The sequence below is a fragment of the Platalea leucorodia genome, assembly GCF_965183815.1.
Source record: "Platalea leucorodia genome assembly, chromosome: 5".
In the NCBI taxonomy this organism is placed as follows: domain Eukaryota; kingdom Metazoa; phylum Chordata; class Aves; order Pelecaniformes; family Threskiornithidae; genus Platalea; species Platalea leucorodia.
The window spans coordinates 96,044,861-96,288,653 of NC_138827.1; the positions used below are offsets into that span (position 1 = coordinate 96,044,861).

Here is a 243,793-nt window from a genome sequence, read left to right on the forward strand (position 1 = left end):
GTAAGACTGTCCCAAATGTTAACATGCACAATGCATATTTTCACCAGACCTCATTCCAAAAAAAATGGCTCAGCTGCCTAAGACAAAAAAAAAAAATCAACAAACATCCAAAATTAAGAGTCCCATTTGGAAAATTTCAGTTGTTACACTGAGAGAGATTTATTTGCAAGGAAAAACTGGACCTTGAATAGAAAATGCTGAATATGCTTAACTACAGGCATCAGTAATTATGAAGCCAACGTGAAGACGTATTTGAATACTCCAGTAACATGCAAAAATTGCAACTGTGCCAGATTTCCTCCTACTTTTTTTCAGCAAATAAAAGACTTCCAGTTACCTGTCCTGTAAGCTTCTGAGAGATTCTGTTTCCTCTTGAATTTAGCTTGGATTAAAGCTCCTCCGCACAGCAGTGAATCGTGCCAGAAGACAGCCTGGAGTTCTTACTGGTGTGCTGGACTTCCCACACCATGTTCATAATTCTGCTGGCCTCGCACTGATCAGGCCACCGTTTTCAACTTTAGCTTCTCCAAACGTTTATTAAACATGGATGTGTTGAAGTGTGACCTTTTCTTTGCCTTTTTCCTCTGATCTCGCACAGCTCTTCCCCAGCCATCCAAAATCTGTTTTCTCTGTATGTAGTACTTAAGGTGGTTTGCTTTTGTGGCATACCTACATCTCCAGAGAAAAACATAAATTATCATTAATTAATTTTATTAGTTTTACATTCTTCCCCTAGGTCGTTCTGTTGGGGTTTCTTCCCTTTTAATTGGGAATGTGGTGTAAAGGGTTATTCTGTAAAGCCTTGGATTTCCCGGTTCTCTTTTATTTCAGGGAGTGTATAACACTTTGCAGGACCTTCACTCAGGTCTGGATTCAGCCATTAGATTACTGAATATTCTTCAAAAAATAACTGTGAAAATCTCATTACTTCAAACTCTTTTGAATGAGGCAGTAGGAAATACACCACATGAAGCAATTGTGCGTTATTATTTAAATGGCCTAAAATAGATCCTCTTTTTCTTTAATAGCATCTTTGACCTCCCTTCTTCCTGTATTCAAGCCACAAAAAAATTACATTTTGTAGCATACATTTGTACATGGTGCTGTCATTTGGTTATTTCTTTTCCAAGTGAAAACCACTTTCCTCCTCTTCCCCCCAGCCCCCCCCCTCCCCCCCCCCCCTTAAAAGAAAATTGAGCTTCTAGGAACTTAATGTGCAAACTTCACTGTAACATCCTGCAAAATTGAGATTGCTTAATGGAACCAGAAAAGAAAGATTTATTTTTTTTTTTTTTATTATGATCAAACTTAAGCAATTTCAGATAGTCATTTGTGGTCTGGTGAATGCAGGGAACTGAATCCAGAGTGATTGCCAGAAGCAACAATTACAGTTCCTTTTTTCCTAATTGAATTCTTTGATGATAGGTTCAAATTCAGAAGATCAAGTACTCAGTCTCCAAAATTCAGATACTTGAGACATTAAAATGATGAACTTATATAAATATTACAGGGATATTTATGATGCTCTTGCCAGCTGAATAGTGAGATGTTCTATATAGTTGAATTCCTTCCTTTAGAAAAATAAGGAAACAGTAGAGCTAGGATTTTTAATTTTATTCTTTTTTTTTTTTTTCCCCACCCTGAAATTGGTGAATGGTAAACATTTCCCTTTTAGAGGAAAGAATCTCAAATTTTTATAATTTTGGTGGATTTTTGAAAAATTATGTGTGAATGAAAAATTTCCCGCTGTATTGGAAACTATTTCTGCAAGCTTACCCATACTGGCTGTTTCCACCTTCACTAAGTACAAAATAATTAGTTCATAGAAAAAGTCACTGGGAAAATATTTTAAAACTAGATGATTGGTGTTTGGCAACAAACAGAAAATTAAACTTCAGTAACTCATGGAAAGCTACTGTATGTGTTGCAGAGATTAGAGGGAATACGGGTATGTGTATAGCATAACTGAATGGTGTTTTTCAGCTGATCTGTAATGGAAGACTGCAGTGTGTAAACACCAAAGTCTGATATAAATGCGCTCTGTGTTAGCAGTATAAAGAACACTTCGACTTGATGATGCCAACCAACCTGCTGTACCAGCTATAGGAACACAGGGTGTCTGAAATGAAGCTGAGGAAACAGCCGCGAGAGACTGCATTTGCTTGCTAGTTTTAATTAGCCATTCTCCTCTCTCTGTTTTCATGCAGGATTTTCATCCTTCAAATATATTTTAAAAATTCATAATGTTTACTGCTTGTTCATATTGCAGGCCATTTGATTTTTTTATCATACATTTTTATAGTCTTGCTGGAAAATAATGATATTCTGTCTTAAATCCCTTACTGCCTTGGTCTTTCTTAGTCCAAGTTTCTTGGCCATTTGTTATATGTGTCATAGGAGGTCACATATCCTTTGTAGCATTTTCCTTCTCTACTCCCTTTAGAACTTCTTTATGCCTCAAAGAGTTTTCTTCCTTATTTCTTCTTAAAGAATATCGGTCTTCTTTCTCTACTAAATCACTAGGCTACTCAATTCAGTGAATAACTTGTTTTCCCTGTGTTATGCCATCTCTATTTCTATACATCCTTTGTATAAAAATGTGGCAGTTCAGATTTGTCAATATGAAAAAATAAGGATTCTTCTGCTAAAGTTCCTTTAAAAAGGGAAACAGTATGACATATCTTGACAATTCTCTTTCACATATAAAAATCTGTCTCTGTATTCTTAATGAAATGATGGTAGGGTTTGTGCTTTTAGCATATATTCCCTGGAGCCAGAGGGGTTTTAATGTAGATATAGAATTTTCTCTAATCTTTTTTTCAAGGTTCCACATTAGCTGTTGCTGCTCATCGACTTATACTTGATTTGTTTCAGCTCCCTAAAGGTATACTGATAGTTGGTTAATGACAGTTAAAATGTCTTATCTGCTTTGCTTGAATTTCTGGGCAGATTGTGCTACACCTTTGCGTGTTGTGTGCGTGCCCGCACGTGCATGATGTGTGTTTTCATAGTTTTGTGAAAGATGATCTCTGTGTTCCTGAGCACTTCTTTCCGTTACATTATTTTGAGACATGACAAACCTTTTGTTCCTTCAGTTCTTAAGAACTGTTCTTGTAGCGCAGGAATAACTACAGACGTAGGCTGAGGATGAGCCTGCACTGTGCTATGTATAAGCTTATACCAAGAGCTAGTCGTTTCAGGTTGCAAATTTTTTGAGATTAAAAAGTCAGATGTAGAAGAGGCTCTATTTAATGGAATGTTATCATCCGCTTTTTATGAATGAGAGGAACTGAAGCATTCAGACAAGTGAGTGACTTGCCCAAGGTCAGAAAGGAAACTGGAGCTGCCGCCCCGTCTCCCTAGCTGCAGTTTCAGTGACCTAAATGCACACTCATCCTTCATGTGACTTCTCAAGCGTGGCTCTTTGGTGCTTCAGGCACTTTTCCTAAATAAGAATTTTGGGGAATCTTTTTCTTTCTTCCTCCTTTTTTCTCCCCAGTTTGTTTTGGAGAAGTAAATAGGCAGTAAAATTAAAGAAAGAAGAGGCAATGAAAATGATTTTCCATAAAATGAGAGTGTGGTAGAAGCAGATGGAAATATAAAAACATTCTGGCTTTGATTTCATTATGATCTATAACCTCTTCCTTTAAGAGTTATAGAAGATTATGAAATTGAAGCACAGAAAAAAGACTATCAAATTCTGCATTTAGAAGGGACTGAAGTGTTAGCTAATTTCAGAAGAAATACTTCATAGGGGTAGACCCAGTTTAGCAAAAGAAGAATACCTGAGTATATATTTTCAAAATGGACTTCCACTTCCAAATTTTCTCTTTTCCTGGTCATATGACACTCATGGGGTGGGCAAAGCAGGCCCTGTTCTGGTCTAACATTTCCACGTTGATGGACAGTGAGAATAAGAATTGGACTCAGTCAGTGCCCTTGATCCTCCAGCCTGCCTTCTCTCTCTCTTCCCTCACCCATTTTCTTCTTTTTATCCTCTTTTTTTTTTTTTGCATATAATAAAAGAGCAGTCTGGTAGAATTTTAACTTTCCAGATTATAATCCGCTATTACAGGTTATTTGGCTGAGGGATGCAATGAATGTGTTGTACATGAGTAGCTGTCATGGTTGAACCCCAGTGGGATGGGGGAGAGAATCGGAAGAGTAAAAGCGAGAATGTTTATGGGTTGAGATAAGAACAGATTAATAATTGAAATAAAATAATAATAATAAATTGTAATGAAAAGGAAAGTAACAAAGAGAAAAATAAAACCCAAGAAAGACAAGTGATGCAAATGAAAAACAGTTGCTCACCACCAACCGACTGATGCCCAGCCTGTCCCCTGGCCAGCTTTCCCCCAGTCTATGCACTGAGCGTGACGCCATAGGGTATGGCATAGCCCCTTGGCCGGCTGGGGTCAGCTGTCCTGGCTGTGCCCCCTCCCAGCAACTTGGGCACCCCCGGCCTTCTCAGTCGGCAGAGCATGAGAAGCTGAAAAAGTCCTTGACTTTTCACTTTAAGTAAGCACTACTTAGCAACAACTAAAACATCAGTGTGTTACCAATATTATTCTCATACTAAATCCAAAACACAGCACTATACCAGCTACTAGGAGGAAAATTAACTCTATCCCAGTTGAAACCAGGACAGTAGCAATGCTTTTTTTTAGCACAAATGTAAGGAATTATCCTTACAATTGAGCTATCAGTAAATTCATCACCAAATAGGCTATTAACTAATTAATTACATTTATTTTTCCAGATTATTTTTATTAATTTCCACTATACAAGATCATAGTGGGAAACATAAGTCCCTGCTTGTGGAAAGCCAGAATAAGGCCCAGCTGGCGTGATTACACCACAGATGATGTATTCCTGTGGTTGTAGCATGTGAGACATGGGGGACATCCTAACTAAGCTTCTTAATTGTTCCTGGAGGTTTATTATTTTATATGTTTGCGTGTGGGTGTCTGAAAAGGAGGTGCTAGCATTGCTATAACATAAAAAATGCAGAAGAGCAAATAGCGTATGCGGCAGGTATAACGGGGATTCCTCGGGTTTCGCTGGTGGTTGAGATCAGCAAGGTAATGGTAGCTTTGCTGATGGCCTCCTGTTCAGCTGTTCCCGTTACAGCTCTGATCCCTGAGAATAAGGAGGTCTGTGCTGATTTCCAGAAGACTTGTTGGGTCTTGAGCCAGCGATGCACACCACTTCTTGCATTAGATCTCCTAATCATGAGCAAAACCACAGCAACCTGTGAACTACTCCACGTGATCAGGCCCTTTGCTCACAGCCAAGGCAGCAGGGGTCCATGGGTCACCGTGTGGTATTGAAGTGGGTGTGATCATGTTATGGGCACCCTTTTTTAGCCTTTCCGTGCTATAGCTTCATTTAGGATTCCTTGTTAGTAAGAAATCAGTCTAGAAAATGTTCCTTTTAATGTTTGTTGTGTTTTTTTTTTTTTCCCTCTGTCCCAATTAGTTTGTAAATTGAAGTCCCTTGTTGCTGCTAATGTGCTCATTTAATCTTTTTGATCTTTCTTCCCATTTCTACATATTTTTGAGGAATCAGGCAGTTTACAGTAATTTGTATTAGCAACTTGATCTACTTATTCACCTGAAAACATCAGCCTTAAAATAATTTCCCTCTCTAAAAGTTATTTAAAAGTGTAACTGAGATAAGTGCTTGATTCTGACTCAGTTAAATTCAATAAACAGGTACTTATGCAAATTCAGTTAGCCTTACAGTTCAGACATTCAATTAATAACAAGATTGATATGTGAAAAATTCACTTGTGTAATCATTAGATCTCAAAATGCCTTACAGAGAGGGCTGTAACATATTTCCTTTTCATAGATGGGAAAGAGAGGATTGCGGGACTGAGGTGATTTACTGATTAAATCAACCTGCGAGCCACTGGCAGAACTGGGAGTGGGCAAATACTGAGCCTTGCCAAGCCCCATCTGTTGCTCTGATAGTGACAATAAGCTAACTTCAGCTGGAATCTTACCTCAAATAATTACTTAGGTAATGCTAGGAATACTCCAGACAATTATATGTAATGAATATAATACATATATAATATGCAATGTTATATATGTAATGAGTATTTAAGAGGTGGAATTACTCATGCGTATGTTAATGAAATCATGTATATCACATGGGTTATAATTAAGGATATTTTTTGAAAATAGGATATGGGGATATTTATGCTTTAATAATTTATATAACTTGCTTTTTAATTTTTTAAATTTTTAAAATTATTTTTTTGAGGGTCTAGACACATACTTTGTAGGAAAATACTCGTAAGAGTTCTTTATCTCAAAACTCTTGGCAGAGTCAGGGGACTTTGTTAGCTTGTGGAGCTAGTTTAGGTGTCAGAGAAACAGTGCCAAACTGAAGCTTCCACTAAATTATAGAGAAAGTGTAAGTGTGGTATAAATGAAATTAGAACTGGGTGAGAAAATATGGTTTCATCATAAATCAAATGATATTTCAGGTGAAACAAAAAATTAATGTACAGGCAGAATATTGTAATTGAGTCACGTTCAAAAATATTAAAAAGCTTCAAAGTGAATAATTGTTGCCTCTTGGAAGTTCCTTTGCAGCATTAAGAGAGCACGTGTAATATTGATGTATCGCACCAGTCATCTGCAATGCTCCTTACTGCTGGAGTACCCAGAGTCACTTTAATATTTTTGAAGGTTTCGCTACATTGTAAGAAGCATCATGGGAGCTTATTAAGTTCATTAGAATACTGAAGAAATGTTAACAGCAGTTTAAGTGCTTCTTTCCTCCAAAACAAGTTTTGTTATTTTGAGAGGAAAAATATACGGTGAGCACTGGAAAGAGACTCATGTTGGATGAAATGAAGAGAAAAAAAAGTAGCCACTATTGCTGTTTACAGTTGTGGAATCTGTTGGGAAGCTTTTGAGTTTAGGGAGTCTGTGTGTTTTCACTCTTAAAGCTTCATTTTTTCGCATCATATGAAGAAATAGCTAGCAAGAGATAAAACACTAAAGTTCTGGTGACAAGATGCAGCTTTCAAATATCTGAGCAAAGAAAACATTGGGGTGTCTGGGGCATCTGTTGATCTGACCAGCTGTATTATATACAAACAAAATATATACCTTAAGGAACTGTGTATTTCTCCTCCAGTAAGAGTACTGTCTGAAGTTGATGCTTCTCCTCTTCAGACAATAGTAATGTGAAGAGTTATACTGGTCCAGAGCACCACCTTATTTTGTTCAGCAGTTGGGAACCAAGATGAAAGCCTGATCATGTGGATGCAGAAGAAAGCCTTCAGATAAGAGAAGGGACCTGCTGGAATCAGCCTGGATGTGAGAAGCCAGAGTAAGGTTTGAGTCAAAGATGATGCACATGTGAGGAGCATGTGAGGATACTGCTTGTGTCTGTCTTGGAAGTAAGGATCTTATGGGACTGATTCGAAAACTTGGCCTTTGGCTGACTGCTTGGCACGTAAAGAATGCCAGAGAGCAAGTGCCTAGGTAGACCTATCTAAGCAGAGAAGTAGTTTTGTGAAACATTAGCCTGAAGGCGATTACGGAGTTTGTATTTTTGATAGCATTATCCAAATAGATAGTGAGCTAGGAGCATACATGGTGGCAATGGATGCAACTTTGTGGAACCACATAGGAATTTGGAAGAGGGATAGAAAGGCTCATTTAAAAAGTGAAGAAGGAGAAGGAATGAAAATTGGGAGGTGACAGGGTCACAGGGGAATCAAAGGAAGACAAAAATTCAAGTGAAAGGCTGGTTGCAGGAGAGAGTCACTCAAATGAAGCAATAGAAGAATGGAAACTGATTCAAGTTTTAGAGACTACATTAAGACTAAGTTAATGGTAGCTAAAAGCTAGATTGAACTGGGTCTAGTTTGAGACTGGAGAAGAACAACTGATCAGCTGCTGTAGACAAGAAGTTCAAAGAACAGAAAAATGATCAACTGAGAAGCAATGGGGCTAGTAAAAATGAAACTCTCACAGGTTTGTACTGAGAGGGGACACTACTGCACAGTAGTGGCTTGAGGAAAAGAATAAAGAAGGACATGTAGAGAGTGTGCGGGAGATCAGAAGCTAGGATGGGCAAGCAGATGCGTTAGAAGAGGAGAGTAACAGAGAAACTTATGCACCTCTGGCATGGAAAGAGGACAGGCTTGCGCAAAGTGAAATATGGTGCCGGCAGAGTTGTAAGAGTCCCTCCTTCTCCCAGTGCCTTCTGTCTGCTAAGGGGCATTTTAAAATTGTTATAGTTGATAGGGAGGCCCAAAGGTGAGAAGTATTGTTAAAACAAAGAAGGTTCAGTGTCATACGCTGAATATAGAGTAATAATAATAGTAGAATACTCCAGCAGGAGCAGTAAGGGAACAGACCACAGTCAGCGTGAGACAGAGGTTGGTTAGTTCATGAAGAAGATTACGCATCATGGTTACCTACACAGCAGAGGGAAGATTTTGACCCTCTGATATTTTCTTTAGTTCATCCTTAATTTCTGAGCTGGTGTTGTGGCTCTTAAAGAAGCTGTGGAACCCAGAAGTGGCTGGGGCTCAGAGCCCTCCCAGCCACCCATTTTGTCTTTGGGCACCCCGGATTTCCAGTCCTTGTGAGGGATTTCCAAGTAGCTACTTACATTGACTTCCTTTTTTCTGTTGCCGTTTGATTTGGTTTTTTTTTTGGCATTGTGCCTTTTGCAAGGAGATATGAAGCAGACTAGGATCTGTCCTGTTGTGCCTAACTAGAAAGGAAATCATTCTCATCTAGTCATCCTTTATGTAAGTGTTTTCAGTCCTTGTCGGGATGATGTATTCCCAAATGGCACCAGTACTAATGTGGATATTGAATTCTGAATAGATTTTTATGACATGTATATCAGAGTTTTGAAGATCACTAGGGAAAGTATTTCTACCGACTGCAATTTGATGAAAAGCATACAATGCCCAAAATAGCTGTTGATTTCAGATGCTATTGCAGTTACAGGTATTAGAAAAAACCAAAGAGGTAAAGCAAAATGTTTCCTTCGTTTCATGCGTATATGCTAGTTCCACTGTGAGATTTAAATAGCAGTGATTATCCCTCAAAATAAATAGTTTTCAGAATTAAGAAAAATAATAATCTTTTCAAAACCTAATATAATCGTTGATTTTGGCTGATTGTAGAAGAATTTTTGGAGCAGTTATGACAGTAGATTTACAAGTCTCTGTGATGCAGAGTTAAAACAAAGCCCTATTGATAGTGCAGAAGCTTTTATTTCTTTGTCTGCAAAATGGCACAGAACAAATTGAAAGATGCCTTCACAGTAAGACATTTCTTCTTTGATTTCAGCTTTGATTCTCTTCAAACATGCAGCATTAGCACCTTCATTTAGATGTTCTCAGTATGAACAGAAAATAGATGAATTCAGAGGGGTCCTATAAAAGAAGATAGTGCCGTGTGGGAGAAGGATGGGTCCCTTGTTTGTTCTCAGTTTGGCTTCCTGAACATTGAATGCTTGTGTTCCTGAAAGACAAGTTTTTCTAGTGAAAAAAAATTAGAAATTACTGTAAAAATGACACGGTGTAGTAATGGAACATAGTCTTGGGATGCATTAATGGAAGACGTTTCTGTTTGTAAAAGACAGTAAGTTTTCTGGGTGGACTTGTTCTTTATTGTCTCCATGCCTCAGTTTTCTTATCTGTAAAATCGGGATCCCATACATTAGCTGTTTTTTGGGATTCTTGAGTAATGATGTGCTATAAAAATGCAAATTTTTATATTTTTTTCAGTTATGGGTTTAAAATTCCTTAAAGCAGTCATAAAGATAACCATTTTAATTTCCCTTTGACTTTTAATTCAAAGCAAAATAGTCATTCAAAAGATGGTAGTATATGAGGTCAGTTAAGTTCCCTTTATAGTCTGCATAATTCATTTCTAGAATAGCTGAGTCAACCATTTATAATAGTCTTTAAAGTTCTTAGTAATAAGCCAGAAATCCAGTCTTCAGAAAGGTCAAGACGACCAAAACATGATCTTTCTCTGAGTAGTAGCTGCTCTTGATAAATCTCTCTTCATTTGTAATTTAGTGGTTGCGCTCAGTATGCCTCTACAATTCCAAGGCTTCTCATGTGCTCAGAATAAGTTGTTTTTTTCTTAAGTTTAGGCTGCCAACCTGGGTGCCGATGTTATATTGAAGTAATAAAGGAATTGGGACAATTTGGTTTGATCGCGCAAATCCCATGAAGATCTGCAGAACCAGTCAACTGTCACCACTAGATCTGTCTGTAATGATAAGTAAGTGATAGACGATATCACTTACCTGTGATCGCTGTACGTGGGATACTGGGCTTGACAGATCAGCAGCCCAGCATGGCTCCTGTAATGCTGCTCTGTCAAAGCTGACCTATACTGTCAGCTGCCATGCACAGATGGAAGACAACATAGCAGAATCTATATGGTGCCGTGCTACTATGCTGTATAGAATAGTGCCGTGGAGCTCTTGTTTATGTCATACATTTTTATTTGATTTTACATTTACCTAACACACTGACAGCACATAACAAATAATAGCAAAGTAATACCTGTGGAGGTCTTATTTTTTATTAGGATAAATAAATACATTCCATCAGGCATAATAGTTTCATTTATTTGAGAGACTAAGATTTATTACTTTATTTTTTGGTCATTTAAGTAAATAAATAATATTCTATGTGGCTCATAATCTTCTATGAAACACTTCTTTATTTTCTTTCATTCTAGCAATTCCTAAACGCATTAAGCAAAATTCCATATTTAAATAACATTAAAATGGTGACACAAATTAAAGTCATAGCAGCGTGAAAAAAGTACAGCCTGCCAAGCTAAATTTGAATGTCCTAATTTTGATTATTTATGTTGCAATCTAAATGCTGAACATATTTTTGTATTGAATATGTTTGTAAATTTCCAATGGGATTTAAATTTTTAAAAATACAAAGTTACTGGGAAAAGAAAATATATTATGACTATAATTTTCTTGCTCCTCTCCTGACACAAGCAGCTACACAAATTTTAAAACTATGTTATTTTATCAGAACACATTTAAGCAATGAAACACAATGGGTGGTGTTGTTATGGTAAGATAATCACCCCCCGAGGTGTACTGAGACAGAGTGTGGCTGATTACCTCTAATCCTGTTGGGATGTAATTATTTCATGGTAACGATATTCTTGGAACTGCCTTATTGCTGTTATCAAATTTCTTTTAGCTTTATATCTAAACACATTAAACAATGACTTTGTCAACTTTGAGGTCCGTTGAGATTAACCTGTCTTTTCATGATGTTTAATTGGCAGTTGAAATATTTTTTTCAAGTCTGGTTTCAATTTCCTTGTAAGATTCCAGCAGAATTGCAAGCAGAATGGTAGATTCTGATCCATCTGAATGAAGCTGCAAAACACAGAGTGTTTTATAAAATGGATTAAAATTAGAAAAGCTGGCTGGCTGGCTAGCAGGCATTCCAAGAAAATTAGAATCATACAATCATAGAATCGTCAAGGTTGGAAAAGACCCTTAAGATCATCGAGTCCATCCGTTAACCTAGCACTGCCAAGTCCATCTATACCATGTCCTCGAGCACCACATCTACCCGTTCTTTAAATACCTCCAGGGATGGGGACTCAACCACTTCCCTGGGCAGCCTGTGCCAGTGCCTGACTGCCCTTGCGGTGAAGAAGTTTTTCCTAATATCCAACCTAAACCTCCCCTGGTGCAGCTTGAGGCCATTTCCTCTCGTCCTAAAAGACTTTGGGAATAGGTCTGCACTGAAGTCACATCAGGTCTGCAAGTCTCCTGTTTTTGGGACAGGCTAAGATATATGAATGAGTCTGAACTATGGAGGCTCACCAGGAGAGGCAGCCTGGAGGTCCTAGCAAGGCCTTGTTGATGGGTCCAAGTGAAAACATAGCTCCACAGAGGCTGGTTTATCTTGCTCTTTGGTGGATTTTGCAGTCTGTACGGAGCTTATCGCTACTGGAGTAGCCAGCAAGGGTTTGTAAGGCAGCTAGGTGAAAGCTAGCTTGTGTGCCTTGGCTGCAAGGTAGACACACCATCAGCTCCTGTTTATATAAACACTTGCTAGGTGTTGAAACATATAAAGTTGCCTGATCAAAGTCTGAGGTGTTCAAGCTTTTCCACTTTCCTTCGGATTTATGTCCCAGGCCCGTATGGTGACATACAGAGAGGAAGTGCAGGAGGATGGGAAAACATTGCAGTCTGAATGCTGACGTCCACTTCTGGAGTGTTTGTTTTTTCTGGCTCCTGAAGGCAGTTCTGATCTCTTCAGCCAAACTGGTTACCTGAAGGAAAGCTGCTCAAACTGAGGGTACTTACAGACCAGTTCCCTAACTTTTGGGAAAAGTGACACATAGTAGAAACTCAGAGTAAAACTTCCATTTCTCTTGCTATCATCAGGCTTCGTCTATCGTCAAATCAAGATATTAGTTCAAGGAATATTTGATGATATATCTGATTCACGTGGTCAGAGTGTATACTTAGACCACAGGGCAGACATTTCACAGTTGTGCTCTCTTGCTTGAAGGCTTGCAAGAGCATGCCGTGGCTCTCCTCCAGCACGCGCGCCCGGCTGTCCTGCCCAGAGAAATCAAGACACAGGAAGAGGAGAGCTCTAACCCCAATGCTGAACTGAAAAGGTGGGTTGAGGAGCTGGAGGCATTCCCTGTCTGACATGTCAGCCAAGACACTACAGCTCTGAAGTCTTTCTTGGTAGTTTGTAAAACTGAAAGATGGATCTAGGAGTTAAAATGGATTGAGCTGAATTTTGCATTTTGGTTTAAGAGAGGGACAAGAGCAAGAAATTTGTCAGTGGATAAAGGCGTATTGTTAGGCCATCACATTTTGAAACTATTGAGCCCTTCCTGGAGACGAAGAATTATTCTGCTGAATCCTCTGAGCCCTATTAACTTGAGCAAGGATAAAGAGCTGAAGAGTCCCTTTGGGGCAGAAGAGATTTCAGAATGGAACAGAAAGATCCCAAAGCAAACCCCCCTGTAAACAGTTATGGGGGAAAGGCTTAGAGTAAGATTCATGCCTTTTTGTTGCATAAATTTATGAAAGAAAGACTCCGGGAAACTGAAAGAGTTGGACCGCTGTTTATATACTGTGTTCAAAGCAGAGTAGGATCTTTTTACAGCGTGATAGCAAAAATTCAGGTGGTTTATTTTTATGTGTAATTAGTGCATATGTGAATGCTGGCTTTTAGGGATGATCTTATTACAAAGAAAGGAGGAAAGGATGAGCAAGATGTAATGGTTTCTGGACCTCTGCCCATTCCACAAATCACATTCTCCTCCAGGCTTTCTCAGCAGAACATCTTTGTTTTCTACTGAATGGTGTACTCAAAGATGAGTTGCATTCATTTATTTTCTAAAGTAGGGCTTGTTTGCACTCTATTTGGAATAGATTTCTGTCTTATTATACTAATGCACGTTCAGTCCTAACCTAATAATCTGATCTGGATTACTAAGTGCTAACAGAGCTGTTATCTATCATGGATGAGTTTATCCCAGTGAAGGTGATGACTTCCAAAGGGAATAAGCAAGGTTTCAGAGTATGTATGTGAATAATAAATAAAGATACAGGTAGCACATTTTACTAGTGAGGAGGTAAAATGATAATCGAGTGGCTCAAAACTGCCGTGATTTAAAGCAGATTTTAATTCATAGAGATTTGCAAGGTACATGAGCATTGTGCAAGTTAACAGTGTTGAACTAAGAGGACAGAATACTTTTTAAAATTATTTTTGCAAGAGAGGAGGTGTCAGCTCAAATGAATTCAACTCAAGTTCCATCTGGTACGGTTACATTCTGCCTGTCTGAATTATCTTTGGAGTTTAACTGTAATATTAGTGTTTTTAATTCTTACATACAACTTTTACATGAAGTCATTGAATTTCTGATCTGAGTCATTGCAGATGGTTCTTAGAGCACATTCTAGCCTTGATAAAAGCAATTTTCATGATAAAATCAATTATGAATTATTCAAAAGAACACGCATCAAGTCCAACATCACAACTCTTGATGGTAACGATAGGACTTTTGCAGATTAAAATGTTGACCTTTTGTTTCGGAGATGGGTTTCATTTTGTGTCAGTAAGATAGCAGGTCTCCTCTGACCAAATGTAAGAATTCAGCTTTGGTCTGTGAAAGTTTCGTTTGAGATATGAGGCCTTGATCTAATATTTTGAGTTCTACTTTAGTGAGTTTTCTGACTGACTGAAGGAAGAGCCTGATCAGGTTTAAATGCTGCAACAGCAAACATTTAAGTAATAAATATAAAGCAGTTAATAGGAATATTCCTATTGGGATTTTAAGTTCCAGTAAGTACATTTTTGTGTCAATGGCAAGAAAGGAGAAAGAATAATCAGTTATTGTGGCCACTACATGATATAGTGTGTCTGCTGCCTGCCTTGAAGGGAGAGAAGATTTGTTTGCCTGAAATGTAAGTTTGTACTTCTAATGGAGGAGATAGCTTGTGATCCTGACAAATAGGTGACTCTCTTTCCAAGCGCCAAAGCGACTGAGGATTTCGTGGATCCACAGATGTCATCCGTATAAAAGCAGGTCCTATGGAAGTGGGAGGAGGAATGAAATCAAAGAGAAAAATAAATCAGGAGGGGAAAAAAAGGAAAAGTGACTACTAAAAATGTATCTGTTTCAGAAGCAGAAGAATCTGAAGGCTGCCTTCATAGCTGAAAATGTCAAATTGCTCCAGGGTTTAGATAAGAGGATGAGCATTCTGCATGCTGCAGAAAGTAGCCGCTGAAATTATATGCAAGGAACAAGGTGAAGGACAAACAAACAGGGCAGCAGAAGACACTTTCAGTAGGGATTTGGCCTATTGGAAATTACCCTTCACCAAACACAATTACAGGGATTTGGGAAGGGAACAGAGGGAAACACCTATCTGTCCTGATAATTTTCTCAAAAATCCTTTCTGTCCCCTCAGTAGGAGAGGAAAGACAGAAGAAAGCACTGCGGGTGAATGCTGCTTAACAGGACCTACTACCTGTTTTGTGTGCTTTATAGCAGATTTTGTACCAGTTTTCCTAGTTAAATTTGCATGTGTGTTTTGATGTGACACATCAAGCAAACAAGCTTGCTTATGAGGATGAATTGTCATAACAAATAAACATTTTGCGGATGTGCTGCAACTCTAGTTTCAGTGTAGCAAAGTTTTAGTGGCAGGGCAGCTTCTTGTCCTCCTTTGTAATAAGTAGGGAACATCTTTACTCTTGGAAGAACTCAGAGAATTCCAGCCCTCCTCCTGTCTCTCGATCATGAACAGCAGGGACATAGGGCTCAGGAGAATATTCGCAATCTCTCTGAATTTTAAAAAGCTGAATGAAGGCTGTACCTCTTGAAAATAAAGGGGGAAAAAAATGTATGAATCAGCCCAAAGGCCCCTCTTTTCTTCAGAAATTATGAACACAAACATTTACATGCACAAGATAAAGAGTTACTCTTTCCTTGGGTTCCCAGCACCAGAGTCTGGGATTTTGTTGGAGACCCTAATAATTGCTTTTTAGGCCAATACCTCATTTGACCTAACTGAAAAGCAAAGGCTTTTCATTTCTAACTGTTACTTATGATGGAGATGCCCAACTGAAACCTTGCTCTAGGTAGGCTAAAATATTTTTCATTTTCATTCAAAAAATGCAAATTTCCTTATAAAATGGACAAAATCTAATGTCTGCATGATTTAATATAGATTAATAAGTGTTTTCTCAGTACTAGATAATCCCAGAGATGTTCAGAGTATTGTTCTTAACGAAGGAACACAGAGTGCCTGCTTTGGGGAGTTTATTACCTTTGATCAAGAGTGTTACTATGGTTTAAATCCTATCAGGGGCTGGAGGAATCCCTGTTCAAACCCTGCTGCTACAACCTTCCTGTTAAACTTGTGCCTCAGAATTTCTTCTTAAAAATAAAAATAATTGTCTGTTTTACAAGTGAGTTGAACAGATGCATATTTCTGAAGTACGCTGGTGGTACAGGTGCCCTGAAGACTACTGTGTGTTTTTCATGGGAGCAGTACCGGAGCTGTCTGGCAAGGATGTTGCGTGATACCTGCAGGAAAGTGATGGCTCCGTGGCTCCTGGGCAGCCTGGTGCATCAGCGGAGGAAGGAGGTGAGCTGGCAGGAGCTGCTGGACTTGACATGACTTGGCTGCCCCTGGATGTAGCAGCAGAGCGAGCCTCCTTGTAGGCCAGCCAGCAGTGGAGTAATAGGTCCCTCGGAGAATTCTTGTCATCTCCTGTCTGTAATCCATTACCATTTCTTTTTTTCTTACCTTTGGCATCCTGGTCCGTACGGCTGGTGTGTTGTGGTTCCCATCCTATGAAAATTTTAGTACTCTCAGGGAGCAGACTACTCTTATTTTGAGAGTATGAGCTGAAGATAAAGGGTGAGTTAGAAAGGCACAACTTTCCCTGTGCCTTGCATACTTTTTCACCAAGTTATTGTAGTTATTATTAGCCAACCTTCAATTACCTGATTGATACAACTTCTGTGTGTGCAGTACCTCACATTCAGAAAGAACCTGATCTTTGCAAGCTGGGCCTTTGAATCTGTATCTTGACGAGCAGACCTCAAATCTTTAACCATCATCTTGCTGATGTCTAAATAGACTACTACTAATGGTGGATGAAAAGCATATGGACTACGTGCCCCGCAGAAAGAGGGGTATCCTGCTGGCCTTCGCGTCAGCTGCTGTAGAGCCTCCAAGGCGAAGGGCAGTATACATGGTCGTATCGAAGCGGTCTGCTGCATAGATAGATTGTCAAGGCAAGGGTAATTAAGAGTTAGGTAACTGAAATATAAGTCCTGAATGCCCCTTATTAATTTTACGGCAGCCTTATAAAGGACCCCAGTTGAACTGCAAGCTGGTTAGTTGGGTTGGTGATTGGCTTTAGTTTATTAACAAATTAGACATGGACTCATTATTCACTTCCTCTTACTCTTAATCTTTTTCTCTCTCTTCAAAACAAAAAAAATTCCCAAACCAAAAGTGAGAACGCGACCTTTAAAATGTGCTCTTATTCCAGTCTCTAATGCCCTCTAATTTTTTTCAAGATAATTTTCTTTCTTGTAGCTCACCTGACTCATCACTGTCTTTCCCCCTTCATATCTTTGTCTGTGCTATTTTCATACTTCATTTTCTATACTTTCATTGCCTTTTTTTCCCCTTGAGCTTCTGACAACTTTTCCCTAAGTCTTTCCTTAACTGTTTCTCAGAAGACCGGCAGTCAGGATCCTTAATCAGCCGTGATGCACTAGGCTTGTGCTGCGTCCTGCATTGTGCTGCGGAGGCACGGGTGCCTGTAGCGCAGATCACAGACCATGCGGAGGATGCTCCGTATTCCCCCGCACCCTGTCCTCGGGCTGAGTTGATATTGAAGAAACTGAATCTCACAGCTCAAAACAAATGAGATGATAGTTTTCATTAGCCCAGGAAGATCTCAGCAGTGAGGCTTACTTCAGGGACTGGGGAGCAGATCCTTAGGTGGAGTAAAACAAAATGCTGCTCTGATGACTGGAAGGGAGATGCACTGATTCATCGCAGCAGCAGATGTGGACCGCTACAGTCTATGTTCAGTTGTGACTGTCACCTTTCCAAACAACTGGCAATGCCAGTGTTTTATTACTTAAAGAGAGAGCTAGCAACGAATATAAAAAAAACCCCATACCACCACACTGAAAATTAAGTGTATAAAGCCAGTGAAAGAAAAATGAGCAGCACAGCAAAAACGCTGCAGAAAGATTGCTGATGATATACCAGTGAAAAGAGGGACTGAGTCAAGAAATGAACATCTGTACCCCAAACAGTAATTGTAAAAGCATTTTTGATCCCTAACACTAGCTACAGCAAATTGCTACATTCCTGTAACACATATAAGAGATAAAAAATATTTTGTTTCTGTTCCTTTTTGGATTGGGTAGAAATGTAAACTGGAAAAGCTAGATCTACTTTACTTTCTTTGGAGACTGAACTGAGTGCTTTTTTCTGTCAGGTGCTGTCCAGTTCTGTCTAAATGGAGAAAACAAAGAAAATATCTTTTCATTTATGTGCAATGTTCTTAGCTGAATTCCTTGGATTTTTTCCCTGTGGAACTGCAATCTTTCCTCTTCTGCTACTGCTATTTGCAAATTATTTCTTCATGAGGAAAATGTGATGGAGCAGTTGGTTAGGCTATCTTTGTAGATTAGCTATCCGCAGGTAGGATCCTGGATGGTACTGACTGCATCTCACCCCTTTCCTTTCATTAATTTGAATTACTTTCTCCTAGAGAACTGATGAAACAGTTGCAAAGATATTGCATGTACTGAAATCCTCAATAATTAGATGCCCAAGGAAGGAAAAGCCAGTTTTGAACTGGTTTTTATGGGTGTCAGTATGGGAGCTGGCAAGGGAGCAACCGGCACCATTTGCACCCGTGTATTTCGGTATGCTGGTGTCTCCCAGTGGAGAAGCTGGAGGGGGTAGTGGAGACTATGGGTCTTCAGCCCCCGGAGCTGCCATTTACTCATTTTAGGGTACTGTTGTGATCAAAACAGTGCAAAGAGTTGGCTGACAGAAAGTCAGGATTCATCCACGGTTTTGAATTTTCTCAAGTAAAGGAATTGTGCTCCAAATATCTGGGACGCGTCTAAAAACGGCTTCTTTGAACAAATGCTTTGAGGACGCAGACCCTTGCAAGTATGTTAGCTGACAATATGTATTTTGTTGCCTTTTACAGTAACGATAGCTGAAAATGTCACGGCCGTTACATAGTACGTTTTATGCTGTTTGTTTAATGCCCCGAAGCAGCCTGTCCTGCTAAACAAAACTGCAAATTACTGGACCCGGGTAGTCTTCCCTCAGCGGTTTGATATTTATGTTTTTAATTGTCAAACCAATTTCTGCTAGAGATGCTAATATTGTTTTATGCTTAGCCAGGGGAAAAAAATACTAACCATCTTCTAGGAAATCGTATTTTGAAATATAAGAATCTAAAAATACATATTTAAAACTCAGGGAAAAATGTGAAAATATTATTTTTATTTGGGAACTATTGTGTACTTTAATCATAACAGAATTAATATTGTTGTTCATTTCTGGAAATCTCAGCTCATGTAGGGAATTCAAATTGGTAGTGGAATGTTGTGAAGGAACTTGTAAAAGCTTTGATAAATGTAACAGCCTGTGTTACTCATTCTTGAGTTTCTTATAAACAGGGTCAATGTAGGTTTACATAGCGTCAATGTGATCTCTTTTGTGCCGGGCTATGAAATCTTTTAGCACACTTTCCCTCGCGCTTAAGCTCTGATTCTGAGGGCCATGCGCTGTTTTAGAGTCACTGTAAATGTGGGCATTTATACTGATTGCAAAGACGTGCCTCTGATCACAAACCTAACCTCTCCGATGACTGGAAGGACAGGGGCGTGGAAAGGCAGTAGCCTGGGGAATGTGAGCCAATTCTTTAAATCAGAGCTACCTGGTGGAGTGTTTTCCCCCCATGAGGTTTAAATGACTTCAGAGGCCAGAAACCTTCTCTGGGAAATGTCAGTGTATTGTCTTGTATCTGAAAAGGAAAACTACGTTCTTCCTGCATCAATGTGCTATATTTCTGTTAAAGTAAGCAGGAAACATTTTCTTTATCCATCAGTGTTTTCCATTGGTATATACAGAGGGGAAGTAATGGGCTGGGCTCCCTTGGAATAAGCTGTTTAGTGTGAATTAATTGTCTCTGTCTAATCGTGTGTATTCTGACTAGAGAATAAAAAACGATGATTGTAGTGAGAAGCCGCACTATAATGGAGCCTAGCCATGGTTTGCACATTTAGGGGTTTTTGGGGGTGAGCCACAATACTCCCTGGTACAGACACGTGCACTGAGATCGTACCTATGTTCTTCACTTTCAACATTTAAATATGTGACCTAGTCATAAAAGAAATCCTTTTTAACGATTACTACTTGCATGTCCTTTGGGAACAGTCTGTGGCTGTGACTATGTGAGTACACATCTCAGAAGTAATAGGCTTCTTATCTCAGAAATATAGCATATATATATATATATTCACCTGTATTCACCTGTACCAAACTACTTTGCAAAACTAGATTTTACCCTACTTACTCAGCACACACATTTTTTGTTTAGATGAGTGCTTTTTCAGACACGCAAAAAGTTCCACGTAGCTGTAACAGGGAGTCTGTTTTGTATGTCCTTGCATGTATAGATGCACAGGGGTGTATCTATATGTGTACACATATGTATGCCTGTATATGTGTATAGAGAGAGGTATGTATGCATGTGTATTTGTAAACTCAAACAGTTGTTTATAAATAATTAACAGATGCTGACTATTTAGATACTTTACTCAAGGATTTTAAATTGGCAATGTGATGGTACGTTTATTGATAAATCACTATGGTTTCCTGCTGATAGCTCTCTCCTGAGCTGCTTTATTTGCGATGTCCTTCATCAGCTATTTGCCAGCTGAAGTTTTTGCTGAAGTTTTTGCTGAAGTTCATTCAGAGATACTGGTTCAAGTGCCACCAAAGGCACTGGAGTAGTTCGATTAAAACAGTGGGTTATGGAAGATCTCCGCTTTACCCGTGTCAAAGAGGAAATTCAGGTCCCTTAGCTTGGAAGGAACAGAGAGTTTGAACGAGATCGGCCTCATGATCCCATTGCTCAAACTCTGTTTGTTCTGGGTGAATGGCACAGGAGCAGATTGCGCACTGATTTGCGTCCTGGATCCACATCTGGTTCTGTACAAATGCAGCAAACTGGGGGCACAAGCCCAAAGCAAGCAGTGCAATTAGTTAAAGCAGTGGACATTTGATTTTATTATTGCTCTGTTTGCACCTTGGCTTTCCTGAGAAAGGAGGGAATGGCTGTCTCCTAATAGGAGATAAGTTGTTTTGGTTTCATGGTTTTTCTTCTTTACAACAGACAAATGCAGATTTTAATTTTTCTTTTTACATCATCTCTTCCACAAAAGCTGGATTTTTCTCAAACCACAGCTATAATAGTTACAATTAGATAAAAATTTTCATCCCTCATTTGTTTGGTTCTTTTTTTAGTAAGTGTTTTTTTTTTTTCAAAATAGATTTCTTTTTTTTTTTTTTTTTTTTTAATTGGGAAAGATCCAAAGGCAGCGTTCTGTTTCAGTTTTATTTGGATCAGTCGCATATTAACTCGCCACATGGGAGAGGGAGAAGATGAAGTAATTGGTAGAAAGGTTCTGGGATGAAGCATGGAGGAAATGTGCACATGCTGGCGTGGAGGCCCATGCAAGTAAAAATAAACATCAGAACAGAAGAAAATTTAACATTAAGTGATCCTGAATACTGAGACGACAAGAGTTTTGCTCGCCTTTGCAGTGTTAAAGGTAGGATGTCCTGCTTTTTTATGCCCTTGTGGTGAAATGTAATGAGAGGATGATACAATGTAGATAGAGAATGTATGGTTGAACATTATTTTTAGTCTCATAGGAGCGTAGATGTTTAAGAACAGCTTGCAAACTGATTAATTTTAAATCCCTTAGTGTGAATAGTTTCTGTATTAAAAAAGAAACCTGCCAGGTGGAAAAGATATTGCTGGAGAAATCCACCAGGAACGGAGTGCTGCTTCTTCACAGGAATACTTTTGCTGTCAGACCCATTTTGAATACTGTCCTGCAAAAGTATTTCGAAGTGTTGGAAAACACAGATGTAACAAAAGTTTTCATATTCTTTATTTGATTTTTTAAACTTTTTTGTTTTTCATAGCGTGTTCTACTAAGTGAACCTTCTAAAGTTAAGTGCATACATTAACTGAACTGAGAGCAACAAGCTTCAGCTTGCCTGCGGCAACAAGCGGAAGATTGCTTCCGTCCCCCAGCATTCCATTTCTGGAAAGGCAGCGGTCCAGACTAATCCGTGATTGAAGTCTGTTGTCACTGGTGAAGTTGCAGCAGGAAGGAGTTTTGCTCAGTGTGACAGAAATCATCACACCCTGAAGCCCAGGTGCCTTTGGCATAAGAAATGGCGTTGTGTTCTCTGTGGGCAGGACCCCAGCCCCTCTCGTGCTGCAGTTATTCTCCAGTTCCTTGCTCATTCAGTGGCAACTGTTTGGCAAAAACAGTTTACTGCCCAGTCCTGCATCCTTCCCTCTGCTTTGGAGTACCGAGTCCAGCACTAGGCTTCTGGGGACAACCCTGTTGGGGCTTTGCCTCCAGTGAGAGTTTTTTGATATAGCACGATCATGACTGAAAGAAATGTCGCTGCGGCTGTTTCTGTGCTTGCTACTTTCTCTTCTGCTGTACAGGAGATACTAATTTGCACGCAGTGGTGGTATGGGTAGTATTGTTTCTCTCTCCTTCATCCCCATGTATATATTCTGACCTTTTCTTGTTTTCAAAACCTTAAGCAAGTATTTAACTTAGAAGCCTTTTTTCATTATTTCAGACATGAAAGGATCTGTTCAACTGAGGTCTCTAAAACTGGTGCTCTGGAGTCAGAGAGGACCAACAGTTAAGAGCCTTCATCTTTTCTCCTTGCTTCTTTTTCCCTTCTATTTGTTGTTGGTTTTCTTTTTTTTTTGGTGTGTTTTTTTTTTTTTTTTTTAAACCTTCTTCCTTTTCTGTTCTTTCTGAATCCAAACGACATGTTTTTTCCAACTAATGTTTTGTTTCTGGTTGTGGTACAGAATGTGTCAGGTCGTTTTAGTCCATCAGAGAATAATAACTTATTTAACTATAGATTACTAGGAGAAGCGTTTCTCCTAGAACCTTTCCTGTGGAGATAAATGCCTGAGTGAAAATTATTTTAAGTGCTGTCCTCATATTTGCTTTTACAGGTGCCCTAGAATTGATGCATCATCATTTAAGAACAGGACTCTAGTAAAACTGCAAACCTCTTAGAGACCCAAATATTTCTTCAAATGATGTATTTTTTTTCTTAATTTCTATGACTGTGTTCCTCTTCATGAGCCGTCTTCCTCAAGATTCTTCACCCTTCCCACATCACAGCACCATTTAGTAAACTGCATGCCTCTTGATATTCACTGGCCAGTGGCAACTTTTGCCCTTTTGTTCTTGATCTCCAGTTTTCACTTGCATGGATCAACAGGGCATGGTAAGAAATCCTTGCTCCTCCATTCAGAGCTCTTTTTCACATATCAGAAACAGTTTAAACTCTGTCCAATACTTTTCTCTCTATCATATGTGAAAAATCATGTCAAATTCTCATGAAGTGTGAATGTACAACTGTACCTGTAAGCTGCGCTGAAGATTAAGATACGATTGTGTGAGGTGGCATGTACCAGAAATTCCTACACCTTCAGCTTTTTGGTATGTCTGCTACTTGTCTGAATCCTAAGGGTACATGTGGTAATAATAACATGATCTTTATGACTTTTCTCCATTTTCATTGCTATTGGGTGTCATGAACTTGAAATTTATTCAACTACTTATGTATGTGCCAAAAAAAAGGATCTTACCTACTTTTTATTCCATTTTCCTCGTTCCTCAGCTGGAGCAAAGCCAGCTCATGTTACTGTGAGCCCTCAGCTTTATGTATATCAAAGGAACCAGGTTTGAATCTCATCACATGTTTTATTTCCTCACGCAACAGTAAAATGCCAAAAAGACCTCAGCAAAAATATATGATTTTGAAACATCATATGACTTGAAATGTTGTATGGGAGTCAGGACAGACACCTGACCTGCAACTGCCATTGTACACCATTGAGATCAAAGAAGCTCATGCCTTAATATATTTATATAAAATATAAACTTGCTTAAAGGCCACCATAAAAAACAAGTGTGTGTTCAACTCTTCTCTGTGAGAAATGTCTTAATGACGAACTTGCGTGCAATTTATGAATAACCACTCAAAAATACAGCAGAAATGCATTGTTCCCGCTGCATGGGGAGGCTGGGGCTTACAGCGAAGAGCCACTGGCCGTCTTGAAAGGGTACAGCTGGGCTCTGCCTAATCTGGGCTCCAGCCTAAACCCCAGTGGCTGGAATGGTAAATCAGCCCAGGGGTGTGTTCAGCACGTGTTAATTAGATAAAAAGACAGTTTATTGATGCAATGAACCTTATCTTTCCTGGGTTACCTGCCTCTAGATAATCCTCTTTGCTGAATAGCCAACCCTAGAGCAATTCAGCCACAACCCTGTTCCCATTACTCACTGTCTTGTGGATCTCGGGGCGTGGGGAGGGAAAGGACAGTTCGGATGTGTTGATGCCTCTTGTCCTTCAGGCATGCCAAAGACAGAACAAATATGCAGCACGCTTGTTCAAGGGATGCAGAAATAGACTAAGAAAAAAGAGAAAATTTACTTTTCTACCAGTGTGCAAGTCAATATGAATTATGTAAAACGTTCTTGATAATTGAACCACACCTGCATTTACAAATTCCATCAGAGACATAAGGTAAATATATCCGCAGGCATAAATATCTGAAAAACTAGCTTTTCTCCCATATAATGTACTTCCAATTCTACATTTGACAAAAGACTAGGAGGCAATAATTCATATATAATGTCCTGCAGTATTTAACTATCAGATATGTCTTCCTAACTAGGAATTCAGAAGGCAGTAAAAATCATGAGAGAAATAGCCGGGTGAACGTAACTGGTCTTTTTTTGCCATGAATGTCATCTTGAATTTGCAAATGAATTTTCTCTTTGAAAATACTTCCCCTTAGAGTTTTATATCCTGAAAACATCTGAGCAATTGAGTTTTAGTAGTATGAACAACAACAGAAAACAAGCCTGAGTGTTTAATCAGCGTGGGTACATTTTTGATAAGATATGACAGCTTTCATGAGGACAGGGTTTACGAACTCCATTGCCAGCACTCTGCCACAGACATTAAAATGAGCGAGGTATGGATCTTGTCACATAAGTTGCAACTTGTGCTTAGAAGCAAATGAGTATTGAGGAATAAATTAAAACTTGTGGCTGTTGGATCTCATTCAAGATCTGAGGTTTGCAGGACACCTTTGCGTACATGCACGTGTAATCCTTGCGGCACATCCCAAATACACCCCATTCCCTGCAACGACATTGTAGTGTATCAGAGCAGGTTTTGAGGATGCTGCTTCTCAGTAACGAGGAGCTTTAGTTAACAGGTGAAAAGCTCCCAAAACTGTGTCACAGCATGATGCAAGCTCGCGGTCACTTCTGCTGTTCTAGTACTTGGCAACCAAACTTGTCACTGCTCGCACACATCTGAATGGCTCTAGGTCTTGTCTGACTTATTCTTGCTGAGGAGCCTCACCTAATTCTCCAGTTATGATTTGGATTAAATTACCACCTGTCTTTGTGGCCTGAACTTCTGTTTCTGTTTGTAGAAGGCAATTTTCAGAATAAACAAGTAGTTTCCACTTCCAATTTTATCATAATGATATCCTGAGTTCAGGAGATAATTATTGCACTGCCTGCCATGTGTGAAAATACCATGAATTCCAATAAATTTATCTCATATTTTTCCTGTCTGGAGTTCAAATACTTTAAATTCCCTCACTTGAGCCAAAGCGAAAATGTGCAGGCCAGAGAAAATGCATAGTGAAACCAGAAAAAAAACCCTAAAATTCTGCTCAAGCGGGTGATGCGGTAAAAATACAGCACCGTTCGCTTCTCCAAAATGTGAGTCACCAGGACCTGTGGTCTTGCTTTGTAATTTCACAAATCTCCTTTCCACATCGTCAGTGCTCCCCGATATATATGCTTCCGTCTTTCCAGTTAAGAGCTTAACCCTCTACATTTGCAGAGTATGAGACCTTTAAGGAAGGAAAACCGTCCCAGAAAGCTTTTATTAATATGTAGTAGTAACTGATCTCTGAGAAAACAGCATGTGTTGCATCTTCTTCTGTGTTGCAGGATATTGTGATGTAGAAAAAGGAGATTGTCAATAGGAAAGAGGTTTTTATCTGAATAGAAAAAGGGTATTTTGCTTGCACGGTAATATTAGAAAGCTATATGCCTACAACTGTCAACGCACTTTTGAGCATTCAATGGAATTATAGTAATAAAACCAGAATTTAAAGATGGACTTTTAAAGGAAAATTGGAATTGTTTGGAAAAAAACCCTGACTGCAAATAGATAATCCCCTAAATTTAGAACAACAACAAAAAAAATTGCATAAAAATAGATGGAAAATTAAACTAATGTGAGATTTCTTAAAAACATGATTTGACTCAAAGTAAAAATTAGTGGAAGAAATGATGCAAGATGTGACCCAGTGCCAGCAGGGATGTAATTTCTTCCCTGGTGGAGTGCAACATTTTGCTCCTGATCTGGTCTTCTCTGCCTGAATGAATCAATGGCGGTCCTGGCTGGACTGTTCTTCTTGGTTATTGAGAAAGGATCTTCTGTCTGGGCATAACTGCTCTTGAGGCCGGTTGGTCTTTGGCCTTCTCTGCAGAAGCTTAGAAGTTTGATCTTAGGTTAAATATGGTTTGAATTTATCGCAACGGGTGGATACACTACAAGTAGATTTAATAGGTCAATACTTACACTGAACCTGAGTACAGGCCACTGAGACCTCATGCTGGTTTTAAGACAGAGAATGATATAAATTTCACAGGCTATGACACCCCTTTTTATCACCTGCTCTACAGCTCTTTTCTTAAGGGCCAGCTACCTGAAGTGAGCATGTGATAAATTGCTGGTGAAAGATAAGTAGAGGAAGGACTGAAATTCATCTTCCCAGCAATAACTCAGACAGGTGGTATCATACAGGGTCTGTCTAATTGCCTGATTGTAATGATCCCTTCTGGAGAGAGTGTCCAATCTATATTTGAAGTGTTCCTACGGCTCTGTTAAAGACGTGTCTGTGCCTGATGCTTTTACGTCTTTGTGGCATTCAAACTGCAAGGTCTGTTTCCGTAAGACTTAATCAGACAAAACCAGTAAGTCTGAGTGCAGCTGAGAACCTCAAATGGCAGCAACAAACTGTAGGGGTGGGAGAAGAAGTATGAAGGTTACAATAACAACGTGGCAAGCTATTTGGGATGATTTGGCACGGGTAGCTCCTTGCGTTACATGCACCACAGCCAATAAGTCATATGAACATAACCAATTACATCCTAAGTAATTCTGGGCCTGACAAAGGACAGTGGTTGTTCATTCAGTTTAAAGTTTCTAATGAGCTTTTTGTACATCGCTATTCTTGGAAAACACCCAAAACAGTCTTGTCAAAGTGAAAATGGTATTTTATCTTTGAAATTAGGGTTAGAGAATTTCATTGCCCTGAGTATTCAGCACTTTTCACATCCCAGTTCTGCTCATTGATCATGCATGTAAAACATTAGTGGCATCCTGGGTACTGAATTAAAGTCAGTCTTTGCCATTTGCAGTTCTACTCACTTTGGAGGTCACCAAATGTGGCAAGGCTGCCTTTTAGTTTTAAAAGCCGTGTAAACACCTCCCTAGCCTGCTGCTACCTGTCAGCCCAGGGAACAGCGTTGTACCTCTCCTAGGAATGAAGTGCAGTCCACAGCAAATTAGCTGGCTTTGAAAAAAACCCTCCGTGAATCCTTTGAAGCTGATGTGCCAGTTCGATTAGCAATAGGAAACTGCAATATCAACTATCGACATGGCTGCCACAGCGACCGAGGGAAGAGGAATAGCAGGGCTTTCAGTGTCCTGACTGTTTACTTTATTGCCTTTCTTGCTTCAAGATTTACCTCACCAATGTTTTTCTTCCCTTTCAACCCCAGTTCTTCTTGCCTTCATTGCAGTGAGGTTAAGCAATGCAAAAAGCATTTCCTGGAGATGCTGATCTTTTAGACCGAGAACATCGTACTAAACTCATTTATGATTGTTATAAATAGCAATTGCTATTAATGTATAGTTATATACACATCTGAAGTGTTGGGTGGCATATAGCATTGCAAGATAATAAAAGACTTGATTAAAAGCTTAGAAATTGAAATCTGTGAGGTTAAATAGAGGTACACGTATCCTGTGCAGCGTATGCCTTCGCCTAAAGACGTATGCCTTCTCTGATATTTTCGGTTCTTTCTTTGCATCTTTATGGAAGAAAGTGACAAAGACAACGAAACCCTCACGATGTTTCTTAAAGATTCAATAAATGTAATAAATTGCCCACACTTTCATGTTTGTTTGAAACTGTGCTTCCTCTGAACTGCCTCAATCTATTTCCGTGCCAACCACAAAAATCCTCTTTTCTGAGGAAAACCTTCCATTGAAACCGAATGAAATGCCTTAAGATTAACTGGAGGTCTTCCTGGGAAAAAATGTAGGCCCAGCGTTCAAAAAAACGATCTAGACAACTCACCTATGTAAGTACTGGAGTTTCAAATCATGTCAATATTTGTCCTGTTCACAATAAGGTAAAGCATAATTATGAGTAAAAAGTCTGAAAAGCAAAAGTTCATGGGCATATGGCAATAGGCACAGACAACACACTTTATGTAGTACCGAATGTGCATTTAATTGACAGCACATAGTAATAGATGCATAGAGTGACATGTTTCTTAGAGGATTTTAGCTTCCTCGGAATATTTTAGAATATCTTTATTTTATTACCATTATATTTTACAGAAAGATTATTTTTCCTTCTTTGTAGACAAATATAAAATTAAATGCCTCGTTGTTCGAACCCCAAATCCCACAGCAGGTTAAAGATACGCTTCGTTTTAATCATGCTTAAATCTTACTGAGGTCAAAGAGGGATTCTCAAGTGCTTAAAAGTAAGCACAAGTTAAGTGCTTTACTGGAGTGAGTCAGAATGAACAGCACTTCGCTGGATCAAGGCCTTACGGATTCACGGTGGGATTAGTTGTGTGATTACAAGTAGCTTTTTGTGTTTTAAGTGTTTATTAAGTTAGAATCCAGGGAAAATGTTGCAGAAGCCCTCCACAAAGAGCTTTGGATAGTCCTCTCTGAAGATTTATTATTTTTTTCTTATTTTAATTTTTAAAACATCCTAATGATTATGCATTCTTTCCATGCATATTCTTATTGTTGCTCCTTGGCCTTTGTGTGTGTTTATTGTTGCTTTTCTCCCTTTATGCGTACTAGAAAGTTAAATAGTAAAACAGGATAAACAAGCAGGTATTATGTGATAATTGAACTCTTAATGTCAGTGTTATGATGCAAGTAATGCAACTCAAGGTCTCTTATCCTTCAGTAGCTAGACAGTAATTGCCTGATGATAATCATGATAACTACACTCCCTGGAGTTACTTTACTGCTGTTGAGAAATATCTTCTGGATCTCTTACATGAGCATGATGAAAACCCCCACATTCAATTATTCTACTGAAAGTTGAATGATTATGATGCATGTTCCCTGACACGGTGATTTACACAAATAGAAGTTTTATTGTGCAAGGAGAGATAATATTTTAAAGTAGAAATAATTAAATCCAATGTGGAAACTCCACTCATTGCTGAATGCAGGGTCTTCTTGTTTGCCGAGCAAGCATTTTATTACCTGTACATTACCTGCGTTACATCCCTCAGCAAGTGGGGATGTAGCAATAACTGATTATATTAAGAGACTATTTTTGAAAAATATGGTTGCAAGGAGTAATCAGTTCAGGCCTGGCATGAGGGGTGAATGGAGATTACATCCTGCTAATTGTTTTGGCAACTTTATCATTCCTATATGAACGATGGTGGTTTTTTACCCCGTACAGCTACAGCCAGGCTACAGCTCCCTTACACAGCCCAAGGTGGACTCCATGTGTTCATGACTGTTTTGCTAGCGGCACAATCATTTAGACCGCCTAAACCAGGGACAGTTATTGGTGGGTTTTGAGTATTAGTTTACTAGGAAAAATAACCTTTTCACAATGGATATCACAGTGGCTCGTGGATAATAAGATTTGGTTTCTTATGCAAATTATCAGAAACATTTAAATCTTGGAAATGGGCAGAAATATGCCAAGGTATTTTTTTATTGCTTCCTTGGGAGGTGAGGAGTGTTGAAATACAGATCTGGGAAGGTCTAGGTAATGCGGTCTTTTGCAGGAGGCTGAGACCGTTTTGTGGCTCTCGCACGGCAATTACTGTACTACACGGGGTAAACGTTTGGGACGATGTGCTGGAGGCAGTGATGGCAACGGCAGAATACCCGCAGACTTCAGGGGAGCAGGATTTCACTTGTCCTCCTTTGATAACAACATCAAAACTGCTGGGCTAAAGTGGACCACTGTCTCCAGCAACTTCCAGTAACAGATGCTTAGTAAAAAAAAAATAGGAGGAGTGTAAGTTAAACATACTCTTGGCATATTCATTCAGCCCAGGGAAGAAACAGTTTAGGGCCTTGCGGAGGAATGGTTACATTTGCACCATGCCTGGCAGCCCTGATTAATCTGCCTAATACCTTTTAAAAACAATTTATTCTTTCGGTTTCCACAAAATCCTTTGGCAATGAGCTCTGTGATTAAAATGCATTAGGTAAAAAAGTACCATATGCGACACCGTATAGTCTGTAGGTCACCTCTGTTCCAAAGAAATTGTCTTCTTCGCCTATCATCAAGCTGTGTGTGTGTATAAGGAAAGCTGTCCCACAACCTCTTCTCCCCTAACGGCCGTTCTCCCTGCCTCTGATCCTCATCATACTTGCTCTGCTATATTCCAGGGTGCAGGTTAGACAAAGACTTATTTTCCAAACTGCTGATCTTTTAAAAGGGTGTGAATAACTTTTAGGTTGTGTGCCTCAGACTGTACTATTTCCCCTTGCTTTTAAAACTTGTTCCCTGCTTATGTTTTTGAGTTCCTCCTCATCCTTGTATTTTGAAAAATAATGTATAATTATTCTTCTCTGTGCTATTAATGTTTTTATAGTTGCCGTCTTTCCCAATCCGATGAGTCCTTGTCTATTTAGTCCCTTCTCATATGGGAGCCGCTCCAAACCCCTGATCAGTTCAGCCATGTGTCAAATAGGGATAATAGGTTATTTGCCTTAGAGGTTGTTATAAAACTAAGTGACTTGATAGTTTAAAAAGCTCTTTGAAATCCTTGGGTAGATGTGCTTTCTATTTATTAGCCCTTTTCTTTCTCTCTTAGATGAATGCAGAAACACAAAGGTATGCAAACCAGTTGTTTGCTCAGGATGTCAGAATTGCCTGATTTGAATTTTTGGTAGGGTTTGAATCTTATTTACATCTGAACCACCTCATCCAACACTTAACAATAACCTCGGTAACAATGTTACTGAGCCATTTGATTTAATTAGATAATCCATTACTCAAGAATGCACAAATCCGGCAGAACCAGGGGAATTTTTTCACCAACTGGCAGCAGCTTTCTCCCGGTCTTGGAGCACGCATGAAGTGTTGCGAACCACTATTCCCCGTTGCATTACCAACTGATCGTGTGAGTTTCTGAGCAATTAAACAAGGTGAACTAAATTCTCCATGCCCTTACGATGATGATATACTGGTACATTTGGAAAAGTTTCACTGATTTCAGTGGAGTTTCTCCAAGTTGCATCAGTTATTTTTTCATGTGCTTTTCTTAAGCTCAGGGCAATCAGAAGGGTGTGTATTTGTATATATCACAAGATAAAAAATGTTTACATTCTAAAGCATATTTAAACAATAACTAAAAAGAACATGTTTTTCAATGATTGCAAAAGTTATTCAGCTCTTTGGGAAGCCCTTGTCTTCTCTGAGGATGATGATGGTTTCAAAGGACAACTGATCAAATGTAAATCTCCTCTGAGGGGTTCACAAGTCTAAGGCAGCCTCAAAGATATGAGCCTACATCTTTCTTATTGCAAATGGAAAATGCATTTTGCAATGAAGATGTCCTACAGCTGGATTTGAAAAGTAACTCCTGCAAGTCATCCCTGTTTTCTCCTTCACTCTGTTTCTTTTTTAAAGCCATTCATATAGAACTATGCAAATTATTTTAAATAGACCTCAGGCTAATACCACTGTTTTAAACGTGTAACAACACCGTGAAAGATGTGAGCATGCTGTTTAATTTATTTGCAACAGTAGATCAGTGTTTCTCATATTTGCTTCTTTTTTTTTTGAAGAAAGATTTAATCCATGAGAAAGCAGCAGACCTAGAATTCTGCTCAAGGATCCATGTCCCCCTCCTGCCTGTGGAGCACTGGGAGGACGCGGAACACGCTAATAATATTTTTCTACCGTAACCACCTCCATTTTCTTCTTCAGAGGCTTTGTTTCCTGCACTAATATTCTAGTTCTCTCGACATAATGAATGAGCTTAGGGACTTGCAGGAGTTTCAGTACCATTTGTTTTTTATCCTAAAGGAAAATACAAACCCCTCAGTCAGATAGGACTCTGCATAAAAATAAGTGCTTTCTGTAATACAGAAGTTGAAGGTGACCTATGGTAATAACTGATACAAACTTTTTTTAAGTGGAAAGCATTCCTCCCTAGGTTTTATTTGTTCTAGCTAACATTTCCTCTCATGATTTAGGTACTGCATAGCATTTAAAGCATACAGCATTTAAACGGTAATAGGTAACTGAGCATCTTAATGGACTTTCTTTTATCTATCAAGTATTGTTTACTGATTTACTTGGTGAGAAAATGAAATTGAACTTGGATAAAAATGGATTTCCTCATTTGACTTTTAAAATTTGAGAATGAAAGCAAATATTTTTCCATATCAAAAGCTGGTAAAGTATTTGGTTAGGTCAAAAAAGATGTTTATGGTTCCATCCTATTAAAGAAAAGCACAGTAAAGAAATAATTTAAAATGAGAACAGAATCAAGAGATTTTACTTAAAAGGTGAGAAGCTTGCCTGTTTGTCCTGTTTTGTGCAATTTGTCTTCTATTTCTTAATTCTATGTTAGCTATCAACAATTATTTTTTCTTTAAAAGTTTGGTGTAAATTTCTTTGCTTAGCCGTACTTCTCTGTGAGAAAGAACATTTATTTTAATATTACTCTATGCTATTGATCAATATTTATGCTATTAACCAAGCAGTTGTATAACAACCTGTCTGTTCCAATACCTAACTAAAATATTTCTTTCTTCTTTCTATAAATTGCTCCTTTGCATCTCCTGTTTATTGAGAGAATAAGTTAGTTTATTTCTTCAGTAATGAAAGTCAGTCCCCACCACTGAAAATCTTTGGGGAGTCAATAGCAGTTGGGGCTCAGAGAAGTGACAGAAATGCCCTGAGCAAAGACGAGAAAGGATGATATTATTCTCCTTCCTATCCAGAGATGTCACGGTTGGACTACGGGCTGCCTGGTCCCTTGAATTGGCATTTTCCCTCCGTTTCCATAAAAGCAGGACCAAGGCCCATAGATGCACAAAGCTCTTAACAAAGTAATTAACATTCACAAAAGTGAGCCAGGAATTGGAAAGATGAACTCATGAGAAATGATTAAGAGTTAAATATGCATAGCATAGCTTAACAACTATTAAAGCAAAGGACACAGTAGTTGCCTGCAAATACAGAATGTAAATAGAAGGGGCAGAGGAATTAGTGAGGTTGGTTCTGGAACTAATGAAATAATATGCAGTGAAGTTGTTGTCTTTTTGCTTATTAAACTTTCCCTTAGACTCTAATGCAATAAGCGATACTGGAAAGAAAAATGAGACGGAAATGTCAGGATAACAGGATAAGACTGGAAAAAAAAAAATCCAGGCCCTGGCCAAAATATCAGATTTTAATGACAATTTCTGCATCTGAAATCGTTAAAAAGTGCAGGAAGGGGACCTAGGGAGTTACAGGGCTGTCAGCCTCAGCCCAGTGCCTGAGGAAATCATGGAGCGAGTCTCCATGGATGTGGTGCTGTGCCCAGACACACAAAGGACAAGGAAGTCACGGGAGCAGCCAGCACTGGTTTGCAAAGGGCTTGGCTAAGGTGACTGCCATCCCGATGGGAGGGCTCCCTCTGAGCTGGGTGACAGCCGTGAGCGCTGTTCGGCTCAGTATTAGCATAGCCATCAAGGCAAACCCCACCAAATCCCAATAGCCAAACTGAGGCAGCAGGGGCTGGATGGGTGGCTTAGGAGGAGGGCGGACCTCAGAGGGATCCTAACAGACTGGAGAGACCGGCCATCAGGAGCCTCACGGAGTCCAGCGAAGGCCAATCTGAAGTCCAGCGCCTGGGATGGGGTGACCCCGTGCCACAGCTGAGGCTGGGGACTCACTCCCGGGGTAGCAGCTGAGAAGTACCTGAGGTGCTGGTGGACAACACGTTGACATGAGTCTACAGCGTGGCTTTATAGCAATGCAGGCTAACTGCAGGCTGGGTTGCGTTAGCAGGACTGCAGCCGTCAGGAGAAGGGATGAGGTTATTCCCTCCTGGTGATGGCACTGAGGAGGCTGCATCTGCAATGTCTGGTTTTAGGAGATATCCACAAAAAGGAGAGTTTTTTGTGGAGGGCTGCTAAGATGGGCAGGAGCACCTCCTCATCTGTAAGGAGAGGCTGGGGTGCTGGCTTTGCGTAGCCTGGAGAAGAGAAGGGTAGGATGGGGTGGGCTGAACCTAATAGCAATCTTCCCCAGCTCTTCTCAGAGAGGCACAGAGGAAGGACAAGAGGCAAAAATCATATGTTGCAACAAGGGACATTCAAATTGGACATACAGAAAAAAATCGGCGCAGCGAACATGGTTAAACACCAGCGCAGGAGCCCAGAGAGGCTGTGGAGATTTTCTAAACTCAGCTGGACGCGGCCCTGGGCACCCTGACCTCACTGGGAAGTTGGGCCTGCTGCTAGCAGGAGGCTGCACTGGGTGACCTCCAGCCTGTGGTTTTCTGTGATTTTATGCAATGGCCCGAGTGTCTGATTACAGCTGGGCCTCTGCGACAGGAGGGTGTTCAGAGAGGCAGGGTGAGCGGGCAAGGAGGGAACAATCCAATGAATTAATCGTATACAAGGAGGATTTCTGAGTGGAGTTGAGAAGAAGCTGGTAGTCAAAGATTGCACATATTGCAGTCAAACTCCAGTGTAGCCAAACAGAGGTTTTGGGGACTCCATGGAAAGCTGGCAGCTACCAGGATGCCCCTGCGAGGAACCCAGGGCTCTCTCTGGGCGTGGGAGAGCCATATGATCCCATCCCGCCTTGGGATCAGAAGCCATTTGTGAGAGATTTTGTGTTGGTAATTGTTTTCTATATTGTTTAAACCAGATTTAAAATGCAAGTCTATTGCAAGAGTTTTTTTATATTTATCGTTCTAATTTAGTTGACAAATTGATGCTACTATAAAGCCAATGTTCTGTTAAATCTAGTTTGCTTGAAACAATACTTTACAGGTGAAACACTAGAATAATTGAAGTGTGCATGCCTGTTATGCTGTTTAAAGTGATTCACCTGCCTTTGCGTGCATTCAGCAAGATTTACTTTAATACCCAGTGTCATACAATAGAACATTTCAGAACAATCTGCATATTTAAAATGCTGTAATTCAGTTTGGCAACTCAACTAAACGAAGTACGGGCTAACAGAATGACGGTGTGAGTGCTTGCAAGGCCTGGTGTCTGTAAAACACCATTCTGGAGGCCAGTTTCTTGGTGGGGTGGTGGGGTGATAGCCCAGCTGTGGCCTGGAGACACCAGCAAGGTTCAGAGGTGCAAGGTGAGTCGTGACATCTTATTCCTGAAAGCATTTAGAAAATATACTTACTTAGAAGTATACTTAGAAGTATACTTAAAATCCTGATTTGGATTAGCTAACATAATAGGTTTTTGTCACCTCTAGAATATATTTTATTTTAAAATTGCACTATATGCCCCAAATAGCTTTACTTGTGAAGATGTGAAGGGAGCACGGGATGAAAAATAGAAGATTTCAGTCTAGCTATAGATTGAATATTGGTGATTTATATTGGCAGTGGTGATTTCTGTACGTAGAAGATCAAGAATTCTTTTAAGTCTGTGTCTTCCTGTAACAATATTGGGTCAGAAAGCATTCACCTTATCTAGGATAAAAAAAAAACCCTTTTGCCTTTCTTACAAGAAATAGTATTATTGAAAACTTGAAGTATGGAAAAAACCCATTATTGCCTCCAAGGTGGTATGCCATCTTAATAAGACTTCTCTTCAAGACAAGAAAAAATGTACTTTTCAAACCCCACATGCATGATAAACCACCACTTACAAAACCTTTGTTCTAAAGTGCTGGCAATTTTACCTGGGGCAGACATTTTACTGCATTTAAGAGGTCTCCACAGGATACTAGTAAATCTAAGGTGAACCATAAACACCTATGGATACAATGAAATTTAAAGTTTTTGCTTTTCCAAGTTTTTGTTGTTTTTTTCCTTTTAAAAATATATAACTTCTATCCTGCTAATAGAACCTTAGTTTATACTTAATATCATATTTTAAGAGAGAAATAGCTAGCAAAAAGAATAAAGTCATGTTTTTTTCCAGAAATATCATTAGAAAACATAGCACTGTGACAATTAAAGCAAATAGATATTTGAAGTAAACTAACAACATAACCAGCAATCTATTTGGGTCATGAGCCAGAAAAAGCCATCTGGCATTCCCAGTGATAGCATGAGCAAGAGCTGCCACCTTTTATTGCATATTGATAAGGTCTGGTAACTACTGGGTTGCTCCACCTGAATGCAAAATTGCAGACATAGTGGGTAACACTGAATCACAAGTGGGAGTTAATGCACCAGAAGAATAACATTACCGGGCACATGACCCTTCTGGTTAGAGTCAGTCTACTTTGCTCCAAAGACCTGGAAATTGAAATTCTGCAACCAAAGTGCTTATTTGTGATAAAACAAAAAATTAAGGGACTGTTTATGGAAAAATAGATGTGATTCCTGAGGTGTATGACTGGCTGTCAGACCTGGCCCGCAAACCATACCTGCACAGCAGCATGGCAATAGTGGTTCAGCATGAGCATCTCTATCGGTTTAATGCAAAGCGCAATCCAACTGAAAGCAGGCATGAGAGAGCAGGCTGAGCATGAGTGTGTTTTCATTGCACCCGTAACAAATGCAGCCCGGGAGGAGTTTGCAAGCTTTACCCTCCACCTCCAGCAACCTGGATTTTAAATAGTGCAAAGCTTGAGTGAGAGGATGTTTTGTGAGCATGTGGACGGTTGAAGATAATGGCTGGAAAATGAGGTTTTGTGACTGGGTTCTTCTTTACAAACTCAGTTTACAAGTTCATGTTAGGATGACACCAATTTTGCATTTACTAGAATTTTACATGTAATTGGCAAATGCCAAACCTTTTCCTTGTGAAGACAAGGCCTAACTTCTGAATTACAGTCCCGCAATTAAGATTGCACTCTTAAAAACGTTAGAAATATCCATATAATTTTGTTAGGGTTGAGAGCTTTCAGTGTAGGAACTGGGAGAGCTAAGTTAAATAGCAGAGTTAAAAAAAAAAAAGAAAGAAAAAGACGGTGCCAGAAAGGTTTCCTCTTCTTCCTTGCTCCTTGCCAGTCACTTTCCTGGCATTTATTTGAATGCCTCTCAGCCTTTTATACCTAGGAGCAGAGGTTATAATAATGGCTTTAAATGTGTAATCTTGTGCAATAAAACCCCTGCCTTTAATCCAAGGGTAAGTATCTGATTTTTAAACCTATGAAGGTCAAGAAAGTAAGAAGATAAAATTACCAATGCAATTTAGCTTGGAGGTTTAATGTATTAAACAGAGTTTACAATTGCACAATGTAGTGGAGGAGCATCTATCCCAATAGTACGAAAAACATGTTTGTAATGACTTAACTGGTTTTCTGACTGATCAGTAAGCAGAGAAATCAATACCAAGCTGAGGCAGGACCACGCAGCGTGGAGTCTGCGGTTCCTTGGGGCCAGGCAATCGTCAATCCGGTTCCCTCGCCATTCGCCTTCCCAGGAGGAAGAGTTTATAAGACTCCACTGCAAAGTGGAATATATGGCCGGGCACTGGCTCCATTATCTATACAGAGAAGAAAAAAGCCTCTTCGATCGATTAATCAGTTTTTAGCTTGAGGCTTTAGGCTGCTGCTTTCTGGTGGGATTTCTTCTACCCTTGTGGGCCAAAGTCTGAAATAGCAACTGGAGAATGCTTGCACATTACGGACCAGTTATTTTTGGAAGGTGACAGCCTGTCTTGTCCAATGTTTTTACAGAATCTATAAAAAGAGCAGGAAGAAAATTGTCTTCTTTTTACTTTCTTCCCTGTTTCTTTGGACCTTTATGAAGTCCAGTTATATTCTTCAGTCTCAGAATCCTCCCTGACAATTTAGCCATCTTGAATTTATTGTTTTTTTAAACTTGATCTTGGTAAGCGGCGTGATTCCTGCCTGACATTCTCTTTCTTATGATGTGATGCGTTTTGTCTATAATAGGCTGTGAAATATTCTGTCGTAATTCCGTACAAAAGTTTTGCAAAAAGTTGTATAGTTACTTTGCTTGCAGCGAGTCCTGCTACAGCAGTATTTAAAAACAGAGAACTAGGTGAAAATCTCTCAAAGGATTCAGTGCAATGATTTTAGTTTGCTTTTAATTAAGCTTTCTTCTTCCTCCCTTGAAGCTTAGTCTCCTCTGAGGCTTGGCACATGCTGTGGAAATATTCACCAAAATTCACATCACCGCAGTGAAAATTGCAGCAAGGCCCAAATTGCAGCCAATCTTCCAGGAACTCATGGGTCATCTACCATGGGTGCCAGTTGTTTGAAATGAGTCAAAATTCAGCATGAATTAAGTCTCAGTTAGACCTGAATTTTAGTTCTATTGAGCTAATTTCCCTAAAAAAAGCATGGGTAATGATGTGATAATTTGATGTGTACCAACTGGATGTGAGTTTTTGAGGAAGCTCACCCAAGGACTCAGCTTATCAGAGGAGGGAAGCTGTAACTATACCAAAATAATTTCATGCCTCTTGGGTGATCTTTGCAACTGTTGCTTTTCCTTGTTTTGCTCTTCTTTCCTCCCCGTCCTGACATCACCAGAACAAATTTGTCCTTACCCATTTCCTTGCTTGACCTCTTCCCTTCCCGCACCTCTGGTTTGTATGTCCACCTCCTTGTCACTGCAGATGACAGGGAGATGGGCTGAAGCAATAAGGAACGACCTCTTCTTTCCTGGGTTTTTCTTGCACGCATTATATTCATGCCAGAGCTTTTGTTTGCCGGTTACCTCATGGCAGCTCGCATATTGGTAAACAATAATTTGGACAATCTCAAAAAGTTTATTTCAGGCTACAGATGTCAGTTGTTTTGCTGGAAGACTATCAAAAATAGCAGGGAAGAGAACTGTTGCCAGACTGGATTATCATGTGCCAAGGATGACTTTTCACTCAGCAAACCTCAAATTCAGATCAAAATCAGGATTCTGCTCCATATGTGATCTGAAGGCAACGGGGTTCCTAGGTATTTAATTCACGAGGCATGATGTATCGCTGAGACATGGATGATTCAAACACTGTGATGGCGAAGAATGAGTAAGAAATGTAGGGAGGCAGACGTGCTTATAACTGGCGCGGTTCTCTGCTAATCCTTACGTGTGTGTGGTGCTTCTGGAGGTACTGTTGCAGTAGGTAATGGTGAGACATGCCTAGAGGACTGGAGGACCATAAGAGATTTATTCTCCATTAATCATTTTCATGAGGTTATCCTTTAAAAGGAAAGATTTTCAAAACAAGGAAAGCTCTTTATATCTTTTAATAATGGGGGTTATTGAAGTATAGAACATTTTAATGCCTCTGCTGAAGGTCTATGGTAAATTTGTGACAGATTTAGGATTAAAATTAATGTTTTCTCTCCCCTAGTCCTAAGCCCAGTCTCACACAGTCCTAACACAGTCTTTCTGAGTCAGCCCTGTGGAAATGGGTGACTGACAGGGTCTTCTGAGATGGTATATACTGTTAAGTCATTCCTACAATGTTCTGCTCCCTCCTATGGTAAACGAGACCCAGCCATGCATATTGGGAAATGGAAGAAGTCAGAATGGGTGCTAATCTTAAAAAAACCCAACCCAACCAACGAACCAAAAAAACATGGCAGGAGAACAACTTGTATGTCAATAGACTGACCACTTTCTGTCCTTTGGTGCAAGCAAGATGTTGTCAGATTACTGCATAAAAAAATCTCTTTACAGAAGGCCAAGTGGAAGAATACATCACACTTAAAAGAGTATTTCCCAAGAGATGGGTTCCTTCAGCTGAGCCTTGAGCCTGATCTCTCAAAAATAAATAAATATTCAGCTACGCGGAATATTACTTAACTTGTGGCATAAGAAGGCTAAAAAGATGTTATTGGTAAAGTTAGTGGAGGCAGTAAGAAGGAAATTAATATAATAGCCAGAAAGATATGATAGTTTATGGAAAATTCATTTATAGCCTTAAGGGGCTTGGTCATAATTGTTACTACTTTCCCCAGAATGGTTGGAGAATGTGTCATAACCTACATTTTTTTAAAGTGCAGTAGCTATAGTGTATTTTCATAGTCTGTTTATCTTTAAAAAAGCCTTAGATTTCATAAGAAAACGAAACAACCTTAGTAAAGTTTAGTTACATTTGTTTATGTATTTATCTGAGGTCAGAACATTTATATTAAAATCAGAGAAGCAGGGAGAAGTAGGCATGCATCTTCTAGCTGTGGTGTATATTAATAATGGAGCTACTAGCAGATTTCATAATGCTTTTAACACTTTTTTGCCAGAATTGTTTGTCATAAGCCTGTACTTGTGTTTAATGTGTGTCTCTTCTGTATGTTAAATACATAGTTTCAGAATGGAGTAATACATATTTAAGTCATATATGATAATGGACAGAGAGCTTCAGAAAGGCAGAAATTGAACATTATGCGTTTTATTGGAGCTTTGTGAAGTTGCAGACTTCAATTTGCTACAAACCAGTGGAGCTAAACCAATGTTCACAAAGATGGGAAATTTTAGAGAAATAAACTTAGAGCTTTTTTTCTCTTGCCTCTTGCTGTCTTAGAGGTTAAAACTCCGTAATACTTTGCGCTAACATTAAGCTTTATTACACGGACTTTGCAGTATTTCAGACTGCATTATACTGTTTTATTTTAGGGTTGATGCTAGATGCCAACTTCCAGGTGAAGAAGTTCTGAAGGAGTAGTGAATTTTACACCTCAATGGTATCTTCTTTTTCTGTTAATAGGTTGTATTAGACATAAACCCACACTAAGCTAAAGGGAACTCAAGGTTTATTGATAACTCTTTGCTTCAGCTCAAGTAGAAAGCAAGTGTGCTAACCACTGTAATAAGTTAAAAGATGTATTGTCTCGTTATCTTTGTCAACGACACCTAAAGTAGAATTAAAAATGCCATACCTGTCTTTCACTCATTTGAAACAAGGTGAAATTATGAGAAAAAATAAACAATAATACTTTTTTGGTAGGTCATCACCTGAAATATCAGATATTTGAACATTAATTAGAGATTAGACATTAGACACTCCTTAACATTAAATTCTTGCTTTTATAACTTGAAAGCAGTGGTTTGTTACAGATCAACTTTGCATTTATTAATGATAAAAACTGTAAAATAGGTTGTGCAACCTAGGTTAAACAATTTAGGAATAAGAGGAAGTATTTTAATGTGAATATAATCAGTAAATTGAACAGTTATTCATTATTGTGATGTGCGTGTCATGCAAGATGAATTCTGAATGTTATTTTACTGTGTTAACCGTGACAATAGTATTTACCTTCAATAGAACCTTTTACTTTTAAAACAATAAGGTTGTATAAATACTAGAAAATAATCAGATTTTAAGTAGCATAGCTCTAGAAAGGAAATTCAATAAATTTTCTGTCTGTCTATCTATGTTTACTGTTTTCTTTCACATAAAATAATAGATGAAGTCAATTAACTTTCAGTTAATGAAAGTGATGTACTGATCTGGTAAAATGCCACCCAACTTTTAAGGCTTTTCTTGCTTGTAAAATTGACTTTTTTAAGGGGAAAAACTTCTATCAAGTATCCCAATTAATTGGAAAACTGTACTTGTGATATAATGTGATAGAAAGTAGTCAAGACAGCAGGAGGTCTCTAAGGGACGTTAAAAGGTAACAAGCCCTGCTTGTGTGGAGCTGACAGCTGCACTTAAAATTCAGAAGACTAGCAGATAATACTTTATTACTCTGTTCTGATTATCATAACTCTACATTTTATTTATATATTTTTAAGTGAAGCCTGCAGGCACTGAAGTTTGTAATGTTCCTCACCTCTTCCTTATTTACTTCTTTATCTACATCTCACTCTCATCCCCTAGTATCTCCAGCAGAGGTTATTTCCACAATCTTTTCTCATCTTGCAGGCAGAGTTAGTCCCATTTTTTTTAGCGATCAGAATTTAATCAGGGAAGGTGCTTGAGTGAAGAAGGGGAAATCTGCTCTGTGCTCAGAGGTAAGAAATGCCAGATTTATGGCCGGCTGCGTGCAATCTGACTCTGACCCCTTCCTATGTCCATCCAGCGCACCAGCTGAAGCAGGGATCCTATGGAAAAACGTGTTCTTGTAATTAAAGCCCATATCACTCCATTTATGAGGCTATTGTTAAGGTTTAAAGGATAAGTATCAGTCTGGCATTATCTGACGCTGACAGCCTGACATAGAAACTTAAAAGATAAATGGTCTGTTTTTAGGAGAAAAACAAACTGTAAGCATCGCCTCAGTAGATGTTGTTACAGACTATTGCACTTGCAATCCTGATTCTCCTGTTGGCATTGCAGAAGCGGTTACCTTATCTGGCGGTCCTGTGGTGTTGGTGCCCACGGTGGGGAGGAAGGGCTTGCGGGACCTGCTGCCCACGGGGCTCTTCCCTGGGAGCTGGAGCAGCTTTGCGGACACGGCTTTGGCCAGTCTGGCCAAGCCTGGGGCAAAATAACTCGTCAGCTTATTCCTGCTATGAAGAGGGATCTGAGTGGTGCTCTTGCACGGCACTATGGGCCGTCCCGTGTCCCAGCCCTTGGCAGGCACAGTTTGCCCTTCCAGCTCCTGCAGCTGTGTCCCGGGAGCTTGAGGAGTTCCAGCGTTTTGGGAAGCTGGAGCCAAACTCAGAGACATTTCCGCTCCCGCAAGCCCCGATTCCAGCAGCCGAGGGCCGGTGGGGTGCAGCGAGGTGCTTGTCCGTCTGCTCCCCCTGAGTGCATCAGATATTTGCGATTAGGCCTCCTGTAGAGTCACATTAGCACAAACCAGAGTTTCCATGGAAAATAACGTCCTACAGCCAAATTAAGTTGTACTGCAATGACTTAATGAACCTGCGTTACTGAATGCTCCCTGCCTGTGTCTGTTCCCTCGGTATGCCTTCTGCTGTATGGAAACACCAACAAAACGTTCTGCTTTGCTCAAAATAAGCCTTGACAGTTTTAAAAATGTCGATGTTGGGTAGGATAGCAAAAAATTCCCAATGCAGCTCATCAACAGCTGGGTTTTGTGTGAACGTTTCTGTCCACAGCGCCCGCTACCCATGAAAATGAGACTACTCCGTCTCTTCATAAATATCCAATGAGCTATAATGTCATCGGTCTTCCTAAAAATAAAATATTAAACACTGTAAATGGTATTTGACCTCTATTATGGTGTCTGGAGGATTAAAAATGCTCCAATTTCAAGCGGCATGCTGTCCCACGTGCCCCAAGCCTGTGCTGCGTGTTTGCGGTAGGAGCCTGTGGCAGGGGAGGCCTGGGCGCAGGGCAGCCCGAGTGAGCGCTGCCTCTCCTCCAGCACCTGCCGTCAACCTTGTGAGCACAGCGCTTTTCTCTGCTTGCAGTTGTGTTTTAAAAATTATGTTGGAAATATGGAAAATGTGCTACTGTGCCATCTCCAGACATTATTAACAGTATGGTATCAAACTGCATTCCGGCAGCTTCGCTTTCAGTTTTTCAGAGATAATGTTTTTGCAAGACTATTTTTAAAATCTATACTTACACTTCCTTTCTGAGCACTGATAACACGTTTCAAAACAAGGATGAATTTGCCATGGAGAACTGCCATATTTTTCTTTAACAGCCAATAATAATGTTTTGTGTTGCTGAATGAGTGAAGCTGAACTGGTGCCTTAAGTTATTTGAGAACAAAGGATTATTATGGACTAATGTGTCTGTTCTCATTTCTATCAGAATATCCATCATACTTCCATTTTGAAATCAAAGATAAGGAGCAAAGAATATCATCTGGCTCTAGGGCTTTGATTTGCTATGGGATCTGCTTAAAGAAAGGAAGGGGAAAAGGAGGAGCAGGTGGATGACAGAGGATTTTGTCTCTGCATGTACGTAGCCTGGTTACTAACGAGGAAATGAATAATAGTCAATGTGAATTTACTGAGAAAAAATCATGTCAAACCAATCCTTTTCTGTGGAAAGCAGTATGTGTCTTAACTTCATTGTCTTTTGCAGTTGTTTCACAATTTTTTTCATAAGCAAGCTGAGGAAACCTGGTCCAGATGCGTTTTCTGTGGGGAGAGGAGGGAGCAAACCTGAGGAGTTACTGATGGTTCACAGTATCTGTGTGGACACATTTTGCTCGTGAGGCTCCGTTGGGTCTGCCCTGTGTTTGGTGACGGTCTGGTTTTTTTCTAGTGGCAGGGATAGTTGAACAGAGACCCTGCCTATGAAATGTGGAGGTAATACACAGCTGCAGTGGGCTGCAAGTAAACTGGAATGTAGGGTTTGGATTCAAAATGAATTTAATAAATTGGAGCAATTGTCTGAAAGAATAGCATGCTGGTCCACCAGGGAAAGTACAGCACACCACCCTCAGCAGGAATAATTAGCAGCCTGAGTACCAGATGGGTAGATGGCATTTCTGTAAAAATCATATAGAGGATTAGAGTGGATCACAGACAAAATATGAGTCAATGGTGTCCTGCTACAGTGAAGAAGTAAAAAAGTATTCGGGGATATATAAAGTAAGGTATTGCATTAGTACTAATGTACTAAGTTTCCTTAAGTATTGCACTCAGGGAAACTGGACCTCAGGAAAGGTCTTGGCCGTTACAGAAGTGCAGCAGAGAGCAGTGAGAGTGGTCAGCCATGAGGAAACAAGGCGGGAGTAAAAACTGGGAGAAGCAGAGCCTAAAGAAGAGAAGATATGGTAGGTCTGAAAATAACCAAGAAAGGCTGGTGCAAGGTTGCAAGGCTTTTCTGGATAATGCCTCACTTTGCTATGAAGGGTTGGTGAACTCCAGTTTTAACTGTTAATCCCTTCTTCAGCTCAAAACCAGACTTTTACCTCTTCTCTGCTGATATGAACCGTGTATAAAAGGGAGGTGATAGGAATCAAGGTGTATTTAGTGATAATAAATATATTAGAAAAATAGGAAATGAGTCATTTTACCCATATATCATGTAAGGCTGTACATTTTGAAATCTTATATTGTCTGGAAAATACATTTATTTTCTCTCATTTTGAAGATGGATTGTATAATAAAATAATTTTTCTTTCATTTTCCTTATATATTTTGATCCAAGTCCATTCCAAGTTTTGGTGCCCTGAGCTGGCATGTTTTCTTCACTAGAAGTTGTTTACATGATTAGAAAAATAAAACGTAAATATTTCCATTGTCTTGGTGGTAATTTTATAAAATAATGGTAAAACATACAGTAATATTAAATTATTTTTTTTGAAAATCTAAAGGGCAAGCTTGATCTGATTGTGTCTCTTTGAGTTATACATTATTTTACCTATAAACTACTAATTAAAAAGTAAGTGCATTGTGCCCAATAAATGTCCAGTTGGATTTGTGTTCTCCAGTTGTTACTTCTATCAAAGAGAAGTAAACAATCATTTTATAATTTTTAATGGAAGTATATTATTTAATAATGTTTTAGCTTTTGTCTTCGATAACCCTTGCTGTAATTTTGTTAACGTAAAGTAATCTCTGCTTAGTTTGTATGGCATATTCAATAATGACACTGTGCTTTTCAGGAAAAATACACTGAGTGCTGGCCTCAAATCCCAGTGCTTACTAGGCATCTTTCTAATTTGCAATAATTTCAGGGGTTTTGTTTTGCTATTACGGACAGATAAATCCACAGCCTAGAACATAGTTACAAGCTCTTCTTTTCTCCAAACTTCAATTCTGTGCCTTTATAAAAAAATATAATCTTTTGAAATCAAAGAAATTCTCTCTCTTGTGAGGGCTCACTTGCTTGTTAGTTCACTTAAGCTCGAGTGGATATACTGTGTAGTTCCTCTTACTTGCGTACTTGCTCTCTAGGGAGCCCAAGGAAGAAATGCAGATGGTTTTTAGGTACGTCAACTGATGCACACTAAATGTTTGCTTGATGTGATACACCTTGGCTATGGGATATAGGGGCAAGAGCATCTGTTACTGAAACTCCGGCACAGGTAAGGTGGTGTTGGAAAGCATGTGGAGGGGCTCTAGGGAGCTGTGGGACAGCGAGGAGCTGGAAGTACTTGTGGCCTGGCTTCAGGAGGGCAGGCAAAGCGTACGCTTCCCCGTACAGCTGGGGAGTCCGAGGGGAATCTGCTTTCCTCCAGGCGTCTTCCTTTGCGTGTATAAGGGCTGTGAGACCGTTTGATCTTGAGAAAGCTTGAGCTCAAAAGTAGCCAGAAAACTTTCTGAACTCCTGCTTAATTTGTTTTGCTGTTTTAAGTTCTTTCCCCCACATTTCTGTTAGTAATTTTGTGCAAATTTCGCTCAGATTGGAGCTACTTCAGCAGCCTGCTACAAATCTGTGAGCACACCTAACTTGCATAAAATCGAGTGTATTGCAGGTGCCCTCTCTTAACTAGGAAAATTTAAAGCTACTGACTACAAATCCAAGCATGAAATGATCCAAAGTGGAACTCTGTATCTCATGTGGCCTTTTCTCCTTCATCTAAATTTAGCCCTCAAGTATACAGATGCATCTTGCTGTACCCTTGCACCCAAGGACAGGACTTTTAGCCTACAGCACCTCAGCAAAACACTCTCCAGTGCTCTCAGGCAGTAACAGATTGCAGTACTGTAGTTGTCAGTACAGTATTAAAATTGCAGATTAAGATTTCTTTTCATGGACACGAAACACCACAGAAACATTAGAAGTGGTTGGTGGTGACAGGCTGCTGGCACAAAACTTTTCCCTTTAAGCACAGGGACAATTTCTCACACATTATGGAATATTTATTCATTCTCAGATTACTTATTAACTGGGATGAATGGACAAGTGTGTTTAGGTTCTTATACTATAACTAAAATACTAAAATGGGTTTAAAATAGCTTGAACTTTGCTTTCTGAAGCTTGTTTCAGCTGAACTGTGGACTAAATGGTGGCAGTGTGGCCTTGGAAACACTTGCCTTGAAGTTTGGTTTGTCCGAGTTTTAGCTTGCCCTTGCGGTGTCCTGTGACCGTAACACAGTCATGCAGCCTTTGAAAGAGTTAAGACTTTTGGGTAGTGTTCAATATTACTTATTTGATATAATAGGCTTTTTTTTTTAATAAAGCAACACCAAACTAAAATCCATGTCTTTAGAAAAGAAAGATGGCGTTATTGTAAGAACATCAGTCTGGGACTTAAGATTTTTGTATTCAGCTCTTGGCCCTAAGGTGGTGTTGGAATAGGCTTGGTCTGGCTTGGTAGAACTGGCTGCTAGGAAAACCACAGGCTCCAGAAAGCTGTGTAAGCATAGCCACTGCTGCCTCTGCTCTCCTCTTGACCTCACTGGAAATTGCTTCTCTTCCATCTGCCCACTCAGGCTGTGGAGGCCTCCCCATCTGCCTCCTCCTTGGTCTCTTGGAGGATCTCAGTTGGCTCATGGCCATTGGCAGTGGAGAGATGGCTGGATCTGGCAGAAGCATCTTGTCAGACCTGTGGAAGGTCCCTTGCCTTGTTGCATCCGATTTCTTCATTTCACAGATGTGTTTCATTTGCCCAGTTCTTGCATATAGATTGTAAGAAATCATTTATTCAAATAATACGCAGCTCAGGACTCAGACTTTGAAAACCTGGGTTCAAGTCCCTCTTCAAATCCCATCACTTTCTGTTGTGATAACTGGCCCGTCACAGCTCAATAGAAAATCCATTTCCCTTCTTCCAGTACATTCTGCTTTGTCAATAGTTCCAGGAATGTTTGAGGTGGAAGAATAATTTAACGTCCCCTCAAGGCCCTTTTCAGTTCTGGTTTATTTTTGTGTTGAAACCTTGGTTTATACAAGTGCAGTTCTCTTCCGCCTAACCAGTAACATTTCCAAAGTGAAGGCATGAACAGTAGATTTGTGTACTTCCTGCAAAACCCTGTTTAGCGTCTACAGATCAATTATATCAAGTTAACTCATTGGGTTTGAGTTTGATTCTCTCAATTATTGAAAAACACAAGTACCATGTTTATACAGATTTTATAAGCATTTCCACTGAAAGATTCCCTTAGTTTAAGATCAACGTATATGCAGCCCCTTCATGATCAATGTTTTAACCTTCTAAAGAGATTTCTGTTCATGCGTAAACATTTTCTGTTTTAGACTGTAATCCACTTTATAGGTCCATATTAATTTCCTATTATTTTATGTAAACTTTCTTTATCTTTCTTTTTTAATCCAGGCAGTCTCTAGTGTAATAGCTACTAATACAGATCCTGTCCGCCCCCCTCCCCCAGGTCATTTCTACTGCTGCCGTAACCTTGCTCAGGTTCTTTTCTGATTTTTTTCAGACCTTGCGACTCAAAAATTCACTCCCAGCTTTTGCTACCTTGAGACTGAGCCTGGCTTTCTTTTGTGTATTTTGGATTCATTCCTCTCCTCCTGTTCTGTTTTTTTAAGGAAAGGGAAATCAATATTCCAGACTTACTTTCTAATATCTATACAACCTTATGTCAGTATTAATCTCTGTGCTTTTGCCTTGTTCACATACCACCCTATTACATTTTTTTATTTTACCACAGGCTGAACCGTGCATAATTTCAATAACCGATGGTTTTCCATCTTGATCTTCCTAGTTACGGTCTTTAGAACAACTCTGTTTAGCTCATTCTTTATGTCTTGACTTGTGTCTTTATTCTCAGGTGTTTCCAAGTAGAAGTTGCAAAAATAGTTCTTGTTATGTATGAAGAAATAGAGAATAAAGCCAGGTTTGAATTTCATTTTGTGTGTGCATAGTGCTTTGGCCATTTCTATCTCCTGCAAGAAATCTCTGCTGTTTCTTCATGTCACTTGCCTTCATGAACCTCCAGTCTTCTTCAGTAATTTGGTCTTGTAAAGTGATGGCAGGTCATAGCTGTCGAGGGGAAAATGATTGTTTGGTTTATAAGGGCATAAGCTTTTAAAAGTGTTTTAATAGCAGGAGAAAGATTTTGAAATTGTCTCTGCATTAAAGGGCAAATGAACGTATTAGGTTGATAGTGGCTTGTGCTATTAAACAGATAGGCTGCTTCATTTTGTGCCCATTGAAATTCTTTTTTGGTACCCCAGACTTAGTTAAAATGAAATAAACAGGCTTGATGGATCTTCTTTCTCTGAGACATCCATGTTAGTAACAAACTCTTTGTTGACTATCAGAAGCCTGGCACAGAGTATAGAGAAGGCATGCAGCTTTTGAATAGGGTAATCTAGTTTTGCTGCACCCTTATGAAAAATCTGTCTTATACCTGACATGGACTCTGACAGCACTAACAATCTAATAAATCAGTCATGGGTAATGCATGCCGAAAGCTGCTTTGGGGAAAAAAAAGAAAGGAAAAAGGAGGGGACTTGACTTAAGAGCAGACCAGGAGTGTGTTTCTTTCTTCCCGTGGCTCTAAGGCAAACTGATTAAAAGCCTCTGTATTCTCTCAGTAAACTTAGCACCAGTTATTTCCATCTGCCTGTTGCAATACGAATGCCAGCAAGTTACATGTCTAGATGGAAATTACTTCTAAATAGGGGGAAAAAAAAGTCTTAACCAGGTGTCAAAGAAATCAGCTGGGAAATTGGCTGATCCCATCAGGAACACTCTCATGACAGAAGAGTAAAATTTCGAGAGTAAAGTTAGTACAAAAGTTTTGACAAATTTATGATCATTAGGATAAAAGTTCTTCCTGGTTCAGACTGAGAAATTGTCTAGTTAGGGTTTTTTCTCGGAAGCACTTTCAATTTTTTGGTCAGTTTTAACAGAGGGGCTTCTCCAAGCCAGTTTAGCTGCAGAGTTTGGGGAGGTGTTATCTGTCACATGGGAAGGTAATAGCAGAACTGGCTCTGGCACAGGAGAGAGAGAGAAGTGATCTTGTGAACTCTGAAGAGCTCAACTAACACCTCTAGTTTGGAACGGAGTTGCCTGTGACTCAGGCAGAGGCAGAAAAGAAAGGCACCTCTGGACGATTTGTGTCTTAGTTTCGGAGCACGCAGGCAGAACGCATCCCCTTGGAGCAGGGAGGCAGGCACCGAGAGAAGCCAGGCGTGGGCTGTGCCGCAGGAGCCTGACTTCACCTCTGCAGGAGGAGCTCCTGCGTGGCCGCTAACCCGCCTCTGTTCACAGTGCAGGGCTTGGAGCTCATATAAAGAAGTCACACAGTGCATCCACGTGTTCTTCTTCCTAGGGAAAACTGGCCAATGTCAAGGCTCCCAAATCTCAGCTGGTACAAATAGGAAGCGATACAGAAGAGAGAGCAATGTCTGTCTGCGTCCTGTGAGGCTGAGACCTTCTGCCTTTCTCCACCTGCCTTGTGGGTGCCCAGGGGATCGATCCAGAGCTCCTGTTCTCAAGCATAACGAAAACTTGTTCTGAATAATGAACATTAATTTTGGATGTAGCAGCTCCTACCCAGAGCTCCTGAGTATGAATTAGTTTGCCAAAGTATAAATGGCAATCTTAGAGGTACATATTGTTATGCATACCACGTATGTTCTGGTATGTCCTGCTTCTTCTCTAACTGATATTAATGTTAAAAAATTAATTGAGCATAAAGATGTAGTATTAGGCCCACAGAGCGTGTCATGCTCTACAGCTTTTGTAGTTAAATAATTTAAAGTGAAAATAATTTTATGCATCATTCTAGGTGTGTTTATTTATGTATATGGAGTATTGCAAAGTCTTTTTCATTTGGGATGTGATATACGAGTTGGCAGACCCTCTCAATGTGTCATCAGCTTGAATTGAGCCCCAAAACATACTCATTTCAATCCATCATCTGCTGGTTTTTCAGTGACCCGTGCAGAACAGGGTTTTCTGGCAGCCAGGCTGAGCGTTACATACACATAGAGACCAGGTCACGCTTCTCTCCCCTACGGGTGGTCTCCCTAGGACAGGATTAGTGGCTTCTGCTGTTGCGCTGCTGCTGTACTTGTTTATGGATAAACCAAGGAATGACATCTGCAGGCCCCTGAAAGCAGTACATTTCTGGAGGAAAACTCTGCTCATTCTAAAAGGAGTCAAGGTGTTGTATCTAACTACCCATTCTGCAGGGAGTACATGCACTTCTTTCAGCTTATATTGGACTTCGTAATAGGAGAGAAAAAAAGCCCTTTTTAAATGAAAAGAAAATGGTATTTTTCCTGCTGGAATACCAAATAGCATGGCTGTTTTTCCATTAAAAGCATTTTATTTGCTTCATAGCAATTTCTAGGTTTTCAGCTAATGTACTATGGAGATACACATATATGTGCATACATATATATGTACAATGAAGCATATAACCTGCCCCATCTTTTTGGCAAAGGTTAATAATGGCAGAGAGTAGGCACAAAAATTAACTCCTATTTATTGCAATCTCCTGCTTTCTAGGCAGAAAAAGTGTTAGTGTCATCTTTTCTTTTGAAAACAACACAAAACCAATGAAAATTCAAAAAGAATACAGCCAGGGGCTTAATGTTTAAACATCCACATGAACGAATATTGTAAGCCATGGATGAGTTAAATCTGGCAATGACTGTGCTCTTAAAAAAGGTTTACATTAAGCAAAAAACCCAAACACTCCCCCTTCTGCCTGATGGTTGTTTGCTATTCCCATAACATGAGATCATGATATATTGTGCCCAGTTTATTTGGGGTTTTAATAGGATTTTGAAATAAGTCTTCAGCAAACAAAGAGTTTTGGAAGTCATAATGACAGTTAGAAGTTAGACCTAAATAACTTACAACTTCAAGTAACTATGCAGAGCTGGCACATTTTTTTAGTAGAGTGCACTTGGTAAGACTGACTCCTGCCTTAAGCTCCTTGCAGTCTTTTTGGACAAATAACAAGTAGAAGAAGTGGCTTCTAAGTACAAGAGAAGATTTAGAAAAATAAGACCTTTTATTTGCAGGAAAAAGTCCCAATTGGGTATTTTTCAACGAGGTGTAAAACACCTATGAAATTCTAGAGAATAATTTTTCTCTTCCATTATTCTATATCTTGTTTAAAACACAAGCTGAGCATATAGTCATCACCATATCTAGTGACTTTTCAGCAAAGTGTATTGAACAATCAGTGGAAGAAAATCAGTTAAGTGCTGAAGTGGACGGGAGAAAAGGAACAGTGTCGAATTCATCCTCAAGAAAAGAAGCGTTACACTGACATGATCTGTGAAACTACAGTAACTGTAGGTTGCCTATAGTTTGATATCAGATACTGGAACCTGAGCGTTGCTATTTATTAGCAATCATTTCTGTTTTATAACCACACATGAACTATCCTCCATGATGTCAAATAACTTTCTAATTGTCTAAAAATAGATGGGGATGTATATTGTCTCAAATAGTCACTTCTAGAAATACAGTGAGAAGCTGCAAGGTGTTGAAAGCTGTTTTAGGTTTTCAAATCCAATCTTGGCAAAGGGTTTTGTTCATTAGCACTGTCTCTTGCAGACATTATGGAGGCAAGGTAATAGAAATCTTTTTTATTGATTGGGGCTGTACTTCAAGAAAGGCCTAATTGCCACCCTAAATTTAATTGTGTAGATACTCTTCTGGTGCCAATGTTCTGTTTTAGTATTAATGTCTTCCTGGAACTGTTAAAGTGAATGCTAAAAACTTAACTTCATATTAACACTGCTAACTGTGATCTAGTTATGTATGTATTAGTAAAATATAGCAAGTATTTTTGAAGTCTGGTCCTTCATCTAAGTGTTTCTAGGAAACTTCCAAGGAGTGGCAAGTGTAATTTGCTTTTATAATCTTTTGCATTTGGGATACTATTTACGTTGGAGCAGTTCATAACATAAAATGAAAGGCGAAACTTCAGAAATAAAGACTAGAGAATCCTTTATTGGAAAACAGAATGGATACATTTAAAAGAATTTTGCTATATTAGTTAGATGTGGGGAAAAAATGCTACTATTGGGAACCGGGCAAAAAGGAGGAGGAATGTTTCTGTGAGTTGTAGTACCGCCAGTTTTTCCAAGCTTTTTTAAACACTTAATTTGCAGTATTCAAAGGTCTCCCAGTCAGTATTTTTTATTCTTATACATTGACAGTAAGGGTCAGATCAAATCTTACATCTAGTTACTGTTGCAGCCCTGAAGGTTCAATCAAAAAATCCTTACTAGTGTCATTGTTCCCCTAAGTTGCTTCTGGACGAGTGAGGGAATGTCAAAACTTCTGTCTTCCTTCCCCAGGGCACCTAGATTTTGATCTATAGTTGCTCTGAATCTTCCAATGAGACAAACGAAAGGAGAGCATGAGTGCCCAGAGCGTGGTTTGGGATTTACGTTACTGAACCCGAGCCGTCTGAGGTGACAGTTTAAAACTCTCTTTTTTCCAAGTGAACTTATAATTGGTTTCCTTCTTCCCTTCCTCGCACTCCTTCCTTCTCCCCCAGGTTTCCCGCCACTGCTCCATCCCACCCCATGTCCATACCGCTGCCTGTGATGAAACACGCGGCTCGTCTTTTGGCCACTGGTAGGTGAGGCAACGGCAGATTGCTGTAAATCTGAATTTTCAGATTAAGATGCAAATTTCTGAGAGCACCTAGATTTTCCAGTATTTCACTAAGCCCCTATTGTATGATTAGAAAGCTGGTTTTTCAAAATGCTTCCAGGGATTAAGGCTGTATGGCTACATGGGGTCTTGTGTGTCCTTAGCGTGTCAACCGTTGACTCGCCAGGGAGCAATGTATAGCCATTACGGAGGGCAAAGGAGAACTCAGGTGTAGAGGCAACTAAAAGCCAGCATTTCACCAGGTACTGCATTGATACCTCCACAAATAAATGCTGACACATTAGCAACTTAGAAAACTAAAGCATTTGGCTTTAGCAGTTACTCAGTGGAAAGACACTACGTGCTGGAGCTAGCGTTAGTTAAACATTACTGAGGTCTTTCCCTTGGTAGTCACTGAAATTTCTCAGTAGAAGCAGGATCTTATTTATTCACTTTTCTCTAGACTGTGGGCAAAGATACCTGTTAAAAAAATGGGAAGAAATGAGGAAATTTATCTGTGCCTTCAAATTTTAATGGCACTAAAAATCTTTATGAAATGATCTGTACCATTTTAAAATCTTGTTGTTGTCAGGAGCAGTTGTTGTGATGGTGTCACTACAGCCACGGATCGTGAATTTGAGCCTTGCCATAGACAGGTTTGAAAGTAAATGTAGGTTTATTGATGTATGAGAAGGTTTGGGTTTTTTTTTATTCTTCTGTGTGATTATATGACGGTAAAAGGGACAGAACTAGCAATTTCTTCACACTATATCTTCCCAAATGAAAAACGTGCTCAGTGCCAGATTATCAATACCCAAATGATTGTCTTCATTGTCCTGCTGTTATCTTCATCCTATTGGGAGCTGCAAAAAAGAAATGAGGATTCAGCTGCTTAAGGGACTATAGGAGAAACAGCGTCATGCATGTGGTGTCATGTAAGAAATATTATGTGCAAGTGTTCAAATGATTTATTGTAGTTACTGTATTTTCTTTGGAACTTTTATGTAATTACGGCAAAATCACAATCCACTTTTGTTTTTTTTTCCACAATTTTGACTTAGGTAACCAAAGTTTTTATTAACCAGGGAATGAAGAACATGTTTTTGAAAGGGATTAAGCAGTGAAATGATGAATGGAACTGTTTCCAAAGCATGCACATAAAGTGATATCATCTAGCTATGGCTGATTTCTGCTCCATCGCTTCAACAGGAAAATAGCTATATTGCTGAAATGATTCGGCTTAGGCTCTATTATTTGCGGTGGCGCTTGACAGTTATGGAGTTGGAATTCAATTTCTTTCATCTAAAGCAGGTGTGCCTTAAAAATATCACTCTGCCACTTATGTATAACGCATGGAGATTGTTGGCTTCTTGCCTGAGAGCGTTTCAGTGCACTTATCCCATTTTCATACAGCAGAAGTTGTCCATGAATATCATCTTGGTTTAAATACATGAGTGAATTTTCTTTATCCCAAAACAAGATAATAGATGATATGAAAAGCTTTATTTTATGCTAGCACATAGATTTAAGAACCCGTTTTGAAGGGCAGTTTTATAGAAATCTATATTACAAAGCACATAAAGATGTTGATATTAATTTATTATTCAGGACAAGAAGAAAGGTGCTCCTTAATCTTGATGTATCTGTATTTGATATGACAGGTTAACCTTGATATTAGCATCATGTATCCAAATTGTACTTCCCTGTTTGACTCTAAAATACCTTACCTTAGTTTCTGATAGTGATGTATCCAGGTAGCAGTTGTTTATTTGTGAATAGTACATGGCACATTTATTTTATACAAAAAGAGAGCATACTTCTACAATTGCCTGCTGGGATTTAGACACGTTTAGTTAGAGTAAGGATTTGATTTCACATGGAAAAAATGTGTGTCATATCTGGAAGAGTGCTATATATTTACTGAGGTCAAATAAAAATGTATGTGTGTGTCTGTGTCATATTACATATTTCCATATATCTATATACACATTTATACTAAAATATATATATGGATTTTAGATGCGTATATATCTATATGTGTAAATATGTATATATAAAACCATAGAATCGTTTAGGTTGGAAAAGACCCTTAAGATCATCGAGTCCAACCGTTAACCCAGCACTGCCAAGGCCACCACTAAACCATGTCCCTAAGCACCACATCTACCCTTCTTTTAAATACCTCCAGTGATGGGGACTCAACCACTGCCCTGGGCAGCCTGTGCCAGTGCCTCACTGCCCTTTTGGTGAAGAAGTTTTTCCTAATATCCAACCTAAACCTCCCCTGGCGCAGCTTGAGGCCGTTTCCTCTCATCCTATCCCTTGTTACTAGGGAGAAGAGACCGACCCCCACCTCGCTACAGCCTCCTTTCAGGCAGTTGTGGAGAGCGATAAGGTCTCCCCTCAGCCTCCTCTTCTCCAGGCTAAACAACCCCAGCTCCCTCAGCCGCTCCTCATAAGACTTGTGCTCCAGACCCTTCACCAGCCTCGTTGCTCTTCTTTGGATGCAGATGTATATATGTACATTTATATATAAAATAGGACATATTATGAAACTTAAAATGCTACAAAGGCCCTGTCCTGCTTTCTTTTGGTAGAAACGTGTGAAGGGAGTTGGAGCATATATTTAGGACCAAAGAGGGCAGAAACTTCCAAGTATTCACGTTACAGAAACCTGTCTGCAGTCACCCCAAAACCCCATTCTGAAGGATTGTGTCAGTTGAAGTCAAAACATATCAGGGAGGACTTTCAGTAGACTGGTTTCTCGTATGTTCATGAAACTTTAATGAGAGCTAAAGAAAAACACTGTAATTTCCAAATCAGCAATGCTCTTCTGTCCCATTTAGACTTAAAGAGAAGATACATTTTTATTGCAGGGAAGTCAACAGCAGAAGTCCAGAATGAACACTTTTGTAAGTTTTCTTTCTTCATAAGCTTCTCTGAGATTAAAAGCGTGTTCAAGTATTCATACACACTACAGATTTTCATGTTACTGTGCACTACCATAGTTCTTTAAATCCTTTAAGGACCAGGTGCAGGCTTTTGTCATCAATAGGATGGAGCATACGTTGAGACCTGCAGGCTAGCAGGGACCCAAGCTGGTGAGTTCACCTGGTAGGGCACATCTCTGCCTGGGTTTATCTATCTGGGCACGCCTGGAAGCCCAAGTTCTTGGGTGCTTCCAGATCTAAACTAACTACAATGTATCAGGAAGCCTCTGAAGACAATCTGAATACATGAACAAATATACATGTTGAAGGTATTCAGTGATATGATGAGGAAGTCACAGTCATTTTTCTTGCTTAAATAGCATTTACTACTCTTACATTCCTTTGTAATAAGCAAGCAAATAGTCCGACTGACATACATGTGTAGCCCGATACTGCTTGTATTTGAGTTTCCTTTTTTTATCTCATATTACTTCCCTTTATTTGTCAAATAATTTACGAATAGGCATCCCATTTTTTCCTAAAACTCCACAGATGACTAGCTTGTGTATTCACAGATGCTGAATACAGCTTGTATAACTGGAGCACCACGATTCGTGGTTTAATGTCTCTTGATGTATAAATGAACAAAGAAATAGTGATGTTAAGGTCACTAACTGCAGCAAAGGGTTGCCTAATATGAGAAATTGTTTATTAAAAACATCTTGGATTTTCAGGCTGTACTGAAATCAATAGTATGTTTAATCTTGGGAAGGCAGTCAATGGGTTCATTCATAGGGAATGAATGGCCTGTTGCTGTTCGATTTACTGGTAAAAACCGGTGTTAAAAATATCTGCTACAAGGTTTGCCTTTTCTTAATTATTATTTTCTGTAACAGGCTACACTTCTCAGTACCTTTATGCCTTAGAATAAATATTCAACAGACAGGCAAGTTTAGCACATTAATATTTAAACTGTTATTGGGAAAATACACCATCATGATAGCTTGTAGTGTAATATTATGTACCATTTATATCTAACTAGATAACATTGTTTAGCTTAAATTAATTCTGTTGGCTTAATTAATGCTATTACTTTAATCCATTTAGAAAGAAAAAAAAACCCAAGGAAAGCATGATGGTATCAGATAGGACAACAGATTTGATATGAATTTCAACTTTCTGAAAAACTCCCTGTTGTACAAATGACGCAGTGATCGTCTGAGTCTCTTTTGGGACTCGTGCCAAAGTTTTTAACTGTGGTTCCACTGGAAAAGAGGTCTGTTTAGTCTGTTTTATTTGGGTCGCTCTTTCCAGCCCTGAACAAATGTGCTCTAATGGCTGTTTTGAATGTAAAAGTCAGCAGGAGCATTTGTCTTCGTGTCTGCCATGAAACTTGCTAAATTATCTGGATCTCTCAAAGAGTCAATACAAATTAAAAATACGCAAAAGGTTTCTAAGAGAGTGATTGCTATTCTAGCAAGTTCATTAGCCTTCTGAGGAATGCTGTTGGCAGGCTTTGTTTAGCAGAAGTCCAAAACAAAGTAAACCAAAAATGTCAGAAAATGAATTGCAAATCACTTGGTGATACAAATGTGAGAACTAGGACACTGATTATGAATAATTTGGGAAAATGTATATTGTTCCTCCAGGAATCTTAAGTGCACAAGGAGGAACTATACCAAAGATTACAGCAGAGAAAGGGGGATAACTTGATTAAGTGAATATGGGCCATCCAGCTTTTCCAAATGCACTGGCAAAACCAGACTCCAGACACTAGTTAGTCTGTGGAAAAAAAAAAGGAGTTCTGCAGTGAGGCCTTTTTTTTCCAGCTCCCTGTATCTATCTCCTTGGTGTTTTCAGTCTATGCTCTGAAAAAAAGCTGCTGAAAATGATTTTTTCACTCTAATTTTGTGAGACTAAGTTGAAGACCAGAAATGAAGTTAAAAGGAGGAAATCAGTCTCCTAACCTGGGCAAGTGGCAATTGCATCTCCTTCCCTAGGAAAGGGAGGTTGGCGAGCTTCAGTTAGCCGCAGGTGCGGTCACCTGGAGCATCCTTGTCAGCTGCTGCGGAGGGAAGGGAAGAGGCTGCTCCACTCCAATTTATTCCAGGTTTTTTGACAAATTTTACATGCTACTGCTACCGTATTGTTCACATTATTTGAAGATTCAGAACAGAAACAGAGCAAAGCATGAGTTTTAACTCCCATAGCAAAACATAGTGGTAAATCTAACTAGAAGGAGAGAAGATTGCAGATGCCACAGGCAAGGCTAACGTGCTCAGTGCCTTTTCTTCAGTCTTCACGGAAAGGTTAAACGTGACAAAAGGTTTAACATGATCAGAATTAACAAAGGAACAGAAATGCAAGGGAGAGTAGGGAAGGAACTGAGTATTTAGATTCAGAAAAATCAGATTTAAGGCCTGTTTACAAGGTTAAATGATCAGGCAATAAACTGGGATTTGAATTTATGGTATGCTATCTACTGTGCATTAACTCACCATATGGAAAATCGTAGTGCATATGAGGAGCTTTACATGAAGCAGCTTATCCAGGTCAACAGGGTCTCATAGAGTTTACCCCCGCCTATTTAAAGATGCATTTTCTAAACCAGCAGTGATTTGCTTTGAGAACTCCCAAAGGATATAAACAGTCCCAATAAACATAGTACATATCTTTAAATGAGAAAAAAAAGGAAAGGCAAGGGAATGACAGCCAAAGATTCAGACTAAGTTGGTATCTGGAAAGATACTAACACAAATTATTAAACAACCAACTTATAAGCCCCTCAAGCATAATACGGTAAGCAGCCACCAGGAGCAGATACGTTTTTCACTTTAGGGAGGCTTCTGACATGACTCAGACAGTCGTGCCTGTAGGTATGATTCAGATGAAATAAGTAAGGAGCAAGGCTTGTTTGAGAAAGTATTATCAAAGAATAATTTTATCAGTAGTCTGTTGTCAAGATGAGTACCCATAGGCCCTGATTTTTCTACTATTCACTACTTGTATTAATGTCTTGGACAATGAGATGTCACATTTTTGAACAAAGTCACAATTGGAAGCAGTGCAAGCAGGCTTAGAATTAAAAATATTTATAGTAAATGGGTGAAAGAGCTTGAAATGCGTAAGACAACATTAAGTAAAGACAATAAAGATGGCGCTTACACAGGAAAAGTCAACTGCACAAATGCCAAATGGGAAATAAGGTACCAGCACTGTGGAAAAGACCGAGCAGGTTGCAGTGCTGTCGCAGAAAAATGTGAATCTCTTGCTGTAAATGTATTAACCAGCGACTCAGGAGCCACGCGGAGAGGCAGTTGCTCGGCACTGGCTCGTGCCGGCACTCAGCTACAGCACATCAGGAAGGATATAGAGAAACTGGAGAGGGATTAGAGGAGAGCAACAGAGAACAGGGCTTGAAACTTGGTTGGTTTAGCTTAGGAAAATGGGAGAAAGTCAGGCAGGGGAGACTCCAATTGTCTTCAAACATGTAAATGTTACTAAAAGAACTGTGATAACTTTTCTCTGTGCCACCAGGGTTACCCCAAGAAGTATCACTTTTACTTGCAACAGATTGGGTTTATGTTCAGTGTTAGGGAAAACAAAACTGTGCTCTAATAATGTAGTTAAATGCTTGAATAAACGACTGACTTAGATAAATTGTGAGGTTTCCCTGACTGATGGGTTTGGAGAAGAAGTTGATAAAAGCCTGTTCAGATTATTCACTTATACCTGATCCATCCTGATAAATTAACTCTTGGAAGGCCTATCATCCCAACTTTTCTACAGTAATATAGGTATGAATTCCTATGTTTACAGTTTACTCTAACACGTGCTGGTAAATGAGCTTTGTATTTTAATCTCTCTCATAATTTTGATTTTTCGGAGGGGTAGCTCATTTACTTTCATATGATATAAGCCATGTAATTTAAACTAGACACCATTAAATCCATCATTTTTATTACTAACTTTGATTCTAGCTTTCAGCAAGGCTCCCGGATTGAAGGAAGCCGGTTAATTCTCTTTTATTCAGAACGTTTCCTTCTTCACATCAAAGCAATACACGTTCACATCAGTGCAGCCAATCAGTATTTCTGCAGAATGAGCCATGAAACTGAAGAGTGCTTCAAACAGTCTTAAAAAGTGTGAGACGAATCATTGCTAGAGAGACCCATGTGTTTACGTGTATCATTGATGGCTTGGCATTTTGGACATACCTAATACGCAAAGTCTTTTTCTACTTTCTTTTTCTTTCAGGACTGATTTACTGTGTAATAGTTTATTCATGTGAAAGAGGAAGCCTGTTTTTTTGATTTAATATTTTCTGTTAAGTGCAACAAAGTTCCACTTCATTTGTGAAATGATAAATATCATACTTCACACTTTCACAACTAGAATAATGCTCTAAAGCAATCCTGGTAATCTTTTGGACTGCTGTATCAAAAAGGGCAAATCTTGACCTACCAGAAGAAAGTCTCCTGGATACAGACACCTGCAGAAAATAACTCCAGTTTATCTTGGCATATTCCTGCTTCCATTTTGACGACTTCTGTTAATTATTTGAGAAAATGTCCACCGTATTTTCCTACGCTACAGCCAACCTGTTCAATAGATTTTTTATATATAGAAAATCACAATACTTACTCATCTACATCAGCTGCATTTCAGTATTGATGTAGGAGCTGTAATTTAGTATGAGAATGTACTTGTTAAGAAAATCCATACAGAACTGTAATTCTCGTATTAAAATCTAATTATCATTAACAGAATAAAGTGACTATCTGAATAGATTTTCATGCTTTCTCTTAATGCAATATGTAATTGAAGTGAAAATATGTTGATTTTTGCCCCTAGCCTTTCATTATAGCTAAATGACAGGGCAACCTGCCTTTCTGAAAGCTGGAGATCGGGCCGGTCAGGACATCTGAGTGTGATAGTGTTTGAGTTATGGGAAATGAGCGGGGCTTAAAAAAGTGGCCCTTAACAAACATGTAAAATGGTTTGGGTGTTTGTGGCTCTGGAAGGGAGAAGACTCTCCGAGAAACAGGGAGTGCAGGGTATGAAATAAAGCAGTTTTCAAAATAGAAGGGGAAATTCAAGTTGATATATACAGCGTTTAGGCACAGCAGGCAAGACAGAAAAAAAGGTTTTGTCTTAGTGGTGATGCGGGGGAGAAACTGGACCCACAGACAAACACCGATGTGCTGCTCAGGTCAAGCCCAGCTGTTGGATGTGCTATGGCTTTGCAAACCGTTCTAGGAGCTGGACATGGCTTATTGGTTTTTTTTTTTAGGGGGTGAGGGTAGTATTTGCCCAACTCAATGCTTCTCAAATTCATGCAAAAAAAGGTTTGCATGAACTGGACTTCAGTTTGCTTTGGTCGATGCCAGGAAGAAAGAAATCATTGTTTCTTCACAAGGCAAGAGGAACAGCTGTCACAGCATGAAGATACAGAGCAGGAAAGGGGCCACCTATTTTGGCTGTCATTCACCTTGGGAGGGCACAGAAGATTTAGTCCCATCATCTCTGTTTGAGCATAGGCAGGAACACACGTTTGGTAGCAAAGTAGCAAGTGTTAACAGGTGCTAGGAGAGTTAATCTTGGAAAAGAGCCTCTAACAAAGTTAATTGGAGGAGAGAAGTGGATCCCTCTCTGACCAGGAGAATTGTTTTGGTGTTTTGCCACTTTTTGATAGGTCTATAGTGACGTTTAATGTACAGTTTGAGGTCAGGCTCAGCCAGACGAAGTGGGCTGTCTGTGGACATCAGGAACTGGAATGGAGAAGGAATGAACTAGAGTAATTGCCGCTTGTGGACCTCCTGGGTGCAAGGCTTGCCATTTCATGTGGCGAACAAGAGGCAAAGTTAGAAAGGCAGGGGGGTGAAAAGCAAGCGGAGGGGCGGCTGGTGGGGAGGAGCAGGTTGCCTTTGCCATTCAGAAAAGCTTCCAGGCTTGGGCTGGGCTGTAACCAGGTCTTTTTCTCCAGGGTTTGCTGTGCAGATGATTAGTGGGTTTGGACCGGAGCACTGTATTAAGGATGACCCTGACTACCAGAACAGACACAGCTTTTGTGGATTTTATATTTGGAATATTAAACTGTTCCTTAAGGGAAAATGTTGTATAGAACTTGCACACAGGGTTAGTTTGGCAGCTGAGCAGTCATTAAACTTCCTTTAAAGTATTTTATAACCTTATTTACATCTTTCATAAGGTTAACAAGACTTTAATCCATTTTCCTGTAAACTATTTCCATAACATTTCACTTTTTTTGTCCTTACCATAAGAATCAGTGCTTTTGGACCTTACCTTCTTTTCACATGCTGAACCAGTATAGCCACTTCGGCAAGCACAGACATTTGGTCTTACGCATCTGCTTCCAAATAGACATTTTTGCTCACAAAGTGCTACAAATGAAAGATAAACTTGGTTAGAAATACACTTATTCTAAGTCTCATAATTAGAAAGGGAATATTTAGATGCTTTTGAAAATGTGACAAAATATATTATGATTCTGTAGTTTCATATGATGGAGGAAAGGGCAATAAACAAAAAAATATTGAGGCATTAAAGATGGTTTGCCATAGGCTTTGTCATGCCTATGTGTCTGTTATGTTTACAATTGTCTTTATTTTTTCCTTTTGTCCCTAATGATGGGGAAAGCGAAGACTGTGCCAAAGTAGTCGCCTCAGCTCAGTCAGATATTGATCAGTGCAAGGCCTCATTTTGAAAGCCAGGATACATTCTGGGCATTGATGGTTGGGTCAGATTTGTGCCAAAATTGATTTTCTTTTGTTCCAATTGAAATAAAATAACAGCCATTAAAAGATCCGTTCTTGAGATGAAAAGATATGTTAAATATGTACTCCCAAAAGTGATGCTATATAGGTGATGCTGTATAAAACTGGTGAACCGCACACTTTACACCTCTGGAAACCAAGGCATACGAACATGTAATTTCATGGTCCCACAGAATCAGTAATGAGCTACTTATTCCAAGTAAAAAGGAATCAGAAAAACTTTTTTATCATATCTAGAGTACCAGTGTACTTATAGAGGCCCATCCATCTGAAGATATTCTGTTAATAAAAGAATCAGTGTTATTGTTTTTTAAGAGAGAAAAAAGATAATCAATTGAATTAATCAAATTTCAGCCAGTTTTTCCTCCTCATTAGCAGTTTATATTGTTATGACATTGTTTTGGCACTGAGTAAAGAGAACAGCCAATTCACAGGGCCCAATTCAAGAAGAACACACATGTCACAGTATTTTAATTAGATCTCATGAGTTAAGCCTTCTATAAATATTGCCAGAATATTGTATCCTAGTTATAGGCAGTCAAACTAAATGCCTTCAAAACTGTGAATCAACAACGGGCTGCTTATATTTTCTTGTGTGGCAGAGGCATATAGGAAGCTGCGAACCGTGCACCATTAAGGCAGACCTGAAAATAAAGTAGACGCGTATCTATGATCCAATACTATCTATCTATCTCCTTCATCATGGAGCAAAGGGTTCCATCAGATTTGAAAGAGTTTAATGTACTCCTATGAGTTTTTTTTCACAGAAAATCAGCTTCAATAAATTCAGGGGCTGAAGGAACAAATTCCAGAATTTCAGTTTGTTAGACTTACTTAGGTTCTGATTTTGACACAGATTTAAGCTCACGCAAATTCTTTGTGTTACGATCTGAAGTCTCAGAGATAAACCAGGCCAAGTGAAATTTCTTTAGAAAACACATAGTGGGATTCTAAGCCGTCCAAATGTGATTCTCAGAGTTATACTAATTGTTATAGTGACCTTGGAAGGCCAGCGACAAGATGTTTAACAACATCTGGAATTTGTATTGGTTTCGTTCTATCAGGTTATCATGGCAGCTACTGCTCAGTGAGGAGGCTGAGATTTTGCTACACTAAGGAATATTAAAATCTAATTATGTATACTGAACTTCAGGCCTGACGGCTACGGGACAGAGGAGCGAAGAACCAGACTTACTGCCGCTCTACACATCTTAAAAAGGAGAGGCTGTAAATAGCTCGGCAAACTGCTACTCTTACGAGTACAGTCAGGTAGCAAGGGTTCATGCTGTGTCAAAACTACTGACCCGTACCATGTCCAGAACAAGAACACGCAGAGACCCGGACATGCTGGTGACCTTCATGTGCTCCTTTTTAAAAAGCCAGCTGTGTCAGGTGGTTATCTGCTGCAGGACTCCAGTGACCTGGAGCTAGCGGCTCGCCTTCCTAGTATATGAGCCAGTTGATGTATTTCTGCTATTTTGTAAAGGTAAAAGTGCTGTTTTGTTGAAACTAGATTTTAAGAATCAAACTTGGTTTTGTTAGGTGTCTGTTGCAAAACACTCCTAAAGACCCAGGATGGGCAGCTGCAAACTTCTGAATTTCTCCTTCTGAGAGCGGGAGGCCCCAGTTTGAATCCTGGGTGTGGATGGGGCAGAGGAGGAATCATGCCCAAGCTAGAACAGTGTGCTCATCATCTGCCGACTGCTTCTTCAGCTCCTCCATGAACTTTGAAAGAACTCAGATTTATAACTGGAAAAATCTTAGAGTTTCATTCACTGGAACAAAACCATTTCCCAGTAGGGAGTGCATTGTCAGCAGAAGGGGCTCCTTGTTGCCCACACCAGTTTTGTTCCACTGCATAGTAAGCTAGAAGAGAGAGAACTGTGTATGATACTACTATTACAGAGAACTGTGTATGACATTACTATTATTCATTTGATATGAACTTGGGCTGGGGAAAAATGGAAGTTGATTCTCCTTTCAGCTTGGTAGTGGATAAAATAAGAACAGGTAAGGCAAAGAGAGGTGGACTCTTCTGGAGACCCCTATAGCAGCTGGGGGTGTTCTGGCGTGCACGGGCAGAACAGCCATTAGGTAACGTACCAGGCTTTTTTCCGTCTGTGGTTTCTTTGAATCTCAGTTGATGCAACAAAGGAAAAAAAGGGAAAAGATTTCCTCCTTTTTTATCCTTTGCTACCTGCCTGTCTCTCCCTCTCCACCCACTGCCTCCTGCTGTAGTGCTCAGAAAAACAAGAGCTCAGTTAGGAGAAAAGTTAAAAACATTTTGGAAGAAAATTGGAACTGAAATCACAGAGGATAATAACATAGCTGAAGTTCAAATGAATATTTCATAAATGTATTTACAAGGGATGCTAAGCCACTAAACACTAAAAATGACACAGGCTATGTATGCATTATCCCGTACGGATTCAGCAAAGAAAGTCATTTAATAAGCTAAGCTTATGTTAAAATTGTAATCAATAAATGCCCATTACAGAAAGAGATTTATCCCTGGGTGTTAAAAAACAGAGCTACAATTTGCATGCGAACTACGTTCTTTTTTAGGATTTTTCTTTTTTAATGTTTGATAGGGTTACACAGGAAAGGTAGAAGAAAGCCTGTCTGAGATGTTGTTCAAGGCAGAGAGAGAGACCGAGGAAGAATGCTGAGGAAATTATAAGGCTATAAGCTTGACACTTATAACATGCAAATAAAGAGAAGACATTCTGAAGGGCAACGAGGAGCCAGTATGGGTTCAATAATATTAGAACAGAAGATAGCAGCATGAATTTTAATGATGAAGATCCTTCACAACTATAACCTTCTTATACTTGATAATTAATTATTAGAATTATACCTTGATCCTGCATTCAGAGCCTTAAACAACAGACTTATATCCCTGGCCAGAAGCCTTCTGACTTTACTGGGTTGTGTTTTGGCTATATCTGTCAGGGTAATCAGATTGCGCTGTCAGGTCTTCACTGCTTTGGTCTAACGTTTCTTTTCTAGCTCAAGAAAAAGAGACGTGAGTGAACACTGCAGGAGGCAGGGGGAAGCCACAAGCATGGAGCTTTAGACTGGCTGACTGATACGGAATGGGAAGGAAATCACTGATGAAAACATGGTGATCCTGGGATGGATACAGTTTATGTGTTTTCAGAGAGGGAATTCTTGGAATATTTGTGCTGCTCTCATGGAAGCTAAAAACAAAGTCAGACAGCAAATGTTCTAATGGAGGGAGCTTAATCTATGAAGCTGCTGGTTTCTATAGTTGAGACATGCTGAATATTTCAAATGACATTTTTTAACCTGTCCTCCCGAAAGGTAATTTCCCTGCATTTGCAATACAGTCTGAAACTTGACCATTATTCCTTAAACTATGACCATCAAAGTCATAGGTATTTGTCAAGGATAATGTGTGTATTCCACCGTACACCGTATTTGTTGGGGCAAATGACCTATTTTATTGATTCTCTTTCAGAAGCTATTCTGTTCAGTTACAGATGAGTGGGGAACAAAACCATTCTCTTGACTGACCTCTTTATTTACAGTCTGATAAGAGGACTATTGTGTTTTGTCTGTTACCAATGCCTCCTGAAAGTCTCTACTTTTACTCTTGCAAAGTTCTGCAGTGTAGTGATAGCCAGAGACTGGTCTTACTCTCTGAAGCATTTTCAAAATACTTGAGAGAGAAAATTATTCTGACTTAGACAGTGCCAATCTTCATTGCAACAGAACTGAAAATCTGCTCTAGGTTCCTGTCAATGGTGTTGTCTGCTGAAAGGTTGAAGCATTTTGGGCTATCACTTGTGATAGAGATCTATGCCCTTCTTTCCTGGTGAAAATTGGCAGGTAAATCTCAGACATCAATATTTGCACTTGTAAGTAATTAAATTATTAGGGACCTAAAAGTGGAGAATGTCATGTTTTGCTTTTTCTGGTTTTATAGAAGACTGAGAACAGGAGATTTAGAAGAGATTTTATTGCGGCAGCTATATCTACCGCTGCTTCCAAACATCATCTTGACCTGTCCATGTAGGCTTAGGCTTCTGTGAGTTAGAAACTGCACTGACGAAGGTGATATGTGACTTCTAACTAAAGATAAATCAAAAGTAGATGTCCAAGATGAATTGTCAGTATTTGTCCCTTGTCTTTTTTGTTGGCTTATTGGCTTACTCTGGCTAGCTATTGCAGTATAGAAGACTGAAACTATTTTCTTCCTTCTGAGAAATGTCCAGAAAATAGTGGAGGTCTCTGTAAATCCTTTGGTTTGGTCACCCTAGTGGATGTGCGTTAGGAAGTTAACGAGGGAAAAATGGGGTTCAGTGCGTAGATGAAACCTGTATCTCTGTTTTCATCTCTACCATCTCAATAAGGGCAGTTGCATGAATTCACAGGCTGAAAAGACTGAAGCTGGGGTTATCTAACCTCCTCCTACCCTTGAAAACGGCCCAGAGAAACTATCCAGCCCGAATTGCTTCTGGATAGTGGAGAAGGTACAGCGATTGCTGAGAAAAGTTATCGTCTGGATTGTTACTTGTAAAGTGAGATGGAATTTTTGCATTATGAAATGTAAAAAATTTAGATGAATGATATGAAAAATATATTAATTAATAGATAATATATATTAATAAATTCACATACAAGATAATAAACAATAGATAATGTATTTATATAATATATAATAAAATCAATTAGTATAGAATATGAAATAATAATTGAATATAATGAATAATATGTTGCTACTACTTTCTTATCTTATAATGTGAATGTTTTGCTCTGTTGTTAGCAGCCAAGGTCTGTAGTTAAAGTGGTGCAAATCAAGGCCGTATTCAGCCTTGTTGTTGATACTATAGTGAAGCACAGAATTTGGGCAGGAAAGGGGGTGCCGAGCACAGCGAAACCTCGGGGGCTTAAATTTGAGAAAGCAGTTTTGCCCAGGGGAGTAACGTGAAGAACCGAACGCCTCCTTGCCAATAGTGCACTGGTTCTGGCAGAGCATGTGGATGTGGCCCACTATTCGTGCGCTGCTGGGAGATGGGAAAGAGGCCAAAGTAATACAAGAGCGACAAAAAGATGTAACCAGAAGTTGGTTACAGTCCTCTCTGCTGCTGCTAGCAGCCTGCTCGTCAGTGCCAGAGCTGAGGCGAAGGTGAGCGCTTCTTTGAGCAAGGAAGGCACTCAGGCGGCTTTTTAGGTTTAGGCAGATAAATGCATTTTTTTCATTGAGTTCTGGATTTGTGCGAATCCCATTAAAACACAAAACCAGACCTGCTTTCAGGGGTTACACTTCTATGCAAAACTTTATACCTAACATCTGTGAGGATGAAGACTTTCTTGTTCCCCTGCTTCCTCCCTGCCTCGCTGTGAATACCCTGGAGCAACATTATAAGACCTCACCATCTGCTCGCTGACAATAGTCTTCTCTCTTTCTACTTAAAAAACCAGAAATTCCAACCATTTGGTGATTGTTTGAGTTTGCTGTGGGACCTAGGAGTTATAGCCAGCTCCTTTTGGACAAAAAGCTCATTTAATTCCCCACTACAGTGAAAACATGGGAAGAAATAGTAAAAACAGAGTGAGTAGCAAGTGAACAGATTTGGAGCAAAGTTTCAAAGGTTAGATAGATATATAAAAAGTTGCCTAGGCTTGTTTGCCTGCATAGAACAGCAGAAATCGTTAATGATAGTAAGCCTTACTTGTCTTTCACAGGAACAAGCATGATTTGTTTATTTATTTAATAAACTGAGTCAAGAATATGTCATCAACTAATAAATAACTTTAAACATTACGATGTTTGAACTAGAAGACAGCTGGCACAAAGAAACAAGTACACAGCCATTGGGATTTAACTGACAAAGAATTTTCATAAGTAATTACGCTCTGCGAGTGAGAGGAAAGAAAGATTGCCCTTTAAAGGGGATAATGCCTTGATATTTTCCTCATGCTCTTTTGCTGTAAAGCTAATAACATACACAAACTGAAGTGACCCTGTATGTAACAGGCAATAATGGACCTCTTCCTATTCCAGGTCTTCCAGTCCCTCCACATGCAAATACTTCCAGCTATCTCAGTGCTCAGTCTGAACACGTAGTATTTACAGGATTGGGCTCTTAGGTTAGCAGATACATAGGTTTTCTTTCTGTGCTTAATGCCATCTACGTACACAGAATGACTACTCCATTTCCTTTTGTCCCTGACCCCTCCTTTTTTTTACCTTGCATTTCAAATTGTTTAATTTAAAGACGAATACTTTTGTCTGACGGATTGAGCTCAGCATCCACATAAGCAAAAGATGAGTCAGGTCTCGTTCTCATGCTGACGTTGAGTCCAGAAATGTCTTTGAAAGTAACAGTTTTACTGGCAGCATAAGACAGTTCTGACAAATAAAAGGCAGAATTGTAGGTGCTAATCATGTCAGGGTTGACTTTTACATGCAGTATACATTTAGTAGGAAATTTAATGCGTAAAGATCTCCAGTGCAATGTGCATGGCTACAAAACTGTAGTAACTAAAGCAGCACTTACGGGTCTGGCACAGCACTCCGACCCATCCTCCAGAGCACTCGCAGATGTTTGGACCTATACATTCTCCACCGTTCAGGCATTTCTGCAGGCAAACAGCTGAACAGATTGACATGAAACAAGTGAGATGATGTACAAGATATATCTGATGTTTGAGATCTGTCTGAAAGAGTGACCTGCTCGGTTTTATTCCATATGGCTAATTTCTAAAGAAGTGAATGTGTTATATTCATCAGATAATCAGTGTTCAGGATTCTTTGATGTTTGCTTCTTAAGAAATTAATCTTTGATGACTGTTTACTGGTAGCTTCACGATTTCTAATGCTCAGCTAACTATCAGCTAAGAATATTCTTCATGTAGAAGCATAGAATCATTTAGGTTGGAAAAGACCTTTAGGATCATCGAGTCCAACCATAAACCTAGCACTGCCAAGTTCACCACTAAATATATGCTATATTCATATAATTTGATATATTCGTATGTGTTATATGCATATTATGTGTTCCATGTTATAAATAAACAGATTCTCACAGTAAAGTTTGATAAGTTTATTGCATATATTATTTCTTCAGAGATCCTGAAAGAGTGAATGCATGTTTTGGTGTATATGTGTGGGAGACACAGACTTCCTTCAGAATTTCTGAATCAATTATTAATATTATAATTTCAAAACACTAGTTCTGAAATCATATTTACTATCAGGACCAAAGGGTAAAAAGCCAGTATTTTAATATGGTTTACATGCAGTATGTCATCTTGATTATAAATTTATTCAGTTTATCTGTCAACATCATGGTAATGAATAGCCACGTAAGGAAAAATATTCCTTGAAAATATTTTAGGGTGAGAGGTTTTTTTTAATTACATTTTGATGTAACCATAGTCAGATCTGGTAGAGCTACAGAGTAAGAACTCATCATTCTCCAAATTATGCACCAAAATCTATCTGGTGACCTTGAGAGTATGTCGGCTTGGAAGGCTTTATAGCAGGCTTTAAATAGTTCTGTATTTTGAAATATGTGGCATTTCTTTGTAAAATATAGCAAAATATGTGAAGCTGTTAAAACATAAAATCAATGATTCAAGTTTAACACTACAAAAATGAATTTCCATAACAAGATGTGTAACAGACAGCTGCATGAAGCAGAACCGGGGTTGCCCCTGCACAGCTTTTTTCCTTTGCAAGCATCAAATGTTTATGGCATTTTGTTTTACCTGTACTTAAAACTGTTTTTCTTCAAACTGCTCAAGTAGCAAAACAGACTCTATTTGCTACGTTGTTTATTAATATTAAAATAAGATTACAATTGATGTTGACTGGCCTAGGTAATAATAATCTGCTCGATGGGCAGTAGAGGTGCTTACGTTTATTACAGTGCTTTCCCCTCCAGCCAGACGGGCAGTCGCAGCCATTTGGGCGTACGCATTTCCCTCCGTTCATGCACATGGGGTCACAGACACCTGCAGATACATATCAAAGGAAGAACATGGTAGCTGGGAAATGAGGGAAGACTTTACTAGAGACTTATTTGCTTCCTTTCAGAAGGTTCAATTGCTTGTAATTAAAAACCAGGAAAGTAATTTGGATTTGAGAATCTGAAACACAGAGGCTTGATAGCTCCCATAAATCCTTCTGGAAAAGGCTGTGCCTTGTGTGGAAGCTCTTTCGGGGAAGCTCCAGTAAGAGCTGCCTCACCAGAAAAACAAGAGAGGCATTAATTACAATGATTCTCAGAAAAACAAGTAAGAAATTTTCTGTGGCAGCTGTGGACAGATCCAATACTTGTTAGAGCTTTCGCTTCCTGAATTGGAAAACATGTTCTCAGATGTTCATTTGGATAAGAAAAGACTTGAAGAGGAGAGATGGGTTTGACACAATTTTGGGAATGTTTTTGCATTCAAGCAAGCTTAAAAACTAAATAGATCTATTCCTCCATCTCCTTTTTGCACCGTTATTTGTTAAAGTACTTACCTTTTTACTTTATTCTGTCATATAAATAAGATGTGAACGCTAAATTGTTCTTTTAACCACAACCACAGGAAAACAGATGATTTTTTTGTTAGATTTCGTTAGAAATCTAATTGCTAATTTTTGTGTCTCAGATTAAGCAATATTTATCAATATTGTTGTTTTACAACATCCAACAGTAAAATCTTACTGTTCTGGCAAGTCAAACATCTGCAATCCCAACCTGCTTTGATATAAGTAGATGCCACAGGCAGATACCCAAGGTCCTCACCTCCTGTTTCTCCTTGCCTGTAAGTATAGGAACGCCCCATCAGAGGCAGTGTCGTTTAGAAACATGGCAGTGCTGGGATGATGGGAGTGGGAATGATTTGCCTTTTACGTGGAAGAAGGCATTTGATAGCTGGGTGGAAGACAATAAAACCATGTTACATAGCAAGCGGCTGGACTGGAGTACGGGAGTGAAGTCAGGAGGAGTCTGACAATGAAGGTTTGAGATCACATTTGTCTCGAATGGCTCCTGCCACCTTTAAAGCTTTATGGGCACCATGGGATTTCCCTGTGACTCATTACCAACAGCGGTGATCAGCGTCAGTCCTCCCTGCTTGCAGAGCCGGGCGGCTGTTGAACACCCAGCTCTTCCTCAGCAGGGAGCAGGCTCCTTGCTTCTGCAGGCACCAAGGGGCCTGACAGCTAAAATGCAGCGTTATAGTGCCTTTGTTAGCCTTAAGGTTGTGATTTCTTTTGGCACATCAGCAGTAAGAACAAAACTTGAATACTAATACTATAGCAATTCTAATTTTCAAGTCATCACTCTGTACAGGGGTCTGAAACTACCACAGCCCCCCAAAGACCTTTGCTGTAGAAGGTGGAATCCTGCAAAAAGCCTCAAAATAGGAATGATTATTAAGAAATAGCATGCAAAAATACAGCAACTGTTGTTTGATGGGAGAATAACCTTCTGTTCCTCTCTTAGGTATGATCAGGCATTTTGAGATAGGTAGATTTAGATTCCCTAATTATTCCTCTGATGTACTGAAATATTGCTTTTGTAGCTTTTTATGTTCTGGTCTATTCCTTCAGTGCAGATGCTGCTGCACTGGCAGCTTTTGGTGCTACATTGCATTGGTTGGCTGCTACGTTTGCATTTTGTTCTGTGCCAAGCCTCCTGGTTCCCTCAGCACGGTGACCTGCCCTCAGGCAGGTCAGACTTACCCACGCTTATAAGGGCTGCTTGGACCCAAGCCCTTAAACTGTCATCCTCTTTTTCCTTCTTCCCCGCCCCCCCCCCCCCCCCGATTCCTTGCTATAATCTTGGCCTCTGCTTACTAAGGCTAACGGGGATCTACAGTTCTTGCTGAACTGTCAAAAAGTGCTGCAACCACTAGTTAAAACCTAGATGAGTTCAAAGTGTCATGGCAACCATAACTCTGAAATAATTTCATCTTTTATTTTCCCTCTTCCTTTTTCTCTCCCTTTTCATCTCATGTCTCCAATAACGGACTTCTGACCTATAATCTTTGTTGTGTTGTATTTGACTTCCCATTTCAATTGTAACACAGCTCAGATATTCAGAATTTAGAAAAGATGACCCCAAACCATAAAATTTGGTTCTAGATTTCAAATGACCTTATGCTTTGTGATATTCACAGACCATGGTGTCCCCAATACTAACCTGCTGTCCCCAAATCAGTTGAAAATCTGGAGATTGATTTTGAGATCATATGAAACTTGGACAATTTCTTCCCCTCACCCCTTAGAAAGTAAAGCCAAGAAAAAGTAACTAGAAGCAGAGTAGCAATTGTTCAAATGGGTATTTCTCCTTTTTTTTTTTTTTTTTTTTTCCCTTACATTTTCTGTGTATTTTTAACCTTATACAAGCAATTACATTTTTAGATATTCCTGGTTGTTTTGTACTGATAGCATATTTTTAAAATTGTGGAACAACAGACTCTTCCTTCAATTACAGGGAGTCAAACTAGTGTGCTTATTCATTAACTTTTAGTTTTCAGTGTGTGTATAAGTGAACTTGTTCCAGCTCAATTTGCATTGTAATTCAGCAAAACTTTAAGCAACAGGTGAGGTCCAGTCTCGATTTGAGAAAAACATCTCAGTTCAAACTGACTTTCAACTTGAGATCTGTTTTTCTCTTTGTTCAGCTGCCTTACAAATGAACGAGTAACCCTGACAATGTAGCGTGAACTTCCTTTACGTTGTTTATTGCTTATGGCATCTCTCACTTCAGTGATAAATCCAAAGGAGTTCAATTCAAAGGGAACTAAGGCAAGTACCAAACCTGTTCTGAACTGGAGGGGCACTTCTGCCTGCCTGCCCTCCGGGGCAGGTACTTTCTCTTCTTGCTAGGGAAATCACGAGCACCTTTATGTAAACGAATGCAGTGTTATCTCTCCCCTTTTCCTGTCTGACACCTCCACTCCGTTCTCCCTTTCTTTAACTTTCTTAAATACAATTCCACCTCAGTACCCATCAGGCACACTTCAACATTTGTTGATGATAACTAGTTTGGATCCTTTCTAGTCCCACTCCTTGGCCTCTGTGGAGGAGCTCCAATTTCAAAATAGCAAACAAAAATGTTACAGCCTCTCACAGGAAAACTAAATAAATTATCAGACACTAGGAGAGCAAATCGAATTATTGTAATCCTCCCAGGCACTGGCATGACTTTAAAAAGACTCACCTTTCTTTTTTCCCCCTCCTTTTAAAAAAGGCCTGGCATCTTGACCCAAAGGCAACAGTGGTTTGATAGGTATTCCACCTGCCTTGGGGGCTAGCCCTAATGACATGGATACAGACACATTCATGTCTTCCCTCTGTTGCAGTTTGGCGGGGTGTATCACTGGGGATAGGGAGAGTCAACACATCCTGGGTGCAAACTTGCTGGCAGCCAGTCAGTATCACTAAAGCCTTAATCCCATTCCCCTTGCTGTCAGTGTCGACATCTCCATGCTCTTCAGTAAGAACAGAAGCACAGAATTTCATACGCATATGCAATAGAGTTAATTCTATAACATGCCACAATTCTATAAGGCCACTGTTTAAAACTAGAAAGGACTTCCATGATCTTATGTTTTCCAAAACAGGTAAGGTAGATAAGGCAAGCCTATGTGGAAGGTGATAACGCAGGTTAAAGAAAAAGCATGATTACGTGTTGTATTTCAGGTGAGGGGTGATTTTGATAAGGTAACAAGCAGCTGCAGGTGTTAAGATAAAACATAGGTGTTGCACAGAACATCATACAAAATGTACGGAATTCTTTTGTGCACTGAAAGGCATTCACAAGTTGCTAAGTTTTCTGTTTTATGCAGCAGCTATTTCTCTTTGATGGCTTTAATGCATTTTGACCTTACAATCACTTAAAATTTCCTGTGACCCTTTTCATAGCTTATCCCCTGTAGGCTGACTTGACCCAGAGAACTGCTTCTTGCAACTCTTTTTATCAACCTCCATGGAGCTCCATAGTTCAACTGTTCAGCCCTAACATCTTCAAGGTAGTCAGACCTCCTGCTTTGTCAGCTAAAGGGAAGAATTTTCCTGAAAAATAAATAATTCCAGAGATTACTAAAATTCTAAGAAAAAAACCAACCAACACCTGAAATGTGGTGTATAAAGTCAGGTAGGTCCTCCTGGTGTAAGTAGCACCAGCAATGGACACCTGCAGTTCCAGGGTCTTCCTTTGCCTGCCCTTCTTGCTGTTGATTTACAGTAACCGTTCCCCTAAAACACACACGGTATTAAGCAAAATATCCCTGCTATGCAAAGCCAGAAGGGACTGGGGGCAAAGTTAAGCACTGGGATGCTTTGCTGGACTGCACATACTAGAAGCAACTGAGAGTAATCTCTTGTTCTAACAGTCACAATATTAGCCAGCAGTATCTGCTGGTTAGTAATTAAAAGAAGCCAGACATTTCCTTCAGACTCCCATTGCTTCTGTGGGTTAGGAGGCAAAAACTTTTCAAGTTGAACCAAAGCCACCTTTTGATGCAACTACCCCATTACACCTTTTCTCGCTAGAAGTAGATAATAATAAGTAGTGAAAAGCTTGTAATTTTGTTGAAATAAGACAGTCTTCATCACCACCCTCATAAAGTCAAAACAGAAGGAATATTAAATCAGGATCCTAAAATCTTGGCAGAAAGGGATCCTCTGCAATGTTTCAGGAGTACGCCTTGCCACGGCTGAACATCCACGTCCTTTCCTGACAATGAGACTGCACAGACTATTTCTTTCTGAATCAAAAATTACCTGTCATCACGTATCGTGAGCCATGCTGCTGATGAGGAGACAGTGCGTCACGCTGCAGTGCTGATTAGAAGATGTAGTTTTCAAGACAACTTTTCTTTCTTTTTTTTTTTTTTTTTATGCCCTGTAGAAGCTGAGAAAATTGACCTGCTTCTGGATGCATCCTGCCTTTGGATGGAAGAGAGAAAACAGCCTCAAGCAGTAACATCTGTGTGGGCCAGCTAAGGTAATGCATCAGGCTATAGCTTACTGACAAGGAACACAGAAATGCGGCCAAAAGAACCCCTACTGGCAGATACATACTTTAACGTATCCTTTAAGTCACCATCCCTGTGCTGTCATTTATGTGTGATTCACAGGCGCTGCTTTTATTTCTGGCTGCGGTTGGTTTTGGACTGACTTCTCTGTGGGTCTAGTGCATATTTCGACTTGCTCTTTCTACTGCTCTTTTGAGGAGCAGGCAGCTTGATCAGTTGCAGTTTTGGCTTTTGTATGTGTACATGTTGTTTTAATGTTCATTTTCTCCTTTCTGCTTAGTGGTTATCTTGATTTTGTGTGACATTCTCAAAAACAAAGAGCTGTAGCTGGGGAGATACGACACAGTAAGGACACAGAGCATGGGACACATTTAAAAATAACACTGACTGGTCTTGTCAGGAAAATACAGATGACAGAACTCAAGCTGAGAACAAAAATAAAACCAATAGATGTGAAAGCAGTGGGCTTTGTGTTAAAACTGGCACTTCTAGTCCTTTTCCAATGTTTATAGGTAATGTACATCACCTATTGATAAAACACAAAAACCGGGGAGAGGCTCTGTGCCAGCAATGGTATGATCATGACACTGCAGCCTTAAAAGGTAGGGATGTTGCTGAACTTTTTCATAGGACAAGAACTGGAAGGTCAGGTCAGCAGTTTCACAAAATAGCACGGTTCGATTGATCGACTGGAAAGAAGGTTCCCCATCTCTCTGGGTGCATTATGCATCCCAGCAGCACTGCTCGAATGAAACATTATCCTGGCTGCAGTAAGGAAACAATTGGTTGGATGCTTCTAGGCTCCAAATAAAGATTTGATCTTGCTGAACGATCTTTAATCCTTTGAAAAAATGAATAACAAAATGGGTGTGTTCGGGCAAAAAAGGGTTTTTCTAAAAAAGAGCACCATTGTTTGGATTCTACTGCCCTGACACTAGCAAAAACTAGTCGAGGTAAAAAATGTCATTCTCCCCTTTAGAGGGTATAACTGATGCTCAACAGATCATTAGCGAGATGGATGTACCAATATATCTGTTGCTGTGAAGGTCCCAAATGTACATAGCTCTGAAAAACATGTTATGGATTCGGGACACTAGCAATTTCTAGTCTCCTTTTTTCTACTTCCAAGGGCAGTAAGGAACTAGTTTTGCCGGTGCTGAGTTTTAGGCACGTATGTTGTTCCAGAGCTTGATTTTCTCTGAAATTCCTCATCTATGTTGCTTTGGATTTGTAAATAAAGAAATAACTTTCTCTCGAAGCTCTATCAGAGTAACCTCAGATGTGCGATCCACTGACTGTCAGTAATTATAGCCACAGATTAAATTTTAAGAAGAGGGAATATTTGTCATGTAATAAAATTGTTGGCAATTTTTGTGCAAGGTTGTTCTAAAATTTGGATCCTTATCCATATCAGGCTACCAATCATTCTGAGGTTTGCTCATCCCTATTTTTCGCTTCATGTATCTCTGACAGAGATGCAAAGCACTTCTTCAATAAATTACCTTTCTGAATAGTAAAAATAATCTGGTAGAAACCTCTGAGGGATGCAGTGCGGGAGAACAAATTACTACAAGACACAGAGGGAGCTGTAAATGTAATTGTGATGGGTGTGGTGACAGTTTGCATTTATAATATATTCACTTTACCACGCAGCTCTAGCAATATGAGTTAGTTTGCATGACCTAGCACACATTTCAGAAGAAAAAATGGTCTGAAAAATTATGGATCATATAGATAGCAGTGCAATGCCAGTGCTTTGCCTAATTGTGTCTGGTCTTTTTTCTGATGCGTACTCTGATATACCTATGAGGCCTTTTAGAGTTATTAAAGCAGGAAATAAATCTAGTTTAGGTATTAGTTCAGGAAAAAAAAAATGGGAAAAATAATGAATATTGGATGGCAAAGCTACTGAGATGCTAGACTAAAATCTGAGTGTTGTGCATAATGTACTGCATTCCTCTTTGCTCTGTCATGTCACTCTCATTGGACAATAACATTTTCCATCAGTTAAAGAGGATCCTGATCTCTCCATCTGTACCTCCGAAAGATTCCCTGGTAGTATCTGGTGGGTAAGACTCCTAAACCCCAGGAAGCTGTGGAAACCAGTGAGGGGTTGCCACTCCCAATACAGACAGGGGGCTCTCCACTCTCCTTGGACTGAAATATTTCACCCTCTGGGTCTCCTGATCTTCATTTCGCTTATTTTCTCTTGTCAGGTGAAACTCTTTCTAGAGGTACAATTGTATGATGTTTAGATAGCTGCAAAATATTTCAGCGTCTTTCAGAATGAAAGCCACTATAAACAAAATATGCATGTGCAGGTGCACATTTATGTATTTGAGGAGTATTCTGCTAGGAACTGTCAGATTTTGAGATCATTAGCAAAACCTTTTTCTCATTTACTGATTGGTTTTAGTCTGCAACACTACTAATTTGAAAGAGACTGTAGCTATATACTTTATTCTCATCTTTGCAACTGTTAGTGTATAATTAATGTGGGGAATTGTAAAGTATACTCTCAGCATAGCTTATATTCCCATCTTGTTAGGGTCTTGGGTTTGGTAACATTTTCTCTTCATTGAAGAATGCTCTGTGTTTTATTAGGTCAGTGAACCATTGCAGCATGTGTATAAATTGTTCTGTTGAGCTACTTTCTTGTCATGCCTGAATAAGAAGTGAAAGAGGATTCTCATATACATTGTTTTCCTCTGTTGATTGTTTTTGCAGCTTCTGTGCTTGCAGTATGACCTGCCATTTAGGCACGTTTTCATTGCACTGAGTGGGCTAAGCCGTCGCCTGTGCTTGATGCAATTTGGTTTATTTTCATCTCTACAAAGGAAAAGGGAGTTTCGGGCAGAGTAACCCAAGAGAACCGTGGCAGCATGGGAGACGCAGTCTCAAGCCAAGAAGAAGACCAGCCGCAGGCCACTGTGGTCCAGCTGATAACCCAGCCGCAGAGCGAGGACCTCAGGTGGGACCCCAGTCAGAGGGTTCGGAAGAGGACTGCTGTCTGCATTGGCACTGCACTAATCTGTTAGTCATCCTGTTATCATCTGTCTTAGAAAGTCAGCTAAGGCTTACTTGGGAATCGATGCTGGAGAGGATTGTCTTGCCAATGTCTTTTTGTGGACAAACAGACAACATTAATCTCCAGAACTGTCCGTCCTCCGGGCTTTTCAAGTGGTAGATCCCATGCCCCTTTTTTAAGAGACATTTAAAAAATATTTTAATTAAAAATAGACCCCCAAAAATGTTGTTTCTTAAATCAATTAGTGGAAAAAAGCACTTATCCTCACACAGAAGCCCACTGCAAAGAGAAATGCAGTAATTCAGGAATTCCTGCTCTTTAAGTATGCATTTACATACAGCAGCAGGTCTGACACATTTCGTCAGTGCCTTTAAAATACAAGTAAAGGAATACTTGCTCAAAACCAGATTTTCTACTCTAGGAAAATTCATGCTGTAGTCTGTGAATGTTTTGCCTATGGAATGAATAAAAATTTAATAAGGCTTTTGGGCTTATTTAGGATATATATTCAGTTCTTACCCAGATATATTCTTGTTCTCTTCCTGCAAAATAAATTTAGACAACTGCATATGCTCAAACCCCCTATTAAAATAAATGCATCAGCTACATATAAATGAACAAAATGTAGCTTTTAAGAAAGGCCAACTAATGATTTTGTCACAAATCCTTACTAAGAGCAAGCAGGGAGGAGCGCTGCTTTGAGCGCAGACCACAAACTAGGCTGTGCCTTGAGTCACTGTCTCCTCTTTGGCTCTCGCTTTCTCTGGGAAGTCAGAGCTCTCCCTGTTCCCCCCCGGCAAGATGCGGGGATCATGCTGTGTTCAGCTGAATGGGAAAGACAGTAGTAGCCCTATTTTTTTTTTTTTCTACATCTTCTGTTGTATTTCCTTCCCAAGGAAGGAAGATGACATCTAATATGAACCTATTCTGTTACATGGGCTGGAAAATCAAGTAAAAACTGAGACCAGCGTTTCCTTTTCCTGTGTCTCCAGACTGTGCAGCAACCAGTCAACAACCCAACCTACCAATCTTTCTACTTCTGTTACAAAACTAATGCTTTTAGCAGTAAGTTACAAGTCTCTGCTATGAGCAGCTGTTTATTTATTTCCAGACACCCACTGCCCGAGGATATTGGCCATCCAGAAATCTTAGACAAATAGGTGTTGCTTATGAGCACGTCCCTGACTTAGGAAAAGCAAGTCTAATGCAAATGATTACTCCATCCATTTAGATGAGATAAGTGGATTGTTCCCTGTGCGGTTGTGTGGGAGGCTATGCTGGACCTCTGGTTTGCACACTGGCTGATTTTAGATGGCTTGAGTCAATCTGCCTACTCAGTGAAGATATTCCAGAGAATATATCACCCGTTGTCAGGATGATAACGCGGTAGAAGTCTAATTTGTTGAGCAGTAAAACTTCCTGCTTATGCAGCTGGCAAGGCAGTAATCTACAGAACCATTGCATGGGAAGGCTGGAATATGGGAAATCAGTGACTTTCACAATATGACATTGCTTAGCAAAAAGCTGCCTTTGAAACCCAGTGTTCACACTTCCAATTAGTTTGCCTCTAGCTCTCATGCAAGTAAAGTCCTCATGGTACTGGGAAGGAAAAAGAGAAGGGGAGGGAAGAGGAGCAAGCAGAGCTGGAAGAATGAGCGTGAGTTTTATTGTGCACTGTATATTGACTATAAATCCTGCCTGCAGGAATTACTGAAATAGAGAAATAGTTATCTACTAACTTTGAGATCCAATCTGCAAAGTCCCAATGTCAGTGCAATGATTTATGTGATACAAAGTTGTCAGGATTCAGCCTGACACGATAAAATAGATGCATGCAGAAACACGGTCTCTCTGTTTTAAACCGTATGTAAACTCCAGCTAGCTGGCTGCGAGACGAGTGGCAAGAAGGAACGCTGCTGTAAGCCAGGCCGGGGTCAGGCTGCAGATGTGCTTGGTATTCTGGAGAAGGGAGGAGGAGGATGTTCAGCACTGTTCTCCTGTGACCTTTGCTTGCTGATGAGCTCCAGAGGGAGCTGTGGCTTGCCTTTTTGCTCAGAGATGAACTCACTAGAAGCGGATAGCAACAGAGAAGGGATAAACGTGCGGGCCCACAAATTCCTCTTTTGCTCCCCTTCTCTTCACTCCAACCCTTCACAAGAAAAGTCAGCTTTTATTAGCTTTCCTTTTTAAAGAGTTTTTTCTAAAGCACTCCTATGAAAATGCGTTTACTAAATAAATGACATGTAATCTATTTTCTTTGTAATTTTTGTAAGGATGTAGTAGGAATCAGTGTGAACACTGCTTTAAAGCCTCATGAACAGGAGTGGTATCCCAGGATTGTTACAGCTGTGCATTTTTTCAAAAGGTAGTTTAAACCCACACCGAATAGCTTTTCTTTAGTATTAACGCCGAGTATGTTTGTTCGATGCAAAGTCTATCCAGAAATATATTTTATTTTGAGGTGCTGCCAGCATTTGCCTCTTTCCACTCAACAAGACTGATTATACTGAAAACAACGCGTAGCAAGTGAGGATACAAGGTTGTACAATTGCTGAGGCATAACCATACATTTCACTGTCAGCTCTGACACCTGCTTGTCCTGGGTGTGGGTGGCTGGTTTGCATAATCACCAGGCAGTTATTTATCAGTAAACACACCAGGCAAACCCTTATATTTCAGCTGGCAGCCAATCAGACCTGGCTGATTTACACGTTTTTTTTGAGATTATGTTTATTTACATACAAAACAAACACAAACTTTCAGGCTGAATGCCTTTCTCTGTATACTAAAGAAGCAAAGAAGAGTAAGCCTGAACGGCAAAGGTGTGGTGCTGCCACTCCGTCCTGCGCGTTTTTAGCTGTCAGGCAGAGAGCATTAGAAATGCCAGACTGTCCAGACGGGGATGGAAGTGAAAATCCTAAGGCGCGTTGCCACATATTTAAACTAAACCCGTAGCATATTTGGGCTCAGTTTAGAAATAACCTGTCTTTCATTGGCTGCCACGGCTTTTAGTTTTAATTATCTCCTTCAGTTGAGAATCTGAAGCTGCCAAAAGCAAACAGAAGCTTTTGTCTCTTTGCCCATGCAGGTGAGATATTAAGAAGGAAAGAGAAATGTCTAAAAGCAGTGGAAACAATGCCAGAATATCCAAGGGGTAAGTGACCAAAAAACTGATTTGACTTATTTTTATCTTTGCCTCTATACACTGTTCCTACTTTAAAAAAAACTTCATAAAACAGGTATCATGACAAATATACAGTTTGTTTAGAGTAGGTGAATTCTTTATTCTGTTAATTCAATTACGGATATTAAGGTGCCTTTTTATGATATTTGTTAAGATGAAGGAAGTACTTATGAGCTTGAATTACTGGAGAAAGACACCCACAACTATTATTATTATTATTTTGTTGACTCATCACAAGGACAAATGTCTGTCCCACTTGACCAGCTGCTACTTACATCTGAACCATAGAATCATAGAATCGTTAAGGTTGGAAAAGACCCTTAAGATCATCGAGTCCAACCATTAACCTGGCACTGCCAAGCCCACCACTAAACCATGTCCCTCAAGCACCACACCTACCCTTCTTTTAAATACCTCCAGGGATGGGGACTCAACCACTGCCCTGGGCAGCCTGTGCCAGTGCCTGACTGCCCTTTCGGTGAAGAAATTTTTCCTAATATCCAACCTAAACCTCCCCTGGCGCAGCTTGAGGCCGTTTCCTCTTGTCCTATCGCTTGTTACTAGGGAGAAGAGACCGACCCCCACCTCACTACAACCTCCTTTCAGGCAGTTGTAGAGAGCGATAAGGTCTCCCCTCAGCCTCCTCTTCTCCAGGCTAAACAACCCCAGCTCCCTCAGCCGCTCCTCATAAGACTTGTGCTCCAGACCCTTCACCAGCTTCGTTGCCCTCCTCTGGCCACGCTCCAGCCCCTCCATGTCCTTCTTGGAGTGAGGGGCCCAAAACTGAACACAGGACTCGAGGTGGGGCCTCACCAGTGCCGAGTACAGGGCCACGATCACGTCCCTGGGCCTGCTGGCCACACTATTCCTGATACAAAGTTTCTGAGTTGCAAAACACTCAGTTCATACATTGGGAACAACCCTAATGTGCAAGTTACCTCCAGGATGGACATCCAAGTGCTGACTTCCTTGACTTAATGTAGCTCCATCAAAGGGGTCATCCCGAAGTGTGTTATGGTACCATGAGCCTGCAAACCGTAGCATCCCTACTGTAATCAGGGCTGTGCATGGCAGGGAATTTTCCCCTTGCTCTAACTCCGTGTCAGAGCATATTAAAGCTGAAATCTAAGGGTTTACTGATGCTATTCATATCATTATTAGTAGCTTTCAGAGATAAGTGTGCAAAACCTGTGTACTGCTGTGTAGAAACAATGACAAAATTGAAAAGACTGTCAGTTTCAAGCATTCAATGCAGGTTCAGAAAGGTAATATTTTTGTTCAGATCACTGTTTCTGAAAAGACTATTTCTCAGTTTTTATGGTTCATGGGAAATTTCCCAACCCCACAAATATTCTCCCAAACTAAAGATCAAGAATGTGAGGCTGCTCTGCATGTAATAGATGGGTAGCAAACTTCTTCAGATTTGTCTTAGTCTTAAGTTTACTCGCTCTATCTTGATAGGTTTTGTTAGGCAGGTAATAAATCCACCCAAAATTTCTAAGATTAGAGACTCAGTGTAAATACATAGTAAACCTGATTTGCTGTCAGAGGTTTCTGAAACTGTACTAGAAGTGTAAAGGGACTTACGGACACTGCAAACTCATGTTCAGAGAGCAAAGAACAAGTAATATAATGATAAAATCCCTCACAAGGAATTGTTTTTCTCATTTTGGCTAAGCCAGCTATGCATGTGTCAGCATGGGGTAACCTGGCAGTCATGGGTTAGATGCCACTGAGCCATGATTTGGGCCACAGGTTCACCTCTGGCAGTTCCTCTGAAAATGTGGTACATGGGCCTGGGGATTTGCAAATGGGAGCTGCTGCAGTATTAAGCTCCAGTAAACTTTGTTTCTAATTATAGTTTTGCTATTGTCATATGTGTATTTCTTTTCTATGCAATTACCATGGCAAGTAATACATCCAGAATAAAATCATAAGTCTCACCTAGGGCACAGCTGGGTTATAGAAGGTCCTTGAAGGCAAACAGAAAATATGCTCAAATCCAGAGAAAATCCTCTCTGTAAAACAGAAATCTGCTGTTTTTTTCCTGATTCCTTCCTTGCCATACCCTTCCCGGGAAGGTTAGCAAAAGCAGGGCATGGATCATCTCCCAGCTGGGTTTCTGAGCATTCAGGCACACAGTCCATGGGGCTGGTCTCACCTCTACAGAGTCCGCAGCCCAAGCAGCCGCAGGATTATCGAAATCTATTTGATCACTGTGTAAGTAGATACATACACTGCTAGGGATACTGCAAATGAGACAGAATGAGCTACATGACGTATTAGCTCCTTTTGGAATGTAACATGGATATTGTGGTACTTTTTATACATTTTATTTAAGAAAAAAGGGGTTGGGTAGTGGAAGTTCTTCATTCTAGGAATTTATTTTCCACTTTTTCATTTGTCTGTGTGTAAATAAGTTAGGAACACATGTCCATATATATACTCCTAGCCCTTAAGTGTATGCCAAGTACGTCAGCGGATCCACTAATCAGGTCAATGCCTGATTGAAAATGATACCTAAAAAAAGGTATGAAATGCCTTTGGCATTTGAACTTCAAGATGTATGGGAGTGAGCAGCCTCCAGCCGATGGGAGCACTAGTTTTCTCCATTTTGGGGGGGGGAAGGTTTGCAGAGGTCAGCTGAGGCTTACTTCTGTTGTGGGCCCTGCAGTCCTTTGCTCCAGGGGAGCAAAGAAATCTGGATCCTCTGGCAGAGGAGAGAGAAGCTATTTCATAGGACAACAACGATAAGACATACAGCTCTAACAGCAACTGCTTGCTATGAAGGGCTTGTGAATAAACTATTTCTTTCTATGGATCATGATACCTGTCCCGTATGCCGTTGATTGTAAGCAAGAAAAAAGAAACATTACTCAACCTTTTTTACCTATTAACAGTCAGTGGCCAGTAAGAGTAAGCAAATAGTAGCATTTGCCTTCTGCTTAATCATGTTTCTATTCATTCATCACAGACACAGGTGCTTTCTTTAAGTTTTTATAACACTAGGCTAAATAAAACAGATTATATACTGGTTATTGAAGCAGAACAGAGGCTGAGATTGGACAGAAAAAAAATATTTTCATCACATCAGAAAGCTTTTTTTGCAGAAGACTTTACCAAGATGGGCAACAAAACCTTGCAAACTGTTTGAAAGTGGAAAGAAACATGGTGTGGGTTGGTAGTAGCAGCTGGAGCATTTAGGGGAGTGCTTTGCTAGACTGCAATCATGATCACCTCTTTTTCCTTTGATCTGTCTGGAGATGTGGTGGTATGTTTAAAGCTGGAAACAGCACTTTTCTAATGTTCTCTAACCTCAAAAACAAGATGCCAAACATAAGGTTTTTTTCCTTCTTTCTTCCCTCCAGCTTGTTCCTGCCAGAACAGACTATTCAATTGTGTATTTTGCAGCCAGGCAGAACTGTGCATCGTGATTCTCCCTGCTGAAGGAGGAGAGAGCTGTAGTGTGGGGATTGAGAGGGCTTTTGTTGCTGGAAGGAATGTTTTACTAGCTTTTTTTCTCTGTGTGTGAGAGACATAAAGTGCTTTGGAAACGTACAGATTCTTCTTGCCAAGAATGGTTGTTTTCACAGCTCCCCTTTTGCCAATTTCAAACTGGTTAAGAAATAATAAAAAAAAAAAAAAAAAAAAGTTTTCACATACATATCCTAAACTCCCTGGGTGACAGATATTGTTGAGCAATAGAGTCTGTAAAAGTGCCAAAATAACCTATTTCCCCAGAAGAATAGAAGAATCGAATATGAATACCGATGCTAAGGTGAAGAGGGAGTTTTCAGTGAAAAGAACAAAGGCAAGGCTGAAGCGTTATTAACCAACTGTCTTAATTAAGCTAGAAGTATGATGTTCTAATATTTTTAAGGATCTCAGTCAGCTGCTCTGCCTTTGGCTTTAAATTTTTCCCCAAAAAAATCTTTAATGCAAAATAACTAATTCATCTCCAAATACGAGTGTTACTCATTCCGAATGCATGAAATATTTAGAGAGGATTCTAGCAAAATGTTCTACTCCCAACATTGACTTGACTTAATGCTATTCTAATTAAGAAGTTGGTTTTAGACATAACGTAGTGCTATATGTGCTCTGATAGAAATATAGGAGATCACAGCATTAATCCAGACTAAATATTCTGTTGAACATGCACAAAAGGGAGAAAAATTGTTTATGAGTCAGAGAACATTGGAAAGCAATGGGAAGTTTGCAACTTACTTTTCTGACACCTTCTTCCAGTGTAGCCCTCGGTACAGGAGCACACATTGGTTCGAACACAGTGACCACCGTTCTTACAAGGGGGAATGCAAACAGCTAGTGAAAGGAAAGCAAAAGTTTGTGAACTGAAATCACGCAGGGGATCAATGTTACCTCAATTTAGGCTCCTTATTTAGGTGCCTGTTTTGGGACACCGGTCTTCAGAGGCTTTTTTCTTTAGTCGGGGTGGAGAAGGTGTCTGTCCAAAGGGTGATTCGGGCAGATGCCTAGCTGGAGATCCTGATTCTCTCTTGTTTGTGGAAAGAACGTGGGACATGACTCCCAGCACTTAAGGGTCTCTCTTAGATACATGCCGTTAAGTGGTTGGAATATTCCTGAGAATGTCTTATGTTTTTAACTTTCTAGCTAAAGGCTTCTGCCCTTGAAATTATAGATCAGTGTTTGATATTTTCTAACTTGGTTTTGGTGCTATTTCTTCTCCCCTTCTCAATGAAGCAGAAGGAAGGGCTTTGCTTTTCTTCAGCATCCGTCCTCTATCTCCCCATAGCACTTCCATATCCCACAAATGTGGATATTGATTTTCAAGTTTTAATTCTGTCTAAACCATAACGCTTAGGGAGAAAAAATCCAAATCACCTAGATTTTGAAAATCACCTTCCATGTTGAACCTCAAGAGAAAGATCATCAAATTACAGAGTCTGTATCATTTTCACTCTCTCCTTCACCCCCAACATCACAAAAACAAAGAGCTTCCAGCAAGCTCCATTTGCAATTAGATTTTTGTGTGTGAATCATTCACTTGCAAAAATATGCGTTGGGATTGCGTTCATCTAGGACCTCCAGGGAAACAAAAGAGAGAGAGAAAGAGAAAAGAACTTTTAATATTGAAATAGTTCAGGTTTAGTAATAAGAGTGTATTTATATTCCCAGATTCAGAAGGGATTATTAGAGCCATGCTCAAAAAAATGAAGAGCAAGTGGTATAAGCACAGGGGTCTTCTTACTATCTGAGCCCTAAACATAAGTTTCTCTCATGTCTATTCTGCCTGGGCTAATGGGTAAAGTATTCATTAATTTGACTTCTGCAGCACAAGTGAAGTGAGGAAGAAGCCCAAGGTACCGTTAGCCTCAGTTAGGAGCTCTCCCCTCTAGGTCAGGGATTCAAAATCAGCTCCTGCTCTATGTCAGGCAGAGTGACATTTGATCAGCTCTTTGAGCAGGGGTCGGAAGAAGTCGTATACAAGTCTCCCATCCACTACACTCTAGGATGGTCACGTAGGTGATATTGTGAGCCCCGTTTGAAGATAAATTATCATCGGGCTCTGCACCACAGTACAGTACACACTATGGAGTGCGCAAAATGAACAAAGTAGAGCCATGCTTTAACATTTAATTGAATAGTTGTTAATTAGTGATATCACTGACTTCAATTAATTGTTTAGTTATCAGTAATGCCATCATAAATAAGTGCTTACTCCTTCACAACACCATTACGAACAATATAATGCGGATTTACGACAGACTGTAACATCAAAGGAGCACACAGGGAGTTATGATAAGGAAAGTCTCTGGATATACTTCATGTGGGGGCAGGTAATGATATAGGCTGCTGTTTATATTTTAAGTCTGGATCTTTTATCAAGATGATAAATAGAACTTTCTTACCTCTCTGGCACTGTGGCCCGTAGAAACCATAAGGACATGTACACATATTTGGCTGTACACAGATTCCTCCATTCAAGCACACAGGATTGCACACAGCTGTATATGAATATAAGGTAACTATATGAATCTCTTGTAATTTTGAATTTTTTAGAGTAGGCGCTCTTTTGCTGCTGCACGTGTCATTAAAATAACATTTCTAGTAATATTGTGACAAATTTCACACAGTCCTTGCTGGTCAGTTGTGCTGTGCCATTTATTCATTGTCGACACAGTGGGAGCGTTTCAGTGGTGCTTTAGCATAGCTTGGGGGATGAAATAAAATATAATTTAATAGTTTATTTCTGATGTCGTCCTTTGATTTGCACAGTTCATTTGCTTCCACTCTAGTATCCCCACCAAACACGGTCCCGAGGTAGTAAAATGTAGTCACATTGCGTGCAGCCTGGATAACCTGGAGATGAGATATTAACCATTTGCTGCTTTGTCTGAGTTCAGCAGAGCATTGTGACATTTCCACGAAGTTGAATAGGTATGCACCGCAAAACCTCCGTTTGTTCTGCCTCATTTAAATGCCAGTTCCCACAACATATTGGCTCATGCATCACCAACAGAGCCGCTGGCTGAGCTCCCTTTGCCTCTCTATTTATCTGTTATTACTGTAGATGATATAACGGGCATTAGGAATTAAAAGCTGTCTTGCATATTTCTATGTGGCAAGTACCTGACTGTTGAAAAAAAAGGTATTAGAATTGCAAATTAGTTTAGTTGGAAAGTCACCGTGTGAAGAATAAGAAGTCCGATAAAGTTTTCATTGTAAAGCAGAGTGATGCTTTAAAACAGGCTTTTTCCTTCTATTCCCTTTGTCTTTCAGTATCTTACAGAATAGCCCATTAAATAAATTAAATACATTTACGCTTAAATAAATTAAGAGTCACTAAAATATTTCAGATGAACTAAAGGAGAAATAAAATGTCAATTTGGAAAGAGAAAAAAGTGAAATTGTAGTCTAGATGAGAGGCTTTTCTGACTAAGCAGCAATCACTTATGAAGTCAAAATGGACTTCACGCATTGCTAATGGTGAATTTGGATTAGTTGCCTCATTGTCTTAGCTGGTTCACAGATGTCCACACTCTGTCAGTGTTTATATTTCCACTGGTAAATTCCTCTAAGTCCCTTTTATTTTGTTTCTGTATCTGTGTTCATCCAGAGACTCCTATCATAGCACTTGAGGTAGGAAACCCCAACATTATCCACGAAATACTCTGTGTAGCGCACACAAAACAGTGCTGGAGAGGTGAGCCTGATAATCTCTCACCTAAGGTACTGGCAGACAAACAAATCCTGCTGCTGTTATTCTGGGTTGGAAATTACTGCTTCTGCTGCTGTTGCTTGTCCTCCTCTTGGAATAATCCTGTTCAAAGCCACCCCAAAATAAATGTGCAGAAGTCAAGGAGAGTAATATCTGGGAGGAAAAAGAGGAGATAGCGGGAACCAGAATAGCTGGTGGCAATCCCAGTCATTTACCATGGATCTTAGCTAGGTTAATTTATGTGTCCTCGATAGGTCTGTCATTTCAACACTTACAGGAAGAGCAATCTCCGGGAGATGGAGGTTAAAATGACATCTCTCACCTTCCAGGAAAGGTAATGTAGGCTGAAGGTGTCTTAGTCATTTAATATTCACTATGGCAGAGGCAGACTGCCTCTGTAGCCTTGAGGTTTGGCACTGATTAAGGTACTCCTCCTTCTTGCTCCTTTTAATATTTCACTATTTTGCATGCCTTGTCCCAGGTGAGTGCTGTAGTTACTGTGCCTTTGGAGGAAAAATACGTACTCCAGCTTTTAGTGCTTAGGCCCTGAGAGGAAGGTCTGAGCTGTATCTATTCAAAACAGGGTTCAAAACTAAGAGTCCTGACTAAAAATAGGTACCTAGTTCCAATCCCCGCCTTGTCATTTTGTACTGACGGGTGGAGGTGGCTTTTCCCTGAGCATGCACACTTCTGTGGATGCCTTTGTAGGTACTCTGCAAGTATGAGCTGCAGGAGGAGCAGCGTGAATTCTGGCAGCAGCAGGATGTTTAACATTAGGGGGCGAATGGTTACGTTCTCCTTGCAAACTGGCTTTTGTTTTTTCTCATACAGTCACAAGCCATCTTCTGGAGTGGCGAAAGTGAATCCAAGAACTGGACCACAAAAGTCTGAGTAGCCACTCTTAGTTTCTGATAGTTTACCCTTCTATATTCGCTTTTCTTCTTCAGACTATGCAGTATTAGAAGTGCATATGTAGTTGCTAACTTAGCATCAGAAGTCTCGGTGGCTTGCTTATGTTCTTGTCCTAACTTAAACTGGCCTCCTATTCCTCTCTCCATAAACTGTACTTTTAAGTTCAGATTTGACTGCATACCATTAAAAATCACCAAAAGCCAAACCCCTCTTCTTTCTGCCCCACCGTCATACCTTGAGAGAAACGTGTAGGGTTAAAAGCAATGAAAACTGGAAGTTGCACAGATTGCAAGCAGTGGAGATGGCTGCATTGCCCTCATCTCTGCCACTGCAGGTGTGGGGCAGGACTCATTCTTTGAGCTCTCCATGAAAAGACCAACAAAGGGTGAGGTTATGTCCATGGCAGCTGAGACTGTAAATCATAGAATCATAGAATGCTTTGGGATGGAAGGGACCTTTAAAGGTCATCTAATCCAACCCCCCTGCAACGAGCAGGGACATCTACAACCAAATCAGGTTGCTCAGAGCCCCGTCCAGCCTGGCCTTGAATGTTTCCAGGGATGGGGCATCTACCACCTCTCTGGGAAACCCGTGCCAGTGTTTCACCACCCTCATTGTAAAAAATTTCTTCCTTATATCTAGTCTGATTCTACCCTCTTTTAGTTTAAAATCATCACTCCTTGTCTTATCGCTACAGGTCCTGCTAAAAAGTCTGTCCCCATCTTTCTTACAAGCCCCCTTTAAGTACTGAAAGGCTGCAATAAGGTCACCCCGCAGCCGTCTCTTCTCCAGGCTGAAAAACCCTGGATCAACACATCTCCAAAGTCCCAGTGAGAATTATTCTCATTTGCAGAAGCTACCTAGTAAGGTTGTAACTTCTGAAAAGGTGAATAGCTTTATTTTCATTTTTGTGCATGCTAAGAATAAACTCCAGAATCACACAAGCTTAAAAAGCTGCAAAAAGGTTTTGTTTGTGGGTTTCCTCTACGTGACCCTGAGATTTAGACAAACACCTAAACTTATGAATACTTACATAAACGCAAAGCCTTCTGAGGTTTTGCCCTTTACTAGGTCTCCTGTTCTTATGCTTTAATTCTTGAAGCAATTCCCAGTCTGACAGCTGGATTGCGGGAATCACATGGTTTTCAGGCAACAAAAGACGTGAGAGACCAGTCATTTCTAACCACTTACCTGTTTCGCAAGAAGGGCTGCTCCATCCATTTCTGCATTTGCACTCATCCGGTGACACACAGACCCCGCCGTTGTGACAGTGCCTGTTACACACCACTGGAAAATACGCAAAGGATCAAAATCTCTTATCGGGAACACTGATGCAGATCCTAAAGTTGCTCTATTACAGCAAATAATAAAGGATATTAGTTCAAGAGGTAAACCGAGGGATGAATCTGTCCCTTTCCTTCATTTTCTTTCTCTATTAGAAGTCCTGCACATAAAATTATTTGCTTTTTAAGTATTCCAGCTACTCTGGCTCAGAGATAAAATTATATACCTGTCAAGGGCAACCTGATATTTAAATAAGCAGTGAGGAGTGTAATAATGAAACTGCATACATTTCGCTGTTCAGCTAATATAGAAGGGCTTGAAGGCTGATTTTTTTCCCAGATGTTCTGTATATTGAACCTCTTTTGTAGCTTGTATTGCACAATAACGTGACTCCTAATAGGTATGGTTGTCTTCTTGTGTTCTCGAAATTAGTATTACTGCATTCACTCACACAACCTTGAATTTCATAAATGTTACTATAAATAACATGGAGGTTTTTCCTTGTTTGTTTGTTTTTCCAGAAGCACTTTTATGTAGAAAACGTTGATATAGATATGCATATTTTTACATAATACAACTATGCTGCTGGTAAATATACGCTCTGAAATAGTTTAGCTACTGTATTACTTCAATATATTATACTTTGATTTCCTTGCTGTATTCAATCATCACTTTAAGGGGGAATATAGAAACATAAAACGGCTTTTTTCATCTTCTAATTTTCTGCAAATTCAAACATATAATGAGGAGAAAAGCCTGAATGAGTTCATACATACTTGTTTCACATCGAGGACCAACAAATCCATAAGCACAAGAACAAGTATTTTGAGACAGACAAGTTCCTCCATGCTCACATGGTGGATCACACTGCACTGCAAGAATAAAACACGAGAAAAAAAATATAGTTCAAATATTACATTCTGTGTGGTTATGAGCACAGCACTTGTTACTACTTTTCCCATACCATTTTATTCATCCAACAAGTAATTTGGCTACTGAGGAAAACACTGCAGCGTAAAAGTAGGTAGTATCGCATTAGTAATACAGCACTAACTGATGAGTAGCTATATAATGTCTGCAAGGGAACGATTTTAACATAACCATACTTAACTTCTGAGCATGCACATTTTTAAGTATGTATTTTTGAAGTCTAAGGATGGATCGAGTACAAATGTACGTAATACTAAAGACCTTACCCATCCCTCTCTACAAATTTGCCTTGTGGATGTTAAGTAAGCCTTGACAGGTATCAGAAGTTACACTAAAGCAGAGATGAAGTGTTTCTTCTGCATGGAAAAGAGTTGTATGGAAATTTGTCAGCAAAATGACAAACACTTAAGCAACGATTTAAATGTTTAATGAGTAGTGTGAGGTCTGCAAACAAACCAGCAAGTTAGATTATGATTTCTTGACATATTGCAATACGCAGTGTCATTCTGTGGAAGAAAGATGAGGAACAGATGTATTGTGTGAAGCTGGAAAGTACTGCAGCTCCTGAAACACGCTATTTGCCGAAGACACTTGTTGCTTTTTAAATGCTGATCCTTATGAGCCTAGTGGCTTTATTGTGCAGGGAGCCTGGAAGGTTTAGCTTCTTAAACCTAACATCTAAGGTAGATACCTGACATCTGATGTCATGAACGCTTCTATTTGTAGCCCTCTAATAAGAGGTAGTTTTGTACGCCAAAGGCAGGAGAGGAGAAGACCAGTGAATGCAGAAGATGACCACTGACACTTACTAAAAAGAAGTGCTGTGTGCAGGAGCAGAGCAAAGCATGTGTGTCAGCTGGCTCTCACTTATGCCTTCAGAAAAAAAGCCACCTCACATAACAGAATGAAAAATATCTTTCCATGTGCTTGGGAAGTGAACACAGAGAAAAATGTGGTACTTTGGCACACTTTACTGGCAGAGTTTTGTCCTTTATAATGGATATGAAGCTAAGCAAGGTTATTCCAAGGAAAATGCAAAATGAAGCTAAAGAGATCTGAAACAAAAGCATCTTTCATTTTAAGTATTGTTATGAGGGGAAAAAAAATGAATGTACCACATTTTGCTCTTAAAACTGGAAAATGGGCTGTGTAACTGGAAAGATAATTGAAGGACAAATACTTGTGGCACCACACAGTTTAAACAAAGCTCATGCACTGAAGGCCTCCTCACCTCTTATAATATCACCAGGCCTTCAGATAAAGCCATTGCATATGAACTTTGCCATCCAAAAAAGTTATGATAGCCACCACACGTTTTCCAATTGCAGTTAAAAAGAGAAGCTTCAAGAAGGTACCTTTAAATAAACCATTTTGACACAAATAACATTCAAGAAATATGTTTGGTATTATATCTGCTCTTCAGGTACTTCAGTATTTACATTTCCTGTTATCATATAGTTTTAGCTGTGAAATTTTCAATGCTGCATTAAAATAACTTTAGGATTCGACATACCTGAGAACAGAAAACTCGGTAGATATAGTTTAGATCCATACTATACATGCTGAGAATGTCATTAAGCTAAATTTAGTTTGGATTTGATGGGCTGTAAGGTTTAGACATTTGCAATTCAGCATGTGTTTAGCTGAAATTTGAAGTGTACATCTGGGAGAAAAAAAGAATTAAAAAAAAAATCGACATTGTCTGGACAACTAAATAGATTTGATTTAGACCCATTTAAGGAGTTAGTGTTAAACTTTCCCAAAGTTCTTCTAATTCAGCCACTGTGGGAGCAGGTCAGAGGCTCAGGCAGCTCGGGGTCTCATGCTATTAGGGTGAACAGCAGGTAGCAGTCCGTGATGAAATGGAAAATGGAAGAAAGGGAAAGAAATTGAAGCTGTTTTCAAAGAAATTTGTTATTCCTTTAAAATTGCAGTGCTATATTTATAAGCCACCACTCGCGTTTGGGGGCTTACGCTGTATCTCAGTGAAGTCAAGGACAGGCGTAGGGCTTTGAAAGGGGGGTGCCAGCCCATCTGCGGCACACACGTCCCTCTGAAACAGCTCCATTCCTCTGGGCTTGGGTAAGCACAGGACTTGCTTACAAAGGAGTTTCTTTGCAATTAGAAATTAACAGTAGGTGGAATTAGATAATATTCTCTGCATGGAGACAGGGACACACAACACCTGGGAAAAATATACCGCTCTTTTTGAAGAAATGTGATTGCCTTTCCCGTACAATGATGGTTGCATAAAGCCTTCAGGTGCCTAAGTGCTGTGCCAAGCACAGTGATGTTCAAACACATTGTGGTTTATTTCAGCATGTTTTGTATGTAACACTCAGAGCGAATGTGTCCATCGGAATACAGTGCTTTCCATCTGGCCTTTACACATTTCGAGATGCATCTGAACTGTCAGAAAAGAACATGGTATTTTGGATATTAAAACACTTAGCTCTTATGGTGACATTTAATAGTAAAATGTTTAAAACTATTCTATTACTGGTGAATAGCAAAAGATAAAAACTGAACACTGGCTGCAATGTGAGAGCAAGAGTAATATTCACCTAAAAGACATTTCCCTCCATAATAGAAATATACTGTTTGTGTCAAATTCTTTTCCGAAACTTCTATCTTTCATCTTCTGGAATGAATATTTTTTTCCATAAACATTTGCTAAATTGTGCAAAGGTATTGCAGTGTTTTTACACTAAGCGGTTTTGGATGGTATAAAATGACAGTAAAGAGGAAAACACTGCTGTAAATGGTCAATCTGGCTGTCAAATGTATGTATGTTTATGTTTATAATTTAAAATCTGGAGGTGAAAATGGAGAAGACCATTATTGTTTTCTCTGAAAGGGCTTTTTGGGAAATATCCCAAAACTACTTTTTCCATTAAAATGAGATCATACACTTTTTATAAGTTTCTCTACGATAACTTTGGGGGTAGTCAGGAATACCAGATGCTGTGTTGTTTCCTCCATTTTCAGTAGCCTAATCAGCAAATGGCTTCCAGGACAGAGTTATTGCTTAACATCTCAACAGCGACCTTCAGCATGTGAGGTCCTGGGCACGCACCATTAAATCAAGGCTTGGAGGTGTGAGAACATTGCCTGCGGTTCCATTTAAAAATTTGGAAATTCACTGGAAGGAGCATAGTCTGCCTTGTTTCATGCAATCATTGTACGTTATTTATTTTCTTTCAAAGATGCATTAATCTAATTTTCTAAATGTACAGATGAAGTTTGAAAATGTGCAGCACAAGGGAGGGAAAAAAAAGAAAAGAAAGTTATGTTGCAGGCTAGCCAGGTTATTGGTTTTCCTTTTGAACAGGTAGGGATTGAAGCCTTTCTTTTGCATGTATGATACACAGATAAAGGAAATAAAGCATAGGGTTAAATATGTATTTGTGCAATTAAAATAACTCTTATGCATATTCAAATAGTCCACCAGTCCAGAGCCCAGTTATGAAATAAATACCCCTCATAGCAAATAAATAGAAAATTAACAAGATTAACTTGACTGAATAAATTGGGAATACAAATGCAGACAACAGTTCTGGTTAGGTTGTACTAATGGACTTTGTTTTGTGAAATGTCACCTGAGTGCACATCTGCAGTCAAAAAAGCAAATAAAGTGTTAGGAATTGTTAAGAAATGAGCAGAGCACAAAATGCCAGACTTTGTTATGGTCTGTATCCATAGCGAGCCGCATCTTAAATACCATGTTCAGGTCTGATCCCCCAGCTCAGAAAAGATATAGTAAAAGTGGAAAAGATGCAAAAAAAGGTGACAGGGATAACCAAAGTTATAGCAGAGCTTTGGTACAAAGAACAAGTGAATAGATTAGGTCTTTGGGAAAGACATGACTTGGAGGGATAGGACAGAAAACTGCAAAATCTGATGTGACCTGGAAAAGTTGAGCAGAGTACTGTTCAAATCCATCACCTTTGCTTTTTGAAGCACATGATCCATAACTTGCTGAGAGACTATACTGGACAGTATCCCTATATCTTTCCCAGCCAGACGTCTGCTGTTGGTAGCTATTGGAGATAGGGGAAGGACTTTTGGTCTGGTATAGGAGAGCTTTTTGGGTGTAAAAGTGTCAGAACAGACAAATGTCAGCTACCTGATTTCTTCTGCCTGGTTTCATCCAGCTGTGCATCCTGAGGTCGTAATACTTTCCCAACTACTCCATCTTTCCTGTTATTTTGAAAATTATTTGTTTTGAACAGTGGTTTTGTAATGTCAAGGCAATGCTGTGTTTTTAACTCTTGAGCAGAAAGCATGGCTACTGATGTTCTAGACTTCCCCTTCCCTCAGAAAATACCATGTAGAGCCTATAAAATATCCCAGAGTTTTACTGAATTAATATTTTTAAGAAAATGTTTCTAAAGTAGCATGACTTTATCTTCTACACAAATTCTGAGCAAATTTTATGACTACTAAAAAACTAGAAAGATAATAGTCCTTAACTGTCACCTAATCCAAAATAGTTTTAAATAATTGTCTGTATTCTGTGGAACTGAGTCTTTGACTTTTTAATTGTACAATTTTAGTAACCAGACACTCCTTATCAAATGAACTTGGGGTTAGAGAAATAAAAACAAGGATGACTGGGAATTTGGCTTAAATTCTTATTTTTCTTCTGGCTTCAGGTTTAGGTCTCTCAGAAACAAGCAGAACAATGATGCCCAGAGCAGAATTTTTTGTTAGCTTCAACCCTGTTATCGAACGGAAAGGACATGTTCCACCTTAGGGCACCCTAAGGAGCTCAAGAAATACAACAGCTGCTCTCAGACGGTGCCGTATGCACAGACCCCGGTGAACAAACCGAGCCCGGGGAAAAGACAGCATTTGTTTCCTTGTCCAGTGGATACGGCATTTTTGAAAGTGCGGGCTTATGGCCCTGTTGTAGAGTGGGGAACAGGACGGCGAGTAATTGCTCTAAGGTGAGCAACAACACTAACAAATATTTCAGAGCATTAGCCTCAAATGTTACAAAGTGCTGCGTTACATGTGCCACTTGTAATACGCTGGACAAAATATCAGAAACATTCTGAAAACAATCCTATTTGGACTAGTTATGCATGGGTTTTTATTCTGTTGGCATACTGAGCTGAAATATTTGAAGCTCTGTAAGTGTTACGGCACTTCTGCAGCGCGCTTTGGCAGGTGGTATGTGCTGTCCCATAAAACTGCTAGCAGTGTACCATAGTAGTGCATTGGTTTTATGGTATATATACTTGAAAAGGACACTCAGAGTGGAAATTATGCATTCAGTAACCTCCCTCATCACCAGAGGAACTCTTGGCTAAGTTGTCTCCATGAAGGCCAGCGAGCATCTTCTGCCAGAGAACATGTGGGAGAATCCAGTGGACTGCAGTAGGCCTTATTTCTCCTGCTTATTTTTTGTTATTGTGTAGGTGATGTTGGCTGTCTCCAAAATGCTACTCTGAAATTACATTTTTCAAGGCCTTGCCTGTTTAGCAGACTAGTCTTAACATTAGGCCACTAATAAATGGCAATACTGCCTTTGTGCAGGAAGGTGAAAGAGCTCTACAAGCTGAGAACCTGCCCAGCTGTAGGAAAAGGCGTGGGAGTGATGAGTGAAGCCTTGAGGAACTACTTCATCTCAGCTCCTCTGCAGAGTAATTAGCCAGAAGCAAGAGAATTAAGAATCTGTGATGCTTATTAAGCCAAAGCAAAATGGGTAAAAGCAAGGTCCTACTTTTTACAGATGACAAAGTTGTTGGTAGTGAAGGGAGTGATCTAAACGGGAATTGCTAAAAGCATCTGAACATATCTCAGTTTAGGTGCCTGAATGTAAGCCGAACACAGTGACATCTAGCTATATTCTTCCAAAAGAAGATAGGAGGCTGGACCTGATGATCCCCAGAGGTCTCTTCCAGCCTGGACTCCTGTGAGCCTGTGATTCCCAAAGGAGGAAGACAGAGCAGAGGGAAGAGACTTCCAACGCAGTCATAACAGGGAGACAGAAGGGCTTGTCCAAAGGGATAAGAATATTACAGAAATAAAATTTGGTATGATTTATTTTAGAAGAGAAATTCTCTTTCAGGATGATGCTTATTTTTTCCCTACCAGTCCTCAAAGCCTGATTTTGAACTGCACAACTGGAAAAAAATTTACATTCTGTCACAAGATAAATATAACTCAGTAAAGTATTTATTATCTTAGATTATTTTCAGACACTCTTATTAAACAAAGATCACATCCCCTCAAGCTCCACAGGTATTAAAACTTGCTACTGATGGGCTGTTTCTTTTATCTCGATGAATTTTGATATTAAATAAGATGGTGACAACTATCAATAGTGTCTGAGGCTGTCGACATTTTTGCTCACTTGCCACAGGTGTTGCATCAAAGCCTGAAGATTTTGCAAATGTTGGTCTCATCTAAGCTTTGATCACTTGTTCCGTTTTGCTGCCTCCTGTTCTTAGAGGGTACTATTGTTTTGAGGGAAGTCGGTACAATCATGGGGGCATTGTGAGGAGCTGATAGCAGAGGTTATGACAGGCCTTAATCCAAGGAATCATCCTCATCTTTCAGCTTCATCTGTCACGATGAATCAGCTGCATCTGACATGGGGAGAGACATCAACGGCTGGAGGTACAATGGGTGCTCTTCACCCTCCTGGCCACGCTCCAGGAGGTGCTCGCAGGTGCGCAGGGGGGCTCGGGATGAAGCAGAAGCAGGGAACAGACAGGCTCATTATGGAGTCAGGTGACACGGTCAGTGACAAGAGACCAGTAACGGATGTTTGTGTATCATGTCATCAAGCCCCGAGACAGAGAATGATGTTGGTAATAAAGTATTTCATCCTAAGGACTCTCCGGAGAGGTTTTCAGTAACATCAGTAATTGAAGAAAACATCTCATCTTGCGAGAGAGTAAAAGGCAGAGGTAGATTTATGTTTTAAGGACTATACTGATGGGCATACTAAATATACTTATACACAAAGCAGCTGTATGCCCGTATTCATAAATATTCATATGTACATGGGCCCGGTCTTTGAGGGGAGGCCATTCTGCGATCAAACTTGCTTTCGGCTTCCCGGTACTAGGAGCTCCTTGGTATTTTTCCTGTTCCAGGTATAAAACAGGGGTCAAAGACAGGGTCTTTCATGCCAAGTAACCTTAAGTCCTTTAGAAGGGGCATTTCAGAAATGCGCAAACAGGCAAAAATTACAGCACCCAAGATTATAGTAACCTCTTCTTATACATTTTGTAATATATCTCCAGGACTGCTTTGAGCTTAGAGGGCTGCAGTATTGCTGGGGGCTTTATACCCCCACAAAGCCTTGCTCACAGCAGGTTGTCCCCAGGAGGTCGACCATCGAGCGCAGCAGAGACCCCCCCTACGCCTGTCTGCTCCATGTACGGAGTGTGAGAAACCGTACATGAAAGAGAATGAAATAAATGATGCACACACTTTTGCTTTGTGTAGTGAAAGGCCAATTAAGATATCAACTTATCAGAGGGATTTCAACAAAGGGTGTAATTAATGATAGCTAAGTCAGGGAATTCATTGTTTCAACAATGTGCATAATACTATTGTTTTAGGGAGGTATTCTAAGCTGTCTAATAAATAAGTCAATATATTGTGAAAACCCTTCTGGTGCCATACATTTCAGATGACAAGTTCAGTGTTGTATTTAAGATATTAGATAGATATTTAAAAGTAATTTTTAAGGTAGTAGAACAATTAGTTTTTCCTAGAATATGTGTTGTATAGAGAAATGGAGTCAATTTTACTCTTTCCCACAGAAGTTTTATATGTTTTCAAATGTAATGATTTCAGCAGAATGAATCTGGCCTTAAGCAAGGGCAAGCAAGATCACAATCTGTCCCTGGTTTCAATAGATTAGATATTATCAAATAAATTTGTCATTTTTGTAAGTGGAAAGAGCTTTTTCAAAGTTACAGAATGTTTTTCTATTATTTTGAAATATAATTGGCTTTGTAAACCAGAATGATCCCAGCTAGAGAAATCTCCAAATTTATAATCAAAATTAATTTTCACTTTGGGGAGTTATTATATTTGAAGTTATAAAAGAATTTGAAAGAGGATTTTCCCCCTTACCTTCACATGTAATTCCATCACCGCTGTATCCAGTGGGACAAGGCCCACATTTAAATCCTCCATCTTCGGCGGGCTCGCACTGCACACCAGTAAAGCACGGCATATTACCGCAAACGACTTTCTGATGCGTCCCACCGCTGGTTTTTGGCAGTTCCACGTGATCCGTCGCTGTGTTGTACACCTTTCTGGCTGCTGTGGCCTGTGCTGGAAGCCTTGCTTGGGGAGCAGACCCTGGTGGGACGCTAGCACTCCAGGGAGCTGTATCAAGGGAAGAACCTATTAAATGGAAAGGGGAGGTGAGGCGTGTTGCCAAAGGAGATGGTCTCTGCTGCTCTGTTGGGAAATCTTGGGATGGTTTAGTCTTTGAGACTATAACTCGACCGGGCCAGTTCCTGGGAGAATAGCTGTACTTGGAACGAGTTTGCTGAACAGCATGTGGCCTTGCAAAGAATGAACTTGCATTTGTGTTGCGTTGAGAAGGAACAGTCCGTGTTGTACCTGCTTTGTATTGTTTAAAATGGAGAGGGGAGTGGGTTGTCACACTGACCGTTGTGGCTCTAGGGTCTGGCTCCTCGTGCAGAAGGAAAGCATGTGTATCGCTTCTTTTTTCAAGAAAAGATTGTTCCTCAGGTGCTGTGGACTCCATATCAGGTTTTTTTGCTGACGATGTCTTCCTTTTCATTGTAAGGGATGGAGTGTTAATGACTGTGGGGTTTCTTTCCAAAAAGTATGTAGTTTCTTGTCTTGGAATTTGGGTTTGGGACAGAAAGGAATATATGTTTCTTGACGTCTTTAAAACATCTTCCTGGGGAGAGCCTCTAGCATCTTCCATATCTCTTCCAGCAAAATCCACATGGCTTTGGAAAGATCTTGAAACTAGGGCAGAAGAAAGATATATATTAGCCAAATTTGCTGCTCTAGAGTTTAAAGGAACCACAGTGAATATTTAGCTTATGACCAAACAACAGAACATCAATTCTAGAAGTAAAAGAGTTAATCTATCCTATATGCTAAGGGCACGTTTATGCCGGCTGGCATAGAAGTGACATGGTGCTATCTGCTACGGGTAACACCAGCCCTGGATGCACAGGGAACTGCAAGACCGAAACTTACAGGGTGGCAGGTCGTGAACTAGGTGAAATATATTTATGCTGGCTTAACCTTGAGCCTAAGGCAGTAAGTCTCAGTGAAGGTCAGGCATTATTCTATGAGGTGTAGCACTGGGTTTACAGAGGTTAAATTGCAGCCAGCCAAAAACACTTGCCATGCTGGTTTACTAATTTGGGCTTACACTGGTCCATGAGGTTTGGGCACTGTGCACCTTTCTGTGGTGCACCCTACAGTTCTTGACCACCTGAGCTAATATTTGTTTCTCGTTAACGGTCTATATTGCAATAGTGTGCTGGGAAATGTTCTGCTACGTAACGCAGAGACTTTGCATTCAAGCTCTTGCAGTCTAGGAGTAAGATGAGACATTGCAGTTTGAGACAGACAGATACCGGAGATGGAGAAATAAACAATGTTAAGATGGTCCTTGGCACGATCGTGTCCTAGAGAGACTCTAGCCCCATCACATCAGTGTATAACTATGTAATGCTTTTGTAGTCCTTATGGCAAAGGAAAGTTTTAGGAAAGCATTTAAAGGAGACAAATGGAAAAGCTTTGTTAATGCTGTGTACAGCTCCCTCCAGACGTGAGGGGCAGCATGTAGGAGAGACTGCTGGTTTGTAACTGTCACCCACTTGTTACAAAGCCAGCCACCTTTTCAGTAGTGTAAGGAGGGATGATAGATGGGGAGAGGGTAGTCTGTGAAGGGCCTTGAAAGTGGAGACGAGTAGTTTGAATCAATACTTTCAGGAAGATTAATGGCCATCTGCTGACTCTAATGAATGGAAGAAGCTATTTTTAACCAGTTCTGGCATACTCACTCCATAGGAAATGGAATATATTGGATCCTGAACAAAAAACCTCACTTGGTTCTAGGGTTAACCCCATGCGGGATGTTCCTCTTCCTTTTAAATATAAATATTAATCACTTTCTTAAAACTCCTCTTGATGTAGAAATTAGCCATAGTTAGCAAGGAGGAAGATTAAGATGCTTGGCAAAGGTCGAAATGAAAGTTAGAGCATTGACTAGATCAAAGCAAATCCTGGCATCCAAAGCTGTGTTTATTTGGGTGATAAACAGTGTCATTCTGCTGGTGGCTGATGAGTTTTTATTGCCCTGAAGCATAACGTTTTGGAGTTTTACAATGGTACTGGATCAAGCTATGTACATCAGTAGGTAAATACATGGTATTTAGTAGAGCAGTAGGTAAATACATGGATTTTACTGTCCCAAGTAAGGCAGATGAATGATGAGGTACACAGAATGGAAGAAAAGAGATGGTGAAGCAGGGAGGACATCAGCAAAAAGAGCATGAAAGGATAGGAGAAGTCAAAGGATTTTTGAAAATGAATGAGAGAAAGATGAAAGAAACATCCCCATAGAAAATTATCAGTAATAGATGATCATTACTGCCTTTAGAAAATTCTATTCAAGGACCAGAAATCAACAGGAATGACAGTGAAGGGCTGAATGACCTCTCTGACAAATTTCCAAAATGAGCCCTGATTATAGCTTTGAGCTCCTTCCACTGTGTTATAATTAAATGGGTTTTCCTCCTAACTGAATTTTAGTAACTAAGAAGGGGATCAGACTGACTACCTGAGAAAGGGAAATCTTTTATTTCTTTATCACATGATATAGGTGATATACCCATCCTGCAAATAAGCTTCAGCCTTCCCTGCAAGGGGGAGCATACTGTTGGAGTGTATTTATGATAATGCAATTTTTACATCTCAAATACTACTACCAATGAAGAGTAGTGATACATTTTGGTTGGTTGTTCATTATGATATATATGAATCAAGGTCCCTCATTCACTCTGTAGAGGCTGCTAAACTTCATAAGATGTTGGCGTCATTCAAATATGGTGACTAGAGTGTCCTCTCAGCTTTCGTTATTTCAGATTTTTACTTATAGTGATACTGTGCAATTTAGTTTGGATTAGAATACAATAGATTTTTTCTAGAATACCTGAAAATTTCTTTCTACAGTCTTACAGATATCTAAATAAGCTAAAACAAAGAAGTATACCAAAAGATTGCAGACTCAGTTGTCTGTAGTCAGCAGCTTTCTCAAATCCTGTATTACTTCAATTTATTTTCCTTGCAGTTGATCAATATCTTCAAATGTATAACCCATTATCAATGCAGAAGTGTGATTGCATGAATCTAGTTTTCTCTGTGATGCCACTGTATGATTACATATTGGACTGGATGAAAATAACAAAAAAATGACAAGGCAAGCTGCTCAAGGTTATATGACGGTACAAAAATACATTTTCACTACCTGTCAGTATTTCTGCCTATACTAACGGGGAAATGTGCAGCAGTGGAACGATTGAGTTTATTTTTCACAGAGGTAGATAAGAGACCGAGAACCTGCTGCTTTGCTCCAGCTGTGCATGGCAGGAGCGCCATTCGTATCGATGGAGTTACACCACTGTAAGCACAGCGTAATGCCGGGATGGATCAGGCCCCGAGAAGATAGATTCCACTGTTGTCCCCCTGTCTGGGGAAGATTAGAACAAAGGTGACAGAGGGCAAATTTCCAAGACAGAAGTTTAACGTCCCTCATCCAACCCAACACCAGGACACTTTCCATCTATGTCGTGCAGGAGTTCCCCCACATGAGAACCCCCCAGCCTTCGGTTCGCCCAGTGTTTCAGATATTCGTGCTGCTCGCAGTAAGCTCATAAATCAGAATCATCATAACCAGTGTCTGGTTCATGCTTGCCAATGTCATCATGGTGCTGTTAAGGCACAGCAAATTCTGATTTCTTCTCCCACTTGAATTGCATTTTGTAGTGAACTACTAGATATCTGTAGTTGACGAGGATCATGTTCATTCTGAAGGTAATAAAATGACTATATAAGCTAGTGAAAACAGCAGTTCACAAACAAAGACACCCGACAGTCTCTTAAACGCAGGGTGGGATATCAACACTCTGAAACACAGAAAAGAAATGGAATATATTTTCTCTCTTCTGAGTTTCTGGTTATTTTTTTGCATTTACAAACATTCAGAAAAAGGCCACATCCAGACTTGAATTAAGAGAAATCACATCCCCTTCTGACCCCAACCATTTCTGTTCCCAGAGAAGCAGCACACATTTCATACTCTGCCTGGGACAGGGTGGACCAGGTTGGTTACCATATTCCTCTCTGCCGTTCACCCAAGTCTTTGCTGGTCTTAGACCACCTCCACACCTCTCTTCCCAAGCTATGTGCTGTGGAGGCATCCCCCTCCTGACCTACAACTAGCAGCTGACACCTCAGACACTTGCTTAAGCTTCTTGCAGACATGAGTATCTATTACCTTTTCATTGCCATGCTTCTCTTTGCAGCTATTATTAGTTAGAAACTTTTACATTTTGTTTCTTAAATGTAGGTGTAACTTTTTTATGTAATGACATGAGGGAGACACTAAGCATCGCCATGTAATCTCAAGTGCTGCTGTCTCCTTTAATCTAATAAAATGCCCCAAACCAGTCTACGCCTCAGGTGGAGACTGGCTCCTTCTCCATAGCAAGATCATCTGGCCGTGGTCTCTTCTGCCTGTCAGGTCAGAGGATTATGGGCACCTTCAATTTTGATCAGGTTACAACTATTTCAGAATTGTGTGAATAGTTTAAGAATTCATCTCATTATTAACACAATTCAATAAATTTACAATTTGTGTAGTTTTAGAGCTATTAGCATTTAGTAGCACATGCTGCGTAGCACATTTCTCATTCAGAAGAATGTCGACAGAGAAATGCTCTTCTGACATATTACACTACGTGGGTCATCGTTTAAAATTTGAAACATCTACCAGCACATAAATCTTATTTAAAATGTCAAGAAAGAATAGAAGAATTACAGTGGCCTAAGAAGTCTTGTTACCAGAGTAGTAAGGATCATCCCATTTCTCTCTCTACTTTTCCACATTAATATTTTTTTTCTGTATTTACTTGGTGAGACAGGGGAAACGAAGCAGCTATCAATAGGAAGCTCTAGGGAAATTCTGTTTTTCCATCAATTCTTAATCTGCCATTTTATTTGATTAAGTTCTGGCATAACTTTCTTCTCTAGTCAGAGTGTGTTTAATTTCTAAATCTTCTGTTTAGCCATCCAAGCATACCCCAATGTCTTCCCTCTCCCAAATATTCAGAAATATAGATTTGATTCTCCCTTCCTTCCCCTTAAGCATCCCGAATTTCCCCACATTCAGATGCTGGTTGAACTTCCCAGTCACCGATGTCTCTTCTCTTACAATCACAAGCAGTAGCTCCCAGAATAAATTCCTCAGCTCCTTTAAGTGAGGTACAGCTTTGACTTCCCAAATTTTACAAAGGGTGTACTTCCAGGATCGTTTTTGTAGAAACAAAAACATTTTAAAGACTCACTGACATTGGGATATTTTTATAAATTTAAGTAGGAGCTTAAGTTTAGAGCTCATGATCCTTTACCTATTTTTTATGTCAAAACCTGAAAAGTCAAATGTGTTGTAAATGATGTGATGTGAAAGGAGCACACAACACACTGGAAGTAGGCATAGGCAAAAGTTAATCCCCACTTTGAAAAATGTGGAAATAGAGGATATGAGTAATAAGTTTTATACAAGAGGTGCCCAGATCTGGAATTTGCGAATCAAAAAACGATGTGGAGCTGCGTGCGAGCCACTAGCTGTGCCCAGGCAGCCAGAACGAAGCAGCCAGGCTATTTGGCTTGTGCTGGGCTAACAGAGAGAGGCAGCTTGTGGACCTAGCGTGCCTTACGTCCAGACAGGTCAGCACATGAGCAAAGCAGTCGCACAACTCTGTATCCATCTGTACAGGTGCATTCAGTCTTAGTAAAATCTGTGCTCTCAAACCACCATTTCTGTGATGGGTACATTTACTCACTTGGTGCTTTAATGATGAAATGAAAAGGTGAACATCTAGTTCACTGTCACTGAGCTCTGTTTCAGCCTGACAGAAAATGAGATTGTGTTGCTGATGTTGCTACCCGGTGAGTGATTTTCTTCCCCTTCACCTACCAAAATCATGAGCAATAGGGAATATTCTCTGGAGTCTGCATCACTCAGCCACTTCTGATTATAACCATTCCTCTGCTTCAGACTCTTTTGTTTGTCAAATGTGGCTGCAGTTGCATATACACAATTCAGTAATACCATTCATAATTTGCAATGCAAATTTGATTTGTGTGTATGAAATACAAAATCATTGTGCTCTAACACTTTTTGTGGTGGAGAAAACCTGGGATCTCCAGCCAGCTCATCCACTAAACTTTGTTTATGAATCTCCCTGTATTCAGAGTAAATGATTCCCACAAATGGAATGGGGTCCAGACTCTGCCATCAAGGACGTTCTATTCCAGTTCTGGGATGTTGAAATTCAATGTGAGTATATGAGAAATTATTACCTCAAGAAGAGATAGTGCGTTTGCTTATGTCACATTAAAGATCTTTTGCATTTGCTTGCATCACTGTATAGTTTATTTGCCCCTAGGTTTTCAGAACAATATAATTGACATCTCGATTCATTAACTGATGTATTTAAAGAAAATGGGGGTTCTGAGATGCTTGATCAGGAAGCAAACAGTTCATGAACATAGAAATGATATTAGTGACTACATCTCAGAGAACAGTTTCAGTCTTATCTAAGATACGTCAAGGAATACTTAAAGATAATCCCTTTCATACTCAACACATACCAAAACAATGCCTTAGAAAGATTTTGCTTAGGCATAGCCCTTTCCTTATATGAAATATTTTTCTATTCATAAAACTTTTTCATTAGAAAGCATTATAATTTAGAGATGAAGAGAAACAAAAAAACTTAAAAGAGTTGGGGCACTAATACTGCCTTAGTTTGTATTCATTTAAGCCAGATTTCTCCATAGACTTTAAATGACTGGCTCCTTTTTAGGTGGCCTGAGTAGATAATACTAGTATCAGGCTATAAGATGGATTTCTAGAATGACACTCAAGTCTGGCAGTAATGAAACAGTTTTAAATATTAAACTTACCCTAATACATGACACTTTCATGTAATATATGTGTATCTGTGTTCCAAGGAGGTATCCATCAGCTTTTCGTTAGTAAGATTCTCGGGACAAGGCATCATACACAGGCAAAGTGCAAGAACGGTGCAAGAAGGTGATGAACACAATGATAGCTGTACAGAAAGATGGGCCTTTGAGGAAAAGAATGCATTTTGTGCACTTTGTTTGCAGACTCTGTTGGTTTTTTTTTTACTTTTGTGATGTTTTCTGTAAGTTTTCAATAGAAATTTTAATGTTAGGGTCACCAGAGACAGTGTTTTGAAAAATGATGTAAGAATTACTGATTGCAAAGATATGAGCATGCTCCCCAAACAGGGATTTTTTTCCCCCTCTATCAATATTTTTCTTTATCAGTGTCTTATTTGGATTGTAGAGAGAGATTTATAAACCAGCTATGTTTTTACAAACAAACAATGTTTTCTCAAACACCTCTCCTACCTTCCAGCTTATTTCAAGATTTAATTGAAAAGTTCTCTCCTAAGGGTTAGAAAAACTCAACGTTTGATGCGCTCTCACCCCTTGCACAGGAGCCTCACTTCTCTTGCTCCTTTGTTACTAGATCTCTTTCCGTGTTCTTTCTATTCCTTGGGTCTAGCCAATTCTCTGCTGCAGTTTTTAGAAGTGCTCTTCCTGTGCTTTTCCCTGAATATCCAGCTAACAAAACAGCAGGCAAAGGAGAAATATGGTTGTGTTTCAAAACACCGTGGATCACTCACTTAACCCCTTCGTAACTGTTTTATTGTCTTTTCTTTCATTACCCCTTGTCCGTCTTTCAGGTCTGAACTTTTACCTCTCCTCTTTGTGTTCTACCTTCGGCAATTATTTAAGTCTGCAACTGTATTATTTCAGCAGCTACAAAGACAGCATTAAGATAAAGTTCATAAAACTAAATTATATTTTCTATTCAGGAATTGGTAGTATATTTTACTTCTTCTCAGTGCTGTGAGAGATGGAAAAATTAATAAAAACTGTGTTCTTATCTGATGATGCCTCTTGGGCCTTCAGACTCTCTCATGGCTTGAACAGGTTGATAGACATATACAAAATAGGCTAAATCAAGACAGATCGTCTCTGAAGCATTCCTGTCTAATTCTCTGAAACAACTATGTAGAATCCTTTAGAACTGTAATAATAGATTATAAAGAAAGTTCATAACATTTCTTCAAAAGAAAATCCATAATATTTCTTCAAAGAAAAAGTAGCTTAAATTTGAATAATTTACTGAAAATCTCCTTTTATTCAATTCAAGAAGTAAATGGTCTAAAACTATAATTATGTTGTTTTGGGCTGTAAACACATAAAAATGAGTTACTTTACATATGAAAGCCAAGAAACAATCTGAACTATGCCTTGCTGGAGACCAGTAATGAATATATTTTAATACCGTATAAGCACATATAAATACCCTCAGTGAAATCATGCTTTTATGGAATTCTCCACAATTTCAACTGATTACATTGACAACTATCTATAGTTTCTTTCTAATATAGAAAACAAAAGCAAGGAATTTCGATAATAAGTTTTCAGATGGTATGTCACAACAGTTCTTAGTCAGTTCTAGTGATTTGCACCTAGTTTAACCAAATGGGTTTTTCACTAGTGCCAGCAGGTTAGCAATGATGAATGGTGTGTCCGTTTAGCTGTGCATAAAGACTATGAACAACGTGCATTGAGTTCAGGTTGCAGTTTAGAAGAGGGGTTGGCATCCCTAAATCCAAGCTAAGCAAGCAGCATTAGTGCAGAAGTCGAAGCTTATCTTCCACCTGAACAGCACATGCTGTTAATGCAACAGTTCCTGAAGTATGGTTATTTAGCTGTAGCTCACTGCTAACGTAGGTGTCATCAGCTCTTGACAAAACTCACTTCTGCCCTTTGAATTCTATGGTAGCATGTTGGGGACAGTCACATCATGAGACTTGCCTTTATAAGGTTTGTAGTTTTCTCTTTGAAAGAGTATTAGGATGAACAAGTGGAGACACTTGATAGTGGCACTTCAGCTAGCAACGGTGTTGTGGTTAATCTTTTCCTCTCTCAGGCTCTGAGAATGTATTATGGAAATTAGTGTTTTTAATGGAGCGAGAATTCTGAAGCAAGCCGAGGTCACTTAGGGCTTCAACATTGCGACATAAATAGCTATGAAGAAGATAACAGGTCCCCTTTTTTTGCATTCAAACAAATACAAGGGGGAAGTTATGAACTGACCAGAGACATCTGGGGGAGAAGGGATGAAGAAAGCTTAAGGATTACCTTTCCTGTGAGGTATTACGTTAGCTTAAGAAGAATTTAAAATTTCATAAACCAGTAGCTTGATTCAAAGCTGAGATTTTTAAGAAAATATTCTATAGGTACCATAAGCAACATGTGTTAACATGGAGAAACTCTTAGCAAGGACTATTATTTTTTAATAATATAAAAGATTTATCAGCTGTTCCACCACTTAGAGACCAGAGAACTCCGGTGGTGCTCTCCAGTGTGTGGTTCTACTCCCTTGTGTCCTATAGAAATTAAAACAAAACAAAACAACAGCATTTTGTATTTTCATCATAATATATGAGAGAAATTCTCTTTGAGAAATCAAAGGTTGGACCAGATGATCTTTCGAGGTCCCTTCCAACCTGGGCTATTCTATGATTCTATGAAATTTTTAGTCTAATAGTTTATCGGCATGAGAGATCATTTTCTCCTGCATTCCAGAGGATCAGTTTTGTTGTGTTAGCTATAGGCTGTTGCTGTGTCCCTTCAGAAATGAACTAGCTCTATACATGTGGCGTGTAAGTTTGGGGGCAAAATTCACATGGTTTGGCAGTGAATATCACCCGATTATGCAAGCAACTCCAGTGAAGTGAGTGCCACTACATTTGTAGGTCCCTGTTCATCAACAAGAGTGAGATGCTAAGGAACTAGTCCTAAATTTGTCCTGAGCAATGATGAGCCTGTGTATTTCTTGCCTATTTTTACCCCCCTGTACTGTACCGTGCTTTGCATTGCTTATGAATCCTTTTTCTTCAACTCCTGCTTTGCTCTTGCAGTTGGTGGCAAAACTCTTGTGTTGCTTTAATGGGGCCAGGATATTGGTCCAGCATGAGTTACTTACAGTTTTAAGAGGCTTCTAAGCGCCTTTAACAAAACAGCAATGTTATCAAATTTGGGGAAACAGGGTTGGCTTGCTTTAAAAGCTGTGTGCTATTATAGCTGGCTGATTAAATGAGCTTGGAAATTTTAAGAGGAGATAATCTTGTTCTCTATTCTGCCAATGTAAAAAACTACTTGTTGGAGACTGAGTTGTTATTATCACTTAAAAGTCATGATGGCACAGTGATTGCTTAAGCAAAAGGTGGCACATTCTTCGTAGGAGAGAAATGTAATCTCTACTTGATGTTCTGATTGAATGTAAATATTATTCATGACATATAGCTGAGTCCTCTTCCCTGGTGGTTTTATGGCTTGGGCTTCATTGGTCTTCTATTGCTGAGCTACATCATTTCCTAAATATATTATCTGGATTGGAAGCACTTAACAAATTCTGGATTGACAGAGTATATGGATCAGTGAACCTGGAAACCGTTTATCTTTTAAATTATCTAAACATATTCTTCCCACCATGCCTACTTTAGTTGTTATGTTTGGGTCATAGCATATACTGTACAGGCCTCTGTTGATATTTTTCTGAAAATACTTAATATTTTATTAGGTATCCCTAAGGAGGAGAAAGCCATCAGAAAGACTCTCAGCTTCCCTTTCTATCTTGACAAGTACAGGAGTGGATTTTCAGTGGCAATTACATACTCAGAGGGCAGGAAAGGGTCACAGCTTATGTCCAAAATGCCAGGCTGATCCTGGCCTCGTGCGAAGATTACTGGTATAGCATTTGCAAAACTGTGTCTTTCATGAGTCCAAATTTATATGGAATGTCTTTGTGTGGCATTTCTAACCCCGCTTCAGTTGCCATTTCATCACATACCCCTTGAAGGAGACATCATTTCTTCATAACTGGTCAGTCTGAAAAAATGTACATTTTGTCCTGAAATAAACAAACTCGAAACACTGAAATATAATTTACAAAAGGGATCGGCAACTTCCACCATAAATTCCAAAGATGAATTGCGGACAGAGTTTCAGTGGCCTGAGTCAGAACTAGGAGCTGGAAGCCACAGCATTGGGATGCAATGCTTCCCAGTTTTGGAGCCCACAAGAATAGCTGAGAGCTGTTACCACACAGAGGCAAATCAGACTATTATTTACTATTTATTTTGTGTTTCTGTTATGCCTTCTTTGCAAGGATGTCAGACAACTTCACAGCTAAGGACTGCAGGATCAAAATATTCCTGCCTTCAAGTGAACCTTATAACTCATTACATAAACCAAGTCAAGACTGGTTAGTTACTCATTGCAAAGCACCCTCTGAGTGCTGAAAATTGTGTGCGTTTTATCTACACCTATTGGTACCTGTTGGTATTGAAAAGTTCTGTGTGTGATGTGCCTACCTTAACAGGTTTTAAGATCTGTCTTCCAGGAACAGTGCTCAGCTCACTCCATTAGGGTAATGGTATTCATTTAATGGAATCACTTATGATTTACACTGGTGTAGCTGAGACTGGAATCTGGGCCTTGATCTTTTTAATGCAAATTCATCAATTCTGTTAGATAAGAGATGAAAGGAGTCCATTATGTTCTTCAGTCATCTCTTGAAGCAAAATCATTTGATTGGTTCCAGGCAGTAAGAGGTGCCTACTCCTGTAGTTAGCTCCAGAGATGAAACCTTGGGTTGGTGACCAAAGCTCTTACTGGAGTTATTTATTTTTCATGGGCAGTGATCAATGATGAGTGCTAATAATGACAGCACTGATTTCAAAGTTAAAAGTTAAGAATGTAAAACTTAAGACTAATATGTTCCTCTGGTGTTAGACTGAGCACTATGTGTTTAAACACGTTCTTTTAATTCAAAACATTTTATTCTCCTTTTAAATCCACACCTTGATGTTGATCTGGCAGTGGTGCAAATGAGAAGGTCACAGAGGTCTCTGATGTAAAATCAAAGTGAATTCAGAAGCACAGTGCAGATACTGGAATAGTGTAAAACATAGAGTGCATAAACATAACAAATAGCTGGCACATACAAAAGTATATCAAGTGCCGAATGTCTACAATACTGCAAATTAACTGCTATGACAGGAGAGCTAGCAGTGGTGTTCAGAATGGAAAAGCAGAACTCGATTACAGAGACCATAAAATAATCCTCTCCCTTGATCTTCGGCTCCCTAAACCAGGAGAGGCAGAAAGAGCTGGTTCTGAACAAACAATCTTTTATCGGTGATGGATGTGGCACTGCTTTGTCCAGTAAAATTGCTGATTTACTAATAGAAAAAAAATAAATCTTTTGTGATGACACCAACCTCTCTAACCTGCTAAAGAAAGTGCAAACAGATGGGTATCTCTGTGACTGTGAGTGATGAAACCAGTCCAGACAAATATCAGTAGCGTCTGACGAGAACTAATACTGCAACATGCAGTAACATCACCAGCATCCCCCATTAGGATATATTCATTTTCTTTGTGCCAAGAACATGACCAATGGTACTGCATGGCTTGATTTAATAGATCTGCCTCTTCTAACACAAAGTTAACAGATATTTTATACAAATGTGAAATGTGCCCAGTGAAGCCTGGACAGATTTAAATTCCTTAGACTTTCCTCTTTATTGCAATGCCAGCAAAATTAAGGGACTTTTGATCCTACTAGAAAATTTTTTAAAAAATGTAGGATACCTGCTTTATGGATTTTGAAGGGAGAGAAATAGTTTTTTGTTTCTAATATGAGAATGTATTTTTAAAAATAGTAATTTCCCTTTATATATGAAACTCCATACCGACTTTGATACTGGTGATGTTTTTCCTTAAAACTAATCTGATGTACTTCAAAAACAATTGCAATCAAGTCTGGTTGATTTAAGCCGGTACAAACTACTGATATAAACCAGGTAAAACATGTAAGTAGGAACAGAATGAGGCCCTGCATTGTTGGCAGAGCAGGTAAATATAGCTCAGAAACTTATTTGTGGAGTTACATAGTTTGCAGTAAGTCAGCTACGTCAAAAGATTAATACCTATCACATATCAATGCTGAGGAAATGGTACTTTGTTGATTATAAATCAAAATTGAAGGACTTCTGGGTGCAGCTCAACAAACACTGACTTAGGAAACAATTTTCTTTTGGCATATTTTTTCTCGTCAGTAGTCTAAAAAGGCAGCTGGGTAATTTTTGCAGTTTCTGTATGAAAAAATGCTTATCCTTTAATCCTTAAATCACAACAATTGAGTATAACTTCATGTCAAAAGCAGCCAATAAAAGTACAAAATAGGGATTAACAAGAGTATTTTTAGATTAAAATTACCAGAATTGGAAAGAAGTGGCACATAATCTCAGTACCTTCACGAGCACTGTAGCAAGCTGAAGAGGATTTGTTCTGTTTCATTTGAAGACCGATAGAGTAAGTTACAAGGGAGAGAAGCTATTATTCTAACAGAGAGGGTTTCACAATAATCATAATCCATAACTGTACATAAATTTAATTGAAAGTTCATTCTTTTTTGTCTGATACCTTTTAATCTTCAATGCTATACAATACTTCTGCTTGAACTAGCAAAGCACAAAGAAAGTTAAACCAATCATTTTGGTCATAAATTAGGACACTCATACAGCTGCAGCCATTGCTTTCATTTCTAAATATTAAAACAAATGACTACTCTCGTTTAACTTTGAGGAACCAGATTCTTATCATTTATACTGTGATATAATTCACATGAGTGAATATAAGGTTCTGATGGAACAAGAAATAATTCCTCTTCATTCTTTCCCCAAAGTGCTCAAGCTGGTTGCATGGCCACGTTTGCAGCATGAAGTCCCAGACTCAGTTTGCGTATTCGAGAGGAAAAACAACCCCCCAGCCTCTGATATACAACTTGCTTTTGCAAGACGCATGTATTAGTTTCAGATCCTGATACTCAGGATATTTCTTAAATCTCGCCTGGAGCTGTGTATGACAGGTATGAATCACAGTAAATGGCAACTACTGTCTACACTTCCCTTTTTAGAACACACACAAATTTATTGGTTAATGTTTATATAAGCACAATGTAAGTGTATCTGATTTACTGTACCAATATCTACAGCTGTAGACTATCTGTTCTACTCAACAGCATTTAAACAACCTGTGGGGTGTACGATGCGTATCCCATTATCCCATTAGCGACAAGGTGCAGCTTTGGGCAATAACAGAAATGTTAGTTTATTTATATGCGCAATGATTTTTTTTTTTCTCAACTGCTTTTACAGCTTCACCAAGTTATAGAAGAGTCAATAGCTGACTTAGTGACTCTGACACACTAAGTAATACATTGTACATAGTCATTGCTAGAGAAAGAAAAATGTTGGGGGCTTTTTTGTGACCTTTAGATTCAGAGAACTGGCTAAAATCAATTTATAGTTCAAAGAGATTGGATGATACCTACACACTAAGCAGTAAAATTGCTTCCACTTTGATAGTGTGTGCATTAAAATATAACACCAAGGTAGCAGTCATTGATTTGGATACAGAATGGGGAATGCAGGTGGTTTTGTCAAGTGTAGGAGGTTGGGGAACAATTTGACAGGTTTCAAGCCAGTCTGTCTTGAATACCTAAGAAAAAGATTTAGAAGAAAACCAAGGAATCTGACCTAGTCACTACTGTTATTAAGGAATAAACGTGAGTTCTCTTGGCAAATCACTCTGTACAGTAAAAAGAGGACAACCATCCGGACAGTCCCTAGAGAACCATACATTGAATTATGAGAATTTCATGGAGAGAGAGCAGGATCGGATGACTGATGAGTGGTTGCTAAGCTATTGCCACTTTCTGCCTGAGGTCAGGACCCAGCCTTTCTTTTATCACAGCAGAAGACCTCTTCTAATGATCAGTCCTCAGAGATTAATGGGACCAGCTGAGTTTCAGAGCTCCCTAAGGAAGATTATTGCTCAGGCTATGAATGATACTATTGAAATGCTTTAATTATCTGTTGCTATTAGTTGTTGGTGGAGTTGTTCTTACATGACACTTTGGTTTTCATCATCTTCACAGGTCACCTTGGAGAACAGATGCCTTGCAGCAAAAGAATTAGGAAAGGAGGAATGCAGAGTGATACAGGCATGTGTCATGTTCTGATCTTACTGAGGAGGAAACATGTTTTGAAATCCCATGCCAGTGCTGTGGCAGAAATACAGATGTGGTGAGTCGTGCCGTCTAGTAAATCCTGTTGTGAAGAATTCTCCCTACTGGCAAATGAAGTGGTTAATCTCCTGAATTTTGACTCATAGAGCCAGGTATTCCTGAAATAAGACCGGCTAGCTGCTTGGCAGGTAAGAGTGAAAGAAAAAAGTCTTCAGTGTTTAATTATAAAGTACATTGCATTGTAGTGCCATACTAGTTCGTATTTTCTTACAGCCTTTGTATGCAAAACCTTTTCAAAATTCTAAAAATTAGAAAATACCTGATCTGGGGACTTTGGTACAGATTCGGCCATTTCCAAAAAAACCTGCTGGACATCGGCCGCAGACATATCCGATGTAAGGGGGTTTCCGATCAAAACATAACACTCCAGGAAAACATGGCCTGTTGGCACAGGTAGTAATGTGTGACAGTGGTGCTGCATGGCCTAAAAAAGGAGAAAGTTCAAGCATGCTTGTTTATAATTTCTCAAATCAAATGCATATATAAAATTAAGCAGTGACTGCCTGAGCCCAGCTAAAGCTTTATAACTGCTTTTAAAGTCTAATTAATGCAGAATGTTCCCAAACCTTGAGCCAAACATGAGAATGTCCTGTAGGCACAGCGTAACAGAACAGCTGTTTCTCATTAAAGCAAGATTTATTAGTCTGCTAATTACATGTTTTCAAGTTTATTACTCAAAGTTGTTTGGCATTTATCATGGATAATATAGGAACTGTAATTTTCAGCATAAGTGAAAGATTAACTGGGTGAGAAACTATTATTCAGACATCCTTTTGGTCCTTTATAATTGGAAGGTAATCAACAAACCTTACAGCACATATACTTTACCTTTAAAAATACACTGTCAAGTACATATGTTTCTGATCTAGAAATCATCCTTAATGTGTCAAACATTGTATGACAGGAGACCACTTTAATTATCTTAGAACTATGTGCAAAATTTAATACTCCAGTAGTATATAATATTTTATCACTTATGATGTCACTGAATAGCAAGTGTATATGAACTGTCTGTGAAGTATTTAATAGTGTCAAGACAGAGAACAGGTGATGAATAAAATCTTAATGATGGTTGTAGATCTTTTTTAATTGCCTCCAGTGAGGTCTCCATCATGATTCTCAAGTATTTTCAGCATTATTCTTGCACCTTGCCTACGCATTATGATGGATACCTGTAAGAGGCAAGTTCTGGTTAGGTGCTGGCTGGCCTGATACAGATATAAAAAAAAAAAAGGTGAGAAAAAAAAAATCTTTTCTTTTACATATGCCCCTACATGACAGACATGCCCAGTCTCAATTCTTCTGCTCCCTGCTTTCACTAGAAAATCAACTAAATATGCAACACTCATTACAACAGGGACAACATAAGCATCGTGCAGGTGCACACCCCTGTTAGAGAGTGCTGTAGTGCTCTGCATCTGGGAAAAGCAGCTGCCACAGTCAAGTTCATACTTCAAGAGTCGATCTTTGCTTATGCTCAAGACTCAGTCTTAATTCAGTGACTGCCTGTCAGACGCTGAAATGAAATGTCCGTGTCGCTTGGTGATGGCAAGCTGGCATAAGCTGTCATTCTTATCATTTTGTTTTCCATTGATCACTACGATTTGGAGTGATTTTGTTCTGCCTCAGAAGCGATGTGCTTTCTAGTTAAGCCTGACCACTCTGATTGCTATTGCTGTAATGGCTCTCTTCCCATGTAAAATTGTTTAGCAGCAATCCAGTTTGATGTATTGAGGCGGTTTTTGATTTTTAACTCTGTCTTTCTATGATGCATTATAAACAGCTACTTCATATTTACTGTTAAGATGGTAAAATGTATGATTTCTGAATATGTAGAATGCTGCAACTGAAAAAGATTTCATATCCTTGTATACCTACCATGTCTATCACTTATGCTAAGATTTTTAATTACAGGAGAATCCTTTGCCTCCAAGGGTTGCAGTAGCTGCTTAACCTCGGTCTTGTTCAAATCACCTTTGCCGTTGCCTTGTTCAATGCTTAAAGCTTTTGTAATGTCAGCAGCAAGCACAGCTGTGAAAAGAAAGCATGGAGACAAGGAAACAAGGTGTTACAGCTTAGCTGTGATTGATGATAAAAAGCAACAGTAACAGCAAATCAGATAACCTGACATCAGTTTATTCTGGAAGCCAACCACCAAGCAAATAAAGGCAAATCAGGTGAGTCAGCTGCTGACATGCAGCAAAGCTTCAACACAAATATAGAAAAAATTACTATGCCCAGACTCACTGAACTTTGCTTATCTGGGAGACGTACTTAATATGCACTGTGATCTTTTATTGAGCTAAGGGCAGTAAGAAGGCCTCAGGTCCCCGTGTATTAGACAGCATTGTTACTTGGATGAAGATGCTATGCTACACACTGAGACCTGTGCTCTGTCTGATTCCTGCCTCTCCTTGAAAGCTTCTTTCTACAACTATGTTGTGTATGTTTGTTGGCTTCAGTTAGTTCAGCTGCAAACTTTGGATGTGTCAAAATACCTGTAGAAAGTATACATGGTTGTAAAGAGGAAAATTGATTGGTGGAGACTCTAAAAATATTGATTTCTGTGTAATTTTAAGCTAATTTCTTGCATGAATTAAGGATTGTAAAGTCTATGTGGATATATGTTGCGAGCTAAACAACCCTGCCCTGGGTCTCTTGGATATTCTGTACTCTTAATAAAGCCTGAGACTGTGACTCTTTATATATATTAAATAATGCAATGAGCTATAGCCCACTCTAACAGCTATAAAATGACTTCAGTTTTCTCCTCCTTCCTCCCAGAAGCCTTTCTACTTGCTTCAGCAAGGGAAGTATGAGCAGGTATGTTAAGTCTGTATATCAGAACCACAGAGAATTATTTCTATCCTATTTTGGGTGAACAAGGAAGCCCTCAGGTTTATTCCTTCTAATGAACGTGCATTTTGGAAATAGAGAAATATTTCTGTAATTAAGAAAAACGCAAAGGAAGAAATTACTTTTCTGATATGGAGCTTAATGATGGTGACGACAGGGTTGAGTGTTTATGGGTAAGAATCAGGGAGAAGGCCAACAAGGCAGATATCATGGTGGGAGTCTGTTATAGAGCACCCAACCAGGGTGAAGAGGTGGATGAAGTATTCTGTAAGCAGCTGGGAGAAGTCTCACAATCGCTCGCCCTTGTTCTCATGGGAGACTTCAACTTACCAGATACCTGCTGGAAATACAACACAGCAGAGAGGAAAGAGTCTAGGAGGTTCCTGGAGTGTGTGGAAGAGACCTTCCTGACATGGCTGGTGAGGGAGCCAGCTAGGGAGGGCGCCCTGCTGGACCTCTTGTTTGTGAACAGAGAAGGCCTGGTGGGTGATGGCTGGAGGCCATCTTGGACATAGTGATTGAAATGATAGAATTTTTGATTCTTGGAGAAGTAAGGAGGGGGGTCAGCAGAACTCCTACCGTGGACTTTCAGAGGGCAGATTTTGACCTGTTCAGGAGCCTGGTTGACAGAGTCCCTTGGGAGTCAGTCCTGAAGGGCAAAGGAGTCCAGGAAGGCTGGACATTCTTCAAGAAGGAAATCTTACAGGCACGTGAGCACGCCATGCTCATGTGCCGAAAGACAAGCTGATGGGGGAGAAGACCGGCCTGGCTGAACAGAGATCTTTGGCTGGAACTCAGGAATAAAAGGAGAGTTTATGACCCATGGAATAAAGGGCAGGCAATTCAGGAGGACTACAAGGGTGTCATGAGCTTATGCAGGGAGAGGATTAGAAGGACCAAAGCCCAGCTGGAACTTAAACTGGCTACTGCTGTAAAAGACAACAAAAAATGTTTCTACAAATATATTAGCAACAAAAGGAGAGCCAAGGAGAATCTCCATCCTTTGTTGGATGCGGGGGGAAACATAGTGACGGAGGGCAAGGAAAAGGCTGAGGTACTTAATGCCTTCTTTGCCTCAGTCTTTAATAGTCAGACCAGCTGTTCTCTGGGTACCCAGCCCCCTGAGCTGGAAGACAAGGACAGGGAGCAGAATGAAGATTCTGTAATCCAAGAGGAAATGGTCAGCAACCTGCTACACCACATAGACACACACAGGTCCATGGGGCTGGATAGGATCCACCCAAGGGGACTGAGGGAGCTGGCGGAGGTGCTCGCCAAGCCACTCTCCATCATCTATCAGCAGTCCTGGCTAACCGGGGAGGTCCAAGTTGTCTGAAGGTTAGCAAACGTGATGCCCATCTACAAGAAGGGCTGGAAGGAGGATCCAGGGAACTACAGGCCTGTCAGCCGGACCTCGGTGCCGGGAAAGGTTATGGAGCAGATCATCCTGAGTGCCATCATGCGGCACGTACGGGACAACCAGGGGATCAGGCCCAGTCAGCATGGGTTTATGAAAGGCAAGTCCTGCTTCACTAACCTGATCTCCTCCTATGGCAAGGTGACCCGCTTAGTGGATGAGGGAAAGGCTGTGGATGTTGTCTACCTGGACTTCAGTAAGGCCTTTGACACCGTTTCCCACAGCATTCTCCTGGAGAAACTGGCTGCTCGTGGCTTGGATGGGCGTACTCTTTGCTGGGTAAAAAACTGGCTGGATGGCCGGGCCCAAAGAGTTGTGGTGAATGGAGTTAAATCCAGTTGGCATCTGGTCGCATTTGGTGTTCCCCAGGGCTCGGTACTGGGGCCAGTTCTGTTTAATATCTTTATCAGTGATCTGGGTGAGGGGATCGAGTGCACCCTCAGTAAGTTTGCAGATGACACCAAGTTGGGTGGAAGCGTTGATGTGCTGGAGGGTAGGAAGGCCCTGCAGAGGGACCTGGACAGGCTGGATTGATGGGCCGAGGCCAACTGTATGAGGTTCAACAAGGCTCAGTGCTGGGTCCTGCACTTGGGTCACAACAACCCCATGCAATGCTACAGGCTTGGGGAGGAGTGGCTGGAGAGCTGCCTGGCAGAAAAGGACCTGGGGGTGTTGGTTGACAGCTGCCTGAACATGAGCCAGCAGTGTGCCCAGGTGGCCAAGAGGGCCAATGGCATCCTGGCCTGTATCAGGAATAGTGTGGCCAGCAGGACCAGGGAGGTGATGGTGCCCCTGTACTGGGCACTGGTGAGGCTGCACCTCGAGTCCTGTGTTCAGTTTTGGGCCCCTCACTCCAAGAAGGACATGGAGGGGCTGGAGCGTGGCCAGAGAAGGGCAACGAAGCTGGTGAAGGGTCTGGAGCACAAGTCTGGTGAGGAGTGGCTGAGGGAGCTGGGGTTGTTTAGCCTGGAGAAGAGGAGGCTGAGGGGAGACCTTATTGCTCTCTACAACTGCCTGAAAGGAGGCTGTAGTGAGGTGGGGGTCGGTCTCTTCTCCCCAGTAACAAGCGATAGGATGAGAGGAAACGGCCTCAAGCTGCGCCAGGGGAGGTTTAGGTTGGATATTAGGAAAAACTTCTTCACCGAAAGGGCAGTCAAGCACTGGCACAGGCTGCCCAGGGCAGTGGTTGAGTCCCCATGCCTGGAGGTATTTAAAAGAAGGGTAGATGTGGTGCTTGAGGACATGGTTTAGTGGTGGCCTTGGCAGTGCTGGGTTAACGGTTGGACTCGATGATCTTAAGGGTCTTTTCCAACCTAAACGATTCTATGATTCTATGATATTTTTAAAAAGGGTATTATTTGGTGTATCCTTCCTTCATTGGTCAAATCAGCTACAAAAATATGCATTAGTGAAAGAGATGCAAAATCACTTTGAAATAACCAATGTGGCTGAATAATGCAGGAAAAAAAACATTCTCTACAGACATTTGGCAATATGATTGAAGGGATATTTGGTAAACCTGGCAAAGGCAGTCCTGCTGGTGCCAGAATCCTGCAGTTACAACTGAGTCTTTCTACATCAGATTTTTTTTTCTTTTTGGTAGTCAATATGAGGAAGAGTTAATATCTTCATAGTTAATATCTGTATCTTTTGCTTCTCAGATTTCTTTGGAAACACCAACAAACAAACAAACAAACAAACATGAAACACTTCAAGTGTTGATTCCTCTCCTTCTGGCCAACCAAATGTTATTTTTAGAGAAGATTTGTGTGTGTATGACTAAAACAAGCAGCGTATGAGTGGGTCGCATCCCATGCACTGGGAAGGTCTCAGCAGAGTGCAAAGTCACTGTAGTCTCCCTACTAAAGAGTCTGTTGCCCAAAAAGTAAATACTGAGTAGGTATAAAATAGTTCCTAGCCATTTCCTTCACTAATTGGGACCTGTGGCATGACTTTACGCCAAGCATGAGCTCAGCAGCTGTGGACTGTGTCCTCTAATGAAAGCACACTTTGGAAACAGAGGTGAAAGGATGTGAAGGATTTGCACATGGACCTTCTTCCTCTTACCCTACACCCTGCTTACACAGCATTTGCCCAAAGCAAAAGTAATCCTGAGGGTGCTCCCCCAGCACTTGTTAGTGCATGGTATATTTAGGAGTGAAATAGTGGAGAACATGGGGAATGTCCTTGGCAAATTATTTAGCTGGCATCTGGAAAATACTTTTTTGTATGCTACGGTGTTCATTCTAATCAAAATGAAACTAAACTGCAGTGAAAAATAGCAAACAGAGACCAATTTGCAATTATCCATATTAATATAACAAGGCAACAGTCAGCTTTGTATATCTAAAGGTCCATACTTGAGTGGCAAAGTAGTCAATTAAGAATAATAGTAGTAGAATGGAACCCATTTTTTCCCCCATCTATTAAAATAAATCATGCAAAACACTTACATTTGCAAGTTTTACCATTTCCCTCCATCCCAGTGGGGCAAATTCCACATGCATATGATCCAAAGGTATTCATACAAGACACTCCAGGAAAACAAAGACTCTCTTCACATTCATTCCTGTCTTCCTGACACGTAAGCCCTGTGGCAAAACAAAGGGGAGGTTAATAATCAGGAAAGATTCCTTGTTTTATTCCTCATCTCAAATGTTGAAGTAGACGAAGGCTTACTTCTCAGCTCTAAACTCATTACAGGGTAAGTCACTCATGTTAGAGCCAAATTCCCTGCTGTCTCACTTAAACCTGCTTTTATCACACTGTTTATTACTGTCGTTACTGGCACCAGAAGTGCTGAACTTAAGACTACTGCTCATAGAAAACTGTGCATGTTAAATTAATTATTTCCCCTTCGTTTCGCGTCTTTGTTGCTGCTTTTGTTGTCTTGTTTATGTGAGATACTTGTCATATACTGAAGAAGCCAATGAATGTCACCGTTTTGGCTTTAGGATATGAAGATCCATGTACTGACCTATTGTGCTTCTCATTTCTATGTGAACCTCACATAACTAATAGCTTATTGTGAACCAGCCTGCTAGAGTCTGGCTGAAGGTAAACCTTACAAAATGATCAGATTTTTTTAAAAAACAATTTTCTCTGTTTAAAAATAAAATTTGAAAAAACATTCTGAAAATGTCTCTGAGCCACAGTGCTGGTGTACAGAAGATAAGCTGCTATAGGATCTGAACCCAAAACAATGTGTCTTGGCTATTGCTGATTTTGGAAATAGGGTTTTAAAAATCCCTTGAAGCAACTGATATTCAAATGCACAGCTCCAGATGATTTAACAGATACCTATAGGGGAAGGATGACCCAAAAGTTAAAATTGCTATCTGAAAAGCGAATGATGCACAGTAATCACATATAATGTTGTTAAAAACTCCCTCGGGCTTCAGGTATGTGTGCTGCTGTCTCTGTGCACTTGAGAAAACTTGCTTGGCTATTGCTGGTTAGCAGAATATGCAGTCCTGATAGCAGGTCGTAAACTAGCCCATATCACTTCTATTAAGGCATGCCCTTTGTGCCTTGCAGGAATACCCAAGGAGATTGGGACACCTTCTCGAGAGTCCAGGTGCCTGCTTCAAGACATACCACAAGGTACAGAAAGGCTTGTTCCATATCAGATATCCAGCTTTATCATGAAAGAAGATTTAAGGATAAAAGAATATTTTTTTTGTCTTCAAAAAAGGAATTTGTCCCAGTGGAATGAATTACAGGATGATAAAAACAGAACATTATTATTCATCTCCTACAACATAATCTCTCCTTGCTTCAGCATTTCAGATTCCACTACTCCTTTTAAGTTAAAATAGCATCTCCATGTAAAAAACTCAAATTAAAGTATCTCGTGATTGAGCTGCCTAAAAAAGTTAGTGGCATCACCTTCTCATGCCTGCTTTGTCTTGTGGGGGGAAAAAAAAAAACAACAGTAGCACAAAAGGCACGTCCCTTTTCTGGTGCCATCTCAAGCTAAGTTGTTCTGGTTTTGCATGCTTCTTGCTTCTTTTATGTAAGTTGGACATCACATCGTATTGCAGGGCTTAACTTCCTTTTTTCTCTCCCTTGTTACATTTTGGATTACTATTTCTATTTGTATAATTTAATTAGCACATTCCTAACATCAGGCTGCTTTCTTCTGATACTGCTTTCTGATGACGCTTTGGGAAATTATTAGACATCACATTCTGGAAAATATTGAATGAGTTACCCTCTGATTAGATTAGTAATTATTTTCTTTCTGAGTATCATATAAAGACTAAACATGATACCATAGACAAGGAAAGTAGGAATTAAGTTCCCAGTTTCAGTAAGAACAGCCACTTCTGCCCCAGTCCCTTCTCCTCCCTCCTACATACTCAATTTTTGCTGCAAAGGGCTGGCTTTAAAATCTCAAAGATGAGAGAATTACAAAAATCAAAAGAACACCATAAGTAACAAGCTAAATTTTAAAATTCAGTCACTTGACTGATTTTTGTAATGTAAAGGTGGAACTATGCAAGCACTTCTTTTCAGTCAGAGAGATTTGATTTTAAACAGTATCTGATCAATTTGGGCGTAAAGATAATCCAGCTGAGTCCAAGGACAAATGTTTGCAAAGTCTGAAACTTGGCTGAAGGTTGCTGAAGAAGCAGCAGAAATGGACAGAAAACTGTCTGCAACAAGAAGTGTCAATTATTCTGTTTGCACGACCTCCAGTGCACTGCAGCACAAGAGAGTCTCAATTCTCTTGGCACTGCTACAGTACAAATAAAAATAAGGGGAATAAAAGACCTTCAGGTTGCAAGGTTGAAACATCTGTTTCTGTGCCAGCTCTATTTCTCCATCCCTGCATGGGAAATTGGCTGAGAAGATAAAGTCCTTTTTTGCCTCGAGAGGAGCTGACCACCTACAGATGCAGAGAAAGACTTTTTGACTGTGTTCACGTTAAGTTGACTCTAAAGGAACGGGCAATCTCATTGAGGGACTCTATGGTTGTTACAAACCATGAACAAGTCTTGGGGTTTTCTTCAGTTTCCTGAAAAGCAAAATGAAATTATAGTTCCATTTCTCCCCCGCCCCCAATTTTATATTAACCAATGCTACACGGGGAAAGAAAGAATGGTTTTGTGACTGAGATGCAGTTTTCAAGGATGAGTTCTGTTCTCAGGCGGGTGATGTTCTTGCTTTCAGTGGCCAAAAGAAGAAACAACAGGAATTCTTGTTATCTTGTTAACAACGTCAAAGAGAAATGAATGAGCTTTGAACACTCGATGAGATAAACACGTATATGTCTCTGCAGAAATTTAAAGTAGTAATAATTCTGGAGTCATCCTTCTCTCAGATTTTCCAGTGGCTTTCTCTCCCTGCCTTGTTCCCATTCCTACATTTTACCCTTACATTGCCTGAGATTCACCGATGCACTTGAATTGCTACCGCTCAGCAACACACTGTGTTCCCTGTGCTGCTGCTTCTCTTGTACTGGTGTTGGAGAAGCTCTCAGAAGAGTTAACTTTTAGTTTCTACTACCTGTTCGCTATCATTTGTAAAGATCTGACGGTGAAGTGGTGCTGTCACTTGAGCAGTATAGCATTGCCTTCTCATTAGATTATTGATGGTTTTCTGGGGAATTGAGACATAAACACAGCATCGTGGATGAGCTTTTATTGTTGTCACAGAACCTGCCCTGAAGTAAAATCATCTGCTTCCCAGCTGGCTTTCAGCTCCACTTGCTTATAATTTTTCACCTGCTATTAAAACTTTGAGATATATTCCTGTTTCACTCAATCATATCCTTTTTTCTGTTGTTGCTTGTGTTTTAGCGTTTTTGGTGAGGGAAGTACAGCAAAACCAATGGACATTTATTTAACCTGGCAAGAATTAAGGGTTCAGGAAAACCCAGTGTTTCTCCAGCCGTCAGGGTGTCCTGTGCCCTTGTCTGCACAGTCAGCTGTATGTTGCTTTCAAGCGTGTTATTTTGAAGTGTTGGATATCGCATTCTTTACTGTTTGTGTAAGAATGAGAACCACATTTCAGAATATGCTCCATGTGAATTTATAAACAATGCATTGTAATTATGGCAGACTATTTTATGTGGAATAATAGGGCTTGATTTCATTCCATCTATGTGCAATACTGCATAAAGTGAGAAGGGCAGCAGTGTGAAACTGGTGATGATTAAACAACAGGAGCAGATCCACTGAAGTTATGAACTCATGGAATTATATTGCTTTTTATTCATTTAATCCACCTCCTTATAGTCAATGAAGAATTGTTCTCATTAGATATTTCCAAGTGTTTAATCAAATACAGCCAAAAACCACCTTAAATTTCCCTGTTTTTCCAGGGGGATTCAAGACATTCTGCATCTGTTTGTTTGGTTTGGGGATTTTTATATTTCGGTCAAACTTTCAGTTTCTAACTTTAGTCTCCATGCTTAGGCTTGTGTGTTCTTGCATCAGTAGGTCTTTGGTGGCACGAACACTTTGGATATCAGGAGGCTTTGGCTATTTGATAGCATTACCTGGAGTCAATACTGCCTAGGTGTCATACATCTTTTAGGACATTTTTCTGAACTTCCACTTCTGAATGTTTTTGATTTTTCATTTCTGCTGGAATTTCATAGTTAATGAAATCCGGACTTGCAGTCCCACATGACCAAAACAAAGAAGGTTTCATGAACTGCTGAAAGGCAGAAAGGGTACCTGGCTGCCTGTATGAGCCCACTGAGCAAAATCTGTTCATTGCTTTTGTTTATAATTGAGTTTCTTCTATATGTACACACTGTAAGCAGTAATAATTATGTGCATTTGATGTTATTTCTACAGGATTTTTCAAACCTATAGCACTGCACAGCAGCCAATATTATGGGTCTCATGAATTCATTCATGCTTTCATATGTGAACAGAGTAGGGTTTTTGACAGGTTCAAGGACTGAAATCTGAACTCAGCTTAAGGTGTTTTTTTCTTACTCTGCTTTTGAAATGGTTCTGATCCAAGAGATGTTCTAACACAGTTTCAGTTAGCACCTTTCACTTTTGGGAGACTAATGTGACAAGAATGGATAGCAACACAATGTCTACTTTCCAATGACTGTTATTTTAACTGGCCTTTTGTCTGCAAAGCTGAGCGAGAGCCAGGTTTAGAAATCCTGTTCAAGTCCTGTATGTTCAGATTTGCCTTGTACCTCCTGAAGAGCTGAACTGCAAATGAAAAGAGCACAACTTCCATGAAACTCCAGGAGAAGGTGTGTTTAGGCCAACGTGAAACTCTGTTATGTTGGAAGCGAGTGGTGTTACGCACAGCTGGAGTGTGGGTCACAGCTTGGAGGAGGTGGCAGGCACTCTGTGAGACCCAACAGCAACTCAGCTCAGCCAAACTCCAGGAGCTTATTGCAGCAGAGAGTCTAATGGCTGGCTCTGCCGGTTCCAGTCTGCAGAGCGCGGGGGAGTCATTGTCCACATGCTGTCACAAGTGCTTTTTCACGTGTGTGAATCATTCACAGATGTCCTGAATGCAGTGAAGCTGACTATAACTTGCATGCTAGGTACCAACATGCTCTTTCCTCACCTCCGTTATCTGTTAGATGCTTCTCTTTCTCCTCACATTTCAGATTTTCCTCTCTGCACTATATGTCTTGCGTCCACCTTTTTGGCCTCCCTGCATTTCATTCTCCAACTCCTCCTCTTAATACTTTTCATTCTGCTTTTCTAAAAGAACCTTTTTTGGTGCAGTGATCATCCCTCTTCCCTGCATCTCTTAAAATCATATTGTGGCCAGCCCTGAACAGTTTACAAGGTTAGGTTTGTTCCATCAGCATGTCTGACAACCAAATGCGTTTGTGGTTTTCTAATGCTTAAATTTAATGAAGCTTCAAGTGCGACTAAAGAACAATTTATTTTTGCATGTTTTCCATACCTACTTCTCCTTCCTAGACCTAAAAAAATCATTCATTCTCAGTTCTTTCATTGGCTTAATTTAGTAAAATCCTCTGGAGTGCAAAAGGGTCCTGGATCTTTGCCTTTTCTCTCTTCCACTAAGTCTTCTCCTAGCTCATCTCATGGATGGACAAATCCATGGGAAATAAGCAGGTGGAAACTGAGATCAGGGAGGTTCCCAGCCTCCTTGAGTGATCATTTCAGGACGACAGAGCATTAGGTCATTTTTCCTTCCTTGAGCATGGATAATTAGCTAGCCTGTTTTGCACGTCTTCTATCTGTCTAAAGCTAAGTTACAGGAGCAGAAGAGGAGGCTTACACAGTCCATCTGACAGATGCTTGTGGTCATGCTGCACTCAAAAAATCCTGTAGCACAATATATCTCTAGTTAAATCAGAGACGGAAACAGTGAGGTGTTACCTCCCAAACCAGGGGGACATTTACAAAAGTAGCTATCCACACTGTCCACGCATGTTCCGCTGCCACAGGGGTTTGATTTGCAGTCATTAATATCTTCCTGGCAAAATTCTCCATCAAATCCATTTGGACATAAGCACAGGTATTCACCAAGGCCTGGAGGGAATTTGATATTGGTAACACATGTTCCACCATTGAGGCAGCTGCAGGGCTTCACTCCAACCTGAGGAAAGCAAGAGGGAGTTGTGGTAAGGTTCCTCCGAACCCTTTAGGAAGGGGCAGATTTGCAGTGCAAACATGTTATCTAGGATTACGAAAACTTATTTCTAACCAATTTCCTTTGTCTAGATAGATGGTCTCATACTCAGCATACTTATTTCTTTGATTGAAAGCTTGACTTTAAAGGGATTTTTTTTTTTTTTCATCATTTAGGGGCACATTCTAACTTCTTCTAAGAAAAAAAAAATCCTATTTGCTATAACAGCAGTTTTTACATAGTATCTGAGGGCAGAATTTGTTCCTTATTCTTCAAAGAAGAAATGAAAAGTCTCTTCTCTTTGCCTGCCTGCCCTCCTTACTATTTCACATTACAAATGGCTCCCAGGCAGGAACATGATTGTGGAATTCCTTAGCCAGTCTCTCTCTTCAGGGAACGTATGTACAAGAACAGCATTTCAACAGATTCAAAGCTCTGTATTATCTCACCTAGTTAAACATAGGTCTAGTTTGAAATGCTTCAATTTCAAACCATATCTACACTCCAGTTTCCTCTTTGCTGTGTGGGTTCAGCAGATTGGTATTTTCGATGATAGTGATTGGAATGAGTAAAAACTGGAATCTTTAGGATTTTTTTTTTTTCTTCACAAAACTGTTCTTATGTCAAGAGTCTGCATCCCACTTTATTAGCTCATCCTGTCACAGGATTAACGTTAGGCTATACAATAAAGACAAAGCAATGCACAAGCTCTGCCAAGAAACTTAAAGTGTGGAGTAATGACATAAGAGCAAGACACCCTCTAAAAATATCATTGAGAATGAGTTATAATCTCCCTTTTATAGCTAAAACTTGGTCTTTTATGTTATATGCTTTTTTCTGCAATCCAAATGCAGAATGTGAATTTTAAAGCAGATTAATGAACCATTAAAAGGCTCTGCAAGAGTGTTCTTTCAAACAGCAATCAATAGCACTCTCTCTTGTTCCTTGTATATATAGTTTCTATGTTCTCAGAGATATTTATTCCATTAATTGATCATTATTGCTGTGCTGGATAATATACACTTATGAGGAAATAGCTGAAGTCTTAGTTTTCAAGACAGGAACAAATTATAAGCTATAATGACAATAGCACCAAAGCACTGACATGATAAACAGGTTTGTTTTGTTTTTCCTTTAAAGAGTTCATTTCCTTACCTCAACAGAATATCTGCTCTGTGCATTGCATTCATCCGACACAGTGAATTCAAAGGTCTGCGTTTCTTCTGAATCAACTTTCCAGATAAGAAGGCCAGCAGGAGAGAGCCTGGCATCCTGTGGCCCAGCCTCTAAGATGAATAGCACAGCTGACCCTTCCGGATCCACTGCTATTAACTGGTAAACAAAATTCTCACCAATAAATGTCAGCAGCTGGCTGGAGGGGGCCTGGAACACAGGAGGCAGGTTGTCTAAACAGCAAAAATGAAACCATGATTACATAAATTCCCATTTCTCCCACGTAAAGATTCACAGCAAGGGTCTTTGTAGGAGTTCTCTCAAAGAAAAAGATACAGAACGTACCCTGAGACTGATGGAGAAAGCGATTTAGATGTTAGAGGCAGCAAATGGCTTTACCAAAAAGTATACCTTTTTCCTCCTATTTTCTTCGTGCCCCATACTGAACTCTTCTCCCATCCTGAACTCTGATTACTTTTGGTGTGTTATCTGATACATGAGAAGAGATCAGACATGACTTCTATAACCTCCCACTAGAACCCCAATTCTTACTAAAACTTTAATTAATTGTATTTCTAATACTTACATATATATACTTATTCTATCTACCACTCTATCGATCTATCCATTTAAATATAAGTAAACTAAATCTCAAAATGATGAATGACAAATGAATTGGGTGGGCAACTTTGGGGGGGGGGAGGGAATATTGCATAACTCTTCCATTGAGTAGACTCTCCTGCCTTTGCACACGAGTAGTAATTAAGCCTGTGCAGTTTGACTGAATTCAGTTGGATATTTCATCAGGAATAAAGGTCGTCTCAGTGCCAGCAGAGGTACATCAGTGATGCTGAGATTCTCTATCCCCAGTGGCACTAGTGCATATCATGTCACCATCAGCATTGATATTTCTAGTGTTGTTTACATTCAGTATTTCCTTAATGAAGATAAAAGCCTAATTGTACAAGGCTATTTTACAATAGAAGACAAATGCTACCTGAAGATACTTAGAATATAAATACGTAGGGAGGACAAGGTAGAGAAATGATTGCATTTTATAATTAGAAACCAAGGAAAAGTAAGATCGGATGAGTACCCTGAGGTGACAGCAGCTCTGTGCAGGGCCAGGCATTTTGTCTCCATGTCCTAAGCCTCCCAGTCTCAAGCCACCTTTCCTCTTTAACCAGCAGACAAATTGACACGTACTGATACTTAAAGGAATCTTCTCACAATGTAATTTGACCATAGTTACGTTTAACTTAAAGAACATTTCTAATACTGAGGATTAATTTCAAGTCACACTCTAAAACTATGCACTATATACGTGTTCTCATAAGGACTGCGTGTGTCCTTGCATTATACTTGTGGGAAGTCATCATTAGGGGTTTTTTGTGGTGCATATCCTTTTATCAAGCTTTGCTTTCCATAGCATGTCTCACATTATGCAATTATTTAAATGTGTCTCTCCACTCATTGATGCTGTGCTATCAGAGCTTTCTAAACTGCTTGTCCAGCAGATTGTCCTGGCGTAACTGTTGAAAGCTTCCATCTATTAATTTACCTTTTATTTCCCGAACACTTAAACCGTGGAGCCCATAAAAGTTGTGCCCAAAGTAATCAATGAAATATTGATGCTGGGTATGCATTTACAAATAAACACAAAGGTGTTAACTGGATGGAGGGTAACGAGAAGTTGTAGGCACAAAATAACATAAAATCAGATGTTCTGAAAGTAGTCTGTGAGTAAGAGTGTTTCTAATTCCACAGAGATCTCCTTGCCATCCAGTGAATATATATATACACTCCCAATTATTGCAGAAGCTTTTAAAAGGTTTTCAGAATTTTGAAAACAAGTCTGGCAAACCCTTTCTTTTCAATATTTTTAAATTTTGAAATTATTGAAAAGGTAACCATGATCTGTTTCAGATTTCCCAAATCACTTCTAGCTTTATAAATGCCAAAACCAAATGCTGTTTTTCCCTTTTAAGCCATTTTCTGAATTTCAAAATTGAACTGTCTCAGTATTAGTAATGAGTCTGTCTAGACAATCAGGATCAGCTCATCCCTGGAGATGCTACTGCTGTGGCCAACACAATGGAAGGACAGAAAGGAGGCAAGGTTTGTGAGTCACAGATAATATCCCTTCATTAGACTAAACTATATCCTTGGGGGGAAAAACACACGCTGTCAGGTGTACAAGCTCTTCTTCAGGTCTGGCTTACCTGTAGGCATTTTAACTACTCATGCAAGTAACATCCAATGGGATTTTTAGTTGGCCAACACCTGGGAAGGATCTGCCTACACCTTTTCCTGACAGGGAGTTTTAAATCCCAAAAGGGTGGATTTTTTAGGACATAAACTGGAGGTATATGTTTTTAAATAGAGAAAATTCAAAGTGGATAGCCTGGAACAGGAACTACAAGGACTCATGAACAACTCTCTCCCTTCTTATTGTGTTCTTGCTTCCAAAATTGATTTCAGACAACTTATGACTTCTTGTGTTGCCAGAAACTGCTGAGTCCTTGCTGGTCCTTCTCGCAGGCATTTCTGTCACCTCTGAGGAGAGTGTGTCTGCTCACTTCTCTCCTTGGTGGTGTCTCCACTGGAGCTATGGACTCCAGCTGTTGTGTTACAGCTCTCGCTGTTTCTGCTGCCATACCTTGCACTCTCTAGGAGCCTCTGTCCCTGAGCATGCCCAGCTGTTCCCCAAGGACAAGAGCAATCTTCCTCTCCTTCCAGAAGGGTCCTGCTGACCTAGTCACCCTAAAGGAATATAAAACTGCAAACAAACAAAGCAAACTGGTCCTGTCACTCACATGTCTCTCTGTAATTTCCTTGTGTTTACAGAACCTAAAAGTGCAAAAAAATCTTTCTAGAATCAACACATGAATCTACATAAAAGCGGTAAAATAGTCTTTATATTGACCAGATGCAAACGTGCTCATGTAAGAGAGGGGATGCGCTGTGAGGATAACGCTGCTAGAAACACGGATTATCTGTAAAGCATGCGGTAAGTAATGGTTGTTGTTTACACTGGGGATGTAGCCATGAAAAAGCTATGCTTACGTCCTCAGCATTCAGGAGGTGCTTCAAAAGGCAGCCTTCTCCGTGACCCCTGCCATGACGGGCTGCAGAATGAGCCTTTAGGTTCTGTGGCAGTGAAGTTAATGAGTGGCTGATCCCTATCACTTAGACTCCCTGCCAAGCCAAGGTCTTTTGTGTGGCATTTTATAGGATTTGGCTCAGGGAATGAAAACAATTCTTCCAGATACCAAAAATATACCTTAGTGTTTTAAAAGCAGTGCTTTCCCCAAATTGTTCCCTTAAAGATTCGTACCTGCGAGATGATGACAGATGTATTTAGGGTCCGTCACCTTTAGCTGACAGACTTGGGCACTGCATGGTGTACTGGCACATCAACAATTTCATTGTCAGGTGTTATTTTGGTTTTATTAATTTGAGATTTGTCAGGTTTCAGCCAGCACATGATACGTGCCCAGATGCATAGTGCACGCAGTGGAGTACTGTCTGCTTCTGGTCAGTCTGCGTTGCTGGTGCACCCAATTATTCCCATTGCAAACAGTCCACATGCACTATTGTGCAGGATAGATTCATGTTAGCCAAATGAAGGAACCATGTATTTCATAGACCGAGTCATAAATTCACAGCTAAGTGCTTCTAAATCTTAGAAAAATCTGTCTTACTTTCATTAATAGACCAGGTGAACTTAGAAATGTCAGGTTCACAGAGAAGACAAGGACTGGTAGGGCTTGACTCTCCTTCACCATAGCAAAGTCCATCAATATTACAAGTATTTTCCTGCCAAAAAAGGAAATAAAAATGGGTGGGAGCTGGAGGTAAGGAAAAAAGAAATAAAGATAAGAAATTAGCAGTTAATAATTTCTGGAGATAAGCAGAAACTCACTTGTCTCTTGAAAAAATAAAATAGTAGCAATTTAAATGCTGGTACTTTCTCCCAATAGGGAGAAAACAAGACGTAAGTTTTCCGGTTTCAGTTTGAGATCCTTTGGGTGTTTTAGCTCAGGCAACATGTGATGATGCTTGTCATAGATGAATGCAACAGAATGTGATTCTTTTTTTTTTTTTTTTTTTTTTTTCATTTCCACACTTATGTAGTGTATGTGATCATTATTCCCAGCTGTGACTACTAATATGATGATTATTAGGTAATGCTCAAAAGTGACCTCCATGAGACTAGTGAAAACTAGTGAAACTGGATAAAAGCTCCGTTTGAAATTTTGGAATCCTGTTCTGGTAACTTAATTATTTCTGGAGGTTCTTCATAAAAATATGAAAAAGCAGTCATATAAAAGCAGAATAAAGAAGTGTGTTAGATTTTAGGCTCCCATGAGATAGTTGTCAACAACAGCTAAGCACATTGTTGGTGCGTCGGTCAGGCAGAACATCCCGGCAGAAGTTCATGTGGTGCACTGTGGGCACGGCAGCCTCTGAGGCTGACCTGGTCCTCTCCTAGTTCGGGCGGCCACCAGGGCCAGGGAGGCCCTGGGGCTTCCATGTGGGCTGAAGACACTTGGGTTGTCAGAGAAGTGAACACAGGGACATAATTAACAGATGCAATTAAACATCTATGCCACAGGAAGGTCCTGTTGCAGATTAATGCCTTTTGCTTGTAGCCTGTGTTGGGGCACACTTGCAGACGGGACTTTTATCTGACATTGCAGGTTCCCAGCAAAACATGGGGCGCTGTTGGGAACACAGGAGATGTCACCGCCACGGTGGGACAGCAGGAGGGAGAAGCTACAAGGACCAAAGACATTTTTCCTTTTTCTTCCTTTGAATATACATTGCTTTTCTGAGACTGCTGTGTGTACTGTTACTGGCCTTGTGGTTTCTATCTACTGCTTTATTAGTTTCTCAAATTTCTTTTGCAAAGTATATTAGTCAATATTTTAAATAATACCACTTTAAGAGTAATGGGTAAGGTAGAGAAACAAAAAGGACTTTCATGATTGCCCCGACATGATAGAACATGACAGATCTTCAACATTAAAATCTGGATGTTAATTAGATTTTATTACATTGTTGTTTTCAAAGGCTTGATGTTCTGAATGAAAAGATGCTTTTTTCTGATGTGATAGTGTGGTACAGAATGGGCTCCATAAAAGAAGAACACAGAATGTGAAATGGCCTGATATAAAATGTCCCCTAATTGAAACACCTTTTCTGAAAGCAATTTAGGTATTACAAAGTAATGTTATAAGAGAGGTAATTAGAATGCGGTCTGATGCAATTGGAAGCCTAGTTCAAATAGTCCCTTGAAGCATCTTAGGATAGAAATTATTATAATCCCTAAAGAACACTAGCATATTGAGAAACCATATATTTCTGAGTTTCAGAAATGTAAGAATAAGGAAAGCCTTTGACAAAAAAAGAAAAACAGCCTAGATTTAATTGAAATGGTTCTGACACAATTATTTTAATCTGAAATTTAAGTGGTTTTGCCCTCATTTGGACCTATAAAGTAATTTCTATTCACTGATTTATTTGAAAAAATGTGAACTTTCGTTTTATTTTGGTAACTGGTATGTTCTTGCAATCAGTGCAAGTTTGAAAACTGTATTTTCCCATTAGTGTTAATGAGAACAGTGAGGCAAATGAGTTAAGATATACCTGATTAATCTTCATTTTATAAAAATGCAGACTGGTGGTCTCCTATTCATTCATATTTGCCTGAGGGTAGGAAGCAGGATCAGCACATTCAAATATCCCACCCAATACCCTCCAAAAAGTTTCTTTTGAAGCCGCACTGAAAAATGGAAAAGTTGTCTAACACAGCTCTCTAGAAAATAAAAGCAGGGACTCTCTTTTTTAAGGGATGGAGGATGTTACACTAATAAGTCCGCAGGAAAACAGAGGGTTATAGTGCTCTCCAGGCAGTTCCTAGCATGTTGGCAGTTTAAAATGTAGCACTAGACTTTTGATTACGGTTTTGAAACTGTCAAAGTACTATATGTTTGTACTTAGCTGTGTTTAATGTAAGCAAGGATGTTTTATGTTCTCTCAAGGGTGTTTTCACATGACAAAAACTGTATAACATGCATCTTAGTATACCTCTTGCTAAGGCAGAAAATGGGTATAGAAATGATATACCTTACAGTTACAGTGCCCTCACCAAACCGGCTGGGAGAGGTATAATAGCTTACTAGCAGAGACACTTGAAAAGTGAAGTTAAGCTGCCTTTCAGGGGAGACTCCTCAGTCTTATTTACTTCCATGAGCAGCTGCAAAGTATAAATATCATCAACCACGGTCTTTCTGGAAGTGTCTGTCTGAGAGATGTCCGTCACAAAGCATGCTCTATAGGTATTCATACCCCACGTAAGTATGAAAAAAAAATATCACAGACAGGAGATTGTGAAAGAGAGAAAAGTGTTAGGTTGTGCAGCTGACCTATGAAATAGATTTTCCTCTTCTAAAGCAGTTATTACACACAGTACATCAAAGGGAGGGAGAGGGCTAAGGAAGAAATGAACGATCCATATTAAACCTTTATGCTCTTTAAATTACCTTTAATTTACAAAGTCCGGTTGGATGGAATTGGCAGGCCTGGCAGACAGCGTCGTACAGGGTCAGCACTCTGGAATTACTGTACTGGAAGCCATCGTTAGTGATCTAAATGATACAAAAATCATCCTTATAAGTAATAATGTTCCATATGGAGACTGTCTGTTCATTTTGGAGCATATACTGTTGCCCCCTTGAACTGGATGCTTGCCAGCAAGATAAATTAAACCACTTGTGAGTGGCTGTACTGCAAGCTAACAAATTGCTAAATGCTCCAAACTGGAAACTATTCATTAATAACCAAAAGATCTTTTGGCTCAGCTGGCATTCAACTTTTTTGATTGCTGTTAGGGTATTTTCTGCGGGATTCTTCAATACCCTTATGGAAACTGCATAAGTACTCAAGTACTACAAGGGTGTCTTTCAAGGAGTTGTGAAATGAAATTAAGATTTTTGGCTGAAATTCAGGACCACTTCCTTACTAATGGCAAGTCAGTAAGTAAAATCCTTGGGGTAAAAAAAAAAAAAGAGAATGCCTACTATTTAGGTCATTTTAAATTAACCTTAAAAAAAAGTGCTGGAGTGGATAATACCAGATGGCAACAGTCCCATTTCCATAGGAAGGTACATTATAAGAACAGTCACCGTCTGTCCCAGCTCGCAGTTTCCTGTACATGTAGGTAATTTAGAAAGCATTAAGTTAGCATGGCATTTTTCATATATGAATGCTTACACAATAAAGGGTTAAATGAGCTTATATTTTAATTTTTCTACGATAAAAATGAGAAGATACCAGACTAGCGTGGAAAGGGTTAACTTTTGAGAGAGCGTTGCGACACCTCTTGAGATGTGTGAACGTTCAAGAGCACCCCAAAATACTGCTGAAAGCCATGCCGTAAACACTGATGAACACCAGCAGGAAAGCAAAGCCCTTTCTGTCAGGTATTTTTTAGGTTTTGGTTTCTCACAGTCACACTAAAGCTGCTGCTTAGCAGACCTAACAAGGCCTTTGCTTTGGATCAGGCAGGTAACCCTTCTGTCCTCTTGCTGTAAAAACAACCCCAAGCCCTCCTCCATCTCTCCTGTGACCCCGAAGCTGAAACATCCGCAGTCCCTTTACAAAGCACTTTTACAAGGTCAAGAGTGTAAAGTGTTTTGATCAATTAATAAACTATATTTCAGTTCATAGAAATAATGTATGTTAAATTGAACAAAGATAACTGGAAGTGCACAGAATAAAAATTACTTTCATAAGTTTCATAAAAAGCATCAATTATCGTAAGTTCACTAAGAATGATCTGAAAGCTCATGGAACGTAATACAGCAGATAGATACTCCCACAGTTTCACATGTGATGGTTCTCAGCTCAAAATGCACTGCAAGCTAAGAGCATTTGTTTCTGCAGAAACCAGTGCAAGGAGGTAAACAGGCAGTATTCATGGCTATTCACAATTTGAAATTGTGAAAGGGAGACAACTTCTTTGGACTGATTTAAATTGAAGTGAAATTCATTGGTATAACTTGAAGGAAAGAAAAAAAAAATCCTGTGCATCATACTCAGCTGAGATGATAGATATTGTGTGTTATACTAAAAGTAAAAACTCTTTTAAAAGAAGTAAAGAACTTATACTGCAGTTTGAGAGGAGAAAAAAATAAAACAGGCAACCCCCCTCAAGACCTGCTCTTCTCTGGAAGACAGTGCTTATTGGCAGCAAGGCTTCCATTAACAATATATTATTCCTAATGCAATTTACATTTCATTTCATTCTTTTGCCAGAGCGTCCAATGTTGTCTCAATACCAGTGCACTAATAACGGGTGAAGAAATGCGTAGACAGGGAAAAATATAAAAAGCTATAAAATTGCACTAATTGTTCTGTCTGAAGTGAGCATTGTGAGTGAAATGTAACTCTTGCCAATTTGATTTTTTTTTTTTTTGTATTCTTTATTTTTTTCTACGTTCTATTATCAACATCCATTTTGGTGTCTTTTTAGAATTGGGTTGTTTTATAGCTATTTTAATTGCTTTTCCATTAGTCACCTTAGTGATGTGGAACAAATACTTCAATGAGACCTAAGCTGAGCAAACCTCTCTTCAAATTCGGTTGGCCCTTAAAAGCCAAAGATGCACTTAGCGTTGTGCCTTGATTGCTTGAACATGTGGATCATCTGGAAAGAAAGAGCCACTTCTTCTGGATAAGCAGGCAGGACAACCAGGAAATCTGTCACTTCTGCCTGAACTATTTCATTCATCATGAAACAATCTTGGCTCTTTGTATCACTCATAATCTACATACAATTTGACTTGTGTGAATGTTTGTAAATAGAAAAGGAAAGCTGTAAAAACTTGATGAATTCAAATTCAGTTTCTGCCTTACTGACGTTTTAACAAATATTTTTTCTGCTCTTGACAAATACAGGCAACAATAATGAATTGAGGATAAGCAAGAGACCTGCTTCCCAAACCAGAGAAGTGCCTGCCAAGCTCCTTCACACTTCACACTGCAGCCAGGCATCTGTGTGGACAGTCCAAGTCATCTACTGCCCAAGTAGGAGTTCTTATTTTGATATCTAAACTAATTATACCAAACGCTCTGGTGTAGCCCCATGTACTTTCTTATCTACGTTCAGCAGCGTGTCATGGAAAGAATGAGCAAAATCTGAAACATGAATACAAGAGCAGATAAAATGAAAGAGCACTGAGAAGAGCTTGTCAGGCCCCCATTCCCCCAGCACTGGTAGTGAAAAAAAGCTTATGTGAAACTTTGCTGATTCCTCTGAAATTTGGTTTGGGAGGGGGGAGAGATTCTGAAAATATTGAACAGTGGTATTTCCAGAAAGAATTGTTTTGATTTTTGATTCTGAAAAATCTTTTACCTACATTTTAAAAAGTATCTATTAACATAACCCAGAAGATCAGTGTTGCAGTAAGTCTTATCAGGAATTTTCTGGACCACAAATTTTTGAACATCTGTGGAATTAGTTTCAAATATTTTTTTTTTTTGTTGAAAAGCTTCACCGTTTTGTTCTCTGTGCCACCATGTAAGGCCAGCTGCCTTTGAAACTGCGCGCTGAGCTCTGCCTTCCCAATTCGTTCAGCAAAAAGATCCACAGGAGAACTAGGATTGACACGCAGCCGGCCAGGCCGGACTGAGACGATTTAATTGTCTGTTTGCTGCATAGCCTTGAACTTGTTTTTCCTGCGGGGTTTGAAGGAGAGGGAAGGGGCAGAAGGCTTACAGGTGCAGAGGTTTTCTTGAACTCGAGTGCAAGGAAAGAGATATTCTACATGTGTTTTGAGAGGAAAAATAAGAAAAATGGTACAGACCTCCTCAGGGCTGAAAAGCGGCACTTGAAAGCAAACTGCATCGTAATATACCTGAGCTGCAAGGAAGCTTTCCTAGTTACACTGCAGAAATGGCTCTGTGCCCAGGCAAAAATGTTAGGTGTCCTCTTGGGCCAAGAAATTCAAGAGTGTGTCCCTCTTGGATCCTTCCATCATGAGGCAACATTTCATCTCACAGTTAGCAGAGTTCAGTATCTTAGAGAAATTTTGGAGCCCTAAGCAGATGAGCTGCCCTCCTGGTTCAGCCTCGATGTCTGCCCACTCTGATGGCTCCTTCCTCAGAAGGAAGGTTCAAGGTCCACCCCAACAGCCAATGGTCAAGTTCTGCTCCCACAGAGATCTTACACCAATCTCTTAAAACATAAATACTTATCTATTTAAAATAAATTACCAGATAGAAAACGTGTACTGCCAAACATCTTTCTGTTTCCCCTAAGCCACAGGCAGCACATGTCCCCAGTCGGGGGTACAGACAGCTGTGGGGCGCAGGACAGGCCATAACACCGCAGTGAAGTGAGTGTTTTACGCTTTTCATTTTTACATGCTGCAATTTTCAAAGCACATCTGCAGTCTTTATACTATGGCAATATATTTTTCTCAGCTATGGAGCCTTTAAATGATCTCAGTCTTAAAAAAAAACTAACCAATCTGCAGAAAATAACCATCCAGGCTGAGAGCAAAACCAAGGGTAGCAGGCGCAGGGTCAGTAAGGCACTGATTTCCTGGAAATATTTAGAAAGTAGGTATCGTTTTGTGAACAAAAGGGTCTAAAACTGCAGCAGAGAACCCAGCATGAGCAGGTACTGCACATGGTTCTTCCTGCAGTCATTTAAGCCCATGACTGGCAGCTTTGCTCACGCAATGCCAGCCCTCACCTGCTGCCCAGGAGTGCTCTGCTCCTGCACTGTGCAGGCATCAGCCTTGCAACCAGCGAGTCAGAGCTGTCTTATACTTGCTGCCTAATCAGGAGTTTGAGCTGGGGTTTCCAGAAATGAAATGCTAATGATTAACAATTGATTAGTACAACTGCATCAATCTCAGGTGATTACCTGGAGAAGTGATTGTAATTTACCCTTTTGGATTGCCTACAAAGACACCTGTTTTTAATTCATATTGTTTTGGTTGGTGGTTTTTTCTTTTTCCCTACATGGCATTAACGTGAGTATTTCTACAGGCATTTTCACTTCTGAAGGGAAGTAAATTGTGCTTTGCATTTTAATTTACCATGACAACTGATTTTCTCCTAAATCATTTCTTAGAAACGTAAGAAATTCCTACTTTCACTTGCCATCTTGCGAACGGCTCATCACCGGCCACAAAGTGCACAGCCTCTGTCTCTGTGATGTTCAGGAGAGGAATCTGGCAGTCAACAGCTTCAGAGCTGAGAAAATCTGCTTTTGTGGTTTCTTGTTCTCTTGATATCCATTCGCCATTGAGATGCTACAGTAAAACAGAAGGAGAGTGCAGAAACTGAAGGCTCATATAAAGAAATTGCAGCTGTCAACATATGTTTATATTTCTAATTAATAATATAAGGCATTTCCAGATGGTTTATTTAAAAGAAATGATGCTGTTACTATAGCCACAGTACAGAGCAAGCCATGCTCATCTATGCATGCAAGCGGTCTATTGATTTAGGAAGTGTTGTGCTCTGTGCTTGGGATGAGCAGCTGGGATGAGACAGGGGAACGCGGTGGAGCAACTTTGTGTTTGCTCCTGGAGCTCAGCAGCCAGCTCATTGCTCCTTGAAGGTGATGTCAGCTGCTTATCTAGATCAGCTGCACAGGACATCACTGCTGGTTAAGAGCATGCGAAGCCCTAAGCGGGCATGGCAGGCAAATCTTAGCCGTGCCTCATTAGCATGTTAGCACTGAACGGGAATCAGGCTGAACGTATTTTATGAGGTGGATTTACGAGGTGAATCAAACTCTTCATATCTGAGTATGCTGATACACCAAATAATTCAGTCCTAGCATTGCCTGTGTATAGTTGTTTATAATAAAATTATAGTGTTAGCAGAAGAGATGGGTTTAATCCTCGTTAAAACTTCTGATTTCATATAGAACTATGACTAAGAAAATTCAAATAAGAGCCTCTGTAACTATGTTGAGGAAACCTTATATTTAACCACAAAACTTAGCATTCGAATGTGTTTAGGAAAACAACCAAGCGTACTGTTTCCAGATGCACAAAATGGGAAATAATATTGTGATTTCAGGCTTCACTGGACTACAGTGCAGCTGAACCAAACAAGAGTTAAACAAAATCTCACAGAGAAAATTAGGAAGAACGCATAGCTGTGCATTTCCAAGGAACCAGTCCTGGAAAGGGCTGAGCCTCTTCAGCTCCCCTCGCTCATAGCAAACATTGGCAATGGCTTCGGAAGGTATTTGCACCGCGCTGTGGCAGTGAGAGGTGATGTCACTCTGCATGATTCAGGGTAAAAGACTTTAATATATACATCTCAAAGTTTGGCTGTATCATCCATACTTTATGAGCCCATGGGAAGTTGCTTACAATTAACCTGGTGACCTCGCAGTGCAGGTTGGGTGACTCTTTGAAGCCAAGGCCAAACACCCGGATCCTGGTGCAGTGGGAGGCTCGGATGTCACAGAGGCCCCCGTTCTCTAAGCCTGTGATTTCCAAAGCTTGCTCTGAAAGGGTGAGATAGATATAAAGCTTTAGAGAGTAGCACTTACATGCTGTTTTGGTTTAACAGAGATTTTGTTGTTGTTGGTCCTGGTTGTTTTGGTTTAATTCTTTTCCTTGGGGTCTTCCTTGCTCCCCTGTGAATTTCTCTTGAAAAGGGGAGCAGCAGTTGTCAAAATAGGAAGCAGCAAACCTCCATTGAATAATTGCCCTGTGCACCCAGTGCTGCAAGACATATCAGTGAGCATTATACGGCTCGTGGAATCAATTAACTGAAGCTGCAGCTTCATGTTAGAAGGTCTCCAGTGGTAACACTTCTGCTGACCCAGGTAACAGGAGGGGAGCACAGCTGAGAGGTCAGGGTGTCATGCCATAGCGTAGAGAAGCATGAAAATGAGAAGTAGAAATATCTAAAGATGATGATGCCACCGGGCTCCTCATAATGTGAAACAGCAGTGCAAAAGACAGTCCTTTTATTTCAAAAGCTATGGTTGCAATAAAAGTAATGATCCTCAGAGGAATGCTTGCTTGCGAGGGTTAAGTCATTAATGGGTGGCACTCAGCTCTGCACAGTGTCAGCACAAATGTCATGCACCGGCTAAGTTTCACTTAAATCCTATTTTGAGGCCTTAAGTAGGGCTTAAGTGATGTACGGCCTGTGCTGCCCCCCTTACAAGGTTGAATTTCACCCATTACTGTTTTTAAAATGGTTTATGATTCTCAGGTAAAGGTTCATTTGTGTCCTGTTGTACTTTATGTATTCCCCCATTTAAAATTGCTCATTGCTTTCATATTGGGGTTATTTTTACAGAGTCAAAATGCAAGTTCATTGGGCAGAAGAATTCACATATTTAGTTTAGAAAAAACATAATTGGGCAGATATTTGCATCAGCACCAGCACAGTGTAGTGCAAGCTGTTTTCCCTGTTCCATGGTGGGGAGAGGCTGCTTAGCTTTTCCTCTTCCCTGCCCCACCACCACTGCTCTGGCAAAGCAATATTGCCCACCAGTTGTCTCTGAGCTGTAGCTTGTCTAAACCAGCAGCTCTGTGTTGCCTAATATTTTAATGGTACATTGCTTCAGCTCTGATTCAAGGGGCAAAACGCCCTGAGCTGAGTTGATAACCTTCCCCAGTACCTTGCTGTTCCTTTAGGGCTCTGCCATTTAAGCTGTAACTAGGATGAATGCAGTTTAAACACTGCGATCCCACCAGATTGCAGCCCATAACAACGTAGCTGCATGACTCGTTTTTCCAGAGAGAGGAAGGAAAGCAACATAAATGTGAAAAATAGTGGAAAGACTTTTTCTGTACTTCTGAAATGCTTTTAGCTTTTCTTTCTTTTATTTTTTTATTGCAGCAGTATTAGCAGCACTGTTGGACCCTTTGCAATATTTACAAGAAGAGAAATGGTTTACAGCTTATCAGCATTCATCAGTTAGTTGTGGATTCCTGTAATGTACAAAACTATTAGTCAGATGTAGTGAATGGTTTTGATAAATTGCCTTCTTCTGTGGTTAGTGCATAAAAATTAAAAAAAATGCTTCATTATGTTTTTCATGAGATTTTAATAGTTAGCCCCACTAGTACTGAGGTAGCTGGGATTGTATTAACATTTTCATTATCGTTGCAGGCTTCTGTGGGTGAAGTAAAATCTCAGAGCCTGGGAAGGAGGGGGGCACAGGAGTGTGCTCCTGCAGCCGTTCCTCTGCCAGGAAGGCACTCGCAGGTTGGTTGCTTGTCGATGAGCCCCGCGTGCTTCCCCGAGGGTTTCCTTACATCTTTATGAGCATCCTGACACTACCATGGCACCATCGTGTCAGGGCCAGGGCAAGATTATCCAGCCTCAATGCTTTTTGAAATGACTTACAGTATCAGCATGGCATTTCCTATTTATTTCTCTCAAACCATTCTGTACACACTTTTGTACGGCATCTTTAAATTGATCTAAATCTGGAGGAAATATGTTCCCATATATGCTTTGGATATCTTCTCTCAGGACTTGTCATGTTATGGGTTAATTGGGATGAAAATGAGATTTTTCTTTCTGCTGAAATGGGTGAAAGGTTCATGGAAGAAAAATTGACCTTGTATTTTCTGTAGTTTGATGAAGGTGGGGAAGAAGGAGGGGACTGAACTGTTGTTCGTGTGGGCTTTTTTCTGTTACCTCAGCCGGCCATGTCTTGCACTGCCTGATTCAGCTGGGAGTGCTCAAAGGGAGGAATACACAGCACAGTTGCGTGGGGGCCCATATTTAATTTAATGCTCTATTCCTTTATTTTTGGCCAGCTGAAATGTGGTACTGAGAAGGTGGTGGAGTCCCCGTGCAGATTTTTACCAAGGCCTTTCACAGGGGGTATTGGGAGGAGAGGAAGAAGAGGGAGAAATTCTGATGGAAAATGAAAGTAATTATCATGACTCATTTTTAAACAAATGGGTGCTAGAGTTCAGACCTTAGGCCTCAGTATAGGCAGTACACTCCTTTTGAAAATGGTCATTATTTTTATCTAACTGGTTTTTAAAACGATATCACATTTAATGGGTGTCTGAATTTTAGGCATTTGTTTTTAATGTGGTTTTCTGTCTGTCTTTGCCGTCTAGTTTTGGCGTACATTAGCCAGTTTCAGCCAAACGTGGAAGGTGAAATTGTAATGACATTAGCTTTGGAAAAGTCTCATGTCAGTCAGTGGCTGGGTACTCAGCCATACGGATCCTGCTCTTGTTGGGGGAAACACAACCACGGTTCGGCTGTTGTTCATCCCTCCCTGTGTTAGTGGATGGGTAGTTAATAAGCCTGTGCACGGCATATGCTCACGGGCCAGAGAGGTGGAGATGTGAGAAGGAAAACTGGAGAACCTGAAAAACCTTAGCAAAAGAGCTGCAACTAGTTCAGAGGGAGACTGGAGGAGAGAAAGACATGGCCAAAGGAGAGAGCTGGGAAATATCATAAAGGCGAGAGTAAGGGCTAAAGTGCAGATATCCAGAGAACCTGGAGGTTGTGGAGACCTGGATGGATGTCTGATGTCTGTGGAGCGGCAAGTTAAAGAAAGAGAAATCTGTGGGACGTCAGGCAGTGCGTGGAACAAGTTTGTGAAAAGTATGATCTATTTGAACATTAATAATTTATGTTTAGGAGTGTGAATGCCAAAATACAACAAAATCCAAGACAGAACATCCTTCTTTCCTCTGTATGGCCTATAGGCCAAAAATGTACTTTGAGTTTTACTGGTAGATTAAAAACTGAAGCTGAGGGTAGCACCTGGGGCTCAGATGGGTGGCAGGGTGCAGTCACATTATGGAGGAGGATTTAAGGAGCTGTGTGTTCGCATACACTGGCTTAGGCATGGGCACCTCGGTGCGCTTCTAATGCCTGGTCTGCACACACACCAAGTAAACACACCTGAAACGTGCCTGTCACCTGGGAAAGCATTGCACTCGAACACTGATGAACAGCAGGAGATGTTGGGGAAAAAAGTAAAAGAATCTTGAGTTTTAATAAAACTGTCTTGGAATAAAAAGTAGAGAGGCATCTGGACTTGAAGGTTGCATCTAAAAGGCCTCCAGACCTCAGGCAACTAGACAGAAGTAAGGGGTCTGTCCTGCTTGGTTTGCAATGCTTGCGTTGTTCCACTCTCGACAGGCAGGGACCCTCCCAGTCCCTCTGCTTTACCCCCAGTAGGAATTTGCAGGAAAAAACAGTAAGTTCACCACACTGGCAGTGCTGACAGTGCAGTTTCTTTCTGTAAGCATTTACATGAGTCAAACCTGACAAGGAGCACAGGCTATGTAATCGACTTAAAAAAACCCTGCATAAATACACGATTGGTTTTCTAGATATTTGTTGTAGTGTATTATGTGAATAATAAGTATGCACAGATGTAGAAGTGAAATGGAGACAGTTGACACAAAATCAAGAATCTTGCAAAACTACACTTATTGAAGTCTTACTGATGGATAGATATGGTTCATGTTGGGTTTCCACTTTTGATTAGAAAAATATCCTAGCGCAAATAAACATTCTTCTGCAATGTTTGAAAGCTATGCATGCAACTTCGGGCTCGGGCAGCAGACATGAAATTAAAACTGGCAAGGATTTTGTTCAAATAAAGAAAAGGAAATGGTCTGCTCTGCTTTTCTTGATCAGGATGATAAATAAGCAACCTAAGTCATGAAAAGCAAGTCAAGAACCAGATCATAAGCACTGAGTATGGTCACAGCTTTGCTGAAGTGCAGAAGAAAGTTGTCCATATTGTCCAATTGCCCTATCCTTGAAATCATTTAGCTGGTTGAGCAAGCTGCTGTGCCAGAGCTTGCTGGCACAGTTGTGGACAGCTGGCTATCACAGCTATGAGGGTTCTGGATCAGAGCAGACTCATGGTTAGTTGTCTCACAGATTGGAAAGAGCAAGTCTGAAACTGTCTCCATTCAAATACACGCACAAATATTGTCTGTCTTTCTTTTGTATGTAGGGTTATTTCAGCAGTCCTATTCACAATTATTGAATGCATTATTCTGGAACTCATGGTAGCCATAACCCAAAGCTCATCTGAAAATCCTTTCTAAGAAAAAGTATTAGCAGCTGCATGCTGTTTGCTGGGATTTTTGCACATCACTGACCTCCCTGGCTTCTAGATGAAGACTGTGTTTGTCCCTGCTTCCAACACCAGTTCTCAAAAAACCCAGAGTTTGTCATAGTACTGAACTATAGAGCTACGATCTTTAGCTGACATGCAGTGAATCTGGTTTTCTGCTTTGAGGGTCTCTAGTGCCCAGGATGGATTGCAGAAAGTGAGCCCTGGGAGGGTATGGGAAAGGCATTTTGCAAGTACTCACTGCGTGCAAGAAATGGACTGGCTCAATTTCACACTGAAGGCATCCATGTGCTGCAACAATATGGGAGATTATTTTTGCTTTAGAAATCTCACTATGACATTTTATGTCTATTTGATCCTTCTATTTTTAAAAGCCTTGCTAGAAATTTACTTTAGCAATAGAAGGGAAGAGAAGAAGTGCTCTGTTAACTATAGAATATTTCCTTTTTTCTCGATGGCCTGGATAGGTGGTAAAATGTAAGATCTGGTTGCACATTCATGGTGCTTACTGGCATACCAAAGCAGGTCTCAGTTTCAGTCCCTCGAAGGCACTTCAGGGCACAACCCCTGGCAGCATTTTGCGGTTCCCCACAAACGACTGCAGTGATGCCACTCACGGGGATTTGGGCACGAGGTGCTCATGGGTGTCATCGTGGTCTTTATGTCCATGCTAGGATCCATGTGGTTGTTTTTAGTAATTTTCTCATCGTTACAGTTACTGAATTAGAATAAGATCTGGTTATTACACTTCGGTTTTTATTCACAATTGGTTGAACATTCTGTATTGGTAGATTGTGGGTTCTTTACACAACATAAAGCATGATATAAAGGCATTATAATTTTGCTCTGAATTTTTAGCTTTGGTCAGTTTAAATCAGACCTTTTAATGTTTTGCAGGTTTTAATTCTATAGCTCATAAACTGTCATGAATTTGTTATTTTGTGTGTGTGTGTGAGTATTTGGGGAAGGAGGCTGTTTGTTCAGGGCGTTTTGTTTTCTTTTGAATTTAACAAGATTTAAGGCTGAAATTTCCCATGGTGCCTGCAAACAGCATGATGTAAAGAAGTTATAGGCATGCATCTGGAGTGTCTGGCTTTGGTCAGTTTAAATCAGACCTATAATTTTGTAAACTTTTCTAGCATTTAATTCTATATACTTCAGGAAATGGTTTTGTTTAGCTACATGTTTCACTGAACTGCTTTCACTGCTTTGCATTAAAGCAAATAAACTAATCACTAGAAAAGACTAATCTCCCTGATCTGATTTGCAGGGAATAGTATGGATCACTGAGCATGCAACCTTCCATGTCCCTTATCATGAGGATTTGATATCCTTTTAAAATTCGGTTTCTATTGACTTTGTAACTATCAAGCTAATAGCCCTCTTCCCGCTCAGCCAGGTCTGTGCTTCAAATGGAAAGAACTGGGAGTTAAAACAGTAGATTAAGGCTGGTATTGATGTATTGACTGGCAAACTGGTAACAAAAGACAAGGAGAAGGCTGCGGTACTCAACAACTTCTTTGCCTCAGTCTTCACTGGCAACCTCTCTTCCCACACCTCTCAAGTGGACGGACCGCAAGACGGGGACTGGGGGAGCAAAGTTCCTCCCACAGTAAGAGAATATCAGGTTCATGACCACCTGGGGCACCTGAACATACATAAGTCTGTGGGTCTGGACGAGATGCACCCCAGAGCCCTGAGGGAACTGGCTGATGCAGTTGCCAAGCCACTCTCCATGATATTTGAAAAGTCATGGCAGTCAGGTGAAGTCCCTGGGGACTGGAAAAAGGGAAACATTGCACCCATTTTTAAAAAGGGTCGAAAGGAGGACCCTGGGAGCTACCAACCTGTCAGCCTCACCTCTGTGCCTGGGAAGATCATGGAACAGAGCCTCCTAGCAGCTATGCTAAGGCACATGGAGGACAAGGAGGTGATTTGAGACAGCCAGTACAGCTTTACCAAGGGCAAGTCCTGCCTGACCAACCTAATGGCCTTCTAAGTCTTAGGAGGAGCGGCTGAGGGAGCTGGGGTTGTTTAGCCTGGAGAAGAGGAGGCTGATGGGGGAGACCTTATCACTCTCTACAACTACCTGAAAGGAGGTTGTAGCCAGGTGGGGGTCGGTCTCTTCTCCCAAGTAACAAGTGATAGGACAAGAGGAAACGGCCTCAAGTTGCGCCAGAGGAGGTTTAGGTTGGATATTAGGAAAAACTTCTTCACCGCAAGGGTTGCCAAGCACTGGCACAGGCTGCCCAGGGAAGTGGTTGAGTCCCCATCCCTGGAGGTATTCAAAAGAGATGTAGATGTGGTGCTTAGGGACATGGTTTAGCGGTGGACTTGGCAGTGCTAGGTTAACGGTTGGACTTGATGATCTTAAGGGTCTTTTCCAACCTAAATGATTCTATGATTCTGTGATTCTAAGATGGAGTGACTACATCAGTGGACAAGATGTACGGATGTTGTCTATCTGGATTTCTGTAAGGCCTTTGACATGGTCCCCCACAACACCCTTCTCTCTAAATTGGAGAGATATGGCTTTGGTGGCTGGACTGTTCAGTGGATGAGGAATTGGTTGGATGGTTGCATCCAGAGGGCAGTGGTCAATGGCTCGCTGTCCAGATGGAGATCGGTGACAAGTGGTGTCGCTCAGGGGTCCGTACTGGGACCAGTACTGTTTAATATCTTCATCAATGACATAGTGGGATCAAGTGCACCCTCAGCAAGGTTGCAGACGACACCAAGCTGAGCGGTGCAGTTGACACGCCTGAGGGACGGGATGCCATCCAGAGGGACCTGGACAAGCTCGACAAGTGGTCCTGTGTGAACCTCATGAGGTTCAACAAGGCCAAGTGCAGGGTCCTGCACCTGGGTCGGGGCAATCCCTGGTATCAATACAGGCTGGGGGACAAAGGGATTGAGAGCAGCCCTTGGGAGAAGGATTTGGGGCTACTGGTGGATGAAAAGCTGGACGTGAGCCGACAATGTGCGCTCGCAGCCCAGAAGGCCAACCGTACCCTGGGCTGCATCAAAAGAAGGGTGGCCAACAGGGCAAGGGAGGGGATTCTGCCCCTCTACTCTGCCCTGGTGAGACCCCCCCTGGTTTAACTAAGAAAAAGCTGAATAACTGAAGCCAATAATATCTTGAATTGCTTAATATGTATTTTCATATTTATTCTTTATCTGTTTTCCAATATTAACCAGTAAGCTGGATGTCAGCTTGAAGGAAATAAGAATATATTGTTAATATCTTTAAGCTCGATGTAAAGAACACAATCCTAGTGGAATGGAAGCAGCATATTAAAGTGAGTTTTATGTCACAACAGTATAGAGAGATGTGCATGAAGTGTGCCCTGCTTTACAGAAATCATTACTGAAGAAAAATGTATTTGATAGAAACAGTTGAGTTACCTTCTAAACTATAATATAATAACACTGCCTCACTGTCCATCAGTTGTCAAGTGAACAAGTATATATTTGAGGGAACGTGGGGGGCATAGGCATAGGAAATTTTCAAACCTCCCTCAGTTGGCTAGATAAGAAAACTCAACATTGTAGAATAGAAAAGGCAATAATTAATATGAGAAAAAAGGAAAAAGAAAAAAGCATTTGTAAAGAGACCTAATTTTTTCTTGATAATGTAAACTTCATCAAAGCTAATACTACGTCCACCAAAGTCAGCTCAATTATTATAATGAAAAGGAGAATTAAGCCCAATGACTTATTATTTGAAAAGAAAAAAAGCTTTTTAAAGGATAATGCCATTTAATAATTTCTTTTTTTTTTATAGTAATAGCACTCTGTTTTGGCAAGAAAAGTTTAATAGTAGTAAGTATGGTGTTTGCTGTTCTCACAAGCATGTTTGACTCCTCTTTTGAAATCCAATTTTGAAAAACTGATACAATTACTTGTTAAAGTGTATTGCATCCTCACTACCATATAAAGTGTTTTGCCATATTAGCCCAAAGCTTGGTTGTGTTTTTTCTTTGTTTACTAATCTAAGCAAATTTTAAAACCTGGTCAATTCCTGTGGAGAAGATCAGACGGAAATTCCACAATTCCAGGTAACTCTATTTCTGAGGCCCTTATGGTGATATAAAATGTATTTCTCCCTCAAAGGTCTGGTCACACCGGCACCGCAGGCTGGCTTCAGAGACAGAGGCTACCACCTTTACACACAGTGAGTAGCATGTTTCTTTGTAGATATCCTGGCGATTTAAGAAATTAATTGGTTTTCTTTGAAAAGTCTAGTATGCATTTTTTACTTGTATAGTCTAATTTATGCATGGAGAGCTTCTATGGACCCAAGACGCCCTAACAGCTCCAGCTGCGCTGTTGTGATGCATCACGTTGGCAAAACACATACTGCATGTGCCAAAAGGTATCCATTTACTTGACAGACTAGCAGCCCTTAAATAATCATTATGGCACCATGATCTGGAATTTAAAGACCACTGAACTGATAGAAGTGGGAGAAACATATTTATTACAAAGTCAATATGTTCCCATACGAAATCTCCAAAGCAGATGTTTGACGTAGAGAACTGAAATACTCTGTCCCCTTTCACCTGAGGGTCTTGAAACAATTTAAATCTTTTCTTTAAATGTCTCCCTCATGTTTTGTCCTTGAAAATTGGAATTAAGCTTAAAAATAAAGCACAATTATATAAATGGTGAGATTTCTATAATACATATTTCATCCTCAACTTGCATGACTGGCCTGATTAAAACTCAGCTTATTCTTCCAAAGGGGAGAGGCATCTTTGTTCAGAAGACCCCACCTGAGGAACTGTAATAGCTGACCCCATACTTCTGCTCAGTATAATTTTTTTTTTTAAATAGTTGGTGCTTTAATTAATATTATTTAATTAGAGCACATGAACAAGACTCAGCCCAAAGCAGTATGATAAATTCAGAAAGGTCTATATGATCATTCTAGAGATAACAGAGTGTAATTCATGTAACTGCTGTTGCAGATGTGTCTGAGGGACCTGCGCGGTTGTGGTTCACAGCTCTGAAAATGCACTTGGGTTCACAGAACTTCTTAATAACACTGCTGAAATGTATTGATATGAAAATAGGATATCCAGAAGTGTGTTAGGTAAGCATTAACTTCTCACCTTCTCACCATCATTTTTGCTCTCTTTAATTTCTTTGCTGGCTACTTTTTTTCCCCAGAACTTTCCACACAGAAATTTAAACTTCAAGTGTCATTACTTCACTGAAACTAATTTGTCCTTATTATTCCTCATTACCTTTTATCTTGTAATTGCTCTTTAGAGCTTCATACAATCTGCGTATTACATCCCTCTATGTGTGCTTTGCTAGTCCTGATTTTTTTTTTTTAAGCAACATGGTCAATATATACAAGCGGTAAGCACCAACCTGATTTGCTATCTGCAGTAATTGGATTCTGCATTTAATTACAGGTGGTAATGACATTTTAAGCACCTTATACAGGTGTTGGGGGGGGTTATGAAATGTTAAGCAACATTAAGAAAGTCTAAGCTTCTGGAGCATTGCCAAATTTCAGAGGTGCCTTTCAACTCCAAATTGCAGTTTTCATGTGAGGATAATTATAGCTCTGGCCACCTGGACTGCTCCTGTTGGAGTCAGGCAGAGCAGAGGAGTAAGCCTGTCTGCAAGCCCCACTTCACATCTTCTCTCTTTCTACGTATTTTCATTTAAAATTATTCCAGATATGTTCTGGGTTGTATTCAATCCCTAAAAATACTGCACGGCCATCTTTTTGCGTGTGTGTGCTGGTCAAAACAAGTGGAAGAATACATTATTATGTATCGGCAGTGTGACCTTGGAAAAGCTATTTGAATTATGTTGATGGCCTCCTTGATCTTGGGGGAGTTTTAATTCATGCCTATAATTCCAGCCTGAGAAAATTAGATGGAGATTTGTTTTGCAGCTAATGGGAAAATATATGGCCAGCAAAAGGAGTTGCCTTCTCCTTCTTTACCCATGTAACTTCTCCTGGAAGATAACTTTTTCCTAACAATGGCATTTCAGAGTTAGCATTTCCAAAATCAGCATACATTCTTCTATTTCTTCGGTCCTGTCTTTTTAAAAGAAAGTGAAAGAGGCAGTGGTTTTATATGTCCTGCAGAAACCTAATTCAGTCCTTAATTTCTCCCCCTTTTCTTCCCTTCCTCCAGAACCTCTGCTTATTAGTACAAAAGCTGAAAGGCTTATCCCACCTGTGCTTGCCCAGCGCCGATTGCCTGCGCGCTGCCAGCCAGGTCGGGGTGCCCGAGCTGCCAGTTAGGGGGCTCAAGCTGTTCCCGTTGGAACACGCAGCTTTATTTGGGAGATTGATCTTAATTCTTCATCTCAATAGCCTTTTCTGGTGTGAAATCCTGGCTTTAGTGATGTCAACAGGACTTCAGTTCTGAGGACTTCCAGTCTTTTGAGCTGCTGTTTAAGAAGCAAGTTATTATTGTGTGACGCTGTAGTACTTTTCCCTGCAGATAGGTGTTACATTGCATGCTGCCTATATAGAACATTTCTGCCTATGAAATGTAAAAACAGGCAGATATCTTTAAAAAATGCTGTGAATAAACCTCAAAAATCAAGAACAGCTAAAGGTGAAGCTCATGCTAATACTTATCTTGCTTGTCTGTACCAAATTAACTAGCTGACCTTTTCTAAGTATTATAATATGGGAGTGATTGGCATGCCAGACCTAAGATTTTATTTCTCCTTGTAGGGGATCTGACCTCTGGCTGGTTATATAGATCTGCTTTACATTGCATTTCCAAGATCAGGCACTTTTATAAATACACGGTTTCTGTCTTTTTGTATACAGAGAAAGAGTATTCACTCATAAATGAATTCACAAATAGTCTGTAACACATGGAGGTCATTGCAGTTCATCACACTGATTCACTCTAGGCTGTGGTGGTACTTTTCCCTCGCCATAGTTAAAGCCAAAACCAGCTTCTTGTGCGAAGTCTGTTAGCTTCTCTACAGTTATGCCAAAGACAAAAGAGAATGTTCTGCAAGTTAAGTGTGCTGGTTGTTACCTTGGTTTTGTTTTAACTTCTCTGGAATATTTTTTTTCCCAGTTTTGCTCAAAGTCAGCTTAAACTTGAGAGGCTTCTCCTTCCCATTATCTCTGTGCCAGGAGTACAAGAGATGGACTACCCCAGCGGCCAGGTCCCGCTCGCTGCTGGGCTCTGGTGTGGCTGTCTGAGCCACAGCCCTCCCAGCACATACTGGTGTTCCACCAGTTTAGCGTTAGTTGGCACCAGGACATCTGGGAGAGGAGGAGGAATGAGCACCAGAAGATGCGTCCAGTTCTTAATTTCTTCTTTATCAAGTATGCTTTTATCTCTGGTATCAGGAATTAAAAACAAATTATCCAGATTGAATTACTGACCCTCCTGTAAGGACATAATACCATTTCAAATGCTTCTCCAAGGGATCCTAAAGCTGGAGAAGGTTACTCCAGGGGGTTGGATTCAGACCCTTGTGTTTTCGATCGCCCTGCGGACCACTGCTTTCCGAAAGCACTACAGTCAGCTCAGTTTCCAGGGTCCAAAGCTCTGACTTTGGGCTGTCATAAGACAAGCATAAACCTTCAGAAGTAAATGAGAAGCTGTGGACTAATTTGGAGTCCATTGTTTTTAATGATTATGGGCCTCAGTCAGTATTTAGGTGAAGAGGTGTTTTCTGACATTGAGGTTGCAGGTACATACTACGTACGCAGAAGTAGCTTGCAAAGATTGCTGCACCGGCATAAGGTCAAATACTCAGAAATTAGTATAAGAGAAAAGATAGTTTTAATCACGGGTCTTCACTAAAAACCTGGGGAGTATCCACTGAACATGCTGAGAAGTTAATTTGCAATGTTATGTTCCCCAAACTCAGGGAAGCCCTTCTCTTTAAAGGGGCTGATACGATGACAATCTTCAAACCGTTACCACTGGCACGAGGGGAAATTCATACTGCCTTCCGCTCACCCATCGCATGGAGAAGCTGAGGACTCTTCTGGCAACATGCTTTGGGAAGAGTCAAGTGACAGCAACGGATTCAAAGGTATGTTTTCCGAAGTGTTTTTGCATTTGTGGAACCCATGTTATAGAAGGTATTTGCAACTCTCCTGGTCACTACTGTTCCCATTTTTAAGTACTGTGATGTTAGGTAAATTTGGTCAGGAAATGGATCCTCTTTATTTCTAGTGTCTTCATTTTGGGGGAAAAAAACAACAATCCAAACCAAATCCAGCCGAACCAACCCCAGGTTTTTATATGAAGGAGGACCCCTCCTTTAACAAACAAAATTTCATAAATGTTAATGGATTTTTTTTCATTAGTCTGTGGGTAATTTTTTTTAAGTTATATTTGCTTGAGCAGCTGCTTTTTTTTTTTTCCATTTTAATGAAAAATGGATTGTAAAATATTTTGAACAAATATTTTCTCTAGGATGTGGAACACACAATGAATTGCTAAGTAGTTTTATTGTCTACAAGGATACTTGGGAAACAGCAGCTCATCTGTAAGATTCTAATTGTCATGCATAAAACAACTCAGAGGTTTCCATGGGCTGAGGGGTCTATCCCTGTGAACCGTGCTGCGTCTTCAGGGTTTTACCCTGTACAAGCTGGTAGATAGATAGAAATAGAAAAAAATAAATCTGTATTTTGCAGGGAAGATTTTAGTGATGAAATTAATTACACTAGCCTTAATAACAGTCTGTTGTGACTTTTTTTTTTCCCTTCTGTACAAATGTCTAAGTTCCCATTGTATGTTCATGGTGTGGAATATACCATGAGTGACTGTTGCCTTACACCTCTAGAGGTGGACAGCTGTTGATGAGACGGCAGCATATAATCTCTAGTATGGTGGAAAAAAGAAAAATGAATGCTAAATGTTCCCCAGATCAGGTGCACCCTTGGGAAGATATGCACTGCACATCACAGAGTTATGCCACTACCTTTTCCTCCAGAGAAAAATAAATACTGGTGGCCAAAATGGCAATTTCTGCTACATTTTTATTTAATGCTTTCTCTTCTGAGCTCACTTGACTTAGCTAGAAAGCATTTTTCTTCTCGAGTAGTAATTATTAATGTGTTCTGTAGATTTTCTTAAATAAAAAAATATTTGTACTTAACATTTACACCCACAGAAAATATTTTAGAGGTATTAGTTAAAAAAAAATGCAAGTCCTTAGCTGCAGCTAAGGTAAGGCAGGTTGCATACAGTGTGATAGAGAGAACAAGGGCTATTCACTTTTTAAATTAAATATTACCCTTGAAATGTTGGGAAAACTGCATGGGAATTTTGGAAAAGGGCCTTCTGCCTTGTGTTAGGAAAACTGCTGAAGCTGTCAATGTTAATTTTGTCATGACACTAACAAGCTCACCCCAGCAAATGGAGCAGTATAAACAGTAAAGGAAATTTATACTTTCCTAATTGCAACAGTGAGGCTCTTTTGTGGGTCCAACACCATGCTCGTGTCCTGCAGGGACCAGGGGAAGCACGAGGATGCTCGTGCTAAAAACTCAGCCTCCGTGGAGCATCTCTCACTCAGTGGAGGCCCCCGGCAGCCCTGGGGCAGTGGAGCAGGTTTCCAGGTGAGTGGCGCTGGAGTAGGGATGCTAGTGACTCTTTGGAAAACTGGAGGGAATAATTTGATGTACTTTGAACTCTAATAAACCACACTCCCAAAAGAGAAGTGATCTGAAGCAAAGACCAGCTACATTTTCCTCAACTGGAGAAAAGTGAAGCAAAGGCAGTGAGAGACAGACAAAGCAGCCAGACCATGGCGTAGTAATGGCTTACGGTGTGTTTGCCACAGGTGATGCGTGTTTGTTTGCCACTTCTCACCTCCCTGTGCAATCTCAGACCGTGCTCTCTGCTCTGTCCTTGTTTATATTTGATGTCGCAGCAAGAAGACAACGTGCCATTAGCTTTTACTTGAAAGGTCATATTGAAGTTTTTTTCTTCTAATCCGAGGGATTTCAACTATAGCAAAGTAAAATAAAATTCAAAAATCTGGTCTAAGCAACCCCCCTAACCTGACCGTATCATAGAGAAATGAAGTTAAACACCGAATTGTGTATTACTGCAAAATTGCTCAACTTGCTTTTCAGTCACCAGTATCCGTTGTTCTCTGTGTGAAAGAGAATGAATTCCTCCAAATTCAGGAAATGATCCTGCAAATTGTAGCTTGCCATTAACAAAAAAAAGATGTCAGGATATATTTTACCGCTTTATAAGTCAGCACACTGAAGCCATGTTTATTGTGAAGCACATGGGTAATCCCATCCTGGCTAGTAGATGCATTGGGGTATCAGATGTGCCGCTGAGCTCCCGGGGCTGGATGGAGATTTGGATGTCTCAGCTAAGCCATAGCAACTGCCCCTAGATATGAGCTTTATCTGTCCTAAATACAGAATAATGTCCTAAGCATCGCAGAAAAAGGCTTTCCCCCACATTTCGGATGGGTTATGAGAGCATACCTTGTCATTTCAGCTTAGCTGAAATACTGTTACTTCTTAAGCTGCAGGAACTCAACTGTCCGGCTGAGCCTTAAGTACCTTTCTGTAACTTCAAGCATAAGCTTATGTGGTTTGCTGAGGCAGGGCTTACATTTTGACATTAATGTTAACATCTATGCGTATGCTTAGTTTCAAGCACTGTCAGTACTCACATTGGACTTGGATTTTTCCATTGAGAGGCTGAACTGTAAAGAAGAAACAAACCTAGTGGGACAGTCTCCTGTGTAAATGCAGTTCATAAATATTTGCAGAATCAGGTCTGGAGGTTCAAATGTGTCCTGTAGCTATTCTATGTCTTTGATAATGTTACCTGTTCATTTTGTCACTTCTAATTTTTTTTTGTTACTACTACAGTGTTTGAAAATAATTTTCAAATTTTATTCTCTGTTGATCAGGAAAAAAACCCAGAAGTATCTATACAGTGTTAACATGAATATTGACCACAAGGTGAACAGGACCCTCTTTTTTTGTCAGAAGCTTGCTTGTCAGCATGCTGGTGATAGATCAGATGTAAAGAAAATCACTTCTGCAAAACCAATTTGCTAAGGGGCTTGTAAAATCCATTTTTAAAAAGTTACTGAGGCGAAAAAGTGAAGGACCAGCCAACCAGATATTTTGATCGGCTCTTCAAGGTCAAAAACTGATTACTAATTCATCAAATATCTTACTGGTAGCACTGTTTGAAGAGCAAACAACTCTGTGCAGATGTTCTACCTAATAACTCTAATACCATGGAAAGACGGGTAGGGTAGGAACAAACAGAATTTTTTACTTACTTTTGGCAATGCTACAATCATAGGAGCTGTGGTCTTCAAAGCACTGGCAGCCCACTTCAGTACATTGTCCTTTGCCGTTACAGAAAGCAGGACACCGGAGGACGGTGAGGATTTCCTCCTGGGTAGCAGATGGCTGGTTTCCTACCTGAAACGCTCTGTTTCTGTTTCCTAGCACTCTTCTTTCACATTCATTTTCCAAAAGGGCTATCAGTGCCCTCACCCAAGCCACATCATCTTTGAGCTGCAGATCTAAAAGGCATATATCAATTGCCTCATCCATCTGTTTTCCAAGGAGACCTTTACACACTAAGCCAATGGTGGAATTTGCAAGAATTTGGTGGCAAATCTCCCGAGCTTTGGTGGCAGTTAGGCCATTGGGAGTGGGCCATGCCAGTGGAAGTTTCGTCCGAATCCCTTCGAAGTAATCCTCTGGGAAAAAATATGCAAAGCTCTCTGAGTCTCCCTGGCTTGGGCCATGCAATGGTTGAAGGGATGAGTATTCATAATAGTCGTCTTGCCTTTTTGCTCTCCGTAGGTCTTCTGTTCGTTTGGTAGAGTTAATGGAAATGTTGTTTTTCATGGAAACATTGTGTGCGAGGGGTTTTAATTGGTCCTCGGGGCTACCTCTCTTTTGGACTGATTTAGGCAGATACCTTTGATCAAAAGACTTGGTCAACGGTTTCTCGTCTTTTCTTAAAGTAGACTCTGTTTCTGAGTGAGTGACAAACTCTGACGTAACATCTAGATACGGGATTGCAGAGGTGTAATCCACAGGATCGTAATGGCAGCCAGGGGACTCAGGGAAAGGCGTCTGAAAGGCATTCAGCATGTTTACCGTGGGCACAGGCTTAGTGCTCTCCTTCTGACATCTGCAGTAATTTTTCCTTTGCTTCCCCTCAGAAGGTGCTGGAGTCTTGTCAAATAAACTCTTCCCTGGAGGTATTCTGATTTAAAAATAGAAAGAGATTAGAGGGAGGAAACTTTTAACAAATTAGTCTACAATACCAAGTAAACTTTCTTTCCCTGAGGCTGGGGAATGTATAAATTCACAATCTACCAAAGTACTTAAGAAAATGCTTAAATTTAATCTCTGTTTTCTTTAGCCACTTTTGCACTGCCCTTCTTGAGTTGTCCTGTACATTTTTTAGCACTACATTGGGACTTTTTAGTAACAGATGTTTAAGTGCTTTGCTGGAGCGTTGCCTAACTGCTTGACTTCTCTTTGCAGAACTTTCTCTAAGGTGCAGGTTACCCTTCGCATACTGCCCGTGAAATAAGGCCTTGGACTTGTCCCTGGTGTGACTCAGATACAGCTTGGAGAAAGAATGACAAAAAAGATGTATTTGTTTCAAAGGCTTTATTATGGAAATCATCTTTATCTATTTGCCTGTGCTCTCCTTACCAGGTGTTTCCTCTAAGACTTGGATCAGTAAGTTTTTTTTTTTTAAATGTTTTTTTCCTTTAAATTTTTTTATGCATATTTCATTTCATTCTTGTCTTCTAATGGAGCTTTCTTTGAGTTTTTCTTCTGACACAAAGCAGTTTTATATTGATAATAGGGCTAGGCCATCACATAAGGTAAGGTTATTTTTTTTTTCCCTCTTTAATATAGTCCAGCTTTAATGATGGATGAACTTCTAGAGAGTTCAGTTTGAATAAACAGCCATGATTAAAGTTTCTTTGGAAACTTCATGAGAATAAGATCTCTTATTGATCTTATTTGTGCAGAACAAGAGGAAACCTGCAGCTTTATAGAAAAAGATATGCTTCTTGTCCCAACAGTTGGCAGCACTTTACTTCCAGACAAATTTGAAATATCACCAAAAATTTAAATTATTTTGGCATTAATTTTGTCTTGCAGCCAGAATGTAGAGATTTCAGGAAAGTGGAAGCATTTGCCAACATTTTGGAGCCAGACACTAGATTCTGTTGTAGGAATCATAATTGTTTTTATCCAATTTTTCCAAGATATATTGAAAATGGCATGTATGACATACATTATTATTTTGATCATTGATACAATACTACTTATAAATAAAGCATCGTGGGGACACAGGCAAAATGAACCAATTTCTCTTTCTAAAACAGAAGCCCAGACATTTATGAAACCGTTTTACCCAATGTGCGGGCACAGCAGAAAACAATGTGATACGACTGGACAGCTTTTGTGCTTGCAGAAATGCACAAGCTATTCTGCACTTCCCTACAGTCTAGGACAATAAAACATATCTGGTGACTGAGGGAGTACTGAAACGACCTCTGGTCCCTTGGACAACGCAGTTCAGTGTCTGAGCGGGCGTCCTGCACGCACCGTTCCTCTGGCTCTGCGTGGTGCCGTTACCTGCGGCGGAAGCTGCCCAGACTCGCATCATGAACTAGCTGTAAACCTAAATTAAGGCAGCAGAACTAGCTCTTTGTTTGAGGGAACACTACAAAAACTAGAAGCTCTAAGTAAGTATTGCGTATTTAATAAATAAATAGAAATCATAAACTGGTCCAGAATCAGGACAGAAACGTAAAACAAAAATGAAAATTTCAGCAAAATGAAAATGGTTTGCCTTGGTATTTTATTGAAACAAATTTCTTCATTATTCCTATGTGAAACCAAATACCTTCCTTTGATCAGGTCCACTGAATAGGGTGGGGGTATATGGTGTGGAGAGGATGGAGCCACTGAACAGCCCATCCTTCCTCACAGGCATACACATACTGACAGCACCTCGGGGAGCTAGGTTGTGCCTTCTGTCCCCCGCATAAGATGATGAGACTGTCATTCCTCTTAGCTGCCCGTTATAATCAAGGAAGAACTAAAGACAAGTTTTTCAAACTAAGTTGGATGCTATTACAGAGAGAGAGTTCAAAATTAATACCATTGCTGCTGGTTTCTCAAAAGATTTGAAAAATCATTTGAAAAATGTATTTTACCTACTTAAAATACATGTTTTAAAATTCAGCTCTTCCTTGTCCGGATGCTATTTAAGGGCTGGGAGGCTCTGATGTTGTTTTATTCTTTAAAAGTTTCATTGGAAAGCTGATGTTTAAAACAGATCTGTGCCATTCAGAGCCCTGCAGCTGCCTGAGAGAGGTGGGAGCCAGGGAGAGAGCCGAACTGCCAGATGGTGAGCACTCAGACTAGCTTCAGGTGCTGGAGAAAACCTAACGTGCTTTCAGTGTTATTTGAAATGGAATTAAACAGCAGCAAAAAAAAAATCACCCTCCAGGTTTTGTTTTTTACTGTGCCATTTCTCTGTGGGTGGGTCAGAGACCGACCCAGTCTCCTCCAGAGGTGGCCTTAGCCTTTCCATTGGCTTGGTTGGTTTTTTAACCAGGTTCTGAAGGGTCCTTGAGAATCCATCCTTGGGAGTACTGCGAGGTGAAACTCATCACCCCTCTTGCCCTTCGCAGTTAGCAGGAGCTTCTCCTGCCTTCCCTGAAGTATCTCCATCATACGTGCCGAGCGCTAGGAAACTCCGAGCTGCTTTATAAGTAAATTCCTATATACTGTGCTTTGGCTTCTGATCTTTCTGCAAACTTGCTTTAAACAGGTCCTCCTAAGGATCTTGTTAGTCCCTCTTTGGATAGTCAGCCGTTGGTCGTTCTTGCACCAAACTATTTCTCCATTTGCTTTCCCAGAAGCAAGCTCTGACTGCTTATCACATTATTAGGATGTTAAAGATGGCTGTTGATTTCTAAATAGTGCAATTTGTAATAGCAGGTCAAAATTGTCATTAACTAGCCATTATTTAGGCCCATTGAGTGTAACTAGAATATGGTAGAGGTGTTTGGTTTTTTTTCTGAAATGCACTAGGTCTAAAATGTCTTGTTTCTGTAGGATTGCACTAAGTTCCCATGTACAGATTTAGTGGTATGTTAAGGTGGTTAGCCTTATTTTTCCTGATTTGCAAAACATACTTCACAAACAAAACTACACAGTCAACCAAACCCATTTTGGTTCTGGGAACATCTATTAGGCACGTTTAGAGTTCAGCAACAGGAATTAAAATGGAGGGTAGGGACAGGGATAGGGACAGGGACAGGGATGTGTCAGGGTGCCAGACTCCTGGCTCTGGTTCCAGACCATCTGTCTCAGAAAGTGCAAGTTTTTAGAGCTCACTGTCGTCATTAGTAGAGTAGGTATTAAGTTTTAGCGTGGTACATATATTACCACACTTCGTCAAAATGTAACATTTAATCTATACTCACATATTGTAATTAGTGTTCGGGAATAAAAGAACAAGGGAAATACCAAACCTTTAATTAATCCCTATTGTCAGTTATCTATATTTTCTAGTGTGGGTGAGAACCACATTTTTTTTTAACAGCTGAGTGGGATCTTAACACAGCTGTTAACATGACATCACTTGCAAATATAAAACTTCTCTCTTAGTAACTGCTTATGTGTATTGTGCTGGCGGAGAATGGAGCCCCCGTGCTGTTCGGATGGTGATGGGTCTCCAGGCTTCCCTTACTAGATTAAGCAGATCCCTCTGTCAGGTAATGAGGAGAGCACGTAATAAAATAAACCTATCGACACCCCTTGAAACAGTGCTACGGAGCATCTCCCGGCCTGGATCCTCTCTCGCTTTGTACCTCCACTCCTCTGGGAAGTCTTCCTCGGGCACATTGCTCAGGTCGTTGTGACCGATCCCGTCAAAGAGGCCACACAAACCTCTGGTGCTGTTGAAGTCGCTACCCGGCGTCCTCACCGTCAAACCCATTCCCCACTCGCTCACGTCGGCTCGCACGAACGCTCCCGAAGGGAAAAGGATCTGAAGAGGCAGAAGAAAAACAACAACAGTGAACTGAAGCTGTTACCAAGCTTTTTATGCGATAAAATTGTCCCTTTCTGTAAATGAAAATATTGAAGTAGGACGCTGACGGTGGCGGAGGTAATTTGAGATCACTTAGATAGACTATAAATATTTATTTGTGCTCTTATTTAGCTTGTTTTCAGATTCTGTGGTACTAATACCTGATAGCATTACATAAATATAAAACTGCACAAGTACTTTCTTTTTAAATTAATAATTAAATCCATTGAAGTTTTCCCACTGGTAAGTTACCAGCTAATTTTTGAAACAACTTCCATGACAATAAGGCCACCCTTGTGTCTTTGCCTGGGAAATAATTTCTTTTAGATAATCTGCCAAGTCTGAAAAACAGCTTTCTTCCCTCTGAAAAATCATTTCATTTTCCAAGGCCGGATTACCCAGAAAACGATTGTGTTTTAAAGTGGATAAAGCAATTTTCTCATTAAAGAACTTGTGGTAGGCTTACACTGACCTTTAAAAGAAAAAAAAATCTTGAGGTTAAGACAAAGAAGTAACTGTGTGGATAATGGATTTTTCAGATTGGTGTCCCAACCAAATAATAAAAAAAAAAAAAAAAAAATCTGTTCAGCTGAAGTGTATTTTTGCTTGTTTGCTTTATTTTTACAGGTAAAAAGAAAATTATTTTGAAACTGATCTGTGCCAGGAGTGGAAGGAGGAGCACTCTATCCTGATAGGTAACCTTAATATTTTCTTTTGATCCAAAATTAAATGTTTTCAGTTAATCTTAAAAAGTATGTTAAATAGTTAGAAACATCTCATTACAATAATTTCAAAAGAATTATTTTCCTTTTTTTAAGTCACCCCTGCCCTGTTTATTCAGTAAATAATGTCTATTGCTTTCCTTTCTTTCTATATTGCTTTTCTTTCTTTCTATAAAAATCTATAAGGGATTTTTTGGTCCCTTATAAGTTCCTCCCCACCAAATCTATTCATATCTGTGAAGAAGCAACTAGCTTATATTTGTATTTCTGAGCTGGAATCCAGAGTTTACGTTTTGGCTGGACTAAATAATAATCTTGCCCATTTTAGCTTCCCGGTGATCATTGCAGGCACAAGAATAGTTTTTGAGGAGGTTTCCGTGAGTGATCTCCTCATCCAGCTGAGCGGAGCAGCAAAGTGCCACTGATTGCAGTAACAGCAGGGACACTATGTTTTGAACTCAGGCCCTCTTGTTTTGATCAGGGCATTTAAAACATCCTTTCTTCAAAAGTTATTGGCCCTGGTGAATAATGGAAGTCATCATATAAAACCAGTCTTTGAATACATCAGAAGGTCTTGGCTGTACCTCCACCTTGGCTGTACCTCCACCTTGGCTATATGTTTTGCTTCCCAAGGTAAGTTTAAAAAGAAAAAAAAAATTCCCCAACATAAAGCTCAAATGGCCTGATGAGTTAATTTTTTCTTAGTGGTTCATTAGGTAGAGCAGGAGAACTGCAGCTGACACAGTGCTGGGCAGGATTTGATTTTTCTTCTTCAGATAAACCTGTGCCTTCTAATTACACGCTTTACTACCGGGAGGAGCATTTCCTGCAAGGCTGCGTATAAAATCCTTGCAGTCGGGACTGCATGAGCTCCTTCAGTCTTCTGTGCTGTCTGGATTAATATTTCCAGGTGTAGATTTATTTCAGGAATTCAGAGGGCTGTAACCCTTTCTTTTCCCGCTACCCTGGGCAAGGTGTCCTATCTGCCACTGAGGACCTAACAGCTGCCCAGGTTTTCTGTAACCCACCTAGATTTAACACTGCTGATTGAGGCTTTGAAGAAGCTTTTTTGAGACCTCAGTTTGCAGAGATATATAGTGACTGGCTGCTGGAAGCTGCTACCTTGCGCAGAAAAGCGAGTGACTTAACCCTGTTCAAAGCATCAGCCTTGAACGGCGCGGGAGCGGTGGGGGAGCCGGCTCCCGTGCTGCGCGAGGCTGGCGACGGGCGACTGCTGAGCGGGTCGGGATGCACCGTGCACAGTGGCCTGATCAGGGACCGTATTCGGTGCTGCACAGATTCCCATTCAGATCGGGGCAGGATTCACGTTCGTGTCCTCAGGGTGTCCTGATCTGTTTCACTGAGACTTACGCAAGGTGTAAATGAGCATAGGGATTCCTTGCTAAGATTATTCTGGTAATAAAACAGTAATTATATTGCATTCAGCTGCAAAATGAAATGACAGCTTGCTTCCTGCTTTTTCTCTATTCTATAATTAACAGGCTTTCAATTACTACCTTACCAAGATCTGTTCCAAGCGAGATCAGAAGGAGAGCCAAACACAGGCGCTCCCTGCACCGTTCTGGCTCCATTGTGGACCTTTCTTCACCCAAAACATTTCCTGGCAATAAATCTTGATGGTACAACTCCAGGACAAAATTATCTTCTTGGCCGTAATTTGTGGCTCTTCTCCTCACCAAAGCCCCTGGTGCAGCCTGCTCTTATTCCCCAAAGATTTCACTGGATAGTGTGGATATGTGATACTTATGCAAAGTACGTTGTGACCATATATTTTTTAGGCAAATACTTTAAATTATACCAAATGTTGCATATTTGCAGCCCATTTTCATGGCTTTTGGGGGCTATCTGGATCTGACTAGTATTGCCTTACTGTTCCACTCTAAAACTACATTATTCTGCTACCCGTGATCTTTCCTTGAATATTTATATCAGAAGCTCTGCAAAGAAATTTGCTTTATGCGATGTGGTTGGGTAGTGCCTCACATAAACAAACTGAGAGCGGATTGCCGTACTGGGGAGAGTAAGTAGCAATATTGGCATTCCACTACATCTCCCAGAAATTTCCAGAGATATTTGTTTTGTTTTATTTTACAGTTTGTTAAACTAACACTTTAACCAGCTTCTTCCCTGCATCTTGTTTTTCGGTACATTTTGCTGCAGGCGCTCTTATGGCTTCAGATAGATATTTTTGTAGCAACTTCATTAATAATTCAGAAATATTAAACCCGCATTTTTAAAGAACAACAACAACAAGAGTACTCAAATATCCACGTACTGTTATTTTTCTCCCTCCGTAGGACTTAAGGATTTTGACACGTGGCGATGCCTCTGTGCTTTTGACGGCTAGCTGGGGTCTGCTCTCCCGAAAATGGCCATTGCAGGTGTCCAGCACCACGGTGTCACCCCCCTCTCGCGCAGCTACGCCGCAGTTGCAGGCGGTGGCGGAGCGGTGGCCTCCGCAGTCCCACTGCCGAACGTGCACTTCAAACGCCCGCGCCACGCTCCGGCATAAAAGGAAGGTGCCGATTTTATAGTTATCATAGCGCCTAAACAGCAACAAACAGAAAAGAGGATTTAGAGACCCAGAGCATCCACCTGTGACAGCTGTTTGTTGGTACTTGTACAACAGCGCTCCTTAATTAGGCCAGCGTGGCAGCTGGCCTTGGAGGAGGGAAAAATCGACACGCAGAGAAGCGTTTCGCCGGCACCGTAAGCAAGGGAACGCCATCGCAGTTATTAGCTGGAAGTGCATAAGAATTCATGTGAAAAGCGGGTAGCTGTCTCCCAGCTGCTGCTATGGTAACGGGCATGGATAAAAAGGATAAACATTTGATAAAAAGCAAACGGGAAAAAGTCCCTGCCTCCGAGCCTTAATAAATATATTTTGGTTCTAACCGGATGCTTTACAGCATGATATTCTTTAAAGCAAGGTCAGTGCTCAAATAACCTCTTCTGTGACTAATCACTGATGTTTACAAGACTGACTGTGGCTAGGTGAATGCTTCATGTGAAAAGCTGGGATTCTAACAAAAACCTGTTCAAATGAAGTTGGTTCCCCCCCCCCCCCCCCGACAACTTCACTGTTAGCACAACTTTGGCGCTAAACGGACTGGCCGTCAGCACAGTGCAGTGCGCTGAACGGTTTGGGACTCCCATTCTGCTCCGTATAAAAAGCCCTTGCTCCACCTGAGCGAGGCGACGAGCAGAATAACTTGAATAACTTCGCAGGTGTTTCCCCTCTGCACGAGCCAGCTAAAACTCCACCCGGCTGCAGCCCCTCGGCTTTCCACAACAGGGACCTACGAGAGGATCCTCCTCTGCTTGTTCTTTGCTTTCTCACTCCATAAGCTTGTCTTGTCCGTACTCTATTTTATTCTAACGAGATGTATAAAAGTAAAGAAAACAGTAGCTGTATACTTTATATATGTTGCTGGAGTTTTCTCCTGACAAGCCAACAGCTGCCATCTTTAAAGATGATGGATTATTCTACTGCCTTTTAAGGCACCCCATTTAGTTCTAAACACGTTTTTTAGGCAATTAAGTACAATGGAAACTAAGCTATAAGCTTATAATAATAAGTGTTATTCTTTTCTACGATAGAAAATGTAAAAAAGAATGTATAAAATAACTAAACTACATAACAGGATCATTTTTAAGCGCTCTCATACAAACATCAATATTTTTTCAGTCTGTTTGTTAGTGTTTTCTACACAGAGGAACAAATGGATAAACGACCAAGATTTTTTAGCATGTATATATCTGCATTTTATTTCTCTTCAGAATAAAAGCCATAGAAAACTGTAGCTTAAAACACAATAAGAATTTAAACTCTCTGCTAGAAAACACATCTGACTTTATCTTTCATCTTGAAAAACTTAGTGAAGTTGGCCATAAAACAATAAGATTTTGAATGATTCTGACTCATCTTATTTTCTAATCAGGTACATAAATCCTACGTACACTGCGCAGCTGCTGTTGCTAAGATTGATTAGAACTAAGGAGAGAGAAAAAATAGATAATCTCTTTTAACATCAAGTACTAGCTCCGTTTGGATGTCTTCACAGGAGAGGCCGAGGAGATGATATTTTATGAGAATCACCTTCCGCCGTTTCCTTCAACGGGGGAGCTTAGAAGGAGAGGTGTTTAGAGAGCTTGAGGGAAAGTAAAGCACCAGAATGGCTGTACCCAGGCTAATCAGCTCTATCTGGTAAATAAGACTGTGTTAGCATACGCATATAAACATCATTGCAGTTACGGGAGCTATTTACTGCTTAATAAGCGTTGTCAGTGGACCCAATCCAACTCTCCTGGAAGTCACTTAGAGTCCTTCAATTAAGTCACGGCATAGATTGCGTAGCACACAACAAATCTGCAACATGCCTAAATTGAAACTTTCAGCTGCCTTTGAATTACTTGAATGGATAATTAAATGTAGTCAGGTAAACTTTTCTGATGTTTATGCAACTGTAATTGTGATAATGATTCTTTCGACAACATTTGAGAACTGAAATTGCAGCCTTGTGGTGCTAAAAGCATGAAGTAGAGCTACTGGAGCTCTTGCATGAGGGAGCTCTGCGTGTTCTGGGAACCAGGCACCGCCGCTTGGGTCTGAACTGTCCTCCGCAGTGCATTTCCCCAGCCTGCTGCCCCAAGAGTCTGTAGCAGTGGATGCGCTGGGTGGAAAGCGGTTCCCTCCCACCCCACCTCTGTGTTCGGGTTGTTTTTCAAGGAGTGTAGCAAGTTCTTGTCCCAGCATGAAGTCATGGCTCAAGTTGTGCTCTTAACCCAAGAATTATAAACCACTCCTAAGTAAGTCTTTGCTTATGACAGCGAGATGCTATAGGAATCATTTCTGTTGGTTCACGATGAGAGAGGGACAGAAAGGAATATAAATGTATGTAAACACTTACTACTAGTACCTTTAGATTAACTGACACAATACACTTACTATTCACCAAGCTGCACTTCATCTTTTTATTAATTCAGTTATTATTGTGGCTGCTCCTAAAGTTTTTCCGCCACAGTTTTGCCACCAAATAATTTGATTTGTTGACATGCCCCTCCAGGCAGGCTCCCTCTTTCCTCGCTAGTGAGAACTATTTTGTGCTAGTTGTGACCCTAGGAAGTGCTGGGTGATGCTGGAGGTTGTCCTCTGGTTTCAGAGCGCTCATCACTAGGGACTGACTGTGTTGTTCTCAGGGAGCGAAGCTGTCAGCTTATGTTCAGCAGGCCCTGGGTGCTTAGAGATGGATAAACTTCTACGGACCATCAAAAAGAACAGCACCTCTGTGAGGGCTACACGTGCCCAGGACTTAGTTGTGGGCTACTATGATGAATGCCATTAAAACCATCCACAGGTGTGAAGCTGTGCAAGCTGAGGGGTTTTGTCATTGTGCAGAAAATGGTGCCATTGCCCCTGTGATAATATTAATAGATTAGCCTAAATGTTTGAGAAAGCTCAAAAAACTTTTTTCTTTTTTTCAAGTTAAAATGCAAAATAACATGGATGATATATATAGTTCACCAATCAAGAAATATTTCCCTTTTTACATTTTGCCTTAAAAGGATTTTCTGCATATTTAGTTTTAAGCTAGTACTTCATATTTAAGAATCTACAATTTATGGCATGAAAAGCTTTTATATTTATAATGTGCCATAACTAGTAATGAAGGCTATACTTTGCTTTACCAGGCTTTCACATTTGTTTAATTTAGAAGGTACTTTGCTATGAAAGGAAGTGCTCTCGCTGGATTTTAGCTAGTATAATTAACGCTATTTCACATCTATGCCTCAATATACACAAATTGATTGTGCTTACACTGTAAAACATGAGACATTCTTCTTTGATTTTCAGTCACTTCCTTTGGTCAAAAGAATGAAAAGATTACAAGATAAATATTTCTACAGAAATATATTAGCAAGAGGCATACCAAAGGGGAGTGTTATCATTAGAAGTGGGAGTTAGGCATTTCGGTTATCTAATAAATAGCTAACTGCCTCAGATGTAATGTGAGCTCAGTATGTCAGACTAAAAATCATCAAAAACATCACTATAGAAGTTACAAAATTAAGTGTTATTGTGAAATCTTACGAATCAACCTATACATTGGAAGTGACCATTTCAGTAGGAAAATTTTACTACCAAAAAAGAAATATCTTCCAGTCTTTTGATTTTCATGCCATTTTTCAATTTTCCAACAAATCTGCTAAAGTAATTATTAGAATCAATATTTTTAACTTAAGTTAAATTTTGATGAGCTTTGCTTTTCATTTAGATTTTGGAAATCAAAAAGGTTGCAATTTCTATTTTTGTGTCTGCTTTCATCCTTGCTTTTCTCCATTGTGCATTTTTCCTTCTCTCTGCCATTGCTAAGGGGAAAGTCCAAAAAGGTCAGCAACTCCGTGAAAGGCAGGAATATGTTTATGTGCACGCCCATGTGCGTAGAAAACACTCCTGCCGTTTTGCTGTTGGCAATGTTCCCCATCTTCAGACTTTCCCTTGCTTTTCATGTGACAGTCCTTCAGTGAGCCATCCCCAGGACTCGAGTGGGTGGAAAGGGTGCCAAAGAGACAACTGATCACCACCCATCCACAGCAGCTCTGCCTGCAACGTTTTGATCTTCGAGTCTGCTGTCTCCTGGTAAGCTGACCTACAGGCTTCGTGGTGGAACAAATGGTTTTCCTTGGGTACATTGTTTGATGGATGCTCTGTTGTTGATCTCAGAATCAGTTTTGATAGTTTCTTCATTAAGCTTTGTTTGCTGCCGTCTTTGTAGCCTTATAGACGTGGGTAAAGGCTGCTATTTCCTTCAGTTCTCTTGACTAATTTTGGATGTTTCTTTTCTTTCTTGTGTGATGTTCTTACCTGAGCCTGCATCTACTGATCACTTACAGTCGATGTAGCTCCTGATGCCCAAGAGCTGATGCTCCCCTCATCCTCTCAGCCTATTGCTTCATAGTCCCTAGGAGAAGCTTCTATTTGCTTTTTCTCCTCTCTTGCTTTACTGTTTAGAATCTGCAGATCAGTCTCTTTCTGATACTTTTTTATTATTGAAGGACACTCATATGGTTTCTCACTTGAGCCCACAAGGTTTTTGTACAATTCTTCCTTTCACAAGACCTAACACACACCTCATTTCAAACACAATTTCCCACAACATACCTTTCACGACCAAAGGGGAATGCTGCAGTTCCACACCTCTGTGTCAGCCTTTGTCTTTAGGTTATAGGTTTGTATCGGGACAGAAGCAGCAATTGCATTCCCCACTCCTTAGATACAGAGCTTTAAAATAATTTGCTAATGTGTTAACATTTTTTTGGATAGGCAGACAGAGAACTTGCTTAACTGATGTGTAATAGGGTGGCATAATCATTACAATAATTGAAAGAGAAATTATTTACAATAATAAATGGGAATATAAGTAGGAGTAATGGGACTGTGAAATGATGGGTAAGAAACTTGGCTGAATATCAAGAAGTGATATATCTTAGTGAAATAACCTACTTATTGAGATGGCAGAAGCCCCATCAGCTTGGCTCATTTAAAGCTACACTGGACAGAGCAGTAATGAGCGTCCATCCACAGGGAAGAAACGTGCAGTTGTCGAGGGGCCAAGCTAATCCGGTGGCAGGGTGCCACAGGAGGACGGGCTTTTCCAAACTCCCCGTGCTCAGATATAATTGTAAATTGCTTAGAAGCATTTCGGTGTGCTATCAATAACAGGGTTGCAAAATGACTTATTCAAATAAAATTGCTTTATTTTATTTTAGTCCTTTTTTCCCATGGAAGCTATGTAAAAATGTATTACGTGGCTGAGAGCGTTCCCCCATTCCAAGAGACACTTTTCAGTAATTTATGACCTCTTAAACACAACAACCTGGCAGATCACTGTCCATTCTTAGCCCTAAATCAGAAGGGAGTATTTTAGAATATAAATGTATAGAGAGTTTTGAAATAATATTCTAATCTTGTTTAATATCCCAGAGTTGAAATAATTGCAGACGGCATGAGGCATGGGAATGTCTTTGCACCTCTTGTAGCTTTTCCACAACTTCTACATGTCAAGCAACCAAACTTGCATGAAACAATTGCCTGACCGCATTTTAAATGGTATTCAGCAAAGCAGGAGGGAAACTGGAAAGCCCTAGATGTGCAGAGCTAACCTCCTAGCTGAGACCACCCAGTTTAGGTGGTATCTTCATTTGAGGCAGACCTATAACCTTTAACGGAGCCACCGCCTTTCCTCCTCTCCTTTCATCAACACATTTCTCCAGCTTTGACATCATTTCAGATGCTACCTCCAAAGCATGCTGGACTGAAATTGGGACATTAGGATATCGAAATTAGAATATCATGCCTGCTGAGCCCCTGTGGACGCTGTGCGCCTAAAGTCATTATCGGTGCCATTAGGAGGTTAATGGCAGAATGACAAACCTGGAATGTGATCTGAAATATTAGCAACTTTGGATCAAATGTGCCAGATGCAAACTTTAAAAACTTTCTGTTACGTTAAATAGCTGGGGTAAATAGATTCATGGAAGATTCGGGAAGTTAACTGAAGAAAAGTTCTGTACAGTACAGGTTGTCAAACACAAAGATACCGCCTTTGGCTCAGCAAGTCTTTAAGCAACTTACTGCTGGATAATATAGGAGGACATCTGGACAGTACAGGAGGACGTACAGTTTTATTTTTGCACTCTTTCCCTGATATTTGCCACTTATCATTTTTTAACTTCTTTTATCTGAGATAGTACGGCCATCTTTATGGTTTTTTGGTTGTGATTATGACTGTCAACTCCATGCAGAGATGCAGCTGTGCATAAACCAGCTCTGGAAGCAGAAGAACGCAAGAGCATCCTTGAGCTGCGTGACTTTGCATCAGGTGTTACGAAACTGCTGGGAAGGACCGGGCTGTCCCTGTGTGCTGCGCTGCCGCAGGACGTGACGGCTCACTTGGGTGGAACTGGGCTGTCGCTGACGCGATGCCACACGGTGCAGACACCCTCTCAAAGTCAATAATGTCGGTCCTGTTTGAAGAACATTTTGGAATCTGACCTTTGTCTTGTAAAAATTGTTCAGACTCAAAACCATTGCCGCTTCAAGATATTAATCCATTTCTAGCCCTTTTGTTAAAAGGAGCATAAACAGCTGGAAGGAAACCGTGTATGTTATTGAAGCACTACATTAATCACTATGAGTAAACTAGTACAATGCTCTTTTGATATTCTAATGTAAAACCAAATGCATGCTACAACCAGAAACTGAAAACTGCAGTAATTGAGGCAAATTATTTCAAAGTAGAATACTCACCATCCATCAAATGTGATAATGTGTGGATCAGTGAAAGAGTAGCAGTTCCCTGTTGGGAGGTCTCGAACTGTGACCTAGTTAAAATGAAATGTGTAATGAATACAGTCTACACAGCAGTTTTTCTTCATTACTGTTCCTCACAAAACATTAGGGGCAGGATTCATGTGTCAAGCACAAACTAAAATCTGACTTCTAAAACGTGATTGCGAATGGGTACAAAATAGGCTTCACTTTCAAACAACGGAGTTTAATCACATGCAATAAGGGAGTTCAAAGTGCTCCTATTCCACCTGATGTAAGGCACTGTCTGTCTTTATCTGGTAAAAAAACGAAGCTTTTTTAATAAACTTTTTTGCTAAGAAGTAGATCATTCACTGAAACTATCAAGAGAGTAGAGTGCTCATTAAATTGTACTAATTTTAATGCCTGAAGTATGGTGTAAGGTATGCTGTAATTAAGTAGCATTAGCATATTTTAGTAGTAGTCATTGCCTGTCCCCCAATTTGACCTTAAATTTCCTGATACAGCATATGAATGGTTGATTTATATATTTGATGTGCAGGTTATTGATCGGGTACTGGTGACGAAGGCCCAAATCAGGCTGCTGGAGCTGTCTGCTTTTGGCATGTGAATAAAAGAGGAAAGCGTCTACTACAGCAACAGAGATCTTCAGCTGCATCAGCTCCTGGTTGGGCACAAGCTGGGTCACAGACAAGGTCTGAGAGTCCTGGCACCCTGCGAGGGCAGATATGCCTGCCAAAGCCAGAGGCAGGGCAACTCCCTTCGAAGCTGCAATACCTGACTCTTGGGCAGCGCTGGGCCTGCATTGCCACGTCTGCTCAAGATGGTGTTTTTTCATCTCTGCTATCCAGTTCTCAGAAATGCAAGACTGGGTTGTGTAGTGATTTGCAATATGAAGAGCTCCCAGTCATACTGGTGGGAGTGATGAAGTATTATGGTTTTCCCATATCCAGCCTGCCAGGCTGATTTCTTGGCCAGGGCTGTTAATTCCTTGCTTGCTCTTTGCCCATGAGAAATCCAGAGGTGCAATTCAGTTAGTTCTGCTACGATCTGCGGAGCGAGGAAGAAGAATGGCCACTATATCCTTGTGCGGTCTTTCAGTGACAAAGCAGAACTTAGCTTTTAGGAAGAGCGGTGAAATTAAATAAATGAATAAGAGGGTGAAGATAGAACAACACTGCCTGACAAAATTCTTCACCTCTGGCAATACATCAGCTGTATTTCAAAATGCCCCTTAACTATCACACAGAGACACTGCTTAGACACCCACCGGCATCTGTCATCCCAAAATGTTAGAGTGATGGTCTTGAGGAATGAAAAACTGAACACCTCTTTGAACAGCGTTTTGATCTGAGGTCAATTGTATCATTTGTATCTAGAGCGTGATATAAAGAAGCATCTCAGAATTTTCCCATTTTCTCCACGGCCGTAACCTTCCTAAGTAAAACCTTTGCACAAACAAATCCAGGTGGCCCTTTTTGCTCTGCTCTTTTCTTGCATGGTACCAGCAGACGATGCAAGTCCTAGCTGGCAGTCTTAGTTTTCTGAAGAAATCCACTTTATCGTGTGTCTGAATGTGTCAGGATGTTCTGCCCACCATTTCCGTTCAATTTTCAGATAAATCAAAAATATTTGAACAAATCTGAAGGGCTAAAGATTACGTGGATTTTAATATATGGATTTTTCCTTGATATGTTGCAGGAACTGTGTTACATTAACGCCTCTAATTAACTGCAAAGCAGCAATGGGGAGATGGCGGGGAGGGAAGGTAATGTCTATTATGTTTCCATAGATCAAGTTTTAACTGAGATAGATAGAATTTATTATTAAAATTGATTAATTCCATTTCACACTTGCTACACTTTTCATATTTTAATGGAAGCATTTGTAACTTCAAGAAAAAATATGGGTATGTGAGTGTACTACATGGAATTAGCTGCAATTTCTGATTTAAGAATCTTAAAAAGTTTAAAAGAAGCCTAGGCTGGAGCGGAAAGGATATAGTCGCATGCTAGGCATTTTACTTTTGAAGACAAAAATTCTTTTGGTCCCGTTTAATCTCGTTCTCTCATGAGCAAATCCACAAAAATCAGGGCAGTGAAATTATAGATTTCATTGGGGGTTTGTTTTCGGTCACTTAAAATATACCAGCTTGGATGTGCCACTGCTCTCAGAAATTTAGCTGAGAAATTTAGCTGAGTCAAATCTGTGTTCTGGTTTATTCTCTTGGGCGGTGGGATTACGCCTCTCAAACCTCCCAGCCGAGGCCCTGCAACAACTACACAGACAACGGGCCAGTCCCTGCTCGCCACACTCCTTTCCAGGCAGGGAAAGCATGGCTTGCCTCCCTGATTGATTCTTACTATTTTTCTTTTGAACATTTCGTACAGGGATAAATGGAGAGACGGAGCAGCCGCATGTGTTGTCGGAGGTGTCCTGGTGATTTCTGGCACAGTCACAAATTGAACGCGGCACTGCTGAGTCCCGGTCCTCCTTTCTCATTACTGAGGCACTGCCTTTCCTCTGCTTCTTCAGAAACTGTTCTCCAAACCCTTGGTCTTCCCTCTCCCTCCTTCTCAAAAAGGCGCTAATTCCCTAACCCCGGTTCTCCCTCTCTCCTCTTCCATCGTACACAAGCACGCCTGGTTACATCTGTAATCCAGCGGTTGGCCTTACTGATGTGCTGACTAACAATCAAACCTAAATTTGTTAAAGCAAAAGGCTTTACACATTAATTTTCTTGGTGCATAAAGAGACTGTTTTGGTTTACTCTGCTGACAGCAGTCCCCAGATGTTTATATGGTTAAGGATTATCATTGTTTTCTGCAATACTAAACCTCCCTTTAAATTTAACACATTTTCCAAATGATTTTAGGACCCGACCTGCACATCCTTTGGTGTGTAAGCCCTCCAAAGCAAATCCCTCCGTCCGACTGGCTCAGCTCGGATGCGGCTGACGCGGTTCCCGTCCTGAGCAAAGTCTGTCACGGCCGTCACTGTCAGCGCGGCTGCTGCACAGCTGCTTTCCGAGCAGGGCGCCCGCAGCAGATCCACCTGGCATGCCGAAAGGGCGATGTTTGGGGGCCCCAGTAATTGGCTATCTAAAATGAACACGAAGACTGAGTCTGACAAGAGTTATCCAAACAGTTGCCTGTACCCTGTTTACCATCCAGCACAAACGTTTCAAATTCCAGGACACAGATGCCTTGAAACCAGATGGGTTTGGCATGAAGATAGTTGTGACGGACTCAGTCTGGCATCCCTCTGCACGTTTTACTGTGCTTTTTTTTTTCCCCTGCAGTAGACGGTTTACTAAAACTCAGTGGTGCTTTTCTTTCCACAGGTGCTAATATTTCTGGAATGACAGTCTTATCTTTATGGGTCCATGCCCAGGGAATGAAGACGAGTAGTTCTCATGACAAAGAAAGAGATGAGTCTGTGTTTCTGGAAAACATTTATCTTTCACTAGCTTTATTATAAGGAGGTATCTGCTGGGAGTTATTTAATTTAAAATAAACAGATTTTTTTTATCTAGAAAGGGAGGGTTCTCATGTCAGTTTTTAGTGAACTTCAGTTCCACAACAGGAAGGCAAATGCAGCAGTTTGTGTTTTTGGCTTAGCTAGGTTATGGCTCTTTACTTTCCAACCTGTAAAACGATGGTACTTTTACTTCTATCTTTCACAGGGGCATTGTGAGGATAAATTCACCAAAAGAATGTGGAAAAGTAATAAGCTTTGGTGGTACTAGTTATGTAAGTATCTGTGATGGGTAGGGAAGCGATGGGTGGTGAGAAAATCAATACAGCAATGGCAACCCAAGTCGTTCCTTCAGCTCTGCCTCTGCACATCATATTAGGCCAAAAGGGACCTCTTCTAGGCGCAAGACTAGTAGCGTCCACTTTTCTTGTTTGTGCTGAGGATTTAGTTTTCTGTCCCAGACCAATAATTATCATCTGAAAAGAACAAAGTTCTAGAAATGGTGTCAATGGAATTAATCTAATATGAAAATATCAAATTTTCATATCATTTTTCCCATTTGTAGAATTGCTTAATAATTTATAGGAGATGGCATTCAAGTATTTTAAAATTGTATTTCTAACACGAGCAAATAATCAATGTTTTATTCCTTATGGAAAAGACTCATAAAATACAATTTAAATTAACCATGTAGAGTTCTATAGGAACTGAACTAAAAACCTACAAATATTAATAGCATATTATCTCTCATACCAAATCCTTAAAGGCTGCCTCACATCTTATAGAAAAGTCCTGGCTCATTTTCAAGGTTCTTGATCCAATTAAATTGGAGGTTTCCATGAGGAATAGTTATTGCCATTACAGCCCCATGAGCTGTGCTCACAACCCAGAACAAAAGTTTAAAATCAAAGAAAATCATCTTGTCAAAATAGTAATGATAAACTTAACAGAAGCCAAACTCCAGTGGCTCTGCTGTGCCTTGGCATTCATTATGATATTGTCTGAACTTAGAGAGATATTTCTGTGCTTGTAATTAGCTTTCTTATCAGTTATTCCCTACATAATTAGCACAACAGTGTTGTTATATGGATTCAGTCAGACAAGGAGCTTGTCAGTTAATTTATTTGATATAAACGAATCTCAGCTAAAGTTGTTTTTATTTTCAGTTTATAGCACTGTGGCCAACATTACATTTTTCAGAAGCCCACAGATAAACTAATGGACCCTACAGACAATAAAGGCACAAACCAGACATGCAGCTATGCAAACACACAGCAGCAGACAGTCAACCTTAAGTATATATAGATATCTCAATTGATCATAAACGGCCCAGGTGTCATCCAAGGAAATAGCCCCAGGATGGAGCAATCAGGGGCTAGAGCTGGTTATTAGTTTAAGCTGCAGAAATGAGTTGATTAAAAGTAACTGAAATTTTCCACTTCAGTGACAAGTGCCTTCAAAGATTAGTTAATTGGTCGAGTTGCGCCTCCGTCCTGGGACCTCTTGGCACCAACACGTCAAGCCCATTGCCAGCTTGAAAATAAAGCTGCTTCCGTAAATCTTACCTCCCCTCTTTCTTCCAGTCAAATGCATGTTGTGGGACTGGAGGAGACGCTGGCAAGGGGTCAGCCTCAGTCTGATCTATCGAACTCAGCCTCCCCCACTTGAGAGCTCCTGGCCCATGCATTCATTGTCAACGAGCTTTTGAAAGGCTTTATCAATGCCTAAGTAAATGGGAGTTTAAAAAATTACTTTGATGGCTTATGTGACTAATTCTCACTTGATCCTCATTGTAGGTGTCTTACGTTGCTTCGAGGCTGTGGGGACGTCCCACCACACACCAGCCTGCGTTCTTAGCTACCTCAATATCTAAGAAAATCTGTTGCCGTGAGCTCAGCGGATGTTTGCCTGATGGACCGGCAGAGACTCTAAGCCAAGAGTGCTATGTAGAACACAGCAGCACTGAGCCATGGAGAAATGCAAAGTACTCCATGTACGAGAGCCAAGACAGCTGCTGGAACCATAAGGTGCCGTTCAGTTTAAGATCATTGTGTTATGATACTGTTTGAATTATTTTTTTCTTCTGTCTAAGCATTTGGCTGATGATAGGGAGAGAAAGGAGAGGGATTTAGAAAGGGAAAAATATCAGGAACTATCTGGGGTTTGCCAACATTTTTTTTGGAGCTGGCTTTTTGTGGGTAGAGAAACTGTGACTGTAATCCTATCTCTAAACATTTTTCTAATTGAGTCATCTAAGGAAGAGAAATAAAAAGGGCTGGGTGTTTTATTTAGTGCAAATGGAAAGTGTATATATATATATATATATATATATATGCCCCCCTTGGTCAGGCATGATATTCCACCAGATTAACCTGGGGAAAGCATTTACTGATTAAAAAGGCAAGAGAATTTTCTAAGTGACATTGTCAATGTTTTCAAGTAAAAAAAAAAAATCTTTAGAAAGAATACTATATAAGCATAAGAATGATTTTTTCTTCTATATTAAGTTAGAAAAAAACTGTAAGCCAGCAAAAGAAAGAAAAAAGGCTTCAGTACACATTTACTGAATAATAAATTTGCAGGTGAGCCTCTTATTGATAATTAATGAAATTATTTGAGCTAAGACCATTGCTGCTACAAAAACTTAAAATGGAATTTTATACTCTTGGAATTACAAATAAGTTCTTCTACTCATAGTTATTTCATCCATACATCTCAATGGACTACCATTCAGGTTATTGTTAGTCAGATTTTTTTTTCTCAAAAACCTGAGTGATAATATAATCTATTTTATTTTGCAAACAAATATATGGCCTAGTTTGTTGATTTTATGGCTTCTGCCCTTTGTTGTTAAGTCTTGTAATTTCTGCTGGAATTCATTGTAACATAAACACAGGAGAAAGTAATCATATTGAGTTGATGACGATAGGTAAAACTCTTACCCAAATCCTCAGTACTTAGCTGTAAAGTAATTTTACAGGAATCATCGTGCTCAGGACAGGCAATGGGTACAGTGCTCAGAACGGTCAAAACGTGCTCTTTGCCATCCTCTGCAATTTGTAACGATTCTGGTAAAAACTGGAAATAAGAAAATGATTTTTAGATCATTTTGACAGTTTAATTAGGCAGTACTGGTATTTATGAAATTTTGAATGTTTTTAATCAATTATGAAAAGATATAATTGCTTATAAAGTAATAATAATTTTTTTAATAATCCTCATAATAATAATAATAATAATCTTTGTAATAATGATCTTCAAGGTGAAATTGTTGTTAAAATACTTTAACATTCTTGGCAATTAAGAAAATATTTGCAGTTGTCATATATAGTGTCTAATTGCTTCTCATCTCCTAATCTTAAAACAGGATTTTATTAAGCCTGAAAATAGCATGATACCATAGAACTTAATTTTTAATATCCCTGGTTAAAAGGAGCTCCTTATTCCAATGCACTAGGAGAAATACTAGCAATATTCAAGGCCTAAAGTATGGCTTTACCTCATGGGCATGGACTCTATGTTTGTATTCTGCCCCAGATGCAAAGTGAGTACAATTTTTGCCTGATTTCTCTTCCCTGCTATGGCAGAAGAAGAATTTCTCCGTACATAATATATTACAGCTTCAGTGGCTCAAGCGCCGGGCAGAGAGCTCGGTTTGTGCCATTTCTGTTTGTCTGTCCTCCTGGGGCAAGAGCAGAAACAGCACTCGGGGCTAGTCAGAAATGGGAATTTCCATTCTCTGGGAAATTCTAACACTTAAAAAAAAACCCCGAAACTCTTCTTCAAACACCACACAGAATGAGTTGCCAGATTTTTCAAACACCGTTCATGGAGGCAGGAAGCTTAGATACTCAGAAGATCTCAAGTTCTCCTGGACTGCCAGACTGACAGTCTAATCCTTGAGTGGGATTAGACCTGGTTTTTGCACTCAGGGTGAATTTATCTTCAGCAACTCGAGTTTTGTAGTGCCTGACCACAAGAGGATGATGGATAAAAATTAGTTTTTCTCTTCACTTTCTTCTGGTTTAGGTACAGTGGAATTCTGCATCCGTATAGGTGTGTCTTCCCATTATACATAACCACCAGAGTACTTTGGGGTGTATTTACTAGAAGATGCAGTTTTGCACATTCTTTATGGTGCATTAGTGTCAACACCTGCACACAGTGCTGTGATGGGTGCTTTAGGGCGTTTTACAAACAGACTGAAAGCCATATAATTTATTAAGACATTTTCTCAAAGAGAACATAAAAGCAGTGCTGGTTATGACGATCAAGGCTTATGTTTCCGTGTCTTGTTTTTCAGAGCATGTCAGATAATGTATAAATATACCCTAGCGATATGCCAAGTCAGTAAATCAGGGCCATCAACATTACCTTAATCCCAGCATAGAAACCTTTGCTCTCTTCAGGTAATGACTGTTGCTCAGGAGTGTCCCTCGTAAAAGCGGTGACAGTGCAAAAGACCTGTGATAAATAAACAGCATCTGCTATAGCTTTTCTTGAAGAAAATTAATATAATTATGCATCTTCCTGTTGATCAGAGTTGTTAAGCTTTTTTCCTACTGTTGAAAGACATTTTGGGGGTTTAGGCTTTAAAAAGGTTTATGCATAAATCTTGAGATTTGGAAGAATTTTTGATGCATTTAATAAGCAAAGAAACATGGCTTCTATCTCAACAATTAAAAACACTGAATGCTTACAATGTGTTTTCTTCTGCAGTTTTTCAAGCACCTTGGTTAGTGATATTAACTCATTTTAATTAGTGAGAATTACATTGTTCATAGACATTACTGTCAGGATTAGGGCAGTAGCCCTTGGGATCCCAGACTTTAGTCTGTCCACTGGATCAAATATCCTCTCTGTACCATGTTTTAAGCTTTTTTTTTTTTTTTCATTTAAATTAGTTTGACAGTCATCCAGTCTCAGAAACTGTCAGCAATATAAGACGCTCCTCTTTTTTCTTATTGCATTATAAAAGATGATGCAGATGTGCCTACAGGGTTTATATTGTAAAAAACCAAACAAACAAAATCTCAAAACAAAAAACTCCACCAAACACAATGTACCAGGCCATTTAAGTTTTATTCCTAGCGCAGTCACGCAACCTTTATCTCTGCTGGGCCCGCACACCATCTGCCATCTTAATATTTCATTGGTTTCAGAAAACCCACACTGATAACATCATTTCTAGGATCATAAGATTAAACTACAGAAATTTTCCTTAAAGCAAATGACAATAGGCTCTGAAACTGTAGTTCTGAATTTTTTTTTTGGCCTCTTCTCGGAAATGAAGTAACAGATTGTGACATACTAAATCAATTCCAAATAGTCAGATGGCATATTTATAGCTATTGCTTTTTTTAAGCCTCGAGTAACCCATGAGGAGGAATCAGACCAACTTAATTTATTTTCCATTGTGATAAACTCCTTTGGATGGATTTTCCAGCATCACCCACCGGCCGTACTGCTCTCGGTAGCTCTAACCTGCCGGCTCAGGCACGACCCTCATCAGCAAAACAGGCTCAAAACCAGGATATTCCCAGAGTCATATGGTAGTGTGGGCATGAGTTGCCTAGCACCCTGAAATATTTCTTTTACCACTCTAAAAATCCCTCTTCATTACCATCAAGTCATGAGTTTCCTCCAAACTGAAGAATCCTCTTTCCTAACTCATTTGCGCACAACGAAAATGCCCCACCGGCGATACAGCGTGATTTGGATGGCTATGGGAAAAATCAAGTGTTTCTGTGCTCTTCAGGTGGATCATTTCCAGTTCAGCTCGGTCCCAGGTTTATGTGCCTTTTGGGCCATTTTTACCTGCATAAAGTTTCTCACTCTTTTGCTGACAGCTCCATCTACTTTGGCCCAGTGAAAATGGTGTTATTTGTTCCGTTAACTAGATGGAAGCCTTGAGGTTGTACTGGGTGTACTGGGGGAAAAAACGACAGACCTCACAGAGCTACTTTATAGTTAAAATTCCTCAGATACTTTGTAGTTAGCCAGTTTGCCTCCAAAGGAAAACAAGTTGTTTTCTCCTCAAGGTAATAAGCCTATGATATCATTAGATATTTTTTATCTCCAAGCATTCCCTAAAGGCTCATGTTCAGCTTACAAAGTTTTCAGAAAAGTTCTGCTGGGAAGGCAGAAGGTGAGCGTTGATCTTCCTCCTGCTGCTTCTCCTACAGCTGCCATGGGGACAGTCTGCAAAATCGGGATCTGACAAGGCGGTGACAAGAGAGAAAGAGTTCAGATAACGTATATTCCCCCTAGTGAAAAAAACCCAAACCCACGATCCCCTTGCAGAGCTCATTGAGCAGATCCAATGCACCTGCGTTGCAGAGACTATATTTACACTTGCCGGGCTGTTTGCACTTTTGGCTTTGATGCTTTTTACCAAAAATATTCACAGGGAGAAAGCCCTCTGAGCGTGCCACGTGGAGCGTTCCTGCCAAGGAGGGAGCTGTAATGAGAGGCAGCAGGGTCGCGCACGAGGATGCCCGGCGCCGATGGAGGCATCTCCCTGTGATCTTCCCCAAAGTGACATCCTGGGAAATGTCAGAATCCAGCCTCATTCCCTGCAAGCATTGTATTTTCTCACATATATTTTTTAGAGGTATATTTTATTGATAAAGCACTGAACACTAAAATCAAAAATTACTCTGTAACGATACGCTGAGATATTTGTAGACTACCAGTCCGTTCCAGTTCTATCTTCAGCACTTTTGGAGATTAGCATAAACTTTGCAAATTCGAAATGTACAGACAGCCGTTATGAGTTACATTTTATTTCTGTCTTTTATATCATTCCTCCCCTTGTAGTGCCTTTACCTTGTTAGGTGCACACTTCACTTCACAATCAGCAGATATGTTCATCGGCTACTGAGCTACAGGTTGACAGTTTGTCACATAATTATTGTGATAGTCACTCCGAGGAGGTTTTTTTGCCTTCAGCTAAATACTAGCTCTTTTTCTCCAGTTCAATAATCAACTTTTTTTTTCTCTTCTTCCCCCCACCCCCCCATCTCAGGATGCAGCCTTTTTAAAGCAAAGAGATAAAAGCATCACTGACAGCAGTATGCTGATGGCCATGACAGGTTAGGCAGTATTTTTCCACAAGCTCATCAGATCTGTTAAAGAAATCAAATTATAATTTTTCATCATCCCTTTTAAGGGACAGAAATGTAAGGATGCCCTCAGACAAGATGACCAGACTGTTTCTGGGTGCAGGCTGCTCCCTTTCCTCCATGTGCCAGCAGATCTTCCCATAGGGTGGAAAACTACTTTCAGGCACAAAATTCTGATAGAAAAGGGCCCTGGTAGCTAAGAAGTTTCTCCTTTCCTGCGTGTCAGAGCAGATTTCCACCCTTACATGGGATCAATTGCATTCCTTCCCACTTTGCCGTGAACCTGGGGAGCAGCGTATTTAGCTAAAAGCAGAATTCAGTCATTAATTTGGTGGGGTTTGGGTAGCTCTGGGAAACAATTCGGGAGAGTATTTTAATCCTATGACCTGTCACCATCTCCAGCAAATTTACCTCTAACAACTTGCACATCAAAATGTGGGTTTTTTTCAGAGCTCTCAGAATCCAAAGCTCCCCCAAATCAATTGTTTATACTCATTTTCAACATAAAACGGTCTCCAGTTTCACCCTTTTCTGTGCCCTTAATTACTTCTGAATGTAGTTCAGGGATCATCTGTGGCAGCTTAAGCATGTAGTGAGAGACGCAGGGCCGAGGGCAGAGACAGAAAAGCTCAAAGAAAGTCGTGTTCACGTTTATTGCCATCTTCAAAGGCGGCGTGCGCAGAGGCGGGAGTGCGGAGGGGGACGCTTGCTGGTGCATCCAGCATGGCCGTGCTGCAAGTTCATCAGCCTCTCCCAGCCATGCTCAGGTAAGGGCTTGGGTTCCCAAAGGCAAAACAGGAGATACTTGTTTTCTGATCAAAACCCATCTCTGCTCTTCAGTCCGGTATCTCTGAAGGCTCCTAGCTTTGCTAGATAATTTCAGGAGCTCTGAGGAAAGCCAACCTCCGCTGTGTGCTTCTCAAAGCACTGCCAGAAATGGTGCCACCACCCATCTCAACAGCATCCCAGGTGCAACAGCACTTGTCCTCAAAACAGGGAGAGCTGGCAGATGGGAGTATGGAGTTTGGGTCTGCCCACCAGGACCATTCCTGTGTTTTACCTAAACAGTCACCAGAGAAAAGAAGCAAATGCACGTGCTGGTCCCTGGCTGTGGTCCCTGCTTCCTCTCCTAGTGTGGCCTGTGCCCTGGGGGTGGGATGCTCCCTTGGGAAAGGCAGGACATGCACCTAACTCACAGCTCGGAGGACCATCTACCCATTTCCCATCTCTCCAGCAAGCACTTGAGCTGTGTTGTACTGCCAGAGGCCTCACAGTTACAACAGCGATGATTTAAAGCTGAAATATTTACTTTTACTGGTAGTGATCTTTGAAAGACTACATACAGCCAGGGACATCTGAGTAGGACTTGAAGGTCTGGATTAACAAGTAGATGGAGGCACTTTCCTGACCTGGACATCCAGTATCCTGAGAGGTATGGGAATTCAGGGATGCTGCTCGGGTCAGTAATTTATGTTGGCCACCTGTGGGGAGCTCCCTTCTCAATATAAGGTACCTTTTAGGAATACCCACTTCTTCCCATTCACAGGGCAGGGAAGTCTGCATGCTGCTCATAAGGTGCAGGTGCCCAAGCTGTGGGTGATTAACTTTATTAACTCCAGGATTGGATCTACCCTCCTAGCTACATCACCCACGTCAAAAGGCAGGCTGGGGCTGCAAAGGTAAGAGTCATTCAGCCATGCTCATGGCTTGCAGGCGAAGGGTTGGGCAGGGAATCGATCATGGCAGGGGAAAGAGTGTCTCGCGATGGCTATCAAGACCTCTGAGCTGCCGTTGTCTGCTCTATTAAATGCTAATGGGCTGGGGTTAGAAAAGCCTCGAGGAGCGACTCTGCTGGGAGCTGGGGAGTGCATGTGGGAGGGAGCTGTGGTTTATAGCCTTGATGAAAAGAGCAAAGGATGAGCAGAGCTGAAGGATGGCATTTCTAGGGAAGCTGGAGGAAAAAATAGTTCTCATTAGCTCAGAGAAATGATCTGGCTGTAGGTATCTGCAGAAAGGGGTAGGAACAAAGTCTCTGGGAAGGCTTTCCAGAAGGGTTAGCGGGAAGGGGGAAAGAAGGGAGAATCTGACTTTGAGTTAATTAATAAACTAGTCCTTAAAGCTTTTGAACACAAATCGCTCCCGGTGATGGGCTGTTGGCTGCAGAAGGGAGGGAGCTGGTGCAGCAGTGTGACCTGACACAGCGGGAAGTCCGGCTCTAGTCACCCTGCTACTCGCTAGATATAAAGCAAGCAGCTTCTTCCAGTTGCCAAATGGCCAATCAGCACGTGGAGGCTGACCATCTACTAAGGGTAGTAGTGAGGTGTCTTATCAGCTGCAGAGTTCTGCTCATCATTTCTCTGACCCTTTCTGCTTTAAAATCTCTGTCCAAGTCCCCCCAGAGCTCTGCTTCTGTGGGGATGCTCCTCATTTTCTACCTGAAGGTTAAGAAAGAAATTCTAAACTCAGGTGTGACCTACAAATAGGCAGGTCTTCCTATTTCTGTTGTTGATTTTGTCAAGTCCAGTGGTTCAGTTGGGATTAGTATTTAAGCAGGGGGAAATTTCACTCCTCTTCCCTTGTCAGTGAAAAATTAGTTGTTTTCTGTACTGAGGCGCTAATTTACAGTCTTTTTGGCTGGGGCGTATTCCTCTGCTGTTGCAGAGTGCCACATGAAACGGCCACTTCTAGCACAGAGCTCAGACAGACCGGTTTTACTTAAATATTTTTATCTTACAATGTGCATCATAGTTTATGTATGGTGACAATTTCTCCTCGCTGTATGAACTTTTGGATTGCTGTGCTGAGCAAAATCTGCACGGTTTTCTTCTAAACACCTTTCTTTCTTAGCATAACTCATTACTTACAGTGTGCCGCTATAATTTATAGATGGCTGTGCCTCAAGGAATGAAATGACCTCTGTCACTATTGCCTAAATAAGGCTTAGGAATGCCAGGATTTTCATATCAGATGGACTAGGCGTCTTTCAGTGCTTATATAGAAATAACAGTATGTTATAGATTTATTTAAGGCTGCAATAGGTTTGTGAACATTATGCTGTCAACATTACTGTCTGAAATAACAAAATTGGAACCCAAAGATGGGGGAGAAAAGCACACATGATGCCTATTAAAAAATAACTGGCTGTTTAGTCAATACAAGTTCAGAAAAGTTGGCCGGTAAATCTCAACTCTTCTCTAAGGTTTGACTGCACATTAAAATATATCAATATATCTTCTATTATGTGACTAACCTATTACCCAGAGACTTTCTGACGGATAAAAAATAGCGTAGGTATCAATCACCTAAAAGGTGATTAAAAATTCTTCTCGCTTGGCTGTATTTATTTTATCAAGAAATGAACAGAGAAGATGCTGATTTCAGGCTATAAAAGCATTGCGACCAAATTCGGGCTATGTGCAGCTAGATGATGAGTAGGTTAAAAAAAGCAAGCAGTTTCTAAAACTCTGCAAATTCCGCATCCCGGGGGACAAATTCTGATCTGAATGTCACCCGCGTGCCCTGGCAGTGCGCAGCCGTGGGGATGCTGCCGCTGGGTTGTGCACGGAGAAGGGGAAAGAGAACTGGAAAGTGGCCCCGATTCATTGTCTTCTCTCTAACATGTTTTTTATCAGTGGGGATCTGGCCTCCCTTTAAAGATGCCTGAGAAAAAAGCCTTCCACCTGCCTCTTTCCTGGGCGGGTGGCAGGTTCCGAACTGCCTCTGTGCAGCTGAGTTTGGTCCCTGGGGTCTGACTTTACCTTTAGTGGCATCACCTTTCCTTTGCGGTGGTATGGTACCAACGCTTACTAAGTCGCTTCAGGTCTACACCACTGGAGGTGAAAGGAGAGTCTGTCCCTTTGTGACTCTTATTAGACACCCAGAGTGGGATGGCAAACATGGTGAAATACTTTTTTTGATCTTTATTATGTAAAACTGAATTCCCAGTTACAGCTGAGGCTTCATTGCTTGGTTTTCACCAGTGATGATTTATGGATAATTATAATTAGTCAAATAGGCCATGAAGACATTTTTAAAAAAATCTAGCAAGGAAGAGAACATTTTAGTCTCACTAAACCTGCTAAATTAAACATGCGGGTTTCAGCAGAGGACAAAGAAGGGCTTACTGAAATCTTAATGTAATAAAAATGGTCTTATAAAGATTTGGTGATGCTACTAGTTAACAGAGCTATATTTTCTCTGAATCCCTCAGGACTGTTAAAACTAGATTTGAAGTGATTGCAAGTGAAATTATTTTGATGAAAATATCTCTTCGTAACACAAACTTGTCTTAAAGTGGCAGAATTGTCTGCCTCGTTATAATATAAGTGAGGGCAGCATCAGTCAGGTTCTGAACTCAGGAGGCGTAATTACGAAGAGAAATGAGAAAAAACTATCTAGGTTGTGCTACTGTTACAAATGACTCATCCTTTCAAGAACTGGAAAAAGCTTATTCACATTTCTTAAATATCTTAAATATCTCGAAGAAGAGCTGCAAAATGCCAAGACTATTTCCAACCTACTTTTAACACAAGGCCATTATCCCTGTTTATTCTTTCAGTTTGTTGTAGCATCACTAATGGCTCTCTGCCTATAAAAGTTATGAACCTAATTTAACTTTAAAAGTCTTGATTCTGTACCATGAAAGGCCATGAATTCATACACGAGTCAATTTTTTTCACATCTTGTATTGGCTTCTTTTTTGTTGTTGTTGTTGAAATTAGATCTGTGTTGCTACGTAAGCCATCAAATACACTTCTTAAAGATTGTTTTGAAATGAACTCTATCTTTCAGTATGCTATTGAACCAAGAATTTGGAATCAGAGAGGCAGAACACCATGAAAAAGACCATAAAATAAAACTCCCTCTATTTTAAAATGTACTGCCTTTCTTTTCTGTGAAAAGATGTTATTGTGTCTCTGGTCCATGAGTATAAAAATTACTGAGTGCATATAGCTGAGTCTGCCTCTACTGCAAATTCTCGCTCCTGCAAGATACAAAAAAGTGCTAAGCAAAAATTGGCTCAGGCACATGTACCTACTACTCATACCAACTTCATGGCATTCAAGCTGTAACGTAAGTGCAAATATTCAAGTTGCCTTTAGAAAATAGTAAAATGGATAGCTTCCGTGAACTCACTGCAATTCAAAGAAATGTTACAGATCCTGAATCTGGTAAGAGCTATTTAATAACCCTGTTGTGAAACAGTTTCAGTATTTTTTTTCTGCAGAAGTTGTAAGTATAATGAGTGAGGAGCAGCACTAACAAAAAAACGACAAAGATTTAAGAAAAGGGTCTGATCCCCCTGAGTGTTTGACCTTTTTTGCTGAAGGCAGGGCGGCATTACCGTGTCTCCCAATTTGAGATTTAAGCCGTTCATCTCGATGTAAGAAAATGACTGCAGGGTGGTGTCGCGCTGAATCTGCTCCTTCTTGCCAGGGGTGGACAGGCGCGACCAGACCACCGTGTACTGGAGCGGCAGCTTTGAGGAGGGGCGGCTGTAAGTGCACTTCAGGTGGACACGACCTTGCACAAGCTCGGGAGTTATCACTGGTTGCAAAGCCAGGCTTGTGAGTTTGTCTGGAACAAGAAAACAAAAGAAGGATGTAGCACAAAATGTTATTTTAATATTACAATTGTTCACTCAACAAGAAGGTTTCAATATAGCTAAACATGGGAGAAACACTACGTGGTATATTCTAATGATTTGATTATTAACTATGTAAGTAAGAAAATGGATTTCATATGAAATGCAAAAATTGTTAATTGTGTACTGACTACCCATTGTTGTTATAATATTTGACCTGGTTTTGTGTGTTTTGTTTTGTTTGGGTTTTTTTTTTTCAGTAAGAGAAATGTTATTGAAATGAAGCACTCAGATTAATACAAATTAATTACTCTGGCAAAGGCCATCAGCTTTGCATTCCCCTGAAGCACAGCCTTTTGATCCAAGTTTTGCAATAAGTACAGAAGAGATAAGAGAAATAATTATGTTGCAGAGGTAAACTGACTCTCAGAGAGCACCCAGCCCATATTGTCGGGCTGTGAAGATCCTTTCTAGGCTGTTCTGGGACATACCTAGGCTGAGTCTGCTCAATATAGTCTCCTTCTGCCCAGAATAATGCTGCTGCTCTAAAAATACAGCCTGCTTTCTATAGGCTTCAACAAGTAATGGGGTCTGAAACTTTTCTTCCTGTTAAACTCGCCTAGAAAGTAGAAACAAAAAGATATATAATACTGTAGGGTGATGTTCTTTCATCTCTAGAGACCTGGACTCAAACGGAACATGAAGCTGGTTCAGAGGCTTTGAAAGGATAAATTAAGAACCTTTTTTGGAGGAGTGTAGAAAATATTATGGAAGCCCGAGGGAATAAGGTATGAGGCTGTTACAGCAGAATGAAGAACCAATATGTTAACATCAGTCCAGGGCAAATAACAAGAGGTAAGAAAAAGAAACAAGTTACTTAAAATATGAATAAGAGCCAGTTGTTTATATCCTTTTCTCTTTTTTTTTCTAAGGGAAGCTGCCTCAAACTGTGGCTCACGTCATGACTTTCTGCAGGAAATTATTCCACAAGGACAAAATTAGGTGATCAGCTCATGGGAGGATGTGGGCAGAATTGCAAGCACGTACGCTGCTTTTCCCAGCCGTGTCCTTTCTGCCAGGCTATGAAGCTTTAAATTCATTTTGTTTTGCAGCTCAGAAGTGCTGACCGGCGTCCTGTTCCCAAGCCTCCAGCGGACGGGGCTGGGGGATTGACCCCGGCAAGAAGCCACGACGGTGCCAGCTGGACCCGGCTCTGGGGCTGCGTAGAGCCTCCCGTGGTGCAATGTTCACAGCTGAATTTAAGACAGTGAGTTAACAATCCCCAATAAAAACCTTCACCTTTGGGTGTTTTCCATCCAACACATGACACTGCAAAAACATCCTAAAGACAAGAAGTTAAAGACTCGGGAGAGCTGGACCTCACTGAAATGCCTAGGGAAAAGGTGAAAGCTTCAACAACAGTGGTAAGAAAAAGGCAGAAGGTCGTTGATTTTGGAATGGATGGGAAGGGATAAACTTTCTCTTAGGTAAAATGCAGGCAGATTTACATTACTAAACAGGTATGGATCAATAGAAAGGACAAAACTAATCATCCAAAAGGTATTAGTAAAAATATTCTTCAATTCAAGGGTAGTGGAATTATAGTTTAAAAAAAGCTGAGCTTGAACTGGAAAATGACTGTATTCAGTTAAAAAGTCATTTCTTGAGAAAGAATCGTGGAAATTAAAGAGGAGTTTCATTTATTTTAATGGATATTTTTTATTTCAAATAGTGAATTAATCTCACTTTCTTTGAGCCTTTTTTCCTTGCTCTTCTTCATGTGGGAATGTTAAAATATTGATAAAGATAAGAAAATAGATATCTCTCTCTTTAAAATTTATTTAAGCTTGAATTTTGCCTGATTGAAAGATGATAACCCTAGTTTCTCAGTGTGTCATGTCTTGTCCAAAAATGCTGAAAGGAAAGTATAAAGGTAATTTTTTCTTTTTGAGAAAGCACTGTCTTTTCTGACTAAATCTATATGCACCTGAACATGCTCCGAAGTTCAGAAGGTTTAACTGAGTGAGCAATTGCTTTCTGCTATTCCTTTGTTTCCTAGCTACCGAACAGAGGTTAGATCTCTTGCAGTAGGCTGAAAATTATTTCTGATGAGCGTAATTATATAAATGTCATGAAAAAGATGTTATCAGTTTGTGGGGTTTTTTTTCCTTCCAGAGTTTCAGAATTATCTTTTTTGGGGGGATACTGCATTATAGAAGATAAGAACAGACCTTAGATGCAGTATCCTGGATACAGGGCCTCAATAAAACCGAGATGCCTCCGCTCACTAGCTGTGTAACTTCAAGCCAAAGTGGAGGCAAAGACAGTAGGAAAGGTTACATGTGAACTGTAACCAAGCGAAGAACACTTCAGTAATACACACCAGATTACATTTTGCACTGGTAATAATAGCTATTCCTCAGGAACACCTTGGACCACCGCTGATTTATTTTCTACATGGTCTGCATCTTACTGGGAGCAGTGCTTGACTCGCAAGGTCACCGAGATGTGTATTGCAATACCAGGAACTTTGAACGCACAGCCAGAGAGGCACATGCAATCTTATTGATAAATACTTTACTGATCCTCACCTTCTGCGCAGTAGCCCATGCATCCTTGAGTAGGCTGCAGGAGATACACAAAGAAGTCACCGCAGTTCCTGACGGCAACGGGTATCCGAAACAAGCAGCAGTCCTTGGTGCCCCCGAAGAAGACCTGCCAGGTAGCACATGCTGTGAGCCGCTTGCTCTCGCCAGGAACCGGCAGGGATTCAGACTTCAGCGACAGCCACACGGGAGCTTGTGTCCCACATTTATTCATCTGAGGATGCACACAAAAGAAACTGTGTACAGCAAATGCAGTAATCGCTAAAACCCAAGACTTTGAGTGTGGTGAACTTGGAGGGTCAGTGAAAAAGCTGTGGAGGTGGGCATGAAAATGTCTTGCTCAGTTTAGAGAGATGACTTTACACAGATAAAATTTTCAAAGAACGCAATAACTGGATTCCAAAGTATTTTCCTCTATTTTTGTTGGTTGGCATAAAGAAGATGAAAGCATGTAAACAGGGTAGATCCCTTCTCTGGGCAGCACACTTTGGGCCACATCAGCTGGCCGTTCCCATCCGTACTTCATCTGTGGCAGAAGAAAGCAAAGGCTGACAGAGCATGAGAGGCAAGAAGGTGTTGGGTCCACCTCAAAGCAGGACACCGCTATGCTCAGAGCATCACACGCCGGCACCTTCCTCCAAAACCATTGTCCTGACAGCTTCTGCCCTACCCCTCCAGCACGTACTGGACACTTCTTTGGGGCTTGAGCTTCTCCCTCATTCTTGAAGGGAAATACATATGCAGGATGTATGTGACTTGATCAAATTCTCTGGGGTTTTTGACCTTCAGGTTTCTATCTATTAACAGCTTCCACTAAATCCCCGAATCTCCTGAACATAGGAAATCCCAAAGCAGAAGGGATTGGTCCTAAATGGCTTAAACTACAGCATTTTGAGTCATCGTTGGGAGAGGCTGCACCAGGTTTACCCTTCCCAATTTGCAGGTGGATGTTCAGGCATCTCAGATCTGAATTTCTCTCTGTACCTGTCAGACTCTTTCCACTGACTAAAGGGACATGATTATCCAAAGCTGTCTTTAATTTAAACACCTCAGTGATGAGATTAAGCATAATCTGAGCCTAATAAAATACACGCAGCCAATTACAGTGGTAACTTCTTATTCTGCGCCATTACCTATCATTTGCCAATATGCAAAGCATACAGATATTTGAGCTAAGGTTTGAAAATTATTACCAAATACTGACAATAATTTACTCTCAGGTATCAGTTATATTCTGCAGAGCGTGACTGCTGCCTTTTCTTTGCATTTCTTTTGCCAGCAAAAGTGAACTGTCTTTAATAGTCCCACTCTGGGGACAAGCTTCCTCCTGGTGCTGTATACATTTGGCTTTATATCATGTTGAAAAAAAAAAACCCACCATTTTTTCCCATTGGCTCAGGTTTGCTGCGTCACTTTTTAAGATCAGAAGTTGTTTGTGACAGCAGGGGAAGCCGTGGAAGTCAAAGGATAAATTTATTAAGTCACACGCCAGCACCCTCCTGTAGTTTGAATTTTACCTGGGAGCTATACAAGTCAGAAAGGGGGGACAGGGGACCGGGGGCTGCACACCCAGAAAAAGAAAGGTATTTGAACAAAAATAAAGCATACGGCATGACAAGGTCTGATTTCTATTTGGAACTAACCATTGGCAGGCTCCTAAAAACAAGGATTCCAGAGACATACCATTAAAATTGTCCAAAATCTTTTTTTTTCCCCCCAGAAATGCAGCAGCAGCCGCCAAGCAGAGGGGCTGACGCTGCCCTCCCGTTCGGGTGCCCGTGTCCCCAGTCTCCCTGCGGAAGGCACTGGAGCTCGCCCAGCGCAACTGGTCCCCGGGGAGGAACAGCGTGCCGGCTGTGTGCTAGCGAAGGAGGAGATCGGCATGAAAATGCTTTTACGTGGAATTTTAGACGAATCTCTTCCTTTATTTAAAAGCCGTTTTTTGTGTAACTTTTAAAGGGATTTGTTCTGTTTATTTATTTACAGCTTTAAGGGACACTGGTGCTTTTTGTGCTGGGCAAAATGCAGATGCCAGGAATTTCTTGTATCCTGGTGAACTTCTGACCTACAGAGCAAGATCTGATGTGAAGTAATGTGTTTCCAAAGCATGTTTGTGAGCACACACTTGTAATGACACAGAGGAGGGGAGCAAGCATCATCCAGAGAAGTACTGTATGCAAAGGAGGAACGACGGGCGCAGAGAGAAGGACAGCAACTGGAGCTCAGCGGTCTCCGCTTCATACTCATGGTATGTTCTTCATGAGATACTTGCACCTTGAATTTCCTCTTACTCCAGGTAACTGCTGACTTCAGCGTCTCTGCATGCATGAGTAAAGATGGTTGGAATGAATCGTTATTTTTTAAAATTATGTTTAAAATACGGACATTTGTGAGTGTACCTCACAGGTGTTTTGAGCCCCACAAGCTGGGAAGAGTTAGAGTAAAGGGGCGCAGAGCAGAAGAGATGAATGAGCACTGGAGCTCAGTGTGTGTGTGCAAGCTCACAGAAAGCCTTGAAGGAAAATGTTTTGGTAAGGAGACACAGTGCAGCCTACCCATCCCTCCCGGGGAGCTCCCCTGCAGAACTGACTCCACGGCTGGCACCAGCACTCGTGGCCGGAGGAGGAGGAGGAGGAGAAGGAGGAAGAGGAGGGATGCCGGCACCGCTCATGCCATGGGAAGCATTCCCAGTGCTGCTAACACCCACTGCAAAGGGGTGTTGCAGCCATTTCCTGACATTGAGTTGTGGAAAAGTGACCTTCCTTACTTTGAGGCCACTCGATCTCGTGTCAATACCTGTGTCTCAACGAGTATTTGCACCCACGGCTGCACAAACTGGAAAAAATGCTCTAACAATTTTCTATGGAAGAACTGCTGCTGCTCAAAATAAGCTATTGCATCTGTTCGCTTCTGCCTTTTACTAGTGTAACTGGTCCCAGTATGTCAACGCGGCTCCACTGGGAGCGTGGCTGCTGGAGTGCCCCTGGCCAGGCATGCACAGTGCCTCAGTTTCCCTGGCTGCTGCCTGACCTTGGGCAAATCACACGCTCTTTGTGCACCTCGCTTCCTTATCTCTAAACCAGAGGCAGAGGTGGCTGAGGTGGTAATAGTACTTCCCTGCCTTGCAGCAGTGCTGAAAAGATAAATTCATTAATGAGACATCCATCTATCTGCTGTGCTGTGGGCCATGTAGATAAATAGACAGATGCAAGTGCATCCTGGCTGTGGAAAAAGACAAAATGTGACCTGTACGTAAAAGTGGGTCTGTATCCTCTGTTAACATATAGAGGAAAAAAATAAAACGATGAAATAAGACAACAGTGATTTTCACCTTCTTTGTATTTATCCTCGCCACAAGTCTATGAGCCATTTCAGTGCTAGAGAAATTACGGATTAGCACCGCTAACGTCAGCCGCCGGTGTTGTGTGCAGGCTTTCTGATAACCCCCCGCTGTCATCTGCAGCACCCCGGATTTGTTCTGGTGAATCTTGCACTGAAACCGTTTGAGTGAAATAGTTTGTTACGTAATGTGCACAAATTACAAGCAATAATGAACCCTTTTGACTGACTTCGCACCCAGGAAAAGTCAGAATGTGAGAAAGCAAGTTATTGTAACAAACTATGATACGTATTACGGGCTGCTCAAGGAAGAATTTTGGTATAAATCAAATATTTCTGTTTTCCTGGCAGCTTTCTGACACATATGCATTTATTTTCTGCTTTGAGCTACACGCTGTCCATCTGAGTCAGGCAAATTGCCCCATGCCAGCCAAAAGGATTTGCTGCATGAGGCCTGTGTGAATTAGAAAACAGACGTGGGAAGGCAAGGGCAAATGTATATTCAGGTATTCAACCAGAGGTACATCTAAGAACAGAAAAAAACAAAGAAAAAAATATTAAAAAAAAAAAAAAAGTCTAGGAGAAGAGACTTCAAACAGCCAAAATTTTCAAGTCCCAGCTGTGGCATAATTAGCATTAAATTTTGTAGCAGTCATTTGGGAGAGCAACCAGAAAATTGAATACAGAGGTAGTAAATGATTGACATTTATGATATAGCATCTACCTGCAATCACTACAGTCATTGCTGCTCTAAGAATAGCATAAAGCTGTGGGAATCTCACGCTGTAATTCAGCAGCATTTTCAAAATGAAGAAGAGGAATTATACAGCTGCCTCCACAGAAGAGCAAACTCCGCAAGTCTCTTGCAAGCAGGAGCTGGTCTGCTGGGAAGCCAGTGGTGAGGAGCAGACCGTGGCTTTGCTGGGCTTCTCCAGGTGGTCTACATAGCGTAGACTGCATGGCAGCGCTATTGCTGTGGCGTGCAAAATATCCACGGTTCTCACTCAAAATGGAAGCTACGCAGCAGGAAGAAAAATAAGCTACAATACCAGTGACACTGGAAAACACGTCTGTGCCCACAGTTTGTCCATTTATTTCTGAGTATACTGGTAGATCTCTTGAGAAATAGACTCTCTCCCTACAAATCCTGTCTCCCTTATATGTCTTTAAGCAGCATCCTTGATGGCGAGCTGCAGTCGCCATCTGATTAACACTCCATATAAGAGATCACAAGCATTTGATTACTTCAGTTGACATGTTTACTTGGACTTGCAACTGGTCAACGTAATGGCAAGTTAGTGAAGTAAACGATATTGTTGTAAATCCTAAATTTAGGTTATTCAGTGCATCTGTGTTAGGTATCCAGTGACACGGCTGGCACAGAAGAGAACTTATCTAACACAAAAGGGAGTTTTTAGGCTGTTGCCAGGCTTCTTTAGTGCTCAGTATCCTTTCATACTTTATCCAATTATAATTAAGTGGTGTTTTTAATCTTCAAAGCATTTTATAAACCTTACCTCATTAATCTTCGCAACACCTCTATGTGGCAGGTAAGCATTCATTATGTATTTTTGATTCATAATTAGGCACCAGCTAATCGTTTAAATAATTCAGTTCATAAAACCCAAATGAAAAAAAATCAAATTTGTTCCCCCTTTGCCAAAACAATGGGACAAAGCATTATTGTTTAATCCAATGATGTCTCCTTCCATTTAGTTGGGGTTTGGAGAATCAACTAGTTTGATTGATTGAACACTCTAAGGTTCTTTATAATTGCACAAAGAAATCAAGCTTGATTGTTCTTGTCACTTGGGTATTGCGCTGAAATTATGCTGTTAAAAATAAGTAGCACCATATGTGAGAAATGCATTGTTTTAGTTAGATGGAGATGGAAGGCTTTTTGGTATACTGTTGGTTGGCAGTTAAAGCATTGTGATTTTGCATCTGTTATCCACTCAAAACTTTACTTCGTCTTAGTTTTTTGAATTTCTTTGTAGTAAGTTAAAGTAAATAAGATTTTTTATTTCAGTCTGGGGCCCAGCTCCACAGAAATCAGTTTACGTCAGGAATATCTGTAGTAGCAATTAAACCGGTGCCTGTCTTGTGTTTCTTTTAAGTACATGCTTCTGAACAATAGAGGCTGTAATTGTAATTTCTATAGAAGGCTTTTTGTATGCCTGAGAAACAAACAGGAAAAACAAAACCTCTTCATACCTACCATTATGATCTTGGAGTATTCACGTATACATGCGAGAAAGAGAATTACAGATGAAAACATGAAATAATACCTTGCAAGTGTCACTTGCTTTCAAGTTCGTAAAACAATGGCAAATCAAAGTAGGCTTGGTCTCAGCGCAAAATAAAAAATGAAACAAAATAAAAAAATAGTATGCAGTTGAGCTATTGCATTTTGATTGTGAGTATAAGATGTTCTAGGACAGGTTAAGTAGAGAAGGAAATTAAACTGAGTATGGGAAAAAGTAAATCTTTTTCTTCTCCAGGGGTTACAATATTAAGCATCATAGGCAGGTTAGATTTGATATGCTTTAACATGACCTTGTTTTATACACCAAAGATTAGCATTTAAGCCTATGTTTGAGCCTAGTATATATAAAAGTAAATTTATATTGTTAAAAATGCAACTGTTGAGAAAACACCAGCCCTGACTGCATACCATGTCCTTCTTCTGCCACATTTACATAGAAATTTGGAGATGGTTTTGCTCATTTAGAGAATGAAACTTCTGAAGAAGGATGTTGGAAGTAATCTTGATATACTGTCACAGGCAGGTATTGTTACTGCGCATTTCCAGAACAGGGTGTCATATCCGTAAGTAACCTGTAGAAATCCTTGCTGCAGCATTCTGGATGCTAGAAAATTACAGTGACTGGACTGGCTCATGGGAGAGAAATCCCTTTAAAGTCTCATACAACCCGTGGCTGAATCCAGAAGCCCCTGAATCAGGGGTTGCTGGAGATCGGTAAGGTGCAAAGCTGAAACTATTGCCCTGCTCCTGCCCTTCCCTCCGGACCACCACATTCAGCTGCTGGCAAGGATGAGCACCTGGGGCAGGTAGACCTCTGCTGTGGTGCAAGAGGTCCCTTGGAAGCTCCTGCCGTACACGCCAGCAGGATTGCAGAAAATAAAGTGAACCCAAGTGAGGGGTTGCCTTAAGACTGGGAGGAAACCAAGAGTGAAGCAGCGGCTGCTCTGAGAGGTTGAACGTGAGCTGACGGGATGCAGTGCTGTGCACGTATATACCTGTGTGTCTGTGTGTGTATGTGGGTACGCACCTGGTGCGTATCTGTCGGTCCTGGTAGTATGCATGGTTTTGTATGCATACATATAGAAATGCTGAACCATGCATCTGGGCCTTTTGTATTGATGGGTGTTGTGGGAGGACTGCTGGCTGATGAGGTACTTTGACATTTCAGAAGATCTGGAGACCAGTGAGACCAGTGTCTCACCTCGGCAGTGGGTGTGCAGTGATTTTTGTGGTCAGTGCAGTAACATCTGTATTAATCTCTCTGCTCAAGGAATACGGTACCACGAATCCTCTGTTTCAGAGGACAAGTGTTTGATAGTGACAGTTGTTCTAGTAGTGATTCTGGGTTTAATACCTTTCTTTTTAGCTTATTATTTGCGGTTTGCAATTGACTACTCAAAGCTGGAAATATTAGCATTGCTTTGAGAAGTAATGAATTCAACTCGTGCATGCGGTATCATGAGTATTATTGCTGGGTCCAGAAACAATTACTATTTGCATAATCAAATTCTTAATTGTTGTTTTTCCTTAAGGTTGCAGAGTATAATCTGTGCTTTTGTACCTCCATGTAAATGAGGGGAAGAAGTGCATTTCCAGCCATATTTCTGGCTTCACCGTGAGCTGTGAGCCAGCGTTGCAGGGCCTGCCTGTCGTTAGCGTGGCATGGCATTTGGATTTGCATTACGGATAGCAGCGTGCACTGCTCTTCTGTAATCCACAGATTGATCTTTTATCTGACTGTAGAGCAGATCTTCAATAACGTTAGCAGGTTATGTTCTCTCTCATTCCTTTTTAGCATTCATTCCTTTCCTGAGGCTTGCCCATATGTACATATATACAGATGTATGTGTATACCCTATATTATTTTAATTCAGAAGTCTGAATTAAGATAATAGTTATTTCTGTATCCAAGGTGTGTCTTTCCTATATTGACTGGTAAATACTTTTCTGTATTTTCAATAGATTTTCTGTTGAGCTTTAATTTTTATGTCACTTTTGTTCTTCCTCTGAAGGTCATTTTACTACTAGGTCTGGCCATGCCTGTGTACTGCCTCCTGCTCTGAGCACAGTACCTTAACCTTAGTAAAACCTTCCCTATGCTTTCTTCCTTTAGTGTTTTTGCCTTTCACAGTGAGGTTGGCAGTTCTTGAAGAACAAACTGTTGTTTGTGATCTATAGGCAGCAGCCTCAATACCTTGGGGTATAAAATTTGTAAGTTTGTGTTGCTTTTCTGCTAGGATTTGGTGTTGGATGGGGAGGGGGCTGTGGCCAAGAGTGCATGCCCAGGATCCCGTAATTGCTGGGCCTCCTTCGGGAGCGCAGGGGGAGAGGCAAGGAAGAAATAGAAGGAGGAAGGTCAGGATCATTTGTTACTCCCAAGAGACATTCAGCAGGCAATGCCTAAATTGGAAAGCTGTTTCAATCAAAAGTATTTTGCCACTGGAGGAATAAGTTTATGGACAGCAGTTGGATTCAAGGGATGAACTCAGGAATACAATTCACGTTTTCACTATTTTTTGACATAAAAGCTTTTGCGTTTTTGTTCTGTCTTTTTTTCCCTTTGTTTTTCACCTTTTTTTTTTTAATTAGTGGATGAGAAGCAGCTTTTTAAGAGTTGTTATTTGTTTTTCATGACAAAAGTTGCTGTGCGTCTTAGCTGTGACATGGTTGTAGACTGAGGCCCTCATAACTTCTGTATGTGACTTGGTTCTGCTCTCTGTTGAATATAATACTTTCTGTGGTTATGAAACAATATTCAGACAGGGCCACATTTTTATTGTGGAGTTTTTGTGTGGCAAGATTCAGAATACAGGCTTTGAGAGCGTGTCTGAAGGAGTCAGGTACCCCTGCCCAGGCACCACAGCCGGTTCTGGGAGCTCACCTCCCACCCAACATGCGCCATTTGTCCTGCCGTGATTCTCTCCCAAGCTGGGCAGGACCTCTAAATCTCCATCATGGTTTAAATCCCTTTTGAGCTCAATTGGGTGACAAGAATCCTTACCTACTATTACTTTGAATTAAGAAGTTAATCATATCCATCGATAAGCAGCTAATTGTATCTGGCCAGCATCATCAGGATATCACCAGGCATATATTTTACAAGGTGCTGGAGTAATGTTCTTTTTAACTCTCCAGCTGTACTGTCGGGCTTTATTTGGTCTCTTTTCTCTTCTATCTGTTCAGGATTTTGTCGTTGACTCGTTTAATTAAAATCAGCTCACTCCAGCCAGGCTGGAATGTCCAATAATAACTGCTTATTAAGGAGTGGAAGCTGTGCAGTTATTAATTTAAATTATTTTGTTCCAGAGGTTTTGCTCAAATTAAATGGAAAACCAAATTAAACAATGATTTAATTAAGTGGAAGAGATAGAACGTAGAGGCAGATTTAGAAGGTGAAGATCTAAAAGAAGCTTATTCTTCCAGTTGTGACATCTAACAGATGTAATCCTTCATCAGCATGGTGAAGCAGAGATTTACTGTCATTCAGAGGATAATGAAGAAACCAACGGCAAAAATTATGTTACAAGATAAGAAACTAAACTAATGAATATAGCTCTACAAACCTGAATAAAAAACAAAGCATGTATTGTTGGAAAGAAATCTCAGACAGTCAAGCATTATTACATACTAGAAATTGCTGAAATACAATGGCAATTTAAATAATTTTATAGCATATATACACACTTCTAGAGTAACCTGTAAAAATAAACTTCACAATGCATTGGCATATTCAAGGACGACCTGCCATGAAATGAATATTTCAATAATAATCATGCCAATTTGTTCACGTTAATTAGATTTATAGTTTGTGTATGCAGAGAGTTAGAAAACCCACAGAAGTAACAATTATCTCTTAACATTTCATTTAACGTTAGATTATTAAGGTATACTTCTATTGTGACAGGTTCACAGGTCCATTTTGAATGGATATGAAATACTGTTTGCTAATTTTGAGAAGGCTCTCCAGCTAGGGTAGTGTCGCCTAATATTAAACTTCCTGGTACTCTAGGTTGAATATTTCATCTTTAAAGTCATTTATGGTAATTAGTTTATTAGTTTCTGAATAATTTTGTTTAACAGTGTGTTTGAAATTATTCTAACTTCCTGCAGCTGGGCTATTTGAGATGGCAATGACTTTAGTTAGGGTCTCAAGTTGCTCTGGCAGCAATGGTTGCAAGTTAAACATTATTGTCATACATATTAAACACACATAAAACAAGATAATTATTGTTTTGTCTTTTTTAGAGAGTAGTCTTATGTGCTGGAGCTTTTTTGCTCTAGAAAGCCATTAGCATACTTACAAAACTAAATAATACAAGAAATGGTAATAGCAGAAAAAGACTCAAATTTAGCTTTTCCTTCTGTATCACTAAAGAATCTCTTTTCATGTTCATTTTTTCTGATTTTTCCCTTCCGATTTCATAATAAGGACATATTCCTAATTCACTATAAATTATATGGAGAAAGAGTCAGGTTCCAGAATCCACTCTTAAAGCAATAGAATTGCTTGAAAAAAGTACAACTTACAGTGACGTATGTGGATTACTAAGGATCTCTCTTTGGAGTTGGAAAACACCTTGTTTTATGTTTGAATAATGCCCAGTCCATAGGGATCCTGGTCTCTGACTACTGCCCTTGGATATGGCAGTACTATTTTATTATTATTATTATTATTATTATTATTATTATTATTATTGGAAATGTGTTTTCCCATTACCACTCACCTATCCCCATTGCAGTCTACTGGCTATGAGAGTAGAGAGGTGGCTGGAAAGGAAAATTACATCAAAGGATTTATTCAGGTTCACCAGGGTTAATGCTTAAGTTTTACTGACTTCGACACATCTCGTTGGCATTTCCGCGGGCCTGTCGTCAATCATGAAACGGTACCATGCTGGCGGCAAGGAGTGGTCACAAACCAGGTCCTGAATCGCCGTTCGCTGCAGCTCCAGCGAGTCAAACCTGGTGCTGCGGTAGGGATTGCGGAGGACGCGGTGTCCCTCCGGGGAGCACTCGGGAGCTGGAAAGGGTGAAAAAGGACAATGATTAAATAAGTTAATTCGAGTCAATTGGATACTGTTAATAACCGCTTAAAGGGGGGTACATCCTCTTATGTTCGGATTCAGTTTAGGACTGGGCTAATTTTCAAGGCAAACACTGGGAAAAGATCAAATTTGCAATTAAATATATAAAACTGGAAGCTTGGTACCATAAAGATTTTAGTTATCTAGATTTTCATCATACCTGAATCAGAACCAGAAATCTTAACCCTCTGAATGGGATCTCAGTCTAGTTTTAGGGATTAACATCTGAATTGCTCCTCCTCAGAAATCAAGTAATGTTTTGAGGTTCCAAAGCCTAGTGATCTTTGAAAACATATGTTTTTTTAATTTAGTTTGCTATATGCATGGGCATTTTAATCACGATATAAATTGATGCTCAAGTATAAAGTGCACTTCACATACTTTTATATCCATATTTAGTATAATAAAACCAGGAAATGCTAAAAAGAGAAAAAGAAATGGTGAAAAACTAACAGTACCGTGGGTTCTTAGAAATAAACTCAAGCGAGGCTTGCAGATATTCAAGCCACAGGTCAGACTCGCCTGAGGCATGTACCCATAAAGCCAAATGCAGCAGAGCTACTGTGCATGCATCGCAAAGTCTCAATCAAAACTGCTGCCCCCGACGTATGTTTGTTTACACGCCTGCCCTGTTTGTTTTCATACATCTCTTGATTTTTTTACAGAATATTCAGTAGTTTCTTATCACCTAATAAAAAGAAGCCTTGCAGTGATTCTTTTAGAAGCTGTTTGTTTTCAAAAAGCTGATCATGTAGAAAAAAGGGCCTTTTCTTGGTTGTCTTAGCCATTTCTCTATGAGGCAAAGTCCATTTTTGCTGCGTTCGCACTGCAGAGTGGGTCACGGGAGGAGACTGAGGTGGAGTTGCTCTGCTGCATGCGCTGGCACCAGAAGGCTCAGCTAATTTCTTGCTGCAGCAATCTTTAATTGCTAATGATGATGTAAGAGGCAGAGAGCACATCGCAGGAATTGCACAACCTGGTTTCGGGAGCGAGCCTGGCAGTTAGCAAAATCACCTCTTTGCACTGTAAATAGAGCATATTTATGTGACACCGCTGACAGAGAATAAGACCCCTCCCCATAATATCATCTTTCAAATGTCACTTTTCAGATTATGACTCTGCTTTAATATTACGCCAGTGGCACTCTAAAACAGATTTATCATTTTTATTTTATTGACGAGATACTCAGAAGGTCAAAGTCAATCCATTTATGGTACTATTTTTAAAGATTATTTTTATTGTGCCAAAGGCAAGGCAATGGTATCCAAGACAAATGGGGACAAAATGTAGCGTTACAAAGCCTTTATTGCAATTTTCAGGGAACTAAACTATCAAAGCAATAGTGCAATTCCAATGCAAAATTCAGTTGAATTAATCCAATTCCCTTTTTAAATAAAAAAAGATATGCCCTAAGCTTGTCTTTTCTACAGGTAAGAGCCTTTTTAGAGAGGGAACGCTTGGAAATACTGCCCCTCTAATTAAATCTGGGATCCGATTCCATCCCTCAGATGTCCTTTCTGGGGATTTGGGCCCAGCGGTGGGGACCACATGGAGATTGTCCTTTGCCAATTCCCAACCCAAGGGAATAAGTGACATTTCAGCAGACCAACTATTTTAAGCAAATGAAAAGTTTACCCTATATTTAAAAACCGTTAAAAAATGCAGACCATCGCTGACCCGTTCAATATCACTCAGTGCTTCAGGAGTGTTAATGGGAACGGGACTTTGGCTCGTGGTGCCTTTTGCTTGCCCTAAGTACCTCCTTTCTGAAGAACAACAAAAAAAAAAAAGAGTCTAAAAGTAAACAGCTTTTTGCACAGTATTGCCACAGGAGTTCTGCCAGAGCATTGTAATATAATTAATAGCATTTGGTTTCTCAATAATAATAATATCAAATACTCCCTTTAAATGTAATTAATAACCTTCTGCTCAATATGTATTAGTTATAATCCAAATTCACACAACATGTTGTGGTCTTACCAATGATTAACTACTCTGTCTAAACAATGCAAATAAATTAGACACTGAGACATGGCTAATTATTTTTCATCCTTCGCATAGTTTTGTTTGCAGTAGTTTAGAAAATGCTGTTTCGCACATTGACGTTAGAGGAGCTGAATCCTGCGGATGGGACTTGCAAAGGGCAGGGAGAGACCCAGAGGAGCACACGGAGGAGGCATGCAAGGTCAGTAAGGAGAGGGGTGTTCACCCGTTAAATTTAACAGTATTTGGGACAAACGCCATGTGTTCGCTCCCTAAAAAGCATATATGTGAAGGCCTGGCTCAAGCAGCCACCACCTCTAAAGGTGTATTTTATTCTGTATTAAATGTCAGACTATGTTTATACACCCGTGACTGGTTTTAGTTATGCTTGCAGGCTGTCATCGAGGAGGCAGCAAGGCAAATTGATCTTGTATCAGCTCCCCTGGAGCCAGACTGACGGATTTTGTTCTCACCCTGATGCAGATCAGACCGAACCACACCGAAGTCGACGGCGGTGTGCCGGCACAGAGCAGGAGGGAGCATGAGCAAAAGCTCGCCCAGGTTTTGCAGCAAGCCGTGAGCAAAACAATCCCTCAATTATTGAGTTTCCCTTGTAAAATGGTGCTTATTACGGCCTTATGACAGAATCATTGTAAACTTTAACATGTAAATTGCAGGCCATGGTACAAGTTAATTACTACTGCCTTTCCCGCAGAAATAAATAAATAAAGGCATCACTGTAATCAGAGTATATTATGAAAATATTATTTAAAAAAACCCCAGGAAGATACAGTTGAGCCCTGTTGGTTGTTCACCTGAGGGATGCTCGCTGGTTCCTTATGGTGACTGCAGCTACACTCTAATCAGATGAAGCCTTCTGCTTCATTTTTAATTCATGACAAAGTCAGATGCAGATGTCAAGTTTGTGTACAGTGATAAAGTGCTCAATATCACAATTGTCCCCCCTGTTGTGGGGAACAATAAAAGTCCACATCCATGTCTTGTATGGAGTTGCTGTTACTCTCTGGTGTGCAGGCTAGATTGCCTTTAAAAGGAAATATTTTTTTCTTTACGTATAAGACACCTAGACATCTAATTTAATCGCCCAGGTCTATTCCTATAATTGCATTAAAAGGGCTTATGGAAAAAATGCTGGCTTTTCAGGGAGCTGAGTGCTCATCGTCGTTATGACCATTCAGATTTCCTTCAGGAAGAAATTAAACCGTGCAGTGAGATTTTGTTGCTCTTGGTCCACAGTGTTGTTGGAATTAAATGTTGTACAGTAGCTGGTGCTTTAGTCCTGTTGGGAACTCCTGGAAAGAGCTGCTTCTTGAACCACCACCACCTTCGATATAGGCAAGGAGCTGTTGCTAAGACATAAGGATTTATTCGCTTCACTAGACTTAAAGCATTTTTTTTAAACCCAACAATTTTGTGGCAGCAACTTGCTGCAGAGAGACACTTGGTAGCTCCTTTTTGACACAAAAAGCAAACAAATAACAATACCTTTTGCAGCTGCTCAGTAAAAACGGCATTTGGATAACTCTGGTGGCATGATAAAGCAAGTCCTGTTGGGATCCGCTGAAGCCATAAGGAAAGTTGCCATTAATGTCTGGAGGTAGAGATTCACCCGACGTTAACGTGTGGGAAGTTATCATGGGCAAATGAAATGAAGGGCAGCCTGTGGGCTTGCTGGGAAGAGGAGAGCCTCCTGCAGAAGGCAGAAGTGTCCAGAAATATGCAATGGAAAATGAACAGAAAGTGAATACCTGAACTGGTATTTCAGGCTGAAATACAGTTGTGGACCTGGGGTTTGGCTCTCAGCTAAAGGAAACATCGACGTGACCACGGCTGGAGGAAGACGTGCATGTCAGTAGATCCTGGGGGCAGCAGCCCAGAAGCCCATCCTTGGTGGGTTGCTCAATATTGTACCGGGGAGGGCAGAGGCTCCACAGGGCTATACCAGGGACCAGCCAAACAAGAGTCTGGAAAGGTGTTTTTAGGGCATTATTCTGGGATGCCCCCGGGACAGGCCCACACATTTAACACCTTAAACATCCTCTAGCTGGAGCTTATTTCAAGCAGGTTGGTAACTGGGTGGTCTGCAAGCAGCTGAGCCACCCGTGCACTTCTTGGGCAGTGGATTCAGTGGGAAAGATGCTGCTGTGGGGACCACCAGCACCCACAAAGGGTCTGACCATCCTGGCTGGTGCTTGTGGCCATGGGAGAAAGCATCAGATGCTCCAGGGAGGGACGCCAGGAAAATTGGAGCAGCAGGCTGAAAACTTGAAAGGAAATTATTTGCTAAACATTTGTTTTTATTTCTAAAGGCAGGTGAGTACGAGCGTGACAGAGCTCTATCTGTCACTCTTGCTCCCAGTAAATATCAGTGGCTTATGTGGAGGAAGGTCTAAGAAGCTGTGAGATTTTGTTTGTTTGCTTTGAATAGAGGCTGCAAATCAAATAATATCAATAGGTGATGGCAGCTAGAAAACCCTGAAAGAACTATAGTCCACAAGCCTGAGGTGCATGTTTGTTTTGGGCAAAGCAGTGCCAGCCACGCAATATATTTAAAGGGCATTCTAAAGCTCTGGGAAGTAGTTGGCAGATCACAAAATAATTTTTGTGTGGAGGGAGAATGAAAACCCAGTGGCTGATCCAGGTAATACTAACCAACCAGTTGGCGATGTGCTGTAATTGTTCTGTGACCAGGAAAGAGAGATCCCCCAGTGCAGATTTCTTTCTCCCCATCGTCCCCCACATCGGGGAGCTCGGCTGGAGCCTTCCCCCAAACCCACAGCCAGCCCGGGGCTGGGGAAGCGGGGCTGCCCGCCGGCTTTCACATGGCTTCGCTCAAAGGCAGAGAGAGGGGGAGGCTCACATAGGTATATGTAAGTATGCATACCTCTATATGCATGTGTGTGTGTATATATATATATTTGTTTTTCAAATTATGCATGGAAATACTTGTATTTTCACCATTTGTATGACATACGGTAAATTTTTGAAACGCCTCCCTGTCAGATTTTCAGATTTCCACTTTTTGTTTCTTACTCTAAAATCCGTAGTGGAACAAAACATCTTCCAGTGTGTTTTACTTTCTCTTCACAGGAAAATTATGAAAGATTTTCATTTGGAAAAACAAGTCTGAAATGCCTAGGCTATTAAGCCATAATTCCAGACAAAGGATGTGTTAGCTTTCTTCTCTTTCTGTTTTAAAGACAGAAGGAAACCTTGTCACTGCCCGCCACTTCCGTGCCCGGTGGCTGTATTTCACTGACACAGCAAAGCTCAGGTGAAAGCTTCCACATCCCTATATTATGCTTTGCCATACATTGAAAGAGAGTTTGGGCAGAAAAGCAAGGCAGACATTGGGAAATTCTTTCCAAGCTTGTAATGGATGTGTTCAAAATAACAGCAGAAGTCTCTGATCTGACAACATTTAAAAATTTCTTTTGGTGGATGCAAGTTCCAGATGAACAGTAATCTATTAATAGATAAGGCATTTGCAGCTAAGAAACATCTGACAGTTTTTTTCAGATGAATGTTTCTGCCTTATTTCACCAATATTTGCTAAGATTTTAATGCAATTAGTCTGCACCCTGATGACAAAAATTTTATTCCTAAAATTATTCAGAGGCAGAAATTTGTTGTGAATGTGATCACTACATAAAAACGCTTGAACCATGCATGCTCCTCTGGTAGGTAAAAAATATTAACTTTATAAAAAACCGTGATAGCTAGTAAATAAAGCTATTTTCAGATCATTCAGAAGCAGAAGAACCTCCTACTGAACTGAAATGATAAGGAAGTGCATTGTATAAATACCACATACTCATAATGGCCAGGTCTTGAAAAAGTCATAATGTGTTCATAAGATGAAATTGATAGAGATAAATGAACTATTGTGTAAAATGAATGTAATTATAGAAAAAATTGACCTAGGAAGAGGCTGAGCACCTGCTGAAAAGAATAAGACATTTTTCATACATATTATTTGTACTGAATAACAGACAGAATTAGGAAGATGGAAAATCAGGCCAAGCAGAAACATGGTTTTCTAGGAGTCTGCAGCTTAACGCTTCCTCTTAGCTATTAGATGGTTTTGAAAATACGGGGTCTTCTTGTAACCCAGGGAACTCAGCATACAATTAAAGACGCTTTCACGTGTATGTCTTACAGAGTAAGCACTCTTCTTTCAAGGCAGGCTTTACACTGTTCAACTCTAGGGATCTGCTATGTTGGAAACAAAACGTAGCCGACAATACATCCTCCTGCAGGGCCTGAGTGTGCTCCAAGCACCAAAGACAGAGGCAGCGATGTGGGAAGGCATCCCTTTCCTTCTTTCCTCAGTCCCATGGATGCTCTATATGATACCCTTGACATTTTGTACTTACCGTATATGTAACTGAAACTCTTTCTTACTACAGATTGCTCCCACCAGGCAGGATTAGCGAGTTTATTGCTTAGTTCTTAGGGAATTCTTTTTTTCTGCAGAAAGGTGATAGCACGGGGCCCTGAGAGAAACTGTAGTTGAAAAAAACCCTCCTACAATCTCAAGATGTTGTCTGTATGATGCGTCTGAGTTTCATTTGCCTAGGAACAAGGTCACTTATCATCCCGGTCTTCTATGAAGTAAAACAATATGCTATTGGCAAACCAAAGGCCAGCGTTCAGTTCCAGAGAAAACAATTATTTATTCAAGCTAGTATCTCTTACCTTGGCTTGCGTTTCTATTTTTAATTTGTGGTTTAGAAAGGAGGAATTGATTACATGACACCTGTCTTCTAGTTTGTGTTTCCTCTGAATGTTTTGCAGAATAATGCACTACGTACAGCTCGCACAGGAGGATGCAGATAGAGGCAGACATCCATTTTGCACTGGGCCAGAAGAGGTGTCAAAAGGGACCGACAAAGTAGGTGACAACAAGGGGTGCCTGCGAGAAACGTGAGCAAAGTCTGAGGAACTTCTGGGCAGTTTAACGTGGAGTTTGGATCACTGTCACAGGAGATGGACTGAAAAGCACTTTCTTCCGTGATCCATAAATAAAGAGGATGAAGGAACTGAGCATTTATTTTCAGGGACAACAACGCATGTGTGGCCAACTGACCTGGATGAGCCAAGAAGTTTCCAGCAGAAGTGTTGTCCTTTAAAATGTTTTGGTCTCCAGGACTCACTATCTGCCTTCTCTCAGCAGCATGAAAATTGCTCACGAATAGCGTGATGGGCACAAGAGGGACGACACATCATCACATGGATAAAAAGCAGAAGGCAGCTGGACAGGAGAGGTGAAGTCTGTAGTTCCCCTGCTTTGCAAAATATAGCCTCATCTATTGAATGTGCCAGTTAGAAAAAGCAACAAAGCCAAATTGTGTCAATTATTCTATTAAATTTTACCAAGTCTCATCCTCACCAATTCTGGCTCAGCTTCAGAGCCAGGAAGGCTGAGCATCTGAATATAGAAATCACTTACTATTGCTGTGTCAGAAGAGAATTAAAAACCTCATAAATTTCCTCACGTTATCTCTAAGTTAATGATGATGCCTTTAAGAATTTCTGAGCAATCAATAAAAAGAAAATTATAATTATTGTTATTGATTGGTCTATTTTGCTCTCATCCTTCAGAATGAAAAAGTGAAACAAAATGAAAAGGTTCTTTCTTACCTCCTAATCTCGGTTGAACATACACTTGCAAATGTAGCTTTCCTAAACAGCACTAGCAAAAACGAACTCACATGTTTTGATTTTAGAACCCACTGGGCTCTATTCAGACAGAAATTTGATTTCCATGGTTTACTCCTTTGAGAGCTGGAGCTGTTTCCATGCCTCAACTGCAACGCAGGCTAATTACAATTTGCGAGCCACACATTTTTCCAGACTGCTCCCATGGCAAATGCTGAATTTTGGCCACATTTCCCCCCACTTCTTCAATTTAATTCTGTTTATGGATGATACAGTGTTGGGGAAAGTGTCACCACTAACTTATTGTCAGTGCATCCAGGATGCAGCAGCGACTGGCAGAAAGATAAGGGGACTCCAACTGAAGGCAGCTTAGCGCTGCCAAATGCCAGATTCGCGCGTGTGTCCTGGGTGTGATTTAGTTCCTAATGTATGCAGGGTGACGAGGCAATTTTTCCTGCTGTTGTTTTGCTATTATTCATCGCTATTATTCATTCCATTCTCTGGCACAATAGTCGTTTCGGCAGCCACACACTCTTCACATGTTTATAATGGGTTTTTCTGTCAGGGTTTTGACATTTGGGAAGAATGGTTTGGTTTGCTCTTGCCTTTGGAGTAAGGCTTTATTCATTACTGTTCTACAGCAACGTTCACGGACACACTCCACTTCCCAAGTAATGCGCGAACCTGGAAGGATCTCAACACCTTCCTACCAAAATACAGGTCTTTGACCCCGTCACTTCATCCTCTTGTAGGCTGCCCACTCTTCGAAACTTGGAAAGAGTCGATGCAAAACGGTCTCGAGCACATAGCAGCTCCTGCTGCGTATGCAAAAAACCCTTCTCATGCATTATAGCACTTTGGATGGATTTAAAAATATTAAAATAAAAGGTCACGAGCTAGAAATAGTCCGCAGCCTGCCTGGCCAGTGTGATAAGATAAAGCTGTGTACTCCCAACCGTGGAAATGCGACATTAAGTCTAATAGATTTCCAGAAACCAAGTTTATCAGCAATCCTCACTGTTTGTTTCTTCAACATTCAAAAGATACGGTTTCTGTACATATAGCCATAATTATCCTCAAAATCAAAATGCATTAGTGCCTTCCTCGTATAGAAACAAGACAGTCACAGTTCCAGCCGGTAGTTTCCCTCAGCCATGGTGGTATTTCAGGGGAATATTGTACCTCTGGTTGTGGAAAATGCCACTCATCATATGTCTAGCACTTGAATGAGATCTGTTGATGTCTATTCATGCCATGAAAGAGCAAGGCTTTCAGTTCCTATACATGAAAACCTCCAGATAAATGCATTTACTATTTTTATTTAGAGGAATTTAGTCCCCATTCACTATTCCAACAGGTACTAATTTTCTTTTTTGTTTAGGGTCATCTCTGCTTTGGTTTCTCCACAGTCTCTGCTTATTTACCAGGAGTAGTAGAAGCATTCATAAAAATAGAAGGGTTTCAAGAATCTATAAGGACTTCAGCTATAAGCTGCTTTTTGATATCAAAGAAAATCCAGTTCAGCTGGTATCAGCTGAGTCTTCATTACATTTACAGCTGCTACCTGTGCAATCTTTTAGGATGTAATTACAATAATAAGAAAAAACATCTCCATAATTTTATGTGCATAAAGCAAAATGCCTTTCTCTGGCCATCCAGCTAGAGCTGCAGATACAGATATGCATGCCTACAGAGGACACAGGGGATTAGGGAGGCATAGGAATAAACATGAGACAATTGTTGCCCCATATGGTGCATATTATAGGCAGATGTGTTTTGATCAGGATCAGCCATGCAGAAGGTAAACCGACTGATTTTTTTTCTTGTTTACACTGAACTAACTTTGATTACAGTGTAGATTCATGTGTTTGTTTTAAAATTTATGCTCACTTAAAAATGACTCCAAATGTGCTGGGGAGATTTGTGTCCTCAGAAGGTCCTCTGAGCCAGAAAATGAGCTCCATCCCTCGGTGGCTGGCCAGGCTGCCTGTGGGGTTTCCCACGCAGGGATGGGTTGGGATGCGATGGGATGGGGATTTCCTCCACCACATTGACGTGGTGCCGTGGTGCAGCACTGCCACTTTCCAGTTCTTTAGAAAGTGAATAAAAGGAACTCAGATTGCCGGGTGGAGTATTCTCGATGGGAACCACTCTTTTTCTTTCTTAGACACTGATAATGCAGTATAGTTTCTTCTCACCAGAGAAGATGAATCCTAGTAATTTTTTATTTCCATGGAGCCATTTCCATGCTGAGCTTTCAATTTGACTCCTCCACCTCCTTCTTGCCTGATAACAGCGAGAGTAGACTTTTAGCTTATAAAATAGAGCTATACCTTTTATTGAAAAAGATGGTTTAAAAACCCAGCATTCCTGAAGGAGGAAATAGCCAGAGCTTAATTCTTTTGCTAGGGAATAATACAACAAAAAATGTTCTGTGTGTATCATCATCCATAGGTAAATCAACGTGATTATAGGCAGACATGCTCTATTTCAGGTTTTCTTCCATGTTTCTGTTATCACAAACAGACTCAATTTTGCATTCTTACTTGGTAATTGGCTAATAACTGTAATTTTCGTCTTAGGAAGATAGGCTAGAAACCACTGTTCAGAAAAGCCCTACAACATAACAGTTGATCAATTCTTCATTACACTTGATGCATTCAGTTTACCACAGTCATTTCATTTGCAATTTGAGCTAAAAAAACAAACAGCAAAAATCTACTCAAGCAATTTCAGATTGGAAAGCCATAACACAAATTAGTACACAAAGAAACAGCAGGCAATCAATTTATCATTTGCTACTATATTCTTTAGCAATTTGCAGTCATTATTGAGTTGCTTTTGAAACTTGTAAAATTTGATTATGTGAAACCTGGTGAATGTCAGGCTTTGGTCATTTCTGTGTTGTGTTTTATAAGTTGTTTAGAGAACAGAGAGTTTGTATAGGTAGATCTGTCTGGCATCTGCTAATATCCTGCACAGGCATGCATAGCTAAAGCTTAGCATGGAAGCCCTGGCAGCTCTACTTCTGTTGTTTTCTAGTGTTAAGCCAGTTCAGAGAAGGTTTAGCTCCCACTAAAGCAGGTATATGCCACTTCAAAAGACACACTGTGGACCTACGTATCCAAACAAGTGCATGAGGCAGCTGTGGTCCCATGCGCAAGACTGACTATTGTGTCTCCTACAGTATCCACCGTGTGGGTGGAATATTACAGAAATGTAATGACGTTTTTAACCCCGCAGTTTGAATAACATGCCGGTCAGCCCATTAATAAGAAGGGGTTTGCCTGTGATAGAGAAGTGCCACATGCTGCTGTGCAGACCTTACACCTGTTCACATTTATTCATAGGTGACCTCAAGAAGGCTTTCTATTTTTTTATCCTCCACAATGTTCATCTTCTGCATTCGGAAATGAGGATCCCATTAACCTTTTTCAGCCTTGATGTCGAATTGAGTTGTATAAATATTGTTTGCAAGCAGTGGATATGCTCAGAGAGGCAGTGGATATGCTCGCAGCACAGTCTGTAGAATAGACCTGACGGAAGAGCAACGAAAGGCAAACAAACAGGCAAGAGGAGAGGGAGTGACTTGGGGACATCTTGTGCTGGGTTTGGGCTCCACTGGCAAATTTGGAGCCAGCTGGTTCTCCCTGACTTGAAACCAGGTCTGCCACGTGCTGGGGCAATGGCCTGAGCTCTTGGGTATTCCATGGCAGATCCCCCTCCCACTGAAACTGCTCTCTTTTGTATAGTTTTGTTAACTATATATTGTTAACTATAAATAAGAACATGCCGACTTTGTCACCTTCCAAAGCTGTTTCCCTTCCTTTTATTTATCTTTGCACCAATGCATATTCAATTATGTTTATAAAATGCATGATTTCATCAAGAAAATCGACAGGTCTGATACCAAAATGTTCTGCTGCCTCATGATATTTCTGCGGAGCAGAAACCAAGGAGTGGGATATTAAAACCAGTTTCTTTGCTCCAACCTCTTCTTATTGGCTATAATGAGATGGAAAATGTCTCCTTTTTTTTTTCCTAAGCAAGAGAGTTTCTGACAGAAGCACTTAGCTGTGGGAGAGGGTTTCACAGATGAGACTTCTGAAGTAGGTGAGATAGATGCAAAGTCCCTAAAGGACAAGGTTCACCTGCTATCACTAACTCCAGTCTCCCTGTGGGAATTTAGGCATCTCCCTGCTCAGCCTCATGGTTGTGGTGGCTCCTGCCCTCCTGCCTTTCTGGTCCACATGCTGTGCAGCAAAGAAAATTGCTCCTCGTGGGCTATCAAAGCTGAACTGCTTTGGATAAGCACGTTTGCTTGTTTTAGATGTGGGCCAGGTACTTTATTCTGCACTGCAGTATGAGTAAACGTCCTTACTGGACTCTCATCCCATGTTATTTAAGCAACCTTTACACTTAAAATCACATTTGTTGTGAATAAAGTTCAGAGACAAAGGATGGTCAAAAATAGCATCATCGTGCCTCTCAAAGAATTTCCCTACCTGCCTGATTCTTAATTAATTCAGTTTGTTTTGAAAAATTGATGTTGAATTGCTTTTTTTATTTTTAGGTTAGAGTTTGGGTTGGTTTTTTTGAGTCTTTTGCATTGCCTATACTAATTCTGCAGCTGATCATGTTTGGCATGTTTCGGTCTCAGCAGTCCAAAAATCAGCTTTTCATCAACAGAAGTATGCAACACAAGGCTTATTGTCTCTCATTTGAAGCACATTGTGGACAGGTCTGTGTTTCTATTCGACAAACACCAGAAGACCCAACATTCAGGCCTGCCAAGGTGAATCACGCTGGGATTGCAGGACTGAGATGCAGCTATTTTTCCCTTTTTCACTTCATCCCCCACCGTTTACCCACCTACCTCCAACTTACCCTTTTGGCAGGAACTGCAACTCTCTATTTTACCCCACATATTACTTTCAAACGTGGTGTGAAAGAAAAGCCAGGGTCCAAATTTACTGTGAAGGTCTTTGCTAGCTATTTTTTAGCCTCTCATTCCTTCTCTGTCATGCCACTGTAAAATTGTAGGCTAAGGACAAGTTTCATTTCATCCTTTCTATTATTTGCTGAAATAAGTGTCTAGCATAAAGGAAAGCACTAAAATCTAGGTTATTTCCTTACAGAACATGTAGATTCAGCAGCATGGCTCAATATTAATAACAACTGAATGGCTAAATCCCTGCAAACTGGGATAAAAGTTTGTTCCTAGGGATCCAGCAAACACACTTAAACCATTGAATTATCTTAATTCTAAAATAGCCTCCCAGCAGTGCCACGGGGCCAGGCTACACTTTGGGTTATTTTGCTGTATTTGGAATTTTGAGGCTATTCCAGAGACAGACAGGCATAATGAAAAGCAGAGTTGGCCAAACATGTGAAGACTTGAGGTATAAAAGGATTAACAGATGCTAATGTTCTACATTTTTCTGCTGCAATAATATAAGTACAGACAGCAGCCAGAGCAAAGCAGAAAGGAAAAGATTGCATGTAGGAGGGACAGAAAGACACAGCTATAATACTGTGCTGTAGTAAATTTTGAAAAAGGCAACTGTTGAACAGATGTTACCAGCACATGGAAAATTTAGCAAGTAGATAATTTGCAATTCATCGGTCCAGTGAGGAAAAGTGACTTATTTCAATCTAAAATGAAACCTTTCAGTTTTTCCAGAGAAATAGAATCTCTAAAATCACAAAGACAGACTGATAATAATTGAAAGTCAGACTAAAATCCTCTTCAACCTGAAATTAAATATCTTGGAAACAGGAGGCATCGAGTCATTTCATTTGCAAAGACATTGAAAGGAAATATTTCAACTTTTAGAAAAATATCCCTCTTTTTTCTCTAGGCCAAATAGTTTGTCACGTTCAAAATGAAACTATGGTAGATCTTGCTGATGTGGAGAAAAGTGTCGCCAATGCCATTTTAACCCAAGCTCTATTTACTCGGAACAAGCTCCTGAGGGCACTCGCATCATTGGGTTTGCTCCAAGGAGCACATTCTCTGTGCTTTTGTTTTCCCTATCTCAACTGCCTTCATTCACATGAACGGCTCCGTATGATGAGCCCTTATTTTTTATTCTTTTTATTCTGACTGCGGGACAGCCAGATCCAAAACACAGGTCTCCTGCAAGACCCCCATCACATTACAAGCTGGAAGTTACACAGCTCCTATTGCTCTGGCGTCAGGAAAGCAATGCATTCACCCAGCATAAATATAGAGAAGAATGAAGTGTGTCTTCGCATGGCACTTATCCCACCCCTGATTACCCAGTGTAAAGAGCACAGAGGCATTTTGGCATGAGCAGTGCTGAAAAGAGGGTCAGCCTACTGCTTTTCGTGATAATCCTTCTTATCTCTAAACTATTGCTACAGCATCTGTATGGGAACGTGCGGCGGGGACACCACTTCGGTCCCGACGGTCCTTCTACAATAGATGTATTTCCCTGTCCTCTACCTCAAGCAAGGATGTCTAATTCTGATTTATCTCCCATACTGTACTGATCAGCCACATAAATGAATGACTGCTTTAGCTATGCATGCAAAACACTCTGGATTCATGTCACCTGCAATATTTTTACATATTTCTTCAGCAGCAAGGCACAGTTTTCATCTTCATCTGTCCTGAGAGACATCTGCCCTTCCTAAATTTTGCATCCTTTTAGGTCACAGTTCTTCTTAGCCATGATGCAAATCTGTTCATGTTGCCAGCAAGTCTGATCTGCCATTAGGGTCTCAATTGCTGATATGGATAATACAGTGTAGGTCTGACTTGAAGTGGTCATCTGAACCAGTTCATTTCTGTATCGCTCTCAAACTCCTTTCTTGATATTTGTTACTTATTATATATACAAAGAGTACATCAAAGCTGAATATTTCTCTTTAATCAGGGACCAAAACCATTATCACTCTGATCATAGGATTGCAGCTTTCATATTTTCTTCTCAGAGCTATTCTTGGAATGTGTCCCATCATTTAAAATCCTCTTCTAAGGTAGGAAAAACAAGCTTTTCTCTTTCAAGGCAAACCTTTTCTTAGGATCGTCTATGGACTTCATGGGTATATGCCAAGAATGACATAGATTTTTATACAGATTGAATCTGATTTGCAGTAATAATTTGCACTAATTTTGCATAGCCAAAATCCTTTCAAAGATTTCTTACAGCAGCAGGTTATTTTGGCTGTGATTTCATGAGAAATGGCAGTCCATCTCTTTGCAAAAGGCTCTGCAAATAGTCATTAAGCTAAGTCCCCTTTCCCATGAGAACAGGATGTAAAGAACTGAGGTGTGATCATATTTGTGTGTGCGTATGGTATATGGAGACAGTGGAAAAGTCTGCTTTTCAGCCTTTTTATAAGATAGGTATATATATGTACAATAGCTAAAATAAGAGTTGATTTTTTTCTGCCAGACCAAGTAGGCGTTGGAGCTATTAACAAACAGCATTAAGATTAAAGAGAATAAACAAAACAATTAATCATTTCTTCTGGCCCAAGTAAAATGAACACAACAGCTAAGTTAGCCCCTCTTACAGCGACAGGGGAAAAAAATCCCTGTCTATGAGACAAAACCTTGCTAGAAGGAGAAAGAGAGAAATACATCGGGGAAAACAGACTGCCTGTCCCTGTTGTCCTGAGGTCTAGCCTGGGCCAGGAGCAAGGAACTACGGGACACTTGGGCTATACCATAGAAAGTCAAAGCAAATAGGGCAGGAAAGGACTGGGGAAGGTCATGTAATCCACCCGCATTCAACTATGTACACCACGGATTATACACAATCCCATTTTCCACACGGATAACATTTGTGGACTTTAGAGACGTTACCGTTGCTTGGTCTGTGCTCTTAGCAGAGTGTGTTGGTTTGAAGCAGAACTTATCTTTCTGAGCAGCTCCCAGAAATTCCCTAAATTCTTTTGCTCAGGACCTCAGGTGCTGCCCCAGGGGAATATCTGCAGGGTCCCTCTGAGCAGTCCCCTGTTGCTCAACAAGGGGGGACTTGTTCACACCCTTGTCTGTTTAGGGCTTGGCATGGATTTTCCATGCTTGTTTTACTCTCTGTCTGCTAACAACTTGCCCCTGAGTATTTGGAATCAGTATAAAGTGAATAGAGTGAGATACCATATGTTAATTCCAGTATGCCTTTTGGCTGATAAAAGTGAAAAGTATAAGCTCTTTGTGAGATTATTGCATATAAATGAGTTAAGGCAATTGCATGGATAAGCTAGAAAAGCAGTAGCTTTACCCATTAAGATTTTATCTAAATAATCCAAATTTTATAAAGGAGGAAAAAAATAAGTAGAAGGTTGGGTAGCAAGATCAAACTACCTAAAAATCTGATCTCTGGTCATGCAGAGATTTTGAATGTTAAACTTTTTAGTATGTCTAAGAGATGCTTAGTATGTGGTGGTGCATTAGAACTGTTACTTACTATCTTGCTTGGGTGGATGTGTATATTTTGCTATTGCACATATTTCTCAGGCAAACAAATATAAGCGGCAAGGGAAAGGACGTTGTTCCTTGATGCAGTTGTTCTCTTGACACTTCATACTATGAAATACACTCCAAATTTCCCAATAGAAAGAGACTGAAATTATGAAGAATAAGATTGACTGTAATGGATGACAGTGTTTAAAAAATGTTAGCTAGTATTGATGTTTTGGAGAAAAAAAATATTCTGAGAATGCTGTCCCAAGGAGGTGATCGATACGGCTGCCACAGGGGCCTGTGTCATGCCGGATAAGTCACTCCAGCCGTGTCAGAGGTGATCATTACTTTTATGCTCCTCGTTTTCTGGGTGCCTGACTGACGACCCTGATATGCAGAAATATGAGGCACTTAAAGGTTAGCTGCTACTGAAATCTCAGTGTTGGAGCCAGCTGCGAGCTTTCTGATGAAAAATTTTTCTGTTGGAAAATGTTGACTTGCCACAGCTGAGATTTTCACAGAAGTGTGTTTTCCCATTGAAGTTATCGTATGATTTTTAGTACGGGATTGCTGGAGGAAAAAAAGGGAGAAAAGAAAAGGGAGGAAGCTCTGCACTTTGGAATAATCAAAGCACATGAGAAACCACAAAGTGAGAGGCTCTGGCTCTGCTCTGGGTCTGCCTGAGCAAAACTTCCCAAATTAATGCCGTTATCTCCTGGGCCAATGGCTATTATGGGATTGGTGGTGGGGGAGAGGGGAAGAAAAGAGGATCTTTCTCCCTTTCCTTCTCTTTCTAAGTGCTTTTACTAAACATTTCAAAGGGATTTTGTTTCATTCCAGTATGAAAGAGTGAAAAAAAATTCTCTGTACTTTTTATGGAAGGGGAGAGCAGCTCCGTGCCTGGCTCCCCTTTGGGCAGCTCTGAGTTCAGTGATCAGACACCTCAGTGGATGGGACACTTTTAGCCCCCTTTCCCTGTCTCTGAAACCATTAAGTTGTTGGCCTGAAGATGCCGGTGAAGTCAGGATACATCATACCTCACACTTGCCTTTTACTCACTAGACCAGTAACGCTGTCAGAGAAGGAAATCAGCTCATATGGTGCAATTTGTTCTTAATCATCCACAGCAGCCTTTTCCCATCACCTTATTTTCCCCTTTGCTGAAGCTGGATTAATATTGCTAAGCCACCCACCTGTGAGGTTTGCCTATCCCCTTCTCAGCTCCAGGTGAAGGGAGTTTTGTGGATGCCGATCTCCCCAGACAAGGTGTGCCACCACTTAACTCTCTCATGGTTAGAAAGTGTCCAGCCTTTGCCCGTGCCAGGGTTGGACTTGTCTCTTCCTCTGCTGTCCATGGATATGGGGAATAACCAACTGCTGCCTTCCCTACTCCCCATGTGAGAAGACTAAATGCAACCTCTTCCACAGCGCTCTCCTGTAAGGTAAGCCTATTTCTTTTATCTTTCCTTACAGGTCACATTTCCAGGCCCCTTGTTAGCTTTGCTGCTCCCTTTTTGAACTGCCTCTAATTTGTCCAGCTTTATTTAAGTATGATGATCAAAATTAGACATAGTACTCCAGTTGTGGCCTCTCAAGCCCAAGTGCATAGGTCTTATGAGTTGCGGTGCTTTATGTGTGCTACCCTCAGTAACAAATTTTATTCTTGTTAATTTTTCCTAATTACTCTGCAAGTTGTGAGTCATTAGGAACCTGCATTGGAGGTAGTCTGGTGGGTTTGTAGGTTCTCAAATCATCCTTGCTTCACTTTTTGATGTTAAGTACTGAATTTGTGCTTCTGTCTTTGTCCTTTGGATCTCAGAGGTTCTCCATAAGCTTTTGAAGATAATTTTTAATGATTCAAATAATGACTTGACTGTTACTCAAGGTGGATTCAGCAGTTACTGACAATCTGGATATACCCATTTTTAGCTGTCTCTCTTCTTTTTGTGCCTTGTGCTCCTATTATCATCTTGAAATTAACTGTGCTAAATATCTGATTGTAATTAAATTTCTCTGAGAAGACTGAAGCAACAAAGACTTCGAATGCATCTGTATTCCCTATGTCATTTTACCTGCTCTCCTTCCCTGTTAATGGACCTGCACTACTTTCCTTTGCCTTCATAACATTAATAATATTTGCCCTTCACCCCACAAAGGCTGTGAAAGTAAATCAATGACTGCGCATTAGGCACCCAGTTACTCTAATAAAGAAGGAAAAAGCCTATCAGGAAATGAATGGCACTTCCAAGATGGTTTTTGCTCCTTTGTGGCATACATGCATTAAAGCCGTGTGCTCACAAATAAGGATGGCATGAAATACTGGCTCACTGCTCGGTAACGGAGTGCCATCTACCCTGGGGGCTGAAGGAAGCGCCAGTCCTCGAGCAAATCAGTGCGTGGTCATGCCACAGAGACTGGATTAGAATTTGCAAGCACAAGGAGCAAATTAAGGCAGCACAAACGACCTTAGCTCTGGGGGTTCCTGGTTTGTGAGTGCTTCCCGTCACAACTTTGTGTGTCAATAGATGGAAGGTGAAACGTTTGCTCTGCCCCAAGTGGTGGGTAATGTCCTGTCAGCTTCTTCAAGGTACTGAGTGCTTCCTCGCCTTGGAAGAAGTTAGATCTTTCGCTCCTGCCTGGGATTGTAACTAGCATCCTGTTACTGTTCTCTGATTTTGTAGTTCCTTATCCATAGATGGAGAGAATAATATGCTCTTAATGATTACGTAAATTTATAGGAATTTCTAGCACCGCCTTCTGTAGTGTCTGATGACTGCATGATTGTACCAGGCAGTCTTGCTGTCTTCTGGAAACATTTGGAGATGGTAACTGTGACTTGCACAACTCTTCGTGAGTGTGCGCAATGATGTAAACTGTCAGTGGAAATTATTCTGAAGTGAACTCGGGCCTGAAGTTGAAACAGCACGATGAAAAAGTGAAATAGCACCATGAAGATGACTAGCAAAAGTGCTTTTTGCAAGCTTTCTGTTCCCCCAACATATTTGCTTGAGATTACTGGGGACGAAATGACAACCTGACATGATGTGACCCACAGCAGCCTCTGCACCAAACTGCAGAAGTTTCTAATGACTTTTTATGGATCATTTCTTCCTTGGAGAGCACTACGGTGCTGATACCCTGGTTGCCCTATGGCTCATATGACCAGCTGTTGTATGACTTGTATCTAGCATCGTTCTACCCAGAGGGAACAATTTAAAGTACACTATGTTGTCTTTGTAGCAACCAAGATTTCCTACAATAATGATATTCTTACCTGGTGGCTTGTAGAAAAATTAAGACCTTATTTTCTGCTGAAGAGGTGTGAACAATCACCAGAGTGGGTCCAGAGCTGACCCCAGTTTTCTCGTAAATACTCTCTCTTTTTTTTTTTTTTTTTTTTTTCTTCCCCCGTCTCCTGCTGTCCAATCTGGCTGCTGGGGATTTTACTCACAGGCCGTCATCTGACCTCTCTGCCCACAACTGTAAAATTAATTAAACATGCCTCTCTCCATGCATGCCCGCTAAACAGACTGTCCATTCCAGCACTAGTTAGTACAGCATTTGCATCAATATTAACAGGAAATATCTAAATACGGGGCATGAAAATTTTGCACTCCGCCTGCTGTACAAATCAGCTCATTGTGCATCCTCTCCTTGTCCTATATGTGTAGCCTTTTGTCTCCTGTGTCCTTTCGACTTAATTTTAGTTTGCCCTCTACTTTCACCTCCATTACTGTGTTATACATGGGCAGTTGACTATGTGACTTAATCATATCAGCCTCCTCCTGCTGTTTTACTTCAATCATCTCCAACCTTTCTCCACTGAGCTGACAAAGATACTTTCTCCTGTGCCATGGAAAACATGATCTAAAACAATATGATAGTGTTAGAGTTCTGCATGCATAATTTCAATAACGTCCCATGTAACCAGTCACCTGGCTGTTTTTTTTTAAAGAAATCGCCCTTGTTATCAGCCTGTTTTCATTCCGTTCTCACAAAAGGATTGCTCACAGTGTGAGTCATGCCAGACATTTTAGTATCTCTGTCAGGAAGTCAGTAAAGATAATAAAAAGGGGTACATGCAGACAAATCTTTGGAAATACAACATTTAAGAGCACCGATGCTGCTGATGATAGCTTTCAGTTATTCGGCAGAACATTAAGGAAAAAAAGCAACCAAACCCCCAAAATAGCATTTTGATCATTAGTACTTTTGTATTGCTCCCCACTGTGTTTACTTGCACGCCTTATGTAACTGTAAGGTTTCCAACTTTACTTTTTCATTTTAAGGTCCTCTCTCAGAACTTTCTTCTCAGTAAGAGTAACAGAAAGCTCAGCAAGGCGAGCGAAGTCACTCATCTGATCATGTAAAGCTGGGGACGAGCCTGCTGCCACGGCTCCAGGGAGGCAGTGCAGAAGGGTGCTGAGAAACGCGCTCGCCTGCTCCCGCTGCCGCCCTTGGGCGCAAGGGTAAGTGCTGGTACCTCTGGCAGGGGAGGTGCTTTCTAGTCTCAGTCCCCTCTTGTCCGAATAAGAAAGGGATCGCTACTGCATGCACACAAACGTACGCTGAGATCATCTGTTGTTTTTTGTCTACATGCTTCTCTCCTGAAAAGAACATTTTTTTGCAAAGTCAATTGGCAATATCTACATCATTATGAAGCTTTTCTGGCACTACATCTGCTGATTGATGGCCGTGAAAATGCAGCATATTTCATTTTCTTTTTCTAGACGTGAAGCCAGCTGCTAATGGTTTTCACAGGGTGAAGCTGGCAGCTGCAGGATCAGGTCTCAAGGCTCTAAAATGTACATTTGCAGGAGAGCCACCTGGGCTTTTGGCCGTTTCATTACTGGTCATTACTGCTCATGAGAAGTGATCTAAGCAAAATGGGTGCTGAGCCTGGCTGTAAATTCTGGGCTTTGATTTGGGGAACCACAGTCATTAGCATCAGATGGAAGTGATCTCAATGATCTTGAAATCTTTCTTTATGCAATTAAAACTTCTGTTGCCTGTTACCAAAACCACACTAAGTCCCATGGTCTAACAGTTGACATTTATTTAGTTTTACTCATATGCCTCTTCAAGTCAAATACAGAAAGTAATACATAAGTATTACCCTCCTTATGTTAATTGTGAATACTTGCTGAAGACTGAAATAAAGCGTGAATGTCAGTGCATCATTAGGCTGAGTGAGAGAGAGAGAGACTGTGGCTCTCTGCAGACACCAGACAGCGATAAGTAATCTTCTTCTACAGGTGTTGGATAAAATTGGTGTCTAAAAGTACTTATTCCTTTCCCTCTAGAAAAAGGCCATTTGATTCCAACATGTCTGTATTTTGCCCGACTTTCCTGTATTTCATGCACAGCAGAGGGCAGGGAACCATGGGAACTGGAGAGGCCATCTGGGCTACGGGATTGCTGTCCTGCTTCTTCAAGCCGCATGCAGCGCCTTCTGTTTTTATAAAAAGCCCTCTGCGATTATGAAGAACGAGGTAGGATTTGTCCCTCCTAGACGTGTAGATGGCGTGTTCTTCTGGGAGGTGAAGGCAGCAAAAACACATGGGCTTTGGCAGTGCTGCGTGTTACTCCCTAGGCTGACTTTTAACAAACCAGGCTGGATGCCTTATCTTTCCTAGAGAAAGACAGACTCACCAGGATGCCTGGGAAAAAAAAGGCAGAGCTGCGAGAGATTCGCCATCAGTTTTGTAAGCCGCTGTCAGGTGGCAAGCAGGCTGATCTGCATTTGCATTTACATTTTTTGGATTGTTTCACAACGACTTAAATGGGAAAGAGCAAGGTAGAAATGATCGGTTGTGTGGGAATTCCTGAGAGCAGCAAGAGAATTTCATAATTGCATAAAATCATGCAAGCACAAATTTTGCATTGTTGGCCACTCTTTCCACACAGAAAATTGACCTTGACACACACTTGAACAATTTTAAACAGAAGAAATAGGTTCCATAAGCAGAACTACTATAAATCAGAACCTTCCTTCCAGGTAGGAAAGTCCTGTCTGCTTGATTTCTGATCTATATGATCAACAAAAAGCATTCGTAATTGTTAAGCGGCTGAAAAGCGGGCCCAGAGTGTACATCGCTTTCTTCTGTGAGGCTCTGCGGGTTGAATTCTCTCTCATCAGCGTGTGCCACAGAGGCTTTAGATAAGGAACTGGTGAAGAATAGCTGAACAGTGAAAGCTATTATCTCAAAAGACTGATATTTACTGGATTCCTGCTTTTTACCTTTCTAGCTGAGTCACAGAATTTCCTTTGTTGCTGCACGTTCGTTTTTCTCCTTTCTCTAACAAATACCATTGCGTTGAGTATGCACATGTCTTATATACTGTTATCTAGAATTATCTCCAAAAACCCTTAAGTCCTGTTCACATACAAATGAGACTTGAATACTTCCAGGGCAGAGTAGTACATTAACAAGCCTGAGAATTAACAATAGAATTGGGTCGATAAAAGAAGGATATACTATCTGATCACAAGGTGACTGTTTCCACTGTAATGTGAAAAGCCTCTCTCAGTGCTGAAAATACAGTAGAGCAACAGTTAAATTAATGCCACTGTATAGACCTCATTTGGATCCCTGTGTACACGTTCAGATTTGTGCAGGCAGAGGGAATGGCTATTAGGATAATCAGGGGAACGAAGAGCTGGCTTTGTAAGTAGAGATTAAAATTAATTTGCTTAGCTTAGCAAAAGGGAGACTGGATGCATTTCATGCTGCTGATGCGTACGTAGCAGGGAAGGGAACTCTGTAGGCTAAGGGAGAACGTTGTGGTGAGAACATCTGCTTTAGGAGCAACATCTATGGAAATATTTGGTGTGGAAAAAAGGGAATTTCTACCTACTGAAAGGTCCAGGTGACTTGAGCAAAATATCTATTTCTAAGATGGATTTGATGGCTGCCTCTATAGCAAGGGACTTGGACTGAGCAAGAGCAATGACAAGGTTCGTACAAGAGGGGCTTTTATAACGTAACTGAAGGAGCTCTGCATGGTGGCATTTGCCAAATCCTCTTTCCAGCATATCTTCTCAGAACCTGGGTGTGACCAAAACAAGTCCTCCTCTGTGCAGCCTGCAAAAAGCCAAAGGCACCTCCAACCACGCTGGCTGGACTGGCAGCTCTAGCAATCACCCCCTTCCTCTCATGGGTGTAACACCTGGAAAACCTTCTGGAGATTGAAAATGAGTATGATGCATAGAGTCTCCCCCACTGGTTACTTGGGTATATTTGATGAAGGGAAAATATCTGCATCGTACTGCAACGACTGAAGCAGCGAAGCTGGAAGGTTCTCGTTCAGGGGATCAGAGAGCTCTGAAAGTTTTGCAATGTTATTCTTGCCCTCACCCACTGCAGATTTGATTTAATGCCTCCAGGCCACATTATTGTTTATAATATTTCACTTTGTGATAAAAAAAATTTTTGAAAACTATTATCTATTTTGTTATTTTATCATCAATTATTGAATTATTGTTGGGGGGGTTTTATACATTCACCATCTTATCATAAATATTCTGGAATATAAAAATGTCTGATTTGTAGACTCTTACTATGAATAAATTAAGCTGGATTTATAAGACTTACGGTCTGTTCTTCCTCTGTTCTTAGGAGGGCTTTGTGAATGTGCAATGAGAGCTCTTATTTCTTATTATGGAATTTTATTGCCACGGTGTAACTGGGTTAATATAAGAAGTATAAATAGGGATATGCATTTGCCTGTGAGATGTTTTAATATGGAGAAGAACATCTGAAGTTCAAAAAATATGAACTGAAGTACATGCTGTATATCTTACTCTGTAAATAGGAAGAGAAACCATTTCAAGTGCTGAAGAAAGAACGGAGTATGTGGGAATTGTCCCCTAGGAAAGGTAAAAAAGTCATTGGATTTTTTTAAGCCATCTTGCTCTACCCTGCAACTACATTTTAGCAACCATCCTAAAATGCTGCAGTTGTTTCCTCTCGCCTGCTGGTCTCCTGCACAAACTTTCATATGGTGAAAGAAAGGGCGTAGAAAGCAAGACAGGCTGGAAAGGTCTAACGGCTAAGATATGTTGCCTTCTAATAGTTCCCCTTTGTTTTGGTCTACACGAACATGGCTGATGTTAGTTCATGTAGACTGAGACCCAGACAATAACTACATCCTACTTTTAAAAGGGAAAAAAAAAAAAATCGAGACACATGAAGTACTCTTTTTTTTTTTTAAGTGAAGAATACAAGCTAAATCCTCGATTCTCTCCTGTGTGTGAGCAAAAAAAAAATCCTCATTCATCCCCGTGCCATCTTCTCATCCTTTACATACTTCAATGGTATTTTAATAACATTAAGTTCCCAAGGATACAGGCGATGCCCATGCACACAAATGAAGGGAAGGCAGAAGGCTGCTGCCAGCAGATGAGGATGGAGCCAGCACAGCTGTGCCTAAAGAGATAGCAGCTGGAAAGGACTGAGGTGGCCACTAAAAGGGACAACAGCTGGAAAACCAAAAAAGAGGTTTTAAAGGAGGTGCACACAAACTGGCTTAACTGAGAGAAGCAGGTGTCGGGTCTGGAGAGGCCAGATTGCCTCGCAGGCTACAGGAGCCCTCGCTGGAGGGTGACCCCGGGGAAGGAGCGGTAATGGGAGATGGAAAGGAGAAGGGGGAGCGTGTGCTTCGTACGGCTGGGGGAAATACGGCAGTAAAAAGCCATGGGGAAGGGGTTTGGCACAATAGACGTTTTTGGTTTACCTTCAAGGCAGAAAGGACTGCTGGAAACCAGCACGAGGCTGCTGATGCCACCAAAGAGGGACTGTTGCTCTCAGTCATCCTGGGCAGATTTCCTTTGGCTGCCAACAACAGGATTTGCTGTGTTTTTTTTGTAGGAACGGAACGGGGACAAATTCACAGGCAGGCTGACTGTAAAGCTCAGTATTTTGGAGTAGGAGTTCATTGCTCTTTGCACGGTGCTATAGATGATAACCTTTTATTCTCTTTTTCAGAGTTAACAGACCCATTTTCCTTTGGCCCTAAATGTGAGAGTGCAACAGGTATTCTAAACACAATGGGCATTTTATTTAAAAGGTTAAAAATCACGCTAGTCTAGAACACATTAATTAGATGTGTGATTGCAATTAGATTGCTAACGTTCATCACTGCTGTAGCCATCTTTGCTAGTCTGTGGTGTCAGATGGAGAGCTAGTGGGTTATTGCTATATTATGTTTCACTGTGAAATCCAGTCAGATTAATGACTTTGGGGTCAGCTGAGATTTACATAATTTATATCGATGACTTGCTGTTTAAAGTGTTTTACAAAATCAGGAAATAAATTGTAGGTTTTATAAAAATATCATAATTAAAAATTGACTTGTACTAACTGTTGGCTTCAGGAACATGCAGCAAGTTCAAGTATGATGGATTGTTTTGCTCATTGAATACTATAAAAAACCAAGAGAGACTTACGATGATAAAGAGCATTTTTTTTAGGTGGTTACATTATCAATCTTTATATTGAGCCAAATGCTGCTTGCATTTCTTCTGTGCATATTTTATTGACTTCATTGTGACCAATTGTGGAAGGACAGCAATATTTGTATTATAGTGAAGAAATATTATCACATTCAAAATCAAAACGTGTTCTTGAACCAAGTGTAAAACTTCAGAAGCCAGAAATGAAACACTTGTTTTAGTTATGTCTTTAATATGACTTAATCACTCCAGAATTTAGCAAGCTGTGATAAATCTTTCTGCTATAAAAACAGAAGGGAAATTTTCTTGTCTTTCCTCACATTAGCAATCAAAATATTCAGATGGTGAATGTTATTTTTTCAATAGTTTGATTTGGGAGAAGCAATGAAAAAAAAAAAATGCAATGGGAATCTGTGACATGTAAGGCTGGTCTCAATGTTTTTTTTAATGAAAATGGGTTTGAGGGCAGCTGTTACGATGCAAAAATGATCCAAACTCTGCTCTCCATATGACTGGTCTATTCCCAGTGAAAATCGATGGAGTTGGACAGGACCAACGGCCTTGAATTTAACACGGTATTATAGGGCTCATAACATGAGATCCCTGTGTAAGAAAGTAGACACGCTCTTCCATTCTATTTGGTATCAAACCAAAACTCAGTTGTTTCAGCAGAATACCAAGATGTGCAAAAGGACGGCTAAAATGTAAAGTTCTACCTTGTTACTACAATTAGAGATGAAGGAAGAAATGCTTTCCTACCCCTTTCCCCTAGAAGAAGGGTGCTGGGGGAGACAAAATGTCCAAGCTCCAACCGCTGCCCGGGAGAAGACTGAGCTGGAGACTGGAAATAGCAGATGTTGGGGTGAGGTGGGCTCTGGGCAGGGTGGGAGGAAGGCAGAGGCCCAGGACAGCGATGGATGGCACAACGGCACCAAAACATCTTGCTACAGCTCATCTTACAATCGTGAACTCCAGAGGAATGAATCTGGTGGACAAATGTCTCTTATTTGTACGAGACATACTGTACAATTGCAGAAGCAGGGCAGTGCTAGCTGGAGGCTTGTTCTTTTTAATCCAAACCTTTCCTATAATGCAGCATTGTGCGCACAGCAAGGAGCACTCTCTCATGATGAAATTACATGTTCAACAAGCTATGCCTCGCAGCCATATAATATAATGGTTGTGCAAACAGGGAGAGAGACATCTTTCTGGTGCACCTTCATGAAATGGGTTTGAAATAAGTTTTGATCTGTATGCCAGATATCTGTGATAATAAAAATGAAATTCCACTTAATGGCTACTTTCTCCCCAGTTTTGCAGCCCAGTTCTGGTTTGCTTCACTATCTTACCTCACTGAGAGCCCTAAGAGAAGCCAAGACAGGATGGGAGTTTCCATGAGTAACAAATCTGAGAGTATGAGGCAAAAAGAAAACATAGGAAGAAATACATAAAGCTTCTCGATGGTAATCATGTATTGTAAGTGGTATGTTAAACCCAAGAGACCAATTTTACGCAGTGGCTGTCCTACAAATGCTCTTCTGCTATTTGGTGCTGTCTGTTATCGTCAGCTCACGTGTTCCTTCACAGCTTCACTTGGGTTTCGAATGAACAATCATATGCTGATAAGTTTTCTGGGCCTTTATTTCCCAGTTCCCTGAATTATGGGTTAGTGGCAAAATCACACTGACAAAATCTTCCAGATGCCTTATCTGAGTTTCAGAAATAAATAACTTGTTGGGTACACTCTTGAACTCTCACAAAATAGATCACTAGGGGTCACCAGAAAGAAGAAAAACTTTTGCATTTTATCTGGAATGCTTATAAATTTATACAGTGGTTTTCAGTTAATCTTTTATAGGGGATAATTTAGTTTTCAAAAACCAAGACAAATTACTTTTCGGCAGACGACAGGTATTTCCTACTAATGAAAATGGCATTACAGAAGGTCCATGTTAAAAACAGAAAAAAAGGCTCGTGCAATTTCTCGCTCACTTAATTGCATGCTGATACTGAAAAGACACTGTGATTTGAAATTTTACTCCAAGCTAAAATAAGATGCTTGCTCCTATGGTTTAGTAACCTGTGTTAGAATACTGGCTAATATGGCAGTATGAATTTTGATTTTTCCAGCTGGGCTTAAACAGAGCAGTAATGGTTTCTTTTAGTAAAAATTCACTGCAATATTTTTAAGCTTATAATTGTAGAAATACAGATTACAGTTTTTCAGAATTTGTTCCAGCTCTATGCTTGCAAATCTTAGAAAATATATTGCATTAGGTGATGAGAGGTTTATTCAAGGATGCTTGAAAGGACAGCCTGCTCGGGTAGAAAGAAGAATACTTTGGTATACTTGGCAGGGAAAGAACAAAGATAGCATGGGTGGAGTGCAGTGGGGATTTGAGGAAGAATTTGGCTCAGGACTGTTCTATTGCTCTTCTATTCATTCTCAGTGCTGAGCAAAGGCAAAGTTTCCCTGTGAATATTCGGCCAATGGTCAGTCTGGCTTTAACGAAAATGGAGAACACGTCGAGAAACACCTCATTTACCAAAATGCATATATTTCTGTATTTTTCCAGTGACTTGATGCCTGTCACAGGAGAGGCCAGTGCCTTGCAGGAGCGTTTGGATGTAGTGAGAGCAGAGATCTGCCTGCACCCAGCAAAGCTGCGTAGTTCGTACTCCTGCCAGTGCACACAAATGCATATTCTTCCATGCTTTGTCTTGTCCTCCTTCAGTCTAGGTAAAACTGACGTTGTTTCCCCCTCCCTTCTTGAATGTATATATTTTATAGCTAATGAAAAAGCTCAGGAAATATAACTGTCCCTCATATTGATTTTGCTTTTATATAGTGCCTTTTCCCCAAATGGATGCCAGAATGCACTCTTAAAATCAAACTATATAGAACAATAATTTCTACCAGAATGGAAAAACATGGCAGCAGCTTAACAGTGCACTTTAGTGCTAGACAACACTTTAGGAAATGAATGTGGCTTTAAGGAGCAGGAATAATCTCATGGCCTTGAAGAAGTTATTAGACATGGGTATGGAGCAAGACCCAGCACAGCCTTTCTCACCCCCGGTTGCCTGCACTGGATGGGGGGGGGGGGGAAACGCCTTGCCAGCCCCTTGCTCAGACCCTCTGATATTAAAGAACAGGAGTTCCCAGGCATACCTTATAGGCTGAAATATTATTTAAGCTATGAGGGCTCTTAAGACATCAGATTTCAGTTCATGTAACAAACAGCTCAACAGCCCGCAGCCCTTCATACACAGAATTTACTCAAATATATTCCCATTTAGCTGTCTACTGCGTGCCAGCGGGTACCTGCTGTCCCCAGCTCCAGGGCCCTCATCAGACCATCCCAAATTAAGAACTCTTTTGCCTTCAGTAAAACTATGATTTTTGTAGAGCATAAATTAAATTCACTTTATCTTGTTTTCTTTATGCAAAACATCCAATTCCCTTATGCCCTCTCTTAAGCGTAAAACAATAGGAGATACAGGATACTCCATGGCTTTCTTTTTGCAGAAAAGGACCCTTGATTAAAAAAATGGTTGAAAATCAGCGTGTTAGAACATTGCTGCATAAGCACAAATGAACATAAATCACCTCTTTCTGCATTGTTGGGGACTCGCAAACAAGTATCATTACTAATATTGAAATTTACTGCCCCTTTTATTTAGCTTGTTCATTCTTCTAAAAAATGTATGCTTGGGTTAGAGCTGGTCAGGAATTTTAAGTGTTGATTATTTCATGTGCTGTTAATGAAACTTTTCACAGAAATGTGCAAGTTTTGAGAAGACCTGTACTTTTCTTTGGTGCAGGTTTCATCTTAGGAAGGGAGGCATTTGGAGGCTCACGCAGTTGGGCGTATGGTTTCGACCAAAACACATGTACTGATCAATTGAATGATCAGTCTATCTACCTGTCTAACGCTGTACTGGAATTGCTTTCTTTTTCATAAATAGCAAATATACATTACACCATAGAATGAATGAACCTGCTGTCCATCACAGTTATTTACACCTCTACAGTAGACGAACACATGGGAGACTGACACTGAAGCCCTTATTCCAATATGTATTTAATTACTAATAGAAAGTGAAACAGTTCAAATAAGAGATCTAAAGATATTCTCTCCGGCATAATCGATAGCCCAGTTCTGAGGGCACTTATCTGTGACAGAAGAGATTGATCCAGCTCCTGTATCCTAAAACACAACATCTTTCCTGTCTGAAGTGATTAACAAAATATCAGGCTATCTGTTAGCACTCTGGGTTTTTCCCAGTTTTGTCTCAGTGGGAAAGTAAATTTTTAATTGTTTTCAATTATTAAAGCAATCAGACAGAAAAAAAACCTTCCTGTGGGGATCAGCAGCATTTACTCAACCTGAAGTAGGTTATCTCTGGGAAGTCATATAGTCTATAAACTGGTATGCAGATAATCACAGTGCAGAGTTGGGCTACAGCAGCGGTGAGCCCCTGGTGGAATTCAGAGGCAAAAATCCCACTTAGTGGGTGGATTTGTACGGTGTATTTTTTGTTACTATCATAATTTTTCCTGCAGCATTTCTGCAGCACTAATTTTAGCAATAATTACATGAAGTGGTGGTAGCAGCGGTGGCCAAAATGGTGTTTCCTGCGCTTACGTACACATGTGGCCATCTGTGCTACCTTTTACAGGATTGCAATGTTTTAGTTTTATGTTCACTTTAGCTGCATTGAAAGCAACATAAGTATTAATATACGTTAAGGTTGTCAAAGGCATACCTTATCCCCATGTGCTGACCAGCTGCAAGGTTTTAAATCTAAGAACCTCACCAAAGGGTCCTTCAGAAAGCCTGTGCTCCACTACCAGGGAAGGATTTCTTAGTAAACCTGATTAAAAGAAGCCAGAATAAAGTTGTCTGCTTCAAGGGTCTTAAAAAAATAAAATCCAATACCACCACAAAAAAAAGACTTTGGAAGACAGCTTGTTTTCCAGCTGATGACTGTATATACAAGTACTATTTAGTGTCTCTGCCACCAACTATTCTGAGTGGTAAAAAGCTCCTTCCAGCACAGGTTTTTGACCTTGTGAGTGCTTCTGTGCCGGGGTCTGTGGGAGCTGTGCAGGGGTGACCAGGCATGGCTCGCCAGATCCCCTCGCATCCTACCGGCGCTTAATGAGGATGCTTGGTATTCTCGGGAGGCAATTTGCAAGCTTAGATCTAAGACAGAAGATGAAGTTGTTTTGAAACAGCAGATGAATAATATTGTCAGGAGTGTATTAATGAGAGAAAGTGTCTACACACCCATGCAAGGAGTATAGGAAATAGCAAACAGAACAAGAAATGTTAGCGGATAACAGACGTTATGAAGCAGCAGGAATAACTGTGGGTGATTTTCATGACTAAAATTTCAGTTATTGGGAAAAAATGAAAAAGGAAGAAGTAAAGGAATGGGGGTGGGTAGTAGATTTATGATTTATGTCAAAGCTATTTGTATTGCAAGGCAGCGATCATGTCAAGAGGAGAAAATAGTTGTAAAATTCCTCTGGGAGATGTATAGCTTGTGCTGGGATCATAGTCTGCAACTCAAATCCAGCTATCCTGAAGTACATCAGTATCTTTAAGCCTAATACCCTCACACAAACACACGCTAGGGACAGGGATTAAGTCGAACTTCAGCCCTCCACATTCGAGCCCGAGTGCTTCCACATGGCCGTAGTCTTTGCTTATGATATCTTAAGGAAATATCAAACCTGTGAGGTGTGTTGCAGTGGGCAGGATTGTACTGGTGCTGTGCTGGGAGGCACAAGCGAGTCCTACCTGCCGCTGTTTCAGCAGATGCTGACCCTCCGGGCAGGGCAGGTCATGCCCCTGCACAGGTATCCCCATGCAGGGGCTGGAGGATGAACAAAATGCATCTTTGCTCCAGACTAGGAATGCTACAAGCTACTCCAGCTTTCCCAGTGTAACTGTTCACAGTGGTTTATTAGGGATTTCCTTTACAGGATCAATTGGACTGAAAATTATTTGCAACTGGAGGATTCCTATTTTCAGCAATTATGAGTGAGACTTTTAAAGGATGTTATAGAGAAAAGAACGCCAAATGCTTCAGGAATGTTATGGGGTGCGGGTGGCTGAGTCCCACTGGCACTTAGAAGACTTTCTGTTGGAGTAAAAAGCAACTTCTGGGGTGGTTATGGGCTAGCTAAGGAAGAAGGATAGCTTTCTTTTATCTTTATTTTTATTCTGCTTTATACACCTTCAGAAAACGAAATGTCCACATATTTTAGCACTTGAAGAATGAGTTGCAGGTACATTGGGGTAGGAAATAGCCTTCTCTTCATTTTCCTTGTATTTCTTGCAAAAGAGAAACAAAGAATTAATTAGATTTCACCCTGTTTATGTCTTTGTTGCTAACTCTAATCTTAACATCTAATAAAAGAACAGAGCAAATGGCTCTGTGACTTTTTATATTCTTTTTTCTCTAGCCCATTAAGAAAAGAACAGAGCTGATGATAAGGTAGCCTGAGTGAATCAAAGTATCTATGCTGTGTTATTGAGGGAGGCTGAGTCACAGTCAACTAATTTTACGGCATACCCATAGTTGATTATAAAGCCAATAATTGGAGGAAAGAAAGCAAATAATTGGAGGAAAGGGACAAAGAAGACTATTAAAAATAATCTCTGAAAGATGTTTGCAAATCTGCCTGTTCTGGTAGCCGGACCAGATCAACAAATAACGTATCTGACTAATGCAGTGAGGTCTAATAATGTTAATTCTAAAGAAATTTTAAATTATTAAGTTATGAATAACAAAACGTTAGCTTAGCTATTAAATAAACTAGTGACTGAGTTTTATCTCCCTTTGCTCTTCATATAGGTCTGTAGAAAATCAATGAGAGAAAATTCCATGAAAAGTTTGCATGACTGTCAAACATCAGCAAAATACAGTTTTAAACTGAGATGAGAAGCAAGCAGGAGCTGACGTAATGCAGGCTCCTTTCTGTAAAGCAATGGTCTAGTTTAGATCCCAAGTCATTCTCCACATTTACCATTAAACTCATTATAGAGCTATTAATTCAGGAACTTCCAAGAACCCTCTCATCTCTGTGTCATCTTCTAGATTTTTTCCATAGACTTTTGCTTTCTGAGAGAGCGTGAACACAAGTTAAATGCAACTTGATCAGCCATTTAAAAAATGAAGAGAAAGTAAGACTGCAAGTCCAGGATGGGAAATGTTATGCCTTTTCTTATTAGCATAAGGAGGAGGAAAATTTGGGGTATCCACCAGTTCATGGAAAGTGCAAGAGCTACTGAGCTGATGAGGCATTAGCAAGATACTGCATGAGGGACTGTTTGCTGAAACTGTCAACACACAAAGCTGTCAAGGGACAGTTGAGTTGTAAAATGCTCCTGCTACCACGGGAGATGCATTACACTATTGTGGTATGCAGATAAATTGCTATCCAGCTCGTGGAAGCTGCTTTGTGAACAAAATAGGGGAATAAGATAAACTCACTCTCAATCGATGAATTAATATAAAAGCAGCAAAAGGAGCAGAGCAGACTACTACAATCCGTCAACTATATTAGGCAATCAATTTTTTTCCTTTCAATATGTAGAATATTCCCTTGCGGCTCCCTGTGGATGCCATGCAGTGTGAACACAGCAATCAAAGTAATAGACGTCAGAATAATCAAAATAATATGCGTCAGAAAGAAGCAAATGAGTACATATACATTCATTAAGTAAATCTCCTAAGAGCTTAACACAAAAAACTCTTTCCAGAAAAGCTGTACAAACAATTGCATGCACTAACACATGGTTTTACTGGTGTTTCAAAGTGGGATGAAAAATATTCTTCAAACTAATCCACTTTTTTCAGATTTCACCATAAATAATCTCTACTTAGGGCAAAACACATAGTGTAGCTGCCACAGTGAAATTAATAAAGGTCATAACTGAAGGTAAAATACACCACTTTGAAGAAAACTTAAAAATCATTAAAGCAGCAATGTACGCTGCCCACCAAGCGTTAAAGACAATATCCATTTTTGTAGTGGATTAGGCATCGGCTATGTCCAACACTAAACCTCCACCTGTGAAATGACAAGACAGACGCTTCATCCGGAAAGAAAGTAGCCAAAAACTCAGAACAAACCAGTGGATATCCACAGAAACAAACTGGTAGACAGAATCAGACAGATCAGTAATCTGGCTGCCTTGAGAACATTTCCCAGCAAACTGTTCAAAGGGATACAGCACAAACTCAGTTAAAAATAAACAAAATGGTACTTCTCACAGTATCCTCAGCCTTTTGAAGCAGCAAGCCTAGGTCACAAAAAAATTGGAGGAGATATATTGGAATGAAAGAGCCATTTCCCAAGCCAGAAATGTTTTATTAGGCTACAGAAGGCTAGGAAGAAGTAGGAAAGAAAAGAAAAGAAATTCTGTCTCTAATGAAGTTAGTGCAGGAATGACTTTTCCTTCTTTTCCTCAACTATATTTGTATGATAACGTAGATGTAGCATTTTGGAAGTAAATGGATCCTTTCCTGATTAAAATCAAAGGGGATTTGGGGAAAATTTCAGGTATTGGTCATCTAAAATATGTTAAGTAGTCTAAAACCCACCAACAATACTTTGTGTCCCCTTGAGCCTGTGTGTGTAGCCATTTCACTTCAGAGTTTGCAAGGAAGTTGGAGAAAGGTTTAGCATTTTTATTACACTCCTATTTGCTATATTGGCTTTCAGTTATGAGTTGTGCTGCAGTTAATGGGGCTGAGTTGTGACTCATGAGGCCTCAGTACAGATCTCAGCTCCACCAAAGGATTTTCTTCATGACCTTGAGCCACTTCACGTCTCTATCCCATCTGTAAAACAGAATGATGATGCTTCCTCTCCACAGCAATTTGTCTTGTCAATTTAGGAACAAACACTGATTTGTCTTGACTACTTGCAGCTCCTATCGATTGCAAAGGAAGTTAGATGTATACAATACTTCTTCGGATTTGGCATTTGGAGACAAAATAACTTTGAAGAACTAGACCATTAAAGCAAACATTTTGGCCATGAATGTCCTATACTGTTACGAACAGTGTCTAATAAAATGATCGGCAATTTTAGTACAGCATAGAGTAATAAATAGCTTTTAAGGAGTTTAAACAGCATGCATATTTGGCAGGTCAATGGGAAATAGGCAAATCCTTGAGAGATGCTGTAGAAAGGCAGCTCTCTCACACCAAACATATTTTGTAACCCTGTATAACTTTGAAAACAACTATTGATTTTCGTCAGAAGATTGGAAGGCAAATACGCGAGCTAAAAATTATTTCCTACCAAATTTCAGTGTCTTAAAATCCAGTAGTGACATACTGATGCTGCTCAGGAGAGTCACAAGTACATTCATTATCAGGTGAAAGAGGTTCCCTCACCCCCAGACTGTAACAGCTGCCTGATTTTGCCTTCCTTATGAATTATTCCTGCAGTAAGGATAACTCTGTTGTCGTTCAGATAGAAAGGAGAGGAATGAAAAAGTTATCAGCAAACAGAAATCATTGTACAACCCCGGCTGCTAGCTTCGCTTTGACGACACATAATCAGATAAGATCAAATTTCACTCTTAGATCAAACAATACAAACTGGATTAATTCCAGACAATGAGGCCAATGGGGTTACTTGATGTTGACAAAAACTTAAATAAGAGGGAAATAAAATATTAACCTGTAAACGACTTTTGATAATCAAAAATAATATTGGGAGAGAAACATGCTGTAAAGGTTGTTCCTCTCCCTTTGAGAGTCGTTACTGCTTATTTGCTACGGCCAGTGAGTAGGAAAGCATTTAGCAGGGTATTTTTTGTTGGCATAGTGCTATAAATGTCTGTTGTGCTTTCCACAGAGCGAAGACACGGAGACAGAATAATCCCAGTGTAATTTCTAAAGTCACAGGAATGTCCCTGACCAACCCACTCACGGCCTGAGAGCTTGATCCCTGCAAGCTGTTTCCAGGCCAGATACCCTGGGGCTTCCCTGGGGGTGTTTGCACCCCTCCTGTGCTTGGGGACCCAGGGGGTGGCAGGACCCCTGGATCTCCAGGGGGTAGCTGGGGACCTGGGTGGCACATTTGAGGTCTCACCAAGGGACGGGAGGGTTTGTCATCTGCAGTAGGAACATGAAGAAAGCGGGAAAGCTCCTGAACAGTTTGAATTATTCCTTTTGAAATACTCATGGGAAAATGTTTTCTCAGCTCCAGTAGATTTTTGCTTAAAGCATGGAAAGTACATGGCACTCAGATTTTACGGCAGACGCTCACAAGTGAGATCATGGGTTACTTGTGGGTAGTACACAAAGCAGATCACATACTCGGATTTTCATTTCATTCTTCTAGTGAAAGCAAGACCAGGGGATATAAAATTGCAAGACATACTGAATAATTTTTGCCATGCTAGACTATTCTCATTTACTTTCTCAAATGAAATTAGACCATTTGAATCGTTTGAGAATGCACTGTCTTTTCCCGCTGGCTGTAGGCACCTAGCCTTCCCCTGACACCATCCTTTCTCTTCTCCTCTTTCTTCACCTCAGGATATGCTCAATTTTTTTCTTATGCGTTTCAGAGTTGAGGAAAATCCACAGGTGTGAACTTGCAAACAATTAATTGTATCTGATTTTACTATATATGTAAGACCTTGCAGTGAAGCTCCAGTGGATTCCGTGGGCTTCAAGGAAGGCTGACGCCTTTGCAGGAAGCTCATATCCAAATTAAAAACTTTTTCAATTGTACGTTATGAAAAGGCTCCAGAGGGGACAGGAAGCAATTCCATCTCAATGGTGATGTTACAAGCAACTATCTATTTTAAGATAAATACCTTTGTCTAAAATACCTCTATAAAAAAATCTATTGTCTTTTTCTTTTGATTGACTTATTTACAGAATTTCATCTGAGAATAGTCTGACAAGCTCTGTGTTGTGTCAGCCCTCCCACATCTGTGATTCACTGAGTTGCTTTTGTACCTGACGCTTTACTTAATCTTCTACGAGAGAGCAGCTACAGACGTTATTGGTAACATTTCACGTTTGTCAGTCACAGGAAATGATGTAAAAATCCCAAATAATGAGAATATTCTCCATCACTGGGAGCTTCGTTCCCTAAAATAATGCTGCAGAAGATGATGAAGTTCTTCCTTGGTCTTTAAAGGACTTTTTCATCTTCTCTTTCTTAATGAGACATCTGCAAAAAGCTGTTTGGTCAGACGTTCCTTATTCACAGTTAAATTCTTACGGGATTAGTGGGTTTGTTATACTCAGATTAAAAAAAGTAAACAGCATATGGCTCTGTTAATATCCTTATAATGTCACAACACAATCTGTCAAGATGTAAACTTTTTTGAGCAGTTTCATTTACTTCAAGTTCACACTATAAAAAAAAAAGAACCAACGAGTCTTATGAATCCTTCTGCATCACCTAAGAGACAGAAAGCTATTTCTTAATTCTTGTTTTGTGTTCCCAGTTTAATAAGTATGTCTATACATATTACCTTCAGCAACAAAAATACAGTGGAAAATACAGTTAGTTACTAGGAGTTAAAAGGTCATTTCCCCTTGATGAAAAGCTTGTTCTATCAGGTAAGTAGCTGCTACACTCCATAAAACTGGCAACCCTTCAAAAGGTTTCAGAAATTAAAGGCATTGTTTGAAGATAAAGGCGATAAGGTCATTTGCCTTGTGTTCAGTCCTGCAAACCTTTCTGGGTGACCCTTTGATATTGAAATGAAGAGTGCTTTAAATTGTTTTATCTTCATAGAGCTAATGAGTGCTGGCTGACAATCACTTTTAAGACTAGTTGAAACTCTACCGGAATTAAATCTCGTAAAATATTGCAACGCATTTCCATTAAAGGGGGTGTGTATGTGTGTGTGTGCCTCCACAGAGTTTGCCAGAGCCGTATCCATAATCACCCACAGCACTATGTTCTGGTCCTACAGCTTTACTCAGTTTTTTTTTATTAACTCTGCTTTTACTAGTTGAATAATATCTAACGTGATTTTCAATGTATTCCTGCAGTAGATTAATAAAGCTGTATAAACAAGTTACATACATAAAATCTATGTCCTCTTCGAACTCTACGCTAGAGTGAAACAAGCCTTTCATTTAATGTGTACAGTAGTAGAAAAATTACTCATGAACTTTTTATTGCCAGAGACTGTATAGCTGTGTATTATTATATGTGTAATTAACTAATCTATAATGTTGCTCTGATATATAGTGTATATACTTCCTTCCTTAGAGGAATAGATTCTTATTTTAAAGCTTTTTCTTCTTTTATGGTTCATTTCATATATCCCATTTATGGGAAAATGTTATGAATATTCTTTAAATCACTTGATTTTTTTTCTAGTAGGAAGTAAGAATCTTCACAGGTTTGTAATTTCTTTATTTACAAAAAAAAAAAAAAAAAAAAAAAAAGGAAAGTGAAAATCCTCTAATGGACAATAAACGTTGTGTGCTGTGAGCATGCTTGGTTATCACTGTGACCTTCTTCATTACCTTAGAAGTTGTTTATTTTAACCTTACTTCCATTCTATTTTGGAGACTCTTTCTAATAATAGCCCTCTATCACTCTAACCCACATTCAAAAGTAAATGTAAACAAGATCATCTCAGTTTAAAATACACATGAACTCTACCCCCAAATGACTATCAAATAATTAAAAAGTACAAAATCCTTACCTAATGGAGCTGACTCAGTGCTAATGGCCAACAAGGGAATCCAACAGAGGTAGGCAACAAGTTGGAGATGCTGATGGAAAGGAAAGGGCTGCTGCATGTTGTCCACGATAGGTTTTATCCATGCATCTGCAGTTGCTTAGAAGTTAACTTTTGAAGTACTAAACTTTGCAGGAAAAGCCATCAGCCTGCCTGCCTGTTTCAATTTTTTTTTTTTTTTCTTTCTTTCGTTCTTTTCAATCCACTCTCTTGGAGCAGGCTTAATGTGTCATTAATCCCAGAATTTCCAAGAGGGAAGCCCTCCAGCTATACACAAACCACACTCACCCCCCCACACACAAACAGCTCAGAGGCGAGCATGTGTCCCTGCAGCTGCTCTGGCTGCAGCTGCTGGGATTTACACACCCGGTAACACACCCGCGCACACACGGAGGGTGAGAACGCCATGTACCGTCGGTGTCGGTGGTAGGAGGTGATCCTGGAGAAATCAGGGCTGTAAACCAAACATGCCTGCTCGTGAGGATTTTAAAGCAAACACTAACTTCAGATTATTGCCGTCATACCTGACACTGTGTTCATATGAGAGGGGTTTAAAGAAATGCTAAAATATGAGCTTGCAAATAGTTTGTTTTTTGCTTCAGATTGCTGGAGGTTACGTTTATCCAAAGCTATTACAGAAGTGGTCTGTGCAGTGCAAACAGCAATCCTGAAGGTTTGTGTCTTGGGTCGATGTATCATTGTTTGGTATTTTAGAGAATAGTCCTTTGCTGCTGAAATAAAGTGCGGCAGCATTTGCTCTGCCAACCTGTCCTGAAAAGCGAGATGCACGTTTCAGAAGGTCGGCTCACTGGAAAGAATAATAACAGAAATAGAAAACAGAAGAAAATGGCAGTGAAAGAATTCAATCACTCATGTTGCTCAATTACATTTTTCTAAAGTTTTGCCTCGTTGGGAAGTGCCCTGTTGCTACCGCATGGGTCTTTTGTGCTACTTCGAGTTGCTGTGAGCAATGTTTATTGTACGACAATGCATATTGCCAGCTTAATGCGCGATATGAAGAATGTGCTATTAAATCGCATGCTATGCTGATATTGATCGCATTTTATTTAGAAAATATTGTACCCCCACCCGCTGTTCAGTGTCTTCCATACCTAACGCTTCCTTTCTTTGACTTGTCAAGTTTGATTATTTTGCGCCTGCTTGTTTAAGTGAGGATATTGTGAATTATCTGATAACAGAGTAATATACAAGTCTGTAAACATTCCAGGCAAATCACTGTGAGGAGTACTTCATCTAAAACATCAACAAAGCCATTAAAAATATTTTGCAGTACAGCCAAGGAGTTTCAAATGTTGTTCATTTGGCTTAACTACATCCCTTGAGGAGTTTTACCACTGGATTCCTTGAAGGAAATATAAGTTATTTAAGAAGAAACTTCTAAAACTTTTTTTCTTAATTTTGATTTTGGATTTCAATGTTGCAAAATCACTGCTTTTAACAGTCCCATTGTACTGGCTGTGTCATGGGCCTGATTTGTAGCCCTTTGGGAGTCTGTGAGTCTTTCTGTTGATTTTACTGATGTTTAGATTATATTCCTTCAAGCTCATTAAGAGTCCAATCCAAGAGATCCCCATCCCTTTCTTGAATACAAATGTATGACAAATGACAAAATTCCAGTTTATTTTAAACAGGACACAATTTCTGCCTTTATATGGCTTTCTCAGTTAATGCTTGAAAGTATTTGTGGCAGTTTCTACACACTGATGGGGGCCCAATCTTCTTTCACTCTAAGTTTTGGCCTAAAAAGCATAGCTCTAATGTTTAACTTTTAACATGAAAAAAACTGAAATCTGTTGTGGGTTGAGATTTATCCTTGCCAAAATATTGGCAACCAAAAACAATTTGCAAAAAAGCAAGAGAACTTTCCACAAACAATCCAGCCTTGGTTGGTCTTTTGGATACAGAAAGCAAAAGTAATCAGGCAAAAAGTGTAAGTGGAAGGTATTCATGACCTCCTACAACAGGAGAAAAAGGATAGTTTTGTAGACTTGCTTATCCTCTTACCTGTATTCTCTCTAAGCAAGTTTTAATCAAGGGGAGCCTTTGAAGGTGGTTACTCCTGGTAAAGATGAAAGGAAGCTTCCCATTGTCTCAGCCAAGGAGTTTCTCTGGGTTGGATATGGC

At 40.3% G+C, this 243,793-nt stretch overlaps 1 protein-coding gene across 1 annotated transcript; it reads right to left on the reverse strand.

Annotated features, from left to right (window-relative positions):
* Positions 1–61,315: 61,315 nt before the first annotated feature.
* LOC309591782 (von Willebrand factor D and EGF domain-containing protein-like) lies at positions 61,316–241,709 on the reverse strand (the record flags this gene model as incomplete). The annotated part of the gene is made up of 29 exons (XM_082314548.1): positions 61,316–61,343; positions 62,968–63,065; positions 69,986–70,081; positions 71,349–71,444; positions 86,906–87,001; positions 88,570–88,665; positions 91,983–92,078; positions 92,852–92,947; positions 101,106–101,981; positions 116,783–116,947; positions 118,402–118,554; positions 123,250–123,387; positions 129,136–129,355; positions 130,544–130,794; positions 134,266–134,380; positions 137,110–137,214; positions 141,730–141,891; positions 142,969–143,105; positions 158,973–159,916; positions 163,563–163,741; positions 166,802–167,072; positions 173,837–173,910; positions 176,741–176,958; positions 180,277–180,412; positions 181,709–181,798; positions 189,803–190,035; positions 192,634–192,862; positions 203,089–203,273; positions 241,613–241,709. 29 exons carry the CDS (start codon positions 241,707–241,709, stop codon positions 61,326–61,328), a joined length of 5,670 nt encoding a protein of 1,889 aa, XP_082170674.1. The 3' UTR covers positions 61,316–61,325.
* Positions 241,710–243,793: the final 2,084 nt, after the last annotated feature.